Genomic DNA, 288,358 nt, shown 5'->3' with positions numbered 1-288,358 from the left:
GCCAGTTTCCCTGATGCAGCACTTTTTCCTCGGTGCATTATTTCCCCCCCAGGTTTTCAAATTCCCCGTGGACAACAATCAGACAGCAAGCTCCGCACACTTGGCAAGTGTTGAGTTTTAATAAAAAATCATGTTTACTCCTGAGAAGACTTTTTTTCTTGGCCCAGGAACTCTCCGCACAAATGCAGTTTTTACTCAACCCGGGCTCTTCCTTGATTTGTTTTCTTGACTCTGTCCCCACAGTCTTCCTGCTCTCATGAGCCCACAGGCTGCGAGGTGGCTCTGGTGTTGACAGTCCCCTGCCCTGGGGGAGGCTTGTGTTTTCCCCCCCGTCTGGTTCTCAGTCCCAGTGTGTCCACGGTGATTTACAACATTGCGGGTAAATGGGAAAAGAAAGAAGAAGTGACCCCCAGTGCAGGAAGGCTGCCCGGGCTCAGGGAGTGAGGACTCGGAAGTCATGAACAATAGGACAACTGCACTGTGTGTTAGAGTAAATCGCTGTGGGGACAGCAGGCCATCTGGAGAGTCCACGGCCCCCGATTCTGTATGGCGATCACCTTGGCAGGGACCCAGTCCCTGTTGCTAAGATACAAATGCAGGGAAAATCGCAGAGAAGCTGTAGCCCCTGCAACTCAGCCCTTCCCCCATCCAAGTCGAGGCAAGCAGCTAAGCACGCTTTCCCCCTTCGCTCCCTCCCTGTCTCACTTCCCAGCACTGGAGGTGACTGTCAGCGAGGTGGTGGGAAAAGGTGAGGATTACGAGGTGCAGACCTCGGACTGCCTGCCCGTGGGTGAGGATTCAGGAGGTGTAGGGATCATGACGTGGGTGGGAGGCTACGGACGCCACTTCCAGGAAGGCCCATAATCCTGTTGTCTTTATAGTGAGCTCACGTAAGAAATGGAGGACAAACACTTTGGCATGAGAGGCTCTGGCTTAGATGGGTTGGGAGCCCAGGTAGCTTTGGAGTCTGACCCTGGGTCAAATTTCAGTTCTGTTCTCACTGGTCTGTGACCACAGGGACATTTTTTGACCTGAGCCTCGGTTTCCACCTCCACACGAAGGAGACCAGGCCTGCCACGCGGACTTCCTCCAATGACAATGTGGAGGAAGGAAACCATGTGACGGGGCCATCGATGAGCACAGAGACTGGTGCATGCAGCTGCCGCGCATGTGCCACCTGCGACTGCGCTCCTGTGCTCCATTTCAGTGCAGGAGGGTCACCAACTACTCTGTGACGGGAGAGACAGCATCCAAGAGCCCCAGACTCGGCTGAAATGGCTCTATGTCCTTCGACAAATGATCTCTGTAGGCCTCAATGTCCTGTTCTGAAACAGGGTGCTCTGATGCTTACATCACGGGACTGAGGCAAAGGAAAGATGGGGGAGAGCCGTGTGTTTGCCCACATGGTTCCAACACACAGCGAAGGCTTCCTCCAGGTTAGCTCCCAGGGTGCTTCTGTTTTGTTTTGTTTTGTTAGAAAGCGACATCTATTTGTTGTTCCACTTATGAATTCAGTGATAGATTCTTATATGTGCCCTTCCCAGGGATCGAACCCTCAACCGTGACATAGAGGGACAATTCTCTAATCATCTGAGCTGCCCAGTGAGGGCCTCAGAGTGGTTCGTTAATCACCACTATGGAGTCAAAGTCATGAAGCACTCAGCACTCTGTAAAGGTGCGCGTGTGGACGTGAGCACTGATGACCCCGAGCACACAGCGCGCACAGAAGGGACTCTGTTTCCTTGAGTTGGGAGGGTGGGAAACTTCGAGAGAGACCTATAAACTGGCCCTTTCTAAGCCCCCAGTTTTCTTTCTTTCTTTTTAAAGATTTTAAAATTTATTTATCTTTAGAGGGGAAGGGAAAGAGAGAGGGAGAGAAATATCTATGTATGGTTGCCTGTAGTGTGTCCCCTGCTGGGAACTGGCCTGCAACCTAGGCGTGTGCCCTGACTGGGAATCGAACTGTGATCCTTTGGTTCGAAGGCCCATGCTCAATCCACTGAGCTACACCAGCCAGGGCAGCCCCCAGTTTTCAAAGGTCTATTGTATGCCCTGGTTGGCCCTAGAGTCGGGACAGGTACAGAAATCATGGCACAGTTATACATTTGGACCAAATGCGAGAAAGAAGTTTTTAAAATTAAATTTCATTTTTTGAAGGAGGTAATAATACATTCACATCATTCAAAAATCAAAAGGAAAACTGAAGTCCACACAAAAGCCTGCGCACAGATGTGTATAGCAGCTTTATTCATAATTGCCAAAATTCAGAAGCAAGGAAGGCGTCCTTCCGTGGGTGAGTGGACAGACACACTGGTTCACCCAGGCGATGGAATATCGTTCAGCCTGAAAAAAGAAATGAGCTCTCAAGCCATGAAAAGGCATGGAAGAGGTTTAAATGCACATTATTTAGTGAAAGGAGCAAATCCCAAAGGCTGCCTACTGTATGACCCCAATGATACGACATTCTGGGAAAAGTAAACTATGGCAATAATGAAAGGATCGATCCACGATTGCCAGGGACTTAGCGTGGGGAAGGGTAAGTAGGCAGCATGCGGAAAATTTTTAGGGCAGTGAAACTACTCTGTGTGATACTATGGTGGGGGTACCTGTCACGATACATCTGTCTAAACCACCAGGAGCGGACCCTAATGTAAACCACGTGCTCCGGGTGAGTATGAAGTGTCAGCGCAGCTTCATCAGTGGTAGCAATGTGTCTCTCTGGTGGGGGATATGAATGGGGGAGGCCACACATTTGAGGGGCCCCAGTGGGTGTCGGGAAACCTCTATACCATTGATTTTCAACTGGCGTGCCCCAAGAATTTTTAAAACATGCCATATCTGACTATTTGGTCAGGGTCGGTGACCACTTTTCCTTTAGATTGTCCAATAAAAAAAGGACACCAGTCAACACCATAGCCCTGCAGTGTGAATGAATGAAAATTATACCTCTTTTCTTGTCAGAGCAGCAAAAAATGTATTTTTCAGTGTGCCATAGGATTTTACTAAGGAGTTTGTGGGGGCCATGAGATGAAAAGGTGGAAAATTGCTGGTCTATGCCTCCCTCTCAATGTTGCTGTGAACCAAAAACGGTCCCCACAAACAAAGTCTTTTTAAACAAATCAACGGGTTGTGAGAAGGGAAGCCCGGACACATTTGGTCACACCCACTCTTGTCTGTCACTCCTCACCTGCCACTTCCGCACTGCCTTTTACTGTTTTATTGAGAATTATTACTGTTTTCTTCCTGCAAACACAGTCACGTGCAAACACACAGTATTTCCCTCCTTGTTTACACAAAAAGCACCATGCTTTCTATACCATTTTACACATTGGATAGTTTGCTTTTGCTTCTTAAAATATATGCGAGAGAGGTCCCCATGCCGGCACAGGGCCTTGCACCTTGCTAGCCTATACTTAGATCCACCCTTGAATGCACCACAGCTTATTTTTCCTCCACTGATGGACTCCTTAGCGGTTTCCCGTCTTTCATGACTACAACCAATGTTTCCCTAACTAACCTTGAGGTATTCACGGGGGTTTGTACAGGTGTGAGGGTCCGGGGAGGTTATGGACCCAGAAGTGGGAGTGCTGAGTCGTAGGTTGAACAGGCTAGTAGTTTTGATAGATGTTGCCAGATCGCCCTGCACTGTGATCCCGCTATTTTGCACAAGAATGCCATTTGGCTGTGAGTCTCCCACTATTACAGGGCTTTGGACTCTTGCTGGTCTATCAGGTAAGGCATGATATCCGTAGCATGATTTTAATTTCTGTCTCTTTTATGGATGAGGTTGAGCATCTGGTTACTGACATACAGGTCATTTGTATTTCTTTTCCTGGGCATTGTGGGTCATGGTTTTTTTTCCATTTGCCAGTTGAGTGGTTTGTCATCTTCTTGATTTCCAGAAGGTTTTCCATGAAGAAGACTAGCCCTTTCTCATCAGAGCAGGAGGGACAACAGCCTCCCATCACCGAAGGTGTTGGCAGGGATGTGGTTGGACCTGGGGGGTGGGAGGGCAGGTGTAGTTACTAGTGACAACTTCGCTATTACCCTTGGGTCAAAGCTAGCCCAGATCCTCCCTTGCCCTGCCCAGAAGCTTTCCCAGATCTTCCCAGTTGGAATGATCGCTGTCGACTTACTGCCAGGGCGCAGCTCTGTGGGTGTCACAGTCTCCCTTGTGTTGGTGAGCGACCAGAAGGGGTAGGAGAAAGTGCTGGTGGGCGAGCTGGAAGCTATGGACTCTGCATCCCGGGGTGGGGGGAGTGCTGCAGGAGTTTGCCGTGGTGGTGTCCCTTCTCCAGGCTGGGCCTCTGTTAGCACACCTGGACAGTGGAAGAATCAGTCTACACTGCTGTCTGGCAGAATCACCTGGGGAACTTTCCAACATCACTCGTGCCTGGTCCAGACCTCAGATTTGATTGGCTCCAAGGGGTGGCCTGTGTAGATTTTTTTAATCCTCACTCAAGGGCATGTTTTTCATTGCTTTTAGAGAGAGAGGGAGGAAGGGAAAGAGGCAGACATCCACGCAAAAGGAAGCATCACTTGGTTGCTTCCTATGTGCATATATGTTTGATCCCAGACTTGGGATCAAACCCACAACCTAGGTATGTGCACTGACCGGGAATCAGTGCAATGGGACAATGCAATGAAATGGGACGATGCTCCAACCAACTGAGCCACACCGGAAGGGTATGGCCTGTGTATTTTTTTTAAATTTTATTTATTTATCTTTAGAGAGGAAAGGAAGGAGAGAAGGAGAGAAATATCAATGTATGGTTGCTTCTTGTGAGTCCCCTGCAGGGAACTAGCCTGCAACCCAGGCATGTGCCCTGACTGGGAATCGAACCGCAATCGTGTGGTTTGCAGGCCCGCGCTCAATCCACTGAGCTATACCAGCCAGGGCCTGGCCTGTGTATTTTTATGTGTCCCTTGGTTGCGACCAGTTGGTGAAAACGATGGCTGTCAGAACCCAGAAACTCCGTCAGCGTGTTTGGCCCTTCTGGCCCAAACTGTGAACCTGTGAAAGTTTGTCTTTTCCCAAGGGTGAGCACATTCTCATCAACACATAGTAGGCACTCAGGAGACGCTGGTGGAATCCAATAATGAAGCTGTCTTCTTCCTACACCTCTTTTTGTTATTTCTGCTGCTTATGAAAATGCATTGGTGGGAACGAAAAATTGTGTAACCTTTAAACTGTGTAGATTTGATCCATTTATAACACAAAGTTAATCTAGCCCAAGTTAATCACCCCGAAGCCATTTGCCATTTGGAATCTCTCTCCGAAGGGCCGAGAGGTCATGCATTTACAGCATGTGGGCTTTGTGAATAATTGTTCCCTCTTCCACGCTGAGCTTGTGTTTTGTTTTTTTTTAATTCATGATTTTTTTTCCTCCACCTGATTGGAGGCTACTGTTCTAACTTGGGGCATTTTCAGCTATTGCTTTAATAACTCTGGCTTCTTTGACCTTTCATCTCTGCGTTCCTACTCATACACCTTGACATGGTAGAAAAACCCAGAGTATGTGCCCAGCAAATGGCCTCCCGGGGACCTGGCACGTGAGCCCGCTGCCTGCCTTTTCCAGTGCTTTTGTGTTGTGAATGCTCCTGAACAAGCAGCCGGCCGCACTGGTTGCTAGGGAAGCTGTGGGTGCAGAGCAGGGGCCTCAGCCCAAATATGGGTTCATGTCCAGAAGGCTTTCTGCTGTGGATTGGGGCCTATGGCCCTTCAAGCATAATCAGTGCTGTGGCAGTGAATGAATTTGTTTTAGGCTTAATTGGCCTGAGGCTGGTGCGTGGACCCCAGCTTTGTCTCATAATGCCCCATAAAGCACGCACGTGGCATTGCGCTTGGAGAGGGGATGAGCTGAGGCTTGGTGCGCGGCGTTTGCCACGTGAAAGGCATAGACCACCTGCCTACGACCCTCCTCACCTGTGGTTTGCCAGGCCCTGCAGCATGCAGCATACCTGTAATGATGAGAAGCATCTTTCTGTTTAATTCCCAGCTCCAACCAGGAGCTTTGCTATGATGTTGCTCTCTCATAAATCACCCCGGAAAATGAAGCGTGTATACACAAATGTTTCTTCCCCATCAGCCGTTCCTTTACTGCTTTGTAGTAAAAGGAACAACAGTGGTTCCCCTACCCCACTGCCCCATTAGAAGGTGCAGGGGGGCACTGATGGGAAATCAGACGATGGGCCATGGCCCTGGCTCTGCACCAGGGTACTGCATGGCCTTGATGTTGACATTCAATCCCTTCCAGCCTCAGCTTACCCCTGGGGAAATGGGAATAATAGTACCTGCCTTCCTCTCTCTCTGGTAATTATTAAAATTGAGTGAAAGCAATCTCCAAGACCAACATCTTCCAAATGAGTAGTGCTATTAATTTCACTCCTCAAACTGGGTGGGGGTTTTTTCCTCTTTGGATCTTATCTGGTGGATGATTTTTTATCTGCCACAGAAAGCGTCTTCGGAGCTGGTGTCTGTGACAGCCGAAGTGCAGTTCACCTTCGTCATCTGTCACCATTTGTCACGTTTCCTAAAGAAGATCTCTATAGATCATGCACCAATTTGTTGGGGGCAGTTATCCGTCAAGGCAGAACCTGGATTGTTCTTCTTTATACCTGGCAGCTGCCGTCAACACAAAGCTGATGCTTCCCCAAAGGAGTAAGAAATGACAGGAACACCCCCTCTGAGGAGAAGCCACACGCCCTGTGACTCGTGATGTGTGCATTCGGGGAAGAAACTGCACAGAGAGGAGGTGTGTTTGAGATGACCGCCCCAAGCCCCTCACCCTGTTCCATGGACCTTTTGCCTAAGTCTAATACCCAGGATGGAAGGAAAGGTTTCAGGAGACTGGCCTTATTTCCAGGTACCTTCGATGCAGGCATCCCCATTATTATTCTGATCACAGAGTTTATGGAAAGCTCAGGTGAGGCTTTTGTGGCCACTTTGAGGAATTAGACGTCATCTGTGCAGTGACTGGTTGATCGTGTGCTCTGCTTCGAGAGTGCCATGGTGAGTGAGCCAGACAGAGCTTGTCTCAGAGATCTGATGGTCCAGTGGGGGGACAAGATGACAAGTAACAAGCAGTCACTGCATAATGTGACACAGAGACGCAGCATGGGTTTAGGAAGAGACAACCAATCTCGATGTGGAGACTCAGGCTAAGGAAATGGTAATCAGGGCTGGGCAGGAGGGTATGGGGGAGGCTTGGTGGGAGAGGCGGTCCAAGACACAGGGAGAGCAGGTGTGAGCCCTAGAGCGTGGAGGGGAGGCGTGCTGCGTTACCGCGTGCTTCCCAAGTGTGGTCCCGGGGCAGCGCCATGGCATCACCTGGGAGCTCATTAGAAATGCCAATCCCTGGGCCCCACTGCAGGCCTGCGGAATCAGAAGCTGGGGGTGGGGGCAGGGTTCTGTGTTGTAACCAGCACGCAGGTGACCCTGATGCTCATCCCAGTCTGAGAGGCATTGAACTGGGGGAATGGAAAGTACTTACTTAGCCTGTAGCTCAGCCCAGTTGGGCACCTTTCTCTTTAGAAGAGACGTTACTACCACCTTTGCCATTGTGGCAGGGCCTTGCCCACGTGCCCTATACTCCCACAGTACGTCAGGATCCTGCCCTTTCCTGCCAAGGTCGACCACAGTTTTATTCTCCGGTCCCTGAGAGGCCAGTACTCAACCTGTAACCTCCACACTCCTCCTACCCCAGAGAACCACAGAGAAATAGGTTGACAACTACAATCAGATGTCATCACCCCCCTTTCATTCATTGGAAGAAAGAAAAAAACAAAATCATTAAGGATATAAAACACTTCAACGACAATAGAACCCAACTAGTCAACATTATAAAACTGAAAGAATACACAGGTGCGGCCCCTCCTACCTCGCTCGTGACTGCCGTGTACACGTGCCCGTCCCTTTCCTACAAAAGGAAGCCCAGCACAGCATTTTATCGAGGAGCAGGCTGCTCTCTTGTTCGTTCTTTCTGTCTTTCTCTTACACCCGAGAGCCCACCGCAGGCTCTGTGCCTATTTGCAGTAGCTGATGGAGCTCCAGGGGGGCTGTGCGCCTGAGGAGGGGGTAGTGGGGTATCTGGCTCCAAGTTGAGGAGGAAAGAGAGCACCTTGAAAGACAGGCAGGATGAAACGCGTGAGAACTCCCAGACCATGGGGTCCTGTTTGTGATAATATTTCAGGTGCACCTGAGAACCGGAGAGATAGCGAAAGTCAAGAAATGAAAGAAGAGCTTTTCAGAGACAAGGACCAAAGTGTGGAGCTGAGGCAGCACAGGGCAGTTTAGGGAGGGATTCTGTTGCTGTCCCAGGGCTACTGTGGCAAAGTGCCCTGCCAGCCGAGGGCACTAGCCTTGCTGAGCTGGAGGCTGGAAGGGCAAAACCAAGGTAGCAGATGGGCCCCTCTCTGTCGGAGAGCTCTCGGGGAGCGCCCTTCCCGGCCGATTCCAGCTTCTGGTGGCTGCGAGCCAGCCAGGGTGTTCCTTAGCCGGTGGCAGCAGAGTTTCCATTTCTGCCTCCGTCATTAAGTGCCGGCTGTCCCTCCATGGGCGTCTGTCTCCACACAGCCTTCTTGGAAGGGGGCCCACGCTAGTCCAGGATGACCTCATCCTAACAAATTACATCTACAAACTCCCTGTCTCCACATAAGGCCACATTCTGAAGTTCTGGGAAGAAACGCATTTGGAGGGGGACACTAACCCAGCCCAGGCCCTGTAAAGGATACATCAAGAAAATGGGAGTAGAAGCAAGTGATTTAATTTAGTGCTAGATCACGCAGATTTGCAAGCAAAGTTTTAGACTTATCTGAAAGGCAGTGGGTTGCCTTTTTGTGAACAGGGGATGGAGGGAGCAGATCAGTACCTGGAAAAACTTCATGGTATCCGTGTAGCATATCAGTTGAGAGGGAAGAGGTTGCCTGAAATGCCTCCAGTATGGGCTGTTGTAGATCCCCCTTATACGAAAGGTGACCGAGCTCACTGGGAGAGGAGGGAGCATGATAAAACTATGAAGAAGAGCACTGGGTAGATGTAGTAGGGTAAAGGAAAAGAAGAATTTAAGGGGACCTGAGATTTCCGGCCTGGGAAGAAGGAAACCTTTACAGGGGAAAGTACAGAACCTTAAAGAATAGGGATGGCATTAATCAACAGGGAAGAAGCAGCTAGTTGTTCTAGGGGTTGAGGTTGTGTAAAACTGAATCCCACAAGAGTCAGATGGGATAGCCCAATAGAGAAGCTGTTCCAGGAAGGCTAGGGGACGGAGTTTCTCCTGAGCGCCAGCCCCTGGTTCTTCCCGTGGCACCAACGTAGGATTCCTACAAGCAGCTGGAGCTCAGGAGGGGACTGAGACAGAAAACACAGGTCTGGGAGCCTATTCCGCACCAGGGAGGCCTCAGTTCACTGGGATGGGGACCGGGATGCTTCCAGTGAATGGAGAAAGGAGACCGCTTCTTCCTGAGGCTTTCTCTGTCCCTTGGTTTTGTTTGGCTTGGATGGGGCTGCAAACCCCAAAACAAGGGAACTGGACTTGGCCTGGCTGCCTTGAACTAGTCCCCCAGGGCGGGGTAGGGGATGGAATAAATATCCTGAAGGCAATGGCCCACCCAGGGAGTTCTAAGTGCCGGTGGTCTCTGGGTCGCTAAGAGAAGGCACAGACTTTCCCACTTAGATGTAAACAAAACAATTTTCATGCATCCAGTTTAAGGAAGGCTGTCCTAACAGGCAGCAATAGAAGAATCTCAAGAAAAAAAGACTGAACAGAAATCATCAGAGGTAGGAGAGGTGCCCAGGGTGTCAGATATGGGAGGCCCTGAGGAGTTTTAAGGAGGCGAACACTCTCCCCGGATGATTTTGACCTTCATCCAAAAGGTGCTTGGCTTGCGTTGGTCTCCGGGAATGAAGATCCATGTTTGGAAAAGCCCTCTTCTGCTTCCCAGCCTCCACCCCCCACCTGTGCCTCATCTGCTCGTTCATGAACTCCGTGGCCAGGTGGTTCCACTCAGTGTGTTGTCAGGATACCGAGCAGCTGCCACGGGGACCAGGGCCACAGTGTCTGGGCGGCTGATGGCCACGTACGTGCACACTTCCCATCACAGATGTCATCCTTCTGCAGAAAAGGAGAGAGCAGAAACTTCCAACAAAGTATATGGCCAAGGTCGTGTTACTCCCCCACCCACACAACCCCGCCTCCACAGAGCTCAGCAATCAGCCAGTTCACAGGGAGCCCACGTAAGGGAAAATGGCACCTCCTAAAAACCACTGTGGTGCCCACGTTAATTGCTAAAGGGGTCTGTGGTGGGCAGAGGGGCCCCGTCCAGCTTCTCTCAGCCACAGGCACATGCCAAGAAGGCAAGCGCTCCCTGGAGTGGGCATTCGGAGTCAAGTCCTCGGGCTTCAGACGCCTCCTCCTCTTGTTCACTGACCTTGGTGGGCCAGCTGCAGTGCACGGGCTCATTTGTTTGCTCCCCAGCCGCCTTGTTTCAGAAAGTCGAGGGACTTCTCGATGGGAAAATGAACTTTGTGCACGCACTCCTAATAGCTGTGGTGTCTGCTGCCTGCAAGATACACAAACTGCATTGTTGCCAGCTGGGGTTTTCCTCCGATGAGAGAGAGATTGATTGCAGGAGGCGAGCAAAGACTCCCATTCATGCATTTGGGACCGTGCAGTGGTGAAGACAGAGATAAATTAGGAGTGCTTACTCCCGGGGCGCCCGTCTAGGAGAACTCTAACAGCTGGGCTTTAAATGCCGGGACTGCTGTCCTCTGAAGTCCCTTTCTCCACGGCAGGAAGACCTTTCTAAGGAGGGTATGGGGATACAGAACAACAATGTCTGCCGTCTGCATTTCAGTCAATAGTGAAGCACTAGCTCAGGGGTTCAATGAGAAGTTTGACTAACTCTCCCAGGGAAGTCACTTTTAATCAGAGCTCTCGGAGGCCGGCTCATCCGTCAGAGCAACCACTGTTACTGACACACGGCTTTCCCTGCGTTAGGTGGCAAAGTGCAGCCGGGAGAGCCCAATCCCGCTGAGGTCTTTGCAGCCCAGTGAGCTACTTCCAGTGAGTGGGAGCAGGTGATCTTGGAAAGGGGGAAGTGAGGAGGCTAATTCAAACAGCTGCACTGACCCCGTCAAAGGTAGGACATCGGGACAGTGGTGCGGCAGGGCCTTGCCGAGAGAAGTTTCTTCCCGAATGGATTGGGCCCATTGACAAAGTCCTGCCCCTTTGTAAGGCCTGGGATTCTGAAAGTTGCTGGGGATCTGAGGTTCTGTCCTCTCCAACTTCCCCTGCTGCTTCCCCTGGATTTAGGACTTAGGTTTGCTGAGCCACGGGAGCCAAGTTCAGCCCTCTGAGGGCCCTTGGAAAAGCTGAATCTGGGAGGAAGGATCCTCAGAGTAATAGTAGGTGGGGTGAGGGATAGAGTAGGGATGGGTGGGGAGGGGGGGGATGAGTGGGAAAGAGGAACTGGGGACTGGGTTTTAATAGTGTCTCCCCATTAAATCTTAAATTCCGCGTCTGAATTGTCAGTGTTACCCCAGCACTCAGAACACAGACCGGCTCATACCTGTTGTTGCCTGAATGCCCTCGCATCTCTCCTGAAGCTTTTCTGTAGTGTAGTGGTTCTTAAACTTGAGTGCTCATGCATGGGCCTTCCTTCCTGGTAATCTATTGAATTGGAATCCGAGGGTGGGGTTGGGATGGGACTAAAATGTGAACTTGCAGGAGTTCCGCACTCCACCATCTGGTCTGCATTGTTGAGGATCTTAAAAGGGTCTTTGCTTCTGGGATTCAAATGCAGTGAGATACTTGGGGGCCAGGACCTTCACAGTCTTGCAAAACATACCGCCTTGTTCTTGGCTTTGATCTGTCTCATCCATAAGCCAGTGACAGACAGAAGGAAGTGAGGCATTAGGCCGTCTCTGTTTTGGACTATGAATAAGCTCTGGCATATTCTATTTTTGACTGCAAGTACAATGAACCAAAGACAGAGCGTCCTGTTTGAGTGGAAAAGCCTTCCTGGAATGGGAGCCCTTGCATGAAATGCTGACTCTGGGCAGAGCTGCGGTTACACTGGCTGATGGTGACCATTTCTTCCCTTCCCAACACCTGTTCACTGAAGTCACCTGTGGTAGCTTGAAAATTAACCACAGTGGAGTATTTACATCATGGACATCGGCAAGTGCTATAAATCAGGGCTTTTGTACGTTGTTTACCAGAACACCCCTGGTACTAGGCCGGTGAGCCGCATCTGTTCTGAAGGTGCAAAATCTTACTTTTGCTTTCAAGGGACTGTGAGAGAAAGAATGCTCTCAGATCGAGGCTACACTGTTATCACCAGAACCAGATGTGTCCCTACAAGGGTGCCAAGCTGGGAGGGCCAGTGTGACCTTCTGGGAAAATACTGTGGTGATTTGGGGCACCCCTCCCCACAGCTTTCTACCTACAATGGTCCCTTCTTCTGACCCCACCCACACTTCTTGTTCATTGTACTCATCAGCAACCCCAGCCACCTTCTGGACACTCTTGGGCCTATGCTTATGCCTGGCACTGAGGGGCACCCGAAGCTGTTTGAGGCTCTGCCCCTAGAGAAACTAGGGGACGAAGGTGAAGAAAGTGGAGCTAAAACCTGTGAACAAGTTTATGAATAGTGAAGAGTAAAACTGGCAGCAACCGGAAGTTTAGAAATTACTGGGGGCCTCTCACTTAGGTCCTCGCTCCTCTGATCCTGCAGGTGGCTGTGCCTTTGACCTTACGCAGCTGCCACCTCACTGCTTTGGAATGCCTGTCACACATCTCCCTCCTGCTCCCGCCTCTGGGTGCGCCGCCGGACAGGGCTGTAGTCTGCTGTCTGTATAGCCGCACTGTACAGGGCAGTTTCCAGTGGATATGCCTGACAGCCAGCAAGAGATGATGAGTGGAGGGGTGAACAGGTGGGCTTGAACCTGAGAAATGGGCAGGACTCAAGTCAGGAGAAAGCTGGGATTCCAGACAGGAGAGCAGCATAAACAAAGCACCTGAAATAGGCTTACCCAAGGGCCCTGAGAAGTCAGCCCACCTGAAGCTGCTCCTGGGGGAAGCAGAGGGGAGTGAGATTGTTGAGTGCAGGTGACCTCGGGCCTGGCTGAACAGAGGTTTTCTCGTTATGTTCTGCCAGAGAACCCCAGAGCACTAGAGGCATTCCAGGAGCTCTGTAAATAATTTTAATCCAATTTTCCAAATTACACAGTTTAAACAGTAACACAATTACATCGGCACATGCAAATTGGGTTTACACTAAATTTTAACACATTGTCGACCCTCCGGTGGGTTAACTTGTGTGAGCCAATCAATTCTCTGAATAAAACTCTGGCCACAGCCGTTTAATTGAACACTATTCTGGGATTGCAACATGTGCTATTAAGCTGTAAATGGTATCAGTTTTACTGATATGAATCAAGATTTTCTCCATTTTATGCAGCTTTGAATCAAGTACAGAAATAAATTACATGCTGAGGCTCATAGAAGACTGTCGTTTCTTCCATAAACCCAGATTTCAAATTTTTATGCTCATCAAAACCACCTCATTATTCTCATTGACTGACTTCATTGAAGTCACAAATGTCTAATCATCTGGACTTAGGAAATAAATTTATATTAATGTTACACAGTTACCTAAGCAGAAAAGTAGACCCTAACAATTTTGAAATCTTGTTAGGCTAAAGCTAAAAAGCAACCAAGAAAACCCGACCTGCCTTAAACAAAAATTGTCTTGTGAGAAGTGGGAATGGTCAAAACTCTTGAAACTCCTTTAGGGGGGTAACTGGTTTCTTTGTTTTGGGAAAAACACTCAATGGGACATTGAATTATGGAAATGTAAAGACCCTCTCCTGAAAGAGATTTGAGATCTAAACCAGAGCTGTGTGAGCGGGGAAGGGGCCTTCATAGAGCTGTAGGGTCGGAAGCAAAGAGTATGAGCCATGGACTGAATTGTGTCCCTCAGAAAGGATATTAGATTCCTAACCTACAGTAACTCTGACTATGACCTGTTTTGGACATAGGATCTTTACAGGGGCCATCAAGTGGAGATGAGGTCATGAGGCTCAGCCCTAACACAATATGACTAGTGTTCTTTTAAAATTCACTTTATTTTCTTAAGACGATATTATTAGAGAGGGGAAGGAAGAAAAAAGAGGAAGAGATACATCAATGTATGGTTGGCACTTCTGGGGACCTGGCCCTCAACCCATGCCCTGACTGGGAATTGAACACACGGCCCTATGGCTCTCAGTCTGGTACTCAACCCTGCTGGCCACACCAGGCAGGGCTGACCAGTGTCCTTTTAAAAAAGGGAATTATGGACACAGACATACACAAGGAGAATGCCCCGTGAAGACTGTTATGCCACCACAAGCCAAGGAACAGCCAGAAGGTAGAGAGGCCTGGGACAGATCCTTCCCTAGAGCCTTCAGGAAGGGTGTGGCCCTGTGACACAGCAGGGCAGGCTGGACGGCTGCCCCAATGGTCTGAAGGGACAGCTGCTTCCTTGAGCTTCAGGACTGAGAGAAGGCACTTCCGTTGTTGCTTTTGGAGACGTTGGAGGGTGTCATGGCATCTATTCACCTAGCGGCCCCAATAGGAGTTCAGCCTCTACAGCTTAACAGAGCAAGAAGCTGAGACATTGGCACAAGACCACTCGGTGCTTCAGGGCCCATCGTATGTTGGGATCTTGCTTGAAGCTATTTGAAAAAGAATTCTGATATCACAAAGGGTGTGCGTGGCAGACCACAGGGAAATTTGGAGTTCCAGGGTGGCAAAACCAAAGAGGTATTTTAGGCCATCTATTTGTAACGTTATACAATGTCATTGGACAGCTGCAGACCCCCCAGCCGCCCCACCCCCACCCCACACCAGGACATAGGGCGACACTCCAGGCAGCTCAGGTCCCCCAACAGGGGCCAGGGTGGTTACACCGCTAGTCACTCGGGGTCTGCCCTCTCAAAACACAAAATTGCGTGCAGACGTGATTGGACTCCAGGCAGGAAGCTCTCAAGAGCCCAGTTACCATCCGGGGTTCAGCCTGCACCTGTGCTGCTTCCTCAAGGCCACTGCACACCCAGCAGTGAGGTGGTGACTAGACAGGACTTCTGCTCAGGACGAGTCAAGGTTTCCTGTTCAAGCATTTCTCAAGCCGTTGACCTTGGGTGGGGGGGGGGGGCTTACTGCCCTGAGGACCCTGTCCCTGAGGGTCCCTTCCCTTTAACCTTACCTTGAGAGGGACGGGGCGAGGGGAGGACACAGCAGGGCAGGCTGGATGGCTGCCCCAATGGTCCGAAGGGATAGATGCTTCCGATGGCCTTCTGAAGACCCCTTCCCAAGGATCTGGGGTTCGCTTGAGCCTCTGGCGGTGCTTACCTTGACCGGGGGTTGGAGGGCCACCTTTTAACAACCTCTCCTACCCCCCCAAATATGAAGTCACCTGACTCCTTATTGGTGTTGCTGGCTCTCTGATGCTCGGCGGCATCATGGTACCCGTCACATACGTAGTCTGGACATTATAGGAGTCTGACTTCTGATCATTCTTACTGGTTTCAATGAAGCTTATTTTATGTGCAATTCAGCGTAGTTTCATGTTTATACTTTGTAAAGCTTTGCGTGACAATTGACACACCAACATCCTTTGTTAGATCTGACATCCCAAATTGGGTTAAAAAAAAATCTTTCACACATGAATTATTGGCCTTGGACTCTTCAATCCCTTAAACTAGTCCCTTTACCTCACAGCTCTATTTTTCAATCATGAATAGAAATTTCTTTGGGTTAGCTCTTATCAGCTAGTTGAAAGGTACTTGCAAGGAGAGGGATGGTGGGTTTTCCTGGCATGGGTGCATTTTACCCGGTCAGACCTAGCCAGGGGAACAGAGTACATGAGGAGGACCACATAAGTCCTTGATGGCCGACTCGTTGGTGGGCTTTGCTTTGTCTCAGTGCAGCCAGAATCACAAAGAAAAGGAAATCCTCACTTCCCTCACCGTATTTCCCCAAGCAAACTTGTTAATGGCAGCCATGGTGAACTATATTGATGGATGCACTCTCTGTGTCTGGGCTTGTGTTGCCTTGTGTTGTCCTTTAACTCCCAGAGTCTCACAGTCCTGTGTGGGTGACCACTGGGGATTTGACATGTGGTTAGTGTGCACAGAGATGGGCTGTAAGTGTGTAATGCCCCCTGGATTGAAGAGACCGGTGTGATGAAAGTATTATGAAATAGGCAACAATACTAATAATACTTTGTGTTGACTATATGTTAAAAAGCTGTTTTGGATGTATTGGGTTAAACAAAGTATAATTAAAGTTTAGTTCACTTTATTTAAGTCACTAGAACATTTTGCATTATACACGGACACGGCTTGCATTGGTGGTCTTCAGTGTGTTTCTGTTGGTGGCATAGCCACAGAGCAGTGATCACAGGTGCTATTATTCTCATTTTACAGGTGAGGACAGTCGGGCTCGGAGGGGTTAATAAATGACTCTCGCTCACTGGGGTTGAAATTGAAGAAGCTGGGATTTGACCCCAGGTCTATTTGTCTCTCAACACTATACACATAAACATTTTGTCTTATTATCTCCCAAACTTATGACTCACAAGACATTACTTTGATTCCAAATGAGATTGAAGTTCACCCATAGACCAATGGAGGAGATAGTGCTGATGGGTTTTACACACCAGCAGCAGGTTTGATGAAAGTCTCCATGTTCCTTGGACCAGCCTAAGCTGGGAGCCCTTGGTGTTCAAGTTCAATTACTGGGTCTCAGCCTGCACTCTTTGCAGCCTTTCCTTCCTCAGGAAGTTGGTTGGTGTGTTCTACATCTTATTCTAGGAACATGGCAAAAAGTCTTGACTCTACATGACTTTGTTGATTGATGTAGGAGTAAGGGAAAGGAGATTTTGCTCTCAAAAATTCTCAAGGTCAGAACGACAACTGTCTTTGGCAGATAGAACAAACCAGGCCAGGGACGTACTCAGATTCACGAATCCCGTCAGGACCTAGCAACCCTGCCACTCTGATCTATGAGTCTTTAATGAAAGGCAGTCTCTCTCCCTGATGGCTAGAAGGAACAATATTAGACACCTAGGGTTTGGGATCTTCTGGGGAATTAGCAATCTACCCCGAGAGGCCGAGGAAAGAGAGGGGAGAGACAATGGAACTGCCATTTGGAATTCATGAGCAATTTCTAGACGTGTTCTCGAGAACACCTTTATTTCAAGAAAAGGCAAGAACAAAGGCAGCCTTTGAAGACAGAGCTTTTATTGCTTGTCTCAAAAAAAAAAAAAAAACAAACCCAAATGCAGTGGGGCTTTACAAGTGTCACAAAAGAAATTAGACTTCTCTTTCCCACAGGAACAAATGTTTATGACGGTGTCACGTGCTGGGTCTCATGGTAAGAAACATACATAAACAATTTTGCTTTGTTTTCTACCCAGAGCAAAAGTGAGTGAGAACCGTGAGTGTGCGTGCTTGGGGGCTTGGGGCCTGGGGGTGGAAACAGTTTACAGGGGAAGATTAAAAAAAGGTTCCCCCTTTTGTCTAGGTGGCTAAAAATCCAATTAAAATTTCCCTGCCCGTTTGTCAGGCTGCTGAGAAACAGGTTCCATGTCACTGAATGTTGGCTGCTGTCCTTCTCCCAGAAAAACAATGTGAGATTTCTAAACTGGCCCAGTGTTAACCAGGGCCACGGGGGATGGCGCTGTACAGAGCGCCAGGGGCTCTGATCCACTACGTTCATTCATTTATCTTGCTGTTCCCGGACGTGGGTGCTGTCAGCTGCAGAGCTAAATATTGAACCATTCCAAGGTGGTTAACTTCTGCTGGAGCTGAGAAAATAGCTTTCAGAGCCCCTTATCACCAAATCAATCTATCTGGTACACCTCTGGAACTCAAATAATATGCTTCTGAAAATTTTCTTGTGTTTGACGAAGCCCTGAGAAGTTTTATTTTTTTTTCCAATTTAGTTTCATTTGCCACTTTTTTTATTTTTGCAAATTGAGTTGTTATTTCCCTTGTTCATTATTGGAGACTCCTTTGAAGATAAAGTTCATCACAGCCTCATGTGGGTTTTGGGGGGTTTTAAGCCAGTGTCGGCCTGTCCCTGGTTCCCCTCTGGTTCTCTGTGCTAACGGGGACACAGCTAAGCCCAGTGCCCCTGGAGTCTGCCTCCATCCAGAGGGTGCCTCTGATGGTGTCCTGTCACCTGGGCTGTCGGTACCCCTGAGATCCCAGGGAGGGGACTGGGTTGTGGGAACTGAATCAGATCTCCAGACGCCCTCCTGGCACAGACTTGAGTGTAGGGGTCTTGGGAAGATGCCTAAGCCCAAACTGTCCAGTTGAAAAGTAATGTGATCTGTGCATGAAATTATCAGCCTCTAGTAGCTACATCAAAAAAGTAAAAACAAAATAGGTGGAACTATTTCAGTAATATATTGTATAACTCAGTGTATTCAAAGTAGTACTTCTACATGGACTACATACAAATTATTAATAAGAAAATTTGTATTTTTTTAGTACTAAGGCATCTCCGTTCAGCCTAGTCACATTCCAAGCGCTCTATATAGCCACATGTGATTCATGGCTACCACCTTGGGTGACACGGGTCTGAATTAACAGGCTCCACTGTCAGCGTCCACTGGCGCTGATGGGGAATGGCCATGTGATTTAAGGAGGACTGCGTTGAGTCGGCACGGGAAGAAGACAGCGTGCCCCTGTGCTGAATTACTAGGAAGAACTGAATAGAGTGATGGGGGGTGGGGACTGCCTCCCAAACGAGGCAGGGCACAGATGTCATGACATAACCAAGGACAGAGAATCTAGATGCTGCGCTAGAAGCCTCCGCACATCCAGAGGCAGAGAGACTGGGATAGGATGTTCCCCTCCCCTCCTCTCCTCTCCTCTCCCCTCCCCACCCCAATGCCCACTGTCCCAAGTCAAATTCCCAGGGACCCATGGTCAGGGGCAGCCTCTCCATTCAAGGTGATGTGGCCACCTAGCCACTGTGGCAGTGGCATTCAGAGACACTGCCTGCACACAGGGTGGCGCCACAGGCAGGAGATTCCCTATCACCTGGCCTGGCTTTGCCATTTAACAGCTCTGGGCTTTGGGCAGACGGTGTAACCTCTGAGTAGACTTGCCTCATCTGGAAGCTGAGAACGACATTAGCACCTACCTCCTAGGGTGTGGCTGATAGGGCTAAATGGAGCCCTTGGGGCCGGGCCTGGTTCCCCAACAAGTACCTTGTCTGTGTTGTTCAAACCTGTAAAAGGTCAAGGACGTGTTTCTGTTATAGGCATTGTTAGCAGACACAATGTGCGTCTGGTCATGGGTCACAGGTTCTCAAGACCTGAATGACAGAGAGGCCTGTTGCTTCCTGTGTGCCGTCTGTGTGGAACGTCCCACGTGGTACACTGGGCTGAGGCACGGCTTTCTTCCTTTCAGACTCGCACGTGTTGTCCCCATACCACATTTCTGACTATTTCGGTTTCGATCGGGCAGTTTTTGTCACCCAGCCCTCTCTAAAGGTGAAAGCCACACTCGTGGAAATGCATATCCCTTTACTGGAAGGAGAAAGGGGTGTTGGGAATGAACACTCCGGTATCATCGGTGTACGTACGTGTGTGTCTGTTTTGTCACCTGTGCACGTGTATGTGTGTTTCTAAAATGAGCCCACTCTGAGGGGGTCACGAGCATTTCCACAATACCTATGTTGTTCTTCTGTATTTCTTCGGATTAGTTTTGCAGTCACTGTGTGGCCTATCATTGCCTTACGAGCTTGATCTGGCCTTATACCTGCATCTGCAACACACCTGTGCGCAGCCCCTGGGTGCAAGGGCCGCTGGGGCAGGTCTCTTCCTCTGGATGCTCCTAAGTTTGGTCCCAGCACTGGGGCCCAGAATCCATGAGGCAGCCTCAGCAAAGCACCTCATGCCAGAGCCCACATCTCCAGGGTCACAGGCCACCAAGTCCCCGTAATCTTCATGGTTATCATCGCTGCCATTTTTTAAGCTTTTACTATGTGCCGAGCACAGTTACACGCGTTGTCTCTAATCCTCAGAATAGTTGTAGCAGGCAGGACGGTTTTGCCCTTTCCCACGTCTGCCTGCAGGAATGATCCACTGTCCCTCGGTGACACTAGCTGCTAAGCCTTTGAGTTACACTTAATCCCGAGAGAAATAAGCTTTGTTAAGACACAGTTCTGTAGGGGATTGACTGCTTCTATGCTTTTATCTGCTCTGGGCACTATAATTTTGACTGCAAAGCCAGGCAGGGTTTGTCCAGATCAGATACTTATCTGTGATGGCACATCCAAGTGTTCCTTCACTGGGGCACTTCATAAAGTCCGCCAATAAAATATTAAGCCAGTAAGTTGAGAGCAACTGCAACCACAGTGTGGAGGGGAAACTGCGTCTATTTCATCATAATCGACTGAAATATTTACTACAACTGCTATTCCTCACGTTTCTCCTCTTCTTCCTTCTTTCTCTATCGTGTTACTACTATTGTTATTAGTATTCAGTGAGGTTCTGATTAATTTCTAGTTCTTTCTCACTAGAGAATTGGTAAGTCTTTTGAGTTAAAAAACATGGCTAAAAGGAGAAGAGACTTCGCGGTCAAAGCCAACGGAGTTTTTGTGCCTTGTCCACACTCTCAGAGCTCCCTTGTGTCCCCCGCCTTGTCCATGTGTTTTCCTTCCTGGCCCTCAGATCTCCCCGTATCACGATAAGCATCTTTCTCTCAGTCTCTGCTTTCGGACTTGCTCAAGTTCAGGCACATACCAATCACTTCCATTGCACTGGAGACTGTGTTTTCCTCCCAAATACCCCCACCCCAATGCCCCCCCCCCCTGCTTTTCTCATGACCCCAAGCGCAGCTCCGCACTCTCCTGGCTTCAGGCACAGATCTACCTGAGTCCTCTGGGGTGGCGTTTTCCTTTACATACTGCTCAATGCCGTGATTGGGGGGGGGGGGGTGTTGAACAACTTTGGGGACTTAAACGGAAAAGGAAACCTCTCACGGGACCGAAGCAGGAACACCATGTGTGACACTGTTCAACCCTTTTCTCCTAGACATTATAGAAGTTCAGGGGAATCTTCTCCTCCTAAGGTTTCGTGCTCATTCGCACATCCTCGCGGACAGGTTGAGCGGAAGAGTGAGCACGCGGTCCCTCTGCTGCCCTCTGTTCACCCTGCGGCCGTACTGTACCCATACCCTGCTTGTGTCGAAGGCATTAGAAGGGGTGGGGGAACGGAATGGTACAGTGTTTTCCATCCAGAGTTCACAGTCTAGAGTGGGCTCTAGACAAACCCGGAGGACACTGTTTCTTCAAGAACAGAATGGCATTGAGCGCCAGGGCGAGCATTCCAGGTGAGTGTTCTGGGAACCGAGCCGGGGAAGGTACAGCTGAATGGACTATCAGTACAATTCTTAATCGGGGCAAGGATTGCCCTGGGGAGGGATGGGTGGGCTTTGACAGGGGAGAATAGGAAGGGCAATCAGAGGAACAGGATAAGCAGAGAGTGAAAATCTTCAGTGACATAACCTACTCAAAAGGAGATCAGTTTGACTGGAAAAGAGGATTCATGCTGAAGACAAGTAGAAGAAGGAACTGGAACAAAAGGCTAGTGTCCATCAGATTACCTGGGACCGTGCCGTCTACTGTGGGTGGTCAGGAGTCATAGGGGGCTATTTAAAGTTAAGTCGGAATGAATTAAAATTTGGTAAATTAACACTTCGGTTCCTTGGTCGTTCTAGTCACATAGCAAGTGTTCCATGGTCATGCGTCTAGTGGCTACCAGACAGTCAGTCACAGAACATTTCACTGCAGAAAGTTCTAGTGGACAATCCAAGGTTGCAGAATGCCAACCTGAAGAATATGGACTTTTTCATGGAGGCCTTGGGGATCGCTTACATTATTTCAGCAGGTGACATGAGGGTGAAATAGCTTATATTTTTATGAACACACTGAAGATGTTACTTAACTCATTAATTAACGGGGGATCCTATAAACTGTTAACAACCAGTTTTTTAGTTGAAGTGAAATTCACATAGCATAAAATTAACCATTTTTTTTAAAGTAGCTTAATTTTTAGTGGTGGTTGAGAAAAATCAGTCTGAGGGCCGTGTGGAGGACCTTCTGGTGGGACGAGAGACAGACAGGGAGGCCCGTTGGAGGTCCGGGAAGGGACCGGGTCTGAGGGGCTGAGCCACGGGCCAGGTGAGCGGGAGTTGAGAGTGGTGGGTGAGGAAGAGGCAGCAGCATTTGTAGTCAGAGCGGGTCCGGCTTAGGGACTAGATAGAGGCACAAGTGAGAATTAACAATCAAAACCTCTCAGGAAATGGAGAGGTCACTGGCTTGGTGGGGCGGCTATGTTCAGATAAGCACTTCCTCTGAATGGCTGAGAAGCCATCTGGGCACTGGCTTCTATGAAGCGTTGGAGTAGGAGAAGGAGCAACACTCGGGGCCAACATATCCATGACACTGCGCATGGGAAAAGTGTGTGCATGTGTTGGCACCGAGAAGGGAAGGGACGCGGAGACTGAGCATCGAGGGACAGGTGCCGTTTGGGATGTTCTGCAGAAGAAAAAGAGCAGATGGGAGAAGTCGGGGACGGGAAGAGAGCGTGGTTTATTTGGCAAATCTTTAGTGACCACCTGCCGTATACAAAGCAGTATGCTGCTCGTGCTGAGGATACGATGATGACGATGCTCCAAACCCCAGCAACGACCCGGTGAGAGAAGAAGACAGAATTACAGAAACAGGAAAGTGTGGCGTGACCTCATGCTGCTGAGAAGTCAGTGAGGATGAGGGGTCCCGAGTAAAACCTTTGGGTTTGGTCAGAAGGCAGCAGCAGCCGGGAGCTAGGAGAGCAAGAGAGCAGAAGCCAGGTTGCAGAGCACTAAGGGATGATTGGCAGGCGAGAAAGCGGAGACAGCAGCCATCAGCTTGGGAGGCTTTATCAGGAAGAGGAAGAGGAAACCTACCTCTGCCGGAGGCAGCAGAGCTGAGCAGAGGATTTGCAGGACCTGTGCTCTCCATGGGGCAGCCGATGGAAGCTGGGGAAGCTACTCGAGGGCGGAACCACATGTGGGAGTGAAGTTTCTGGGGAGCTGAGAAAGGATGATTTCTAGCGCTCAGGTGTCAATGTTTCTGTTTCAGTGAACTCTTTTTAAATGAAAAGGCTACACCTGCCCATGGCAAACATTCAGGGACTTCTCTCCCTGCCTTCCCAGAAGTAGCTGTCAGTTCCAGTTCCTTCCGTATCCTTCGAGAACTGCTGTGGCCTTACACAACTGCCTGTGTGTCCGGGTGTGTATCATCCCGGCCCTCCTTTCTCATTGATACCATGGAGAGCACAGAGCGTTTTCTTTTTTTAATTTTACGAATAAGGTTTGGAGGTTATCTGTCAGGACACAGAGAGCCATCGGATTACATCTCATGGCTACATTTTCTTAGATGTGCTGTCCCCTTTGTAATAGGGGACACTCACAGCTGCGTAGGTTGTCACTGCTCTTTTGTTATTACACCCAAAACTGTAGGGAACATCTCACACTAATATTTTTCCTTTTTTTATTGTGATAAAATGCATATAAAATCGACCATTTTAACCATGTTAGGTGCACAGTTCAGGAGCATTACGTACATTCACATTAAGAGTACATTGTCCTTTTGGCCACAGGGGCTCATCTCCTGTGGGATGGGGACTAGGTGACAACAGATGCTATGACCCCTCCATCATCTTCTCCAAAAGCAGCCCTATCCTATGACATTAGGGACATTTGGATAGTTGAGCCAGCAAATTAAAAAAAGGAAAGAGGTAAATATAGTCTTCCAGGACTGGCGAGGTCTTAGAAAAAGTCCTTCCCATCCTTTCTGCCAAATTTTAATTCAGGGAAACGTAAAACCTCAATGACAAGCTCAGTACGGTTTTCTGATGCTGTGATCACCGGGAGAGAAGGCCGCGGTGAAAACCACGAAGTACTGTCTTCACAGCACCTCCTCCAGCAGGTGTCTAAGAACTTGGGGCACGCTTGTCAGAGCTGATGTGAACCAGAGGCTTGACGGCTTCCAGCAGTTTTGATACTTTGCTTTCATTTCCTCCTCAGCTGCCCCTGCAGATCCGTGTTTCTGCAGACCCAGATGTTATGATGGTCCCGACCCCACTGCTTTGCTCTCGGGGGTCACCAGAAGTTCAACTGAACTGACTAGAGAATGACCCATTTCCAGGTGTCCGATTCCACAGCAGCCATGCCCACGAAGAGCCGGACTTTTCAAGCCGTGGCTCTCGACTTGCAACTGGAGTCCGTACGCCTACAATGGAAATGCATGTTTATTTTCCATTACAAGGGGTGAAAAAGCTGAGGCTTGCATGCACAGATTTACACACCACCAGGCAAGCCCTTTTCCCTGGAGATTATCTGAGGAATAAATTAGCCTTCTATAAATACATGTGGCAAGCACTCTTGTACCATTCGGAGCCATTGTTATAATTCATCAAAGCAAATATGTAAATGGGATGACTGTCTCAAAGAGAGAAGAATTAGGAAATGAGGATTTACCCACATTCTGGGAAGATCTTTGCCTTCCGTTCAGTACCCTCAGTATTCGGCCCTTTCCCATGTCCTTGGAAAACAGCAGCCCCAAAGCTGGCCACCTCCACTTTCTTTACCTTTTTTCCCTTGAGATACAACACATTGTGTATGATGCCTGATATTCTCTACTAGGTAATGCTTTGGGCTATTTTTTAAACCAAGCACTTTAGCTGATAAGAGTCGTATTTTTCCCATCTGTATTTCCAACCTATTGCCAGAGGTTCTGGGCCATAGATATGTTTTTGAGTAAATAGAATACTAAATCAAGGCAACGGATCATAAGTTTAAGGCAACGAGCCTCTCTCTTCACCATCCAATATAAAAGGTCACCAGACAATAAGAAAGAAAGGGAATAGTAGGAGATAAAAAGTTTTAATAATGCAGTCTCCAGAAAGGCTGGTCAAAGCTTTCCTTCCTCTTTCTGGACCTCAGAAGAAAAGTCCTCATCAGGGCACAGGGCACATGCACCTTCCCATCCCAGAGGGTGCGTGGTTCTGGGGGTCGATCGCAGCAGTCCCTGCTCTGATATGCTGAAAATTCATCAAACTTGTCTCTCCTGCACTTGGGGCTTGAGTCATTGTCCTAAGGAGGCGGGGAGGGAGGTACCCAGCTTATTGGCCTTTTGTATGCTTTTTTTTTTTTTTTTTTTTTAATAGAGGGAGCTATTTAATCTTCTCCAGGAGGCAGGTGAGCCATCAGCTGCAGGAACTTCTAGGTGACATTTTGCGATTGGTGGAGGCAGGGGCTGAACAGGGTGAGAAAAATGTTCACATCTTAGTGGTGGCTTAGGTGGAAGGGCTATAGAAATGAGTTAAGAGTCTACAAAACCTTCTCACCTCCCTTCGGTCCAAACCCTCCCCAAAGCCTTGGGTATGGTGAGCAAGGGCAGCAGAGGGCACCGGGTCAGGGGAGGGGTGGGTGGGAGGACAAAGGTAAGAGCTAGTGGCCGGTACTCTCTGCCTTTCTCTCCTTGGGGCACCATGATTGCTCCCACCTCCCAAGCCTGACATTCTGAACCTGGGCCTTGTTTTCTCAGAAGCTGATAAAGGAGTAGCTGATCTAAAAAATTTCCATAAACTCAGCCCCGGTGCCAAGTGATGTTGATTGTCAATTGCCTCCTGCATCGCAGATGCTGCCGTTAGAAATTTCTGTTGATCAAATAAACAAATCACTTTTCCCTATAACAGTTCTGAGCTCTCCGATGGCTAGATTCCCCCTGTGTACGTGTTCAGTTTTGGAAGCAAAAGGTCTGTAAGGCGGGGCCTTGGGAAGTTAGCTTCTGTCTTGGGTTGAACCAGCATCTGCGATGCTGCTAAGTTTTTTCAAAAATTTCTCCCCTCTTTGACTGCTTCTAAACTTTTTGTGATGTTTAATTTAATATGGCAGGCAAGATTTTGTTCTTCAGTCCAAATTGCAATTTCGCATCCAAACCAATTCTCTTGATGGTTGAATGAGAATTCTTTTGGCAATTTTCTCGATAGTCCGCTTCTGAAGCTCACGTGCTGCCCTGGTTCTTGCTGGGCCAATGAAACAGCTCGCCTGCCCTGAGACTTTGTCCACGGTGAAAAAAGGTGTTTCCCCCCAACCAGTGTGATATAATTTACTAGTCTCCTTCAAGTGCTTGGGTGTAATAACGGATCGTGTTAAAATACTGCAGTCATTTCCCACGAAATGAGTCCATGGGCACTTTAAATCTATACTGGCGTGCGCCCCTAACAGGAGCAAGCACCTGGGGCTACTGAAGCAGCTATGTATGAAGTTTTGAGCTTTTCCTCTGCAAGATTCGGGCTCTGCCTGGCCTCCCATCTCTTGTGGATGTACAATTTGATTGCAAACTTCCATAAACCACCCTTGTTAATGACAGGGAGGCCAAAGCCTCTATAAAAAATGTTAAACCCACATGCTAGATAAGGGTTTAACATTTGGGTTTTTAGCTCTAGCAACCTGTGCAACATATTCCAAAATGGTTGACTATGGAACATAAAATTGTAATTTACGTAGTATGTTACTAATTATTCTTAAGGTTGAAGTGAACACTCTACAGAACGCTACGGATGGGGGGCGGCACTCAGCTCTCTCTAAAGTATGACCCAATTAGCCTTCCTGTTTTGTCTCCCACTGCTTTCCTCTTCGTTGATTAATTTATTCGTTGTGTGCAACCAACATTCACTGAGTGTCTCCTGTAGGCCAGGCACTGTGCCGTGTGCTTAATAAACCTTCCTCCCTTCTCTCTCCCTGAGTCCTGCCATCCTTCAAGGTCAAGGAGCATTTCCATTTCTTCTTCTGATGCTCCTTCTCAGATGCTTGCGGGCTACAGGGAGCTCTCCTGACGGCTCTGCTTTTCCCTCAATAGTTCACTTTGTACTCGCTCTTTCTTGACCCCAAGTCATTCGGCCAGGTTTCCGTATCCTGAGTCACCCACAGGACTGTTACCTCCTGGTAGGCTGGGACCGTTTATCTGGGTTTTTCCCCAGGCCCTACAGCTCAGAATGGCTGCGGAGCGTATGCTCGGGCAAGTGCGCATTAGAACCTTTCTGCCCCACCTCCCTTCACCCAGCATCCTTCCCTGATGTTCCTCCAAGAACACGCCTGCTCAGAAGGTTGGTGCTCAGTGTTTCCACTGCCTGCAGTCCTCTCTGTTACCAGCTTGACTTTCTCCCTTGCTTCCTTCAGGTCTCTGCTCAGTGTCGCCTCCTCAGAGAGGACTTCCCTGGCCACTGTGCATGAAATAACACCACACCCGTCTGCTCCATTCCTCTTTATCACTGAGCACTGAGCACATTATATGCTTATGGGTCTGTTTGTCACTGCTCCCGAGAACATAAACTTGGTTTAACAGAGTTTGCCTCTTTTGTTTAGTGCTATATTTTGGGTGTCCAGAACAGGGCTGGTTTGTGGCAAACTGGAGTTCATGGACGGAAAGCTGTGTTTTTTAAGGCAGCTCTGCTCTTGGTGTGGGTCCTATCTGAAGGACTTGTATATAGTAGGAAAGTGGGCGTTGTCAGCACTGCCTCCAGGGGCCCAGCTTCAGCTGAACTGGAACTAGCCAGGACCTACAGCCTGGGCTCTGGGATCTGGGATCTATTGCCCTGACTGAGCTGCAAGCCTGGTCTGCCTGTGGGTTTCCTTACAAGGTGACTGCTCTCATCCTAAATTTCTTCATCTGCAACATGAGAATCTTTACTGCTATAAAGGAGAAATAAGATAACGCAGCCAAGCTTCCTGCATGGTGCCTGACACACACTGAGTGTTCAGCCAACGCCAGTTTGGCTGAAGTGGGAGGGCAGGCTCTGGGCAGTTCTTGGGAGCCACTAGAAAGTCCGTGTGGACAATGAAATTAATGGGAGCTTTGCTAACCTTCTTAGTCTATACATTTTTGAGGACTGGACGTCAGCGATTGTTACTGCCCTGACCTCCATTCTGGGGTAAAGCTTTCATTGACAGGTCTATAGGGTGTCAGTCAGGTGCCCCAAAAGAAGCATCAGAGCCAGGATCCTGGCTGTGACCTTCACTTAGGGTCATCCTTCTGGTTGTCTCCCCAAACCCAAGTTTCAAGGTGAGGGTGTGGTTCTGGGCTTGTCATTGGTTGGTGCTGGTCTGGCCTAGAGAATGACAGAGAAGGAAGAAAATGGCAGTGAATGCCAATGTCAAGAGCTAGATGAATTTTGGGCTGACTGGTTTTGGGGAGTTCTCTCCTAAGCTGTTTTGACTACATAGACAGTTTAATTTCTTTGTGTGTGTATGTGTGTGCGCATTCCTTTCCTGCCTTTGTTCAAATCAGGGCAACAAGATGAGAGCTTCTAGTGTTTTGCCATAATGGCTTTCTGTCCTGTTCCCCAGGTAAGTGCAAATGTGTTTCCTACAACCTAACTTAACAGGATTTACTACCACCTAAAACACGCACAGGGCCTTTGGTCTAGCCAGCTGCTTCCCCTGCACACATCAGAGACTTGACATTAACCAGCCTCAATGTCAACACAGAGCTAACCCAGAGCCCGCCCACCTGCCCATCTTCCATGGTGGGCGTGTCTCTCCACACAGCATGTATTTTTCTCATTGTCCAAGTTTAACATTTGATTACTTCTCATAACACTAAACGATATTGGAGTTCTTTTTCTATTGCCTATCATGAGGTTGCCTAAAGGTAATTTTCCTTCAGTGGTCCCAAATAGTCTTCAAAGACTAATTTGACCTTGAGAAGAGGAGTCGTTTTCCTAGGCAATTTGACGGTAGATGTGAAAAATCACCTCTGTGCATCTTAACAGGCGCTCTCTTTGGGAAAAGCTAAGAAAAGCTGAGAAATGATGGGTAGCCCCTCTTCAATCATGTTTTCTCAAAAGGCATAGTGCAAATCGTGAAGTGATGAAGCCTTGGGGAGAAGATCAAGTTGGGGAAAAAAGATGGAGGTGTTTCATTTCCCTGATCAGGCTGAGGCATAGTGGTCAGTCTTTCTTATACTACCACCGACGTTAAATTTTTTACCTACCAGAAATTTAAGTCAATGAAAGGAAACAATTACCTATTAATGTCTTAGATGCATCTCACTTTTTATTGATAGCACCTTCACTCTTTCTTGAAAACAACTGATCAGCTAAGGCCAGAGCCTTCAGGAGACGGACTGACAATTGCCTGAAGAAAAAATGCTTTAGCAACCTCCGAGTTCCTGGCTCAGGCTGGCGGGTGTTAGGCCCCACTATGAATGTCCCCATTTCAGAGTACTTACTGATGAGTGAGCTCTGAGCAACAGGAAATTTGAGGCAGTGTAAGATTTGGAACAGTTAAGAGAATAGGCTCTGGACCTGGGTTCGAATCCTGGTTCTTCCATATGCAAGTGGTTCGTTCTGTGTTTCAGTTTTTCCATCTTGGAAATGGGACTAATGGTCCCTCCCCCAGAGCGGTGGAGGCTGGAATCGGGGTCAAGGACGTGGAACACCACCTGCCTCTGTACAGGTCGGATGTTGTCGCTGCTGCTGGTCCCAGTGTTTCTATAACACAGTGAGTGTCTGGATCCGGGAGAGCCAAGTCCTGGACTTGAGAAACTTTTCAGCATAGAATTCAAAGACACACTCACTGTTTTTGCTTCAGCTTTTCCCATTTCTTTGCCAAGGTCGAAGTCTGGATTATAAATTTGAGGACCCCATGTTGACAACCCTGGGAACGCTTACTCATTTTTTTAAGCCTACAAAAGACCGTTGACATATCTGAATTCAATTTTATCTGGGCACATGCCATCAAACCACCCTCCTGTCCTCCCAGCCCTGTGCCCCGTGAAAGGAGTCAGGACTTGTGTCTTGTCTGTCTGGGGGAGACACTTCCAGAAGAGTGCTTCCTAAACCTCAGTTGTTTTCCAGCCCCCCACATGTCTACGGCCATGTGTGAGTGATACGTGAACTATGATATTCTCATTGTTAATTCTTCACATGGACCTAAATATACTGACCTTTATTCCTTTGCCTCATTCTAAGTAATCCTACCTCTGAAATTACATCTGGATGTGCTAATTGTATTTTAATAACACACAAGAAGATAACTCCATAGCAATTAAAATGGAATCTCAGGTCTTGTCCCGGACCTTTGGAACACACAACACCCTTTGCCGGGGACACAGCCCTAAGGTTCTGGTGGCACAGTGAATTTCTAAGGAAGGAATGTTCAATCTGAGGTAGAAGCATGACCGAAGGCCCCTGCAGAACTGTGGCTGGTGCTTTGGATTTTGCTCTTCTGACAGCCCGGAGCCAAGGACGCCGGAAGGATAGACTCGGAGGAGACATTTTCTGTCAGTGACAAGAGAGTGTGTCTCAGACAGCTGTCACTGAACAATTAATCTTCCAAATGAGATCTCAATTACCAAACATGTGTTCCTGTGAGCAGGGCCCTATTCTCATCATCCAGAACTGCCATTAGACACAAATAATATATATTTTCCATTCATAATTATCTCCTCTTAATGCAGTCCTGATGATTATGATGTATGCTGTAACTGTTGACTCCTCGCTGTTGGAATTGTTAACATATTGTGAAAATATGCACAAAATCATTCTTTCCAAGCTGACTTTTGCTGTTAAAATTAGAAAGACCAATATGAGTTTGAACAGCATGAATAGGAAGAGAAGATGATCAATTCTCGTGCTTGGAAATGCAATTGTGTCTCGGCAGCCAAGATTTCTTGCTTTCTCATCTTAGGTCTTTTTGTGCTTATTATAATAAAGACAATAAAGGAAAGTGAAGAGGGTGGAGGCTGAGAGGAAGTAATGGAATATTTTAGTATAAAATGGTTTTGATTTTAATATGCCTTCTATTTGTATTAACAGACTTAGCTATTAGAAATTTGACACAAATCATATGCATTTGGTACATCCAGGGGTTTTAAAGTAAATTTTTGACTCAATAGCTTTTTATTTGCTGCTCATTCAAAAAAGGAGAAAAGTACTGAAACTTAAAAGAAAAATCTAGACAATATGCATATTTTTAAAAAATCTGTTGCTGAAATTAAACACATATCTATTGAACAGACAAGTACCAAACCCATTTGTTCAGAGCTGGAACTTGGCCATGGTGATTCCCAAAAGACAAATGAAGCCTTTGATTTTTAAAAACAATTAGAATTTTTGTTTATACCATTGTAACTGGATGAAAAAAATACTTTCTTGCTCCATTAGGAAAATAACCACCTTCCGTTTTTTTCTTCTATCCTCTTTGAGAATCTCAGTGGTTTCCTGCCCAGGATTGGTTTTCTTTCTGCCTCTGTTCCATGGGCATTTTGTCCCATAAAGCCATTAGGGGAAACGGGTCAGTCATTCCGGGAGCCACAGCTAAGCGTGTTTCTAGCTTTTCATTCAGGAAATGGTCTGTGACCCACAAGTCCACAACTGAGTCCACCCCCCCCCCCGCCACCAACCTCATCACCATGACAACTCATATGTTTTCCATGACCCTAAGCAGGCCTTTCCTTACTAGGGGTGACAATGACGCCATCTCCCCTGCAGGGCCTCTAGCATTTGTAGCACAGTAGCTTACCCTGGGTGTCAAGGGGATCTGACATCTAGGCACCAGCAGCCTGCCTTGGTGAACCCCCAAAACCTGTTTTCAAATGCCGCCCCATTCTTTGTTTTGAATTGTAAGCAGAGATTTGTCACAGATCAGCAGAGTTATCTGTCTGTCCTGCCTCAAAGGGCTGTTTGAAAACTGGAGCATTTGATTCATACTGAGCACTAATGAGAACTGCAGGATTGGAGGAAGGGAGGAAGTTCCCACAAGCACGTAGTATGAAAAGTTAATGTCATTCTGAAGCAGCCCACCCATACAGAATGTGTCTCCTACACTGAGTGAGAGGTCGGGGGTGCACTTCCAATGCAAGTTTCAGCCCTCCATCCAGATCTGCATTCAAACACTGAGATGCTTTTTTAAATGTTTGGTTTCAGTATGAGTATTTTGCAGAGATAACATGAGGTTTTGCTTAACAGCAGGGCTCTCCATTAATATTTATTTTCACAGAGCCTGGGCTCAGAGTCTAGATCTCTGTGGGAAAGGAGCTACCAAACCCTATCTACAGCATTGTCTTTGGACGACATTATAAATTGCACATGAGAAGAGTGTATTACTTAAAATTGCACATAATGTTTTAAGGAAACATACTTTCAAAGTTAAGATAACCTGACTATAAACATTTGTAAAATTTCACATAATGTTGTAAGGAAATATACTTTCTAAGTTAGAATAACCCAGTTAGAAGAAACATCTATTTCTGTGTTTCATCGTCTATCTCCGGAATTTTGGATGTAAGGGAGGTACAGGAATGAAAGTCTGGAAGGTTCTGGAGAGAGCCAGGCCCTGGCCAGGTTCGCTGTGAGGTTGATGGGTAAGCTTTCTCTACTCCGACCCTTCCCTTGGTGGGGGTGTCGATCAGAACTGTGTATCTGGGTTTACTTGATGTCCTGACGGAGCCAGAGGATTGCATGTATTTCAAATAGATAAGCTAGAAGATAGGGTTTTAAATATGCAAAAAGCCAAGCAGGAAGTCCATATGGCATGGAATAAAGGCACACACACTTCTGAAAACTTAAAAGGCTGTCATCTGCTAAGCCTGCCCGTAACAGCCACTCAAAGATAATTGCCACCCATGTGTCCTTGATGAAAAGTACATCATGCTGCCCAGGAAATTGCCTTAAACTGCAACGAGGAAGACTTAGATTAGCTGAAGCAGAACTCCCCCGAGCCCCTTGGGGTTGTTATAAGAGCCAGGGGCTGTGGGTGGACTCTGGGATGGACCCGTTATATCCCCAGACTCCCATCCGTTCTTCTTCTCCTTGGGCCTTGAATGTCTCCCTAAGCCACGGAGTAGGCAGGTTGTTAGTGTCTGCAGCATAACTGGACATGCGGCACATGGATTTTAAAAGGCCGAGCTTATTTTCTCACTTCCCATTTGCGCGACTGTGATGGGTTCCGATGGCATCAACCTACAGAGGGTGGCTGAGACCTGCTCGATGGTACTGGGCACCATTCTGGGTACTGGGTAGCTGCCCTCAACAGTTTATCGTCTGGCCAAGGAGGCAAGCCTTGGGCACACTGCAAACTCACCCCGCAGGCAGAGCTGAGGGAAGTGAGATTGGAGAAAGGGCAGAGGTGGCAGGAGCATCCAGGGAAAGGTTTGACCCACAGAGTGGGACACCTTCACAGACGGGAAGGCAGGAAACTGAGGGAGACTGGGGCAATGATGAATAGCCAGACTTCAATTCAGGAGTTCCCAGTCCAAGCCTGCAGGGGTGGGAGCCAGGGGAGGGAGGGTCAAAGAGGGAAGCAGCCCAGGTAGGATCGCTTACACCCCCAGCATGGTGGGATCTGCAACTGGCACGCAGGCAGGTGCGAGGAGCCGGGATTACCTGGGAAACCAGCCATCTGCATTCCATTTCTAGGTTAAAGCTTTTGATTCTTAAGGGTTTTCTTGAATCTCTTGTAACCGTGCAGGTCAAAAACACCCTGATCACTGATGGATTTGCCATTTCTGTCTACGGTTAATATGCTATTAAACCTATCGTGGAATCTCTTAAACATCTGGATGGACAGACCAAATGCTGGTGATTTTTGCTGATGCCTTGGTGTCCTTGGCTAAGGGGTCACGTCTGGCCCTAGAGCACTTTCATCCTAAGAGCACTGCCATCTGCTCTGGTTGCTCACTGAGGCCCAAGAGGGACAGCTGGGGACAGGAGGGAGTGGCTGGAACCTGGACTGGCATAGAAGGAACCATCCGCCTCTTATGAGTCACACAAGCTCCTGGTGCTGAACGCTTCTTGGTGCCCACCCATGCCTTCTGCGGGGGAGCCAGAGCCAACACAGGGGCTGCCCCTTCCCCGCTGCACTTCCCTTCAGAGCCCCACATGCCCAGGCAGGGGATGCAGATGGAGCCTGGGGGGCCTCCCACCAGCCAGCCCCGGCGCCCTGGGACCCCAGTGCCCCATGTCTCCCCCAGTCTGTGTGCCAGGCCCGGGTACCTTTTGGGCACAGCCCTGGCAAGTGCCCTTGAGCAGCTTAATTTGTACTCCTGCTTCGGAGACCAGAATATTAGGGAGAATTATAAACACTGCTTTCTGCGGATTCTAGGCTATGTTGCCTATTTGGGGTAATAATTCTCATTATGCTTTGTGGTCCTTTTTAATAAAAATGACATTCTCCTTATCTTTAAAGGTTGAAATCTCAGCCTAATGTATGACCCACTATCCTTGGAGAGTTATAAAAATTAGATTATATAACCTCACATTTCCTGCTAATGAACATGGTGAGGCTTTGGCCCAACGAGAGGGAGACAAGAGATGGGGATTTATGCTTTAATAATCCTGCTTAGATTGGTGTGCGTGGCTGCAGGCAGCAGGCCACCGATGGGCACAGCGGGCACTGCAGCTTTCCTGGCCAGCAGGGCAATATTTTTTATGGCAGTAAATCTCTCTGGGGTGAGGGTTCCTTCCACTGTACCAGGGGACAGCTGTGGCTGTGGCTCTGTGTCTGAAATTGCTCTGAAAATAAGACTATTCTCATCGTGTAGAAAAATGCTAGTTGGCACTGCCGTTCCTTGGGTCTCAATGTGTAGATAGATGCTGCCCAGGGCACCCACTGACACCAGGCATGCCACTGGTCACCATTCATGCAATTTCCCCATTTATTCTTAATGAAGTCCCTATGAAATAGGCATTGTCCCTGTCCCCGTTTTACGCTGTGACCTTCCTCAGGGCAGGGACTGTGCCTTCCATATTCCCAGTGCCTTGGGCAGTTCACAGCAGGTGGTCAATGTTGCTGAATAACAAATGGAAACTACAGTGGTTCGTTTTATGAGGCAACTTGGCTAGGTCATGCTGCTCAGATATTTGGTCAAACATTATTCTAAATGTTTTTGCAAAGGTGTTTTTCTCTCTCTTTTTTGGATGAGATTAACACTGATATATCGGTGGACTTTGAGTACGGCAGATTGCCCTTCGTAATGGCGGTCGGCCTCAGCCAATCAATTCGAGACCTTCATAGGGAAAAAAAAATAAGGGAATTCTGCTTGCAAATTGCCTTTGGAATGGATCTGCACCTCTTTCCTGAGCCTCTAGCCTACCCCACGGATGTTGGATTTACCAGGCATCAGCAATCACGTGATCCAGTTCTTTAGAATTAATTTAGATAGATAGCGATATAACCAGCTGTATAGTTATTTCTACATCTATGTCTATAACTCTATCTCTCTAGCTGCATAGCTATCTCTATATTGTTACATGTCTTCTGTTGGTTATATTACTCTGGAGATGGTTAACTAGCACAAGACCCAGTGTATTTTCAGATCTAAACCACATGCGAAATACCTAGGGAGCTTTAAAAAAAAATACTGTTTTCCTGGGCCCCATAACCAGATACTCTGATTTGATAGGTCAGGGTATAGATAGGAAATCAGCATTGTTTAACAGCTCCCCAGGTAGCCATCAGGGAAGTGCGCATCCAAACCACAGTGAGATACTTTCCACCCACCGGGATGGCTCTCACAGGAAAGGCAGGTAATCCTAAGTGTGGTCCAAGACGTGGAGACCCTGGAATCCTCATCCATCACTGCTGGGAATGTAAAACTCAGCAGCCACCTTGGAAACCACCCCTGAGAATTCCCAAAATGTGCACTGCAGACTGACCCTATGACTAAGCAATTCTGCCGCTAGATAGCCACCCAAGAGAAATGAAAATGTCCATCACATAAAAAAAATGTACAGAAGTGTTCACGGCAGCATTGCACACGGTCTCCAAAAAGTAGAAGCAGCACAGTGCCCATCATCCGACAAAAGTGACTTTCCTTTGTTCTTGAAAGACAGTCACTGAGATTCTAGGGCGACAGTAATTCTTCTCTCCGCGCATTGAAGATAGCTGTTCATTGTCTTTTAGTTTCCATTTTTGCTACTGGGAGAAATTAGCTCTCAGGTTTTTTTTTTTGAAGGTGGTCTGTCTCTTTCCTCTGGCTTATCTTTTAAGAAAAAATTTTAAAATCCTCACCCACAGATATGTTTTTATCGATGTGAGAGAGAGAAACATGGATGTGAAAGAAAAACCTTGACCTTTGCCTCCATGCATGCCCCAGCTGGGGAGAGAACCTGCAGCCTAAGTATGTGCCCTGACCAGGGATCAAATCCACAACAGTTCAGTGTAGGGGACGATGCTCCAACCAACTAAGCCAACCCAGCCAGGGCTCTCCAGCTTATTTTATTGCCAAAAAACTTTTTGCATGGGCTGTGGTCTGGATGTTTGCGCTCCCTGCCCCCACTCCAGTTGGCATCTTGAAATCCTAATGTCCAATGTGGTGGTGTTAGGAGGCGGGGCCTTTGGGGAGTGCTTACTTAGATCACAGGGTACTGCCCTCATGAATGGGATTAGTGCCTTGATAACAGACCCCAGAGAGCTTGCTTGCTCCTGCTGTCACGTGAGGACACAACTACAAGTCTGCAGCCCAGAAGAGGACCCTTACCTAACCATGCCGACACCCTGATCTTGTATGTCCACCCTGCAGAGCCACGAGAAATCTGTTTCTACTGCATATAAGCTACTCGGTCTGCGGTATTTTGTTATAGCAGCTCGAACTGACTAAGACAGCATGGATAGTTTCGACAAATACACAATGGTATAATGAACCTCAATATATTTTGTGCTCTGGCTTTTAAAATATTTATGCTTTCTCTTTGGTGTATTAAAATTTCATCTGTGTGTATTTTTTATATATATATAATTTGGGGTGAATTCTTAGGGATTGATTTCTTTTGCTTCTCAAATATTCCTCTTTGCCCCATTTACTCTATACTCTAATTCATGAGCTTCATTTAGACCCAGATCCCTCAGCCTCAGAACTGTTGCCACAACATCGTAAAAATTTTAGCAGCATCCCTGGTGTCTATTTGCTTCATGCCAGGAGTACATACCCCCTCCCTACTTTTTGCCAGTTGTGACAGCCCCCAAATGTGTCCCCTCCACGGCAACATGCCCCTGGTTGAGGACCAGTCTGATTTGGGCATATACTATACCTTTTTATTTCTCTTCCCTGTTTTTGTTAATGTTTAGTTCCAACCCTCTGTTGTTCCTGGATGGTTTGGAGGATTTCTTCACTACTTCTTTTCTTTAGTTTTACCTTCTTGTTCTATTTTTTAAATAGTTGCTTTGTCTCTGCTTGTATTCAAACCGGTCTTTTATTTCTGGGAACATAATCATTTCATTTTTGTCCCCGATAGTTTCAGTATCCAAAGTCATTGTTACTGATTTTGGGTTTTGCCGATTCTTACTCACAGTCCCTCATTTCCTTGTGTACTCCACAAACGCATGGCTCATTGTCTTTGGAACTTCGTATGTGGGAAATTTGTGTCGGTGGGCGGAGGGGGCTTTCTCCAGGGATGATTAAATGGAGCTTCTGTTGGATTCCTGGGATCACTACCAACCTCGAACCACTTAAATTGTTGGTTTGAGAGACTTCAGGCTGTGGATCATAAAAATTCTAGCTGCAAACCTGAGCGTGGGTCAGCTCATGGATATTCATTCTCAGGGCTTCTTCGCCTCTTTCCCTCTGCTCCAATGTTCAAGATGGGTACCCCTTCCCCTGGTCCATGGGTGGTAAGAGGGGTGCAGTTACTCCTAGTTCACTTTTACACCAGAATTTCAGCTCAGGGGATCCTGGTTTTATTAATTAGGGTTTCTCATTCGACTCCCTTCCTCCCAGACGGACCCTGTACCCTGGCACTGTGTGAGGCTGTGAAAATCTAAGCTCAGTATTACTGGCTGGCAAAGGCCCCCAGGGTAAAAGCTGTCAGTTTTCTGCTCACCTCTTGGGTTTGTGCCTTCACTTCATTTTCTGCCTTCGTGCTCCCTATTTTCTTGCTGGTTTGCCAATGCACCTCAGACAGGGTTTACAAGTTGGCCAGCACGTCAAGCTATTTTCAACGGGAAAACTGGTCAAGGCACCTAGTGTGGTGTTCTGCTGGTGGCGGATAGTACGTTGCCCTTTTTTTTCTTTAACTTACAGATCAGTTTGTTTGTGCCACTTAAAACCATACCTGTTTTATCCTCCATACACAGCTGGCTGGACGTCGCTGTCTTACAGGAGTTGCAGATAGATAAATCAGGAACACTATCATATTGCTGTTTTCACAGACGGTTCCTTCCCGTTGACTCTCCGGCTGGGGGCAATTACATGTGTGAACCTACCGCAGTCCTCAGTTACTGAGGCTTGTCCAGGCCGCGCACTGGGATTCCACGGGGCAACTCCCGGTCTCAGCCCAGATGCTCGCCGGGCTGCTCTGTGAAGAGCTTCCAGCCTCAAGGAAATGATTCCCGGCATCTCCATCTTTTTCACTTGCTCCTCAGTGATTCAATGTCACTTTTGAATGAGCTTGCAGGGTACCCACCTTTGATGAAAAGTTGAAAAATACCCCAGGGAAATAGTTTGCTGTTACCAGCTGGGAATGGCCAGTCACCACAGTAATAGTGAAGATAATGACCATGATGACGATGACAGTGGTGAGTCCTCTGTACTGTTCACCATACGCAGGACTAACCTGTACTCACCTGCAGTTACAATGCAGAGGATCTCATGTAACTGATCTCGCAGGCAACTGGCCCTGCGATGTAATTATTGCCAGGGTCAAAGCTGATTAGAGCTGCATAACTAATAAACGAACCTCAGCAGTCCCCCTCATTCACTCCTCTTGGCACTGACTTTGGCAACTGGCTCACGGAGGTGGGACCCTCAGCGCTGCACCCCATGAGTCTTTCAATGGTGTGTTTTCATGGGTGAGGTGGCTGTTTAGTTTTCCTATTGCAAAAAGGTCCTGAGATAAAATTATGACAAGTAAGCTGTATGGTGTGAAACGTTTAGGTACTGGTCCTTCTTTGTCATGGAACATGTTTTGGGGAGTGTTCTGGGAAAATCTTGGCACTGTCTGCAAGCACACCGTTGGTCCTCTCTGTGTGGAGATGCTCACCTCCTTTATGTATTCACCTCCTTGATATCCAACCCACTCATTCTGCTGCCCCAGCAATTTTCAAACTTTTTGTGAAACAATTTCAAACCCCCAAATTTGATAAGCACCTTACAAAACCTTTTTTAGGTCCTGACATACTTGAGTGTAAGTAGTTTGTATGACACGTTATTGCTCCCAGATTTTTAAATGTATTTATATGTACAAACATTTGTCCACATTTCTACAAGACAACCAGCAAAATCAGGAAGTTACCGTGGATATATCACTCCTAGGTGATCCTCAGACTTACGTCAAATTTTGTGAACCATTCCAACAAATGTCTTTTATAGCAAAAAGATCCAGTTCAGGATCATGTGTTGCATTTGCTCTCCTGTCTTTTAGTGCCTTTTCTTCTGACAGTTTCCGAAACTTCTGAGACCATGATACTTTGGAGAATTACTGCTCAGATGTTTTGTAGAACGGGTCTCAAGTTGGTTTTGTCTGACGACTCCTCATGAATGGACTTAAGCCACACGTGTTTGGCAGGGACGTCACAGAAGTGACAGCAAATTCTTCCTATCCTTCCCATCAGGGGGCGCTCAGAGTTGATTCCTCCCATTTCTGATGACCTTGACTTTCACTACTAGATGGAGGAAGTATCTGTCAAGTTACTTCCCTGCCCTTTGTAATGAGTATTTCATAGGGAGTTCCTTTGAGACCATGTGAACACCCTCTTCCTCATCAAACTTTCAATTTATTCATTCAGTTGCATCGTTCGTGGCCCATGGTTTCCTATTTTATTTTCATGTATATATTGTGATATTCAAATGTTTCCAGCTCTGGCCAATGGTTGCCTATTTATTTAATATGTCCCCATCATTCTTTGGGTATTTTCTTACTTTCTGACCAAAGAAGCTATCCCAGGATCATCTCGTCCTGCCTTAGAATTAGCTGTTTCTCCAAGGACCCCTGGTTCCTTCCAGGATAGAATGGTATTTAGAAACCAAGATGTAGCCAGTAAAAGTGTTCACTGCTCTGGAGGTGTTTTTCTGGATCTTCTCACGGACAGAACAAAGGGTTATGGATTTGCACACACACATTTTCATCTACGCTTATTCCAATATCTATATACATAACATTACGAGCTAACACTGAGACTTCTAACTCAGTACCACACGGCTCACTCTAATTTTCTCCCTTTCCTTATTTGTAACAGAAACCATGGAAAACTTGACTCTTATAATCCTTAATACGCCAATTTTTTGACCAGAAACCTGCAGTTACCCAACCTCCTGGCCCTGCTGCCTACCACCCCCGCCTAGCATGGCCTCCCTCCTCATCCCACTCGTGCTTCTGCATCCTTGCTGTGGAGTCCTGCCCTACACAAGTCTCCGGTGGGTGTGGTGGTCCCCCATCCCGATTAGGCTCTGGCCCCCGGTGAGGACTCCCGTCCAGCACAGAAGCCCCCTCGCTCTTCTGGGGCTCGGCCTCCTCCTGCCAGGCTGCTCCCCACCCCCATTTTTCTGCACAGATGCGCCCACCCCCCTCTCCCGAGCCCTCACTCCCCACGCTGGGCCACCGCCACACGTGTAGCCTCCTCATCTTCTCAGGTTCTGACGCCTGCACAGGTAGCCTTTCTTCCCCTTGGGAATCTGCCACCTCCCATCCGCACAAAGCTGCTCCCAGCATGGATGTCCTCTCTAGTCCTGGTGTTCTCTGACCCCTGCCCTTTGCTAGATCACCTTGCTCCCCCATCCCACTGGCGTCATCACCTCCCTTGCTCAGTCCTACCTAGTGTCTTTTGGACTACATTGTTGGGGAAGGAGAAGGACAATTTAAAATTTTTATAGCCACAGATTCCTTTCCGCCAATGAATTTATGCATGGACCATCACGATAATATAAAACATATTCATATGGCATCTTAATATATTTATATAAATATTTCAACATAAGTGTATATTTTATATAGTTAATAAATGAAAACAATTGGATTGTTAAAAAAATTTAAAACCCTTTTTCATTGTGAAATAATTTTAGGTTTGCAGAAGAGTTGCCATGATAATAATATAGGGAGAAGTGTGTCAGCCAATCACTTTAACGCTAACATCTCGTGTTCCCCCAAAGAGGCCGTGGCCCTGGGGGGTGGTGCAGCTTTGCTCGCTGTACGGCCCCATCTGGCCCTTCTAGTGCCCTGGGCTCCAGAGACCTGAAGGCTGTGATCTGCCCCGCATGCGTCCTGGGAGCGCACTAGTCCTCTGCCTGTCTGCCACCATCCCCTGCCCCTTCCTCCAGATGCTGTCTTTTTAAAAAGATTCTACTTATTTATTTAACTTTAGAAAGGAAAGGAAGGAGAGAAGGAGAAAAATATCAATGTATGGTTGCCTCTCGTTTGTCCCTTGCTGGGAACTGGCCTGCAACCCAGGAATGTGCCCTGACTGGGAATTGAACCGCGATCCTTTGGTTGGCAGGCCTGTGCTCAATCCACGGAGCTACACCAGCCAGGGCCAGATGCTGTCTTGGTCAGGACATTAATTTCTGAAAAGGCTGTGCCCTGGGAGTCAGCCCTCTAATGAGCGGGTTAAGAACCAGTGGTCCCTGCAGCCAGACTGCGTTGGGATCCTGGCCCTGCCACTTGCTGACCACAGACGGACATGACCTCTAGAAGCCAGGCTGTAGCATGGGCATGACTATCCCACCCCCAGAGGAAAGGGCTCTGGAAGCACTTAGCAGTGCTTCGTACTTAGTGCATAGTGAGTACTTAACAAAAATTAGCTTTGAACTCTCAGCATTTAAAGGGAAGCCAGAGGCCATCGGAGCACAGTGCATGGGTGGTGAATGCATACGTGCTGGGACCATGCTGTTCTGTGACCTCAGTCAGACACGGGTAAGCCTCACCTCACCATGGCCTCAGCTGGGAATCAGGGAGAGCGTCATCTCAGCTTTTTTTCTTTTTGGAAACCTGTTTCTCCAGAGCTGTTTGCAGATTGCCGTCTAAAAGCCAGATGACACCAGTCTTGCCAGCAATAAGGGAGATGACCCTGTTTGTGAGAAACATAGGCAGCTGCCTTTGCCAACTTAGGTTTCGTTCTCACACTGTTCTTGGCAAACCTGGACAAGGCTTCCCGTCGGCATCTGAGGGGCAGGGACCCTGTATCACAGGGTGGAAGGCCTGAGACTCGCTAGTGAAGAGCTCAACGGGAAATTCTTGGGAGGCTCATGGTGCCGCCTTGACATAGGCAATGGTTAGGGGGAGAGAAAGTTTTTCTAGGCAAGGGATCCAGTGTCACAAGGTATTGGATGGGTCAGAGAAAGCGCCTTGCCCATTTTCTGCCTGATTTTGTATTTCTTCCCAGGCTTCTGATTTCTGGACACTCTTCGTCTATTCTTATGTTTAGACAGCCCATCCCTCCTTGGAGGAGGGGTGACCCCAAGCTGGGGCAAGCTTGGAGAGGTGCCTGGATGGCCCAGCTGGGCTGTAAATTAGCATAACTGACGGGTCCCATCTGTCCTGTTTCCACTGTGTAACTGATGCTGCTCTAGCTTTTGTTGTTAAATTCTTCAGATGGTCCAAGTCTCATCCATGTCATCACGGGTAGGGAGGACTCTCACTTCCCCACATGCTCACCGGAGAGTGAGATGCAATGCATTGGCCGCATCTGTGCCGTGCAGGAAATAAATTGCAATGGCCGTGCTGCAGACTAAAGGAGTTGATACCCACAGCGCTTCGCCCAGGCCTGGCAAAGGCTGGCTGCAGTCGGAGGGAAGCTGACGTACTGATGGTGGGCACTGAGCTCACGGATCCTTTTCTATCGAGAAGGCAGGGCAACATCGGATGCCCCAGGACTGCTACTGGGGTGCTTCCCAGCCTCACTCAGGCACTGGTTGGCTAATGGCCTTGTAGAGGAATCATTGGCCACACGTGATTACAAAATATCTAGTGTCCCACCTCCCCAGTTGTCTCCTGACATCTAGGTGGATTTCCCACCAACACTCGGTGACAGCAGGTTAAACACCCCAGGCCCGACATTCAGTGCAACTTCACCCCACCACCCGCTTCTGCCTGGTCCCTTTCTGGGAAGCATCTCTGACACTGAGAAGCATATCATCATCCTTGGCTTCTTTCCTTGCTTGCCCCAGCCGGGGGTTTTCAAACATTATGTTACACAGCAGCATTCCTCAATAGTTGGTATATAATGAGAATGGGGGGTGTCAAGTGGGGGGCCCACAGCGTGAGGAAAGCTGCCTAACCTCCACTTTGGCCTTCACCTTGGGACTCACCCTGAAGCCTCCTGGGTGCTGGGCAGTAGCATGAGGGCTACTGCCTTAGACAATTGCCTCATAAAGCGCTTGCCTGGATCTGCCCCTAATCCCCGCGGCTTGCCCCTGTCACTGGAGAAATCGTTATTGCCCTCTGGCTGTGTTCTTCGAGTGTCTTAATGTGTTCAGTCACTGCCCACTGCCTGCCTGAGAGAGCCTGCCTCTCAGCTGGGCCTTGCTGGTTGTGTGACCTTGGACAAGCTACTTCATCTCCGTGTCTCAGTTTCCACATTTGTAACATGGGATTGTAGTGAGGTCCAATCTCATTGTGCCTATAAAATATTTAGCTCTGTGCCTGGCATGTTATAAACAAGTATTCAGGAAATTTTAGAGGATGAGCTACTTTTTATTTACATGCACAGCATACCTTATTCAATTTGTAAGCAATCTAGGAAATTTACAGTCCTGTGCTTAATATAGGACCTGACACATAAGTATTGATATGTGCTCAATGTGAATTTTGACTCCTACGTAGCTTTGCAGAATGGCAGCCTAGGGCTTCCAACTCATGTCTCAAAATGTGGGCTGGAGGACCACCTATGTCAGAATAATCCTGAGTGCCTACGGATGCCTAGACCCTACTTCAGACCGATGGAATCGACATTTCTGGAGGCAGAGGCCCAGAATCTGAAACTTAACATAGTACTCCGGGGATTTCTATGTGCCTTGCAGAGAACCCCGAGGGGGTGTGAACTCCCTGCCTTTGGTTCTATCTTCCCGGGTCCTCTCTCAGGGCCGAGAGCCAGTAATTTCTGGTCCCATTCCCACCAATCTATTTGCATCAACATTTAATTGCAAAAGCTTCCTCCTGCCCTCTGCTGACCTCACACAATCAGCCCCAAGCCAGAAACATTGACTTCAGCCCAAAACATTTTGGCCAAGTTATTTGTCCTTCAGCTCCAGTCAAGATGTTCTTTGGTTGGGGGCAGGGGGCGTCGAGTGGGGAGTGGGCATCGAGTCTCTTTGAGAGCTCATGCCCCACCGTTTAACAGTTCAGTAACGACAACAAAAGCTTCATTTTTTATCCATCTGCCTTCATGGGGAAGGCTTATTTTGGTTCCACGGAGGCAACTAATTAATTACTTAATGTTCGTTTGTATTTTTCTCAACATTAGGCCAAATTTACATCGTGGAGCAAGCCATCCATACAGCAAGTGTCATAATTACTGTTTTGCAATTTCACACCAGCAAAAAATTATTGAAACTTCACGACTCATTAATAGTAAGTGATCATAACCACTTAATAGAAAAGGAAACTGTGCTAATGATGGCGGCTTTGATTAACGCGTGTGACCTTAAGTCACGAAGTCAAGGGAAATTAATCCGGCTGAGCGATGAACATAAGGTGTGTTACAGAGCACATCGTTTCCATCATCATAAAAGGCAAACAAACTGGTTTTGAGTTTGACTTGGTTTGAAAGCCTTTTAACTCCTCCCAACACATTAAGGGGACGGGAACGCTAATGAGCTGCTACACAATGACAATCAAGGGACAGGATGTGAGCAGACGCAGAAATGGCTCTTTGAGATTAGTCACGGGAGCAACGTCATCCAAGTGGCCAGGGAAAGGGGCAGACACGTCACCAGGGTAGAAAAGTCCGTCTCGGAAGAACTCAGTGTGTGGTCAGGAGGGCCCTGGCGGTCCTCTGAGGTTCGGGTACATGGGTGGGGCTCCATGAGGCACTGGGACCGAGAAGAACCTTAATTCCATCCCTCAGAACCAGCTGTCCCTGTGGGTGGCACAGACTCGGCTGCATGCGCAGACGTGGGTCTCATGGAGTGGCCTCCCCCGTGTCGGCCAGGCTCTCTCCCGCCCCTCTGAAGTGGGCCTTCCTAGGGGCCTGGGCAGAGGGCCAGAGAGAGGGCACAGACATTTCCCTGAGAACAGAGATGTACCCCTCTGTTTGGCCAGGGCAGTGTCCATCACACGGCCAGCCTCCAGTGAACATGTGAAGAGGGGGAAGAAAGGATCCTGGGAGAAACTCAGTTCATTCATTCTTTCGGAACCAGTGAGCGTGTGCTCACAACCCCCACTGCGTGCTGGCCTGGGCCCCAGCCTCCCTTCCGGTTTGACCGCCAGCTTCATCATCACCATCGTTTACTGTCATCCTCTTTCTGGCAGCAGCCTGATGCCAACACGGGAGCCCCGGAAAGAGGTTCTGTTATTTCCTCCAGTGGACAACTGGGGAAACTGAGGCTCAGAGAGGTCAAGAAACTTCACATCTAGAGTCTACTCCCTTTACCACTTACTGGGGATACAAAAGGACTGTGTCCTCCCTTTGGGGGTCCTCCTCCTTACTGGAAAGAGGCTTGTGCACCTGGAATCAAGTGACAACACAAGATCACACAGAAAACCAGGAGCAAGTGAGTGGGCTCCGAGAACAGCGGGCACCCAAAGGTGGAGAAGCTGTAAACTGGAGTGACTCGGAAGGCTTTCGGGGGGCGGGGGTACCCTGCAGGGTGGGCGAGTGGTGGCAGCAGGTGGACAAGGTTGGTGGACAGATGGATGGCAGTGAGCAGGTCTGCCCACTTGGGTGGGAGGGGAAAGTAGGAAGGATGAGAGGTGTTGTGGAGTCAGGGCCTGGTGACAGCGGCGGTTAGGAGAATCCGCCTGGAGAGGCTGGAGGCTGGGAGGCCCTGGGGGAGGCAGCAGGAGCAGCCCTGAAGGCCGGACCCAAATGAAGGCGGAGTCCTGCTGGCTAATTGGATCCGGGCAGGGAAGGAGAGGAACAAGTCACCGTGAGTGTTGGAGTCTGGGGCTGGTGGCTGGGCGGGGGGAAAAACAAGAGAATTGGGATCTCATTCTCTCCACCCTCCAGAACCTGCTGCTTCCCCTGTGCCCCACCTCTGCAAAGGGGGGCCACTGTTGACCTGAGTGGTTAGGCCTGTCCCCTGCCTCCCCCTCGTCACCTCCAAGCACAAAGGAGTCCATCACTGTCACGGTCACATTTTCCTTGTGTAGCAGCACAAATGCTGCTCCCATCACTGGGCAAGCTCAGTGAGGAGAAAGGCCTGTTCTCTCATCCTCCACTCCATCTCCTGGACCTGGAAGGAGGCTCTAGGCACTGATACATGTTAGGAAGGCCAGAGGGTTGGGGAGGTTGAGAGACAAGGATGTCAGTTGCGGGCAGGCTGGTCTGAGAAAGTGGCTGGTCCTTCCCAGGGAAGCTGGACATGCTGGAGGCCGAGCGAGGGCCCACAGACGGCAGCCCGAGAATCATCTGCTCCAGGCGCAACTGGAGACGGGCATCCAGGGAAGGGACGAGCCCTCCCAGGCAGGGGAGTTGCGTCTAACACACACCAGCAATGACTGCAGTCAGAACTCATTAAAATGTTTCCAGCAAAATCATTGCCTCAAGGATCGTTCTGTTTCACTGTCAGTAAATCCCAAATTAAGAAAGAAAAAAAAACCCGAATGCATACATTGCTTCTACACATTACAAGAGGATTACCAATATAAAACTCCAGGTTTCCTGAAAGATCTAATCCCTCCGTGGCTTTGAAAAGTGACGTGATGCCAGCGCAGGAAGTCTCTTCTCGAGTCAGGCTGCTGCAGGGTAACACTGGGGTAATAAATGCAGACCCTGCAGTCACCCTGCCTGGGTTCAAATCCCAGGGGTCCCCTCTGACCTGTGAGACTTTGCAAGGTTACATAACATGAGTCTATTTCCTCCGCAGCAGAACTGGGAGAGCAGTGCCTGGCTCACTGGGCTGCGGCAAAAATCCAAAGCGATGGTCAGTGTTGCTTGGGAGAGTAAGCACTCAGCGAATGAAGGACCCAGGGGAAACACAGGTTTTCTACTGGCAATGTGAAAAGGCAAGGAGCAAGCAGGGACCAGAATAGAAAGCGACTTAATAGCAGGGAGATGTGGGAACATCTAGAGGTCCCAGATGGTGCCCAAGTGATCTGGGATTTGCTGGGTCTGTGCAAGTTCTGTGGGTGAGGCAAGCTGAAGGCAGAGGCTCCTTGCAGGGCAGGGAAAGGCCGGCTCACCCAGTGCCCAGAGGGGAGCAGTCCGCCAGGGGGCAGCGCTGGCATCCGCCTGGAGGTCCCTGCCCCTCGGTTTCCAACCTGAGGCACCGCAGTGTCCAGGGAGGAAGCCACCCCCACGCGCCTGTGCTGCGTCTGTTTTCCCACCAGGGCTGAGACCTAGGAGCAGGTGAACAGCGTGCGGCAGCATCCCCAGGTGGCCCGGCTCTGCTGCTGGCTATCCCCTGAACTACAGAATGGCTTATTCAAAGAACACTCAATACCCTGGAAAAATTGCCTTGAAAAACCCAGTGGAATAGAAAAACAGAGTCTCTGGATGTACTCTGCAAAAGCTGACAGTCAATTAAAATAGTCTGCAATTCCTGAGTGGGTGGAAGGGTTCCAGAAAAGGAAGACAGGAAGCTGAGGACAAGGTCAGCCATGGGGGAGCTGAGCAAGGGCGGCCAGGCGGCAGCAGCTCCTGTCATGGACCAGAGAAAGGCCCTTCCGTGCCTCTCTTTCCCCATCCGTACAAAGGGGAGGATCCATGACCTTGCCCCCCAGGGGCACGTGCGGGGGTGGGGGGGAGGTGCTCTGCAAACTCTAAAGCACTTCCAAGGTTAAGAGCCATCACCCGAATCTCTGACAGCCTGCAGGGACAGAAACGTTTGGGAACAATGAAAACCAAGGAGCTTGCTTTTCTGTTGTGACATGGTGCCCATGGACGGGTCGGGGACTCACTTCCTGGAAGTGACTGGAAGGGAAGTGGACTCAGAGGAGAAAGCAGCATCGCAGGAAACCCCTTTTCTTCTCAGTGTGGAGAATGTTTTCTGAGGAGCTCTTCCTGGTATTGGAATGAAATCCCTGCAAGCCCAGGAATAAAACTCGCTTTCCACCCCCAACCTTGGACTGCTCGCTTCCAAGGGAGATGCCCCAGTTCTGAGACAAGACGCAGTGAACTCTTTGACAGAGGTCCGTGAGAGGAGGACAGCGGAAGCCCTACGTTGTCTCCCCCCCACCGCCCATTTCAGAAGTGGGACACGTCAAAATTTAGGGCGAGACAGGTACTAGGGACTAAATGAGCTTCCTGAGCCAGCTCCCTTGCCAGGAGTCTGGTCCCTACCCTCCATCACCTCCCCACTGGCCAGAGCTCCTGGTATCCTCTGTCACTGTCATTGAACTAGACAGAAGAGGCCCGGGGAGTGACACCTGCAAGGGATCTGAGGGCGCCTGGGCACCGCTGGAAGTCGGAGCTGGGCCAGGCGCTTCCAAAGCTGGACAATGACAGGTCAGCTAAGTTTTTCTGGACAGTGTGTGGGTAAATTGGATCTTTAAAAACACTTAGGCAGACTTTTGTCACTTGGTGTTAACTGGGCACACTGCAACTGCTTTAATTGGTTTCATGTCTGGAATGAGGGACGGAAATGGAAGTGTGGCTCTCGGGGGACCCGTCCTGGCACTCGGATGGCTTGTCACGTTTCTTTTTAAGTCTGCAGCTCCTCTCAAGGCAAGGGAGGTAATCTAATTATCTTTTGAAGACAAGCGTATGCCGCAGTCTGTTAGCACGGGCTGCTCTCATAGCATGGCCCCAAGTGTGGGTGGAGGGGGATGAAGTTGGGGTGTGGGGGTGTGGGGGGGACCTGTGAGCTTTCCTGCTCAGAAGCCAGGAACTTCCCACCCACAAGACTGGAGGGCAGAGAAGTCTCAATAGGAACTGGCACGGGAAAACTGAATTCGATTCCCATTTTGCCTCCGATGGCTGTGTGACTTTGCACCAGTCATTTGCCCTCTCTGAGCCTCAGTGTCTTCGGTTGCTGATTTAGACGATTTCCATCCTGGAGTTGCTGTGAGGTCTGAATGAGATCGGGGGCTCAGAGCCCACCCGCCTGGTGCTGGGGGCGTGTGGTGAGGCCAATAACCATGGTCATTATTTATCATGGATCCTCTGAGAGTTGCTGCCCATAGGTCAAGGCCAATCCTTGACATTCCTGTTGCTAAAAGAGCTCCCCGTGCGCTGGGTGGGACTTGTGTGTCACTAACCACAGAGTGAGAAATTATTTAGAAACTCTCCAAGGCAACCAGGGTACATGTGCGCCTCTGTAAAGTGCCTCTTCCCTAAATTGCGGCCGTGACTCTCCAAGAGGTGCTGGGGGAGCCGCTCACTTCGTCTCAGGCTCCATGGGGCCTTGTGGTGGGTACAAAGCGAAGCTCCAGCCCGAGGTCTACACATGCAGAGGGAAGCTCGAGCCCACGGAGCGCTCCGGGCCAGGGGAGCCTCTGCCTCTTCCCTCCAAAGAACAGGGGCCAAGCCTGAGCTGGCTTTCAGCAACGGCACAGCTCATCCTTCTTTTACTCTTTATTCTTTGAAAAAAACAATGGGTAAAAAGAATATTATACAGATGTAATGAAAACTGCCCACCTAGGTAATATGCATACATCATCAATTTACCAGTCCATCATCATCTAGCATCTCTCTACTTGTCCACCCATCAGTTCATCAGTGCATCCATCATCCCTCCTATCTACCTACCTATCATCTATCACGTTTCGAGAATCCACGCAACCAGGACCACATACTTCATTGTGCTATCTCTTGTATTTTCACTTACTATAGCATCGACCACTTTGTTTCTGTGAACATACATCTGTTTTAAAAAACAAAAACAAAACAGGAACTTGATATGTCCTTGTCTGGATACACCGTGAGTTCTTCAACCAGTTCACTGCGGATGGCCACCGAGCTCGTTTCAAGTCTGGGCCTATCACAAGGTGTTCTGCAATGGACATGCTTTTGCGTGGATCTGGGCACGCTGTTTAAGAACGCAGGGCAAATCCTTGCAGTGGAGTTGTTGGCACAGAGGGGACGTGGGTTTGAACTGATGATGCATAGTGTCGAACAGTGTTCTAGAAAAGAGATTGTCCCCATTTATATACACACTCAAACTCCTCTCAAGCCAAACACTCACCTCATTGTTTAGACGCCAGTGACTTGCCTCCCGGCCTGCATGGGAGGAACCTGCCTGAGAATAAACCCATCAGGGCAGCTGGCACTGCCTGTTTATGTGACTTTTCTGGATCCTCCTGCTCCTATCTTTCACATCGCTGTTTTCGTTTACGCTTTATTTATATCACCGAACACAAGCGGTCTTGTATCTTGTTTCTGTCACAGTTTTTATTCACTTTCTTGGCATTTCTCTCAGGGTTTTATTAGTCATTTCTTGTTCCAGTTCCCAAAACCTCTATCACCTGGATCCTGGGAATTTGGTGGTAGTCAGAAGGTGATTAGAATACTAAGGGACCTCAGGAGGGAACGCAAGTCCCCAGAGCACTGCCTCCCCCTTTTCTGTTTGGTGACTCAGGGGAGGGTGTTGGTGTCTTGTCCTTTCCCAGAGGCCAGCCATTCTCGGGGAGGTGCCACTCTGGGGTTCATTTCTCTGTGAGCGAACTCGGGGGTCTCTGTTCAGGCTGCCCGGGGATTCGCTATGCCTCTAAAACTGCCGGGCCCTGTTCGAAATGCTCTGGAAAGTTTTTACCTACACTGCGGCGCCTGGAGGAAATCATTCTACACTTGGTCATTTGTAAGCAGGCCCAGGAAGCAAGGGAGGAGGAGAGCCCGGTTGAAGGAGGAATCGCAAAGAACAAAACTGTCCTGCAGGATCTCAAGGGAAACATCGCTTCCGTCCTACAATGAAGGGCAAGGTCTTCTTGACGGCGAGGGGATTTGCGAGGCGCAGACTGAAGCCGACAGCAGCAGCAAAATTCATCACCCTGTTTGTGTTTCCGTGTTTTGCTTTCCAATGTCCTGGGTGGGGAGACCAGGCGCCCGGGATGATGGCGTCTGCAGGGACGTGGGGGAGTCAGGTGTTGAGCTGCCACGGTCAGGACTCGAGTTCTCAGGGACAAAATCCAGCCTCCCGCCAGGTGGAGCGATTCTGCTGTGCCGGGCCTCGAGCTAGGTGTTGTTAGTAAGGGGGGCAGCCCACGTACTAAAGGTGTTTATGAGTTTGTGTAAGTAATTCAATACATATGTGACAGTGGAGAACCTACCAACCCTGTCTTTTCGTTACAAAACTTCACGTCGAAGATATAAAATAAACGGCCCTACACTGGAACCTGGATGCCTTTGGAGCTCAGGTTGTGTGTAACCCAGTGGCTCTCAGCAAGGGCGATTTTGCTGCCTCCCCACTCCCAGGGGGTTGTCCATGTCTTGGGGGCTCGGGGTGCGGGTTGCTTACTGGCATCTAGTAGGTAGAGACCAGGGATGCTGCCGAGTGGCCTGCAGTTCTCAGGAGCAAACGCCCCTCCCACTCTCCCCCCCCCATACTCACCTGCGACAAAGACTTCCAAAAGCATCTGTGTCAGCCACACCCCTCTACGATACAAACCCCAATATCTGGCCACTGGGGCGGGGGTGTCTCTGTGTTCGTAGGTTTTGAGACCATTTCCCAATAAGTTTTGATACCAGAAAAAAGACACCATAAAAATTCCTTTTGCTTTTTTAAAAAAGAAAACATTTATTAGGATATTCCGGGGTCGGGGATGGAGGCTGAAGGGACCACATACATACAATCTGTGGTGCTTGAGCAAAGGCGAACAGAAAATTCAAACATCACAAAACCACTTCCAAAATCCGAGGAGCAAAACTTGTCCTTTTAACACGTGAATGTTCCTCCGTGGGTGTCGGTGATAAAGGACATTGTTAACAGCTGTGCGGGGAAGCCACCTGAGAATGAGCCCAGGAGAGCGCACAGGTTCCTTGAGATGCAGGCTGATGTGGACATCATCTCCTACACGTGGACAGCTCAGGACACACACACACACAGCCTGACATGGGGACCAGGAGGACAGCCGCTCACCTGTATCCACTCTCAACAGGTAGAGGGAAGCCCTCGCTAACCCTCAAGGGGCTGGGTGTCTGAACACCTCTCCCAGGACATGGTCCTAAACCTATCCTCAAACCCAGAATCCTCATTGTATTCTACCTGCATTGTTAACCTGCAGGAAACAGAAAGAACATAAACTGAAACACACCCTCGGGTTAAAAGTAAAAATGCAGTGCCATCCAAAAAGCACAACAAAAACCTCCACGTCCTAAACCTCACAGTTTCTCAGCAGGAGTTGGATTAAACCAGAGAAAATAATTTCAATGTCAAGGGATAATGTGGAGGAGATGAGAAAACTCTTTAAAATGAACCGTGGTGGAAAGTATCTCCTCCCCCTCCCTCAGGGGGACAAAGAGAGAAAAGATAGATAATTAGGAGAACTATAAGGCCCTGGATTTCAAGTTGCTGAAACCGGTTCTTCAACCCTCTGAGGACAGGCAGCTGTTTCTGAATCCGGAAAAGCACACCAGAAACATCTGATCGCTGTAAGAGTACAGCCACGTAAGGCAGGGCAATCTGTGATTTGGTGCTACGGTTTCCATCCTCTTTCCCCCCACATTTTAGCTAAAGTTTAAAAGAAACCCAGATCAGGCACACCTTGCACGTCAAAAGAGAGAATGCTGGATTTTTACCACCTTGCAGCACGTGTGACAAAGGAGCTCCATCCGTGCACCTTAAGTGCAAAGAAGCTCGGAATACCTCCAGCTGTACCTGCAACAGATACCCTGCCTGGCCCCAGTGACAGGGGGCAGAACTTCACGTTTTCCCACACCCAGAGCACCCGTCTATCTGTTGTTCCAACGCTTCATCCTACTTTAGTCTTATGATCTACGCCACACTTGGCAAGCATAGGGGGTCACTGCGTGTTCGAAGTTTTGCTATCCCGAATGAGCACTGCTGTTTGCCTTCATGGCTAAAGCAGTTCTGGTGCCTCCTCATCTGCACCTTGGCTGGTACCTGGTGGCTGTGACAGCTGGCTGTCCCTCGGAAGCTTAGAGCGTGACCCCCCTGCGTTCTCCATGGCAGCCTGGAGGCTGGGCTGAGGATGGGTGTGTCTGCCTTCTCCGTAAGAGTGGAGCTGGGGGCTGGTGTTGTAATGATAGGAACCCAGATGTACTGGGACTTACTTCTCAGAGTCTGGGTCTGAAAACACAGCTTTGTGGACTATTTATAGAGAAAAGTTAGATTTTCCAAAGCATACCAAAGTGAAAGAATACGCTAATCTAGAAGAGATGGGTGTTTCTCTAAGGTGCCGTCAGAGGTCCCCAAATTCCCAAGTGACTCTTGGGGGACCTTCAGCTCCAAATCATGGCTCGCCCGACTAGAACAGATGTTCAAAAATGCACTGGATTGGTGGGCACCTGTGTTTGCTTCTCAGATTCCACCCCAGGGTTGGTTTGGGACTCGTGGAGTGGTCCATTCTGCCAGCATCCTGAACTTGAGGCAAATTAAACTATCAGCAGACTCACCGGCTAACTTCCCATGAAATGCATTCTCCCCATTTTGGGTCCTACCCTTTCTGGGACTGGCTGGTCATGCTCAGCTTCTCCTGGGGACAAATGCTAGTTCTCCCTCTCTCTGCAGGAGATACAGTGGGTAGATGTAAAGTTGCTTTGAATCTAATGCTTTCTTTCTTTAACTTGTCCTCCCAGAGCACCTTCAATAGCCTAAGGAGGACCCTTTGGTGTCGCTGTATAACAGCTTGGTGCCATAAGACGCTGAAAATGGACCAGTTCTTGCTATTGCCTTACAGAATCCAGTCCTTCAATGTCCCCAAGTTCCTCATTCACTGAGGGGTGAGTGCCTACTACGGGCCATCCAGCATAAGCAATACATTTACGCTGGATCCTAAGAAAAGCATTTCCTAATTATTGTAGGAAAACGCTTTCCTTCTGCTAGGGAGGGCTGGGTGAGTGGGGAGAGATGTTTAAGTGAAGGAAGGGGATGATGGTCTCGGACCAGTCTCTTGGCACTTCCCACAAAACTAAAAAGGGGGACTGGTAAGAAAGCCCAGCCTGGGACGAAGAGAAGAAAATCAGAGAAAACCTTTGATTGATGCTGCTGCTGGGCTTGGCAGCTGCCCCGCAGCAAAAATAAACTCCCCATGGCAGTGGGACAAGATGCTGATGTTGGCACCTGCCAGAGGCAGACAGCCGAAGTCGCAGCTGCGCCGGTCAAATGAGCCCGGAGACTTAGGGGGCTGAGACCTCATGGGCTGTGAGCAGGAGGAGGCGCTCCAGGGTGGGGTATTTGGGCCTTCTCCACCCGTGCGGGCTGGGCCTCGGAACAATCAGAAGTGCAGGTGGCCTGTCCGCTGATCAACCCGCGCTGCCCCCAGGAGGGAAGAGGAGCTCATCAGAGAGCACAGGCAGCAAAGGGGCGCCTGGGGAGGATGTAGCAGGCGAGACTAAGCTAAGGGCAGGGAGCTCAGGGGAGGGTGGAACGGATGAACTTCCCACTCGGGGACGAGCCTCATCTTCAGATCTCCTGGCTCTTGAGAAATTCGTCTCCAGCTTCAAAAAGCCCAGGGTGACATGTAAAAAAGGCATCCGACGGAACAAGTATCAATTTGGGTAGGACTAAATTTGGAGTGATTAGGATAAAGAATCGATGGGAAGGGACTCTGTTAAATACTTAGGCAATAAGTAACAATATGGGGGTAGGGGGTGGGGCTTCAATAACCGATATGAAATCAGCCAATACCTTAAGACAAATACCCCTGGGAAATGAAATGTCCCCCTAAAATACACCTCAGGTCGCAGGCAGTGGTGAAACCCACAGATTTAAGGCCTCTGCAGTGAGGATGTGTTTCAGAGGTGTGGTCGCCGTGAAGAATTCTAGACAGCAGACTCGAAACAAATGGCCACTTGAGAACAAAAGCTGTGTCACACTCACACAGTGTCAGATCTATCCATGAGATGCCGGTCTTAGGAAGGACAAGAATTTAGCTTCTTAGGGCAGCCCACCAAATTCCCAGCTGTTTTACTCTTTTGGAACTTCTAAACAAAACTTATTTTCCCTGTCATCCAGATGTCAGCTCTGGCTTGCTTCCCACAGACGCACGGCTGTCCAACCCAGGGGACTTTGGCTCTTTTGTTAGGACGAGGTTTCTGTTCGGACCGGCAAGGGACATCCGCAGGCTGCGTGATCCGTTCACCCAGGCCAGGCGCCGGCCTCTCTCTATACCTTGATTTGCCTTCTCTCTCCGAACTCCCCGAGGTCAGTGCAGACTGGCCCTTCTGCTGTGCCCGTGCCCGGGACATTCATAATTTACTTGCGTCTGTTGCCATTGCTTCTGGTCTTGCTTGAAAAGATGGGTCTCCCATGGTCTCACTTGCCTTGCCAAAGAGCAGCGGCCACAGAGAGGCCCAGGGGTCTGAACTCAGGAGATCGAGAATGGCGTCAAAGGAGAATCAGCGAATGCGAATCACTCAAACGGGTCTTTTCTAGCCCAGAGTTTATTGACTCAAATAAGTCGTACACGTCTGCCTACATGAGTGAAAACATATTTTTGAAAAGAGAGCTCCTCCGAGACCGCTCTTTCACAGATAATGACAACAGAAATACATTTACGCTGGATCCTAAGAAAAGCGTTTCCTAATTATTGTACCTCCCACTGCTTTTATATCTCGGTTCCCAAGCACGTCCCACTGTCTTTGAAATGCTCTGCTCCCCCCTCGCCTAGTTCGGCAGATGGGGTGTGAGGGAGTGTCCGACTTAGCGGGTAAAGAGGCGGGTGGGATGCAGCTGGGGCGGACCCGTTGTCAGGGCGAGGGCAGGACAAGAATGGTCTGAACACAGAGCAAACCAAAGGCCACCGCCGCCCTGGACGAGCCCTGACCCGTGTTTGGTCAACTCCAAACACACGGCTTCTAAGACATTTTTTGACTACGGGATGAACCATTCTCTAAAAATTTCATTTTAATGGAAACCACACAACTATCACACGTTGGGTACAATTTGCTCTACTTGATGGAAAATAACCTGTGTAATTCTCAACCTACATGTTTTCTACGGGAGGCTTGAGAAATTCAGACGTGGAAAAATAACGATTCAGGTGGCGTTCTGAATTCCCTCTCTTTATTGTGCCCTTCTTCCTTCGTGTGCTCTATTAAAAAGATACACAAACACAGATTGGCCCAAGATATTCAACGTCAAAGTGGAATGAATGTGCTTCTAATCGGTTTGGCAAATTTGCCTTTTCTTTTTCCTTGAAATAAGACGGGCATGGCCAGACTTGATCCGGGAGTCATGGTCTACATGAATAGAAATCACTGTTTTTGTTTTGTCAAGGTCAACTACCATGAGATGCTTCCTGCATGAGGCCGGAGCCTCAGCAGACAGCCCTTGTATTGGGTGGTTCCCTGGATGCAGGGACTGAAAGACGAGAGGTAGTGAGTAATTTTTGCTTTTCGCACAGCAAAAGAAAGTTGGACAGGGAAAAGATTTAAGTCACTTGCCTTTTCCAATCCTGGGGCAAATGATGGCATTTCGGGGCCACCGAGTTACACCGAGATCACCCTGAGTGGCAGACACACTTGCTTGGCGTGATTTGGTAAGGACTGCTCTAATGTGTTGCCACTGAACATCTTTCCCCCGCCCCGGGTTATTTAATCAGCAGTTTATTTTCAAATTGAGGATTTGGTAACTCTAATATGCTCCTATCGTTGAAGAAAAATGAGATCTTTGTTGGTGATAGATGAGGCTTTTCAGAATGCGATTTATGTGATGTACATTCATGACTTCCTCACTGAAGGACACCCTTGTTAGCGCTGATAAGTCCCGTTTCCTCTTGGTCATCTGAAGCTAATTAGAGCTGGGTGTTTACTGCAGAAGTAATCAATAGCTTTCCACAGTAGATCACATAGAATCAGACCCATAGGCAATTAGTCCAGTGTAGATACACAGGGATATCTTAATTACAGCAAAATATGTCTTGTAAGAGAGACACTGTCAGAGGTGACTGGAATTTCAAATATTTCAACACATTTCCTGGGTTCATTCAAAGTAAGTCTGTAGGAAACCTTTCCCTAATCACATCTGTTTGATGCATTTTCCTTGAGAACATTTTGAAAGTGAAAAACGTTGGCCCTTGGTATTATCCATTTATGTTTATTATCATTTGGATATAAATGCACTTCAAACACCAATCAAGCTAAAAGACTATGCCTTCATCTTGGATTTAATCAATTTTCCATGCCAGTAATTTGATCAATTCTTACAAGGCAAACATCAGTGGGCAAAGGGGATCAGTGTGATATGGGCACCATGGCTTCCCCCTCCAGCCCCTCTGCTGATGTGACAAGAAAGGCAACTCTCCCCAGCGTTCCGTGAAGGTGGAATCTCCGCTCCTCTATTTGGTTTATGGAGAAACATGGCTACCGGCACCAAGATCGTTGCAGGTTCCGAATCTCTTCATTTCCATCAGACTTCTGAAGCGCACGCTAGGCTCTACTTAGGGAAGAGAACAATGAGTGATACGCAGTGCATAAGCCAGATGCTGTATATTCCTCATCCTGTTCTGTTCCAGGTACCTGTGCCAACCAGCTCATCTCGGCAGACTGAGCATTGACCTCCATCCACGTATCTTTCTTTTTCGCATAGTCAGCCGTGGTCTGCCATGGCGGGTGCAGAACAAGATGCAAGCCAACTCCAGATGACCTCCAGACCAGACTGCGCTCAACAGCAGCCAAGCCATCACAGTTGGGAGTAGAGACGACCCTTAGGAGGAGAACTCTGTACCCTGGCATGGACCTGCTTTAGAAAGGAGGGCAGCACGTCCCCATCCCCTGTCCCAATCAAAGCTGCCTTTGTCAGGCAAGGTGAAAACCAAGCTACTGGATTGCGTATGGCCAAGGTACCACTAGACATCGCAGAACATTTACGAGTGCCCTCCAGTTTCTTCACAGGTAGGCACGCTTGCAATCCAAGAAATGCTGAAAGACAGCACTAGGCTGCTCTGTCTCCCCCCCTGCCTGCCCACAATACCATGGCACAGTGCTTTCTGCTCAAGCACAAGGCTCCTTAGAGTCTTCTTATGAAGGGCTGTAGTCAGGAAGTTAGTATCGGAGCTAACGCCACTTAGGAGAGGAAAACAAGCTCCGTGTATTTTGTATTAAACCATCAGTAAAAAAATGGAGACAATATCATTACCTTCAAAATATAGAAAGCCAATAGATGAAATCATTTAGTAGTAAATTCTTTTTCTACATAGAACCTCATACGTGTAAAGAGTATTATTAGAGCAACGACACTTCAGCTGTATTTGACTCCGTTAGTTTAAGGGCTTCTCGTTGGGATAAGGCTCAGGAGAGTGTTGCTCAACAACCGAAGCTCTGGAGTTCCACTCCCACGCTCACTCTCTGTTTTTACTAGAAGGCAGACACTACAGTCGGATGTGACAGGTGCTTTTTGTTCGGTAGGACAGGAAAGTGCAGAACTGTTTACAGAACAGAAACCGCGCGGAAAAGGCTTGTACACACAGAAAGGTGAACGTCGGTACAAGCTTGTTTGCACAAAGTCTGCCCGGATTCTCTTGATGAGAACCTTTGATTTGCAATCAAAGCGCTTGTTAGGCTGCAGTTATGTCATCGGAAATCAAAGCCAGCATGAAATATGGAAGATTCTTGGGCAATACTAACTCTTTTGCTAGTAAAGGCTAGAGTTAAATTGTTCACATCATCACCATCATCACCAAACACATGGCCCCAGCTTTACAGCCAAATTAACACACTGTCCCTTTACAATACAACATACCCCAATGCCTTGTGCGTTTGGAATGGAGCACTGCATTGGGTTTCCCATAGAAGCCCTAAGGATCACAAGAAGCTTTCTTTAAAAAAAAAAAAAAGGAAAAAAAGTTTCAGCCGGGTGAAACTGTTGGAGCAATGTCTCAACTGAGCGCCTAAAACTGGAATTTCAGATATACAGGAGGGCAGGAAACAGATAACTTGGTTTTTGTCTTTTTACACGTCCATACTGTTTTTGAAACGCAGCTACAATGTTTCCGCCAAAGACAAAGATAAGAGGGTGGGCAGGGCAGTTACCACCAGCAGCAGCCGTGGGGTCAGACCACAGCTTGGAGGAGCGGCCATTGATTTTGTGGTTATGTGGCTGGAGGCACCAGCGAGCCCATCCTTTTCATAATCGCGCTGCAAGAAAGAACGTTTTCATTATCATCCACCGCATGTATCCATTCGATCACAGTCTATTTTAACCACACGTCTTTCTCTCTCCCACCCCCACCCCTAACGAGTTCAATCACTCACCAAAGCGGACCCAGGATTTTACCAATTCACTGACTGCAGTTTGATGGGAAGCATCATGAATCTGGGTGAGAACCAGATACTTTTGATAGACTGCCTGCTCAACATCTATTTTCTCGCTCCCCTTTCAGATTTTAACAATTAGGGGGGGGGAAATGTGCACCACCATTCCCCGCTCCACTCCCCAGATGCCTGAGTAGCTCTGCAATGTATCCTTCTGGGCACCACTGACCAAGGAGGAGCGCTGGAGGCCACTCCCATCAAGGAAGCAGGACAGGAAGAGGCACCTAAGAAGACCTGCCCAGGCCAGGACTAGGCCAGGTGGAGAGAGATCCCCAGTCACATCGGAGACCAGAAGAGCAGGCAGTGATGGGCCTTCCCTCCACTGGCCATCCAACTCTAGAGTTTACAGATGCAGGAGCCTGCCCTGCTCGTCAGTTCCCTCACCAAACCAGAATCCAGGCTGCCAGACTCCCGGCCAGCACGGCTGTCCTTCCCTAGGATGTGTTCCTCCGGCCCCACTCCAGCCCATGATGCTGCATCTCGCCACAGTGACCAGTGACCGTGAGAGGACCATCCATCTCCTCACCTGTAAACTGGGGCCAGGCACGTGGCCTGCCCCAGGTATCTCCGGGTTGTTATGGCAATGAGAAAAAGTGTAGATAGAGGAAACCCGGTAAATAGAGTAGTTTTCTGTCCCGATGACATTATGTGACCACGGCACTGGGACAAGGGTGTCCATGCTGGGTCTACCTCTGGGACGAGAAGCCCAGGCCCCACACTTAGTTTTAACTTCATGCCCTGGGATCCGAGGACTGCGCCTTGCCCTATGGCCAGGGGAACACGGAGGGGGCCTTCCATTGTTTCCGGACCTGAAACCTTGTTTGAGCCTTTGACGCCACACCCTGCCCCAGGGGCCCTAGGACTGTATCCCTAGAAATGCAGGGAGACCCCGAAAGAAACATAACTCACGTCAGAGAGACAGAGGCGTGTACTGCCCGACACGTTGGATTTCAGCTTCTGTGCCTGCAGAGGGACAAACACACACGCATGTACAAAATGACTCCTATGTAATATGAACGAGGAATTACGACCCATTAACCGACTGTCTTGGCCAGTGCCATTAATAGAAATACGTGAGCCCTGCATGTAATTTTCAATTGTCTAGTCGCCACATAATTAAATAGGTAACAAGTGAAGTTAAGTTTAATAATGTATTTTATTTAATCCAATTATTTGCCATCTCAGCATGTAATTGATATAAATATTATTAAGATACTTTGCATCCTTTTTTTTTTCCCATTCCGAGTCTTCAGACTATGACACAGCACATCTCAATTTGGACCTGCCCCACTGTGAAGGTTCAATAGTTCCCTGCGGCCAGCAGACGCAGCACGGGGCGAGGGCGTTAAAGACAGTTTTGGAGTCACTCATATTTTGAACTCATTTGTGGTTTTGAATATTCATTTTGGGGGAGGAGCCTTCAAGGTAAAAATGCCGCGATAAAAATCCCCACTCATTAGTAATATAGAGAGAGGTGTTCCCGAGGCTTGTTTCTTTGTTCACTTCCTCATCCGTTGCTCCCGTCAGCACTAACCAAGCTATTTCCCAATGTTGGGCATCTGGTGAGGTGACCAAAAGGACTCAGTCCCTGGGCTCACGGGGTTGCCCCCTAGAAAGTAAACCACTCACTGCTGGGGAGCTAGGACACAGGACAGGGACTCTGTCAGATGGGTCCCCTTGAAGAATCGAGGAATCGGGCATGGCCAACCCCCAATCCAGCATTCTTAAATCTCAGCTGCTGCGAGGGAGCCGCGCTGTGAGAGCTTTCAGTTCCTTGCAACTGGAACAGGTCTCCCCTGGGCTTGTACCTGAGAACCGAGTCGCGGGCAAGTTTTCATTGCTCAGACAAGTGCCATGAAAACTGCTGACCCGAGACAACCCTCTCATTTTGTAAAGGTAAATGATTCGGGTGCAGAGAAGTTAAGTGACTTCTCCAAGGTCACAGAGCAATTTACTGGTGAGTCGGCAAACAGACCAGGTGTCTAACACTCTGGAAGGAAAAGGGGTTCTGTCCTGCATTACAGACTTTCTCAAAGGGCATCCTGGCATGTTTGACCCTTCATGCTCTACCTGCCCTCAAATCCACACAACCCCTCCCAGGACCTCTCCCCACTCAAATAGGAGCCCAATGGCACCGAAAGTCAAAAAGTTCATTTGCCCACAGGATGACCTTGGTTAAACATCACGCCAGAATCGAGGGGTATCCGGGCAGGCAGCTCCACGTGAAAGGCACTGGGAGGCCGCCTGTTGCAGGAAGACTTTGCAACTCATTGAAGACATGCTAGCTGAAATGACAGCATCTTCGCCCGAGGAGTAATTTATAGGCCATAATGCTGCTTGGGAGGCATCATAATCTTTATGTATATTTGCATATATGCCAGCTGTGAATATGAAATAGAAACCTTTAAACAGGCATCAGGAGTAAGACACTGTGGAGCATCCACAGGCTGTTCAAAGGTCATGAAATGTTATGTATAAGAAGATCAGAGGAGAAATTGGAAGAGGAATTGAACCTTATTCCAAAGCCTACTTTTAATCTATATTAACAGCAAATCTGGTCCATTGCACCGTCACCTGCAGAGAAGAATGTATAGCACGTCACGTTTTCTGTTTAAGAAATAAATTGGAATTGTGTCCAGACACCAACATGCCCCTGAAAACGTCACATTCTGCCTTTTCTAGGCCATAATCTACAAAAGACATAAACGTCTGCTGAGGGCTTTTGCATAACTAAGAACTTTACTAGAGTGTGCAGAGGAGGCAGCCGGACTTCTAGTCTGAGACGCATTATAACCTCAAGCTGTTTCTGGACTTGTGCTCACAGCTAAACTGCCCACAGTGACCTCCAAGGGTTCCAAGGGCTGGGTGGCCTCCTTCCAACTGGCGCTCATTCTGCAGAATGAGCATGAGCACCCAATGTTGTCCTCATTTCACACACAACCTGAGACACTCACTAGCTATCTGTGTCTGCAGTCACTTCAGCACCCACTGAGGTACTGGTAGAATGCTCACCGTCATTAAGTGTTTGTAAGGGGCTTCCACCAATACACTAGGGAAGTCTCCTGTCTTCATAGATTTTCTTAAGTGGTTTATGCACAGGTACATTTCTGGTCCTCATTAGTCACTGAGTGTTCAACGATGTACAGGATGAAAGGCATACAGCCAGGCAGACATGCCCAGGTCTAACTTCCCAGGCTCTGGCCCCCCATGTGGGGTGGCTGGGATAATGGACCAGTCACAGGGGAAGATGCATTCAGACCAGCTCCAAGTCTCTAAAGTCTTCCCCCAAAGTGGGCATCCTGTTGGCCTCTATGGAAAGGAAATCGTCATCTTCTGGCTTTGTCTCCCTGTAACCCGGCTGGTTTCACTGTATCTGGGAGCAGCAACCCCAAGCTCATCTTGCCTTAAGGATCATTCAGACTGACATAATTGGATAACATGCTGAAAAGAAGTAGTAATGTACAGGCCCCTACTCTGAGAGAATTCCTTCTCTCCTGTGAAGCACCTTCCAACCCATGGAAGCAATTAGCATCTGGAGACTTAGTGGACCCCACACACGGCCTTTAAGTACTCTGCTTATACAGTAGATTCACACAGCTTCCCACTGCAGACCCGAGCAGAGTGGCCCGAGGCTTCCACCTGCACCCGGCAGGGACCTCAGGAAGTTCTGTTGAGTCTGGTCTGCATAGACTGAATGCCACCAACGCCAGGCAGAGTGACAGGCTAGATGTCCAGGGCCCGTCAGGATGCATAAGCTGTGGGTGGAGGGGCACAGCCTGGGACTTTGGCCGGTGCATATCAGCTGGTTGCACTTGACCATCAGTCCTGTGTGCAGTCTGAACCCCACCAGGGACCCCTGAGGTCAGACATCTACCTGTGCCCCTCCAGAGCCCACCTAAGAAAATCTGGCTTTTAAAGCCCATTTTAGAAACCTGAGCAACCTGTCACTTCCCCATTTTAAAGGCTTTTATCCCAAGCATTTCTGAAAACAGCATCAAGCTATCACCATCTGCTAGTCAAGTGTGATAACGCTGACATAAATTACAGGGCGCCCCCCACTCTCCACTCCTGCAAAGAGTATCTACATGCTTTAAATGCTGTCCCTGTTGATGAAAACTGGGAAGATCCCCAGAAAGTTAAAAAAAAAAAGTATCAGACCTTGTAAGAGAGAAAGTGAGTTAGAAACAGGAAGAACACCTTTTATCACCAGGGTCTGGACAGGTAAAACCAAAAGTGTAACAGTGGAAGTGTTGGCAGAGTGTTCAAGGTCATGTCTGCAACCTGGCAGCTCTGCTCATTAATGGGATGCACAGGACACCAGCCTGACCTACCCAGACGTGAAACCTCCCAGTACGTGGCTTTAAAATATGAGGTCTCTTAAAAAAGGAGAAAGGGAGAAAGAAGGGAAGAGAGCAGATTCATTTTTCTAAAAGTCAATTTGGACCATTGTTACAGCCTGTTGAAAAATGAATTATTTAATCTCTTTTAGGAAAGAGTGTTTCCCAACAGCTAATTCACAGCTATACGGTTTCAGAGATTAAGATGCTTGACTCGGAGCTGGGAGTGGCAGGGAGACACCACCCCCCAAAACACAGAACCACAAAGTTTGCATCCTGAAAATAGATGAAAAGGACACGACAGAAACCCACCCCCAAACCAGTCGCCTTGCTGTCCTTCTGGAAACCCAGAGAACTTGTTCTTCAGGCCCTTCCATAAGCCTGTCCAGCAGTGTTATAAAACTGTCACTGGCAGTAATCCGCAAGTCCAGGCACGTCACATAATAGAATTGCCATGGCACGGTAATTGCAGGGCCAGACCTCACCAGTTCCTGGCACTAGAGGGTTAATAAATGCATTAGATGCTGTTAACCTCTGTTACCTGGAGTCAGACTGCCGCCTCTCCTGCTTTTTACCTCTGTGATTAGCACTTGGAAAGCCTGCCCTGGTGCCGATGGCTTTCCTGTACAGAATGCACAGAAACACACATAACTTACAGCTCCCAGTCGGGTCTGCTCATCAGCCACTGCACATGCACACACCAGTTCGGCCCACAGTAGGCTCTCCGCAGCCTCGGGGGGGCGGCGGTCAGGCTTTGGAGCAGCACGCCTGCTCTGTTTGTGGAATTAGCGACTTAAAAGTGCACCCACTCAGAACCTGGTGTTTGCGGCCTCAGAACTCCATTTCTGTCGAGAAGCCAGTGTTTAATCTCAGGGTTTTAGGCAGCTGTCAGCCAGCAGGGTACGGAACATTTCTCTACTCTCCTTTATGTATAAGAAAAGCCAGTTTCTGCTCGGCCTCCAGAAAATTAAACCAAAGGAAGCTGCCCAATCCAATAGCAGCAGACTGTCCAGGCTGCAGCCAAATGGTCATAATTAATGATGCTTCTGGTTCTTTTCTCCCTTGCTTTACTGATTAGAGAGATTTGCTATATTAGGAACCTGTTTGCCTAATGACAGAATACAAGCAATAAACAGAGAAATACACAGACTGTAAAATGCAATCAACTTTGCTCTCCAGCACTAAGTACCTAGCTGCATCTATCACACTTGTCAATAGTAGTTTATTAGCATATGAGTCTCTTCTGCAGCATAAATTGGACCTTTGCTGGGGAAAATCGTTGCATGAATTCTTCCCGAAATAGTCCAGAACTCGCAGCCATTTCACAATTTAAATCTACACACCTTCCATTTTCTTGTTAAGACACAGGAAAAAGGATGTGCCCTTAATTCAGAAGGATAACTGAGCAGACTAACCTTCTTTAGAGTCTCCATTTTCCAACTGCATTGTAATAAAACCGACTAGCCTGGTTACGCATTATATACCTGATGTGCAGGTACGTACACCTGATTTTATGGGTAGTACTTGCTATGTAACAGTTGTATTGTGCATTTGATATGTATTTGCCTGATAATTTTTGCACAACAACAAAAGAAAGGAGAAGCTGCCTGCTGCTGCCTCCAAGCTAAGTAATGGCGGACTACGCAGTGCTCTGTAGTCTTACAGTCTCTTAGCTTTTTGGATTTTGCCTGTTGGATTTGGGAGAGTCAGGGGAGCTTTTAACTGCTGGTCTGGTCACACACAGTTGGCCAGTCTTTCTGAAATCCCTTCCCCTGTCCATTTGGAAACTCACCTTCCTAGTGATTTGCTTTTCCTACAAACTTGGTAATGACCACTCACAACCACCGGTCTGAAAAATGCGCAGTGAAGTCAGCTACGTAAAACAAGTGGACACACGTAAGTAAGGCCTGCTCTGAGCCCCTGGGCTTGGGGTTTTGTCTCTCAGAGCCTCTGCTCAGCAGGGGAGGGGTCTATTTTTTTCACGCTGACTTACGCCAGCCCCATGGACCCTAGCACAGGTCCGGAAGGCCTGAGAGGCTATGAGGAGGACACGGGTGGGAAGGGACCAGTGTCCTTCTGAGAAGGGCACGGCAATGATCCTTGGGCAGCTTCTCTACCCTGTCTCTTCTAGCCACTCCCTCCAAGACACTGTGTCTACATATAGGCTGAACCTCAGCCAAAAGGCTTTCATTACATTAAGCTCTAAGAAGGCCTTATAAAGACATTTCACTCAGCAGAGGTTTAGGAAGCCCACAGGGTGCCAAGATTTGTTAGTCTGGCAGGCTCTGGGCAGGTTGGACCTGGTCAGAAGAAGCGGGCGAGGAAAGGTCTGGAGGCTTGAAGTGGAGCTTCCTTATCAGGAAAAAGCACCGGCGCAGATCCCGGCTGAGCTGCCAGACGGAGTGGGGGAGGGTGGGGTGGGGGAGGAGGATGTGGTCCTGAAGGCGAAGTGTATTCATTTTCTGGAATCTGGAAGTTCTTGGGTGCCTGGCACCTGTGGGAGGTTCCAAGTTTAACTGTTCAATTTGGGTTGAGCCTAGAGTAGAAACCCCCCAATCCAAGAGGTTTGGGGACTGGACCCATAGGGCATCAGGTAACTGAGAAATTAGGTTAAAGGGCAAAATCATTACATCACATAGAAATTATACATTTGTATCAAACTTTCAACAATGTCACAGCTTCTTTTTTTTTTAAATTGTGGTAAGAACATTTAACATGTGTACTACCCTCTTACATTTTTAAGTGGACGATACAGTATTGTTTCTGTAGGCACAAGGTTATATAGCAGATCTCTAGAACTGATTTATCTTGCATTACTCAAACTGTGTATGTGTGAAGAACAATTCCTTTCCCTCATCCCTCTGCCCCTACCAACCAACATTCTTTTCTTTGCTTCCATGAGTTTAACTATTTCAGGCCCATCATCTATAACCGGAAGCGTGAGTTACTTGTCATTCTGTGATTGGCTTTTTTCACTTAACACGATGTCCTTCAGTTTCCTTCACATTGTTAATTACATATTGCTGAATTTCTTTCTTTTGGAAGGCTAAATAATATTTGCTTGTACGTATAGTATTACACATTTTAATTTAAAATTTAAACGTCTTTGATTTACTGATTTTTGGATACAAGAGCAAGGCTACCCTCTTAAAGTTTCTTAAAGAAAGGGTCTGCTGAGTAGAGGTCCCGGGCATTAGCTACATCTGTCATTCACGGTCTATAATGTCCCGTCTTAGTTTCTTTGAATCAGCAGTGACATGTGTTTGGTACCTGCAGAAGACTCTCGGTGCAGATTCTTTCTACATCTGTGTAATTTCTCAGTCTTCACAGTTGTCTTGCGCCCCTAATCCAGAGGCTTTCTCTGTCTCTCTCTTTTTTGAGGAACTAGCCTTTTCCCAGGCATTCGACTTACTTTTCATTGAAACAACTGTTTCCTTTTGCGCTGTCATGTCAGCCATTCAAGTAATGTTCAATTCAGCAACGTGAGCAGAATCCAGAGTAGATGGCACAAAAACATTTGAGAACAAATAAACGTACCTGGCTCTTCAAAGCCCGCCTCCCAACCAGACAGGGCGAGGGGCAGAGGTGGGCAGAGGTGGGCAGAGGGGAGGGGCCAGCCACTGGGCGCATTCAGCCTGCCCTGGGCATTTCATGTTTACAGGGGAATGAAGAGGGCGCCTGGTTAGGATACTCTGGGCACAGGTCTTTTAAAATCCAAGTTGCTGTGGATGACCTCTGAGCCCCTGTGTGGTCCCCGAGCTGGTCATTCTTGGGTTCAGAGAGGGGTGGGGAAAAGGCTCAAGCTGTTTTGGCTTGTGAACATATTAAATCAACTGGCTCATGATCTTGTGTGTTTCCTCAGATTGACAAATGAATGCAGTGAAAGAGATACAGCCCTGTGAGATAGATCAACAGTCCTGCATTAGCTAAGCAGCCCCTCGGGCTTGCCTGTCAGTCTCTGGCACACCATAAAAGGATGCTGCAGCCCCACACTTGTAATTTAACGCTAATGGCAGGATGGCGAGTAGCGTTGTGTGCAGACCCTGTCTACAGCAGGGAGCTTAACATGCAGCGGAGCTGGCCTTTCTTCTTTCCATAACTTCACAGGATCATCTTACATCTATTTTGTATTTCTCCAAGTTGGAGCAAACTCGTCTTGCCAGTGACATCAGAGGACTGTGTGTTTTCGGTTCATGGTTAACTTGCAATCAGTAAAATATTCAGCCAAGAAGCAATTATGAGATGTATTTTAGAAAAGTATGCCTAATTAACAACGCAATTATGCCAAACAATGTGTGAAAGACGTTTTGGTGTGGGCTGGGGGGAGTGTTTTGTACAGCAGACATGCAGTCGTAACGGTATAAAAGCAATGAGGGACAGCCCTGAAACAAAACATTTGTTTCCCAAAACATGCAAGTCGGAAATGCAAATGTGCAAGAGCAACAGAAAAGATTCATTGTGGTCCCTGAGGAGAAGTGCATGAGGCCCATCTCCTCCGACACGCATCCTCATCACCATCAGATAATATTTATTAAGCCTCTATTCTCCTGCACATTTCTGTGCAGCTGAGTGCAGCCCCATAATGGCTCTGTGACTTATGGCCGTAACTTGGGTTCGAGAGAAAACGCCGCAGTCTGGACAAATAATAGGCCCTGGGCTTTTTGTCAGCTCTGGTTCCCGAGATGGAGCACTGTTGGTGCCGTGGAAAACCAGGTGACAGCGAAAAACGGAAAAACCTTTAAAAATGTGCTTTCAGTAAACAGAGAAAAATATTCTAGAAAATAGAGGAAAACCCAGTAGGCCAATAGGGACGGTGACTGTGACAATTGCTGTTAATAATAGCCTCCACAGACAGGGCTCCCGGGGACTGAAAGCACATTCCGAAGGGAGCACTCTCCTTTCGTACAGACCGGGGGGCTCCGGACTACGGCTGGGACTTGCCCAGGCTTCTGCAGCTTAGAGTGACTCAAGCCCTTCCACCCCAAGCCCCACACATATGTTGACTCCGGGTGAGACAGGGCCCACTTATCTCCCACCATCTTTAGATCAACCCCGTGGAAGTAGTTCTCATTATCCTAGTGACCACTGGGGGTAGGGGCTTCCAAGGGGGCAGTAACAAGCTCCAGGTCCCACAGCCAGCTCGAACAGAGGCGGCTCGGGCAGCCTAGACTCAGCCAAGGGGCTGTCAAGGGGTACATGGTGCTCGGGGGCCTCCCAAGCCTCACCCCAGAAACCAGAGAAACTTGTACAAATGTGACTTCTGCCAGAAGTCAGAGGTCAAGCCGATCCTGGCGGGTTTTATTCCCAGGGAGCCCAGAGGCGAACACCTCTCATGTCACACCTGAGGGGGACTGCTGCCGAGGGGCAGCAGGAGACAGCCACTCGTGAGAAACCTCCCTCAATGCACCCTCCTGCCCCTCATCCCAAGCTTCCTCTCCAGACAGCCTCAGCCAGGCCGTGGCTCCTCTTGTGCCTCCGATAGAGGAGGGGAGGGAAGCCCTTCCCTGGACCTCACCCCTCAGAGAACCAGCGCCGTTTTCCCTCCATCGTGAACTCCATGGCTCAAGCACATGCAGAGCCAATTATTCAGGGAGACACGGTTGGTTAGAAGTCCTGAGGATAAGAGGTCAGTGGGGGATACAAGAAATTGGATTTATTTATGGTACGTGACCTAAGTGTGCTCAGAGGTATTCTCGTAGGTTACCCAGAACAAGAGAGCATATTTATAGCGAAGATGGTACAGACGTCTTATTCCTTTTTATTAAGCATGTTTATTATCCACAAATTGGGTTAAGCAATTGTCTAACTGCTGAATCACTGTCCCTCGGATGGGCCGGCACTACTGCCCGGTGGACCACAGGTACAGGTGGCCTGATGGCCCTTCCCACAATGCAGAGAGGGGGCCTACTCATTCCCTCCCCAGCCTTACATTGTTATTCTTGTATTTTCCGAAAAGCAGTTTTAAAAAAAGAGGTTTAGGAAGAGACATCACGCATGGATGGTCGTAAAAAATTAGTTCAACCCCAGGCCCACTCCTGCATGGTACACACCCTAAGGATGTTCAAGTTCATCTCCCAGGTGAATTTTGGGCTCATGCTCATCCATGTCCCCTTAGCACAGGTTTCCTCAGTCTCATGACAAGCACGGACCACGCAGGATGCTGAAAAAATAATAATAAAATAACGACTGTGCTGGAGGCTCTGTTACTCTGCCGAAGAATTTTAATTTGTTTAATTATCACACCCTCCTCGGTGGGAGTGCTCATTACTCCCATATTACCGATGAAGAACCCAAGATTAAGGAGATGAAACTACTCGCCAGTGCAGCCCACAGGAAGGTTTATTGTAGCCAAAAGCCTGATCCTTCGGTATTTCCTACTCGTAAGCTCAACAGCTTCTTTCTCTCGGTGGGACGGCGTGGGGCGCAGCAAGCTTTGAGAGCTCAGCGGGCCAGGCTGTTGGCCCAGCATCTGCACAGCCCCCTGCCACGCCTCAGCCTGGTCCCCGCTCTGGTTAGATTATCTCCCAGTGAGCTTGGTTTGGGAGTAAAGCAAATGAGAGTGTTGTCCCCACTTCCCACAGGAATCACCAGATGCTACCTCTCGCTCTGTTATGACGTAAGGGTTGTCCTGAGCTGGGTGGGGCCAATAACAGGTGGGCACCACAGCCGAAACCTGGCGTAAATGCCTGACGCTGCCTGGCTAGAATGGGTTCCGGCTGCGACATCATTACTGAGATGCCCTAATACCCTCGGGACAGACAGCCTTAGGTTGTCAACCAACACCAAATTTCACCTAGAAATTCTCTGGAGCTGACAAAGAAGGGTGAGGCGGCTAGAGAACTGAGTGGGAGACCGAGGAAAGGGGAGCCCTATCATTTCAGGATGATGCCAGAGAGGGGTGCTAGCCGCTGTGGGGGACCTCTGCCTGTCTTCCTTAGCAGGTGGGTAGCTCACAGGCAGCTTCCCCGCCATTCACATACCGGGTACCACTGCATACAGGGGAGAGCGGAAGCAGCCCAGCCACCTGGGACTTCCCTGATGCGTTGCCATTTCTATGTAACAAAGCTGGGCCCAAGCTGGGCCGCCCCAGAATCGCACTGTGCCTGAAGGTCCCGGGGCCGTATTCTCAGGCTGTGCCCTGTGTGCTCCACTGTAACCAGTCTTCGTACCTGCTCCAGGTTTCCTCTGTTACAGCCTTCTCTTGTCTGACAACCTACCCCCTGGAAAATCCCAGAAACATAATAACATGAGCTACAATTCCAATGACAACACGAGACAGTCCCTTCTTCCTGATGCCCTATGCTAATCCTTCTGTTACTCCTGGTGCTAGTATGCAATTACGTTAGAATCTGGGGCTCTGTTTTGCCACTCACTTCCCAGTGTGGTGAACTATGGGTTATCTGGAAGCATTTATAAGACTTTCTTAGAGTCAGGGGCTGGGGCTGACACAGAAGGACCTTGCCAAGAGAGAGCCAGTGTCTGCCCCGTTCCTGCCAGGGCTTCACTGGCCTCCCTGGTATTTGCCGTGTGCCTGGCGCATAGGCTTATTCTAGCAATAGAGTTTAGGGATAGAAGAGAACAAAAGGAGAGAGAGTTTGTAACTCAGAGGCACTGCACTCGGGGTGCTTAATTGGGCAGGCTTTGTGGCTAAGAAAAATAGGGGTCCCGCTCTGCTTTTGCTGAAAAGGTAGCATCTGGGTTCATCAAAGGTGTGCGCTGGATTTTGATAAAGGCTATTTTTCTAAGTCATTAAATTGGTTTTTAGGAACTTCACTCTTCTTCATTTGAACAATTATTAAACTATAAAATAGAACGGCGCAATTGCTAAAACTGTAATCTGAAATTTTACAGCCAGCCATAAAATGCTATATTATTCAACTATACTAAAGAGGCTCAAGCCCATTACAACTTTATAAATGAATTATAAAACCCTTTAGTGCTGATAAAATAATCATCTTAAATGACTATTGTGTATTCTAACAATATGTTGAACTGAAGTTTGCTACAATCCAAATGTGCCAATCACGGAGAAATCGTTACTTGGATTAAGTTTGCAGAAGCCCGAAGTCTGACAGCATCTGCTTCAGCAAGGCACTGGATGTTTGCGTGCTGGGTGGGAGGGCTCCACCCCCTGGCCCAGGCAGGTGCCCTTCCCCACGGCCCATCCACCACAGGATTAGCCAAGAGTTTCTCTTGTGGGATTCAAAGGCTATGCAAATGACCCTGCGCAGGAAGGACCCTGTGGATTTGGAAAGGCTGGCTGTGCTCACAGCCTTTCCCCCTTCACACTGTCCCATAAGTGAGATTCTGAAACTGACAAATGTTCAGTTACTGAGTAACCCGCCTCTTGGTTACGGGCTGAATTATGTCCCTCCCAAACTCATTAAGTTGAAGCCCTAACCCTCAGCACTTCAGAACGTGACTCTCTTTAAAGACCTTATTTATTTATTTCTAGAGAGAGGGGAAGGGAGGGAGGGAGGGAGAGGGGGAGAGAAACATCCGTGTGTGGTTGCCTCTCATGTGCCCCCTTGGGGGTCTGGCCTGCAACCCAGACTTGGGATGGAACTGGCAATCCCTGGGTGCATAAGCCGGCACTCAATCCACTGAGCCACACGGGCCAGGGCTGGAAGCGACATCTTTGAAGAGGTAGTTAAGTTAAAAGGAGGCCATTCAGATGGGCCTTAATCAAGTCAGACTGGTGTCCTCATAAGCAGGGGCAATGAAGACACACAGAGAGCTCACACACAGAGCAACGGCCACGTGAGGCCACAGAGGGGGGGCAGCCATGTGCACAGCAAGGAGAGCGGCCTCAGGAGAGACCAACCCTGTCAACACCTTGATTTCGGACTTCAGTCTCCAGGAAGGTGAGAAAGGAACTTCCGTTGGTTAAGCCACCCAGTCCGCCCCACTCTGTGTGGGCAACCCTAGCAAACGCATACAATGCATGACAACACACTCCGTGATATGCATACCTACCAGGAAGCCTGGCCCTTCAGATAAAATTCCTATTTTTTTGTACAGGTTATACTCCACATGCTTCCGTTTCCAACAGGGTTTGAATAAAAATTGAAAATGCATTTCGGCATGCTGGATTGCATGGCGGCCTTAACGGAGTCATACTCAATTTGGAGCAGCCTTAACAGAGTAATGCTCAATTCTGAGCTCTGAACTCAAGCACTCTCCTGGATGAAGGGCTTTGAAAACGCTCTATAAGCAGTTATTTCAAAAAGTGTTTTTACAACAGCCTCTTTCCTCCCAGGGCGAACGTGGGTGGATTCTGGGATGCAGCTCCCCTCTGAGCTCATCGCTGGCACCTGCAGCCTGGAAGATTAAGTCCCAGGAGGCCACTGGCAACCTTTCCACGCCGGGAGCCGGGAGGAGCTGGGCCCATCACACAGGGCCCTGAGGCTGCTTGGCAGCTGGGTCCAAAGCTCTGCCGTGAAGCTTCCAGAGCAGCCTGGGGGTGGGGGGTGGGGGTAGGGGAGTGGGGAGTGGGGGTAGGAGGGTGCCCCATGGCTTAGCACTTCTTCTAAGGGAAGATACCCACCCTGGCCCCACAGCTCATTTCTCCCAGAGTGGGGCAATCAACTCACTCTGAGCAGGAGACCATTATGCAAAGGAAAGGCTAGGTGTAGCCAATATTTGGATTGTTTTTCTTAATGAGGCCACAACGATAGATGCTAGAAAACACTCTGTAATATGCAGAAATGATGGAAACCTCACAAAGACCATAAGCCAAACAGCACAAGTACCATGTGGCACCAAGACCATTTTCTTAAACAAAAGGCTCAGGATGTAGCATCTGTGTTGCCACCTTTAGATTCAGAGCATGTGCCAAGGGCTCAGTGTTGATGTATCTGGCTCTGGCCTTGGGATCCCAGCCAATCCCTACACCTCCTGAAATGCCCTCCACAATGTCTATACGTGAGAAACTCCACTGTGGTTTGGTACAAACACTTCCATCCACTCTGGTCATTTGGCAAAGTCTCCAGTGAAATGTCACCTGCAGGGTACTCGCCCAGGGTGCTAGATGGATAAAACATAACTCAAGAGGGTGACAGCATGAGGCCCTGAGGACCGTGGACTCCAGCAGGCTTCTGGAGGATGAGAACACGGTCCAGAGCCTCAGTCCCCCACATCGGTGATACTACCCGAGGGTCCCTCTCTGAGGGGAATGTTGTCCTGGGAAAATGAATGTGTGGCCCCAAATGGGCACCGCGTGGTGACCATAGCCCCCGATCAGGGTCCCGGCCTGCACTAAAGGTTGGATCCGGTGCACCGGCCCGCTCCTACAAGCCCCGTGCTCCTCACCACGTAAAGGGGACAAATCCTGACAAGACTCTCCGATGCCTCTACTTCCTCTGTTAGTAGAAAGGAAAAGGGGTCTTTTAGGTCAACCCCACTCATTTCCTGGGTGCTGGTCCTCAACCAGCTGTGAAGCTGCCACCCAGGGGACATTTGGCCGGGTCCCAGGACACTTTTTGCTGCCACCCCTGGGGAAAGGTGCCACAGGCAACCAGACAGTAGAGGCCAAGGGTGCTGCTGGACACACCGCTGCCTCACAACAGCCAGTTACAACAGCGAGTTACCCCGAGTGTCTGCAGGGCCACGGTGGAACAAGCCGATGTGGAGAACTGTGCAAGCCGTAACCAACAGGCCCCTGAGCAACCCTTGGTGAAGTCTCCAAGGTCGGCATGGAAGTTTGCCGCCCACAGCAAAGAATGCCCAGGTAGGAGTGATTTCCTATGGAGAATCACCTAACCCCAAACTACATTTCCAAACCACCACTCTGGACCCACCCAGGTGGCTCAGTTAGTCAGAGCGTCACCATGTTCAACCAAAGGCCGAGGGGTTCGATGCCCGGTCAGGGCTCCTACGGGAGGCAGCAGATCGATGTTTCTCTCTCTCCCCTCACCTCTCTCTTAAATCGATAAAAATATATCCCCCCGGGGAAATTTAAAATAAAACAAAACCATCACCTTGACAAGGCCTTGTCCCTTCTTCTCATCCACAACAAGTTTACTCTACAGGGGCAAAGCCCCACTGGCTACCAAGTCTAGAAATGCCACTGAAAAACAGGCCCCCCAAAGCAGTCCGTTACTCAGTCTGGCCCTTCGGAGCATTTCTCTGTTACTGGAAGTGGGACCAAAGGGGGCCAGGGACATCCAAGTGGAGAAAGGCCCATGAACATACAAAGAGTAAAGTCCGTCATAGTGGTACTGTCTCTGAGCATACTGTACACACAGGGTCACGCTTCATCCTCTAACCCCAGGACGCTCTGGCACTGCCATCCCCGCTTCACGGATGAGGAAACTAAGGCAGAGAGAATAAGTGAGTCACCCAAGAGTTCATGGCCAGGAAGCGGTGAAGTGAGGTGAACACACTCAAAATTTCAACTCCAGCTTCCTTACGAGGAGTTTCACAGTTGGTCCCTAGAAATAAAATTAGAACTTAACTAGCTTTGGTTCCTGGCTCCTGGGAGATAACCTCCAAACCCTGGGAAGTTCTTGGGTAACTAGAGTGTCTTTGTTACTCAGAAGCCCTTTGGAGATTACCTGAATGTAGTGAGGTGACTCGGGACGAGGGCTGTCTCTAGAAAGACCAACCATGGCTCAAGGGGTTGGGGCCAGAGCCACATGAAGTCAGCCCAATGACCCTGACCTCCAGGGAGCAAAGAGAGGGGTAGAAGGTTGCATTCCAGTCTCAACAGGCCAGTCAATCATGCTTTTAAATGAAACTTCAATTAAAACTCTGGTCACCAATGCTCACTTAACACTTCTTGGTTGATAACACTTGGCTGTGCTAGGGTGGGGGGCAGGCGGTGATCCATATTCCACAGGGAATTCCACAGAAGAGGGTGCAGAGCTCACCTCTGGAGACCCTCTCAGAGTTCAGCCTCAATCTCTCTCCATTTGGTTAGTCCTGACCTATATCCTGTACAGTAAAAATATAATTATAACGCCTTCCTGAGGTCTGAGTTATTGAACCTGGGGTGGTGTGGGAACCCCTGAATGTGTAGCTGCTTAGTCAGAGTGCAGGGAGGCCTGAGGACTCCTAAAACGTGGTTTGTGTCTGAAGCAAGAGCAGCCCTGCTGGGGACCGTGTCCTGGACCCGCAGGCTCTGTGTGAACTCCAGGGCCTGGCGTTGGAATTGAGTTGTACTCAGGACACCAGTTGGTGTCAGGACAGGCGTCACGACAGGCGTCACTGCCTTCCTTTATGCTCATTTATGAACCAGTCTGGGCTTCCATCTGCCAGCTGTTCCACGAGATTGTGGGGACTGATTTAATCTGTATTGAATGAATAATGTTATCCAGAAACAAAAAGGTAAAGTGCTCTGATTCAGGTAATACAGTGTAGACATTTAAAATGCATGGAGAGGAAGAGGCTGCTTTTCCAGTTCTCCTGTCCTGGTCACGCCCCTCTGAGTCTCAGGTCTATTGTCCAAAACGATGGGAACAGCAATAGTACTGACCTCACAAGGCTACAGCCAGCATTAAATCTGTGTGAATACATATATATGTATACAATGCATATATAACACATGACAGCTATGTAGAATATAATGCATGTACAATGTACATACACACACATTTATAACATGCTTAGGTCAGTACTCAACTCGTGGGAATTGCTTTGTATGATGTGCGTGTGCTTTATTAATACCAGACCGTAAAAAAAAGAGGGGATGCAGGTTCTTCAAGTAAATAGTTCTGGGACCTGTCCTGTGATTAGATGGTTCATAACATTTCCCGCAGTGGGGTCTGTGGACCACTGGTGTATATGACATCATTTAGGTGGCATACGGACATTTTTATTGTTTTGAATAGAACATTTATGGAGAGAGCTAGCGCACTGCCTCACACGTGCCTCACACGTGCTACTGACACTTGTAACTGAATTTGAGAACAGACATTAAGCGCATGACAGTGCTGGTGGAATGCAGATGTGGCAAGAGTGCAAAACCTGGGTCTTAGACATTATCATTCTCAACATCGTCGTGTCTGCAACTAAGAGTGGTTTCTGTTGACAATTGTGCCACCTCTTCCCGATGTCAGCACTGATTAGAGAGACACGGCAACAGCCCCTGGCAGACAGTTCTCGTTCTCACTGTACCCAGGCTGGACCCGGATCTGACTACCGTCACTGCTCCAAGTGACAACTCCAAGCAGATGGTCAGGATGTAGCTCCCAGGAGACTCTTTCTGGGCACAGAGTGATGGACTTGGGGGCAGTTCTAACCCTGCACACCTGGCCTTTTGTTTATTGTCTTTTGGTTTCTCTTTCTTCTTAGCCTGGTGTCCAGAGACCATCCCACCCTGTTCCCTCCTCCTTCCTCGGTCTACAGCGACCACATCTTAGGACCAGCAGGATATCACTTGGTTCAAATGCTTCTTACAAATTAAGGACAGGGAGCTCCTTAGGCAAAACCCTAAGGAGCCCCATCTCTTTTCCCTCTGTAGCCCCCAGCCCCTGGGAACGGCCGTTCGTTTGTAGCCCCAGTGTCCAGAGTTAAAGATGTAACTAACGCATCTCTTCAACCTCCACGGGAGTGGCGGCCACTTATCCAGTGCAGTGGGTTGGCCAGTCCTCCTGGGCCCTTTGCACGCAGGCACTAATGCTTTTATCCTCGCAACAAACCGAAGAGGTGGGTTCCACAGCAGACAGCCAGAGAGGGTAAGAAACCTGCCCCAGGTCACACAGCAACAGGAAGTGAGCTGGGATTTGCACTCAAGTTCAACTAATTCCCAAGTTCATGTTCTTCCCCTCCAAGCAATTCCTAAGCTATCAATCACAGGCGACAAAGAAAGCTCTAAGGAGGTGCCCACAGGGTAGGTCTGCCTGCCGGCAGGTGTGGCATGAGTGCACAGGGTGAGCAGCCCCATGCCCGGGGCCTGGGTTGGAAATAAGCACTTTCCCCTCCCCTTCCAGCTTCCTGCTCACCCGCAAGTCACCCTGTGCAAAACCAGCACCCCAGCCCGGCTAGCAGGCACCAGCTCTCCAGTGGAAGATTAACGGGACACCACAGCACCCTACTGCTCTGCTAGCATAAATTGCAAGAAAAACATTTAGAATATTGATTAAGTGCTTCGTGCTAGAAGATTTAAATTTACCTCCTGTATTTCCAGGATTAGCTGACATAATGGGGTCAGTCCACTGGCACAAATGATTTACAGAACACCCATTGGCAACTTTCCTTTTAAAACTCAACACTTACAATTTTCACCTGGTCACAGCCAGGGGCATGCTGGGTACTGAGGAGGTTTGGACAGTTGCCCTCCTGCCACACCCAGACTTGTGGGCTTTGGCCCTGAGAAGACGTCAGAAATCATTTCCGGTCTGGTCTGGCCCTGTCCCACACACATGGGCTTTTTCAGGTCCCCTGAGACACTGCAGGGGCCGGGGGGTGGGGGGGGGGAGGGTACTGTTCTTCCAGGGTGCAAAGTCTTATTTCAGCTAGAGATTATTTTCAATATTCCAATGTGGCATTCCAATATTCGATATTCAAATTCAATACTCAAATACTCTACAGAGAGGTTATGAGCAGGCGTCAAAGACGGGCACATCCCGCCTGCCCTTCCCACACCCCCTACCAATGTGTAAACGACGTACCGCAGCCTGCTAGCAGCCAGCTCATTTCTATAAGCTCCGAACTGTGCTCTGAGAAGGGGAGGGACTAGCCTGAGGCTTTCCTGGGGGATTGGGGAGGTGTAGATGTAACTGAAATTCTGTGGGTATTGTAGGTTGTCCTCTGCTGTATGATGTCCACCCCCATGGCCTATGACTGCCCCAGGTCAAACAGCAACAGGAAGTGAGGACCCATCAATGTCCCAGCTGTGGGACCCCCAACCACCAAATAGATGATGCAATCATGGAGCAGAGAAGGGGACAGCTGGCCTCTGGGTTGCAGATTTTAGCAGTCAGCATTCTTGTAGCATTCTTCCAATGATATCTGGACCCTGCTCACAGCTTTTATGAAAGCTGCCTTGTAAGTTCCATTTGGATGCGGGTGGTGGGGGCCCCTGAACTTGAGATCTACAACTGTTGGCCCACCATGCCTCGCCCACAGATACCTTTGATTTGGCTCCCCCGAAACAAGCAAAGAGAAAAATAAAACAACCAACTTTGAATATGGCCTCCCCCGTTCACCAGAGCTCCCACACACGGCCCATAACTACCCTAAATCCATCCCACGGCCTTGGCTCTGTGTGTGGGTCCCTTCACTTTCTCCTTTCAACTACCCATCATACCTCTTTCGAGGAAAAGCACAGAGGCAGTTAAACTTCCCAGGGGCCTCTGCCTTAGTCCCACACCTCTATTTTTCAGTCTCTATAACCCCCTCTGACCCCGGAAATCAGGGGCCCACCAATGCCACTTGGAGAGGCGGCCACCAGAGAGAAGTGGGGGACGGTGATGCCAAATAGAGATTTTGCCAATACTTACAACCTTCCAAAGATATGTACTTTAAATAAATGACCAGTACAACCTGTTTGCTTTATGTATCCTGAGCTTTTTCCAGTTACCAGACCAGTCAAGTGCCCAGAAGATGAAATAATTGATAGACTTTTTAGTATTTCTTTGTTTCTCCTGTGACCGCTATTGACCGACTCAAAGGGACGCGCCAACAACAGCACTGTCTGTGTCACGCTTGTTGCTAACTCGACCGCCAGTTAATCCCGACGCGGGAACTTGGCGGATTACCCAAAACCTGGTATGTTAGTACCTCAGGGGCCCAGCACTTGGACATTTCCATGACATTTTATACTAATCAATCAACTTTCCTTTTTCAAAGCCGAACCTTTCGCAGAAACTACAGATGAGTCTTGCGTGCACCCCACCCGAGGCCCTCACTTCTTCAAACAGAACCGTGTTTGCTTTGTTGATAATTACACTTTGAAGCTGACTTTTGAAAATGTTTATTCTTATTTCTTCCCTTCCAAGGGGGAAATCTAGCTCAAATGTTAAGACAGAAACTCAAGTCCCCAAGAGTGTTCTCGTATTATTGTATATTTTAAAATATTACAAGAAGGTGTTTCTCGAGGGAAGTGAACTTTATAGCTGCCAAAGACACTTGACTTTCTCCAAATCTGTTACCAATGGGTCCCAAGCTGGCTTAAGCTGGTTCTATTCTGAGTAATGACACACGTGACCCGGACAAATGGTATTCTGAGGTATTTCTAGGATGCACCGGCAAATGGTGATTTATCTGGAGACAGCCAGGCAGGCAAAGGAAGGACAGATGGGGAGAATGAGTCTCCTGGGGGCCCTGGGCCACGGCAAGCATCCTGGCATAGTGCCCAGGACCACATTCTCAGGGGCTGAGGCCCGCCTCTCACCACTTGCTCCTCCCCGGCTGATGCTCTGGCCTCGGGCGATTCTTTCCGCCATTCTCCATCTAAGTCATCCTCCAGGGATCACCAGGCTTCCCCTGGTGAGGAGGAGCTTCCTCAGGAAGCTGTCCTGGCCAACTTTCAGTCCTTCCCCGGTACCCTGTCTCCTAGAACAACGGCAGGGAGCAATCCCACCCAAATAGGGGCTTTGCGTTGTCCTGTCACTCACGTGGCCGTTTTCAGGAAGAACCGGGCAGCCACTTCCTCATCTTTTCTTTCCCCCTGCAGTTTTATTGAGTTATAACTGACCAAAAAATGTATATATGTAAGGCAAACAATGAGATGCTTCGATATACACAAATACATTGTGAAAGGTTTACCACAATGAAGCTAATTAACACAAAGTTTCTGTTGGAGGGGGATGTGAGAATACATGCGATCTACTGTCTCAGCACATTCTACATACACAATACTTAGTGTACACCCTGCTGTGAATTAGATCCCCAGGCCTTACCCTGCATAACTGGAACTTTGCACCCTTTAAAGCCCAACACCTTCCATTCCCCACCCCCCGCCACCTTTAACCACCATTCTACCCTCTGGATGAACCTTCGTAGGTTCCAGGTGGACCCGGAGGACACTGTGCTGAGTGAAATAAGCCAGACACAGAGAGACAAACGCTGCATCACCTCCTTTTCTATTTTTTACTTCCTTCTCTCTGTTCACTCCTAATTCAGAGAAAGAGCTCAGGTTGTCCAAGGTCATGGAATAAGGCAAAAGTCTGTCATGGTGAAGCAAGGCAAATGTACCCTGGCTTTGGAGCCAGAAACCTCAGCCCTGCCTGGGAACTGCTGCGCAAGCTCAGTTAAGTCACCAGCCTTTCCCTGCCTCCGTTGCCTCGTCTGTAAAAGGGAAGGGTGTCAATCGCACCTGACTCATGGGCTGCTGTAAGAAGTAAAGGGCATGAAGCAGTTGAGATGTTTTAAAAAAATGAAATGCCTTATCCACCTGTTGGTACTAACTCAAGACGATTTCCCTAGCATAATACCTACCTCCCCACGCAAGGCACAACACCACTATCTGCTTACTGATGGGGAATCTGGCATCACTCGTGATATTTGGGGAGCACCATCCTGGAGTCTTCATTCTGCCCCAAGCACTGAGGCATGACCTTGTTTGAACCCTCCCAACTCTAGCAGCCAGGTCATCCTCTGGTCTCACAGCAGAGGGTGCTGAGGCTTGGGGAGGCCCTGATGCCCCCGAGGACAAGAGCCTGGGTCTGAACACTGGCTTAGCTGCCAAGCCCCTGCCTTGCCCCTGCCTCCTGTGTGCAATATGCAGGAGTTAGCTTAGGGGGAAGGGGAAGGTTTTGAGGACCCTGAAGGACTCCAGGGCAAAGGAAATGCTGTCAAGCTGCAAGAGATGTGGACTCTGTGTGTGTGTCACTGGGGAGACAGGTGTGGCTGTCACCTCACTGCTCGGGAGTTCCATGCTTCCTTTTCCCCTCTGCCGAGAATGCGAATGGCAGCCCTGACATCAACACCACGCCCTCATTTCACTTCACCCCTTGACTGATAAGGCCCAGGTCCCATCACTAACACAGGAGAAGCAAAGGCTCTGTTTCTTGGGAATAGAGTGAATGTGTCCTCTGATGTTGCCAGGGCAACCCTGCAGCAGACCGAGTCCTCCAGGCAGGGAGGGGTGACTGGGCAGATCTGTGTTGGAGGCAAAATGCTGTGTGGCCAAGCCATGCACAGTGCCATGGGAAGCAGAAGTCAGGCACTGGGGTGGGAGGTGTAGAGGGGAAAGAACCCCTCCGAATGGCTGACAGGCCCCTCTCCTACTCCCAGGGGAAACTCCAATTCCATGGTTTTCCAATAGTGATGGTTCTTCTGTGACGGCATCTATCAGCTTAGCCTGACCTTCCAAGCATGTGGACGAGCTCCGTCTTGCCTACTAGCTGAAGTATACCGAGGACAGAATTTTTATCGAATGTCCACTGTCACAAAGGCCCGAAAACACAGAAAGAGCTTAATACACAGGCTGAATGCTGCCTCTGTAGCCACACTCTGCGCATGGAGACCCGCACGGAGGAGACCCTGGTTTGGCTGCAGGAGGGTGCACCTCTCCTGCCGCTCAGGAGCACCTCTGGCCCACTGTTAGCACCTTATGATAGCAGCATCCTATCCCCCACCTGCCCACTGTCTTTGCTGATGCTAGGATCTGAGTGGACCCAACAAGTACACAAGGCGAAGCTTGGAGGAAGCAGGATGCTGAGCACAGGCCAGAGCTGAAGAAGAGACTCGGCCTCTGAAAAGCTGTGTCTGGTTCTTGACCCACTTTCAACTGGCTGGGGAACTTAGTGCAGGTAAGTCACTTCCCCACCTTGAACCTCAGGCTCCTGCTGCAGGATGCCATAGTGCACGCCCCTCCCTTCCCCCATACTGCCCACTTTCCCCCCAGTCTGGTGTTTTCTTGCACAATTCCTTGGAGATGGATGTGCTCAAGAAATGCTTGAGAAGTAGGAAGGACATGTGGCTGACCTGAGGCTGTGGGGCTGAGGGTCTGTATCGGGTGTGGAGACCCAGGAGGGCAGACAACACAGACCAAAGCCCAGATAAGGAGCACGGAGGGTATCCAAGAAGAAGAGGAGGGAATGCAGGAGTGAGAAGACACCAAGCACATCAGAAGTGAAAACACCGCCCCAACTCACTCTAGAAAGGGAGCAAAGTGCGTATGGGGCAAGGCGGCAATTGGCAAAAGAAGGCTGTGGGGAGCATTCTGGTGGGACTGATCCTTAGCAGGGGTCAGAGGAGGGAGGGGACGATGTATTTCAGTGACAAGTGTGACGGCACACTTGGTCAATGTCCCCTCCCACACCATGGTAGGAGGCAGAGGTCAACATGTCGTCACCACTACCCCCCAGGACAGGGAGAGCCAGAAAAGAACGCGAGGCTCCTGGGGACAGTGCTGGTTCTGTGACTCGCCAGTTCTGCAGGCTTGATCGTGTTACCTCACTGAGCACCCTGAGTCCTCAAATGAAAAACCAGGGCTGATGGAACTGTCATAAGAGCATCCCTCCCACAGGCACCAGGAGGGTCGTGTTCAAAGAGGTCAAGTGTGTGAAAATACTGGTGAACATGTAAGTATGCAATGTCTTGCCAAACAACTGAATACTCATTAGTACAGAAAAATCCACTGAAAGGCAGAATAAACACCCTACTTTGAGGAAAGTCAAGAAACCCACTGTGAGTGAGGGGTGTCCTGTCCCTGGAGATCTTGGTTGACTCCAAGGAAGTCTCCGGGCCACACACCCTGGACTGTGTGCACACGCGGGGTTCACAGGCAGCTCCTCAGAGCTCCTCTCATTGCAGAAGAGACTCATCTTTTGCTTCCTGAATGACAAACCCCTACGGGACTCCAGGTTTGAGCTAAGGCTTCACTAGTAACACTGCCTCTGGCTTACCCAGTGGTACAGTTACATCATTCTGTTTCAGAGGCAGTGATGGGGACAAAACCAAAAGCTCTTTCTTTTCAAGATGCTGCTGTGTTGTAGAGAACATGGAATAAGTATAATACATTTAAAAGCGAGCCAATCTACTTTGATGACCCTACAGATAAAATCCGTAAAGATCTATGTGCCCAGACACCTACCCCCTTATTGCAGGTGAAGATACCAGGGGTAGAAAGACTATGAGAGAGCCTTCACCAAAGCCATACTCCTAATAAATGGCCATTAGTACCAAAGTCCATCTTCCTCTCCACTCTATATCACCTCCCAGTCTCCATTCATCGTAGTTAAAAATGTACCTTTAAGATTCAAACCTGGGCATCATTCACCAACTATCTCTAAAACAAATGGGCCTATGTCCCGCTAAAGTGAGCTCAGACAGGGAGTTTGGCCTCACTCTTACCTGTAAATTTGCACAAGGTGGCAAAACGTGAGTGGGGATTTCATTCTCGGATCCTGCTGGCCCCAGGGGCTGGTTCTTGACCCGGACGGCCGTGGTGGCGGCGGCAGTGGTGGTCTGAACTGGAAGGGCTGGCTGCCACACAGTGCCATCGGAACCATTGCCAAAGGCTTGAATTGCATTTTCTGCAGTAAAACAGGAGGAAATCCAATTTCAAAGTCAAGCAGCAAATGTGCCAGACAAGCTACATGAAGCCAGAGAGGCGCACTGGAAACTCTGAATACAGCGCTGGACTTTTCTGACCGAAACCCATCCAACTGTTTGCCCTACATGTGGGGAGAGTCAGTCATGGGGTCAGACGTTCAAAAATCAATTCATTCATTAAACACTGAGCCGGACACTTGGATGCTCCAGCTGCCACCCGCATTTACTGGGTTCCTCTTTACGAGCCAGGTCCTTGCCTTGGAATCCTCGTCGGCTGAGCCCTTTGAAACCCAGCCTTGAACTTGTTATTTAGGGGCACAACCTCGGCACCATCTCCCAAGAAAACCTTCATGCTCTGTGAAAATTCTATACTAAAAACAAACTCATTAGTGCTTTAAAAAAAGCATACCACCCCTAATTATGAGACCAGTGTCACTCAGTGGCATTCACATTAATCTGTCAGGGAGTAAAATCAAACAGCAAAAACTGTGACTCGGTAGCACAGAACACCAACGCTGAGGCGGGCACTGCTCAGAGAACAACCGCAACCGATTTCCTTAAAGGAAGGATCCGCCCAGAACCTCAGCAATAGCCTACTGAAAATTTAAGTAAGATTATTTTTTCCCCTCTCTGCTACCAGTCTTCTAAACAAAATCTGCATAATTAGGTAGAAACAGCCCTGCTTATATGAAAAGTTTAAAATGTAAAATTTTGAAAGCTTATTACAAGTTCATGGGATTAGATTGTTTGTACAGCAAGAGTCAATCGGTTGTGTCGCTCCCCTCCCCCAAATGCATAAAAAACAGTTTAATCAGGTCTTCGGGGATTTGGCCTGGATTTAGGAATTTCTTTATTTCATATTCATTGTATAAGAAATCAAATACCTCCAGTTGGGACCTGAATGTGCAAATTGTTAATACGTGACTCTTAGCTGGCATTTCTCGATACACAAGACAGAATAATTTAAGCCTAATGTTCCTCTTAGAAATGACATTTTCTTCTAAAATTGTAATCCTTTAAGTTCAGAAACTTGGGACCTTGTTTTCTAACAACTTCACATGTTGAAGGCTATAAGAAATAGCTTTGAATGAACACACCTGCTCTCTATGGGTTTAGCCACATTTCATGACCCAGCGAGTGGGTGAGGCAGAGAAAGGTCGCTGGGGGGGCTGGTTGAGTGATCCGGAGCAATGACAACAAAAGAACTGCACAATTATTTTTTTTCTTCTTAAGACATAAGGATTCAAGAGACCCTCTGGCATTCATTGAAGCTACTTGTGTTTTTCAGTGCGCTTGCGCTGGCACGTGGGGTGGGGTGGGGGTTGTTCTCGTGCTCATTCATGCATTCAAATGTCAGCGGAACATCTCCTGCGTGCCAGGCACCACTCTCAGTGGGGATGCAGCGATGAACACTGTGAACCCTGAAACATGGAAGGCCCTGCCCTTGTGGAGGAAATAAGTAAGACCTATAATACACTAGGCCGGGAGAAATGCTTGGAGAAAGTGGAAGCAGGTGGAGGAGCACAGGCAGCCCCGGGTGGGAACAGGGAGCCACAGTCTCGATGGCGTGGTCTGGGGAAGGGACGGTGGTATCCAAGGAAAGGTACCGTGAATGACCATAATAGTCACCTCCACCTTCAGCTCTTTCTTCTCTGTCCCTGGCATGTGTCCTGCGCTTCGGTGTAAAAATCACAGTCCCCCCACCCCGCAGTAACTGTACGTAAACAATAGGGTGGGGAGCTTTTCTTGATAGGGGAGTCTGGGGGAAGGGCTGATTCATTGGAAGAGAGCAGAGCTGGGTTATTGCATTTGGGTTGGAATGTACAGATTCCAGCCCCTTCTATTCCAGGGCCTTTGCCGGAGACTGAATCCACAGCACTGTGCCTTTGGTATGCTGTGCCCCTTCTGAGGGTCACAAAGTACAAATGGAGTGCCTGTAAAAAATCCTGGCTGGCTTTTGTCCTTGTTGAAGACCAAATGCATTTATTTTTTATTGAAAAGTCATTAGCAATTAGATACCAGACTATTCTCCCTTTCACCAAAATGTCATTAAGCAGGGACAACTTTAGATTCTCTGAGAGAGCGCTTTTTCAGCCAGCACGAATGTCTTTTCTCACGCTGACCTCTATTGTCATTATCTTCACGAAATCTTATATTCTGCCAGGGGAACATGCAGCATGCGGTAAAGAGGATAACTAGTATATATATACTTCTTTAAAAAAAAAAGTCAAGACCGAACAAGAGGCCCATAGTGTGCCCAATGTCTTGGCAAATGATGCCATACTTGAGACTAGTTTTGTGGCTTGGAATTTCGTTTAAGCGTCCCAATGCTTGTTTTCGTTTTAACGAGTTGGTTACAGCCACTTGACTCCGGAACCTCTAGCGAGCAAGTCATTTAGATTTGTCTTCTCAACAAAGGACACCGTGGGGACGGGTTTTAGAAAAGCAACAGGGAGCAGCTTTTCCGGTGTGCACCTGGCTAGGGGTCAGGGAGCCATGCAGCCCTGCAGAAATCAGCGCCCCCATACAGCAGCAGCGGGTGGACAAAGCCCCACGGAAGGATGGGCACTCTGAGGGGGGCTGACCCTGGTTCCTAGGAACTTGGTCCGCACCTGCCACTGGGAGGTCGTACCTGGGCCCTGCTGTTCAGGTATACGTTCTGGTCCAATGGGCCCTGCGCAGCAGGCATGACAAAAAGCCCTCAGGAGACAGGCGGCTGCATAAGGAACTCTGACTTTGGATCCTGTCTCTGGCATGGATGGTCTGTGTGAAGATCAGCCATTTACTCAATGAGGAAATGGAGGTAATAATACTGCCCTCTCCTCGGATCCTTACGCACAGTACAGCAAGTGAGCCATGTATACACCAGACTCTCTGTGAGTGAACCGAAAGCACCCCGGACATTCATAGTGAATGTCCTGGAGGCTGCCACAAAATGTGAGTGAGGTGCTGACTCGTCACCTGGAGCACGCGTACCTCTGTGGACCGAAGGGAGACCTGGCATAGTGCTTCTGAAGTTCATCTGAAGAACGCTGCTCACACCTGCCCGTGTTCTCTCCACAGCTCCCCTGGTGGCAAGCGTGTTCCCCACTCCCCCAAAACGGCACCGCAATAATACCCGGGACTATTTCCAAGCCGGAGCTGCCTCCGCCCACAGGGCTCCTCTTCGCCTCCGGAGATAACCACCCACCCGGAGAGGGTCCGGGCTGCACAGCTCGCTCCTCCCACTCCAGAACGGTTGCTTCTCCTCTGAGCCAACCTGGAACATCGCAGGGGCTATTGATGTTAACTTCTAATTTTTCTCGGGGAGCCCTTAGGGGCCTACCCCCACCTAATTTGTCAGAGCATCTCACGTTGTATATTGCACTCAGATTTATAAAAAAAAAGTTGGAACAGACTTGGCGCTGGTTGCCAAGATCAAAATTTGATCTGTGGGTAGAAGTGTTCCTTCCCAGGAAACAGACCCTCGGGTTATTGGAATCTCTTGCTCGATTGAGCTTTTGGAGTCTCATCCTGGGCAGCACCCCACTGACCACTTGCAGCATCCCCCAAGGCTTTGCCCAGGGACGCCCGAAGGAGCTGGATGAACCAGGAATGGGAGAGAGAGAGGAGAGAGGGAGAAGGCAGACTCCAGAAAGAACGCACACAAGGGACTCGGGAGCAGGGCTTGGGCTCCTAGAGAAAAATGCGTTCGTTTCCTGTTTTTTAAAAAACTTACTGAGACACGTATTGTCCTTGAAGAAGTTCAGGAACCTGGCACACTCCTCCAGGTCGTTCCCACTGTTGCTGCAGTCACACCAGGGGGCCACGCTGAGGCTGCTGGAGTCTACATAGTTGGGGGTCATGACGGTGCCTAGAAGAGGAAAGACAAGGTGTTCGGTTCTGGTGCGATGATACGGATTCCGCAGCCTGAAGAGAAACAAATGTCCCTCTGATGGCGGACGCACCGTGGATAATCACTGGCACTGTGTTTGCTGAGTGGGAAATTATGTTAAGCAGTGCATTTTCTTGGCCATTTATCTTGAGCACATAAAGTAATTTACACATTTACTTAAAAAATTAGAACAGAACTCCTTGAGCTGCACTCAGGGTGTTTTTTTTCCCCCTTGCACAAATGGTATGCGTGTCATGGAGTAGGAGAGAATTAACTCTGAATGCATGAGTTGCCAAATCCCTTGCATTTTCATGAAAATGTCATTAATCTTCATAAATAGATAGAACTGGTTTTACATATCTTAAAAATCCTTTTAGGACTTGGAATCAACTTCCCTCAGAAGCAAATGGCTTCTTCAGAGCGACAGGGAAGCTTCAAAGCTCTCCTTACGTGTTACCCCACACCCTGAACGTATATAATGAGGCCTCTGCTCACCAGACACCAACTGATTTAAATCAAGTCTTCTAAGTGGTGAAGGGATTGGAAGCAAACAGGGGAAATTCTCTAAGCCGATGGCTCCTAGAGCATTGTCTCAATAGTCCTCAAAAGTCCTCAGAAATACTGGGTGGTCTCCCTTGCCTACATCTCCCCTTGTTTGTGGTCTTTCTGATGAGTTCTGTGTTGGCACAAATAAACGATGCATTTATACTTAATACAACCCAAACGTCTTCCCCTGGGTGGCTCACACCAGGCAATGCCTATTCATGCCAAGAAGCCTTCTGTGTTTATATATTTTATGGAAGGAAGAAGTAATAAGTGGTCAGTGATCCACAGGATACATGCGATTCACAAACAGAAAACAGTTTCTTTGTAACCTCTTCTGGGCCAAGGGCACATCTTTGCTTTACATTCCATGCTGACTTGAACTCAATTATATGCCATCGTACCTTGAGATAAGAACTTGAACCCATAACAGGGAGGGAGCTCCTAACTTTGGGTCGGAAAGGAAATGAGCAAAGAGGTTAAAACGTACCCACTAAGCATGCCCGGCACCGTAGTGGATCCCTGACATATGGAAGAAGCAGGAGCAAGCTTTGTCCCTAGAACCCAATGACTAGTGTAGAAGGGGAGATCCGGACCCAACAGGGAAATGCGTATTGTTCTGCAGAATGCATTGCCTTGACCACTCATTCCCTTCAATGCTGAGAATTTCATCACCCTCAGGCACGTGACTGTTTCTCCTGGCTGCTTAGGGTGACTTGTTGAGCACGTCTGTCACCCTAAGGGATAGGGAGGGATAGGGCCTAAGGTGTTAATAGCAATACATCGGGGAGTGGGCTTGCAGATCCTTAATATTGTTTTCTTTGGGCTTCTCTTTCTCTCTCTCTCTTTTTCTTTTTAATGGTTTACAATGAGCATGCCTTAATTATTTCTGTTATTTCTTAAACCTGTAATTCCATAGTTGATAAGTAATCTGTCCTGGGGATTAATTTAAGAAATGGAAAGAGCAAATGGCAATTTGGAATACTGACTTAAGGAAGATACACTCATTGGACATATCCATAAAAATATTCAACAACAGCCTGGACCTGTGTGGCTCAGGTGATTGGGTATCATCCTGCAAACTGCAAGGTCACCACTTTGATTCCCGGTCAGGCTATGTGCCTGGGTTGCGGGCCGGTCCCCAGTTGGGGTGCATGTGAGAAGCAACCAATCAGTGGTTCTCTCCCTCTCTTTCTCCTTCCCTTCCCCTTTCTCTAAAAATGAAGAAATAAAATCTTAAAAAGAAAATGGTCAGCAACTGGTGGAAGGTATCATCCATCAGGGCACAGGTATCCTTTCAAAAAAAAGGGGGACAAATATGCAGACACCTGTCACATCCCTGCTTGAAGGACCACTGTGGATTTTCCTGTGGCTCTTGCGGAAGACACTCCAGTGACAAAGAATTCAGTTGGTGCTGTCACTTTGGGGAGGGAGCTCTTCCGGCCTGGAGATTTGTGTGGTCCCGGCAGGAACACTCACCCTGGCCGAGCCATCGTGCTCTGACCTGCTCGACTCCCCTCACCTCTCCACGGCCTACACGATGCGGTCATTCTCAGGTGTCATCTGTGACTTTGGAGCCCTGTCACCGAGGCTTCTGTAGTCCCTGGAACCTGGAGCACCTGCCTGTCCTCCTGCCTGACACGCTTACCCGCGGGCACTGATTTGCCTCGTTTCTGGCTCTCTCCCAACTCACTGGGACCTTGTTGAATTGTCCTGTCCCCCTGAATGCCGAGAACCTGGTTCTTCTAACACCTCAGGTCTTGAGAGAAAGAAAAGTACTGTGTCTGTTATGCCTGAACACCCAGGGAAAAGAAATATGTCCGCTACATCACCCCCTGCACACCAGGAGCTGAGTTACCAAGAACATTAACAGTGAGAAAGATCCCAGTAGTTAGGGGTTTCCTTTCCAAAGGGTCCTTTCTGGGAAACAGCCTTTTCGATTTCCCCAAAGTGAATGACTTCCAGGTTTCCTTTCTCCAAAGTTCCCTGATTTGGTTAACTTAGTTTGACTGGCTTTCCTCTTCTCTAACCAGGCTTTTTCTCTACTTTGGTTTCATGTGGTCAGTTCTGCAACTGAGAAACTTCATAGGTCTTCACACTGCTGTCTTTCTGCTCCTTAATAACCCCTGCTTCCTGCCTTTGCCTTTGTGTGTGTCCATGGGCCTCGTTTTTGCTTTTTTTTTTTTTGCATGCAAGTCCTAGAAGCCTAACATCTAAACCCCAGAGGGTGACTGGGAGACTGTTCCTTTCTCGGGTAGTGGCTGGCTACAAAGGCCACAAGCATTTGTAAACCAGACAATTCTGCTGTCCTGCTTCTCCCCAATCTTACCAATAAGGCCTGAGTAGGCAAGGAGGCAGTCCGCGTAGTTTTCCTTCAGACAGCTGCTAACAGCCCTGGACTCTGGCTGGCAGTTGGTAAAAAAATCAGCAAGGCGAGATCTGTAATAGGAAGAAAGGAGGGAGGGCGCTTTAAAATCTCCCGAGCCTCTAGGCAGACACAACGGTTCCTTATTCCTTGGCTGCTATGCCTTCTTCCATCCCCCCAAATATAGAAAACGTGACGCCTTAAAATGTTAGCATCTTGTCTCACACGGCCCCCTCCCCCATGCCCGCCAACCGTTCCCTCCCTCCCCCAGCCCTCGCCCACCTGTGCGTCTGCTCATTTGCAGAGAAGTCTTCGGGGCCTACAACTGGAGAAATCTAGATGCTTTGAAGTTTCCATCCAATATTTATTTCTGACTCGACTTATTTGCATCTTTAGGAAATAGGCTTCTCTACACACTCAATGGAGAGCCACACTGGGAACATATTTACCTTATACAGAAACACGTTCCTGGCATCAAAATAAGCTCCTGCCGCCCATCTGCTCCCGTAATTCCTACTGGCTTTAAAACTACATGTATCTGTCTTGCAAGTCATCTCTCATCCACCAGCCCGGGGGTCAGTGATCATTCCAGCCAAGTGACAATGGGGAGGAGCTTGCCTTTCTGGAACTGAAGGGAAGGGCAAGAGGGAGCAGGGATGTTCCCTTTGTCCACAGCGTCACTGTCTCTGATGGGGTGGGGTGGGCCTGCGGTTGGAGGTGGTGCCAGGAAGGTCCCCTGATCAAAATGCAGCCTCTGTCTGCAGTCTGGGGACGCCCCGGGGGCCAGCACAGTCCGCCCAGCAGCCCTGGGTGCTGGTGAAGGTGCAGAGACCCGGCAGTGGCCAGGGGCCTCAGGCACTCCGGTCTGGGGAGGAGGGGGCCTCTGGGTGACCAGCTGGCTGCTTTTCAATCTGAAGAGGATATTGTTGGAGAAACCCTGACTGGGAGCCGGGCCCCTCTGAGGTCATCGCGGCAGACAACAGCTCCGTTTCTGTGTGAAGAACACAATGGATTGCCAGAGAATTTCAATTCTCCGGCAATTACGGCAGACAATGAGCAGTTGTCTCAGCTTTCTTCTCGTTTGCTCCTCCATGTTGGCAGCCAAGAAACCCAGCGCTATTTGTATTTCTTTCCATCCAAGAAACTGTATTGACTTAGCATGTTTTATGCGCTCCACAAGCAGACAGAGCAAGGTGGTACGTGTGATGATCACAAAGGCTTGTAAAAGGCTCGCAGGAAGCACAGCTGGGGCCCTTCATCACACCTTTAAGTAGCAGGGGAGTCAAAGGTCTGATGAAACCCTCCAAGTTCACAGCCCACCACAAAGGCTGCCCCGAGTTTGTGTGAGATCCGTCTCTCCTTGAACCCGTGTGAGCAAGCTGCGTCTGAGCCACCCTCTCTGTGCCCATCCGTGCACGCTGCATGTCGTGTGCCTGGCTCCCTCCCTGCGGATCCCTAGGACAGGTGCCGGAGCTTGGCTTTCTTTTCTTTGCACAGCACCTGACACTCCTTAGACAGGCCCTGTATATGGCTTCCCAGACAGGGCCATGTGCTGAAGCTAAGTGACTGGCAAAACCCTCCGTTTCAGACTTGGGCACGCCCATCTGTGTGTGCCTGGGTCTCTCCCACAGTCTGAGCCTCACTGGTGTTTTCCGACTCTAACTGAACACACCGAAGCACATAACACCTGGCCATTTTCTCTAGCCCGGCAGAAAGATTTATTTTTCAGAGGAAATCCCTAAAGGAGGAGGCTCAGGCTTGCTCCGCTGGCTCCAACGGCATCCAGCTCAGAATGAGTGTTAATTTCAGAAGGACTTTCCTGGGCGTGAAAGGTAATGATCCAGCAGCACTGGGCTTCTAACTTTGCAAAAGCCCCACCACGGCTCAGGCATCTCGGGCTCCATCTCTGCGCACAACCTGATCCGCTCCCTGACGCGGCAGCCCTGTGCTCCCGGGCCCGAAAGAAAGGTCGCTCTGTCTACCTGTCTCCCATTTCTCTCTTGTCTCCCCATTGTGGTCCCTCGAGTAGACTATTAACTGAACAGCTCTGTGATGTGGATTACTGTCTCTCAGTACAAGGCTACTGCCACCAGACTCATTTTGCTTAACAACCTCAGAATTGACTCACATTTGGACTCTGGAATGAAAGGCTAATTGAGTCAGTCTGCTGCAGAGAGCATAACCCTGATGGAGAGGATGAAACTATACAGACTGCTCCGGGCAGCACGATGGGCAGGCTGGTGTTTGAGAGAAGACATCAGCCCGGATCCTGGCCCGAAAACCAACACAGCCAGAGGAGGGAATGAGAGCCTCTGAATGATCGCGAGAACGTGCAGCTTTGCTAAAACACGACCATCGCCACGGTACCTTCACACGGACCCCGCTCACCATGGTATTTCTATCTGGAGACAGGGTGGTCACATTATAGGATCACATTTTACAGAGAGAAAAACGTGAAGCAAGAACAAGTTTACACGGTGGGGGGATGGAACAGGCTCATTACTGGCTGGCTGGTAAATTTTCAGGAATTGTGGGAGTTGGTTAACACCACCGTGGTATAGCTTGTGCGGTGTCGGTGGGAGTGTTTACGCCATGGTAATCAGCAAACACTACAAATCAGGGCTTTATGTTGTTCTTGGAGAACAGTTTTTAAATATTGGCCAGCACAACCCTGTTTAAGAACTAGTATTGCCCTGGCTGGTGTAGCTCAGTGGATTGAGCGTGGGCCTGCAAACCACTAGATCACGGTTCAATTCCCAGTCAGGGCACATGCCTGGGTTGCAGGTCAGTTCCCAGCAGGGGGCACACGAGCGGCAACCATACATTGATGTTTCCTTCTCTCCTTCCTTTCCTCTCTAAAGATAAATAAAATATATTTTAAAAAAACTAGTATGATATGGTCGATCCCACTGATGATGCATATGTCATGGCCTGGAGTCAGTTCCAGCCTTTCTGGGGAGATGGTCCTCTCCCATCCCCAGTCGCCACTGGCCGAAATGAAACAGTGTAGCACCAATTAAATTCCGGTCTTCAGTACCTGCCAAAGAAAGGAAACAGGCCTCCCCGAGGGATTCTTACTTCCCAACATCTTCTCTTACCAGCACAGTCCTCTTAAATCTCTTAAAGCAATGTGTGCAATGGTTACAGGTATTGACAAAGCAGCTAAATTCGCGTCCGTTCCATTGACTGAATGATGGATCAAGTGCTTGCGATCTACTGATGAAGAAATTCCCTCTCCCTGAACTCAAATAACTCACAGTCTAGCAGCTGAGAGAAACGGCTAGAAAGACTGTAATAATACAGTGGCCAGTTCCTGATAAAAAGCTCATAAAGGCAGCTAAGAAAAACAGCTAATCTAAATGAAGTATTTGGTATATGCTAAGTATGTCTTTACACACTTAATATTTTTTTTCCCCTGACAAGTTTAACAAGGTAGGGACTATTTACTCTCCTAATTTTATGGATACGAAAACCACAGCCTGGCCAGTTGAGACCAGAGCGAAACAGTGAGTTGTAGAAGTAGGATTTAAAACCACACATTGTGATCCTCACAACTTAAGCTTTTAACATCACACAGCTGCAGGAGCTGGTTTCGGCGAGGCACTGGGACTGAGACTTGGAGGGTGTGCAGGACCTATCAGGTAAAGGTGGAGGCAGGTATGCCAGGCAGCAGGAACAGGCATATGATTGAGCAACTACACTCGTAATAATCCCAGGGTAACCGTAATGTGGCATTCGTATGTGTCGGGCACTGACCTCAGTGCTTGACCTGTATTTACATATTTAGTTTTCATAGCACTCTTAGTAGGTGATACCATGAGCCTCATTTTACAGACAAGGAAACTGAGGCAAAGAGAGGCTACGGACCGCCTTCCCGGTGGCAGGAGAGCTGCTGGGTCGAGCTGGGATGTGACCACATTCACTCTGACTCTGGAGATCATTCTCAACCACCACACTTAACACAGGCATCATCCAGAAAACCGTCAGTCACTCGCTGGGGACAGCAGGGCCATGGGATGCAAATGCTGACTGAGGGGAGATGGCGTGGGCAAGACCGCAGAGAGCCTTGAATGATCAACCTAAGAGGTTGGATTTTACTCTAGAAGCAATGGGGACCACTGAAGGATTTTATGCAGAGAAGTGACATGATTGGATTTGCTTATCGAGAAGACTCTTGGGTCTTTGCGTTGTTCAGCAGAGATTTGCTTTATACGTACTTTGTGCCCTCACTGTTCTAGCAGTGATGGGAAGAGCAGAAAGATGGTCAAAGATGGGAAAAATGGTAACACAGGAGACAGCAGGCCAGCAGTGAACCAGAGAGAATAACGGAGGGCCGGAAGGGGAAAAAGAAAGGGTGCACTGAGCGGTGGGCATCGCTCAAACAGAAGTCAAGACTGCAGACGCAAGGAGGCAGAATCAGGGCGTGGACAACTGGGCAGACAGTGGTGACAGGTCTGTGAGGAAGGCAGTGAGGTGGGGTGGAACCGAGCTAAGTTCACAGCACTGTAAGAGCCCAGTGTCCAATGGTTCTTAGACCCCAGCGCTGCCTCTGTCCAATCGCACAGCCTGAGCGCCTGCTCTCCCCCTCCCCAGGACAACCCCCTGCACACGTCCCTGCCCGCCCTGGGTTAGGCACCACGCCGCAACCTGTCTGAACGGCTTCTCCACCTGGGCTGCAGTGATCCGAACAAGAAAGCTCGCACATCCAGTGTGGGATTAGCAAAGAAAAGTCACAATTGGGTCTCTTCTGGAGACGTGAAATCTCCATGACAACAGAGCAATGAACATGATTGTTCTTCTCTGAGAAAATGAAAATGAAATGAATAGGCACTAATGGAAAAACCTATCTCCCTCCGAAAGAGAAAATGTCCCACCCTTAACGGGGAGCAAAATGCCGGCGAATGCCAAGTTGCCCTTAGGAGATCCACTGAAGAGAAAACAGTGGTTTGTGCAGAAACTATCATATCAAAGGAAGCATGTTGCTAACTGGAAATAGAAAAATGATTGCAATGATAAAATCCAGAAGTGTCTTTTCAAACAGCAGATGGTCTTTTGACAGTGGGGTGAACATCATTCACCTACTTTTTTCTTAACACTTTTAGGAAAATTGTGTTATGTTGAACAGGTCAAAACTCGCACCATAAATGCCCACTTCGACTCATCCTGGATTCTCCCAACCCATTAAATGTCTTTCCAGGACAAACCCTGTTCTTGGACATGAGCCGTGTGGTTGGTGGACCGGAGCCCTGGATACGCCTTGTGAAATCTTGGATGAGGTCCGGGCTCCGACACTAATTAACCAGAGTTCCTAAGTATGTTGCTTAATTTTTTAAGCCCTTGGTTCTCCCTCCCACTTCAGAAATGCGGTCTATGGGACACTCGAAGCTACTTAGGAATAAAACCCCCACTTGTTCTCAAAGCATTATCATTTCTCTCACCCACAGCTGCATTCTGCCATGACACACAACTATAGAGTCAAGGCATTTGGTTTCCTTTCATTAGAGGAACCAAGATTTTTTCCAGAAGATGCACTCATCTCACCTACAAGGTCAGAGACAAAGAGGTTAAGGTCCTGCCCGGAGTCACACCCACACAGAGGCTGGTGGCATGTGGCCCTCACTACAAGGGCCACTGCCGACTCCCCACACCACAGCCCTGGGAGGGCAAAGTGCGGAAGGTGCCGGACTTCAAGTTTCCTGGGATTTTACTTAAATCATCAAATATATCATTGCCCTCCCCCTGCCGCTATTTGGCCAGATGGTCCTTCAGCGCCTCCTTCCTTGTGTTCCACGGTGCAGCCTCCGCCCACGCTTTGAATGCCACGCAGGAGCACAGGGGGTGCCGACCTCGACCTAAGAGGGCGGTGAGTCCATCGATGACCTGGGCTTGCTAAGGGCCTTCAGGACCCCACCACTGCCCACACAGGACGTCAAGACCTGACTACCCCGCAGAAACCCAGATCCTGGGACAGGGCCCCTTCATTAATCTGCTTGTGTAAGAAATCACTAGCGTTGTTCACTGAACCCAACGTGAGCAAGAGGGCATCAGAGCCCTGGTTTCCAAGTCAGGCCATTTAGTGTCTGAAAGCTTTCTCAGTGGGTCGGGTGGAGGGGGCAGCACTGGACAGGACTAAGAGTGACGTGGGGCCTGTGTCGCACGCCAGCCCCACCTCTTAAGCTCTTCACCTCAGGGAGTTATTTCATTTCTCCGACTCTCAGTTTCTTCACCTGGAAAATGGGGTCAATGCCCCCTACAGTCACTTCAAATGGCTGCTGTGAAGCCAAACTGACAGTTACATAAAGTGCCTTACCCAGACCCGAGAATACACACGGCCCAATGAACTCCAACTTCCCATTCCTTCAATGTTCTCTCCCCCATCCCTGGTCTCTTCTAATGTTAAGCCCTTGTAACAGAAACACACACTAAACACAGAGAAACATACATCTTGTCTGTCTCTGCTGACTCTTCTCTTACATACTCCAGACAGGCTACATCTGTGTGAGGCTGACGTCAGCAACTTTGACCACAATGAATTTGAGGAGTCCCAAGCCAGGGGCCTGTGATGTGACTTAAAACATCTCAGTCCAATGAGCTCATAAAATAAAAGCATTTTAAGAAAAGCTGTTTTTTTTTCCCTCAGGGACTTGGGGCAGAGGGGGAATGCATATGTTTAAAATGACTAAATATCAGTAAATTGGTTAATGCCGCTAATCTTTTATGCGGCATAAAAATAATTTGAAAAACACGCCACTGATATTAGGCCCGGGACGACAAAGCAAGAGCCCAGTCATGGTGGTTTTGCCACAGTGACACAAAGCAGACTTTTCTCTTTCTGTTTTTAGTAAATTGCCTTAGCCTTTCTTCCCAGGCAGCCCACGAGAGAGCACATCTGGAAGGCGTCCTCCGGCAAATCAGAGCCAACATCAAACACACTTTGCAGGGGGCAGTTTCCAGCCTTGCCGTTCCCCACTTCGGGCCGCACACGCTGGCTCCTCGGAGTAAAGGCCCTTCTGAAAGCCCAGGTCCTCCTCTGTCTGAGAGCCCGCATGCCTCTCTGGATCAAAGGCCCTGAGGCGGGTTCACACACGCCAGGCACAGATGCCCAAAGCTCCATAAGCCCCTTGCCATGGATTCCACTCCCGGTGGGGTGGTTGAAGCCTCGACCAATGAACGTGCTCCTCAGGGACTCAGCCAGACCACAGCTCTGTGCTGTTGGGATAGAGCACTTTGAGGTCGGAGGGGCCTTCGAGACCTGTTTCCTGGGACAAGGAAGGGCTCTGTGGCCAAGCAGAGATCAGCGCCTATTCTCCCAAATCCCGGCTCAGCTTTATTTTGATGCTCAAGAGGTCACGGCCCATTTAGCAAAACCCCGCACCCCACTTGCCCTGAGGAGCCCCGATCGTGGTTGCTGGTCTGGGTCCCTGTCAGCTCCTGGGTCACTGGAGGCTGTGGCCATGCCCTCTGAGCGGAACCCACAGAGGGCTGTGAGAAAGCATCACCCACAGAGGAGACAGTGCAGAGGACAGGGTAGAGCCGGGCATGATTTTCATCCTCGCATCCCGCTTGGGGTCTCTCCGGGCTGGGGGCTCAGTGCTGGCAGGATGCAGGGCAGGCGGACGGCCTTCCCCAGCCTTTCTGACCACATCGAACTGCAGCAGCCCCCCTGGGGGAAGTCTGCGGTGGCATCAGATCAATCTCGGCACCCCTCATGAAGCCACCTCGCCCAGAAACACTGACAGCCACCCGTCAACATCTGCAGAGAGGCTGACGGGGCTTGACAGCTGATCTCTACGTGGCACATTTGAAACGCACGTCATAGCGGTTGGCAAGGGAATCCATTCCAACCTAGAACAGGGTCTCGGCAGCCTCTGCTCAGATGCCCCAGAGCTGCCCTTCGGCCAGGACCCCCTCCACGCCCCCTCGACCAATTTTTTCCAATGCTGTCCCAGTTAAGCAGACTGGAAGTCCTAATTGAAGCACCAAACCTTGCAAACCACCCTACGCGGCACTGCCAAGTCAATCAAGTTGTTTTGTACTATCCATGCTCCGACATGCCCATTCGTGTAGAAAACCGAGCCTTGGCAGGACTTGTTTTTATGGAATGGAGGGAGAAAAGACATTGGAGGTTTTCTGGATGCTGAGATTATCCAATAGCTTTCTGATGGGATAACGGCAGATGACAAATACGCTCTAACCCTCGAGAGTAAATCTTATCCAATAAGTCTTTTCTATTTCTCCAGGGAAACTTGGGAAATCAGCTGTGCGACTGTGCTGCAGGGAGAAATAGAAATCTAGATGTTCAACCAATCTTTCACCAGCAGACACGGAGTTTAAATCTGTAGACCAACATGCTGTGGATTGATTTCATACAGAATTCTGCAGGCACCTCCGCCTGCAGGGGTGAATTTCAGAAGCTCCCTCCCATTCATCCTGGAGCCTAAGAAGCTCAAGTCACCTGCTCAGGAGCCCTGGGCTGCAAAGGTCACCCACCATGGCTCTATTTAATTATTTATGCCCTCTCTGGCTTCAGAAAGAATTTTGAGATGCATTCTGATGTAGCTTTAATGCAACAGAATAAATGTAAAAAATCAGTGAGGAAATTGATGGCCACGGGAAGATACAATAGAGATGGTAAACAGCTGGTACAAAATGGGCATAAATGGGCTAAATGAAAGCTATGTACTTGATATGGTTCTGTGTGTTCTAGCAAGATCCGGGAAGAGGGGAGAAATGACTAGTTCCACAATTCATGATATGCCAATATTAAAATTAAGATAGACCCTCAGAAGCAACACTAAGATGCTCAGAAAACATTTTCAAGTGCCATTATTCTATCTACTACAGGACGTCTCCACTCTAATCCCTGGAACCTAGGAAATATTTCAAGACAAAAGCTTTTGCAGATTTGATTAAGGTCGTGGACCCTGAGGTGGGGAGTTTATCCTGGGTTCTCCAGGTAATCGCAAGGGTCCTTGAAAGTAGAAGAGGGGGGGTGATGAGGAAGTCAGAGTGACGGCATGTAAGAAAGGCTAGATTGGCTGATTTTTAAAAACTCCTCACCAAGAACATGTTTAATGATTTTAGAGAAAGACGAAGTGGGGCGTGGAGAAAGAGAGAGAAAACACTGATTGGTTGCCTCCAAAATGGGCCCCAACTAGGGATGGAACCCACAGCCTTTTGGTGCTTGGAACAATGCTCCAACCAACTGAGCCCACCCGGCCAGGGCCGGGCCTCTGCTGACTTTGAAGATGGAGGGAGAGACCATGACCCAAGAAATGAGGAGGGGAGGGAAAGCAAGAAGATGGATTTATTTTACCCCTAAATTCCTCTGGAAGGAATTTAGCCCTGTGGACCCCTTGATTTCGGCCCAGTGAGATCTGTGTAGGTCTTCTGACCTTCAGAACTGGGAGAAAAATAAATCCATATTGTTTAAAGCCAACACGCTTGTGCTGATTCATTAAATCAGCAACAAGGGACTTCATCACTCCTAAAAAGCAGTCTACAAGTAGAGGTTCTTAATATAAAATTTGAAGATGGGCCAGGGTTTAAACTTTAATTCAACTACCAGGACATTTTAGACAAGGACCTTAACTTGCCTGAAATGTAATTTACTCCAGTGGGATGTCAATAAGGCCTTCAAAACAGCCCTGGGGGATTAGGTGTGGCCAGCACCTAGCACCTGATTACGACTGTTCCAGAGCCCTACATGAGGGTAAGACTCGTCATTGCTGGTGGCTTCTTCTCTGCTCTGGACCAGCCTAGGAGGTCAGCCCGCCCCGGCCTTGAGACCTCCACGAAGTCCTAGGGTAAAGATGTTCACATTGGTGTTTCCCTTAGCATTCACCTGCTAATCACGTGGCGTGTGAGGGCCTGTGTATGCTCAATAAACTCATGATTACCGTCAGGCTCCTTCATACCAGGATGAGAAGGAGAGATTTCTCCTGTGAGCTCTCCACACCTTCCAGCAGAGGAACGTGTTTTATGGGCCAGTGGATCACACCCACGGAAGCAGGCTGAGGCAATGGGACAGGTCACTCACTACCTGTGGTCCCCACTCAATGCCCTCTGCTGGCCCGGCTAGCATCGGGCCTGTGTAAACTGACGGAGGTGCCATCTGCACCCTAATAAGGAAGCATTTGCATCGTGATGGTCATGGACAGAGAAAATAAAGTCTAATTATTTTAGGGAAACGCAGGCAAATTCTAGAAATTATCCCCAGTGCTGCTGGGCCAACTTCAGTCAAATTTCGCTTCTTGGGGGTTCCAGAAGGTGAAAAATGACAATCAAATTACAATCACACAGACTCTCCTGACTTTAATCATTTCAAAACCTCCTCCCCTTGTCCCCGCCTGCACAGGACAAGCATTAAATGTCTCTGAGGTGCCTGTGCCCCAAGCCGCAAACTAATCAGAACGCTAATTTACCTTTCAAGTATGAAAGGAGCCACGCTTCCGTGGGTCCCGGGAGGACGTGGGAAAAGACAAAGGCGAATGGGTGTCTGAATGGCCAACGACCCATGCTTGCACAAACAGACTTTAAGCAGAAACATATGAAAATAATATCCCCTATTAATCTTTCATAGGGTCACAGGTGGCCTAGGGGGGATTATGCTCACTGGTAAATACACACGAGGTCACTTTCCTACCAGGCAAGTTGTTTTAAGGTCCGCAGGGACTCTCAGTTCAGCAAACAGCTCGTCCCTAATGCCCGGCTTCTTTGTGGTCCATTCTCACGTCTAACATTCTCTTGGCAACAGTACCCCTCAGCTCCTGCCCAGCTTTTCTACATGTCGTCCTAAAGCTCTTTGCTACTGAAAACCCCCCACAAAACTACAGGCCCCCCTTTTTTCTCCAGGGCAATGGAATGGATTTACATGGTCCACATAACCCATTTTAATAATAAACTGTCCCCTCAACCACTCCACCCAAACAAACGAACTTACGGTGTGTTTATTTTATCAGAACATCACATCAGTTTATTTCAGATGTTACGGCAATGATAAAATCAACAAGTTTAATTCTTTCGTCAAATAAATCTTTTTAAAGATTTTATTCATTTATTTTTAGACAGAGGGGAAGGAAGGGAGATAGAGAGGAAGAGAAGCATCAATGTGTGGTTGCCTCTCATGTGCTCCCCATTGGGGGGCCTGGCCCACAACGCAGGCATGTGCCCCAACTGGGAATCAAACCAGCGACCCTTTAGTTCACAGGCAGGCACTCAATCCACTGACCCGCACCAGCCAGGGCAACAAGTTTAATTCTTAACTGAAGGAGGGAAACTAAGCCATTTAAGTATTTTTAAGATTACTTTCTCTAAAAAACTGAGGGAGCTTTTCTCTCCCACCCCATGTCCCATGGTTTCCCAACAGTCTGTCTTTAGGAGACTTTGACCTGACAAGGAAACTGCTTTGGGGATATTTCATAACTTCCTTCCCCAAATAAAAACTGATCTGAACAAATCACATATCGCATAGGTTTCTTTGCACATTATTTTGACCCATTCCCAGTGACCTCAAGGGTCTGCTCTGAGCCCTCCCACCAACGCTGCTCCCCCGGCTCTGAGCCCCAAGGTGGGCACCGTTTCAGCTTCCTGCCCACCCTCCCCATCATTTTCTATGTCACATCTTCACTTTGTGCACAGTCTTGCTTCGTCACAGGAAGGCAGCACTCAGGATTACACCCGGCACAGAGATGTTCAGGAGGTATTTGCTGAAGGGGTGAATGAAGGAATCTGAGTGTGCTACGCCACGGCTCCAAGCGCCTACAGATCCATACTCATCACACATGTCCTGGTTCAGCCCAGACGAGGAGAAACAGCAGCCACCGCATCTAACTGTTCCAGACACTGTCCCAACAACGACTACATGTGCCTCGAGCCAGTGCCTTGCCCTGTGCTTCACGGGCCAGTGTCATTTCACACCCAATCACCTGACCGGCCAGTTTAGCCTTTTTTTCACAGCGGAGGCCTACACGGGTCCAAAGAAGTCAACACTGAGCCGAAGTCATAGAGCTGGTGAGTCAGAGCTGGGTTCAAAAAGCAGATTCTGAAGCTCGCCCTTACCACCAAGAGCGCCTCAAGGAGGATTAGTTCTGGGACTTTTGCTGCCACTTTGACATGAATCATGTGCTTGAGAAGCCAAAATCGATGTAAGCAGATACAGGTGACCCTGAATAGGCCCAACAAAGTGTGATGACAGAATGACTGGGCACTTCTGTTTGCTCAACTGTGCTTGAAAAATAAAAAAAAATATATGTGTGGGTACCCTGGCCACAATCGGGCTGCCTCAGCTGTGTCCCCTCCTAAGTCTCAATGCTGCCCTGCAGGGCCCATTTAGCTGCCACCCCCTCTTATCCCCAGCTTTGCACATCCCTTTGAGAGCAGGATGACACCTGTCAGCCTAGGTCCCCTGGTTGACATTCCCTAAGACAGTGAAGTCTCTAAGTTCAGGCCCGAGACCAGCATCATCACCATCACTGGTGACCATATGGAATGCGAACTAATCAAGCCCCATCTCGACCTCGTGAATCAGAAACTGATGCTCTCGAGCAATGGCACCAGGGAGAAGTCCCTGACCCCGCCCCTCCTCCCCGTGCATGTACATCTGCTGACGACACACTCGTCTCTGGCCTGCTGGACCCTGCAAAACACCTGGCGTTCTCACCTGCTGAACCAGTGAACGAATTCACCACCAGCCAGGGCGCAAAGCAAAAAGCCGACTTCCTAAACCATAAACCTCATTTGCAGCTTAAAACATTTCCACCCAAATTTCTGAACCTACCATGTGGAAGAAGTGGTAGGTTCTATTTGCTTTTGTCTATTTTGACAGAAAAGTATTCTGGCAGGACAGCAGCAGGGTCCTCTGCTGGAGTGAACATTTTTGGGGAGATGACCTTTGCTCTCCCCAGACCCCCATCCAAACAAGTTCAAAGCTGTTAGATGGAGCCAGACAACTCACCAACAGGAATTCCAACTCTGGGTGCTCACAGGAACCTTGAACTTGCAGCTTTCTGGCATTTCTGACTCTAAGGGTTATTCCTGGCCCAATGTCATTATAATCCTTTAGCTCTTCCCGTGGCAAATGGTCATGAAGCAGGAAGAGCAGAGAGGGGCTGGCCGTACCTGAGATGGCTCAGGTACATCAAGATCCGCCACCTGGTCCCGCATCCCAAGGAGCAGAGACTTACCACCTGTGACACTCTCCCCAAGGCCCTACCTAAGGGAAAAGCACCAGAGTCTTCCTGGACACAAAGGGTGTTTACACATCAGCCCAGAGTTCTGCCTGACTAAGCCAAATCTCATGCTAAAATCCTCTGCCGTGTCAAAGAACATAAGGAAGGGCTGTCTATCCGGAAGGTGTCACTCAGAGCCGAGAACCAAGCTGGGCCAGGGACACCGGCAGCCACGCATCCACACACTGACAGGTGGTGGGAAGCTCAGCAGTTCTGGAGTTCCCGGCACCCACTTCCACCGGGAAGGGCTCCAGCATCGAGCTCCCACGGCATCCCACAGCCTTGCTACCCTGACCTGAGGGAACCGGATGGGGTGGGCACAGGCAGCCACACCCCCCCAGACTCCATCTAGTTCAAGGAATATTGGTGCACACGCATGTTTTCTAGCCCAAGATTATTCCAGTCCTTTGAGTGCAGCCATTCTCAAAGTGAGGTCCCGGCACCCTGGCGATCTCCAAGAGCCTCGGAGGGTCCATGAGGTCAACACTAACTCCCTCCTCCCTAACCATGCTGAGTCCTCATTGGCCTTTCTCACTTTCAATCTCTCAAGAGAGTACCTCCAGTGGCCGTATGACACGAAATACTGCCACACACTGAGCACCGAAGCAGATATAAGAAGCCAGGTGTCTTCTGGGCGGACACTAGATTGTGAAAGTATAAAACAGTGCCAACATTTCCCCCATATTTTTGTTTTGGAAAATATAGTGGTTTTTAATGAGAATAGATTCTGTTATTGATAGTAACATGTAGTGGGCTTCTGGCATTATTTTAAAATACAGTAATAAATATGTATCATAAACATCTCTTCAGTTTTGATTCCCACATGGTAAGTACTGATGGATTTTTCCCATGGATAAATAAAGCCCTTTGGGGGACCATCAGTTATTTTAAAGAGTGGAAAGGAGCCCTGATAACAAAAAAAAAATGTGAAAACGACTGTTTTAACACAAAGTGAAATATATTTGGTGAGGGGCACTTAATTCCTATCTTGACAAGGTTCAAAGGTCTCTTATTTAAATTTTTTGTTTTAAAAGGAATAGTTACAGAGAACAGAGTGCCAGCCACCAGAGGAGAGGGTATTAAGGGCTGGGTGAAAAAGGTGAAGGATGAGGAAGTACCTACCGACTGTGAGTTTCAAAACAGTCACGGGCCGTGAAGTACATATAAGGAATACAGTCAATAATATTGGAAAACCTGTATGGGGCCAGGTGGGTGCTGGGGATAGCAAGAGAAACACTTTATAAAGTATATGATTCTCTAATCACTATGCTGTCCTCCTGAAACTAATATAAAATAATATTGAATATAAATCATACTTGAAAAAAATTTGACAGCCAATTCAAAAACAATAAAATGAATAGATAAACATGAAAATAAAGCCACCTCCCATATGCAATCCCACGACCCGGAGTGTCTGGAAAACCGAGTGGGTGCTCAGCAAGATCCGTACACTTTGCCCCGGAAGCAGATGGCCCAGTGGATGGACCCCAGGCCCTGCACCTGACGGGCCCCCTGAGTTTTCGTGCCAGAGGCAGCACAGGGGCACCTACAGACGCTGCTGAAGACCGCACCTCGTCGTCATCAGTGAAACAGGGAGGGTGGTGGCAGCCCCCGCGGCCAGGGTTGCTGTGAAGGGCTCAGCACCGTGCGTGGTACACAGTAAGTGTCTAATAAATGCCGCTCTCCCCGTTTTCCTCCTCACCACCATCACTGTCACCCACTCGTTCCTGCTATGATGGCCCTGGCTCTGTAGACTCGGGGCTCCCGAGCCGCTCCCATACAACGGGCCACTCTGCCCCCAGGTTGTAGCTCACTTCCCAATAGTGCGATTGGACGATTCACACACAGGCCGACCCAGACAAGAGGAAGGGGCCGATTCAGGCACTGAGTCAGTGACTGCCCTTTGCTGGGCAGCCCCAGTCACTGACTGACTCAGACACACGAGCACCTCCAAGTGCCCTTTATTCACAGTCACCCTGGGCCACGGACACAGCATGGGCGGCCGGTGGCCCCCACTGCCTATTCAGTTTACACAATGGTGAATCTAGGACTCCGGGCCCAACGGTCTCGTGGCCAGCTCCACTCATGACTGCCTGTGTGTATCTTTCTGCATCAGCAATCGCCCGTCCTGGCCAGGAATGTTCTTGAGATGATGACACACACTCCAAACACCTCTGGATTTGTCAGCCCCCGCCTCCACCCCTCAGTTTGCCCTAACGGAACAAAACTCAAATGATGCTGATGTGGAAAGCTTAGCAACACGGCCTCACAGCGCGGGCTGACATTTCCACACGCTGCCGAAAGCTGTGGGTGCGTACAAGTGTGAAGCAGGAAGATCCTGCCCCTTCCACCCACGAGTCCTACAGTGAAGGGCACTTTCTGCAACTGCGGGGAAATGTTACATATGGCATCTTACACTTTCTTTGTCCTCTATGAGAAAAAATGTGGAAAGAGTGAGGGAGAAAGGGGGATGGACTGAATGTTTTGTGCGTTGGGGGGCAGGCACGGCGCCGATGCCTATACACAAGGACCTTATTTACTCCTCTGAGCTGCCCTGGGAAGGTGGAGTCGTTACCTCCATTTCTAGCTGTGAAGCTGAGGCCTCGAGCCGCCCGTGTCCTACAGCTGGCCGAAGCAGGATGCGGCCCAGGTCCGCCTCACTCATGAACACCCTGACAGTGACTGGGGAGGGGAAAAAAAATCCCAACTCCTGCCGGGGGTGCCATTTTTTTACACGGGTGATTCTTTTAAACTCTTGTTTTTCTTGGAGGCCACATTTTCTGCATAATTGATTGCTTTTGAAAATTACAGAGCAATTTCCCATTCACTGAGTTGGAAATGCCCACAGAAATGGAAATGCCAATGTGACTGCAGGATAGCTAACTTGGGGTAATGCCTGGGTGGGGGGTCTGGGGTCCGCATGGGTAGAACAGAAGTCCCACAATGCCTTGGCTGTGAGACCTAGGCATTGATTATCCACAACACCGCCCAGCAACTGGGGCGGGGCGATTTTCCCACACAACAATGAGCTGATTCTGGGTCACACGCTGTGGGTGCTGGCCAGCATGGGATGCCCTTGAACTCCACAGGCTGTTGTCTGGATAAGGAGAAGCAGCCTCTTGGGGATACTGAGGTCTCCCTTTTCCCCATACTTACAACCCACTCCTCTTTTCATGGATAAAACACATTTGAGCTGTATGAAATGGAGGCATCCCCCTTCCCTTGGAATTTAAAAAAAAAGAGAGAAATCATAAAATCTATGTTTAGGTCTGGGCTTGAAGGCAAAGCTAGTCTTCCCTGCCTGTGAACTTCATGGGTCCAAATATGGGAAATGGCTGCTGAGCAGAGCAGAAGGGTTTCCCCTTGAAGAGCAACAAGCCACATGGAGCAACGGTGGGGGGAGGGGGGTGGTATCACTCAGGGTCTCACTCAGCTGCCTGCAGTTTCACACAAGGTGGTCTGAGTCTATGGCCCCAGAGAGCCCCTGTAAGCCCCCACCCGCCCCCACGCTGGTGCTTCTGGCACAGTTCCAGGTCTCTCCCACTGTACCTCTTCCCAGCCCTGCACTCGAGACTCACCCCATAAAGTAGAGGCTTTCCTGTGATTAATAAACTGACCACGCAGCGCAAGGAGAAGGTAGAGAGGCAAACACCTGCATGACCCCAATTTGGTGACATAACCATGGATTATTCAGAGCTGGTTGTCACTCAGCAACAGCAAAGGATTCATCTCCCGTGCGACACACAGCCAGGTCCTTGGTATCTGTCCCCTTGGGGAGGCTGAGCGCCAAGGACTCCAATCTTTAATCACAGTTCGGCAGGAAGCTGAGGGCCCAACTCCGTGGAGTCCTACCAGGTAACGGGGGCTCCTGGGAAGCAGGCAGGTGACTTACACATCTATGACCCTCGAGATCAAGCAGACTGTACTCCACAAATGGGACTGAGTTCATAATAATAATTGACAAAAAACAACGGTGTGGTCCGGGAAGATTTTTTTTCCTCTTTGTAGAAACAGCTCTTGCTATCATGAAGCCATCACTGAGAAACCACTCGATAATAAGCAATGAGTGCTCCAAAGGAAATTAGATAAAGTAAGAACTTAATGAGCAGGTATTACCTGAATAGTTTTTCCTTTTAAATGGTGCTAAGAGGCTGATGGACATTATGTCCTGACGCTCGTGAAAACTGTCTTACAGCTGATGTGTTTTAGCTACTGAGCCATCAAGAGCGTCTGGATTCCCAGGCTGGCCGGGATCGTCAGTCTGCCTGTCTGCAACTAAAAGCAAGAAGCCGGAGCCGTGTCAGAACATTGTATTCTTGTCACAAAAGACGATCATTTGGAAATAGTAACAGAAACCAGGTTTCAGAGTTAGCAAGGCCAGGTTGACTCCCAAATCCTCCACGTGGGAGCTGGGCACCGCTGGGCTTGTCACTCCAATGGCCAGCCCCGTGCAGGGCAGCTGGGCTGATTAAAGATGACATTCGTGAGCCGCGTGGCCCAGTGCTGCTCACTTGCAAATCCCTGCACAGGGGCTGTTGTTTTACCTCCCACGTGTCCCTCCAACCCACAGTCCCAGGCTTCTGTCCTGTGACTGCCACAGTCGCTCTCTCCCATGTCGCTCATCCTTTTAGTCTCGCTCAACTTCTCCAGGAAGCCTTGTTGACAAGCCAGGCTGCACTGGTTATTCTCCCGAAACACTGTGTATCTTCCTGACCACCGACTGTCACTTATAACATCACAACTGTTTGTGTGCCTGCCTTCCTCTTGTCACTGTAGGTGAGAAGCTGGGTCTTTATTCCTGGAGTAATAGCTGCAGACCAGTTGATGGATGTATTGACGAGTGGGTGGATGGATGGATGGGTGATGAATGGATAGATAGATGAATGAAAAGCTAGACAGAGGCATGTAGAGATGGATGGATGGACGGATGAATGGATCGGTGATGAATGGTGAGATGAATGGAGGGAAGGAGGGAGGGATGGGTGGGTGAATGAATGGATAGATTTTCCATGTACTAGCTCTAGTGTCCCTCAGAGTTCTCCTCTGCCTGCCCTGTGAGTGACTGACAATGATTCCGCCACCTTTAATCCTAAGATTCTGCCCCCTGTTTGCGTTGTTGAGGTTTCTGCTTGGTCCTCCACCTCTCCAACTTCCTACCTCTCTAAGGACTCTTCAGACACTTTCACCATAAACCTGGTGTCCCCAAAGATTCAGTCGTTGGCTTATCTCTCTTCTCACTCAATCTCCCTGGGGAATAAATTCTAACATACATCTTCAACAACTTCTGCGTTGATGATTCTAAAATCTACTCCTATATCCACACATCTACTCCTATATGCCCTTCTCTGATCCATTCATGTTTTAATTGTATTCATTTATTTATTCATTCAGCAAATATTTAGTAAGTAAAGAATATTGTCCGAGCATAATTTTAGGCAGTTGGGACATATCACAGATAGAGAACCTGGACTGGAAACTATAGCACAAGGAAGAAAAGAAATGAACAATAATCAAAACGAGTAAGTAAATTATAGTGTGTTCACAGGTGATTTAAATGCTTTGGAAAAACCTGAGAGCTGGACAGGTACACTAGGAGTGGACAGGGTTTGCAGCACTAAATAAGGCAACCAGCGTGAGCCTCAGCAGGAGAACATTTAAGGAGACTCAGGGGTGAGGACATTTGCCTGAGAGCATCTGGGGAAATCGTGGTCCTGGCACAGAGGACAGGCAGGGCAAAGACTAGAGGCACTGGGAGAACCAGTAAAGGGATCCGTGTGGCAGAAGCAGAGGGAGCAGAGGCAGAATGGCTGGGAAGAGGCCAGACAGGTAAGGGCAGGAGGCAGCTCATCTCGGGCTCTGGGGCCATTGGAAGGACTGCACCTTCATCTCCTCCTGCTTGGCTGTCTGAGCCTTCCCTCTCCATGTGGACATCCTTATGCGCTGAGCACCCAGCCTTGTGTTTCTGCACCCAGTACTCCTTCCTGGCCTTCGGTAGCAGACTGCTGACACTGGCTTCCACTGGGCCATGTTATACTTTGCCTTTGGCCTCAGGGGCTGGTCCAGGGATGGGTATATGATCCAAGCAAGGCTGATCCAAGTTCATAACTGGGGTTTTTCTAGATTTCAGTGGGGGGAGTCTCTGTCTCTCACAAATCGGGAGGTGATAGGACATGTACATGGAGCCGCTGGTGGCAGGACTCCCCAAGAAATAGTACCAGAGAAGGAAGCAGACAAGCCGAGGGGAGCAGAGAGGCAAGAGTGTAGCTACAGTGCACTGAGCCCTCCGTCCCGGCTGCGTCTAACTACCCTCCCGCCCCAGTCTCCTGAGTTAACACCATCCTTCCCTCTAGCTCTAGCGAGCTTAAGGGAGGGTTCTATCATGGATCAAGAGTCCTAAGGAACACATCCTTTGAACTGAGCACGGCCAAAACAATTCACAATCTTCTTTACCTGACTCCAGTGCAAGAGACGGGTCTGTCCCTCTTTCCTGTCCCTCATGATGGCTCCTAACACTATCAGCTGCCTTCTAGGCTGCAGAGCCCCACCTTATCCTCTGCCTACGTTCAACAAACCATCAAGTCCTTCCCTCCAAGGTGCTCTCAGGCTTCCGGACTTTCACCCTGTCCTCCTGGTCACCTCTCATCTAGTCCAGCACAAGAGTGTGGCCTCCTGGCCTCACCCCACTCCACTGGCGGCCCTCCGAGGCCCATCAGGTCTCTCTTCCCTTACAGAGCTTTGATGGATGAAATCTGACACTTCTAACACTGGAGGACCCTCGCCTCTTGCCTTCGTATCACATGAGTTTTTCTCCCTCTGACTCCAAGGCAGTCCCTGAGCTCCCACGTCCTCCCCCCATCACTGATGCCCCCAAACTGAGCACCTTCCCCCTACTTGGCTTTCCCAGATTCTCTCTCACCGAGGCTGGATCTGCACGTCTGTCTCCTGAGACTCTCCACTATGGCACTTCCTCCCCCAAGGAAACATGGGACACTCTGGGCTTCCTGGGTGGACTCGAACCGTTCCCACTCTATCCACGTTCACGCTGAAAGACGGCAGCCGAGTTCTGGTGCCACGACTCCATCTGTTCACGTGGCTCTAATAACCTGCACAGTGCTCCAACGTAAAGAAGAGGAGTCACTCCTTCTGCCTCGGGGCCAAGCCTGGCAAAAGTGACTTTGGCCAGCTGTCTCATCTCCACCCCAGAGACCTAGAAGAGCCAATGAGAAGAAGCAGGCTCCTCCTCCTGTCGCTGAGGTCAGGCAAAAAGAATAGGCAGCAGAGGGCAGAGGTCATCCTTGCTCTTCTCTGGGGACCTCAGTCGGCCCCTTGCACACACACAGGAGCCCCGGCAGGAGCTCCGAAGGCCTCCCACACAAAGGCCCGGGGGCAGGTGGCTCACACAGGTGGAATGTATTAGAAAACGAGCCATTTGGCACTCTGAACACATTTTGCTAAAGATACTCATGTAATCATTTGAAATGAAAATTGCTCAAATGAACTGGAAAATGTTTTACTTGTATTTTCTCATATTCCCGAAACTTTCTTTCCATGGTTCAAAAGCTTGCATTGTCTAATTGCTGATTTCCATTTGTGAATGAATCAGTGTAAAACAAAATTAAGTGCCAAATTAATCTACCCATCTAGTTTTAGGCATTAATTATCCTCTGAGACACTCTCCTGCGCACGTTGCTTGTCAAGACAAGCCTAAATACAGTGACGTAGAATCCGGTTTTCAGCCTAGGAATTGAGCCAAGCAGTGGAAGGAGGGTGACCTTGATCTCTAAGGCCCACAGTTTACTGAGCGAAGGGGGTGTGATCCCAGACAAATAAAACACATCCCTCACCTTTTAAAGCTGCCCTAACTCAGTCAGACCAGTAGGTGACTGGAGCCGAAATGTGCCACATGGTTTTCTGTCATTTCCCCAACTGTCCCGGTTAACAAATTAACCACAACACATTTTCTCAGAGTGTAAAAGGTCAGCCTCAGCGTGGAGAACATGGTGCTGGCCAGGGCAGCATCCTGGAAATGACACACGCTGTTCTTTGAGAGCTATACAAGGGATACTTCTTTGGTTGTGAGAAAAAGCAAAAACAAACAAACAGAAACCAAAAACATGTCCAGAATATAATTATAGGGCCCTCAGTCCCTGGGGTAGAGCCACATACTTGGTGATCTGACCAAAGCCACCACTCCTGGGAACTGTGGGTGCACAGAGGCTGGGCACCTGAAAGACAGTCTCCAGAAGGACCAGGAAAGCCTTGGGGACCGAGGGCACACAGGCCCTGATCCCTTCCCTCTTGAGGTCCAGCATCATCAGAATCTTTCCAGAAGAAATGAGATATCCTTGGCCAAGTAGTGTTGTAGCCTTCAAAACAAGGGAGGAAATCTTACCGTGTGCAAAGACATGGATGAACTGAACCCTTTATGCTAAGTGAAATAAGCCCGTTACAGAGGACAGATACTGCATGATTCTACTTGTATGGGGTATCTAAAATGGTCAAATTCATGGCAGTAAAAGCAGAATTGTGGGTGCCAGAGGCTGAGGGGAGGGGAAAGCAGAGAGTTGCTGGTCAATAGGTATAGTTTCAGCCATTAAAGTTCTAGGGATCTGCTGTTCAACACGGTACTGTAGTGTGCACTTAAAAATCTGCCAAGAGGGTAGATCTCCTGTTAAGTGAAGGCAGGCAGGCAGGCAGGAAGATGCAATTCCACCTGGAGGCACTGCCAGGAAAGGCAGAATCCATGGTACAATGTGTCTGAGGTGGAGGGCTGTTTCTGGCTGGCACCCGCCCCCAGGGCAAAACCTCCTGTTTTGGGAACTGGTGGCTAGAACTGAGTATGGACCGAGAGCTGTTTGTTACGCTGTGGCCCGAGGATGCAGCGCCTCTGCTGCAAATGCAGAATGGCCAAGAAGGGCCCTGCCGGGGAACCCCCAAGCATCCTCCAGGCCGCTCCCAACAGCAACATGGTGTGGCAGCACCCAGCGCCCAGGCAGGTAGGCTGGTCAGCAGCCTCGGACTCCCTCTGTGCTTGGCACTGGCAGCGCCACTGATGGGTCTGGGACTATAATAACCCTGAAGTTCTTAGGAGAAAACAGGAAGGGCTGTGCTCAAGAAGATGCCAGACACCTTGCTAATAAAAAAAAATAGCTGAGGCGTCTTGGTGATTCATTAGAAAAATAAAAGAGATATGAACATATTTGCTGCACCCAGAGGCAATGCTCCAGTGCTGAGCTTATTTTGGGTATCAGAGTTTGGGGAGAAAGAAGTAAGGCACACGTGTAAATTATGGATATGTAACAACATGTATCAGAAATAAAGGTTTATGCTTCCTTTATGGCCAAACCCAGTCCTGACATCTTTGAGGTGCTGAGAACGCAAGGAAACTGGCAAGGGAGACACTGTGCTCCCGGGGAAGAATGGGAGGCTTTTCCATCTCATCACACCCTTCTAAATAACACCTCTGCCTGTGCTTTTCTCCAGACAAGCTGCAAGGCCCAAACTGGCAGGAGCTCGCCTCTCCCCAGCCACCCCAAGAGGAAAGGAACCTGTCAGCTTCGCTAAAAGGGAGCGGAAGAAAGAAAAACAAAGTCAAGCGGGAAAGCTCCAGAGTCACATCTCTGTTTGAAGGCAGCAGGCAGGAGAGGGAGAGGTTCCACCCGCACAGAGGCACCCTCCCGGCCCCGGGGGGAGCAAGCCTGCGTGCGGAGAGTGGGCAAACCCCGAGAGGGGAAGTTTTAATGGGCTGGAGCGGCTCTTTGAGAGTCGCGGATGTGGAGATGGAAATGGAGCATTTGAAAGTGGGAGCTTTCGAAGAACAGCGTTCTTAGGAAGCGATTTTCCCTATCTAGCCCTCTCTTCTCAGCTTTGGGTATATTCAAATGAGGCCTGCCCTGGCTGGTGTGGCTCAGCGGATTGAACACAGGCCTGTGAAGCAAGGGGTCGCCGGTTCGATTCCCAGTCAGGGGACATGCCTGGGTTGCAAGCCAGGTCCTCATTACGGGACACACGAGAGGCAACACATTGATGTTTCTCTCCCACTCTTTCTCCTTCCCTTCCCCTCTCTCTAAAAATAAATAAATAAAATATTAGTAAAACAAATGAGGCCTGAAGTCATCCCATCAGCTACACCCCCCCCCCCCCGCCCCACCCTACATCTGAGGCAGGATCTGAGCACCCGGAAGGTGGAGCCCCACAGAAGCCCCAGTCCAGCTAGCAGCGGTTGCTGTGCTGGGTCCCAGCAAGGGCCTCACGGAGATGGCTTGAGGGGGGATGGAGTAAAAGGCATAAAATTAAAAACAAGACGAATGAAATCCGATCAAAGAAAACACCGCTAGACTACCTAGCAGCTTAAATTACATTGACCACAGCTGACAGGTACGGGGTAATCATGAGTAATAAGTCCAGACTCTGGAAAGAAATTATGGGCTAAATAATGACAGGTAACACCAGGGGAAGTCACTGACTCACGTTCCCAGGGATGACTCAGGATAGGGTATAAAACCCATCAATCACATGGAGACAAATTTCGCTCAGTAGGGTCCCTAGGAAGTCTAGGATCTGGATTCCCAAACAGCGCCCAAGTTCCACCTGGAGCCAGAAAGGAGGCAGCAGCATAAAGATGACCTCCAGCTGACCTTCCGGTCCAGCTGGTCTTCACCCTCACCTGTGTGTGGCAGCCTCTGTCACTTCCTGGCCTGGGCACAACCAGGCATCGTCAGTTATTAGGCAAGGGCCCTTGCTTCTGTTTCAGCTGAAGCCACACTATGCTACCGAGGCTGTCTCAACGCAAATGGTTCCTGGAACCTCACTACCAGTCCAGTCTGAGCCCCCAAACAGTGCTCAAATCATCCTGTTACCCACAGGTTCCTCCTGTCACCTCCCCAGAGCACCCCCAAGTTCCCAAACTCCCTGCTATTTCTTACAGCGGCTTAGCAGGAAAGCAACCTGAGTCGACTCCTTCAAAGGATTCTCTCTTTGGAAGAGCAGGCCAGGTATTTCAGTCCGGGTAGGAGGAGTCAGGGACCTCCTCCCAACCTCTCATGCAAGATGACTCACAAGAGAAGAGAAGCCTCCATCCTCATGCCCACCCCCACCTTCCAGCCATCACCCAGTGGGCGAAAGGCTCACCCACTGCTCCCTGGACCGCTGCTCCCTGGCTTGGACCTGTCCGTGAACGGGGTAACATTGCAGCAGAGACAGCGAGGAGGTACAGTCTGGCTTCAAGACAAGGAAGACCCTGGGAACCCAGTCCTAACTGCTAGAGGAGGGAGTCTTCTGTTCAAAGACCGAAGGGGCCCAGAACTTGGGTTTCAGACCCACAGGTCTCCAGAACAGGGGGTCCGCAGAATCTCCACTCTCCAACATCCTACCTCCTGAGCAAAGCTCCCGCACATTCTCCCCCATGTCCTGCACCCCGTACCTCCGTCTCCTGCAGGGGGTTCCGGGACTTCTTGGCTGAGTGGCTTGCCCAGGTCAGAGCTGTCGAGGGCTCTGCCTCTTCCTCAGGACCCTTCTAGCAGAGACATCCCCAATAGGAGGCTGCAGCTAAGAGGGTCTCAATGGGTCAGGGGTGTGGGAGTGAGGAAGACGGCCTGACGCCTCCCAAGACCCACTCGGTCACCTGAGCTCTTCCTCATAGGGCGGGTCACCTTAGAAGTGAAGTGGAGGAACATTACTCTTAGAAAGACTTCAGCAGGAAAGGGTTCTACTTTCATTTTTCTTCGGATGCTCTTAGAGCTAGCTTAAAGAAAGTCTACCAAAATAAAGCTTAAATTGACCAGAAACTCAGCTCACCAGCATCTTCAAAATATCAGACTATTTTTCCTGCTTTCAGAAATGGGGCATCTATTTAAAAAAAAAAAAAAAACCACGCAACACACCCTCCTCTACTTGTCCACTGCGAGTATTTACTGGTGCATGGGATTTTGTCAGAGATGGCCTCTGAAGGCTCCTGGCTCTACCCTGGGGACAAAGTACAGGTGTTGCCAATGCGATGCCTCCCTATGAACCTCCAGCCTTGGCATCTGGGGCACCAGCGTCACCTGAGGCCACAGAGACTCCGTCTCTGCTTCTCAAAATCTACTTGCTTCAATCAGCAATTGAAGTCAGTCCTCAACCCTGAAAGGACACGCACCAAATTGTTGACTGTGACAGTTGGGGGTGGGGCGCTGCATGAAGGGGGAGCTTCTTCCCTCCACCTAATTCCATACTGCTTTAGAGAGAGAGAAGAGTGAATGGGGGTGGGGAATGCATTCACGGACTCTTTCAAACATTAAAATAAGTGGCCCCAAAGCAAAGGAAGCAACTGTTTTCAACATCAGGGCCCAGGCTTAGCAGGGTGCCTCATGGAGGCTGGACCTGGAAGCTTAGCCGAGTGGTAAGGTGGTCACTCCTCCGACCACACTGAAGAATCAGTGGCCCAGAACAAACCCAGGGATCCTGGAAGTTCTCTTCAGGGCTGGGACACAGCCCAATCCTTCTGTCTGGTCTCCTCCAGTGTTCTGACCTTGATGGCCAGCATCCTCAATATCTCCAGCCTACCCCTCCCTGACTTAACCCCTCATGCTTTCCGGAGGCATCTCGGGGCATGTGAAGTGCAGATGTGTCTTTGAGCTCACTTGGCCTCAGGTGCCTCTGCCTGCTTACCAAGCGCAGAGGTATTTAGCTCACTCCAGCATCTCTCAAAGCTTGCCCCGGTTAAAGATGGGAACCTTCCCCAGCACAAGAACCTACCCAGCTTTTGAAGAACCGTGTGTCCGATGCGGAGGCCAGTTTCTGGCCAATCCCTCCCAATGCCTGTCCTGCCCTCTCGCACCTCCCTCCGTAAATACAAGATGGGAACTTGGCCACAGAAGCAGCCCCGGAGGTTCTCCCTGCTTCTTCCCTAATCACCCAGCCGCAGGCACTCACCTGCAGATGTAGTTTGTCTTGCAGGAGTCCTGCAAATTCAAGCAGTTGGGCTTCTCCCTCTCCTCGTAGGAGCACACGGGCACGATGGTCTGCCGCCTCCGCTCAGTGCAGGCGACGTCTCGGCAGGAGCAGAAGAGCATCCCATAGCTGTGCTTGGCCGGAACCTTGTCGAAGAACTGCCTCAGGGCCTTGTGGCACTTGCGCCGGTTGCAGACTTCATTAGACACGCTGGTGGTGCATGGGGTGATGTAGGCAGACCTGTACTTCTTGCAGGTGTCGTCGAGGTTGCAGGCCTTGGCAGCGTCCAGGCAGTTGTTGCCTTTGGGAACATGCTCCACTGCAAAAGGACAGAAAGGCGGAGGTGACCACCACGCTGGGCACCCTGGGCTGCACTTGCAGACTCCTGTGTTTGGATGGAGACCTTGCGTTTACCTGGCAGTGCTGGGAGCTCTGATCAACACGGAGTTGTTGTTTTTTTTTAAGCTAATAACTTAATGAGTTCAAGACAAGGAGGAAATATTGAATGCGAACGCTAGGAGCCCATGGCAGAACACAAACTCCTAGCACTCTCTTAGATGTATAATTAGGAGTATTGAGAGAGGCCCAAGGAGCTCAAGCACCTGCCCAACTACGTATAAACAAAGCAACAGGAGGAGAAGTTTCCAACTCCTGGTTGGTAAACTGAAATGAGGATAAAAGAAAAAGCAACAAATTATATACTTGTTCATTATACACTATATAAATCGATATGCTGAATGTAAGTATAATTGCCATGCAATCCTCCAGGAATATAATTATGTAATAAATGCATATAGTATATGCTAATTACTATATGATTACACAGTAATTGCATGGTTATTGGAGCCCAGAAGACAAAATCTTATGCCAGGCTCTCTGAACAGGAAGAAGCAACTGCGGCGAAGCTGTATTTAAGCTGTAGCTCACAGGCCATTGGAAGAAAACCAGAACAAGTTACCTAAAAATTTACAAATTTCAATTACCACGGAAGTTACCATCTATAAAATACGGAATCCATAAGTATTGAGGGTGCAGATTTAAAAAACTTGGCTAGTATTTTGGGTAGAATTTCAATGGGCTTACAAACCACAGGCCTTTGGAATCTCACAAATCCCATTCCACTGCCCCAACCGGTGCGGCTCAGCTGGTTGGGCGTCATCCACAAAGTGAGAGATCTTGGGTTTGATTCCCGGTCAGAGCACATGACTAGGATGTGGGTTTGGTCCCTAATCAGGGCATGTATGATCCCCAGCCCAGGCGCATAGGAGAAGTAACTGATCGATGTTTCTCTCTCCCACCGATGTGTATCCCGTTCATCAATATCTCTCCCCCTGTCTGTCTCCTTCCTCTCCCCTCTCTCTAAAATAAATAAATAAATGTTTTTTAAAAAAGGAAAAACATATGCTGCCTTCTGCCCAAGCCCTCTGCTATCAGAGACACAAGGGGTGTCCACTGGTGGCCTGCAGAGAGAGCCTAGTGGCAGCAGGGCCCACAGGGATGGCTGGGTGGGCTGGCAGGGCCAGGCCCCATGGGTAAAGTTAAAAGAGAAGTAGACAAGAGAAAATCATCTCAGTCACCATGATACAGGTGTTTCCACAGAGAGAGGAAGTGGTGGACAAACCTCCAGAGCCAAATTATAAGGTGGTCCACGGAAAACAGGTAGTAAGTTATACTAGCGACCCTCTGGAAGCAGCAGGGGGGCAGCAAACACCAGACAATTGTGGAATGTGGCCCCCAGCAAGTTCCTGCTCAGACCCCAGCCCTTGCTTGGATTCTGGAACCATCTTTCATTCTCTCTATGATCCCAGTCAATGCAGACCATGAAGGTAATTGGCAATAGAGGAGAAAGAGTCCAGGTGGGTTGGATGGGACTAAGACAAGGCACGGTATTCAGTGTATGTCTGAAGGGCACGTGGAATATTATGCAGCCTTAAAAAAGAAGGAAATCCAGCCCTGGCTGGTACAGCTCAGTGTATTGAGCGCAGGCCTGCGAACCAGAGGATCGCAGTATGATCCCCAGTCAGGGCACATGCCTGGGCTGCAGGCCAGTTCCCAGCAGAGGACCCACGAGAGGCAACCATACATTGATATTCTCTCCCTCTCTCCTTCCCTTCCCCTTTAAAAATAAATAAATAAAATCTTTAAAAAATAAAGAAGGAAATGCTCCCACATGTGACAATATAGATGAACCTTGAGGCCTTTATGCTAAGTGACATAGGCCCATCACAGAAGGACAAACACAGTATGATCCCACTTATATGAGGCATCTAAAACATTTAATGCAGGGAACAGAAAGGTAGTTGTCAGGGGCTGGGTGGGGCAAGGGGGAAATGGGGAGTTATTCTTCAGGGGTATGAAGTCTCAGTCAGGCAGGACAAGTGTGTATATAGAGACCCGCTGTACAACATCGCGCCGATACTCAACAACACTCCATTGTCCACTTAAAAATCTGCGAACAGGGTAAATCCCATGTTACACACTCTTACCATAATGAAAGGAATTTTAAAGTAAGTGAGTCAGTAAAGAACACACGCAGCCAAGTCCCACATTTCTCTCCCTGTTGTACAGACAGTGTGCCTTGCTTTAAGAAAACCCAAGCCACGAAAGGCTGAGAACAAAATTACACCCTGGCACCACAAGCAGTATTTTACTCTGCTCCAGGTTCGTGTTTCCGCCTGTGACATCTGAATCCAACCAATTAATGTGGAAGGCAATAATAAACAGGACGCTCAGCCCTTTGGAGGGGAGCAGCTTGCGAAGCCAGCAGCTGCGCCCCCATCCCTGCGCCTTCACGAGCACATCCGGTGCGTGTTCTCCCTCACGACCTGCCCAGTCCGGCTCCTGTTTTCAGACTCAGGCTCCTTAGGGCTCAAGGAGGGAAATACTCACCATGTACCCTGACAAGACCACCCAGCCCTCCAAGGCCTTGGTGACGCTTCTAGCCTTTTCTTCTTTGGAGACTTCTAATGTTGTTCTACTGGGCCCACGGGCAACAGAGATTTATATTCTTGTAAGTCTACGGTTTGCTTGGAGATTTCTAAATTATGCTTTTTTGATGATAATCTGAAATAAATTAATATGACCAATCTCCAAATCACCTAGATTTGGCCTATAAGGCTGGATATGGGTACACCATTTGCTGCGTGCCTTAATGCTTATATTGGTATTAAATGATACTCTATAATGTCTGGCTAAGAAGAAAAGAAGAGAGGCATAGAAGTAGAATTAATACTGAAATGATGCAGCCAGTGATACACAAACAAACAATGGTTTGTGTAAATTCAAAGGGAGCCAAGTGGCAGAAGAATTGCCACTGCTGGCGCCCAGTGAGATAGACTTGCCAAACCCCAAAGAACCCTGGCTGAGACAGGGCGCTGCCTTCTGAGCTTAAGCACCAAGTTCGATTCAGCAGAACAATATCACCCCTTATATTAAACCAATGCAATTAACTTGCATTTCACGATTTTCAAACTTCTGTTCACACTTAATTTGTGTGCCTTGCTTTTACAGTTGTATAAGAGCAAAGAATAAGAACATTTTTAAGTGTATCAGTTTCAAATAAAATTGTAAAACAAATAATAACAGTCAACAAGGCCAGAAAGTTCAATTTTTTCTGAATGTAGTCCACATGATACTCAAGTCTGAAAAAATTGGCCTGAAAGAAATACGTTCCTTATAAAGGTCTTGACAATGGTTTTTTGGATTTGATGCAAGCAATGGAATAACAAATAAGTGAGCAGGACGACATCAAACTAAAAAAGCTTCCGCGTAACCAAGGAAACCATCACAAAATGAAAAGGCAGCTGATGGGATAGGAGAAAATATTTGCAGATTATGTATCCCACATGTGGTTAATACCTAAAATATAAAAAGAGTTCATGTAACTCAATAGCATAAAAACAAATAACCCCATTAAAATGGGCAAAGGATTTGAATAAACACTTTTCTAAAGAAGATATTCGAATAGCCAATAGGTACACGAAAAGAGGTTCAACATCACTAATCGTTAGGGAAATATAAATCAAGACCACGATGAGATACCACCTCACACCTGTAAAGATGGCTACTATTAATAGATCAACAAACAGTGAGCATTGTTGAGGATGTGGAGAAAAGGGAACCCTTGTGCACGGTTTGTGTAATTGCAAATTGGTGCAGCCACTGTGGAAAACAGTATGGAGGCTCCTCAAAAATTAAAAATAGAACTACCTTATGACTTAGCAATTCCACTCTGGGTATTAATCTGAAGAAAATGAAAACACCAACTCAAAAAGATCTATGCATCCCCTGTGTTCACTGGGTGTTACTTACAATGGCCAAGATAATGGAAACACCCAGGGGTCTGTCAACAAATGAATGAATAAAGAAGATGAAAATATGTATGCACAATGGACTATTACTTAGCCACAAAAAGAACATCCTGCCATTTGCAACAACATGGATGGACCTCAAGAGCATTATGTTAAGTGAAATAAATTAAAAAAGACAAATACTATATGATTTCATTTATATGCAGAATCTAAAACAATAACTAAAAAAAGTAAAACTCAAACAATCATATTTGTGGCCAACAGAGGCTGGAGAAGGGGGTGGGGGAATTGGATAAAGGTGGTCAAAAGATACAAATTTCTAGTTATAAGGTAAATAAATCATGGGAATGGAATCTACAATATGATGACTATAGTTAACACTTTTCTATGGTACATTTAAAAGTTGTTAAGACAGTAAATCCTAATAGTTATCCTCACAAGGAAAAAAACTTCTTCTCCCCCTCCTCTTTTATTCCTCTGAGGTGACAGATGTTAACCAAACTTATAATCATTTCACAATATACTTAAGACAACTCATTATGCTGCACACCTAAAACTTATGCAGTGCGATATGTCAATTATATCTCAATAAAACTGAAATTGGCTTGGTGCATACTTGCTGTTACAATAACATGAACTTCCTTTATGCAGCTGTTAAAACTACAAAAACTACTAATTAATTATGTTCTTACGGTATCAAGAAAGAAAAGCAACATTTCAAAGGAAATAGCTTTGTACAAAGTGGGACTAGGATGAAGCATTTTGTGTCCAATCCAGTTGCTCAAAGTTTGCCCCCTCTAGCAATGGATGTGACTCAGCCTCACTTTCAGCTGCTACCTGACACGGCCACAGCACCATCTGCTTCCTGGTACTTCAAAGCCTGTGACACAGTCCAGCATGCACAACGGGGCACATTCAGAGAGGCAAAAATCCTGGTTTGCAGCTCACAGGTCGGCGTGGGACTTTCTTTATGCTTTTGCTCCTCATTCACAAAAAACATTCTCAGGACCCTTTCCAACTTAATATGTGAGACCAGTATCACCTACCATAGCAGAACCTGACAAATACAAAAGAAAAAAATTACAGACTCATATTCCTTATGAATAGAGATTCAAAAAACTTTATTACATAGTATTTACAAATATGTTAAAAGGATAATACATCACGATCAACTAAGGTTTATCCCAGAATGCAAGGTTGGTTTAATAGTTAAAAGTCAACTGACTTCATATTAACAGACAGAAAGAAAACCATATGATTACTATATAATAAGCAAAAAAAAAGGTCATTCAACAAGTCTCCATTCTCATTCCATAATAAAAATGCTGAGCAAACTTAGAGTAGAACAGAACCTTCTCAATCTGATGAAGGTTATTTATGAAAAACCTACATCTAATGTGACATTTAACACTGAATTATTGACTGTATCCCCCTTAAAATCAGGACAAAGGAAAGATGCCCTTTCTTAACACTTACAGTCATCGCACTGGGGGTCCTAGCCCTTGCAGTAAAGTCATGGAAAGAAGTAAAAGGTATGGAGATTGGAAGGGAAGACATCTCTATTTGCAGATGACCTGAACAATTCTAAAGACTATGCAAAACAACTACTAGAACAAATAAGTGAATTACTCAAATCAAAGGATACAAAGTTAACATATAAAAATCAACTGTAATTTTGTATGCTATCTACAGAAATACTAGGAAAAAATTAAAAATGAAATCCCATTTGCAATAGCACTGAAAATCAACCAAAAAAAGGCACTTGGGAATGCTTTTAACTAAAGACATGTAAGACCCCTCTACACTGAAAAGTAGCATACATTGCTGAGAAAATTAGAGCTAATAAATGGAAATTATTGCCGTGTTTATAGATCAGAGGACTCATTGTTGTTAAGATGTCCAATATTCCCCAATCCTAATACGCTTTGAAATTAGAAAGCAGATTCTAAAACCTGCAGAACTGCAAAGGACATAATATAGCCAAAGCACGCTGTAAAAGAACAACAAAGCTGAAGGCCTTCACACTGCCTTGAAGATCTACCATAAAGCTCCAGGAATCAAACAGGTGTGGCATGGCGGAGGCCCAGACTGATGCAACAGTGGAACCACACACAGAGCTCAGGTAAATGTACCCACATCCCTTCCATCACTTGAGTTCTGCAAAGTCACAAAGGAAATCCAGCGCAGAAAGGAAGTCTTACCTACAAATGGTACCAGAAAGACTGAAAATCAGTGTCAAATAAAAATCCCCAACCTCCACTTCACACCACACATAAAAATTAACACAAGATGGACCACAGATGAACTTAAAGGTTAGAATCATAAAGTTTTTAGAAGAAAACATAATCTTAGAAGCAGACAAACAAAAACTCCCTCTCCCAGAGGACCACAGGAAGGAGCAAACTTTAAAGAAAAAAAAAGTGGTATGTTGTGTTTTATCTAATTGAAAACTTCTGCTCACCAAAAGACAGAAAAGAACTTAGGAAAATAAACAGACCAATCACAGACCAGGAGAAAATATTCACAAAGCATATATCTGACAAAGGACTTGTATCTAAACTACACTAGGAATGCCTAAAACTCAGTAGTAAAAAAAGAAAACAGCTGACCAGTTGAAAAATGGGTTAAATATTTGAACAAACACTTCATAGAAGAAGACACAGGGATGGCCAACAAGCACGTGCAAAGTGTTCAGCGTCATTAGTACCAGGAAAATGCACATGAACACCACAACGAGCTACACCATACACTCACCAAGTGGCTAAAATAAGTGTGGCAACCGAACGTTGTCAAGAATGTGGGTCTCCCAGAATCGCACAGTGTTGATAGGAGTGAAAAATGGTCCAATCACTGTGGGAAAGTGGTGGGTGGCTTTTTCTTATAAAACTAAACCTATGCCTACCCTTGACCCAGCACTTCCTCTTGTAGGTATTTAATCAGGGGAAAGGGGAACACAGGGCCACAGAAAGCCTCGTACAAGAATATCCTAACACTATATTGATAATAAGGCAAAACTGAAAACAGCTCACGTATTCACCAATAGGAAAATGGCTACGTACACTGTGGTTTATTGGCACAATGAAATACCACCCAGAAACAAAAACAGATTCCCCCACTGGTATACATAATAACGTGGATGAATCTCAAACACACTATGCTGAGGGGGAAAAAAAGCTTGCACAAAACACCTTACACTGTAAGATTCTATATGCGTGATGTTCTAGAATAAGCAAAACTAAGTTATTAAGAAAAATCAGAAGAATGGTTGGTTGGAAGGGACAGAGGTGGGAATTGGCTGGGAACAGGCAGGAGGGGACTTTCTAGGGTGATGACAATGTTCTCTATCTTGATGGAAAGTTTGGGTCAAAACTCAGAATATACACCTGAGGTTGGTACATACAGAATTTTGCCTCAACAGAAAAAAACCTAAATAATGAAAACTGGTTGATGATGTGTATGTGGAAGCATTCGGGGGAAGTAGATTGATATCAGCATTTTTAAGAACTTAATGGACTGACAGATGGACATAAGGATGGATGGATGGACACTTACAAAGCAATCACTTCCCAATTTAGTGGTAGAATCCAGGCAATGGGCTGGTTGTTAATTTTTCCCCCCACTTTTCTGTGTGTTTGAAATGTTCAAATAAAATACTGGAAAAAAAAGAGAGATTCATGTCTATTGTATCCTTTTTTAAGAGTTACACACACACAGAATGTGGCAAACAACTCAGCCTCCACCCCCCTCCATCCCCCTTGTTAATCTCCTCACAGATCGCCTGCCAGCCTCTCAGGTAACGCCACGTTTCCGGCTGCAGTGAGTTCAGAATAAACATTCCTGAGGTCACAGGACGTAGAAATACGAGTTCTCACTCGGTAAGAAGATCGATCCCTATGTCTATTAAAATAGCCCCCCGCCCCCAGTATCCCCATCATGACTTGAGGGCAGAGGGCGGCATGAGCAGAATGATTCAAGAGAAGCCGCTGAGTCACACCAATGCCCCGACAGCTTACTCAGGGCCCAGAGGGGCAGGCGCATCCCTGTGTTTTACCGTCCGGGCACAAGTGCCTTGTCGCCTGCGTGGGAAGCCTTCTGAACAGCTTTGCCATAACTCTGAGTGCCATCCTCTCCACGGCTCATTTTAGAGCTTGGCATTAAAATGTCACTTTCCCCCCTCCCCTCCACCTCTAATCTCTCCCTCCATCTGCTGTTATTCATTCTTTAACTCAGTAGAATGTCTGGGATGCTGTCTGAATGGGAAGTACTCTCAGAATGGAGGCTGTTTACTAGAAATCCCTTTTTCTTGGGTGTGGGTCGTGCTGGCTAATGAGCTCTTCTCAGCGTCAGCCCGGCACTGTGTTAAGGAGAAGCTTTGCCATGTTCAAGTTAGACATAACCACGTCACTGTTTTGCAGGTTTCATATTTTCTCTATCATCATTCTCAGCCTCCCTGGCTGTAATCACGTCTGATGTGACTGGTTTCCTGTTTTCCTGGGCATGGCATGTAAAACCTTCATAGCGACCGGATGGCCAGCCCCGAGACTGTGGAATAAAGACAGGCAGGAGCTGGTGAAGAAGCAAAGCAACAGGAGTGGAGGGATTAAGTGTGGTCTACTCACCTGAGTGTCTTCGTCCAAGTCAGCTTTCCCTCGCTTGGCCTCAGTTGCCCCATTTGTGGGCTGATATATCTAAGGTCCCCTTAAGTGTCAGGATTTCTTTGATTTGAAGGGTGTAATATAAATCTTTTCTGATTATAGCATCAAGTATTTAGGATAAACCTTTTCCCAGAGAAGGTGAAGTTAAAGGAGTTCATCATCACCAAGCCCTTATTATATGAAATGTGAAAGAAACTTATCTAAGAAAAAGACGAAGATCAAAAATGTGAACAGCAAAATGACAACAAAATCACAATATCAACAACTGCGCCCTGGCTGGTGTAGCTCAGTGGATTGAGTGCGGGCCTGTGAACCACACGATCACGGTTCGATTCCCAGTCAGGGCACATGCCTGGGTTGCAGGCCAATTCCCAGAGGGGACTCATGAGAGGCAACCATACATTGATATCTCTCTCCCTCTCTCCTTCCCTTCCCCTCTAAAGATAAATAAAATAAAAAAACTGAACCTGAAAAAAACAAAACAAAAATGAACTAAGCAAACAAGCAGAACAGGAACAGAATCATAGAAATGGAGATCACATGGAAGGTTATCAGTAGGGGAGTGGGAGGGGGAGAGAAGGGGAAAAGATACAGAGAGTAAGTAGCATAGATGGTAGGTAGAAAACAGGCAGGGGGAGGGCAAGAACAGTGTAGGAAATGTAGAAGCCAAAGAACTTACATGTACAACTCATGAACATGAACTAAAGCGGGGAATGCAGGTGAGAAGGGGCACGCAGAGCAGAGGGGAATAAGGGAGGGGGGATGGGACAACTGTAATAGCATAATCAATCAGACGTATTTCTTAAAAACTTGATGATCGGCCCTGGCTGGTGTAGCTCAGTGGATTGAGTGCGGGCCTGTGAACCAGACAATCACGGTTCGATTCCCAGTCAGGGCACATGCCTGGGTTGCAGGCCAGTTCCTGGCAGGGGCCAGTTCCCAGCAGGGGATGCACAAGAAGCAACCACACATTGATGTTTCTCTTCCTCTCTCCTTCCCTTCCCCTCTAAAGATAAATGAATAAAATATATAAAAAAAAACCCTTGATGATCAGGGACAGAGTGTAGAACCCCAGCAGCGGGCGGCAGGCGCTAGCCTCTCAGCTGTTTGCTGCTCCAAAGAAGGCATGGACCAATGGTTTTAACCTACAGGCAGAGCGAGTGGAAAAGGTCCAGCGAAGGGAGACATGGAGGTGTCAGGATGAATTATGCACCGGCAGACGCTTTCGCATTCTAAATTCCTCTGGAGCGAGGGACTGCCTTTATCCCAAGTACAATCCTCACACTGTCCCAAATCAAAGAGGCTACCACTGTGTCCAGCAGCCTCTCATTATTTACACTTAGAAAATGCCAGTGTTATTGGCAATCGCTGGGGCCAGCTAGCCAGTCCAAATGATGCAGAATGAAACACAGATGCAAGCAACTAGAAATCCATTTCTATAGATTATGAGGGGAAATCCAATGGCATATATATATTAAAATCGGCACCGTCTGCCCGAAGCAGAAAGTCCACAAGACAGAGTGAGAGGACGCTGTTTACAAATACTTGCCAATTTCCGGGTTATCCGCCTGCCTTTCTCCTTTCGGGGGCAGAACTGAATTCACAACTGGTTTCCTCTTCCTTTCCGACTTGATTAATTACCATGTTAACACAACTACTGTTCTTCTTCTAATAGGCTCCCTCTAACATGTTATCCCAGCAAATAAAAAAATGGGCGACAAGCTCCAGGATCCTCAGAGAGGGCAGAGCATGCTTTTCTGGAAGCTCACGTTTGCAGCCTGGTCTTTGGATAGCCACGTGGGTCAGATGGCAAATCTGATCATGCAGGTTTCGACCCTTGTAATCAATCCTTCAAGAGTTTGGCCTTTTCCAGCTGGGACGCTAAAAACTCCACTTAAAACGCACATGTTGGCTCTTGGGAGTGCATTTTGTCATTCACACACCGTTTCAAACGTATTCTATTACCGGGTGATGAATTTCCTCCTGGCCCTATTTTTCCATACCTTACATGACTACGCCAAGCCTCAAGTCGTCCTCGAGTTTTCTGGGACTCACAGTGACTGAATCTGAATACTTGCAAATTTGCAAATAATTCTTCTGTCTGGTGAAGACAGTGCCCAATGTGAATGAAGCGTGAGCCACGGGCCCACCCCATGCTCCCTCACCCCAAGCTCTCGCCCATTAGTGCCTCCTGTTCCAAAATGCACACACCTCGGCCCACCACACCATCCGCGCCTTACCAAATAAGATGCCGCCCATAAGTGGTGTGCAAGTCACATGCTTGCTGCTGCAAAGTGATTAATAGGGCTGTCTCAGCAAATGGGATCATTACATTTTTAATTAACCTTTCCAACCTCCTCCACCTTTGCTTTTTGTTATACATTGGCTCTCTGAAGTTTTCTCCCTGTTGACGTCCAACTCAGTTCAACTGGGTTTACAACAAAAGCATGAAAAAATGATGGCAAGTGATGTGGGAGTCGGGGCAAAGGTGAGACGCCTGGTGAGCTGCGGCGCCTCATTGTACGTAGGCTATGGGGACAGGCGCTCAGAACTCAGTGGCTGGGTTCCCACCTAATTTTTGTTTTGGCAGCTTAGCGTTATTTAATGGCTTTGGCTACCAGGAAACTGGCTTTTAAAAATCTCTTGCAAGCTAATTATAATTACCGTGTATAAATCATACAATGATCAATTATAAAAATCTCGGGTTCATAAATATTTAACCTAGCATTTAAATCCACACTGCGGGAGTGCCTGAAATTTCGGAGCCCTTCTCTTTGCAAACCACCGCTTTATTACAGTTCCAACACCAATTACTGAAAACCGAACCAAATCTGCCTTGCAGCACACTCGGGCACCTATCTGAGCATAATGCCTTTCCCTGTATCAGGATGGCATGATTCAGTTCTTTCTAAAATATGCATGCGTCTCATTAAAAAGGTATTTTGCAAAATCTTCTATCGCCATCTTTTAATTCCTCAAGTATGAAGAGGCATAATTATGATATTAGGCATAACAACACTCATTAAAATATATTTTTATCTAATATAAAGTTGATTCAGAGATAATTGAGGTCAGATTTGTTTGGAAAATGTATTGTGATATGTGCAAATGCAGATGCGAAGAGGAAATGATCTTTTATGGGGACTCGGGCAAAACAGCTAAATATTTTTCAGCAAAATCATACAGCTATAATTGGATTTCAATTTAGTAATAGTCGGCCTAAGACAGGCCATTTTTAATAATCTAATTATGTCCAGGGCCTACGCCACAAGTCAAGGACTGCTTCAGAACTATTAATTGCACTCAATCCCGTTGCACCTTCAACCATGAAATTTGCTATTACATGTAGGGCTGGCTCTCAGTTATGAGTATTTTTCCCCAATCTCAGATAATCTTTATAACATCCACAAATGCCTACGTCTTTAATGGCCCCAAAGTGAAATCTTCTAATGACTTTCTCTGGACTAGAACACTTGATCCCAGCAGCTCGGAGCTGTGGACCTCGTAAGCACGGAAGTCGGCATGAGCGCTCCAAGCATCTTCGCCATTCTGATGAGGACAAAGAAAGAACATCCCTTGCTTTTGTCTGATTTTCGTTAATTAAAGGTACCTAATTGCTCACATCTCATTAGCAGTAAAATGAACGAGTACTTCAACGACAGGAAGAGATCTGCGTGATAATGTAAACTTAATTTGCTTTATGGGGGTGCGCCCGGGAGCTCCACAAATATCCGGCGTGTGCAAGCTGCACTGATAGTTAGCCATTTCAGCAGGAAAGGGCTAAACACGTCTTCAAAACCGGTGCCTCCGCTCCCCAGAGAAAAGGACCCATGTGGGCCAATCAAGCAAGGCAGCTCCCCCTCACCAGTCCCCAACACATCGCCACGGAGAGGGCTGAGTGGGGTAAGTGACAGGGAAACATAAAGTTTTTTTCTTTTTAAGTGCCAGAAACTTTATCCTAGCATACACAAATTTAGAAATTTCTGAGCATGGGCCATGCAAAGTAATTGCTCTGGCAAGCTGGACAGTGAACCCAAGGAGGCTGCCAACACTCCGGACATTTCATAACACTCTTCCCTCTCAGAGCCTGAGGAGTGTTCTTTGGACTACTGTGAGCAACAGACAATCTGTGCTTTGGGTGGGGATGGATTTGAAAAGCCAAATGTCATTTCTCACTCAATGTGGTCATAAAATAGGTGCTGATTCGGGCAATGCTTAGGGATAGTAAATAAGTGAAGAATATCTGTAGACTGTTTTTTCCTATGTGTGACCTAAAATGACCAGGAAAGTGGCTTTTCTAAAGCGGCCAGTGATAGCAATGGGAGGAGTGTTTTGGTTCTCAAGGTGACGATAATGGAGGACATCATTCATTTGGGTGTATGTGTTCTTGGGAGGGTCCTTATCCACTGTGACCGCGTCCATCTGCTGTGCTATCCCAACGAGCTAGAGCAACAGGTGCCACCAGAAGGCAGGCGAGAGAGGCCCGAACGTCACTTTTACTACACGATCTACAAAAAACCCTGCCCTGCCCTCTGATACACATAGACCGAAGAAGAAGCGGACATTCCAAAGCCAAAGAATCCACTGAAACAATGAAAAAAAGGAAGAGGCTGAAGGTCCTGTTAAGCATCCTGGATGGTGCTGAGATGATCATGAATCATTGATGATCTTAGCGGTTGTCAGGGCCCCCTCCCAGTGTGGGATTTTCAGCAAAGATAAGCTAAATATCAGGTCTTTATTTTTAGTTAAAGAGCATACAATTCCACGCCTTTCTTCCCACGAGCCCATTTACATACCTGCTGCGCTACCTATTTGCCTTCACCTGCTTCCCAATTAATACCCCATTAAGCTGCTCCACCTGCAGTGGCTTTTACCTTCCCGGCAGCCCTGTAACCATCACTCACCTGCTGCAGCTCAACTGTTTCTTTGGGGAAGATAAACAGAAGCTGCATGAATAGTAACGGCAGGACTTTGCGTTGGCTGCGGAGCGTGAGTTGGAAAGCTAGCAGGCAGAAGCCCAGGCCAGTTTCAGAGAGAGAAAACCACTAGCTGGGCGGACTGTCTGGAGTTCAGTGTGGCCACATTCCAGAAGGTTATGTGGGGGCGGGGGGGAAATGACCATTTTAATTAGTCAGGTTTTGTGAATTCCAGAATACACACACACATGTACACATTTTCATGGCCTTTTGCTTTCATGTCAAGTTGGGTGAATATTTTGTGTGACTGAGGGTTCTTAGGGGATCTTTTTAATGAAGATTAGCATTTATTTCTCTTTTATGCAAACAGGTTGTATGTGTTTGGAAAGTTGATTTTTTCGAGCAGGGACCAAACACTGGGAAACCAGAAGTTCTTGGAGATCAAAAGAAAACACAAACACTTACAGATTTGGGGGTTCCGCCCCACCCTTTGAGAACATGGATTCTTAGAAATCTCCCAAGGGCTTCTGATGATCAGACTTGGAATTTGCTGATCAGGAAATTAAACCTTTCCTTTTTACACACACCCATTTACTTTCCAAGGAAATCCCAGCTTTCCGGCTGGTTCTGGTGACATTTTCAGGAATGGCACCCCTAAGAGGTGCCTTCTGCTGGAGAGCTCATTGTGGTGCCATTCCAGAAAGTTCTTGATGACGAGAGGGCTTCCTTTGCCTATGTTCAGAAAAGGCAGTGTCACTTCAGAATTAAGCCTAGACTAGACTTAGCAGGTGGCCCCAGAACAAACACTTTCAAGGTGGACTAACCCAAAGTCCCTCCACCGATGCCCCACAGCCCCCACGCACTGCAGAGGCTGCGAAAGACGCAGACAGCAGACTGGGCGTGTGTGTGCCCATCCGCATGCCTCGGTGAGCCTCCGTGTTTTACTTTAATGGTGCGTTGGCAAGTTTTCCTGCTCATTTCATGTCTAGCTGTAAATTGGTTCCAAATGCATTCACACGTTTACCCTTCTGAGCCTCAGTATAACTACTGTTAGATCCCCATTTGAAGGACTATACCAGCTAGCTCAAGGATTAAGTTTAAACCCTGGAGTTTTTACATTAAATTCCTTAGTCAAGACCTCCACTGGTGTGTCTGCAACTTAATCTGTGGCTCTGTCCCCCAGGGGAACCGCGGAGTAAATACAGCCACATCTACACGGTGCTCTGTGGGCACCGAGCCGCCTCTCCCAGGGAGGTGTCCTCCCACCTGGCCCTGGTCCATGGGGATGCTTCGAATCCAGCGAGGCGGGCTGAGGCAGGTGGGGAACCCGGCATGCTCAGGCTTCTTGGAAGACGTTGTCTTTCCTTCGTTGCTCATACAAACAGCCATCTACGGAGCTGTCACATCCCTGATACACACATTATGTCCCTGATGTACATGTAGTTGAAGAACCCTGGGCTAAATGAGCTTCTGCAGCCTGGTATTCCTACCTAGCTATTTGCTTAGCAAAAGAAAAAAATGCATACCAGGAAAAATGCATGTGCTCTACTCCAAAACTCTTCTCAGTTTCAGAGTGTGCCTTTTCTGATGGAGACCTGAACTTGCACACTAACTAGTTACTGAAAGAAATGGCCACTTGAACAGCTGCATTTAGTCCTGGGTGAGTCTGAAGCTAGACGTAAATCTTGGGGTCAAGATGATCCCATCAACTTTACGCCTGGAGAGATCAGAGCGACATTCAGCACAAGTACTGGGGTACATGCAAGCTGCTAATTACTGCTGCTCTCAGCAACCCTGGACGTGCCAGAGGCACAATGTCACTCTCTCGATAAGGCATTCCAGGACAACAGAAGGGAGGAAGCCTGGCCTCAGAAGAGCCAGCCACGCTGCCTCTCTGTGGGGATGTAACGAAGGGATGAGAAGCAACGATGAGTTTCTGTCCTACAGGAGGTCAGCCTGGGTCCCCAAACAACCCCGCACTAATGTCCGGGGCTCTGTTCTGCAGCAAGTCCTGCAGAAAAACCACGGGAAGAACCACACACAGTCAGACCTTAGGTCTCTGTGATTTAGCCTTCTTACCATGAATTGTCAAACACAGGTCTTAGCCTTGGACCCTTTGGCCTGAAAAAGTGAATAATGAACAGCTCCTGAGAATTTCCTCGATGTGCCTGGAGTTGCCTCCAATTTCAGGGAAAGACCGAACAGTCTTCTCACGGTGCCATTCGCTAATGAACTGACCCACGGTGGAAAGGGTGGTTGAACTATGGATCCTCAGGAGGAGATGAAGGTGGAAGTGGGGGCTGGTGTAACTCAGTAAGGAAGCATGCATCCCCGGGACCCAGAAGCTCTCGGGCTGGGGGGTGGGGGTGGAAACAAACAAACCCTAAAGACAAAATGGAAGGCCAGTGGGCCATCTGGGTGGGGGAACAAGGCTTCCTCAGTTTCTAGTTTACTTATTGTGCGAGACAGATGATCTTCAGGGCTAGATGCAAGAGCTATTCTTTATAACAGAAAGGAGATCTGACTCCCCAGAGTTTTCCACAAGCCCTTCCAGAAGTTCCCCTGAAAAGCTCTGTTCGACAGCGCCAGTGGGGCCCTATTTAGTGAGGTTGGGGGGTTGTAGTGGTTTATGCAGCTCAGAGATTTGGCTTAGGAATACGTTCGTAAAAAAAACACACAGAAATTAAATAGAGCTTTAAGAAGATAGAGCAAAAGCATACTGACAGAGTACTAGATTTCTGGAAATCTATGTCCTGAAATCGAGAATTCATTGCTCGTATGGTGCCTGCATGTTAGAGAAGAGAAAAAGAAGCAACTGTCTGAATCTGTTTTCTGACACCAATAAGAGATCTTCCTTGCGTGGGGAAGATTTTTTAAATCACCAGTCGTACCTCAGGAGCACTTCTGCATGTGAGAGAATAGACAGGAAATTATACATGCAAAATTATGAATGCCACACTCTCAATCATCTGCTAAAACCGAACACCACAGAGAAGGGAAAAGTATCCACGGGAGATGAGTGTGTCAGTAAATACATAAAGTACAGAAGTCCCACACAGTTGACATTCGAAGAACAAAGCTATCCATCAATGTCCTAGCACAGATCGATCAAACAGAATGCTGCTGCTAAAAACCTAATAGTATGATGGTAATAATGTAGCCATAAAACCTCTGGTCTATAATTGACTGCTTCCAGTTGAAGCTAACATGTCTAAAATGGTGACTAATGTTCACCTAAAAATTTCACTTGCACCAAATGACAATCCGTTACACCTGACAGTGGTCTCAGTGGATGGCTTGTGTTGGATAACAGCCCCGGGACAGATGCCAAGAGGGGTGGGGAGTATAACCCCAAACAAGCAATGCAGATCTGCCATGCTTAAATGCAGATTTCAAGTATGTTTCCTCTTGGCCTTTAGAGGTGAGGAGGCTGCCATTTTCTGACAAAGTAATTAGACATGAAGCGACCAGTACCATCATTGCAAGTTCTTCAGAGCACCCAGGTCTTAGTTGTTTTGTTTAGTGAGCCTATTACTATCAATCACATCCCCAGACCATAAGAGTCTATGTTCTGTCTCTCATCTTATAATAAGCAACCAGATGGAGAGAACCCAAGAGCAGGAGGCTGTGGTGCGGGACAGCATTCACATGTCCTGGCCATGTCCTCTCTTTTTTTAAGCTCCTGTGAGTTCTGGGTGCCAGTGTGGTGAATGCTTTGGTTAAGTGGGTCTTCTTGGAAGAGAGAGGTGACTAGGCTGTTAGCAGTGAGAAACCAACTTTGAAAGGGAAGCTTATTGCTAGAAGACTACACAAAAGATTACTTACCTCTTAGTGCAAATTCAGAGCCCTCCAAGTAGGACAAATGGCTGCTGAAGGGGCAGGGACCATGCAGTGTGGAGATTACTAATGCCACAATGACATGGTCAAGTTCAACAATGCCAGCCACACAGCAAGACCAAGAAAAGGCTGTATGATATACGTCTCAGTGCTCGGCTTTGTATTTAAGTCATAACTGAAAGAAGACCCAGTCCCCTGGATTTTCATTCATCTCCCACTGAGGCTTCACCTGTGCTACCCGGAAGCCGCTACCGCTTTGCTAAAGCTTAATTTCCGAAGATGAGAATCCCTCCCTTCCCCACACCACGCACACAGTGGAGACGCCCTCTGCATCTTTCGGCTCATGGCTCTGAGCAAAAAATCTTTATATGTTGGATTCAAGAAAATAAAGTCATCCCCAGGTTTCCTTACGGCAAAAATCTCCAAGACCTCGCCTGTACCCAGATGAATTTGCAAGTTCCTGCTTTCCAGTTAGCCAAGAACTGTTACCAAAAGCAGAAATGTTTATCTACACTGTAACTAGAAAGTCTAATTAATATGTCTGGTGTCTTCTAATGGACTTTGAGTATAAGTCAGATTGCTTGGTGCCCTTTGATATATACTTAAAGGTAATTGGGCAGTCTTTCTGATGTATTTTTAAAGAGCAAACTATTGATTAATAATGTTTCAGTATTAATATAACCACTTTGTGTAGATCAAGAAACATCAATAGCAGAAAACCCATATTTATCTGCAAATTAACAACTCTATATAGATCTGTTACTTTAAGCTAAATGGAGTGCGTCTCCCCATTCCATTCCAGCAGGGGCTGGACTCCTCGTAATAAAGATGAAAGCTGGAGTTGGTCTGATTTTTCCACCGTGTGAAATGAACGCTTTCCCCACACCATGCCCTGGTGCAGCCGAGCAAAAATGGCCGTAAAGCACAACTCTGCTCCCCTCTCTGACAGGCCGATATATATATTTTTTTAAATATATTTTATTGATTATACCATTACACTTGTTCTATTTCTCCCTTCATTCTCCTCCACCCTGCACACCCCCTCCCCCACCATTCCCCCCTTTAGTTTATGACCACGTGTCTCAAGTTCATTAGATTCTATATTTCCCCTACTATTCTTGCCCTCCCCCCTGTCTATTTTCTACCTACCCTCTATGCTACTTTCTGTACCTTCTCCCCCCTTCTCCTCCTCCCACTCCCCTGTTGCTCACCCTCCAGGTCATCTTCATTTCTATGGTTCTGCTCCTGATCTAGCTGTCCTCTTAGTTTGCTTTTGCTTTAGGTGTGGTTGTTGATAACTGTGAGTTTGTTGTCCTTTCACTGTTCATATTTTTTATCTTCTTTTTCTTAGATAAGTCCCTTTAACATTTCATATAATAAGGGCTTGGTGATGATGAACTCCTTGAATTTGATCTTATCTGAGAAGCACTTTATCTGCCCTTCCATTCTAAATGAAAACTTTGCTGGATAAAGCAATCTTGGCTGTAGGTCTTTGGATTTCATGACTTGGAATACTTCTTTCCAGCCCCTTCTTGCCTGTAAGGTCTCTTTTGAGAAATCCGCTGACAGTCTGATGGGAACTCCTTTGTAGGTAACTGTACCCTTATGTCTTGCTGCTTCTAGGATTCTCTCCTTCATTTTAATCTTGGGCAATGTAATGATGATGTGCCTTGGTGTGTTCCTTCTTGGGTCCAACTTCTTTGGGACTCTCTGAGCTTCCTGGATTTCCTGGAAGTCTATTTCTTTTGCCAGACTGGAGAAGTTCTCCTTTATTATTTGTTCAAATATGTTTTCCACTTGTGGCTGTTTCTTTTCCCCTTCTGGTACCCCTATAATTCGGATGTTGGAACATTTAAAGGTGTCCTGGAGGTTCCTAATCCTCTTCTCATTTTTTTTGAATTCTTGTTTCTTTATTCTTTTCTGGTTGGATGTTTCGTTCTTCCTTCTGGTCCACTCCACTGATTTGAGTCCCAGTTTCCTTTCCATCACTATTGGTTTCCTGTGTCTTTCCCTTCATTTCAATTAGTTTAGCCTTCATATGTTCCTGTAATTTGTGACTATAATCAACCAGTTCTGTGAGCATCCTGATCACCAGTGTTTTGAACTGTGCATCTGAGAGGTTCGCTATTTCTGGGTCGCTTAGAGTTACTGGCTGTGGGGCTTTGAGTTCTTCTTGAGCCATAATGTTTTGGTCTGTATGTGCCTGTTACGTATGAGGGGCAGGGCCCTAGGTGTTCACCAGGGCGGGGCAACTCAGTCACTGGGTTGTGACGCTGTATGTGGGGGCGGGGTCAAAGGAAATCAATGGCAGTCCTGTCTGCCTCCTCCTGCAGCCTGCGCCTGCTCGGTCAGTCTCACTGCTCACACCTCTGCTGGTTTACCTGCACGCGAATGTGTGACCGCGCTCAGCCTTCCCCACACCCTCACTGGGTCCTCGATGCTACCCCTGCTGCCTGTGCCATCTGGGTCACCTGGATCTCCTGGGTCGGGGGATCCTTCCTGCCTGACCCTGCTCTGCTGCTGGCTCCGCCCCTCTTACCGGTCCCGGTTGAACGGTTCGCTGTTGTCGGACTTCCGTATAGTTCAATTTTCTGTTCTTTGGCTGCGTCTTTGTTTACTAAACCTTGGTTGTATTCAAACTTGGTTGTGGGAGAAGGCACAGTGTTTCCACCTACGCCTCCATCTTGGCGGAAGTCCAATATTCTTAATACCTTACTTGATGAAAACATTTTATACTTTGGGAGCTTTAATTGCCGCCACCACCAAGCAGAATGAAATAAAAAATGATCGTACCATTCAGGATGGAGGTGGGGATGGTCCCGGCTTTATCACTGCCTAAAACACTTGTGTAGTTCATATACTTTGAGGATCCATTCATTCAAATCGATTCCTACAAAGAGGAAAGGCTGGCGCATCATGAAGACTTGGAATGAACCAGTTCCGGAGGCTGGGTTTTAGGAACCTGGGCAAGGCGCATCTCAAACAAATGGGAACTGTTGGTTCTTTTTTTTTTTTTTTTTAAATACCTAGAAGGCCTTGTGATTCTACTGAAGAGGTTGGTTTGAGCAGCACCCTTTGGTTGTCTCGAGCGTGGCAGTTGGGGCCCGCTAACCTCCAGGCAGGCGGTGTAAACAGTGGCATGAATGGCCGAGACAACCTACAAATAGCAGCGATGGCAGTTTCCATGCTGGGACCATGCACCAAATTTCCACAAGGGTCACTTTGCTCTGAGCTGATGACAAAATATCCAGACATAGCAAATGCTACCTGAATGTTATTTAGATTTATGGAGGGAGAAAAAGATAGCAGCTGGCAGGGCTCCTTGCCCTAGTTTAATTCTCTCCCTCTCTCTCCTCTACAATGAACGTGGCCGATTTAAACTGTAAGTCTCCAACAAGCTGGAAAAGCCACAGATGGAAATTAACATGCAGAGAACTGAGGAGTATGCACAGGGAGGTCACACGGTAAGTGTTCGGTGCCCTCAGAAGAAGAATGGGATATGAGCATCCGGGATCCTGATTCTGAGCCAATGTTCTCTCTACTCCAGTGGGTGTTGACCTACAAGTTTGCCTGGTGGCTCTGCTGCAGGAAGTGTGCTGGCCTGAATGTCATTGCTCTGTTTGGTAGAACATCTGAATAGAGGCTCTGAATGACGACACTTCATTAAACCAGTGACTCTTACATTGTTCTGAACAAGAACCTCCTGGAAAGCTGGGATCCCATCCCCACAGAATCTACTCAGTGGGTCTGGAGTGGTACCCAGGAATCTGCATTTCAACACACTTCCCTGGGTCCTGCTACACCACATTTTGAGAACTACTTCACTGCTGAAAGAAAACGGCTTTCAGATAGTAAGTCTATTAATGAGATTGCTTTTCGAATCCAAAGAATCCAAAGAGTCAGATATGCCAACAATAATTTAAACTATAACAAGTATTCTTTAATAATTATATCACATGACTCATTCATTCATTTGCTCATTCATTCATTCAGAGTGTTGATGCTAACATTTACAGTGTTTACTATCAGGCTAAGCCATATAAATTCTGCCCCTATTATTCAAAGACCAATCTACCCACTCATATTCAATTCAAGGTACTGAACATTAACCAACGAACAGCATGGTATAAATGTGCCGGATACCTGTGAGGAGGACAAGATAATGTCAGCGAAGCAAAAAATAACCCCTTCTTGTTAAAAACTCAAGGAGCAAATATACTCAAAGAGGAACCTAATGCTAGATATATACGGGACTTGGCAGAAACTCTCAGCTGGCAAAGGATAAACCACTTCAAAACAGTCCTATGACAACTGGGTATTTCCTTGGAAAAAGATAACATTATAGGTTTGAAGCATCCACACACAAAACTAATTCCTCAGTGAATGAAAGAATGAAATGTGGAAAAGAAAACTTGAAAACTTTTAGAAAACAACATGGCAGATTATCTTTATGACTTCGAGATAGGGAAGAAATATTTAAAGACGATGCGCATACCCCAAACTATAAAGGAAAATTAATACATTGGCTGCATTACAACTGTAAACAGTACCACAAAAAAGATTAGAACAGCTCTGGCTGGTGTAGCTCAGTGGATTGAGCACGGGCCTGTGAAGCAAAGGGTTGCCGGTTCGGTTCCCAGTCAGGGCGCATGCCTGGGTTGCAGGCCAGGTCCCTGCAGGGGAAGCATGAGAAGCAACCACACATTGATATTTCTCTCCCACTCTTTCTCCTTCCCTTCCCCTCTCTTTAAAAATGAATACATAAATTTTTAAAAAAGATTAGAACAGCAATGTACAAAGGTGAGCCACAGGCTAAGAAAAGATACTTAAACTCACAAAATGACAAAAGAATGACACCCAGAATCATACGGAACTCCCATGAATCAATACGAAAGAGAAAAAATGATGAGGTGATCAATAAAAAGACTACCAAGGGTAAAAACATGATGATAAAATTATGAGGATGGAAAAGAATAGAATTTTAAGTTCAAAGGGCAAAAGGAGTGATACAAGCTTTCTGACTATTGAGGAAAATCTTAGTAGTATATTATTTAAATGGACACTAGTGAAAGTGAAATCATTATACTATTTTTATTTCACTAAATTCTTTGAAAAGAGTGATATTTTATCTTGAAATACATTAAAAATCATGCAAAATAAATTCTTTCCAACTGCATAAACTTATGCTGAAATATTTTAGCTGCCAATTAGAATATGTATGAGAAATTACATAGTTTTCCAAAATTCTTTTGGAGACTATATGAGCAAAAAAGTTTGAAGACCACAGCTACAGAGGACCTCTCATACATATGAGTAACTATGAGATTTCACTGTCCCTTGTTTACTTCCAATTAATAATTATTATAGCCCAAGTGCCCATTGGCAGAAGACAGGACAAATTTATCATGGTATAGTCACGCTGTGAAAAATGACAAATGGCAGTGAAAAATGAATAAACAACAGGAATATGTGTCAAGATGGGTAAATTTTAAAGCAATGTTTGAAAATAAGGCAGGCTGTCAAAGTATATGTACTGATTAACATTTTGATAAAGAATAAAAACCTAGAATCCAGGTGCTTGTGTTTCTATCGTTGGTATACATACAACAGAAACAGTATGAACACCAAACCAAAAGGGAGACAGAACCCAGTATCTAAGGGGACCCCAGGTTTTGTAGGGCCACCGTATACATAATCAAGGGCGCTTTCTTTAAAACATGAACAGAGTTTTGCACAGAAAAATATGATGTGTTATCACTGCATATGACACATTATCAAGCATATTCTTGACAGGAGATGACTTCCAATTTGAGTAAGTGTTGATCTGAGTAGACACATTTGCTTGTAACTTGATATGCTTAATGATTTGACATGTTTTCCCATAACCTAGTTCCTGGCTCTATACCTTTCCTACTTTGTTTCTCCTCTACTACCCACAAACGTCAGGTGTGGGCACCACTGGACACATGCACATTGCTGCTCTATGACCTCTGGTCCAACATGTCAGCTTCGTGACATGTTGCTGGTGAGTGGGAACAGTGGGCGGTGGGCGTGTTCCTGGAAGCCACACCACTTTCTTCCACTGGGACATCTAGCAACGACTTAACCATACATGGAAATGACTGGGACCCACATAAATGTATCCCACTAAACCCAAACTAAATGCACCCCTGATGTCAACTTTCCCTTAGCCAGATGCTCAGTTATCTGAGAACTACCAGATCCTGCTGGACTGAAAAAATAGAGTGGAAAGAGACAGTAATCTTTGCCAACTGCAGCTAAAGTCTTGTCTTCCACAAATTCTACAAATTTTTACAAAAGCATATAATCATGTAAACTCATTGCCAGAGCCTCTCCTAGGGCTTGAGGAAGGAAGGCACCAGCATCTTAAGTTTCATCAGCTTCCCAGTAAAGCCACCCCTGGGGACCTGGGGATGATGGAGGAAGGGATCTGTAATGATTTATTTATGTGGATTTGTATGTGTGAGAGAGAGAAAGACAGAGATCTCAGCTGCAAATATGGCAATAGGTTAGGGTTTGATAAGGGTACTTGATAAGGGCATTTCTGTTTACATTTGTTTGTCATGTTCCACTAGAAGATAGAGACAGAAACAGAGAAAATGCTGAGTGCGCTTGCATCCTGAAATCTCCCTGCAAACAACCAGTGGTGAATCGGTGGGCGTGGGGAGGCAGCCTGATAGATCTTGTGACAGCTGTCAGTCACCAAGGGTCAAGCTCTGCGCTCTGCTGGTTGGAGCTAGTGGTTGTTAATACGCCCTCAAATTAAAAAGCGCACGTGTGACATCCTTTTTCCACAAGAGACCAGCTTATGCCCCCACTCCCGACTCCGCACAGAAAGGGCTACCTGCTTTATCAAGACAAAAGAAAACGCTAGCGCCAAGCGTGACTCTTGTCACCACATGTCACTTCGCATCTGCTGGCACATGTCAAAGAATGACACAAAAAGCTGCCACCTGCCACCCTCTCACACAGCACATCAAACTTCTTTTTGTAAAACACTTCAACAGCAACCAAGAGAAAATTCCCTTCAGGAGCCACAGGGCCTCCTGCGGACGGGAGCGAAGAGAAATCTCATTTCCTGGAACCGGAGACAACGGAGGAGGAGGAAGCAACTCTGCGAAAGGTCTCAGGTTAAAAATAGGCCCTTGCCGCTTCCCACCTGCGAGCGTTCCTCCCCCAGATATCCGTTTCCAGGGGACCACGGTGGAGGTGTCAAAAAGCCACATGGAGCCTTTTCTAGAATATGAGTTGTAACAATTTCTGCCTCAAATGGCGATTATTATAGGATGTGATGGCTAGGCTATTTTCCACTGTGCTTTTATCAAGAATGAGAACAAAGAAAATTATTTGGTGGTGGTAGGTACAAAGGTGGAGGATGTTTTGCCAAGTTTGCCTTTTGTCCTCTGGCTTACCCTTGGAACATTTTAAAATAATTACCAAGAACGACAAAACTTTAGGGCCATATGGGACCTCAGAGATAATCCAGTCCAATATTCTAATAACAGTCAAGAACCATATGATTTCACTCACATTCAATACATGGGCTACAAAGCTGAAAGCTGTGAATCAATAAACAAGGCAAATAAACAAACAAAACCCCACAGACACAACAATATGGTGGTTACCAGAAGGAAAGAGCTGCAGGGAGGTAGAAAAGGGTGAAGGGAGTCATATACATAGTGATGGAAGGAGACTTGACCTTGGGTGGTGAACATACAACGTAATATACAGATGGTGTATTACGGAAGTGTACACTTACAACTTATGCAACTTCGTTGCATCCCAGTGAATTAAGGGGAATCTAATGAACAAATGTCATCCCAGTGCACCAATGTCATCCCAGTGAATTAAGGGGAATCTAATGAACAAAATAGAACCCCGGGCACGGAAACATGGAACAGACTGACAGTGACCAGAGGGGAGGTGGGAGGGGGACAAGGGTGGAAAGAAGGGGAAGGACTAGACAAAGAACACACAGGAATGACCCACAGACATGGACAACAGTGTGGGAATTGACTGTGGGGGTGAAGGTTGAGATGGGAAGAGGAGGACAAAGGAGGAAAAAATTGGGACAACTGTAATGGAATAATGATAAAAATTATAAAAATACTTACATCACAGCCTTCCCGCCCCCAGTGAAGTAACAAAGGTGGTGGAAGGAACCACTTGCCGGAAGCCACACAGCTACAAGGACTCAAGTCTTCCCACAGCAGAGCCTGCAATCACGTGACTCCGGGCATGTTACTAACCTCTATTCCCTCTCCCTTCATCTGGCAAATGGGGTCTGGCAGCAGCAACACGGACCTCCCGAGCTGTGGTGAGGATGCAATGAGACCACAGGTGCCTCGCACACAGCACGTGCTACCTTGTGGGCTGTTTTTGTTCTGTCATTGACCAGCTCACGTACTTCTTCCACGTTGCCATGGTTCGACCACAAAGGCCTGTTCCAGAAAGAGCTTGACCGGGGCAGCACTCACAGACAGATGAATACATAGAAAATGATCGTTTCCACATGAAGACTTTTGTAACATAACTGACTTTGATCCGAAAGAAAACAAAATCATTAAACACAAGGGTGCAGCTTTTCCCGGGACATGGAGAAGAGAGAGGACGGATGAGAATGAAGGGTTGAGATCCTCACGAAAGACTTTTGAGGGTCCCTAAACAGTGAATGGGGTCACTTTTTAACTTGATTCAAATTAAATCCCCAATGTACTATTTTTGTAAAGGAAGGAAACTGTTCTAATAATGAGAGTACCCCGGGTCTAAGGAGTGTTACACACGCCCAGACAAGGAACTGGATGGACACGGCCACCACGCAAGTGCCCCACAAGCCTAGGGGATTACCAGCGAGTCCTATGATCAGTAAGGTAGCTCCAACATTATGTACCACTTTAAAATATGCTTCCAGGATGTTCCTGTAAGAAAGAGCCAATGTCGCGTTGGAGGAGTTACAGGAAATTAATCAGGACCCTGACATGCTTGAGAATACTTGGCATTGACAGTGAAGCTATCGACACTCGCGATCTCCTTGAATTCCAAGAAAGCAAGAAATAGCAGCACAATAAAAAAAAAATCTTTCATAACAGATGATTAGAAAATATAGCCCGCAGAAAATCGGGCTCTCGTTGCACTTTGCACATTAAAAATCCAAATATGTTCAAGAACCTGGGATTTTTAACCCCCCACAGCTTTAGCACAAAGAATCACATTAATAAGACACAATTTAGATTTGCATTTTTTAATAAGCTTGGGATCAAAGGGAATGCATAGCTGAAGGGGCAGTAAGCTGTGAGCCTGCAAACTGCTCACAACACACTGGAGGAAGAAAATGTGCGGCCCGCCCACCCCCCCACCCCCCACCACCAGCAGGACGACACCTGGAATTTCAGAAGTTGAAAATAGATTCTTTCTGGGGTACATCTTGACTGCTTAACGATGCCCAAGCATGTCAAATCGGTCACCTGCCAATCAGTAATGGACTTGGTTCATCCTAACCTTCTGGCACCTTAACTGGGGACATCGATGGAAGAGCTGACTTGGGACTTTTTCTCTTATACATATTCCTTATTATGTAAAGACAAGAATCAAATTCCTTAATTCCTTGGGTTGGGAAGGCTCTGAGTGTGGTTTACTATTTATCAAACCATTCTTCATTATCGTGAAAAACAAAATCACTCCCATTTTCAGCTTGAAATCAGAGTACCAGAGGCTAAGAGTCTCACACAGGTCTTAGGACATGTGTCCCAAGGACTCCAAGAATGACTTCCCCGGAGACAGTGTAGATGTAGCCTTCTAACAGTGACATTAGTTAATGTTTCCGCGGGCTCACTGTGTGTCCAACACGGTACCAACCAAGAACTCCACATGCATGATTTCACTCTGTCCTCCCCATTTTAAAGGCGAGGAAAGGCTAAGTGGTGGGGCTGAGATTTGAACTTGGGCAGATGCCGAGCCCCTGGGTCAGCGCCATTCCTGAAGGCCTATTAGTCTTCCTCTCTGACCCACTAGCTTCCCCAACCCCAGCCCACCACATCCCAAGCCAGCCCTGTGAACAGGTTTCCTCTAACCTCCTTGGCTGTTGTACTGCTTGTCATTAAAGAAAAACCCTAGTCCCGCTGCATTTCCTTCAGGAAGTTCCCCAGACCAGGGCTGGCCAGCCTTTCCTGCTTGATGTGTGATGTCCTAGGCAGGAGACATGGAAACGTCTCTGAGGGGTCCCACAGTGGGCACTGAATTGGGTGTGTACACAGTCCACATCTCCCTAGGAATGCTTTTCACACTCACAGAGCAACCCCCAACAGTCCCCCACCCCAGCCACATATGACTGAACCAGAGGTCACCGCCTGGGTCAGTCCAATCCGCTGTCTGCTTACACTGAGACTGGGTATCAAGCCAAGGCCCCTTGTAAGCCTCACAAGTGCTTTCTGGTCCTAGGTTTCCATAAGACATACCTGGGTTCTTATTCCCCAAGCAAGGGACCACAGATTAGGAAATACCCCAAAGGGGAGCTTTGGTAGTTTGTGTTACCGAACTGATGACATGAGGAAGCCTTCCCTGGGCAGGAGGGCTAGGAACACCCACCCCTGCTACAAGGCCAGAGCAATGCGTCTTCTCTTAGGTGGGAGGTAGCCGAGCTGATGATCGTTAATATAGGAGTGGAGCAGTGACTTGTCACGGGATAAATCGATTCAAGGAGACAGGGGAATAGAAACAATGAATCTGCTAGGGAGGTAAGCGGCTGCCAGCAAGATGGGAGGAAGAGGGCCCATCTGAAATTTGTGACTGGCCTTGAAGGAGGTGACGGTAGGAGGCAGGACGATAAACACATGACGAAGGCCTGGCAGACGGGTGGTCTTAGAAGACAGGGTGGGGAGCGGCTGATAACAAACAGTCGTTCGTTCATTCATTCAATCGGTTGTTGAGCATCTCATGTGTCTCAGAAGTGAACCACAGCATAGAACCGGAGAAGAAAAAGGCAAAGAAACAATGGCATTTCTTACAAGAGCAGTCAACTCTACCATCCAATTTTAGGACGTGAAGTCAGGGAAGCGCTTTCCCATAAGGCGAGGGCTGAGCCAAGCCGAGGGGCAGGGAGACACTGGGAGATCTGAGACTCAAGGAGGAGACGGTGTGTCTAAGTGCAGCGTGGGAAGAGGGGGTGGTAGGATGAGGTCAGAAAAGCTGGCAAGAGTCAGGCACTCAGCTTCACAGGCGCAGGAAGAAGTTGGGATACTGCTCTACGTGCAAAGGGAAGTCACGGAGGGGTTCCGAGCAGGAAAGGGACAGGATCCAATTCCCGTCTGCTGGGTGGAGAATGCGTGACCACGGAGATGTCAGGTGGGCCAGAGAGGAAGTGGCAGCGCCGATGAGGAGGCCACTGCGATAATTCAGTACCCCACGCTGTGCGATCACCCACCATCTTTATAACCACCATTTAAAATGCTCACCATTTTGAAAGCATCTCTAGCAGCACGTTCACCCACTCAGCATTAGTCACGTACATACCCGGGCAGGGTCTTTTATGTATTTACGTATTTTGGTGAAGTTTCGGAATCACACATATTGCCTACCATGACCGTCGGACCATTGCCTGTGGACTTGTTAACATAGCGTAGAATTATTTTTATATCTGCCACATTAGATTCACTAAGCTGATGACACTCTGTTATTCGGCAAGTAATTACTGTTTGTTAGGGAGGGATTAGAAGACAAGTTTTTTTATTGAACACTGAACTGCTTGTCAACAGTGGACCGAGTACTTACAAACCTGGTCTCATTTAATGGTCAGCACAGTTGATCAACCAACCATCCACCCACCCAACAAATAAATACTGAGTGACCCCCTTTATTGCCCCAGTTTTACAGATCAAGATACAGTCTCGGGATGGTTAAGTGATTTGTCTGACACTACAAAGCCAGCTCTCTGGAGAGGCCCTGAGCGGGGGGAGCAGGGTTAGGTATTAGACACAAAGGTTTTCCGAAGGTGCAGGCACAGGGTAAGCAAGGGGAGCGACAAACAAAGGATGGGGCCCTTCCCAGGGCCCCCGGAGCATGTCGCCATGCCCCCTCCCTTCACCCATCTTTCTGGAATTCCTAGAGCAGGAACAGGTTTGTAGAGATAAGGACTAGGGCACTTGTGAGAAGTCCGCAATCCCCCGTGGCAAGGACGTGGTCAAGGTCAGGCCCTGGGCAGAGTGACAAGGCATTGTCAAATGCATCCCACCCCAACGATGCTGGTGATCCTGTCGTGTTGGGTGTTACCTGCTGCTTTGGGAATTAAACTCCCTCGCCTTAGGACATCACTTTGGATAGCTCTCCATTTATTTGAGAGCTCTTTAAAAAGTAGTGACTCTGCAAACTATGAAAGTTAATAATAAACCTTCTAGGAAAGAGGAAGATATATCAGTGACCTGGGATAAGCACAGCTTTCTCAAAACACGAAGGTCCCTCACCATGATGAAGACTGACAAGCTGAAAAGCATTAAATAAACAAAATTCAGTTAATCAAATGATACCCTTTAAAAAAGTGAAAGACAAGCTAGAGTGTGAGAAGAGATATTGGCAACACATTTATCTCACAAAAGATTTTTATCCGGATTTGATAAGCCCTCCTCCAATTGCAAAAGAGAGACAACCTAGCTCCGTTGTAAAGTAGAAATATTGGGCTTCTCAGAATTCCTGTGGCAAAGAACTTGATGTCCTTCAATCCTCCCAACAAGCCTACGAGGTGCGTATTATTGTTCTCACGTTAAAAACGCAGAGTTGGACTTAAAGCAGGTTAATAAAAAAGCCGCCTGGGTCTGCTGGTAGCGGGCAGAGCAAATGGATGTAAATTTGGGTTCCTGGGCTCCCATGCCCTTTGAAGACTCGGCACTGCTATCCCCAACATGGTGACACACAGTCCATCTAAATCGTCCGCCCTCTGAAGAGGCAAGCAGCAGAGGCCACCTGTCACCTGCCTGTCACACACAGGATGCTAATGGGCAGCCCCAAGATGAAAGTGCTTCGCTGCAGTTCACCGGCAAAGGTCTAGCGGGAGCAATGGCCTTTCTTCCATCGCCCAGCAATTGGTAAAACATTAATGAACTAAGAACGATAGAAGACATTTTCATATTCCCCCCAAAATCTGCTGATTTGCTGAGCGACTTTGACCCCGCAAGCACAAGCAGGCTCAGGGATACGCGGTTAAGGAAGGCACAGCCCCGAAAGCAAAGTGCTGAGGAAAGTGCAGGAAAGCACATTCACTCCTCCAGCCCCTCATGAAAAATTGAAGGTTAGGCTGTCAGGGTATAGAGAGCCCTGCTGCTGAGCCGCCCGATCGTCACGCTGGGTGCACGCCAGCACGAGAGGCAGCCCCAGAGCCACAGAGGCTTATGGACTTGGGGAAAAAATAGATGGTGGTAAAGACCAACCCTGGTTTATGAATCTGGCCAGGGGGAAGGGGACGAGCCCTCGGATGGAACAGGTTCTCTGGCACACCCACGGAAAGAAAATGCCAGAAAACAGAGAAGGCCTGCGTGGCCCAGGTGAGGCAGTTTCACCTGAGGGAGGTTCCAAATGAGTGTTTTTGTTCACAAATGGGTCCCCTCAGGCTTGGCAAGAAGCCATGCAGGCCTCGTGTCCAATCCAGCGAGACAAAGCGTGCCGCTCAAAACAGGGAACGCAGCCAGACTTTCTGAACTGCCCCGGTGCAGGGTTCTCAATGGCAGACTGGCGAGGACAGCAGAAGACTCTCCCTTCTAATGAGAATAATCTATCACCACTGCATCAATTTGATTAATGTAATGGGACCAGTTCAGAGGGAGGAAATTACAGGTCATTAGGAGTAATCTCAAATTAAGTTATGGGTTCAAATGATCTTCTTCAGTGTTCTGAAGAATTTCCCCAGAATTTTATTTTGGCATGTTTTATTCACAGGACAAATAATATTTACATGATTTTAAAAACCTCTCTGTGCAAAGAACTGTGCGGGGGCCTGAATACTGGAATCCAACTAAACACGCTTCAAAATCTAATCTTGCCCCCACCCCCACATCTCCCACGCAGTGTTTTGGGTTCAAATGTGTGTTCCCTCCCTACCTATTCCTTATTTATCTTCCTCGGTGACAAAACCAACACCTCAACTCCAGGTTGTTTTCAAACGGTTTGATTCCAATTAAACGGCTGAGAACTACAATAAGAACAAAACTATAAATCATGTTAACCATCTGTGTTTGGCAGATAAAGACGGCAAATGGAAAGGTTAAGTTGACACTCTGCATTTAATCTGCGCTATTGTAGAAGGAAAACCCAATTAGAGATGATATTTCATTGCAGGCTCTACGCCGTTTCCCTTTTGTTCTTTAATTCGAGTGGTAGCATTGTGTTACCAACGGGAGAGAGGGGGTTCACGGTCTCCTCCTCCAACGTGTTGCATGGGCGCCCTCGTTTAAAAGTATCATGGCCAGTGCCAGCTAATTATAACCAGCTAGTCCCAACTTTGCAGGTTTAGCGGCAGAACCGTGTTCAACAGCACCCTGCACTGCTCCTTCCAAGTAGAACGAACAAGGGATGGGGGAACCCAGAGAGAAGGTGCTTTCAAACTTTAAGAAATCGAAGGAAAGGTGAATCCAAACATCTCCTCGGGCGTCAGCTCTCTGGGCGCCACTTGCGTGTGGACAGAGAAATCTAGGGGTAGAACGATCAGAAGCAGCGTTTTGAAGAAATGTCGTTGGCTGACCTGGACACAAATTGCTCTCCATGTGGGTTCCAAAGTGGGGTTTTAGTGACTTTCTGAGGGTCCAACACTCAACAGCTGCTAGACCTGGGCATCGCATGGCCAGAAGGGGCAGACATGCTGTTTCTTATACTTTCCGGAACAGGCCACCCGGGGGTACCCAGCACACCAGCCCTATGGTGACTATTGGCAATGCGGGGGTGGGGGGTACCATTCTACCTGTCCCCCTCCCCAGAATCTATAGTCCTGCTTCCCCCAGCCTTTGTTCTTCTGAATATGCTGTTCCTGTGCCTTGAGCACCTCCATACCCTCCTGGTGATGTCCTACTTGACCTTGAAGAAAAAGCCTCCCTTGCCTTCTGCTCCAGTGAGGCTCTTCCTCTTCCCTGCCATGCCCTCATCATGCCAATGACACTTGTCACAGTATCTGTTCCTGTGCCTGTCTTTCCTGCCAAGCTGGGAGTTCCCTACTGCAGAACCACCCTAGTAAGCTCTACACTCCCAGCACCGTGCACAACAGATGACGATGTGAAGAAAAGATGAACGAGTGAACAGACCGCCACAGGCCAGTTTCCGGTCCTGAACCTCAGGGGTGGTGACAAGGGCCATCTCCGATCTACTCTGATGCTCCCTGGCTTTGCACAAACACGGTCCTCTGAACAGACCGCAGCCTTCCATTTCTTGCTCAGTGAATGTGGCGAGTCTGAAAACTCCTCTCATAGGAAAGTCTCTGATCTCTAGGTTACTCCCACTAACTAGTCCTGGTGGCATGACTTGTCGTTGCCACTTCATCAGGGATGGTCTCTGAGTCACACCGATGCAGAACTCCCATACGATCCCCCCACCCCCCAAGGGAGACTGTACGATGAACTCAGCAGAGTAAGCAGCCCCGGGGCTGGAAGGGGGTATTATTCCTGATCAGCATGCGCCCCAGAAAGCAAGGTAGTGAGAGTTACCCCACGAGTGGAGATTTTTCCCCCGTGACTGTAGTCACCGAGTGCATTTGGAAATGGCATGCCCAGCTAGGTAGACTGTAAGCTCCATGAGGTCTAAGACCAAGGATGGGCAGAGTACCAGACTGAGAAGATATCTGTCAAATAAATGAAGGATTCAGGCAAAAACTGTGGGAGCTGTGCCAAAAGGTACTTTTCTCTCCATTTTATTCACGAGAAAGCTGTGCAAACCCAAACAGGTTGCTCTGTCCAAGTGGGAACTGAGTTTCTGGCCTCCAAGCGGGAAGGGGGCCTAGGGCCCTGGAGCGCGGCCAGTGCCCCAGAAGGGGGGCCACTATTCCAGCCAGCAGTGCGGGAGGACAGTGTCAGTGCAAGGAGAGTGGTGTCCAGACGACACTCAGCAGGATGTGGAGGGCCACCAACAGCAAGGTAGGGGAGAGGGATCTGTCCCCCGGCCCCCAAGGGGCACTAAGAGAGAATAAAACAATGAGGACTTTTGCAGAAAGCTGGAGCCCAGGGTCTACCCTTGGTGCAAAGGCAGTGGGTGCCCAGGGACAAGCTCACAGGGTCACGGAGAGCTGCAGTGCCAAAGGCCCCACGCTGACTCAGTCTTGGCCCTGTGAGCACTGCATGTGGTCCTTTACACCAGCGGTCCTCAACATTTTGGGCATCAGGGTCTGTTTTTGTGGAAGATAATTTTTCCATGGATCAGGGCTGGGGAGATAGTTTCAGAAAGATTCAAGCGCACGCAGTACACTCAACTGAACCTTCTGCTGTGTAGCCCGGTCCCTAACAGGCCTGGACTAGTAGTGGTCCACAGCCCGGAGACTGGGGACCCCTGCTTCAAACTGCACACACACGCACTGGACCCCTGGGTGCCAGCAAACACTGGGGCTGCCCATCCTCCACAGCAGAACCTTGTGTTTGGAGGGAACAGTGCATCGTGGTACCTGAGATTCGAAAGTGTGATGCAGTGACATTTTTTAAAAATGCCAATACATATCCTGACTGTATTTAACTGTGCGCAATGCATTGTGGGCCAAAATCAGTAGGTATAGGCCAAAGCAGAGGAGGAAAGCCAAACAACCTCTATCACGACTGAAGTCCCAGTCCCAGGCTTCTTTGTGCCCCTGCCACTGCTCTGAGGGCAGAGTAACTTCTGGCCCAGCTCCCCCTGGCCCCCTGGATCTTCTAGCCCAGCACTTTGAGAGTGTGCACCTCAGAACTGGATGAAGGGCTTGCAGGCAAAAGCCACCCCAGTCAAATAAACGGGAAGCTGAGCACGTCTCTCCCTTTTTTCTTTCCTCCTCTGAGCCGCGCCTCCCTTGCCAGCCTTTCTCCTGAGCACATTTCCTCACTGCAGAACTTGTCTGAGCCTTTTACACAGTGTTGTGTGGCAGACCCCAAGGTGACGCTGTGTCCTATGCAGTGTTTCCCGCCTCACTTCACGGAATGGTAACGGAACAATGGAAGTGCAGGGCTTTGTGTCATGGGAACCTTCCCCACAGGAAGGTACTTCGTTCGGGGTATGAAGCGCCATGTGCCCCAGGCCTGGGCCCTGGGTCTGGAGGTGCGTGTCGAGGGTCGACCAGAAGCATGCACTCTGAACTTGCACTACACACAACCCGATGCACTGCTTTTGCCTGGTTCACACCCTCCCTGGGCAACTGAAGTGAGAAACTGTAGCTTCCGGGCAGCCTGGGACAGGCCTGCTCTGCTGACCCCCAGGTGACCCTGAGACAGGCAGGACACAGGTGGCCACACACAGAGGGCCAAGCAATGGCACATCTTCCCCTCCTCCCATCCACCCCAGCTGCCTGTAGATCAATCCAGGAAACAAAAAGTGAAGGTTACCTGTAATTCCACAACTTACAATCACACGCTAGAAATGAATCCCACCTCCCGTCACAGAATGAACCACAAAAAAATTCAAAATACAGAATTTTTTCTGTATAAAAACTGAATCATGTGAAATTTATCTTATTCCACTAACCAGTTTATCAGGAACACGAGAAATGCTCTCATCCATGCGGTCAACTGCATTCTACTGCCTTATAAGAACTGTCGTTTATTCTCTGGTCCCCTTTCACTGGACATAAAAGCCCTTTGGTTTTTATATTTCGGTTTTTATTGTTCGTTGTTCCAAATAACATTGCCGTAAGCATTCTGGAGTTTATGACTTTGCATACCACATCTTTGCACACTAAGTTCTTAGAAAGAAGATTGCAGAGTCGAAGGGAAGAATATTTTTTAATTTCAGAAGATATTGTCAAATTACTCTCCCAAACTGTTGTAACCATCTTACATTCCTGCCAACGCTAGAGAAGAAGGGTGCTTAGCACTTTTCCCTAATACTTATTTGGGTGTATGTCTTATTTCCCAACCAGTCACAAAATGCCTACAAGGCAGCAAACATCACTTATCCATCTCTGTGTATCACGTGCTTGGCATTTCATCTCACTCAGTAGATGCTCCAGGAATATTTGCTGGATGAATGTCAGTAAGAAATCATTAGGCATCATTCAAGTGCCTGGGATGAAACCATAATCCACAAGCAATAAACTAAGATCCATGTTATACAACATGACAAAGGCATACAATTATCTGTAAGAATAACTGTCCTAAATGGGCTTGAGATCAATGACCAATTAATGGGCAATATAAGTTTCACCAAAAAAAAATGTATTGCCTTTAACAAATCACGCATTTAGATAACCCCCAAGAGGCGGGGACCACCAGGCACACAGCCATTAATGGATCCAAACATCCACTCACAGGCTGAATTCGACTCGACGTAAGCCAGGACTGGTCTCTGAACTATGTGGAAAGGAAGACACCTGTCAATAACAACGATGAATTATTAACTCTTTGGTTATAGGATCTTAATTTACTGCTCACCCCCTCATAGGAAATCCATGCACGTGAAGAAACCTGGAGGAGTACTCTCCCTGGAGAGTCCTGGAGACACCCAGGACTGTTGTCTCCTTCTCTGGAGACGTCTGGGCAAGATGAGGCCAGTAGCCAGAGTCACTGGACCGTCTGCAGGCTGTAGGATGGGCCTGGGAGGCATTGCTCAGGCAGCAGAGCTGTGGGGCCAACTTGGAGAGGAGAGGCGAGCCCTGCTGGCCGGTGCTTCACCAGTGGAACTAACCAGGTGGAGAGAAAGGTGGGATCTGCATCTTTACACAGTCTTAGGAAGTTTCAACTAGGAAACACACTTTCCACGACCTTCTGACACTCGAGGTTTTCTTTCATTCCATCCCTGGGAAGCTCAGTTCTCCTACCCGGTGCTCCCACCCTGACGCGTGGCCTTTGAAGTGCTGCTTCTCAATCCTGCTGCTTCTCAATCCAAGACCCTCCCTCACCTTCAGCTGCCAAACATGCAGATTCTTACTGGTATGAATCCCACCATGTTCTAGCAGAATGAATTTGGGAAGAGTGGCATTTCTGTAATAAACCCCAGAAGAAAACCGACTACGACTGTGCCCTGAAAATGGACATCCTATGTACAATTTTACTACTATTGCGCAAAACAGATATAGGCCAATCTGCAAGTGGCTCACTTGACTCACAAATTGGTTCTATTTAGGGCCATTTAAAAAATTTAGAATTACTCCCCTGGCTGGTGTAGCTCAGTGAATTGAGCGCGGGCCTGGGAACCACACGATCGCGGTTCTATTCCCAGTCAGGGCACATGCTTGGGTCGCAGGCCAGTTCCCAGCAGGGGACTCACGAGAGGCAACCATACATTGATATTTCTCTCCTCCTCTCCTTCCCTTCCCCTCTAAAGATAAATAAATAAAATCTTTAAAAAAATAGAATTACTGTTGGCCACAACTCAGAAAATAAGCCCCGGATGAGGCGGGGCTGGTTTGTCATGTTGTCTCCTGCTTGCTGGTTCCTTGTCACGCTCCGGATTTCTGAGCAGCATGATCTTGACAACTTTGTTTTCTGAGATTATTTCATGAGTTGACCACATCATGTGTTATCAGCTCACCCAGAATATAAAGGGTACTCAGGCTGGGTGGGACAACCCTCAGTAGTTGGACCTGGCATCTCTGCAGGCAGCCTGGCCTGACCCATATGGTGAGCAGGAGGAGGTCAAGCCAAAGACCAGGAACTGAGGTCTATGTGGAGAGAGGCTGGGGATCAGAGGTCCTGTGAGAGCAGCATTAACTCTAGTCTCAGAGCTTAGGGCATGGATTTCTCCGCCTGCCAAGCTCTGCATTAATCACAGTCAGGAGGTGGTTGGAGCGCTGGAGGCCTCCTAGGTGGGCCTTCCCAAGCTTGACTGGCTCTGGGCCCCCTTCTTGCCAAATTCATGTGGTCAGGCCTCACAGTCCCCACCAAAGAAGTTCATCTGCTGAGGTGCTGGAAAATGCACACACACACACACACACATACACACGGGCATTTCACTCCATGGAAAAAGCCCACAGGAAGGCTAATATGCCACGTTGAAAACTTTCGATCATCACAATAGATTTCTACTGGAATAAAAAGACAGTCATTCTATTGTTCCAAGGTCTCTGTGTTGTGATGGTTGTACAACCTTGTGAATATACTAAAAAGCACTTTAAAGTGTGAAGTCCATGGTATGTGAATTACATGTCAGCTGTTTAAAGAAAGACTTTGACTTAGATTTCTTTGCAGCGGCTGTGCGTGCCATTGGTGCATGGACAGTGTGACCCGGTTCACAAAGACAGACTGCAGATCTGGAGCTCCTGTCCTAGAAAAGGCAACTAACTATACCTGCGTGTGGAACAGGGTGGGGAGATAGTCAGCTCCCCGCTGTAATGGGCACAAGGCTGCTGACCATTCCAATGTCACCTGCTGCTGGCAGCCAGCCCCCTGGTCCACAGTGTGGGAAAGGCCAAGTGCCCAACTCTTAATCTCCCCGGGTGGGCCTGGATGAGGAAAATCAATGTAATGACCCATAAGAGGAATGCACTCATAAAGAAGGTCACTAAACACCCCTAGTTATTTGCTGGCTCTTTAGGAAAGAAAATACCATAAAATTCTATGAGGAGGGCATAACCCCGTGTTCCATTAACACATGTGATCTGGGGAGGAAAAACACTCCTGGGCACTCACGCTAACATTTTCTTCCTCGTTTCTGTCATACAGCTGCCCTTGCTTGGATCCAGTGTTCCCTGAGCGCCCATAGGCCAGGCACTTGCTTGAGAAACATCAAACGCCAAAGTACAACTGACACCAAGACAAGCCCATTTGTTCTCAACACATTGAAGACATTGTCAGTAAACAATTTATCCACAGACCCAGATTTCCAATGCACACCCGGGTTTCCAATGTCACTGTGGTGCCTTACGGGGCTGTTTCATCGTGGGTTGTCAGTTGCTAAGTGCAAACTACAAGCCACATCTTGAAATTCATGAGAATTCATGAATAAATGCAATTTGTTCCTTGGAAACACGCCTTTGCCTTTCCCGGGAGGGCTCCTTCCCTGGGCTGTGCTGTCCTGCTGCGGTCCCCTCGCATCAGATGGCCTGAGGCAGGTCTACAGAACCCAAAGCACATGGCCCCCACCTGGGTTCTCCTACGTTCCCTTTTCAGATAGGAACGCACCTGGGGAATGTGTGAGCCATGGAGGGAGGGGCATCTAGGTGAATCAGAACCTCACACTCTGCTCCAACCATGACCACAGATCTTCTCCACCGGCCCTACCCACCCGGGGAGTCTAACTCAAGTGAATCCTCAAGGGTCTATATCCTCATGTTGAATTTGGCTCTCCAGCACCAGGGAGGTGTCAGACAATGAATGCCACCAGACCTTGTGCAATGTCAACATTGTCCTTGCTGCAGACGCTCCATGAACGTGCCCACCAAACCCCTGGCCCTTCTCTTCGGAGACACCAATCCTACTCCTGAAGAGGTGTGCCACCGCCTGAGGTCAGGAGAACCTGGCCACTCCCTCCCCTGAGGAGACCAACACGGGACAGGTGCACTTCTCAGCCCTCCCCTTGTCACACCACAGACAGGACACTGGCTAACTCAGGCCAACAAGCCCAGAGAGCAGACTCCTGGACCGCCTGTCAGGCCCCAGCTCCCCATCACCGGATATCCGACTGCTCCGTATTAGTTAAAAGCAAGACACAACCGGGGCTTCGCACCATTCACCGGGCTTAAAAATGAGCAGTGCCTGACAAATTCTGCATTTCCCTTTCAATAAAAATCTAACATTGACCCCCTCCCCCACAAAAAAAAATCTCAGAATGTTTTGTTTTTTAGTTTTCTTCTGTGTGTGTAACCAATTAGTCTCTTTTGTGCTTGTGGTCCTGCCTTGCTTTGGGTAGGAGTGAACAGCATTTCAAATGAAGGCATTGTTTATTCACAAATCAAATAAGCTCCCGACAGCTGCCCCAGTGGCTTCCTCATTCAGTTAAATTAATGCCCAAGGCCTCAGGGTGAATGGTCTTCTGGGGAGAATGTGGGCATTTATTTTCAGATTCCCGTTCAGTGTTGGGTCTTTTAATGCCAAATCCTATTTAATGTACTCGTGTTATGTTAAACTGTGTGCAAATTTATTCTAGAGACTACTTGACAGAATTCATACTATTAAAGTCAAACACGATTTGCACTTGAAAAATAAGATCTTTACTTCACTTTCAAACAGCAGCAAGCCGGTGGTCGCCTTTAGCAGAGTTTAAGGTCGACCAGAACCCGCATCCATCTACACACCCAGCACTCACTTTCCTCTTCCCTTCCCAGAGACCACTGTTGGACAAGATCACTGAAAAGGAGCACAGACATTGTGTTCCTAACTCACGAAACCATTTAAGTGAAATTTCTATAAATTCCTTTGTTGTTCTTTTAAGTACATAACCAGCACTATTTTCCAATATTGCATTTTCTCCCTCCACCTTGCACAGGACTGATGGTTCTTAATAATGTGTTACTGAATTTATAACTGTCCTAATAATGTGTTACTGGATTTATAACTGTCCTTCGGACGTGGCATTCGCTGGAAACACTGAGTTCTAAGAGCTTCTGATCATGAAATCTCTGGTTTTTAGGTGAGGTTTGAATAAAGCAGGATCTTAGTTTCTTCAGTGGTTCTATCTTAATATCTTGGCCAGTCCTCAAAACACCCTAGTCCTCAAAAATGCTCTCAGGAATGCTCAAAGGGAAGGCATGTGGAGACACTGTGTTGCAATATTTTGTTCTTATCATTCAACAATCATTCTCCTGTCGTGGATAATAAGAAATTACTTTCAATTTCCCTGATCTGTTTGGAACATTTTTCTACTTAGAACACTGAGGATGTCCCCAAGAGAGAAAGTCTTGCTCAACAGCATTGTCAGGCTGCCGCTCTCCCGAAATTGTACTTCCTGCTCTCTCAACTGGTAATTCGGATCTGCGATCCCACCGTGGCCATTAACAGCATGTCCCTTGGTCTCTGAAATCACATCCAATCAGGATAAGTCTGGTGGATTATTGTTACTTTCCCAGGTCGCAAACCGTTCTAGAACTTACTGTGCATGTGTGAGGTTTCCAATTACTGGCTTGGTCTTGGTTTCCTGCTTGCTCTGTCACTCTCTCTCTCCCTCCCTTACACACACACACACACAGGGAGGGAGAGAGAGAGGACTGCATGACTGTTTAAACTCACACAGGAATGCTCCCAGATCTACTCCGCTCCGTGGGACCGCTTCACTGCTCTCGCATCTTTAATAAACCTCTCTTTCCCTTCGCCAAGCCCTCATCTGGGCACAAACACATTCAGGTCTCCTTCACCTACACGCACCTCCCTTGAGCTCCTCAAATTGCCGCCTAACCCCGACTATCCCTCCCACACAGTAGGTCAAGGAGAGAGGCACTTCCGCTTCAGTGTCCTTTCTGTACTCAACGTTCCCTCCCGTGCCTTAAACTCTGAGTTCAGCCCAAACCTGCCTATGACCTTCCTTTCTTGAAGGATCCCAGTAATCTGCTTAAACTCAATCCCAACCATGTCTTCTCAGATGTGTTTTCTTTAACCATTACATAGCAGAAGACTGTCGACTGTCCATTTTCTCATCGGCTTTCCCATCCTAACATCAGACTCTTGAGGTTTTCCTGATTGGCCAACTGCTCTTCAAGCCTTCCCCACATCAATGCTTTGGCTAAGAAATCCCTTGGACGTGAACTTGTCCTACCAACTGTTTGACTCCTATCCAACATCACAGGACCAGCAAGTTGAGGTCTTCCCTCTGGCCTCGTGTGTCCTTCTCTCCCTGAACAACTGGAACTCTGCCTGACAACACCCACTTACTTTCTTCTTCATGGTTATCCCTTTTCCCATTGTTTCTCCCTGTACTTATTGTGGGTGGAGACTGTCTCAATTCCCCTAAAATCCCTGTGCATTTGGCCCAGTGCCTGGTATGTAATGCCTGCTGAATGCCGAATGAGTTCATTTTCAAAATTAGTTATAACCAAAGTCATATATTTCCTTCCCATTTTCTTTGTTAGACTCTCATTTGGCACCTGTAAGACGAAGCTCTCCATCTTTACTCTGCAGACTATCCAGAGACCCTGAGGCTCCACTCGCAGAGAATCTGAAGCAGTGGGTCCAGGGTGGATCCCAAGAATCTGATGCTTTCCTCAAGCATCAGACCCATGATTCCAACATAAGCATCGCTACAAATTACCTACGAGAGTTAACCTTAGGGTCAGGTTCACAATTCAGTCCTGAATGGAGTCCTGAAATTCTTCATCTTTTTTCGGTGAAACAGGCACATGCGATTGTCAATCCATGATTATTTATTGAGGGTGGACACTTGGAATATGGCGTGAGTTAAAGTGAAAATTCCTGTGGCCTTCTGGCAGAGCCTGGGTGTCAGGGTCTCCTCTGTCACGTTACCACTTACATCAGTCTCACAACAGAACAGAGAACAAGGCGGGAAAGCCAACAACACAACAGCAACAACTGGCCCCTGAAGTTTTCAATAGGGTGAAGAAAAGACAAATGCTTGTGACCACTAGCAGATGTAACCACTGTCCACGTGGGGCAGCCCTGGCCCAAGTCCTTCTGGGACAGCATCCTTCCTTCCTCAAATGTCTACCTGTCCTCGAGTCCTCAGAGCTTGGTCCTGGCCTCGCGCTGCCTGTTCCCCAGGCCTCTGAAGGAAGGACGTGGGTGCCGGCCTATGGAGGTACATGTTCAAGGCCCTATGGGGCCACTATGCAGAAGGCGGGGGCAGGGAAAGTCTGCTGGGGCTGGGGAGGAAGTCTCTAAAGATTCCAGAGGGCCTCCCCTCTGCTACCCACCAGGTAGGCTGGGGCTGCGCTGAATCTGCCTGGTGTATTGGCTGCCACTTGCATTGTGTTATTCCTCATCACTTTTATCTGATCCAACTGTTTCTTGAAGCCATCCTCACCCAGCATGCAGATTATATGCATACCAGATTTTCTCTCAAAAATAAAACCCACAATGACTCTGCTATGTAAACAATCTCAGTACTTGAGAGCGTTTCAATAGCTTCCCTTTGAAAACAAAACGCTCAGTGGCATGTGGATGGGGGTTCCAGATGGGGCACTTCAGTGAACTCGCCCCTGGGAACTGAGAGGCAGCTCCACAGCTGGAGGCCCCCACTCCCTGGCCCCGCTTCCTTCCCTTGATCACCCTGCATCCTGCTCCCTGCAGGACGGTTGACCTCCCCACCCTGAAATCCTGCCTCCAACTTCAGGGCACAGGACTACCTCCAGGGGTACTGGTGAACTCACCCCGTGCCCCTGAGATCATCAAGGTTCTCCTTGACTTAACCAACTGAGTTCACTCTGCCTTCCAAAGCCTCTCCAGGCTCCTAAGCTTTGAAAATTAAATAAAAAATTCCTTCTCATAAAGCTGGTCCTAATCTCCCAGTCATCAGGGGTCCCAAATGAGCAGGAGAAAGTTGCCAGGGTTATCCACAGTGTGACCCTGAACCATCTTGATAAAAATCCCACCCACAAAGAGGAAAAATGGAGGACCCTTAACTCCTTTTCAGCATCTTTAGGTCCGCGCCATTGAAGAGGAAAGGTCAACCTCACCTCCTCTTGGGTGACACTGCTCCTGACTGTCTCACTCTTTACTTTCAAGTTTTCTATTGAGATAATTCCCATAAAATGCCTGGAATGTAATGACCTGGATACACACTTTTTTGCCCACAAATTTTTTAAAGATTTTATGAATTTATTTTTAGAGAGAGGGGAAGCAAGGGAGAAAGAGATGGCGAGAAACATCAATGTGTGGTTGCCTCTTGTGCGCCCCCAATTGGGGATCTGACCCACAACCCAGGCAAGTGCCCAGACTGGGAATCAAACCAGTGACCCTTTGGTTTGCACCCAGGCCAGCAGCGCTCAATTCACTGAGCTGCACCAGCTATGACTTTGCCCAAATTACTCAGGGAGAATGCGCATTATACATGGGTATAATGATTACATGCCAAGGATATAATAATGGGTATGATAATCCCACGTATAATGCACACAAAAACTTGGGTGTACATTATACATGGCAAAATACGGTGCTTAACAGAGGGCAGCTCCACTTACCTCTCTAAACTCCTTTTAGACCACATCAAAGGGACGTTGTATCCTATTTGGGGATTCACTGCAGTGGCAGAAGCCTTTCGCCCTCTCTCCCGATTACCCCTGTCCTTGAATATTTAAAGCGCAGGTTCCATATCTCACGACTTCTGGGTGCTCAATAAACAGTGGATGGCAACTCATTCACATTCATCGAGGCCTTGGGAATATTGAGTTAAGGACTCAAGGAGACTCAGAAGTGTATTCTCCAAACAATCCCAGCCTTTCTAACCTGATCTTAATAAATCCAATGAAGCAAACAATACTGTTTATGTAAATTGAAACCTATCAGTTGATAAAACAGAGCTCAGATAAGCACGAACTCTCCCCAGAGTGTAGAGGAGAGGGCACCAGACAAAGAGCTCCTCCTGAAAGCTTATCTGTCCTCCGGGGACCCTGATTTGAGCGGCTGCGGTAGTAACCTGATGTCTGGAAGTCCTGGAAGAATTCATTTTAAATTTTAAATATCCACAGGACATCGCCTTTTGTTCACACGCCCTGGCCAGGGTTCCAAAGTCATCCCCACAAACATTTCCAGGCCAATCCTTCTCTGGTTCGTTGTAAAAGCTATCAATTAGGAAAACCTCTCTCTGATGATCAGAAACTGCATCCTATTTTCCTATGCACAGACGCACAATGAATCACAGGCTTCGCTAATCCTTTCAGAGTGTTAGGGTCCCATGGGACTGTTCCAATGAAGGCAAACCCTGCCCTGTATTATGCTATTTCCTACTAATCCTAGGAAAATGAATGTTAATTTATCATGAAAAAGGGTTAATTATGCATTTATTTCCGGCGTAGGTACATGAGAGGAGGCTCAGAAATAATACTGAGTATAATTCTCTTTTAAATGAGGATTCCATTTTAAGCATGTTATCAAGCAGACGCTCAACTCGGGGCCACTGCGCTGAAGCAAAAGAGTGACTGGGTAATGACAAGACCCAACTATAATTTTAATTAACCTTCTGATCCTGCTTAAATATATTTTGCCTTGTAAAAATCTGTAATAACATCTATCTCAGTCTCCTCCGCTATTAGTTATTAAATTGAAAATGGAGGCCTAGACTGATTTGGCAAAGAGATTCAAAAAACTTTTCTTTTTCTCTCTGGTTTATTAAAGTAATAATTTGTAGCCTAAAAAGCTCTCTGATTAAGTAATTTCGTGTAATTAAATCACCAGATTTATTAGGCCTCTCGCACAGCTGGGACGATGGTGGCTGTGGGCAGATGCTGGGACACGTGCATGCTTTGACGGTGGCTTTCCTTGAACTTCCCTGCTGCTGGGACGAAGGTGCCATCTGTGTCCCAGGCCCTCTCAGGGTTTCTGAGCACCTGAAGGCCTCTGCCAGTGACTGTCTCCTGCTCTCAGGGAAAGCGGAGTCCTCAGAAGGCTCACTCTGCAGATGTCAGTGTGGCGAAGAAACAATCCCAAGATGAGCCCTCGGGCAATGGTCTCGGGGCCCTGGTTGGCTGGTTCTCCTCTTCCCTTCTCCTGCCTCCACTCGAACCCCTGACAGCTCCATTCTGAATACCTTCCTCCTTCTGAGGACACATTTCAAGACTTCTTAGCCTGGCCCACCCTCAGCCCTGAGGATCCCTTGGAAGATGGCACCAGGTGGAATGTCCTTGAGCCAGGTTCTGTCACCTTTACAAAGCCTTGCTGGAGGAAGAATAGAGAGAAATTGAGATGACTCACAAATCTGAGTGGAATGTTCAGACCAGCACCTCTCTGCACTGCTGCTCTCTCCTGCCCCTGGCACGCACAAGGTTAAAGGTAAGCATTCACTGGGAGCCTCTAATGTGTTTCCTGCTGAGGTGTGGGGGGAGGAGGGAGACATGAAGGCCCTGTCAGCCTACTCTCCATAGGTCCAGAGTCCTAAGGAAGGTAGACAAGAGAGCAGAAATCACAGTACAACAGAGTAAGGGCATCGGTGGCCAACAGGAGGAAGCCCGACTGAGCTGGAAGCAGGGAGGCGAAGGTTTGCAAAAGGGAACGGCACTCGAGTCCCCTCTGACAGCACACCAGACAGAAAGAACAGGGGTGGAAGCAAGAGGGTACCGAGGGCCTGGAACTTTGGGGAATGTTCTAGTCATTCCCACTGGCCTGGAGGGAAGAGTGTGTCTCGGGAGAGGCCGGAGAGTTGGTAACAATCAGAAAGTATAGCGCCCTGCGTCCCAGACCTCCCAGGCGGAGGAATGGGGGACCTTATTCCGACAGGGCCAGGCAGTCCCTGCCTGAGGGATTCAACACCACAGCCCCTTGCTGCCCGGAGCAGACCCTGGGGCTCAGATGTGCACTTGAACAAGGTCTCCCTGCCCACTACAGAGCAGGCAGGTTTAAGAAAGCCAAGAGCCCCTTGGTTAGCTGTTGCAGACACCCAGAGGTGGAGGACAAAATATTGATATGAAAACATCTTTCGTGGGCTGTGAGGAGCACCCTTCCGGGGTCCACTTTTAAGGAGACAACGTTAACTTCAACACCTCAGTTCATTTATTCGCTCACACACCAAGCATTTGTGGAATATATTCTATGTGCCTGGTAGTGAATGCAAACATGTATTTTCAAAATTGGAAATTGTTACATGCTCAGTTTCTTACATCCACAGACTTGTAGAAGCACTTCCATGTGGGTGTTTTTTCACCTACAGGTGATTCAACCTCGGCCACACTCGCACACCTCGGTACTAAGCACTCCTCTGTCCCCAGGGCCGGCGCTGTGAGGCCGCTGCTTTTCTTGGCTGCTAAGCTGATGCTGCCTTCAGTCCCTGCGTAGGAGGCTGGACCGCAGCTCTGAGGCTGTGTCTGATGGTGGGGTTTACGGCTCCTGTTTTACTGATGAAGAAGCTGAGGGTCAGAGTGTCCAGTACCACATTAGCTCAGAGATGGAGCTGGGGCAAAATGTCCCTCTGTAATCTACCTGGTGCTACACTGTCTCCAGCATAAGATGCATTTTCTATTTTAACCCACACACAGATATAAAGAATATACTTACTGCTTTCACGGAACTGCCTCTCCAATAACCACACATTCCCTCTCAAGGGCGCGAGATACACTGAACCCCCCAAGGGGTCCAAAAAGCCTCCCCTATTCTAAACTGAGGTATAAAATCTGATTTAAAAAAAGACAAACAAAAAATGCAATGCATTAAACACCAACCTGAACTAGAGAAAACTTTCTGTAATATGACTGTTTGGTTTGGGCCGAACAGGGTTTTTTCTTCCAGGTGAAAAAAGTCAGCCAGTGGCCAGATCTGCCAACGCCGATCTTTTCGATGAATTAAGCTTCTCAGAAAAATGGCTTTTCTTTTTTTCTTTGCAAACGTACAGAAAGTGAACGTGTCCTTGTGGGCTAAAATATGATTCCAGTGTATTTCTGATCTATATAAATTTACCATGGAATGGAGAGCTTTTTCAGACTCAGGTACATCTATATCTCGGGGAAGAGTGCTAAGTGAATTCTAACGAACGAAATGAGCTAATTTTGTGAATCTTCCAACCAGTCTCTTCCCTGAATTCTTCTCCTTAATAACCTATAAATTTTAGTCATGAGAATCATCCCTCAGTGTCTGGGGCAGTAAAACTCTTGCTAAAAATCAATAGTCTGCCTACTTTTAAGGCTTTGACGTGTTGTTAAGCAGCAACGGCCTTTCTTTATAAAATTCCATAATGACCAGAAGCAGATTTGGTTCCAGAAATCAGAATTCTCACACTAACAGGCTTGCATTTAAGAAGCCTCCCTTAACTGGGGACAGACCAGCAAATGGGTTAGTTTTTTTCCAATTTTATACCTTAGTCCGTAAGTGCTAATTTCTCAGTGGAACAGCCAGATAACATACTACCAGAGATGACTGAAGCCTCTAGTCCCAGTTCTGAATTATTAATTTAAAAGGTGACGCACCAGTGCTAATATAAACTATCTTTTAAGACTATCTGGGCAGCATTTTAATAAGCTTTAAAATATCGTTTTTCCCTCTTGATGTTGAAAGCAAAATATGATATATAAATGGCTCTGAGAGAGCTATGGATTTATTGTATTTTTTTTTTCTCCAAAAGGTTTGCCTGACCATTTCCCATAGCTGATGAGAAAGCCCCAACTGTGGGTCCTACCTACAAATGCACTGTCCTAATCAATTTAGGGTGGCAGGTGTTCCTTGCTCCCAGTAGCCTGGGACTCTAAATGAAATCTCTGTCTCCTCCAACCTGTTAGAAAACCTGTACGCGGCATTCAAGCTTCACCTGAGCACATCGCAAGGAAGAGCCAGGATACGGTCAGGCCCCAAGGGAGGCAAGTGAAATACCAACGCTGCGGCAGCCTGCAGAAATGTCAGCTTCCCTCCAGGTTAATAGCATTCATTCTGTGCCTGGTGCAGAAAGTACACCAAGCTTTCTCCTCAACATGGAGCAATATCCTTGAGAAAGAGGATGACTTGGAGGAAACGTGTGACTTCTTAGCTGTCTAACTATGCGCCAGCTCCAAATGATGGCTTGACATTTATCAAGAAGCCCGAGCAAGTGGGAGCCCAGCAGGCTGCCTTCCGCCAAGGACAAAAGAAGAATTAAAATAAAATGCAATGTTAGAATACCATGCATAGATCATTAACGGGCGAAATTAATGCTGGTTGATTTTACATTCATTGCGATCCTTGCCTGGGAACCTCACCCAGGATTTCCTTGCTAGCTTTGCTTGGGGAGCTTATTTAGCAACTTGGGGACACGGAGTAAAGGTAAGCGGGCCCAGACCTCTGCCACCATCGTGTTCCCTTTGGTTTGCTGTGGAGCCACCACGGGGGGAAAAGCTTACCCCCACCCCCCGCCCCGACAGTGGGAGGGCTCCATCACACTGTTGCAAAATGTACACAGCGGTATGCTACTTAAAGGAAGCAAAGAATTCCGTTGCACAGCTTTTCCAACTCAGGAGGAAATGGAAATCTTGATTCTTCTCTCGTTCTGTTCATTGTCTTGGTTTCCAAAGGGACCTACCTGCCCATGTTGACTTTGGAGGGATTGAACATTAAGTCAAAAAGCTCAAAAAGCAGGCCCACGTGCGAGGCAGAGTTCCCAGCTGGTTACCAAATAGCTTTTTTTGGTAAAGCCTTGAGCTTTTTCCTCACTACACGTTTTTGTTGTTGCAGTTGTTTTAAACTAGGGGCTACTCGTGTCTGAGGCTGGCAGACTGTTCCCACCACAAATAACCCAGCCAAAGCACTCTTTTTTAAAAATGATGACAAACAAATCTTTAATTTATAAGCACAGAGAATATCAACCAGTTGCCTGTTTTTCTACAGCTCCAGAATTTTCAAAGCACATTTTCCACAAACGTGTGTCAGTTTGCAAATATTTACCAAGAGCCAGTTTGTTACATGCCAGTGCTCCTGGTGGGATGTGGGCAGGCGACGGAAAGTACGTGGCATCGCCGGGCATCGGGAAGATGGGGCAGGGGTGTCTATGTGGAGCTTGCTTTCGGATTCTAAGTGGAATTCATGCATTCCTTTCTTCCATCTTCCCCCTCTCTTCCCTTCCTTCCTTCCTTCCTTCTGTCTGCTCAGCCAGCTCTCCTTCCATCCTTCCAACCACCCCCACACCAATAACATCAGGCCCGCCATGGGCCAGGCACTGCAGGGGAGAGATCAGACCCAGTGTCAGCCCTTAGGAAGGCAACCTCTAACAGGCCAATAGACAAGGAGGAGTGGCAGGTGCGCCGTGCGGCAGGTGCGCCGTGGAGATGTGATCCACCTGCACAGCCTCACGGAGAAGGGCCTCTGAGCTGGGTCTGGAAAGCGAACCTGCCTTTCACTAGGCAAACGAGGTAGACAGAGACCAATGGGTAGCATGAACAGAAGCACAGAGACTGTAACATACCTTGTCTAAGGAAAGGCAAGGGAAAAAAAAACTCAGTGTCTACAACATAGACGATGCTAGAAAAGATGAGGTCGGAAAGAAAGGTGGAGGCCTAACTATGAAGACTATCAACTGCTCTCATGAAGGAATGTAGATTTCCTCCCTTACAATGAGGGGTCAGCCAGGGTTCTCAAACTAGACCATATAGATCCATGTGTTAGGATGGTGACCCTAATGACAGTGTCAAGGACAGAAAGAGTTGGCCCATCAGTGGGCTTCTATAATGGTCCAGACAAAATAATGAGGGCCCAGGCTAAGAGAGAAGACAGAGGAATGGAAATGAGGGGAAGGAGTTGAGAGACGCAGGAGGTGGAATTCCAGGGCCTGCTGAATGTCCACATGCTGAGTGAGGGAGGGGAGGAGCAGCGGGAAAATAGACCAAGTGCAGGCTCAGGGCCAAGGTGGTAGTGCTGTCTGCAACAGGAAACATGGGAAGAGGGCAGTCCTGGGCTTAGGTCAGCGAGGAGTCTGCAGAGGCTGAGGGACAAGCGCCAGAAATACGGAAGTGGAGCTTGGGAGGAAGGTCTGGAGCCGAGCTGGTGGTTGTCCGAATACAGGTGGGTAACTGAAGCCACAGGAGCAGAAGAGAGCGGGCAAAAGGAAGAACGGAGGCATCAAGCACCCACACCCATTCTCCATGCTCCAGAGGAACCTGAGACGCCACCGAGAAGATGCTAATGCAGCAGGGAAGATGAATCACATGAACACGAGACAGTACAAGGGCTTCCTATCTGAGTGGTAGCTCTACAAACGAAACACCTCCACCCATCCCCTGCTATCTCTTCTTACTACAAGCAAGTGCACATGTCTACGCATCCGGGTGCACTAAGGACAATGCCAAATGTTCCAAGTCCTGAGCTGGAGAGGGGACATGCCCTGACACTGTGTCTACCAAAGAGCCCAGGCTCATGACAACCAGAGGCACAAGGCCCTAGAGACCCAGTCCCGAGTCCGTTCTACCATCTGCACCAACAGCTACTGCCACACTCCCATTTTCAAACTCTGCACTTCCGTACCTCCTTATAAGCATGCACATTACATTGGTAAAATGCACACTTTTAAAAGCCAGGGCAGTCCTGCCTGCAGCTTACCTAGGTGGAGCTGCATACAGATTTCATTTGAGCTTGGCGTCCTCCCAACTGGTAAACTGTAATGTTTTCAGTCACATTATACACACAGGGCTCTCCCCTGTGCTAGAGCCCTGCCCTGAAGGACTCCAGCCCAAAAGGGGCTGCTGGGGGAGGGCTTCCTCTCCCCCTAAACGTAGACAGCATGTATTGTCTCTACTGTCTTGTATGTCAATTAACTGCTTCTTGATGTATTATTCTTTCTTTGTCATTTAGCCAAATGTCAGGCTGCTTGAGAATAGCCTTAGTTACACTGGCCTGTGTGCCACAAGGCAGGTACTCAGAGACTGCGCCGCTTCAAGAATCTAAATCAGCAGCTTTGGGAAGCAATCCAAGGTTTCAAAACTGGGAGCAGGAGACAGATTCATGTCTGATGAATAACTGCATAAGAGTTTAAAAGAGGTAAAAACTGTGTGCAGTGGATGCTCAGAAGATGGCAGATTAATTCCACCCCCTCTGATCTGACCTGATCGGGGTCCACCGTGGTGTGTGTCTTTGCTACTATCAGTAAATATACCCAAGCCTGGGGAGCCCTGAGTGGGACCAAAGAATACTGTTCCAAAGGCAGGAGACGTGTGCAAACAGAAAACGATCATCCCGTGTCTACCGCACAGGGCTTTCTCTCTCGTCCTCCTGCAGGGCTCCTCCCCCATGGGTCACTGAGAGAATCTTGGTGGTCCTTTGAGGCCCCTATGTGTCTAGAGCGCCCTGCATGTAGGTGGAGCATGCCTCTCTGCAGGGGCCAGAGCTCTCCCCAGCCAGGGCCGCTTCCCCTCTGCTCCCCACTGAACAAAGGCTGGTGTGCACAGTCTGGTATTTGATGCAGAGGGAGCTACACAGAAGCCAGAGGCTGGAAGGCCACCACGCAGCCTGCAGTTCAGATGAGAAGACCAAATACGACTTCCAGCTAGCCTCCCAGACCCTTAGCACCAGACAGCTCTATTCTCAGGATTTTATTTAACATACTGCATATGTCCAGCACTGATCTAAGAACTTTACAAATAGCAACCAATTACCTGCTCATAAAAGCCCCATGAAGAAACTATTTTCATCACCTCCTTACCAACGAGGAAACTGAGGTGACTAATTAGTGGTCACGTGGCCGGTAAGTAGTAGAGCCAGGATTTGAACCTATGCTCTTCACCACGAAAGTACATTTCCTTTCACACTCATACCAACAGCAGAGCCAGACACCGGAGACAAAACGTATGGCCAGCCCTTTGAGTCGAGTGGTCAGTCGACAATGGTCAGAGACAAAGAAGGGCGCCTTGGGCCTGGAACAATGAATGGATGCAGACAGGCACGAAAGGCCAGGAACAGGCCACTCCACGCAGAAGAGATGTCAGAAAGAGAGCTAGGAAACTGAGCAGAGGGGATGACGAGCGAGCTGGCTTGGCGGGGGCGTTGGGAGCAGGGCAGCGGGAGATGGCTTGTCCCACTCCTGAAGGCTCTAAAGAGCCACCGGGCTTGGCAGACACTGAATACAGATAAAGGCACATGTTTTCTGCCTCCGGGAAGGCAGGGTGCAGATTCTCAAGTTCCAGGGGCCGTCAGCCCAGAGAGACTGCTCCTGTGTACGGTCCCCTAGAGAGGAAACGCAAATTCTAGGCGTCACCCACCGAGCTGACCGGGCAGAGGAGACTTTTTGCTTTCTGCACCATGAATCTTGTGACTCTGGCAATCTGCAGTTTGTCAAATGAATTAGATTCCTTAATAATCATTATTCCAATGCATGCCAGTCAGCAAATATTTCTTTTTGAACAAAGACATAATTAATTCAGACACCACCTTTTTGACTCAAAGGTTTTAAAGTGCCTGGCTGAGGTGAACATTCAGGAAAAATAATGGTATTTCCAAAGGAAAATTCATACGTAGTTCAATTTACAATATTGTAATAAGACTCTGCAGCATAAATCCTAGTACACTGGACAGAAAAGCTATTTGTGTAGCGTGTGAGAACATAAATAAAAGCCAAATACTTACACTGTCCTCACAAATATGAAATTTTCTTTTGTGAATCTATATTCCCTGACACATATTCCAAGAAAGTTGGATCCCATGATAAATATTTTGACTCGAAGGTCTTCATCAATATCAACTCTCTCTCATTTTTTGGTTACTAAATAAAAAGGATGGTAATAATAGAGTAACAAATAACAGAATAGTGTAATTAAAGTTATGTATCAACTTTCATTCAATACTCATGGCAAATTTTGTCAACAACTCCTTCACTTTTTCTCCCAACAAAATGAATTTTTCTCATCCTTACTTTTTAGCTTCTACACCTCACAACGGCCGATCATTGGCCTCCTGTTTTTCAGCCCCTTCTATCCTCTTTTATCTAAGGTGTCTTTCTAAGAGATCTATTTCGGCTTTGAATTCTGGGATCGGAGCATCTTTTTGTTAAGATTTTATTTATTTATTTATTTATTTAGAGAGAAGGGAAGGGAGGGAGAAAAACATTGATGTGAGAGAAACATCAATCAGTCGAATGTGGTACACGCCCCAGTTGGGGACCAAACCTGCAACCCAGACATATGCCCCGACTGGGAGTCGAACCAGTGACCTTTCACTTTGTAGGATGGCCCCAAATCCACTGAACCGCATGCGTCAGGACTGGAGCTTCTTTGTATGTTCCAACAGGAAGCACCATCCCTTCTGTGCTTCCACAACCCCACCATCACTCCCTCCAAATAAAGTACTTTCTAGAGCCTTCTGCGAGTCACACCTGCAGTCTCTTTTGAGAAAGCAACCCTTTTCTGGGATCTCTGTTCCATTTCTGAGTAGTGTTCATAAGCCTTTTATGGGCCCACTGCCTTAGCAAGGAAGAGCCTTGGGTTCAGAAACCCAAACTTTGCCCTCCCTCTAAACCACCACGTGCACCCCCGCCACCCATAAGTAAAGTTTCCTGGCAGAGAGCCGATTCTGATGAAGCTCCTGAGCTGGATGATAATAATAAACTGAAAAAAAGCCTATTGGACTCCATTTGTGAGAACCTGGGAACAAAGACACTATTATTCTCATGCCTCTAAGAGTAATAATGGATTATCGCCTTTGCAATAGCACGTGGGAGGCACTGCTATCTCTCATTGAGTAGCAAAGAACAAGAGACCCAAGTAGAAATGGTTGGTGAGAACAGTCCTCTGTGCAGAATAAGAGAATGGGGTGAGGACAGGCCAAAGGCGCCGGAGGCCAGCTGCGGCCTGAGGACTTGAGGACTCCATAAGATAGTCAAGGCCAGACCCTTCTATAGGCTCCAGTCGCCGAGGGAGTTGGAAAGAAGAAAAAGAAACCTGAGGTCACTGGGCTAGAAGTGGAGAGGGTACTGGCCCACGAGTCAAGAGTGAGGCCTAGCTCTGCCGTGCACCGTGAACTATGTGCCCACGTGGAAGCCTCACTTTCTTCATCTGTAAAATGGCCACAGTGAGGCTTTACTGAGCTGTTAGGTCCCTTTTTTTCTTTTTTCAGGAATTTATTAAAAAGCTTCTGCAGCAGAAGATATAAACTAGCTATAGGTACAAAAACGTGGGTTGATCTTTAAACATTTTCAGTACAGGCCCTGGCCAGGTAGCTCAGTTAGTGAGAGCATCATCCCAATAGGCCACAGTTGTGGGTTTGATCCTCGTTTAGGGCACATATAAAAATCAACCGATACATGCACAAATAAGTGGAACAACAGAAAATGTTTCTGTCTGTCTATCTGTCTCTCTCCAAGAGTCAATAAATAAAATCTTAAAAAGATGTTTGTAGAAATAGTAAGAAATCGAACAAGCATTGTAGTACCATGTATCTGTGTTTTAAAAAACTGATGTGCACACAGAAGAATATGTTGTTCAAGGATCTACACATTTGCAAGAACACACAGAGCACCGATTACACACATGAATTGGGGGAGAGGATGAGGTGGGCAGCAGACACTGGGAGTGGAGTGGAGTTGACTTAGGTAAACCAAAGACAAGAGCTGTCCCTTGGACAAGGCAATGATAATAGCATTCAGTCAAGGAGGATACTCATCTGACTATCTGATGACCAAATGATATTAATAATAATAATGAATAATAACGGAACGATAACTTTCTTGCTAGCTCTGTGTTTTTAGGAACTGTGAAAAGAAAGCGTATTTTAAATGCTTCATTAAAGAGCAAACCTGCTGTAAGCCACAGAGGTTGGACTGAACATCACTCTGTCCGCAACTGCTCTCCACTACCCCCCAGACTCAAAAGCCTAACTAAACCCTCCAGCAAGTCGCTGAGGGAGCGGATCTGAAGGGCCCTCGCTTCAGCGGTCAGTAGCATCCACTGAACTACATTCAGGAAATCCCCTAGGGCCTAACGCTGGCTCCAAATCAGAGCAAGCTGGCCCCCATCTTCACAGCTGGAGATGACCCAGGCACAGCTCGGTGACTCAGGAGCCAACAAAGCACCATTTGCTTCACGTCTAACTCCTGGGAGCACCAGAAACCCCACTCATCCAGTGCCCAGTACACAAAGGGGAGAAATTCAAAGGGCCTCTCACTGTTACTTTGCCAGTTCTGAGAGGTGCCCAGGCCCAGGCCTGGAGGGGCAGCAGGCAGCCAGCAACCCCTGGGTCTGGAGGTTGTAGCCACTGAGATAAAAGATAATGACATCCACCTGCAAGTCTCACCGAGTGCTGAGCACTCCAGGAAGACGTTTCACAAGGACCTCAAGATCCTGTTCTCCCTGTGCTTCCGGCCAAAAGGAGTTTGTGATGGCCCAACACCGTGCAATTTATCTTTTGGAATCAAGGTCACCCAAGGCCCTTCCCAAATGTCTGGCTGAACTCATTTTTCCCTCTTCATTTTTCTTACCTTCCTGACTTTCCCAAGTCTTGAGTATTGGAGGGGAAAGGCACTCTTTCTCTGAGAGAACGAGCACGGCATTTGTTGACTGATTTCCTTTGAGGAAGGTAGCTTTGATCACTGGGCCCGGGGTTCAGGGCTGATCCCCTCAAGTCAGGTAACACCTGGTGGGCAAGGATAGCACCTCACACTGGGAGCACCCAATGGGTCCACCCCAGTTACCTGCTACTCACAGAATGCAATGAACACCATGCGCCCATGTCTCTTAGGAGGTTAAAGGTAGTGTCATATAATTGTCTCAACAGCCCATGAGCTGCCCTTTATTATACCCATTCAATGGGGGAGCTCAGGTTCAGGGACATTGACTGGCTCCAGATCAAGAAGGTATACATGAACGCTGGTTGGTCAAAAATCATGCTCTTTCACCCAATTTCAGCACTGAGTGGGCAGAACCCAATAGATGGAGACCAAGGTGCTTACACGCCATCAATTGATAGGGGCATGAGGGGCAGGTAGAGAATACCACCACCAGGCTCCCCCTTCTCCCAGCCCCCTCCTCTGCAGGAAATGCCCAGAACTCTTGCAGGCGTGGAGCAGACATCCAGCCTTGGGTTCTCTCTAGCCTTTCAACTTCTCCCCCACTCCTTTTCTTCTCACTGATCTATTCTTTCTCTAAGTGCACTGGGTCTGTTACTCAGAGAGGGCAACAGAAGTTGATGCTGCATGACCCAGCATTTTGGAGCCCGGCTCTCCCGAGTTTGGTAGCACACCAGGGCCACTGATCTGAGGGTCACCACCCACCTATCAGTCTAGTTTTTTATCAAGCTCCCCAAAGGCTGGGAGAGTGTTTGCTCCATCTGGCAACCCTAGCGGAAGGCTCCAATTTCACTATCAGGACCTGGGACAGAGCCCCAGATCACCAGGTGAATGTTCTTGGCATCGCCCCACTGCTTCCCCTGGGAAATTTTCCAGGTGACGGTCACGGTCTTACTCAGTTCTTGAGAACATTCCAGGGTGAAAGCCCTTCGGAGATTGCATGGGGCATTTTTTCACAATATGTGGTGCCAACCCCACCTGGGAGCCTAAGAAAGTCCCTTGCTTTTGCATAAGTCTAATCTCGTACACAAAGTGCACACTGTGAACAGACCCTTTGCTTCTCCCGATGCTGTAAAAATAGACCAGGAACGGCGGCTTTCCTGAGCCTCTGGTAACTAGTTTACACACTCTCTGGGCATGCAGAGGAACTGTCAGCCAAAGCCCCCAGATGGCTTGGGGGAGCTCCTGAAAATCATGGGCTGCCAGGACCAGTTACCTCCTGGCTGGCTGTTAATGGAGAGGCCCACTTAGCTTGGAGGAGGATGGATGGCAGACTTTTCTCCAGGCCCACATGCCAGCATCCATCAGCTTCCCAGTTCTCAGAAATCGCCCTCACTCACCAAGCTGACAATGAATTACAGCATTTCTCCAAAAGAGCAATGTGTCTTTACTGGGCCTGCCAGGGGCCTGCCAGGGGCCTGCAGCTCCCGGGTGCAGCTACACACCAACCCCCCCCACCCCGCAACAGGCTGGGGGTGGCTTCTGGACACCAGGGAAGGCCAGCACGCTCTCTTTCTCTTGCCAGCCTCTGATCTCCAAGAGGAGGTGGCACCTGCAGCTGGGCTCCCTGGCTGGCTGTTCAGCTCTAATCAAAATGTCTCCTCAGAGGTCACAGAGGAGACCAGAGGACCCCTCAGTGCATCTTCCCTGCTACGACATGAGGCTGGATTGAGTTTGCAAAGCAGGAAGCTCAGGGGAAACCGGCCACCTCAGGCACCCCGACTCCTGGATCTGTAAGCAGGGCTCTGGGCACTGGGAGCTGGGGTCAATGCAGACAGCCCCTCTGGTGGGACACCACTTCCGCCAGGTGCCCACATGCCCCCAAGAGACCTTCGCCTGAATCTGCATCACTTCCCTCCACTTCTCTGTCCTGCCTTCCCCGCTCCCTTGCTAGTTTCTACAGCGAGCGATTCCTTGAGAACTCGTTGGCACACACATTCCCATCTTACAGTCTGCAGCTCACTAGATGGACAACGAGGCTAGGCACACTGTTATCATCACTCATTTAACTATTACTGTGCCCTTCACGACGTCTCCTAGGACTGAATTCCTGAGCTGATATCTAGGCATGGTCTTTGTGTATCTCTGGGTAAGCTGCAGCTTTAACCCTTTTTCTTTTATCTTACCGTCTTCTTTGGGGGAGAGAAAGGTGCATTGTGGGAGGAAGTACCAAGGAAAATTTCTTCCCAGAGCCTCTTCAGAACGCAAGGTTGGCCAGTAGCAGCTATTCTGGGGCTCTACCCTGGCCCAGCACAGGACCACAGGGCCAGAAATGGCACCGCAGGAAAAGAAAGCCACCTGCCTGAACTGGAGGGGGCAGCAAGCATTACCATCTCAGAGACAGTCCCTGGGACAGGGAGAGACTTCTGAGGGTTCAAATGCAGTTAAAATAGATCTGGACTACCTTGCCACTTTCTGGGTAAGTTTATAATTTACCCATGATGAAATGTGACTCTCCCACAGCCCCTGGAGGAAGAAAGTGACACACACAAAAAGCCACAGTGCTTACGCAGAGGTGGTGGCAGTTCCTAATTACTGATGTACCACTCAGCAAGGTCTTGCTAACAGCCAAATGAGCGGGCACACTTATAAAATGAGGGCACACGGCACAACTGATTGGTTTACACATACATCAGTGACATAACACAATTCTGAAAGGCCAATCTTTCTTTATCTGTGTAAGTCAAAGGGGAGAGTCCCTTTTTAAAAATCCACATTTAAATGCCATATTGTTTTGCATCCAATTATCTCTGTACTCTGTATACAGATGAGGAAAAATGCTGAATGTTCATTTTAAGTTCCATCTATCATCTGCTTAATTAATTGCAGGCCAACTCCTATTTTCATTCCAGGTGAAGAGAACATAAAAGAAACGCGATATTTTTTCTTGCAAATGAACATACTGTTTCCATAAGGAATATGACTGCCCTTACCGAAAAATAAATTTTTTACTGAAATTTGTGCTTCAAGTTCCTGTGACCTCTAAGCAAACTTGGAATGCTTCTTCCCCTCACTGTTCTCAAGTTAATAATGTCCCTTCAAGCTGTTACCCCCGACAGCTGGAAGATGACCTGTTCATATCTTGGTCCTTCTCTCAAGTACCAGTGAGGTTCCTGGGAACTCTACTGCTAGAACTCAATGAGAAAGTAACTTGAGGTTTCTCATAGGTGTGTTCAGATAACTGCTATTTTAATGATCAAAGCATCGTATTTGGATGGAAGACAGGGCTTTAGAGTCAACGAGGTATAAAAATGATGACTGCAACACCTGCACTAGTTAATAAAGGCACCAAGTGTTCTAGAAAGACTTGACTCTTCCTGAATGCAAATGATCTGTAAATATTTAATGTCTGCACTTTTTATTGAAAAGTCTGGGGTCAGGTGGCCAGAGCCTTGGGTTCCAGTGCCTGCCTGGCCAGCATCTCTGGACAACTGTGACCCCACCCCCGATGAGACCTGCCTGTAAGTTTCTTCTTCATACGATGAGTAGTTGGACTAGGTGTTCAGGGAGACCCCTCTTAGTCTTCAGACTTATTCAAAGAGTTGTTTGAATTCTCCAGGCCTGAAAACTGCTATATTACTTTTAACATTAATGAAGTCTAATTAACATAATAGTCTAGGAGCTAGTGGCTTGGATAATCCAATAAAGAAGCTCACCCATGAGGCATTTTTTCTGGTACAAGAACACAAGGATTGGCTTTTCTATAGCAGGTTTTAGCTTCTAATGGTGTTCTATTTAGATTGGCAATAAATTTGTTTACTTTCTCTGAGCACGCATCCACACAAGGACTAGAAGAAAGTGCTCCGGAACCTGACCAGGCTACGGATGGGGACAGCTGGAAATCCAAATGCTTGTCATGGAGAATCTACATGAAGGCAGCGCAGGCGCTGGTCAGAATGGCAGCATTCAGTTAGCATCCACCTCTGAGACACTCAAAACACAGCCACGTGTGTGATTTCATGACAGTTCTTGGCCAAAGATACAGAAAGGTATTCCTCTACCCCTCTCTCCACCCTGTAAGAGTTTACTGAGCATTGACTATATGATAAGCACTGGGTTACACTTCAGACACAAATCTAGACAGTAGATGTCCAGTCCTCTCAGATCTTAAAATTTGGTAGACCAGTTGCCAATGAGGAGAAAACCATACACATATATATATAAGATGGAAGAAATAGGATACAGGATACAGGCACCGAGAAGAAGGGGAAAGGGGACCTCTTAAGTTAGAACAGTCGGGGGTGGAGACCTCTTTAAGGCAACACCACTAAAGGTGAGACCTGCAGGGTCAGGGGTGCCCACAGGTGCTGAGTTTCAGAAGAACTCATACCGGTGCCCCAGCTGCATAGGCTCCAGGCGACAGTCAACCAGACTCCAAAGAGGCAGGCAAGAATGAAAGACGCCGGACGCAGAAGAACAAATATTACATGATCCCACTTCTATGAGCTACCTAGGCCCGTCAAACTCAGGGAGAGAGAAAGTGGAATGCTGGTCACCAGGGGCTGGGGGAGGGGGAATGAGAGGTTAGTGTTTAATGGAGACAGAGCTTCACTTTGAGAGGATGAAAAAGTTCTGGAGATGCATAGTGGTGATGGTTATGCAATACTGTAATATATACCTAATACCACTGGACTGTACACTAAAAATTATGAAAATGGTAAATTTTGTTGTGTATAGATATATTTTTCCACATTTCTTTAAAGGTGGCAAGCAACCTGGGCATAACTAATGCACCTAACCAGTCTCCTTTGGCCAGTGAGTGAGTCCGCCTACAGAGACTTGGTTCTGCCTCTTTGCTAATTACACGTCTCTTCCCAAATTACACGTCTCTTCCCAACAGGGGTAACTATTTGGAGAGGCGGTTGTCAACCAGGAGGCACTTGGCACGGGTTGCTTCTCTTCCTCCAAACTGTAGCTCAAGAAACACTTCCTCCGAGGGGTTTCCTTGATCAACTTTTTGCTTCCCTATCAGAGGAGTAACAGTCCTGAGCCCCAGCATGTTCCTTCCTTCATCTGGATGCTTGCCTTCCTATGGGACTCAGCCAGCATCACCCCTCTGTCCTTCTTCCCCTCCGCCCCCATCCCATCCAGCCACATTCCGAGTATGGTTCAGCCTCTGCAGCAACACTTACATTTTCAGCTACATAAATGAACCACCTTGAAAGTTCAATTCTCTCTAAGGGTCAATCATAGCAGCATTATTACTTTAGGTGGGTTCTCAAATTCATTCATTTGCTCATTCATTCATTCCTTGATACTTAAAGAATAAACACCTCCTAAGCAACAGAAAAAGGAAAGTGGGTTGAAAACCACTGGCATCCACAATTTTATTCTGTGCTTTGAGTTCGATTTTCTACTGCAGTTTACATGTACAGTTTTATCCAGTACAGTGCTTCCTCCCAAGCCAAAGACAGAATTTTCCATGAACCATGGCTATGTAATAGTTATCTCTTTCTCCATTTATAGCACTCATCATTTTAGAAGGTCAAGGCAAATGCATTAGGCCAGAGGTTTTTTTAAGGTCTCTTTTCCTGATGAACGTAAAGACAGGCATAGTTCTCTATGAGAAGACAAATGCTCCCCAGGGAGGCATTTCAAGCCTGATGAGAGCCCCAGGAGAGGCAGACAGGGGACCAGAGCTGGGAAGGACACCACAGTGTAGCCACTGCAATGCAGCTGGGGGAGGCGCTGGCAAGTCAGGCCCAGCGGCCACACAGGCCTGTGCGTGAACACAACAGCATATTCCCTCTGAATGGGAGAAGAATCATTCATTCCACACGTGGACTGAACTTCATGTCTCCGAAGGGATCAGCACTCCTCATTACACCGAGCAGGATCAGCACCCACCAAAACTGGATGGACGTTTAAGCCCAAAATTCTAGAACTAAGTTGTCACCAGTCTGCTCCTCTCTCCACCTAGGCAGAGAAACGAGCACTGCACCCCTCTCATTGGGGTTCAAGACCAGTGGGCTCCCAGGAACTCAGGTCCACCCCAAGCCAGTCTCTCCAGGCAGCAGATGGGAGGAAGCTGGATTCACACCGTTCTCTAGCACTCCCATAAACATGCAGCCCGGGGAGCTACCGTCCCGGCAGGGACCCAAAGAAAGCTGTGGGGCTCCAACTCCTGTGTGAGGACGCTCCAGGTAGGACAGGTGTTTCATTCCAGTCCTTCCCAAGAAATCTCAACAAAGCCTTCCCCGAAACACAGAATCGTGATCTTACCAATTCCCCAAAACCATTTACAAGAGGTTCTGAGAGTAACCGTAAGCACGGGAGGGGAGAGAAGAAGGAAAGAAGAAAGGAAGCTGACTCTGACTTTGCCTAAGGAAAAAAAAAACCCACAGAGCCTTTCCTTTTCTTCCCCTTTGTGCCACCAACGTGGGTCATTTATTTGGTGACAAAGCTCTGAATGTTAATTGAATGCCTTAAAGGCATAATAACACAATCCAGACAATTGTTCTGCTGTGTGTTTAAACGTCCGGAGTGCCTGGCTACCTACAGCTGAACAAGAACAGGTAAAAGATCTTCCTGAAATGAAAACAGGGGAGTTCAGGGGGGAGCAGGTGCCTACTTGAGAGTTCACCAGGTTCCCTGGGAGAGAAGGACAACTGCCTGGCACAATGCAGTTTGGTATCAATGCAATAATTTCTGGATAGCCGCCAGTGCTAAGGTTAAAAAGCAATATTACAAGGCTTCTATGATGACAGCCTACTGGGAGACATTTGTTGAAAATTGCTTTGCCTATCATTTAGTCAGCAGAAAAAAAAAACCCACAGTACTAGTTATGCTCGAACTCTGTTGAGTGTGCATCTATAAATGATTCAAATTGTAAGCACATAAAGCCCCCATACAGGTAGCTGTAATCACGGTAAAAGCCGGGAGCCTCGGCTCTGTTCTTTTACATTGATAGGCCGTATAAATTTTCACCATATGTTGCCAAATAAGAGGCATAATTATCAGGGAAGTCAATTCTCTGAGTTTCAAATTCAACTTTCAAAAATGAAATCAGAAGGGCTTTTTTTTCTGGCACAAGGCAATAAACTTTTCAGAAGCTGCATCATACAAAACACTGACATCCTAAACCACACAGTATCCTACAACCTGACTTCCTTTAACTATACCTTTTCGCCCTGCAAGAAGGGGTAACTTGCACATTGACAGGGGAAAATTACAAGGTTTTACTAGACTGTCTCCTCAAGTCTCCAAGTAGCTGAAAGCATTTTAAAGGGAGCTAAAGCGTTTAAAAGGAAAATGAAGGACTGTCCTTCAGCGATCAGGGCGGTGTGAACAAATCTGAGAGAGTGTGCAGTTAACAGGGCTTAGGCGTTGCCTGGATCACAGTGCAGAGTCCAAAGGAATTCTTGTTTTGCTGTTGTGGTTGTTCCTCACCATGATTTAAGGACTAATTTCATGTCTTAGTTATTTGGGGCTTTTCACTTGAACTGATATAAAATCCCTTGCTTTGACCAGACACCTCCATTCTTCACCCCTAGGAATACCTATCTTAAGGCAAACAAATAAATCTTCACTCCGTATCGGAGACTGGGAGTCTGGGTTTCCAGGTGGGGTGTCTTAAGGCCCCTGGGCTGTGTCAGGAGCTGGGGAAGGCCTCTGCTTACACGTCTGCCCTGGGCCTCCAGATGTTAGGGGCCTGTTCTCAGCAACATCTTGGAAATAGCCTTGGAAAGTTCATCTGAGGTGACTCTCCCCCCGAGAGCCACACTCCCAGCATCATCTCAAATGAGGTGGACACCGTGGTCTAGGGAGGGTGAGCAGGTCATCCAAGGCATGCACGACGCTGGCTGTGTTTGGAGACTGAATCCACAGAGTCAAACTCTGAGTACCACCCGAGACTCGGAAGAAGCTGCCTGTGCACCTTCACCCTAGAGGCAACCTCCCCAGCAAAGTGGACAAGCTCTTGTCCATCCCACCTCAGCGCGAGCACACCCTCATAGAAACATAGAAGCATAGAAGCATTCTAGCTCAGAAACACACAGAAGACTCCACATGAGTGTGGCTGGGTCCCTCATGGGCTGAAGATCCAAACTGGCCAGCCCAGCCAGCACTAAGTACAGATAGACCAGGAATTAGCGATGCTTTCCCCTCATTCTCAACCAAGCCTGTGGATACAAAGGCAGACCCAGGGGAGGGCTGGAAAGCGTGTTTCTCTCTCTCTGTGCTTCCTTTTAAGCGGTCAAGTGAAGGCAGAAACAGCTGTCAACTAGGAATCCAATCTCTGTCCCCTTTTCAAAGCTCCACCCTCTCATTTCTCCTCCACTTGCCTATACACACACACACACACATACACACACACACACACACACAGGCACACGGCCAACCCCCATGACAAAGAGCTGTTCTTTGATCGAGCTGGGAAATGATATTCGGCAGGCCAAGTTTCAGAAGTTACCAAAGTAACCTGGAAAAAGAGAAGCAAAGGAGTCTCGAGATTATGAAATAAAAAGAGGTATTTTTTTAATCGGGGCATTTTCAGGGCAATTATGTTGCTGCAGTCATAACAGCCGCCTGTGCAAACAGCAGGTTTGGGAGGTACAAAAGACTCCCGCCACCTCCACACCCCCTCCAGGGGATGTTCAAGAAAGGATGTTTAAGATTTGGGGGGTTTTCAAGTTGCTTCTTAAACATCTATTAACATATTCTTTACCATTGAAAGGAAAATAAAACCGAGCACACTTTGGGAAGACGAAGTGAATACATGACACATTGGAGAGGAAAGGCAAAGGGGCTTCTTCAAGTCCCAAGTCCACGGACACATGACCAATTCCTCGCCATCAACCACGTCTGTTTTGCATTTTCTGATGTAGCCAGCACAGAAGAAGGACTGGTCTCCTAAGAGACAAAAAGCCTGCTTTTGCTGGGAAAACTCTGGGATGTGCTACCTGAGAAGATGGTCAGAAGGGTGCAAAGAGTCCCTCAGCCAACCCCATGGGGACTGTCAGCCCTTGGACTTGCTTCCCACTAGCCACTCCCATCCCCCCACTCCATGTACCTCGGTTAACAATCTAAAGAAACGAAGCTCATCATGAAACCTTAAATGAGGAGCGTTAGGATGACCAGCAAGTCTCTAATAATGTGCTGTTTCTGGACCTGCTGTCTATGCAGAAAGTCGTTTCTAAATATTCCCATGCATTTGTTTTACTCTTTACAAATTGGGTCCATTGGGTACATCGATGTTGCCAAAGTTGACTGATAAGAATAGAATACCTAAAAATAACCACATGAATTCTTTCCCATCAGAAAATCAAAACAACAAAGCCATTTCCAGTGAGTCATTCTGGACTCTGCTCACCTTTCTGGGTCACCTTTCACCCACCCCTCTCTGCAGATGAACCCTGTGGATACTCTGGGTGCTCTCATTTATCCTGAAGGAATCGAAAGGGAGTTTGGAAGGTTAATTAAAATATCTGCCATAGCTTTTGTCGATATCTAACTGAGTATACAATATTTAGCTGGATCAAGGGCTAGGCTTCTGAATAATTAAGTATTCTGCTTGATAGAGAATTACCCTACATCCATAGATGCTCAATGATTAGAATAAAAACAAAACCACTGAGAAAGGGTTTTTGTTTTTTTTTTGATGATTTAACTATTAGCCTCTTGATTCACACATAGCAGGACATCAATAATTATTTGCTACAGGACTAAATTAAGAAGATACTTCGGTATTTAGGAGCACCAGTAAGCTCATTTCATCACTCTATCAATATCTCCATCTTAATTCCCTCAACAGATAAAGAGCCATTTCTGGAACTTATAATTCATTATGGTTTCTCACCACTACCTGCTATGGAGACACCGGAAAGCAGGGGTCAGCAAACTCATCCTATAATGAGCCAGATAATAAATGCTTTCCGTTTGTAGACCATACAGTCTTCGTAGAAACCATTCAACTCCGCCACCGTGGTGCAAAAGGAGCCATAAACTATTTAACTGAATGGCTGTGGCTCTGTTCCAAAATAACTTCATGCACAAAAATAGGCAGGCCACAGCTTGTCAACCCTTGCACTAAAATAATAGTTTCTTCTCCGTCACGGTCAAGTTTAGAAAACACCTCCCCCACTGAGCCTTCTTTAGTGCCTTCCGAAAGCACTCTCTCTGTACTTTAAGTTGCCCTATTGATTTGGTTCTGTCTTTTTTGTAGTACTTTCACCGTCAGACTGAGACATGGGGCGTGCCAGGCAGACTGCGAATTCTGTGCCTTTCAAACTAATAGCCTGTGAACAGCTACCTGGCGTTCCCGAACCGGGCAGAGAGAGGGCTACGTCAGGGAAGGGCTAGAAGGCCCACCAGTGGGGCACTCAGATCCCCGCCTACTTCCCAACCATTCAACTCAGACCCACACTTGCAAACCTATTTCCTGAAACCTAAGCCGCACTGAGGAACAGAGTTCCTTGGGGTTCTGCTTCTTAATCCAAGTTCCTTACCAGTTTTTTTGCGTATACACCCCATACTCTTTTCAAGAAGCCTGTTCAGTCTTTTCTAAGCCCTGTTTGATGTTGTTTTAGCCCCTCTCATTGATGGACGCCTGAGCAGCTGCTTGGCTGGCCTGCCCTCTCTTGTAGACAGACCATTTTCAGCCTTGTGGTATTAGTCTTATACTAGCCCTACCTTCCTTATAGAACTGTACACTCCTTGAAGGCCAGAGCTATGTCCAAGTTCATTTAATCCAGCATGCCGACTTGGTTCTTCACATAGCGTCTGACACACAGTAGATGTTCCATCAGTGTTAACTGGATGAAAAAACACAAAATCCTCTTGCCCAAGTAACCCTCTTTCCTTCAGGATTTTAATCGAATAGTAGAGCCCTCCCTAACTATATTAGATTATTATTGCTACTGTAACCAATTACCATAAACTCAGTCATTTGAAACAACACAAATTTATTTTCTTACAGTGTTAGAGCTCAGAAGCCCTAACATCAATGTGTCGGCAGGGCTGTGCTCCTCCCAGACTTTCTGGGAGAGAACCACTTGCCTTTCCAGCCTGTAGAACCACCTAAGCTCCCTGGTTTGGGATTTGCCCCGTTCTTCAAGGCCAAGGGCATAGCATCTTCAAATCCCTACCCCCTCTCTCTTTCTCCCATCATCCCATTGTTATATTTCCTTCTCTGACTCGGATCTTTCTGCCTCTCCTTGATAAGGACCTTTGTGATTACACTGTGGGCCCAGATAATTCAGGAGAATCTTCCCATATCAAGATGACTCTCACCTGCAAAGGCCTTGTCTCCTTGTAACATAACATATTTGCAAGTGTCAGGGTTTAGGATGCAAACACATCTTTACTGGGCCATTATTCTGTCAACCACACTACCTTTTGAGTTTAAGGCAATAGGGGGACTGAAGACAAAGAGACAGGCAGGAAAGTTTTTGAAAGAGAAGCGAGCTGCCAGCCAAGCCTCTACCCACTGGAAATCCCCATCAGACACTCACAAACACGGTGATATGGAGTGGCACATGTGGCTTAGAAACCCTTCAAAAGTGAGCCTTCGAAAATTCCCCCAAATTCTGACTTTTCAGAAACCCAGGTATCACTCTTTCAATCAAGAAGCAAGGTCACAGAAACTATACAGTCCTCAACTGTCCTCAAAATCATGGCTCAGGGTGACTAAAATCCACCCAGAAGGAGGTTCAATACACATACTGTCCTCAGCTAACCATAGGCCACCAGGGATGTAGTAGTCGAGGTGAGGCTTAAAACCTGGTTTTAAGATGAAGAGAAAGGCAGGTTTTAAGTATGAAAGCAAAACTGGTTGGAAGCCATCGTTTGCTAGAATAATAGACCATTCAGGCTGTCTTCGAGATGATGACAAATCCCTTCATTTTACCAATGAGAAAGTTCAAGCATCAAAGCTGATCTGTCTGATGTCATGCCATAGTTAGGTATGATGTCCCCCAAAAGTCCCCAGGCCTTCTAAATGCTTGTCTGCTAAGAAATGAATTTCCTACTTTGTAGTTATACTTCTAGATTTTAGAACAACCACCCTTCAGTGGACATGGGAAACATAAGAAAAGACAAAGATTTGGTCTATTGATGATCAACTCAAACACATAAGCCATCACTACACACAGCCAGCGGCCTCCTGTACAGAACAGAACCTGATATGTGCCTTCGAGCGGTAATTTTTCTAAATTCTATAGCAGGTTCTTTTTCAGAATCGCCTTCATGAATAAGGAGTAAGGCTCCTTATTCAACCAACTATCCATCTCTCCACTCATTCAAATATCCATCAAATACCTATTGTGCACCAGGCCCTGGAATGAACAAGATGACTAAGATGGGTACTTCCCACAAGAAGCTTGTGGTATAGTGGGGAGAACACAGGGAAACTGTTCTGCTAACCCCAACCTTCACTCCAACCCTAACCCTAATGCCACATCCTGCCTCTGACCCAGATTAGCAGCACCATGCCTGATGACTTGTCAAATGAACTTCGAATAAACTTTAGCTTCTTTCCAAAAGCCAGATTCAGATTCACCCTCATGTAACCAAGACATGCACTAGGAGAGAACATTAGAAAACCTCTACTACATACTATTGTTTCCCCATAAGAACAAAACAAGCTTTATTTATTTACACGCACAAAAAAGTTAGGGGCTAGGGAGAAGACAGGTTTTCTACATCAGTACTTAAAAGGTGACTAACTCCCTTTGGTAAAAGCTGTAACAAATCTGTTTGTGGGTACCGGATCTGGATCCACACAGTGCTGGGGTGCACAGAGGCTCAGGCAGTCGGGCTAGCACATCAAAACATGCTTCTTTAATAAACAATTGACGATATGTACATTACTTATCAAAAAACTTAAAATTGGGTGTAAGAGAGAGAGAGAGAGAAAGAGAGGGGTTGGTGAATGGCACTTGGGTAGACTAGTAAAAAAACAGGTAGGAAACAGTTCCAGGGGAGCCAAAGGGATGAGGGATTTGACCTCATTTAGGCTGAGAGCCGGAGGAGAGAGTAAAAGACAACAAGGATTCATCAGGAATCCAATCCGCAAGATGATCAATCCCAAAGCCAAACTGCAGGTCCCAGATAAAATCAAATGAATGCTCCAGATGCGCTCCAGTAGCCAGGGAGAAAAATCAAATTCCGTTCTTGTTCCCTTTGTGGGGAGAAGAGCAGAGCAGTGACCCTCAGAGTTGCAATCCAGCTGAGTGGGAAGTGCTCCTGCACCCACAAATATGTGGGTGCACACCCGTCCTGTTGAGGTGCGCCTGGTTCCCTCCTCCAGGGCCAGGTCGCCAGAGCTTTTGGTCTTAGCTGGGTTGCTGTGCCCGCAAGCTGCCCGCTCTGTGCCTGTGTGGACTTCCTCCCCCCAGGGCAGGCTACTAACCAAAACCCCTTGGGAAAGGTTCGAGTTCCCATTTGTAAGAGATAATGACTATCCTTGGGTTTTTGAGGGGGGGATGGGAGGGTGCATTTCAAAATAAATTGTCATGATACTAAAAATAACTTTTTCGAAATAACAGCAAAGCTGCTGTGACATGCTAGAATAAACTTGAACTTGAGGACCAGAAAGCCTGAATTTGAATCCCAACTCTTCCAAACATGTGACTTTGGGCAAGTTAAGAAACCTCTCTGTGTGTCAGAGATCAAGACCACAATTCTAATGATACAGGGTATTATTAACTTGACAAGTATTTATCGAGCGCTTAACACTGTGCCTGGTGCTGTTCTAGACACCGGATGTAGGGAAGAGAACCACGGCAAGGCCCTTGCACTCAAGTGCTTTATATCTGGCTGGAGAGACAAGCCAGGAACAAGTAAGCAAAAAAATGAACAAAGTAATTTCAGACTGTAATGGGTCCTGTATTCGTTTCTTGGGGCTGGGGCAACCAATTGTCACAAATTTAGTGCATTAAAATTTTTCAAATGTATTTCTCACAGTTCTGAAAGCCAGAAGAAGGTTATAACTGAGGTGTTGGTAGGGTTGTATTCCTTCTCAAGCTTCCAGAAAAGAATCTTCCCTTGCCTCCTCCAGGTTCCGGTGGCTTCAGGAATTCCTCGGCTTGTGGCAACATCACAGTCTCGGCCTCCATGTCCACGTGGTCTCCTTTCTCTGTCTCTCTGGGTCCTCTCCTCTTCTTACAAGGACAACTAGTCATTGAATTCACGGCCACCCTAAATCTAGGATGAGTTCATCTCAAGACCGTTATTTAACTAACTCCATTTCCAAATGAGGTCACATTCTGAGGTTCCAGGTGGACAAGGATTCAACCCATTACCTATTTTGTATGAATGCTGTGAAGAATGAGGACATGGAGGGCAGTGTCTGGGGCGTGAAACTTCAGCAGGAATGACCAGGGAAGGCAGCTCTGAGGAGGTGAGTGCCTAACAAAGAGTAGCCTCTTACGGGAGGAATGTTCCAGGGCCCTGAGGAAGCTCAGATGACTTGGATGATGAGTAAACTCAGGTGACAGGCCCAAACGTCCAAATGAAAGCCCAAGGAGGTAACCGAGGGAGGTGAGTGGACACGGGAGAGGGAGGCAAGAGCGGGGCCTGCCTGGGCGGGACCACCGGTGCTGATATGAGAACGGAATGTGGTAAAGGATCGCAGGAACTAGCACGCATGACCTCCTTCTCTAGGGCTCAGAGCGCTGAACTTGTAATCCACCCACCAAAGAGAGTGGGTGGTCCCAGCCCAGGAAGCCCCAAACCGCAGCAGGCCTCTCTGTTCAGAGCACATTAATTTAGAGGCCTCTCTCCCCACCTCCCCCTCCAGATGCAGGTGGTTTCCTGATGCAGGATATTAACTTTCAGCAGCTGGAGGTCCCTAACCTCCACACAAGCCTAAAAGGTTTCTTTGGGTTCGGATAAGCCTCAGATAAGGAGCTGAACTTTTGTGGGCTTATGAGAACTGCAACCGCCAATCCTTCAGAGATTCGCTCATCACGAAACTTAATCCATCTCAAATAAAACCTGTTTTCCCACCATGGCTGTTTAACAGGGAAAAAGAACAGCTTTGTCTGCTCTGCAAAAGCCTCATCTGTGCACTTGGCTCATGGATTTAATTTCCGAGATTTACATTTTAATTCCTTAATGTATGCAGGAGATAAATGGGCCTATGGTTGTGGCGCACAGCCCTTTCCTGGAAAACCTACTTGACTTGTTTGCTTCTCTCCCAAGGCTTTGTTTTCTTCCTCTTTACCACATTTAAACTGATTTCCTTCTCCACTCCCCACAAGACTCCCCCCTTTCTATCAGTCCCTTACTCCCTCTTCTGCCCCCCGTCCTCCCATAATGCCCACTCCTCATCTGGGGACACTCGGATTGGTTGGTCACCTGCCATGGTTGAAGAGTGCCCCTCCCCCCCAAGTTCATGTCCACCTTGAACCTCAGCAGGTGACCTTATCCACCCCTCTGTCCAGGTGTCAACCTGTTCTTGTTGTTTGGCTGGGTTTCAAAATAAATTACAGACATTGGCGCACTTGCCGCTAGATACTTCAGTGAGCACATCATTAACCACAGTTGAGTATTTGTTTATAGATTTCTCTTCTCTTACAGTAAAATTTACATTAGTGAAATGCATGACTCTTTTTTTTAAAGATTTAATTTATTTATCTTTAGAGGGGAAGGGAAGTTGAGAGAGAGAGAAATATCAATGTATGGTTGCCTCTCGTGGGCCCCCTGCTGGGAACCGGCCCGCAACCCAGGCATGTGCCCTGACTGGGAATCGAACCGCGATCCTCTGGTTCGCAGGCCCGCGCTCAATCCTCTGAGCTACACCAGCCAGGGCTGAAATGCATGACTCTTAAGTGCATATTCTCTGAATGTTAACAAATGCAGACACTCGTATAGGCCACACCCCTGGCAAGACAGAACATTACCATCAGCCAGAAAGTCCTCTCTTGCCTCTTCTAAGTCAGTCTTCACTCCCATTCCCCCAGAGGCAACCAACACTCTGAGCTCTGTCCATCACAGATTAGTTTTAAGAATTGTAAGCAAATGAAATCACACAGAGTGGCCTCAACAGCCTCAGGTTTCTGAGGTCACCCATGTCATTGTGTGTGTGCCCACCCTTTGCTCCTTGTTATTTCTGAGTGGCACTCCATTCCACGTGAATACAGTGGTTCCTCCTACAGACAGGCAGCTGAGCTACTCCCAGTGTCAGGCTATTATGAATAAAGCGGCTGCGACAACTTGCACACGAGTTTTCTGGTTGAACACCTGCTTCCCCTGCTCCGGGTTTGGCTGGGACCTCGTGCCTGATTGCTGCACTGTCTGCCCTACCCACTGGCAAGCCCACCTTGGGGTCCTGGTCTTTCCAAGACGACTTGTGTGATGTGGTCATGAAGAAAATTCAGACTAAGTCTCACTGCCTGGGTGTGAACTCAGACTCAGTCTTTCATTAGCTGAGAGTCTGTCTGCAAAATAAAACCTAAGCTTTCCTGGTCTATTTCACCATCTGAAAAATGGGGATGAACAGGGAGAAAAATGAGTATATGGGCCTCGCAGGATTATTCTGGGGAACGAGTGGGTCCACGCATGCACCTGGCACGTGCTGAGTAAGGAGAGGCCCTCCTTGCCCTCTGCCACGCAATACACAGCAGTTTCGCTGTGTGCATTATTCTTGCTCTTTCTCTGCCCAAAAAAACTATAATGGCTCTCTGGACCTTCCTAGACCAAGTTGAAACTTTGCTGCCTACACTATAAAAAAAACCAAGGCTGCCATTCTCAAGCTGTCTAAAATATCAAGCTAGTTTTTTTCTTTATGGACTTAAATCTCATCAACTCAGAGGCATAACATCCACTGTGCTGATCAGGAATGCTGATTGGCTGACTGGTCACCCTTGAGTAGCAAAAGGAGTAATAAAATGAGTAATAAAAAATTACTGGGAAAACTCAATAACCAACACTATTCATTTGATAGATAAAATCTTTTCAATCATACTAGGAGTGTTGGGGGTCACGAGGAAGCAGAGGTTGTTGACGATCAGCAGATGTGAAGGCGCCGTAACTGGCCCCATCTGATCCCAACACCGAGCTTGTGAAGTTCACGGCCTCTCGGTACCCCATAAACATGGTGCGATGTATTTGTCTCCACCTCCATTCAGACTGTCCTTCCCCATTGTACCCACCCACGGGCCTGCCTTTGTCCTTCCCATTCAGACCCCCTGCTTCCTTCAAAACCACCCCAAGCAGCACTCTCTCAGCAGCACAGCCCCTTCCCCAGGCACCCCTATCCTCTGTGACTTCCCCCAGCCTTGGGACAGGACGACACCCACTGACCCACAGACTGACTGGCCTTAGGTGTCCTGTGACATCATCAGCTCTTGAAAGGTAAACCCAGTGTCTGCTAACTCTTTCCTGCTCCTGATCATGCCTTGCAAGAACCTGAGTAGCCAAATATTTGCTGACTCATTCTAGGTTCAAATACTGTCCCTTCAGGAAAAAAAAAATGATAGTGAAGGCAGAAAATGGAAAAAGATTTTAGGACTCAACAATAAAAAATGATCTGGCTTAGTTCTCAACACAACTCTGTGTGACTTGCCCATCTGTGATGCTACCAGCATTCTGTCCCATTCTGTCCCTAACTTCTGTCACGGAAGTTAGACTGTCAAACATAAAAAAAGCACGTGCATGTCCTCACACATGTGTGCGTGCGAGCATCCACATGCAGCACCCATGCACAAAATGTTCATTCCTCTGAGCCTTATTTCATCTCCACTTTTAGTCATTGAACTTCTAGTGAGCACCTCCTATGTACTAAGCGCTGTATTTGGTGCTAAACATCCCAAATAAAAGGCCAGATTCTCTCTCTCTCTAGGACTCAGGGTGGTGTGGTCAGACAGATGATGAAACAGAGCATTACAACAATGTGAGAGAAGTCCTGGCAGAGGTGTGAGAAGCTGATGGGCACCTCCGGAGTGGAGGACAGGATCCCCGCTGCCTGGGTGGGAGGGAGTCGGGATGGCCTAGCTGAGAGGACTTAGGCTGAGTTTGGAGACTAAGCAGGAGCAGAGACATATCAATGAGGGGGACTGGGTAGCATTGTCTCAACTACTTCTAGGTTGTCCCAATGGTTGTGAATATTGTAATAAGACATCAGAGGACCATGTGAAGATCAGAGTCTGCCTCTCACAGTACCCACCCCTGGGCCAGCCACCATGTTGGCGGGACCCGGGTACATTTCTGATGGCGGGGTAGAGAACAGGACAAGGGTGGCTGTAAGGAGGAGAAAATACTGCAAACAGAGCAACCACCAGATCCAAAGGCACAGAGGTGTGGCTAAGTATCTGGAAGAATAGAAATCAATCAGGTAGGGCTTTATGGGGATGAACAGGATGAGATGGGAGAGGGGTGCAAAAAATAATGGGTGGGCATGGCTTGAGGAGGTCTGGCCTAGTGTTCCCTAGAAGAAACTGCTCGTGGACGAGTGCCCACCTCCAGCCATTAGCCTGGGAATACGCCATCAAACCAACTGGCAAGGCTAAAGAACAAATTTCTATCAGCTCGCAAATGCTTCCCAAGACACTGCTTCATCTAAGAACAAAAATCTGAATGAATCAACTGCAAGTGTTTGTAAGGTTCTGTGGCTTCCAGCAAGCCAGGCTCTGAAAAAAACCAGCAGTGGAGCTTCCTGGCATCATGGGGTCCAGGAGCCCCCACACCCTGACTACTGGCCTGGAGGGAGCCAGGTGCACCAGAGGTACCAGAGGGCATCGGCAGATGGGCACTGGCTGTCTCCATAGGCATCCCCGTTGGCCAGCTGATGAATGCAGCTATCACAGGTGGGCCCCCCAATAAGAGCATCCTCTCTGCCTGGAGCGGACAATGCACCAGCCCAGGCATCTGGGAAGGGCTGTCAGAGAGAGGAAGTAGGGGCATGGGTAGGGAATTGGCTGGTGGTGCCAACCCAGATAGATAAACATGCTCAACCAACCACATAGCCTCCTGCCCAAGCAGGAAACCACAGCCTCATAATCTGTCCCCAGGACAAACTCAGCGACTTACAGCATGGATCTGTCTTGGACCCCAGTGAGCGGCAATCCATTAAGGAAGGTGCAGGGGGCTTTAAGCACTCAACAGCAGGGATATTATAAACAGATCCGTTGTTATATCCCTGGCCTGCCCGGGCTATGGGAGAAAGAGCAAACGTCTCAGCTCACAAACTAGGCACTATGCAATCAGCTTCTGCTCTAGATAAAGCAAACTCACTCAGAAGCTTTCGGAGCTAGAACTGGCGGAGAAGTGACAAGAGCAAGCTTGAGTCCAGTGTGCAAGAAGCGGGGGAGGGCACTGTGACAGACGAATGTTTATGTCCCCTCAAGTTCATACGTTGAAATCCTAACTACCAAGGTGATGACATTAGGAGGTGGGATGTCTGGGGATGGTCAGGTCGAGAGGGTAGAGCCCTCATGGGAAGGATCAGTGCCCTTATCCTTATGAATGGGACCCCAGAGAGCTCCGTGCCTCCTTCGACCTCGTGAGGACACAGCAAGAAGACAGCCAGCCATGAACCAGGAAGCAGGCTCTTGGCCAACACCATCTGGATCTAAGACTTCCAGCCTCTAGAACCAGGAGAAATAAATGCTTGTCATTTGAGCTTAATGGTTTATGTATTTTGTTAGAGCAGACTGAACTGACTAACACAAGTACCCAATAAACCCACTTTCCTGCACCTGGGCAGTCACTTTGGGACTTGTTAGGAAGTGTCAAGGATCTGTGACCATGTGATACCAGGGGTGGATGAAAGCCCTTCTTTAGGAGTTGGGTGAGCATATAGCAGTACCTGAAGTCTCACTACCTACATTCAAAATCAAGGCTCAGGCATCTCACTCTGGGAAGATAAGCAAGGGGAGGAGCTAGAATGATCCATGTGGTAATGGATCCAAGTTAAAGACATCAGTAAGAACTCACACTTAATTCAACATAGATACACCTGATTACATGTAGAAATAGTTATGAGCATGCATATATATGTACAGGTTAGTGTATACATGTATATTTCTTTGCTCTGACATCTGAGAGAGCTTGAAAGAAGTGACACTCCAGTAGCAACAACCACACCTACCACCTAGATCTTGGTTTCTAATATCATTCTCCAATCTAAGTAGCCAAGACTCCTGGAGAAATGCATGAATCTAGGACAGAGGTGGGTAATATACAGGATGACCCTGGAGCATCTTGTAGGAGCAGTAAGTACTGCAGAAGTGCTTAAAACAAGAAGCGATGGAGCTTAAGGAACCAACAGAAAGGGCTCCTGATGGCCAAAGCTGGAAAAAACTCCTAGTAGCCAAAGCAAGAAAATAAGTAGAACTGTATTGCATTATAACCCAATGTATACAATAAATATCCACAAGTCCATACTGATCTAAATAAATGATACATGAGGAATAAGAGCCAAATCTCCCACACAGAAGACTCATCGATGTACATACCATTCCCTCAATGGGCTGAACCATAACTCCCCCCTCCTTCAGTGTGGGCTTTGCATAGATTTCCTTTAAAGATTGCAAGAGGATAAGGAACTTGACCATGGAAAGACGTGACAAACACTACTTCAGCCAAGTAGTGAAGATCAACATTAATCACCATAGGTCACGTTTATAGAAGGGGCATTTGACATGATATGATGCAAGGGGCCCTTCAGCTCCATGATCTTCCCCAAAACCCATAACCTCAGTCTAATCAAGAGAAAAATATCAGACAAACTCCACGAGAGGGGCCTCCTACAATATGGTCCCCCAAATATCTGTACTCCTCAAAACTGCCAAGATCATCAAAGATAAGGGACATCTTAGAATCTGTCACGGCCAAGAGGAGCCCAAGGGGATGTGCCAAGTCAATGCAACTCAATGCAATGTGGTGTCCTGGATGGGATCTCAGAACAGAAAAGGGGCATTAGGTGAAAACTAAAGGAATGTGAATGCGCTATGGACTTCAGTTAATAACAATGGATCAATGTCAGGTCATTGATTGTAACAAGGGTGCCACACTAATGTAAGAACAATAATGGAGGAAACGGGATGTGGGGTGTACTGACATTCTCTGTACTGTCTGCACAGTTCTCTTCTGACTCTAACACTGTTCTATAGGATAAAGTCCCTCAATTAAAAAAACATCCTGGCTCTACCATTCCCGAGCTATATAACCGTCACTTTGTTGAGTCCACGCTATGCCTCAGTTTTCTCCTCTGTAGTGTGGGGTTACTGATTATAAAACCTATTAAAGTGTGCGGGCAGATTCAGTGAGAAAATGCATGTAAAATGCCTGTTCCAACGCCTCGACTAGGCGATCTCGCGCCATCACCATCCTCATCAATATCATCACCCTGATAAACTAAAATTTTAAAAAGACACACTGGTCTTCTTATTAGCAACTATCTCAGCAAAGGAATGTCAACGGTTCCCACTTCATTGATCTTGCAATTTTGAAACTCCAGCTACTGGAAGGGAAGGCTCTGAAACTTCACTCCAAATTCACATCCAGGGACTGGAGTGGGCACACAGCAAATGTGCCACAATGGGAAACCCACCCCCTGGGGCACCTGGGACGGAACAGGTGGCCCCGCACAGCCCACAGGGAAGGTGATAAAGCATTGCAGAAAACCTGATTATTTAAATGTGGTTATCGTCTTCCTCATACATCACACACGCGCACCAAGTGAATCTGTGGGAAATTAAATGGTAATGTTGTTCAGTTTGTGCTCCAAAGATGGATGCATTTCCTACATGACTCAGAATATTCTACTGATTCTGGACCAAAAGGAGGACGTTACTAAGTATTAGCATGCGGGAAATGTGGCCAGGGAGCCAACCACTTGCCACCATGAAAATGTGAACCCATTTTTCTCATTTGCCGGTTAATGTCATACGACAACTTGGATGCGGGGTGTTTTTTTTTTTAACCTGGCAATGGTAACAATAGATTTAATTTATTCCCATAAATCCCATCCTCATGAAGAAAACGATATTTCATAACATGTAACATTACCAGAGGGACCATAATTCATGGCCAAAGGGTCAGAGCTTCATAATAGATGGGTTTTCAGAAGTGGTGGCAGAAACCTAAGATCCAGCCCCAGCAGCTCAACTGACACGTTTGAAACACACATAAGAGCTCAAGCACCTTACGAATGGCCTGGTCCCTGTCACCACAAGCCCACCCCAGCAATTAACAGGCTTGGCTGGGCTGCTGGAAACCAGACTGTGATTGATTTTTCTGTTCAAGTGCGTAACAGCAGTGCCCTCCACTGTGAATGCCGTATTAACCCGGGGGGTGGGGGGAAGCGCTGGCGCTTCAAAAGGGCTGTGTGCAGAAGTGACACTTCTGAAATCGCAATGCTTGGAACCTGAATTCTCAGCCACTGGGGAAGCCTCTCTTACACCCAAGTTCTCCAGACAACAATCAAAACCTGTAGCATGGGCTATTTCTGTGCACTATTCGGGCACATCCGTACCACAGAGCCTGAGCAGGAAGCCAAGGTGGGCAGGGGATGGCCCCAGCTGGCTCATACAGATGAGAAAACTCAGGCCCTGGGGCCAATCTCCTGGTCCAAGTTCCCCACAGAGGGAGCAACCCTGTCGGGAGCCTAGCTGAGGTTTCCTGAGCATATAAACATGTATCTATATTTATACGTCATACATGTGATACACCTGTGTGCATACACTGGAGAAAAGTGGCTTTTTTAAATCTAAAGATGCCCTGGCTGGTGTAGCTCAGTGGACTGAGCACAGGCCTGTGAACCAAAGGGTGGCAGGTTCAATTCCCAGTCAGGGCACATGCCTGGGTTACAGGCCAGGTCTCCAGTAGGAGACACATGAGAGGCAACCACACACTGATGTTTCTCTCCCACTCTTTCTCCTTCCCTTTCCCTCTCTCTAAAAATAAATAAATAAAATATTTTTAAAAAATCTAAAGACACTCAGAGGAATATTTGAACAAGGCCCTCGATGAGCTTTATTTGCCACTGCCTTAAGGAGAGGGGGTGTGAATCATGGGCACAGGACTCCCCATAGGCAGAGTGGGCAGAAAGTGTGGCACCCAGCAGAAGCGAGCTGCTGGGAACGGGCCACCCAGGGATCCCACATCCAAGGATGGCAGAGACATAAGGGAAGCAATTAGGACCGTGGGGAGAGCCCCATCTCGGCCAACCAGAGCTCGCTCAGCACTCCGCCCCGGTCCTGCTTTAAATCCTCACACACTGTTCTAGTGCTTTTCCATAGCGGCCAGCTTGGCGCTTTTTAGCGTACATAAAACCAGGCCACTCCTCTGCTTAACGCCCACCACAAGCTTCCTTCCTCCGACCCCCACGCGGCCATTCTCTCTCTCCTCTGCTTGTTCCTTTCACACTACTCTCTCCTTCGCTCACAAGCCCCAACAACACCAACTTCCTTCAGCTCCTAGAACAATGGGTGTTTCTGCCTAACGGGCTTCTCCCTTGCAAGTTCCCCTGCAGGTTCTCCACGTCCTCCCCTAGCTGACCCTTCTTGTCATTCCCTGACCACCCCATCTAAAGTGGCCTTCCCAGCCACCAGCATGCTACTCTGTGATATTTTCTTCATGGCAGGTATCCCTCTAGAATTTATTGATTTGCACACTTGGCACTGATGTCCCCAAGCCAGACTGAGTTCCATGAGAAGGGGGCCCTTGCTGTCTTGTCCACTCCCTTATCCTCAAGGCCCAGAAGGTATGTGGCACAGCTACCGGTTGCAAAATTCACTACACTCCAGAGGTATCAAAAGTTACTTGAGCTGGAAGAAAAAACCCTCCAGTAGCAAGATGCCAGCTCTAGGGCAGGGTGGGGGGGCGGAGGAGGAGGAAAGGCTATGCCTCTTGGGGCTCGGAGTCTGGAACGGACTTGGGAGCACAGCACAGAGCAGAGAATGAACTCAGCAGTGAAATCTTTATACTGTGCCCACTTACGCTTTCAAACACCCTGCTGAGTGGTATCGCTTGACTTCCAGGCCACTTGCTCGGTTTCTGTTCGATTTCAGAATCAAGGTTGAGCCCATGGAAGAGCATTTAAAAGGTGCTCCAGTAACTTCAAATGAGGCGTGCGTGTGGTTCTGACTTCATCACTAAAGGGCTGGCTTAAGTGCTCTGACCCTCGAGATGCTAGGCATGCGTGCACACAGAACATTTTCAACTGCATCTGACATCGTGAAGAGCGCATCTGTGGCACTTTGGGGTTTCTGAGAGCCGTCTCCCAGCTCTGAGCTCTGTGGACAATAGAGAATCTAGGTCAGGGAAGGCCCTTTGGAAACACGGCCCCGTGGCCCCAGAACTTACACATATGGAGGGCCCAGCTGTGGGCCCGCTGTCCTTGACAGTCCTCACGGCCTGGGTCTAACTGGCACAGCAAGTGGCATTTACAGATGAAAGAACCAAAAACACTATGAAGGCCCAGGAGCAGAGGAGGAACACGCTCCCACACGCACACAGCACAGATGCGGCAGAGAGAGGCCCAGCGGTAGCTGCCGCACTGTCACCGGCTGTAACAAGATTGATCTGCAAGGAAGTAAAAGGTAATGTAATCCAGAGGAAATAACTGCAGCTCCCTCCGAGGACGTCTGATGTTGTCAACTTGCAAGCCTGCGTCCCTCTTCTTTTGCCACAGTGACAGCAGCCCAGACACGCAGCCTCCTCTGGGCAGAGGGCACCCCCACGCTCACTGCCAGACCCACACACTTGCAAAGCAGCACCACCCCCCCGCCCCCGACTGCCCCAAAGCAAGCAGGGCCTGGATGCCCCGACATGGCAGGAGCCAGAGCCACTCGGAGTCGCCCTGCGTGAATGGGCTTCGGAGATGAGCCCGTGACGCCCATCCATCTGAAGCCACCTAGTTTTCTGATTATCCCTAGCACAATTCCCAGCCTCCAGGTTTCAAGCGAATAGCACCATTCTGCAACAGAGCTGCAACCACAGAAGATGCCGCGGAGTCACCCTTTAGGTTCTGTCTGTAAGACACAGAACCTGTTGTCTTGGTCCAATGCAACTGTCACTGGTCCGTGTTTCCTGTCACATTTTACTGAGCATTCGCTTCACAGGAAGAATGGCCAGAAGCAAAGGTAAGGAGGAGGTACCAGCTGGCAAGTTCTGTGCCATGGTTTCAGGAATCTTTCTGCATACAAAATGGTCTCCTAAGGCCGGTGCCATGTAAATAATTCACAAAAGCCGGCTCAGTTCTCTCCGTTTGAAATCCTAGTAATATCTTACAAGGGAACTGCCACCCACCCGTGTGCAGGACAGCGGGTAGCGAGCAGCTTCCATCTCTGGAAGATGCTATTACGTCTAGATAGCCCGTGATTTGCAGATGATTATAACTTTTGCTCTACATATCACTGTTGCTGACAGGCAAACGCCATCCATCAAATGGCATGACTGATTCAAAAAGGAGGCAAACTTGACACAGGCCGTCTGATGGGCCATTTCTTTATGCTGATGACAACACCCAGGAACGCTCATGTGTTCCAGAAAGCCCTTCCAAACTCAAACATTCTGTGCCTCGCAAGGAGAAACACCATTCAGCAGTGGGTTGTACTTGCACTCTTAGCTCACGGAAGAAAAAACCCCATTCCCTTCCCAGGGCATCCCACTGAAACGCCAAGTTCTCAAGGAAGAAAAGAGGCTATAGCCAGGGGCTCCGATGGCAGCCCTTTCCTTCCACGTGCAGGCGCGGCTCCTTCTCAGTTTTGCTCGTCTCTTGGTCTCCAACCAAACGGAACTTATTCCTTGTAGCGTGTTGGGATCTATGAATTATTTATAAAAGTAGGTCTATGACTCCAGACTCTTAAAAGACAATGCAACAGTCCCCTCACTCTTAACATCCACAACTGCGCTTTTATGAGGGAGAGTAGGCAGACATTCTCCACAACACAGGCTGCCTGTTGGGGGCAAAATAATAGTTGTGAAAATAGCAAGCCTTTAAGATTATTTGGAAGCTATTTATGGAATGCCTGGTTGTATTTTTAAACCAGTCTCTCATTCTGAGCCAGACTTGGATTCAAGAAAGACATAGCAGACTGTGCTACAAACATGTTTCCCAGCTTGAATACAAACAGTTATTCCTCGCCGCTTTGCCCACTAGCTTCAGACTGTGATGAAAAAATAAAAAAGGGCAAGACGCTGTTCCCCTTTCACATATGTCTAGCAGGTTCCACAAGGCCATGGCCATGAGCACGGTGGCTGTGCATCCTAAGTGGGGACTAAGACACGCACCGGAAGACGCAGTTGGGGTTAAGCTTTCAGCCTCCAGCTCCCCAGAACCTGTGACCTGGGCAGGCAAAACACATAAAACATTGCTTGCCCCAGCCTGGCCCTGTTTCTGTTACAGGCCCAGTTGGAGGGGTCGTGGGAGACACCTGGGTTGAAGGGCACAAAGCGACCAGCTAGCTATGGCTCTGCCCACAGCTCCAGGACAGCGGCCCGTTTGTTTGGTGAAGAAACGCCCATGTGAAGCCGGCATGTGGAGCTCTGGCCAAGCTTCCGCTGCCCAAACTTCCGCTGCCCTGATGATGCAGGAGCCCTGAGGACTGGGGTTCCACCTGAACCCCTCCAGAGACACCTGCTCTTCCCCATCTCACACATCCTATAGCACCCCTGCCCCCTGACAGGGGCTCAGCCATGAACCCCTTCCCCATGTCCCTGCTCCAGTTGTCCACGTCCCATCCTACCCACAAACATGATCACAAGGAAGCAACCAGAAGCTGGATGGTGCACATCAGGTCATCTCGAGCCATTGTCCTCATGATGCCTCCTAAAGCCCCCGTGACATATCAGAGAGACTGCGAGGCCCCATGACCTTCTGCACCCAGACGGTCCCCTTGTTCCCAAAAGAGCACAGCCAGTGGGAAAGCAGGCAGAAGGCAGTGAACTTACCTTGCTGGAAAACATCTGCCAGGAGGGAGGAAAAACAGCGGAGGAGGGCAGGGGGAGAGAGAGGAGAAAAACAAATTAATAATAACGTCGAACATGACAATGATGATAATCACAGCGAACACACGCTAACTGCTAGGTTCTCTCCATGCAACGGTTCCTTTAACTCGGAGGCAGTGGGTTGGAGCGTGGGCTCTGGAATGAAACCGCCTGGGCTGAAATCCTGGCTCGACACTTACCAACACTATAGCTGACATTCTCCAAACCACAAACGGATCAGAGTACTGGGAAGATTAAACAAACTACGGCCTATGTTTTAAGGGCTGAGAACACTGCCCAAGACAGTAAACACACAAAGTTTGGTCATTAATATTATTAATACTCTTATGTTCACAACCACTCTATAAAGTAGGTTGTATAATCACTCTCATTCTACAAATGGCTCTGGGATTTGAAGAACTCATCCCAAACCACAGATGAGTAAGTAACGGGCTCAGGAGTGAACCCAAGTCTATCGGATTCCAAAAACTGCCATCTTCTTACCCACTACTGAGCAGCCTGACTAGTTTGTAAGTAACCATGAAAGCAACAAGGACACACAGGAAGATAAACAGAGGAAGGGCCTTTGACCTCACTAAAGTTCCATATTTATGTCATGTGAACAAAACATCAGTGTCTATTCTCCACATTGTAACTCACAACTAGTTAACACCATGTCTTCACATTAAATCCTTGGTCAAAGGCTGTTAAAAGGTGAAAACAATATACTTGTTTCAACAAATATCTGTGAGGCTACTATGTGCTAAGCACAATGACCGGCACTGGGGACCACGCATCTAGCGAAAAGCATAACTGAAATAACACCCCCGTCCAAGGGGAACCACTTGTCGGACGTTTATCCCCTACATTGGTTTTGACTACTTTGGAACATTGTATGAATGGACTGATACAGTGTGAACATTTCCGGAGCCTGGGCCTTCTTTGCTCTGCAGCGACGGTGGGTCCCACACACGTCAGTAGCTATTAGACCATTCACACTCGCTGCTGGATGGCATTCCACTGCGTGAGTATAGCATCATTTTTAATTTTATGTAAGCATTTCTGTGTTATTCTAACTTTTGACAATGAACATGTCTTATATTTCTTGAACCTTAAAACAAGTTATTTTCCATTCAAAAACAAGTAAGAACTATACCATCAACACCAAATTTGCTGTCAGTCATCAGCTAAAACATCAGCTCCTACGAGGTCGCAAAGAGCCAAGGGCCCGTGAATGGTGCAAATGAAACACGTACCTGGTGTGCTAAGCAGACTGCAAGGACAGAGTACCTGTGGGAGCAGGTGTCAGTTCAGTGAGGCACATGTGACCCCTCTGAAGAATGTCATTCATATTCAGTACACATGTTCCCAAGGGTATACCCAGGCCAGGATACACTTCAGACTGACACTTCCCAACTCCAGGGAGCTGGCTAACACACCGCCCTTTCTCCCGCACTCCCGAAAGCCAACTGGGATATAAATGGCCCATCTGGTACCCGTACAGAACAACTTCAACTCTGCTCTAATTCACATGTCTTCTCCATCCTTCGGTAACCTCAGTAATTCATCATCAGCATTGTGTGCAATGCCACTCACTTCCCAGACTCTGACACTGTCCAGAGATGGAGAAGGACCATGTGAGCTCCCCAAGCATACACCAGGTTGCATGCATCTGCTGCCTCCAACAGAGTCTGAACCACCCACTCGGACCAGCCTGCACACCTGGCGCATCCTTCCTCCCCAGCCTGCAAATGTCACAGCCACTGTGAAGTTTCTCAGAGCCTGTCCCCACAGAGGGGGGCATCACTGTTTCTGCCTCTCTGCTCCTTGAGTAATTTGTACACTTTGCAATTATAGCTCCTATTATAATTAGTTCTTTATGTAGACCCTGAGCTCCGGAGGATAAGAGGTAGGTGTCTTAATCACTTTTTGCGGGTCCTCACTGTCTGGCATGGTGTGCTCCCCCAGGAGGGAAGGGAAGAGGGTTGGTCTGTATCAACATCCACCTGGTCCGACCCCCTCATTTTACAGATAAGGAAGCTGAGTCTACAGGTATAAGAGATTCTTCCCAAGGTCCCACATGGCGTGACAAGCTGAGCCAGGGTGACATGAGATCCATTTAACCTCAATGAAGCACAAAAGCTCATCCCTATTATTAGCAAAGTACAAATTAGAGCATTATCATTTTCCTCTAATGAATATAGACAAAAATTTCCAACCTTGAAAACATCAGTGAAATAAGATTAAGTCTTTCAAATACAGATCCAGTCTCAACATCCATCCAGAATCCTCAACCTCCTCTCCACGGCCTTGGAAAGGGAGCACATCCTTCGGAATTCAGTGCAGAAATGAATCTCTGGAAAGCATGGGCAGGCAGGGAGGCAGGGAATTCGGGCCTGGATTTACTGCAGTGGCCTTCCTCCTTCCAAACCTGGGGTGCCTTCCAGGTGTTAGCAGACAAATCTGCACAAACCGTCTCTTCTCGTCCCCCAAACTCTCTTGATTTTCATATAAGCTATTTTAGATTTTTACAAGAACCCCTTTTTAGCTGCATTTACCCTTGCACCCTTTTATTCAAATGAAATTTTGAATAAACACTAGTATTAATATTGCAACAATTTTGCCCAGGAGTTATCTTGTAATTTACACTCTCCGTTCGTGTCTGTTGTCGTCTGTGGCATAAATCATTTGGTTCTTAGCCACATTTAGCTCTTTGCTCTGTACAATAATGGCTTGAGTGCCTTCTTTAAAATTGTACTGTGCCTAGCTGAACCTGCCATCCAGGCTCAGGCTCAAGTGATGCGAGGACAGAACAGAAAATAACTGAGAAGATGGTAAATTCTGTGCTGTTTGGCTACATTTTACCTCCCTCTCCCAACTGTAGGCCTCATAGGATAGCAGCCACAAAAATACTCTTACCGTCTCCCAGGCTGGTGTGCATGGCCAACACCCCCATCTTCCCACCCACAGGGATTGGTCTCCATACAACCACACTGCCACACATTTGAGTGTGATTTTCCCCTTTTAGCCTAACCAACCTCTATGAATTATTTGGGAGTCAATTACACTCTGTGAACTTGAGTCTCCTCATTGGTGACCTGGGTATATTTTAACATCCACAATACTGGTGTCGGGGAAAGTTAAGTTGGATGATTTACGCACGCCTTTCCCACCAGTGGAGAATGTCTGAGAAGAAGACCCAGTGTCCTCTTTTTTGTTTCCCCTGAAAATGGAAGTCACACAGCTCAGAGCCAGGAGCTCCCAGTGCCCACCCTGGCCACAAGGCGGGCTGAGCCCAGAGGACTGCAGGGACACTTGTGCAGAGGAAATGAACTCCTTCAGACAAAGCTCTGCTCTTACTCACGTCTCCAGGGAGAAAACCTCAAACCCCAGTCCTTCCCCGGAACAAAGAAAGCCTGTTCCCCAGCCCCACCCCCACCCCCTGGAGCAATTCTGGTCCTATAGATAGATGAAAGGCCAAGTATAAGTTGGTGACTCAGACGTGGGAAGAAGAAAACACGACAAAAGGAACTTACTTAGATAAGCCTCAATGTCCAGTTTCTTCGGTGAGGAAAGAACAGCAAGGACACTTTCCCTCCTCCCCCCACAGCTACTGAGAGATTCACACACCAGAGATCTGTAATGCACGGAGTCCTCTGGGGACGGGGGCTGTGAAAAGACTAGATTATTTATTAGTATTAATAAGTTATGGCAATTAGGCTGGATGATTCCTTAACGTGGCTGATTAAAAACTTTCTTGAGTGTTACTCATCCACATGGCCAGTGTTTACCTCTATTAAAAATGATTTAACCGCACTCTGGGTGAAAGCCTCTCTTACGCCCAGGGTTAATAATTAGCAGTGCACAGAGCTACACGGGTTAAGTGAGTTGGCTCTCCTTCATTTATCTGTTGCCTTCTTTTATGGGCAGAACTGGATGGCAGTCTTATTGCCCGTTCAGTCCGCTAAGAACAACTTACTATTTCAATCCACAATCCACAACAACAGTTAGCGAAGCTCACTATTATTACGGTATCACACTTGGCCCACACCGCACAGCATTAAAGATATGCCAAACAGTGGAAGTGTGCGTGGCTTCCACAAGACCAGGGCAAGTAAAGCTACTGATTCTCAAACAATGTCATCACACTGCTCTCTCAATTGTACTTTCTTTTCTAGGTTAAATTATATATGAGGGGAGTTTAGTTTCTTGAAAATGCATGCACTTAACTCCCATTTAAGAACTCTCACCTGGGGAGACAGCTATCTTATGGGTCCTCCTGTGGTTTGAGCTACGGAGGGAAAATTCTCTTTCAAGTACAAGAGCTTTTACGGTAAAGCACTGTACATTTTACTGGGCCCCAACCAACCAGGGGCAAAGGAAGGGAGGTCGGGAGGAGCTGGAGTAAATGCTGATTCCTAGAGAGGGTCGGGTTCACCAACAGCCAGAGTAAATTGCAGTATGGGCTCGGCGGCCCCCTTGCCAAATTTCAAAAACCAGCAGGCTCTCTACCCAGATACGAAGAGTACCAGACTTCAGTCTGTGGTTTTGGTGCTCTGCCGATCTCTGTGAATCGAGTGAATTTCCTATGTTGCAAAGTGGGTCCTTCCAATGCCTCCCTCTTGTTGAATGCCCGCACTCCAGAGGAGATCTGCTTCGTACTGACCAAGTCTAAGTCCGAAAGCCTAGGGCTCTCCGAGGAGGGCAGGGTTATCTCCTCTCCCAAATCCAACCCAGTGCCATGTCTCAATGTGATTGTGGCCACTGGATCCCATAACCTGAGTGCCAACTCCTCAGAAGGTGGAAACCTGGGGCAGTGAAGCCTCTGGCAGTCTGCGTTCTCATCAATAAAATGGGGACAATAGAGACAAGCTTTGTCCCACCACGGTGATATCATGAGGATCAATGAAGATAATTAATCAGCACAGAGCCCATGGACTCAGAAGTCCAATGCTAGGTTCTGGTCCCTGCTGGTCCACCAGCTAAGCCACCCTGGACTAGCTATTTAACCCGCCTGGGTCTCCGTTTCTTCATTTATAAAATGGGGATAATAAAACGTACCTTTCCAAATTCATGAGAACCACCATGATCATATATGCAAGGCTCTTATTTAGCACATGCCAGCTGGTTTACAGTATGCTCTCAATAAGTGAAAATTACCATCATTATAATGAGAAGCAATAAAACAGGGAAGCAAAGAGCTCAGGTCCTGAAGTCAGAGCTGGGCCCTTGTCTCTGGTTGTGTGACCTCAGGCAAGTGACAGAGCAACCCTAAGCCTAGCTTTTCTCATCAGCAACATGAAGACAATAGCAGTAGCTAACTTTGTGGTAGCTTATAAATCACTATGGAGATGAAATGAGGTAATACGGATGGAGTATACAGTAACTAGTACTCAGAAAGACTTCTATGAATTGTAGTGTGATTAGTCAACATTGACTGATTGCCTACTATTTGAAAAACCTTTGCAACTTTCTGTAGGGTTATAAAGGTTACCGTAAGAGAGAATCCACAAAATAAATGGATCGTTTTAATTTCATCTTATCATCGTGTCGCTATATGCCATTAAGAAACGTGAAAGCAATCCTCAAATATGACCTTACGAATGAATTATTTTTAATCTTTGAGATCAGAGGTCCAAAGACATCTTATCTTCAATTAATGATCTAAGGGACTGTGAGTAGAAGATCCAGAAACCCAGGGCCCAGCCTCTACCTTTGGCACCACTCGCCCCTCTGACACTGCCTGTCTCCTCTGGACCTGTCATTATTTCTCCAGCTCACCATGTAAGGGGCTCACTCAGCCCTGCCCCAGGCTCTGACCAGGGTTTCCAGCCATGCTCCTTGTAAACATAGGTTCAAAGGAGGTAGGAGCCGCATCAGGGCAGCGGAACTGAAAACCTCTACTTGGTACAGCCAGGATCCGTGAGGAATTTGTATGAGAAAAGGGTTCTGCTGCTTTATGAAATAACTCGGTTAAAGTTTGAACACAACACACCACTCAACGGAGCCCCTTCCTGTCTGGGTGCAGGTCTGTGCAGCCAAAGTCAAGGGCTCCTCCAGTGTCCCTGTGTGGCCTCAATGGCACCACACAGGGGCTGTGATTAGCTTCCTGTGTCTCCAAAGCCAGACAGTTTGGGCAGCCGTGTGGCCACACAGCCAACGCCCATGCCCCTCCCGCTTCCCACAGGCACACTCAGGCTGCTCCGACTGAACAGAAGCTGGTGAGCCTTGGTTAGGGCTCCAGTCTCCAGCCTCGGTGCCCAAAACAAACCCATTTTTTATAGTTAGTTTTAGAGAGAAGGGAAAAGAGGAAGAAAGAGAAGGAGAGAAACATGATGTGCACGAGAAACAGCAATTGGTTGCCTCTCTCACACCCTTAGCTGGGGACCTGACCTGCAACCCAGGCATGTGCCCTGACTGGGATTCGAACCAGTGACCTTTCAGTCCACAGGCCATTGCTCAATCCATTGAGCCACACCAGCCAGGGCACAAACCCATTCTTTAACGTGGACACACCTTGCATCTCTGTCCTTTTTCTTCTCCGTGTCATTTTCAATGCAGGCCCAAAAAAGTTCCATCGTTTTCCTTACTTTTCTGGTCTCCCCTCACCTTTTATCTTGTTAGAAATGAAGATCATGACTTTGCCTGTCATGGTCATACCCCTGAAGGCACACAGCATCCAGTAAATGTCTTTTATTTGTGAGCAAGAGAAACAAAATGGAAAGCCCTGAAGTTATCTTCCTGCCACATTTTCTAGGGAATGTGCTACCAGCATCAATCATAGGCCATGTGCTTATAACCCATCAGCCTACCCTGATGTGGGAGGGCAGTGCAAGGGACAAGGGACACGAGCTAGTAAGTCCCTAACATTTTTATGACATTCCATCCCTAGTATTTCTCATTCATCCCACAAAAGAATAAAGCTCTTAACTACTGAAAGCACACACAAAAAAGATTTAGGAATAATACTTTTTATGATTGCATTCTGTATACTGGGAAAGTTATGTTCAAATCTACTAGTACTGTATGTAGCTGATAAAGTAGAACAGGATGGCTTCCCAGCTAACAGTGTATTTTATAGCCATTTAAAATGTTTTCTCTCAATTGAATTACTTTTTGAGGAATTATAATAAGACTAATCTGAGCTTAATGAATTCATGTACAAATACCTCAGATTGCATTATTAAGACCTCTCCGATACAAAACTGCATTAAACTCAATCCCTTTAGCAACCAGTGTTTTTCTTTGCGAAGGACAGCATACGTGACTTTATCTGAATTCTTTTAGATCAGGTGACTAAGAAGTCACAAGGAGCCACATTAATAGCTCAAACAAAAGAAGAGATTGACAAATAATTTTGTTCTAATGTCCCTAAACTCACACAATTGAGTGTTCATTGGGAGTCACAGGAAGTCTTTTTTACGAAGCACCCACACGTGCAAAGGGTCGGTCCATCTTCCGGAAGAAATCAGTTACAGCCCCGATGAACAATAACATAAAACCACCAACGGTAAAACACTAAAAGTAAGTCTGTAAACGTCCATCAAGCCTTATTTTCTACAAAGTCTCCAAACCCCACAGTCTCCATAGCTAGCTTCTAGTCGGCGTTAAAGACGAAGCGACTCGTCTTCTCGGGGATTCAGTTTCTCCATCTGCAAGCTGATTTGTGCCCGATGATCTCTAAGGTCCCTTCCGGTTCTAAAACACGATGGTTTCAAGTGTAAAATTACACACATTACATCAAATGGGCTGTGTCGCACGGAGCTTATTTGTCATCTCGTCCACACTAAATTACATTCGCAGGAAAAACATTTCATCTCCTGCCATTCACATACATCCACAAACACGTTCATACTATGACTGGTGATTTCAGATTTATCCCAAGATATTATCGTGGTGGTAAGGTATTTTTTCTCATTACAGATACATTATAAACCAGATGAAACCTTTAAGGTTATAGGACCTTCTTGAATCCATTTCTATTTGTACCACCACCACCACCCACCCAACACACACTGCCTGGAGGATGCTCTGTTATCTCCATTTCCACGTCAACTGATTCCTTTCACCACGTATATATTCCGCTGGCAGGTCTGTGAAATCCAGGCTTTCACAGGACTAGCTACCCAGTCTCCTAAATTCAAACTAGGTATTCACAAATGTCCAGCAGAATAAACCTATTTCTTTGCCAGGTGATCATTACCAGGATGGACAACTGTAATGCAAACATAAGACAATGGTCATCATCATTATTTTGATGGCTTGGCACAAATTACTATCAGGAGAGCTTCCAGGAGCCAGAGACAATTAAAGTCTGAGTTCAGAGAAGCTGCCCCCAACATCAAGCATTGCTGATTAGAATGATTTGGAAGTAAATATGTTTCAGCAAATTGGCCTAAGTCTTCAAGGAGGAAGTTTGGCCACGTGATCTGTTCTGACCCAACCTGTTTGGGAGGTGCAGGCTCTGGCCAGGCCCTGCATCAATCCACTGAATAAACGAGGAAAAATCATTTAAGCATTCGGGAAGGTTTGCGTGGGAAGTCTCTGCAGCACCCCTCCTCCAGTTCTCAAGTTCCACAGTGAATCTTTCACTAGGACCCTCTGCTATATGCTCCTAAGTTATCTGCACCTCTTCTCAGTGCACTAATATCCTCTTAACAATTTTCTCTCTCTCACTTTCTCTCCAGCTAAGTTGAAAGTGCCACGTGACAGGGATGTTTTGTCCCTTTTAGCCCCCAAACCCAGGGTAGAATATTACAACACAGGGGCACATTTAATGTTAACCATAACTAATGTGTTTTCAGAGCTTTCCACTATATGGGGCACATTTTCAGTTCTGTGGGCAGATATCCTGAATCTCCCCAATTACCCGAAGAGGCAGCTGTCATCATCACCCTCGTTTTAGAGATAAAGAAACAGAAGCCCACAAAGGGTAACCGGAGCTGCCAAAGGTCAAGGAGCAGGTGATCTGGGATTCAACGCAGAGCCCACACTCTTACCCACTGCCCACACCGTCCCCCATGAACACCCAGCTACTGGATGTGCAGAAGGATGAACAAGCAAATTCATTCCTTCAAAAACACCCCAAAGGGCTTGCTTGAGCCACAGCTATGACATTTCAATGCTGTGACCACATTCCCAGGCCTCTGACCACACCTTTTCTGTACCTTTATTATCTACACATCTCAATCCCATTGCAGAAACCACCTGAATGTGTCTTTACCTTTTAAACACTTTACACATTTTCTGTAAAAAAAGTAATGTAACTATTTCGGTAGGTTTATGGCAAACGCTAAGGTAAGGACACGTGGAAAGGATGTTGGGCTGGATGAAAAGATCAGAATTCCCAGAAAAGGGTAAGGAAAGGGAGAACAGTGTACAAGGGCTGAGCCACAAGGACTGGGCCGCTGTGTCTGACCCAGCTGCCATCCCACTAGGATTCACGGAAAAGAGGGTGTGAGAGGTGGGGAAGAACCAAGGTAAGAGGGTAGGCAGTGCCCGGGGACCCACATGCAGGCTCTGGAGTCAGCACGTTTCAGTTCTCAACCTGACTCTGCTCCTGGGGAAGTCAGATGCCTTCTCTACGACTCAGCACCGCCATCGACACCCTGGGAGTTACAGGGGCCATAGTGGGGATGAAAGGAGATCAAGATCAAGAGACTCAATGTAGCAGCTGACACGTAGAAGGCACATTACGGGAGCAGGTAATTTGGAGAGTTGTGAGAAATTAAGTTTCAGGACATCATTAAGATCAACAAAATTCTTTGGCACCCTGGCAACTACGCTTGTTGTGATGAGTAAAATGCACTTGCATCGAACCTAAAACCAAAAAATTGGATGAGCCCAGGGAAATATGCCAGAATCTACATCGGATGTCCTCCAGCCCCCCACATGGAATGATGCAGTGAGGGAGGACAGGGGAGAAAACATCTCCGGCAATGGAGCATCCATCCTCTCCTCGTCAAATCTGCTCCTTTGGAAGCAGGACAACGTTTATCACATGAACAGACATTAAGCCCTACAAGTGTTACCCCACACTGTGTATCACATAAATGCTTATATTTTTCATCAGAGGTAGCTGGGAGCAAGAAATTAAGTGAGAACTGTCAGCTCTTTCATGAATGTTTCAGTGCACAGGTCTTTCTTGCGGAAGGCACTTACTCCTACGCTCAGCAGTTAAATATGGCTCCTCTCTCTCCATCTCGTCCTATGTGCTCAACAGGAGCACACACTGGGCTGGGCTCTCCGACAAGGAAGCCAGGCATCTCCGAGGAGCGGAGCAGCAAGGGAGCCGAGGACATCTTCCAAACGACCTCTGCAGCTGTACATTTTCATCCTCATGAAGAAGAGTCAGCAAAAGCAGCAAGTCTGGTTGCCACAGGTCACACACACCCTACTGAGCATGCTTTCAAAAAAAAAGGAGTTCCTTCCGTAGTTGAAGATTCTTTTAAACCTGTACAATACTATTCAGTGGCTTAGCACAGTCATGACATATAAATGTCACTTTCACGAAGGATTTGTGCAGCTGGCTTGCCCTGAAAAAGAAAGGGGGATTCTAGCTATTGTTCTTCAAGTCCACAGAGCTGGGTTCTAGGTCCACCTCTGCCCTAACTGGCTATTGCTGGTGGCTCAGTCTCTCTCGGGGTGCCTTGGTTGCACTCAAAACCTGCTTTAACTAATTCTTCAAGGAAAAAGTGAGACAGTGGATGTACTCACACTCTGAAAACATAGACTGGAATTCCTGATGCTTTGTTAGCATCCACTGGAGCTTATAACAAACAGGGGAATCCGACACACTCAGGGCAAAAGTGCTCAATTCTCCATGGAAATGAAAACAGTACAATGAGGGAGAGAGAAATCTGGGGGATGGGGCTCTGAGAGGTCTTTATGGACCAGGTACAATATGAGCTGGTTCATGAAGGGCAGTCCTAGACAAAGCTAACAGTTATTAAGCCCTCATTTTTTTAGGGCTTTACTTAACTGTTTCACATGCTCCCCCAAACTTTATGAAGGACATATAATTCTCATCTTCATTTTACCAATAAGTTAATTTGCCAAAGATCCCACAGGTAACCCAACCAACTGTAGGGCACCCCCCGCCCCATCACCACTGCACTGTGGGCCTCAATGGCGGAAATGAGAGACAATGGAACAACAGGGCAAGTGAGTCAGAACAAATCACATGGGCTCATGGGAAATTGAAGAAAACCTAAATAGAGAGAGATACACACCATTCATAGACAGAAGAATACCAAATTAACCTATATACTCAATTTAATCTTAATAGTAATTCCACCAGATTTTTTGTAGGAAATGGCAAGCTAATTCTAAAATTTGTAAGAATGTAGAACAGCCAAGCTATCTTGATAAAGAAGAGCAAAGTCAGACATTGACAAGACCTCAAGACATATAATAAAGCTACAGCAATTAAGGCAGTGTCACTGACGGACAAGTAGATCAAAGGAGCAGAATAAAGGGCCCAGAAACAGACCTATGATTTTATAATCATTTGATGTTTGCTGAAGGAACCAATGCAACCCCAAGGCAGAAAAGGCAGTCTCTTCAACAAACGGTCCTAGAGCACCCATACGGGGGAAAAGCAAACTTAGACCCCTACCTCACACCATACACAAAAATTAACTCATGATCAGTCACGGGCCTAGAAACAAATGCCTCAACTATACCATTTCTAGAAACTAAGAAGATACCCTCGTTAGTTAGGAGTAGCTGGAAGTTTCTAAAACAGTAAACGGAAAGCAATAGCAATAGAAAAAACATTAAAATTCATCAACATTAAAATTTTCTGCTCACTAAATAATACCATTAAGTAAATGAATCAATAATTTATTTGGGAGAGCAAATATTCACAAAACCTATATCCAAACATGTAAAAAATTAAAGAAACTCCTTTAAGTCACTAACAGAAAGATTTTTAAAAAACCAACTTTGGAAATGAGCAAAATATTTGTACAGACACTTCACAAAGGAAGTATACAAATAACCAATAAGCATATTAGCTAGTTAGAAAATGGGCAAAGAATCTGAATGAACATTTCTCAAAAGAAGATATACAAATGGCCAATAACTACTTGAAAAAATGCTCAACGTCACTGGGGACCAGGGAAATGCAAGTCAAAACCACAATGAGATGCCACGTCACCCTCACTAGGATGGCTACAATCAGAAAGACAGATAAATGACAAGTGTTGGCAGAGATCTGGAGAAATTGGAGCCTTCAGACACTGCTGGTTGGAAGGTAAAATGGTTGTAGCCACTTTGGAAAACAGTCCGGCAGGTCCTCAAAGAGTTAAATACAGTTAATCATATGATCCAGCAATTTCACTCCTAGGCATACGCCCCAAAGACGGGAAAACATATATCCACACAAACACTTGCCCACAAATGTCCACCGCACATTACTCATAATAGTCAAAAAGTGAAAACAATTCAAATGTCCATCAACCAGTTAATGTGTGAATAATATGCGGTCTCTCCATACAATGGGATCTTCTTTGGCAATGAAAAGAAATGAAGTACGAATAGAAGCTACAATAGGGATGAACCTTCCACACATTGTATCAAGTGAAAGAAGCTAGTCACAGGGGCCGCATATTGCATGGCTCCATTTATATGAAATGTCCAGAACAGACAAATATAGGAAAGGAAAATACATTCATCATTGACCAGGGCTGGAAGGGAGAAGAGGATGGGAGGGGATGACAATGTCCTAAAATTGATTGCCTGGTGGGTGCACAACTCTCTGAATACACCACAACCATGGAATTGTTTTTTCAATCCTCACCCAAGGACGTATTTCTTTCATTGCTTTTTTAAAAAAAGAGAGAGGAAGGGAGAGAGAAACATCTATGAGAGAGAGAAGCATCAGTCAGTTGCCTCTCATGCCCGGACTGGGGATCAAACCTGCAATCCAGGTGTGTGCCCTTATCAGAAGTCAAACCCACAACCTTTCAGTGACAGGCTGAAACTGTACATTTTAAATGGATGAGTTGAATGGTATGTGAATTATGTATCTCAATAAAGCTGTTTGGAGGAAAAAAAAAAACGCCCTGCCTCTCTGGGCCACAGCGCTGGGCAGGCCAATCTCTCATAATCGCACACAGCTCTTCACGAGTGAACACGCCTAAAGACCCACGCACTTGAGCCCTTGAACATGGCGAGTCTGAATTATGTATAAAATAGACACCGGATTTCAAAGACCTGGTTAGTGAGAAAAGTAGAATATCTCACTAATAACCATTCATATGGGGTTACATGCTGAAACAATATGAAAAAAGTAAGTAAAATTAAATGTTATTAAATTCAACTTCACCAGAGCATTGTCATTTTTTGAATATGGTACTAGAAAGTTTAAATTAAACATGGAGCGCCTATTTTATTTCTATTGTGTAGTACTGGTTTAGATTTTTAAATATAAATGAACCATCAACACTTTCCCTACCCCCAGTGTTTTGGGAGAATTATTTTATGCAGACTTCTAAATAGTAATTAACTTTGAAGCCCACTCAGCAGTTATGAAATGCCTGCTGCTTGCCAATTACGAAGGCACAAAAGGTTCCTTGTTCGCTGCCCTCTGCCAGTTGGTCCCTCGGACTAGAGTGGAAGATGCTCAGTGTGGCCCGTTAAACACTGGCGTGACCAAGTCTTCACAACGCACAGATGTTTCCCAAATCGGGCAGGCCCCAAAAACTTCCTCAATGCTCTCTAAGAACCACGATCAAAAGGGCTGCCTTTTGAAAATGATTAAAGATGAGGCTGAGATGACAGATCCCAGTTCACAGAATGAAAATGTCTTCTCTAAGGAGGTTTATCTAGAAGGCGCTTTGCATGGCATCGGTGAGAGATTCCCCCTTCACCCCTCACTCGTGAACCCTGAATTGTTTAGGGAGCTTCTTGCTTCTGCCCTGCGTTCCTCTTTGACCCAGGCCTGTGAGGCAGAGACAAGCTCTAAACTTTGTCTCTGCTGAAACTCCATAAAAATAGCCAGAGGTGTACCTATTCCCCAACAGGGGAAATGGAGATGGACCTCAGATGTGGCAAAATCTGGAGACAATAAAGATATTAATATCACAGGGTGGCAGAGCTGAGACCCCTACCAGCCTGTCTGGTTGCTCCTTTGCCCAGACAATGCCCAAAGAACAGGCAACTGAGCCTCTAGCTCAGCTCTCTAGGGTAAAGAAAGCAGGTGCGGTGGCAAAGTAATGTGGCCAGCGCTCCGGACAGGGCAGTCCCGGCACACGGCGCAGCCATAGTGGGCCCACAGTGGGCCAGCCTCACCCCCCCGCTAACACCCTTCATGAACAGTGAGCGTTGCTGTCACCCCTGTAGTGTCCCCCACACTCCTCCGGGCTGCATGTTGTGGGATCAGAAGGCTAGGGTGTTTTTTATTTAAAAAAAAAAAAAGGATTGCCCTGGCTGGGTGGTTCAGCTGGTTAGAGCATAACCCCGTACCAGGGTGTCAAACTCATTTCCACCGGGGCCACATCAGCCTCTTGGTTGCATTCAAAGGGCCAAATGTAATTTCAACTTCTTAACAGTTAAGGAGTAGTTACACTTATATAGTCCTAAAATTATTTCAGCCCTTTGAAGGCAACCACGAGGCTGGTGTGGCCCCTGGTGAAAATGAGTTTGACACCCGTGATATACACCAACAGGCCACGAGTTCAATGCCCAGTCAGGGCATATACCTAGGTAGCAGGTTCAATCCCCAAGCCCAGGTGTGTGTGGGTAAGGAAGGCAACTGATGGATGTTTCTTCTTCACATCTCTCTCTCTCTCTTCCCCCTCCTCTCTCTCTAAAATCAGTAAATATATCCTCAAATGAAGATTAAAAAAATAAAAAAGATGTATGTACTAGAATCTTACCTCCTCAACTGAGATACTCCTAAATTCCTACACCTACTTTTGTTCCAAATCTCCCGTAATAGAAGACAGTTTCATTGGCTTAATTGCTTCCGTTTTGTCCGTGATGGAAGCAGAGATGAAATACCTCTGGATCCTTCATCTCTCCCAGGCCTACACTGGGCAGAAATGGGCAGGCAACATGGTGCTTCGTTCCATGTCCTGTCGCATCCAAGCTGTCTCTTCTCCACGCTCAGAAATGGGACAGCCTGGCATGTACTGGCTCGTTCAGCACCTGGGCCGGGCCACGCATCGTGCTCAGGGCTGGGCAGTGACAAAGGCGAACACACCACCATCTCTGCTTCTAGGATGTTCCTCAGCCGGCGCCTAACTTTAAATGGCCTGTGTTTGGGGCAAAGTGTGCTGTAAAGAACAAAGCTCATTTCTGGAGCTGGCTTGTGGCTTGAGATATCTTCAAATTACAGCAGATGTTACAAAATGTACCTGACTTAGAGTTTCAAAAGAACGGTCTGTAACACGGCTACTTCCAGGCGGACTGTTTTGGGGCCGAGGTAATCAGAGCCGTCCTTTTCCATCCTCCTCCCACAATCCCATTAGCTGCCAGGCCCGGTAATCAGTCAGCGTTTGGCTGCCTTAGAAAGTCCTGGGGGGAGGGGGTGTGATTTGGAAAGTTAAGAGAATTATGATGAAAATGCCACCAAAATGTCTGGAGGCCTCGGAGGAAGAGATTTAAGGGTGCCTCCAATCATCTCCTGGCCAGAGACTCCTAAGGAAGTCAGAATGGCTACAAAGGAGAACCAAGGCCACCACGCTTCTCTGTCTCTGGCTGTGGCAGGCACAACAATGTCCCTCCCCCAAAAGATCGAATTCCTGGGACCTGCAAAAGAGACTTTGCCAATGTAGTTAAATTAAGTCTTGAGATGGGGAGATTTTCCTGCATTTTCTGGGCAAGGCGATTCTAATCACATGAACCCTTAAAAGCAGAGAACCTTTCTCTAGAAAGAAGTTTGAATATAAAAAAGGTCGAAGTGATGCTCTTTTAATGACTTCAAAGATGGAGGAAGGGAGCCAGGAGCCAAAAAAGGCAGTGGCCTCTAGAAATTGGAAAAGGCAAGGAAATATTTTCTCCCGTAGAGTCCACAGAATGTCCACATTGCCGCTGGCCCCTGATTTTAGCTGAGAAAGACCCACACTGGACCTTCGACCCATACACCAGTAAGGTAAGAAATTTGTGTTGGTTAAGCCACTAAGTCTGGGGTAACTTGTGACAGCAGCAATAGGGAACAAATACACTGGTTTTACGCAGCCGAACAGTGGGACGGTCAAGCAATGGGGCCAAGTAGTAACCAGGGCAGTGACTGCACAGTCAGAACACACAGCTGAGCCAACAAGGCAGTTCTGTCCAACAGAGAGCTCAAGTCTGTGGAAGGAGCCATTCATTCTAAGACAAGACTACAGGCGCAAAGACACCCAAGCACGGAGCCCACTGAGTTGATTCTGGGTGCTCTTGCTGGCCCTACAGAACCCTCCCTCACTCCCCCATCACCTGCGGTCTGCTCAGCACCAACAGGAGTATCAGACGACCTGTTATCATGTGGAAAGAGATTAGGGAAACAAAAAGAAGTGTCCCCAGAGTCTTGCCCCTAAGACTTTAACCCTTCCCAGCCCTGCTGAACTGCGGCATGCCACGTTCAATGCAGAACAATACTTGGAGTGGCTCATGACAGTGAGGAGGTGGCTCCTCTCCCAGCTCAAGGCACCTATGGTGCTTCTCTGCAGTCAGTCAGCTGCAGGACTGTCTTCCCCTAACACACGCACGTGTTTAGCAAACATGTCAGTGCCTGGACACCATGGAGGCTCAGGTCTCGACAAAGGGCTGGGTGGTTACAGGGACTGGTAGGTATCTTCCTTCTTCTCCTTTCTTTAAAAAAAAAAACTCACACATGGGATATGTTTTTTTATTTCAGAGAGAGAGAGAGGAACATTGATCAGTTGCCTCCCATACGTGCCCTTACCGGGGATCAAACCCACAACCTAGGTATATGACATGACCAGGCATCAAACCCATGACCTTTTGGTACATGGGATGATGTTCCAACCGGCTTAACCACTGGACCAGGGCCTCCCTCTTCTTTCTTCCTTAAGGATGAGGGGGTAGCTCATCTCAACCAGCTGTCACTGATACACTTATGTGTGTGGACAGAAGGCTGTTCCACAGTCTCATGTATGCCCACCTGGCACACATTGGGGTTTTTCCTGAAAATCTAGGAGCACATCCCTAGCTGTGTCTTTGGCTCAGAATTCCCGAAGAGCTTCTTTTGGCTGTTTTGTACACTGACAACCATCCATCCAAGGCACAGGTGGCAAACACAAGGCCCATTGGCTGAATCCAGCTATCTACCTTGTTTTATCCAGCCCAGCATCTTGTTTCTACCCAGCGGCAGTGCCAAGCTCTCGCTTAACTGTTAAGAAGTAGTTACATTTATATAGTCCTAAAATTACATTTGGCCCTTTGAAGGCAACTGCAAGGTTGATGTGGCCCCCAATGAAAATTACTTTGACACCCCTGCTTTAAGAGAGTAGTCACCCCTCCTATTTGTGAACTTCCTTGAAGTCTCAGTGTTTAATCTTATCAACACAAAGGGCACCATCAAATAGTGAACAGGGTCATTAAGAACTTGAAAACTATCGAAATATGGTTCCTGACCAAAGGGATTCCCGATTCATCACGATGATTCTTACCACTATTTCCTGACTGCCCACTCTATTCCAAATACTCCCTGTGTATTTTCCTATTCAGTCCTTACAGCATCCCTGAGAGATGCGTATTATCCCATTCTAGAGATGAGGAAACTGAGACTGATAACATCCTCAAGATCACAACGATAGTAAATGAAGGAGCTGAGTTCAAAGGCAACATGAATTCTTCTCACTCTGCTGCAAGGTCTCCCAGGAATGAAACTATCTTCTCCCCACAAATTTCTGGGAAAATGGGGCAAAGGATATACACACCTACACAAAGACTTTTCTATGTCAATTCTCACTCGAAATCTACCTTCCCTAGCTAGTTAAGGGAAGAATTCTTGATGACATATCTAAGACTGGTTTCAACTCTAGAAATACTAGTTCAGCGATTACTATACAGAGCCCATGCACATAAAAAGAGAACCCCTAACCTTTGCTAAAAAGACTAGCCACGCATGCACTCACACACACAATTAGAGTGTAGTGCGGAAACTGAGTACCCTGTCAAAGCTATCGGCAAGAAAAGTGTTTCAAAAATAAGCAGCAGCCACGGCAATGAATTCAGTGAGCTTCAGAGAGGAGGGACACTCAGGGAAGACACAGAAGAAAAACACGGGGGACACATAGCCCATCTCCATCTGAGTAGAGCACCTTAGCGTTCTTAGAGGAAGCGGGAGGTGCGCCGGGCTAGATTGGGAAAGGCTGTGAAGACAATGGCAAGGGAAATTTGGGTTTTCTTTTCTATTTTTTAAAGTATTCTTTTTATATACTTAAATGCATTCCATGGGAGAGTCGTGAAGACTTCTGAGCATGGAAGTAAAATGTTTACAGTTACGCTTTGAGGGGATTGGGACTGGCCAATGGGTCCCTAAGAAGGCGACTTGCCAGGCAGAAAACCCGTCCTCCTGACAGGTCTGAGGGTCAGTGAAGTGTGATGACAGAAAGCCTAGACCTCCAGCCCCAGGTCTCTCACCAGCTGGCTCTGTGACATGGGCCAAATTGTTGAAACTTCCTGAACCCTAGTCCCCTCATCTCTTAAATGATGAGGTTAAAGTAAACGATGACTAAAGCTACATCCACCCCTAAAATGTTATGATACCAAACTTTTGCACACCACCAGAAAAGTGCCTTTGTACCATACGAAGCATGGAAATAATTAGTCGTATCACTTAGATCTCCTTATGGATTCAAATGATATAGTTTGTATAGAGTATTTTTTTTCAATGCATATATGGTAGGTACATGCAAGTACAAGCTTCTTGTTGTGAATGTTTCCTTGGTGAAATAATGTGTTCCTTTCCCTGTCTTAAATAGTATTCCCCATTTCCCTTTTCAAATTCCAGAACTTTGTCTTGACTACTGGGTTGGCCAAAAAGTCCGTCTAGTATTTTCCATTAATGAAAAGACACGTTTTTCATTTTCACCAATAACTTTATTGACTTGGCTATTTTGAGTATGTCAGCTATCTCCCACATGGTATAATGTTGATTGTTCTCAATTAATGTCTTGATTTGATCATTATCGACTTCAACTGGTCTACCCGACCGTGCAGCATTGTCCAGTGAGAAATCTCCAGCACAAAACTTCACAAATCACTTTTGACATGTTCGATTAGTCATGCACCTTCTCCACACACTGCACAAATCATTTTTTTAAATTTCCATTGCATTTTTACCTTTCTGGACATAATAAAACATAATATGCCAAAAATGTTGCACATTTTCTTCCATTTCCATATTAAAATGGCTACACAAAAATTCACAAATTCTGATAATTTTTTAAATGCACACTGATATGACAGCTGTCACAGTAAAATCTAACAAAATTGTTTCAAATGACGTTAAAGACAACTAAGCACTATTAAGCCATCTTACAGGGGAAAAAAAACCTTTTTGGCCAACCCCATAAAACAGCTGCCAAACTCTTCCCAACTCACCTGCTCAGCAAAGAAAAATAATCTGTTGGAATATACCCACAAATTTAAATGCTAACTACAATATAAAAGCTAATGCTCTGTGACAGGCATTATTCCACATTTCCGCAACACCTAAATCAAGACCTGGGCCTGCAAGCTTATTTAAAATGAATCCAACCACGCTGTGAATCAACTGTATTTCCTTCTGCAAACCAGACTGTACAGAAGGATTCCCTTAACATGCAGCTGTGCCTACAGGGGATGAGTAGATGTTATTTGGGGGATCATATCGGGATCCCCGCATGGAGAGAATAGCCAAGGAGGAGAGAGGAGAAGGCAGACCTCTCTCTTCCTTCCCTAATGGCTCACTTTGTCTTCACGCCAACAACTATCTGACCATACAAACCAGTGGGAGGCTCAGGTAAGAGTGATGCTCTTTTATGTCAAACTATCTGAACCCGCTGTTGGACTCTGGGAACTTTAATAAACAGGTTAAAAACGAAACCGATTCCATACCACTCCAACAAAAGCACCAGGCACTCCATCCCCCTGGGGAATGTACATTATACAGACTCTAATTTGGCAGCCCTCCAGGATCTTGTCTTAAAGAGCTGTCGGGTGATTTAAAGAGATGAGTATTTCAGTGCCTTGACTTCTCTTTAAATATACACCATCTGAATGGATCCATTGGTTGTAAATATCAAGGCATTGTATTTAACATTTCATATCTCCAAAAAATGTTCTCTGCCGTTTTTCTTCAAACCTTTCAAGATACTTAAATGAGTCCTAATTTTTGTAAAAAATATTAATCCTGGTGTTTAATGATGATAAAGGACTTGTCTATTTTTGTAACAAATCATCAGAACAAAAAGCTATTATGGAGTAATTAAACACCACATTCCGCATAGATACGGAGAAAGGAAGAATCACAAACTGCTTTTTACAGCATGTTCTGAAGTTTTCTAAGGTGCAACACATTTAATCAGTAGAGCCCTCAAAGGTGTTAAAAAATAATCAGCAACATTATGGGACAATCTTGAATTCCGGAGCCCCGGAGCCTCAGGAATTCCCAGGACCTCCAACTGAGGGCTGTCACCAGGCTGAGACCCCCATCCTCGATCAGCCCATTCAGGGCTAATTGATAGAAAGCCCACTTTTCATGTTCATTGGGGGCCACAGAGATCTCTAGCCTTTAATTAAATACAGTTTGCTAGTTTGGGCCAAAGAACAAGTTGCTGTGAGTTCAGGCTGAAACCAGGGTCCTAAGAAGCCATCTTTAGTTCTTTCTTACTATTATATAAAAGTTACACTTATTTTTAATTTACTTAGCTTTCTGAGTATACCTGGCCATGCGTAAGCAGATTAAAATATAAAGATTCCCCGCCTTAGGGAGTTCCCAGGATTCATTCCCCTCATCTTGGAGCAACCCAGCTCATGATCCCCCAGACAAATAAGAAGGCAGAGCAGCCTGGCCTGGCCCACCCCAGGTTCCAGTGCCCACGGCTCACCGGTCTCCCTGGTGGTACCCTCTCTGCTCTGCCTTGTTCGCCCAGAAGCTCCCTGGAGGCACGGCCTGTTCCCCTTGGGCACGGGGCCCCTCTCACCACCTTACCCAGGGCCGCGCCCCATCAGGTACTCCCAATCCATCAGCATCTTCCTCCTTCAAAGGCATCTGTCCTGCCCAACTAGCTTCCTCTTTGAAAACCGAGGATCTAAGTACAGTGTCTGGTTTCTTATAACAAACATACTTGATTTGTCACTTTTGCCCCAGCACAAGTTCTATATAAAGGCCCATCTTACATAAAAAGGAAAGAAAAGAATTATTTTCCTTAGACCCTTCTAACACGGCTTTGGGAAAGAGCCTGTCATTTACTATCATCAATGTTCCTGGCCATGGATGACGGAAGCGGGCAGCTGCAGATGGATTCATTTTTGGATATGGCTTCCTTCGTCTCTTTCCTCAGTTCCTGGGCTGAATGAGTGTTTTAAATCTCCCTGCTCTTTGGGAGAAGGTACAACTCTACTTATATTTACAACCCTGACAAATGCAGGCTTTCTGTGCTAAATCAGAACAAAGCCGATTATCCAGTCTTTTTTTTTTTTTTTTTGGCAGGATTTGGGGGGCCTACCTTTCAAGGAAAATGCCTACAGCCGAGATTGCCTTTGTTACCCCCTCTGGTGAAACTGTTAAAGGCCAGCAAAAACTTCTAGCTGTGGGAACCCATTTCATTCTCCTCTGGCCAGGGTAGGACCTGCTCTTCACTGAACATCATCTTGGGACCCAGTGACATGGAGAGATGAGCATAAAGGGGAAGCCAGCTCCAGCCGAGGTGGGGACACAGGGGCCAAAATCCTAAAACTGAGCCAGCCCCTTCACTCAGGGGGGTGGTTTCTGAACCCTGCCGTTGCCAGAATTGGGAACAATGTCCCTTCAGCAGAGAGAGGGGGCCCGAGGTGGAAAATTTTCCCTCCAATCCCCCAAAGAAGGCTGCCAGCACCTTCTCAGACAGCAAAGGAGAAGAGTGTCCACTGTTTCCCATCTGTGAAATGACCATGTAAGGACAAATCGCTAGGAAGAAAACCAGTGAAATGAATGTGGTTCCAGCCTTCCAGGAGGCAGGTGGTCTGAGAAAAAACAGGCCCAGAGGAAAAAAATGATTAAAAGCAGGCAACTGATGAGAACCACTAAATAAGTCCCCACTCTATACCCAGATTAAACGCACACTATGTGCATCCCCCGTATGAGGGAAGGGGCAGCTGCTGGAATTCAGTAACATTTATTTAATCAAGAAAGGAGTTGAAGGGAGGAAATGAAGGTGCCGTCTGGCCACCACCTCCGTGAGGCTCCCTCTCTTCCAAGAAATGAAGGGGCAATTTCATCTGCACTTCCAGAACAATTTATACCTGCCCCCACCACCATCACACGGACTACAATCATCTGTGATTATCTGTCTTCTCCACGAAACAGGGAAAGTTTACTTCTAAGCAACTCTCTTTCACCCCCAAACATAATGTTAGTAAACACATAACTTCAGTGCTTATCTTCAGCCAGGCACTGGGATAAGAACTTGACCTGCATTATCTCATTTAATCATCATCAACTTAAAAGCTAAACTCTTATTATCTTGTAAGACATAATTTACTTATATGGTTCAAAAACATTCAAACACAAACAACATCAGTGAAGTGCCCCCCCACTCTGTCCAAATTCCCACCCCTTCACATGTAACTACTTTTATTAGCGTCATATATATCTATCCAAAGTTTTTGTAGATATAAGATTTATGTTTTGTATAAAAGGTCGTGTATCATACAAGTTGCTCTGTCCTTTGAAATCTTTACTTATCTTGGAGAGCTATACTTTTCATCGCCATATAATATTCCACTCTGGTTGTACCATAAAATACTTAGCCACACTTCCACTGATGGACATTTCCATTATTGTATTTTACAGGTGAGAAAACTGAGGCTCAGAGAGATTAAGTGACTTGTCCAAAGTCACACAGGCAGAGGAAAGATTCAAGCCTAAGCTCTTCCACAGTTTCCTGTATTTACTGCCTGGCACAACACCCGATATGTAGCAGATACTCAATAAGTACTTGTTGAATAGTGTAATGAACCAATAACCAATGGTAAAAAGAAGAGGAAGAAGAAGATAAAGCAGCAGCAGCAGCAGCAGCAAGGGGAGCGATGCTGCTCTCTTGCCTCCATCCTTCCCTGTTCCCCTGTTCTTCTTTCTTTCTTCACAGACGTCTGCATCCACGTGCACCCAACTCCTGGATGATCACAGTAGTAAAACAGAGAGGTCTCCAGCCATTCTTGGGTCCTGCCTGGTCCCCACCCATTATTTAGTCCTACATAAGCCCTGGGTAAAGGACATCTTGGAATGGATCCAAGCGTCACCTCTGTCTAGCCCAGAGCCCCAAAGATCTGCTCAACAAAGTCACAAGGGAGGAAGGAAAGAGAGTCCCTGGGGGGGCAAATAATGTCTGTGCAGAGGTCCCTAGGTGTCACATGGACACACCTGAGTGTCACTGTTAAGATTAGCCTGCCAATTTCCACGCTTTTCTCCAGGGATCACGGCTAGTTTTCCTCTACACCACAGACATCCTAGAAACATTCACCTCCTTCTAAACGCACTTGAAAGCTGACACATGTAGCCTTGTTTTTATACTGTTGTACACACGGCTCAGCTGTCCAATAAACTTAACACCGGAATTATATACAACATTAAGTGCGTTCAGACACAGCTGACGTCTTCACGGGCTCTTCTGTGAACAGCTGCTGGGAAGGTGCCGCATCTGGGCAGCAGGAAAGCTGTGTCTTTCAATGTCACGGGCCCTGGGGAACGCTGGGCTGGAAGGTAACCTCCCTGCGACCTCACGGGGTCCGGGAACGGTTTACTTCTCCTGACACGCGAGTGCTAGCAGAACACCACAAACTCTGTCTGTCATCTGCGTTCAGCCTTCTAATCAAAAGTTCCAGACTTACATTTACTCTGAACGTGACACACACCATCCCTGTCCACGTTCTCGGTGTATGCCCTGCATATGTGTGCAATTTCTGGGAAGTGGGCAACTGCATGGGAAACGCACACCTGTCTTGCCGCTGACACTTTGCTGTTGTGTTTGATAACAGGAGCTATTTATTTAACAAGAGCTCGGAATTACAACTTAATTGTTTGTAATCTGCTCAACGGAAGAATAATGTCCTCTACAATTATTCTAACCTAATCTATTTAACCTAAAATCTATGGGACATTACAGATTTTTCTGAGATGGAATATTTAACATCTTTCTCCACATTTAATTTAAATTATTGACATGCAAAAGAAATGGCCACTACTTTTAAAGGCTGCAATACACACACACACACAAAAAGTCTATCATTCTAGCCCATGCTTTTGCTTGCTAGCTGTAGGATTAGCATTTGCAATTCCCCTAATATGAGAAACTTTTAAAGCTTATGTAATTTCCCTTTTTCCTCAAAGGGGCTCACACTGAATGAAATATGTGGAACAGAAATCTCAAAGCAGGAATATCACGAGCCATGTCCAGCTGTATTCAAAGCAAATAGAAAAATATATTCCACTAAGATGCAGAGAGAGAGAGATCAGCTAACCAATCACTCAACAAACAAGTTCATCTTCATTCATGGGTTTCCATTATAAATGTTTATATTTATGATTCTTCCTAACACAGCATGTTAATAAATTTTGTTCAAACAAAGCCTGTGTCTAAACGCTGTTGTGCTTTGCATGCCTTGTGTTTCTCGGGTTTCAAGTAATAGTCAACATGCAGATCACGATGGAACAATTTCTCGACACTTTTGTTTTATAATTATTATTATCACAGTGCAATTCTAGTGGGGCTTTGCCGGATATATAGCAGAGGTGAAAATCTTTTTAAAGTAAATCATTATGAAATCCTTTTCCTTTATACCATGCTGGAAATGCAGTGTCTAAAGGTCTTTCGGGAAAATAAATAATGGAAATTGCGTTATTGATCTCACGCAGAGGCAGTGAATCTAATGAGCTATTGTTATTTTACCCACAGCAAATATTATGAGGTCCAAAATAATAACATTCAATTAAAGAAAGAAAGCCAGATAGGATGCGAGATAAAAACATGATTTAACAATGAGTCCCTTTCCGTACTTCCTAAATACTAATTTAGTCTGTCAAACATTTAGAATGTAATTCTTTTTTAAAAGTCCTTTCCCATGCCACAGCAATTATTTATCTTGAGATAGACAAGTATCAGCTCCAACAAAAGGTTGTTGGTCCTCATTAAAAGATTAAGTTCTACTTGGAGATTTTTAAAAATCTAATAACGATAACAAAACCTTAAGCTAACAGTCAAGTCTCCTAGGATTTATCAAAATTTTTGAAGAGTTAAACTTGAGCAAAACTGTAGAAGCGACTTTGAAAGTGTGCCCAGTGGAGCTTTGATAGCCTGGCTCCTCATCACATGAGCCGGGGTCAGGAGACTGAAAAGGTCACCGTGTGTCCCTCATAGCTTTGCTAGAGCCAGGAAACCAGACTCCTTTGTAGAAAGACAAAGGGCATCTATGGCAGGTGTTCGTCTGATTTCTCCATGTTGTATTATAAAAAATAGGACGCCACTGTATTTTTCATTTTATTTTAATTGTTGTTCAGGTACAGTTTTCTGCCTTTTACTCCCATCCCAGCCTACTCCCCCACCAACTCTCCCCACCTCCCTCCTATTTCCATCCCCCCCCGCCCGCCTTGTTTTTGTCCATGTGTCCTTTATACCTATTCCTGCAAACCCTTTCCCTTTTTCCCTGAAATTCTCTCCCTTCTCCCCTCTGGTCCCTGTCAGCCTGTTTTCTGTTTCAGTGTCTTTGGTTACATTTTGCCTGCTTGTTTGTTTTGTTGTTTAGGTTCCTGTTAAAGGTGAGATCATATGGTATTTGTCTTTCACTGCCTGGCTTATTTCGCTTAGCATAATGCTTTCCAGTTCCATCCATGCTGTCACAAAGGGTAGGAATGCCTTCTTTCTCTCTGCTGCATAGAATTCCATTGTGTAAATGTGCCATAGTTTTTTGACCCATTCATTTACTGATGGGCACCTAGGTTGCTTCCAGCACTTGGCTATTGTAAATTGTGCTGCTATGAACACTGGGGTACATAAGTTCTTTTGGATTGGTGTTTTGGGGTTCTTAGGATATAATCCTAGCAGTGGAATGGCTAGGTCAAAAGGCAGATCCATTTTTTAGTTTTCTGAGAAAATTCCATACTGTTTTCCATAGTGGTTGTACCAGTCTGCAATCCCACCAACAGTGCACTAGGCTCCCCTTTTCTCCGCAACCTCTCCAACATTTGTTGTTTGTTGCTTTGTTTATGCTGGCCATTCTGACCCATGTGAGAATGGTATCTGAGGTGGTATCTTGCTGTGGTTTTAATTTGCATCTCTCTGATGGCTAGCAATACTGAGCTTCTTTTCAGGTGTCTCTGGATCTTCTGCCATTATATTTTTAAGTGATATATCTGGTGTATGAAATCATCAAGAAACCCCAAGTGACTTGGAAGTTTTAGGGAGCAGATGCCATAGTCCTGAGTTTTCAGGACAAAGCTCTCACTGCTCTGTCCAGGCTGACCTAACACACCCACTGTTTACTCCCGTTGTTGGCCCCTGTCTGGCAGCTCTGTTCTCACTGGCTAGATGGTGAGACCTCTCATCACCGGGCTCACTTACCCCCCTTCACCCTTGCATCACCCTTCCTAAGTCCAGATAATGCCCCAGCCATCTCCCCAGGCAGCGCAAAGTAGGACTGAGACCTTGACCCCCAACAGCTATTTTCATCCTCAAAAGCAGGAACAGAGCCACATTTGCCAGGAGGCATTTGCATGCAGATGGATCTCCTGTCAAGGGGATGCATCTTACCACCTCTCAAAAACCAAAGCAGCTACAGAATGAATGACTCACCTTGAACTTTGCCCTTCATGGCCACCGAACACATTTGGGTGGGGTGAAAAACAGGGCCCTCAAAATAGGAGGGAAACGCCTAGAAAGGGAATGTCTTTCTACCCTCCACTCACCTCACAGTATCACAATAACTTTCACCTGCTCTTCTAACCCATCGGCTCCCAAGCTGCTTGCTAAAGGAGAAACTAAATATTAATTTTTGCAACCTGGCATCCTATGCCAATACCTGCAGACCAAATAAATGAATAAGGAATAAATGAATGAATACCAGCCAACAGACACAGTTCTCCCCCTAGGTCAGAGATGAACTAAACTTTGAATCTTCAAGACAATCCCATAGGTAGGTATAATTGAGATCATCCCATTTTACAGATGATGCAATTGAGGCTTAAAGAGGTTAGGATTATCCAGCTGAAATTTACAGAGTTGGGATCTGACACCCAACCCTTTCTTCCAGACCTTATGCTGATCTCAGTCATTCTGCTAAAGTACTTAATAGTGAATAGACTGATAAAATGACTCAATCTTCAAAAGCAAGTCCCTACTTACATACACCTATTTTCAAAACATGGGTAAACCCACCTTCACATCATGGATAATTATGGTTTCATAATACATTGGATTTCTAAGACATGTATGTTTTCGCAAAACAACCCCCTTAGATATTCAAGCCACACAGTGTCTTTTACCAGAAGAACTGAAAGAACTTTCAAAACCAGCAATGGGAGGATAAAGCCAATTCACACATATCCAAGAACCTGTCCCCAAGAGTTCACAGTCCCCATGCTTTCGTCCAGCTATCCTATGAGCATTTCAAATTGCCTGGAAGAGACTGAGAAAACAGGCCTTGGAGAAGCAAATCTGTCAGAACAAATCTCAATGCGGCAATTTCTCAGTTCTCACAGCACCTTCATGCGGATGCCGAAATGCAGGGTCTCGGGGGCCCCCCAGCTGAGTGTCTGGACCATTTCCCTTCTGCACATTCGTGCCCTCAGCTGATCCAACCAGCAGCTCAATGGGCATCAATGCCTTCTGCCACATGGTACAGATGACTTTGGGAATGGAATTAAAATGCGTTGGCTGAGGTTCCACTTTGGCAGCCAACGGAGGTTCATCAGAAGCAGGTACCATCTGGAATTGCTAAGATGGTCAAATTGGATATTTTTCTAAACACAGGAGGATTTGCCACATTTTTTGTGTGATTGTTTAATACAGGTGAGGGCTGAAGGCTTTTTATGTGCGGGATTTGATAGCGCTGGCTAGATCACTGTTTTTTTCTCAAGAGGCTGGGTAGAAAAATCCCTAGATTCAGAAAGAAGTTTCTTCAGCACCAGGTTTAAGAAAAGCAACTTGCTACCCAGCCACCTTCCCCGAAAGATATCAGGGATCTGAAAAGCAGACACAATCCCTGAGCTCAAGTTTTGATCTTAAAAAATGTTGATTTCCCAAGTGGAAATTTTTAAAAAACCAACAAGCCGTCAATCACACAACAGCTGTGTTTACACATACAAAGTGAAGTGGAAAACTGGGCAATTACCCAGCTGACTTCCATCAAAACACCCCCTCAACTGAAATATCCAGAAAACTAAAAGTATGATAAGGGGGATTCTTGTTTTTTGGCTTGGATTATCCAGATAATGGCTTCATCGCTCAACTTTTCTTATTTAGACACAGTCCAACACCCATCCTGTGCATTGACAGTTGAAAGTACATCCGAGGTCTGTCCGGAAAAAGACCAGCCATTGTTAATACAAAGAGGGCAGTTTGCTCGACATCGGTGTAACCTGACAGCCAAGGAGAGTGAACTGGAATGCGCATGTGTGAACAATGAGGCACTCACTGTACTACTCCATGTGGACAATAGACACTGGTAAATGAGCATGTGTACTGTGTGGCCGTCACACTGAAAATGACTGAGCAAGTAGAGCGATGAATCGGCATCAAATTTTGTGTTAAGCTTGAACATTCCTCCGTAGATACTATTCGGGTGATTCAGAAGGCCGCAGCTATGGGCAACTGGTGATTGGCCGCTTCATTACAACAACACACCAACTCACGCATCACATCTCATGCAGAGTTTTTTGGTGAAACATCAAATCACCCAGGTGACTCAGCCACCGTACAGCCTATATTTGGTGCCCTGTGACTTCTGGCCTTCCCCCAAACTAAAATCACCTTTGAAAGGGAAGAGATTTCAGACCATCCATGCGATTCAGTAAAATACAGCAGGGCAGCTGACAGCAATTATGAGAACTGTGAGAGGTCCCAAGGTGCCTGCTTTAAATGGAACTGAGACATCATTGTCCCGTGTACAATATTTCTTGCATCTTGTATCTTCTTGGATAAATGTCTCTATTTTTCATATGACGTGGCTGGATACCTTCTGGACAGAACTTGTACTTAGGAACACAAGCGTCTGTGGTGACAATTACGTGCAGATGTAGCTGTCACCACAGGCTAAAATCAAGTCTGAAGTGTTGTAATCCTGTTTTGACGATTTGAGATCTAATGTAAACATAGATCATTCCTTTTAAACTCCATCCCCTATAAATACATCACTTAAGAAGATAATGATAATTCCCCCCCCCGAAAACAAATCCATATACAACACAACATACCCTTAAAACTGCCCTATTTCGATCCTTTCATTATTTGAAGAGAGAAGGCATCCATGAAAACAGAGTTTTTCAAAAAAAGAACCCTTTCAAAAATCACTCCCTTTTAGCTTCAGAAATCACAGGAAAAAAATTACCTCCCTTCTAAACATTCTCACCCTGATGTCTGAACAACCTATTTTATCCGTGGCCTCAAAAAACAATTTCCATCATTTCTTATGTGACACTTAAAACCTTCCTACATTTACGCTTCCCCAGATTTCACGTATCTTGAAGTGCATTATCCACCTGCAGCATATAGTCAAATATTTGTATCACAAAGGGGGAGCAGAGAACATCACTAACTCAAACCCAGCCCCAAACTATAAATTCACTTTAATTACATGATAAGCATACCTGCTGACAGAAATGAATGGGGGAGGGGCAGCATAAAAATGACCTTTTGCAGAAAAATTAAAAAGTGCAGAAAGAATTCAAGAAGCCAGGGAGGTTTCATGAAACCTTCTGCTTGAATCCTTTTATCAAAGCACCCTGGTTAAAATTTGGTGCTTCTCATTTCTGGTCAGTACCATCACCTAAACTAACCTGGGTATACAAGTACGTTCCTACCAAAGAAGAAAAATACAGAGAAAACACTAAATGCAATGTGATTTTAAAAAGTGAGAGCAAGATAAAAATGGTCACATACCAGTAAGGTAATAATTTTCAACTTGGGCCACATCTATAGAATCACTTGGGAGCTTTAAAAATGCCTCTGGGCATGGGGCCCTCGCATCAGGACCCAGAGTCACCAGGGGATTCCATTGAGCTGTGACAGGCACACGAAAGACCAGCCACTGTGGTCAGACCCTTGTCCAGGAAACTCTGAAAATCTCACTGCATGAAAACCAGCAGCCAAGAAGGTCCAGATCTCAAAACAGGCCCAGAGCACCTTTGCTCACTGGTCTAAGGACAAGGCACAGAAAGAGGCTAGAATCTTGGATGAGTGTGGCGGCGTCGTAAGGACTTCTCAATTCTTCACACACTGTGCGAATTCCTAGACAAGGAACCTGGCCCGGAGAAGGCACTCCGAAAACACTGGTAGAATTACTCAGTGATGCTTTAAGGAGACTTCAACTTTATTGATAATAGTTCCTTTTACAAAACATAGAGGAGACAAACTGGGGAGCCAATTGTGTGTTCTTAGGGCTGAATCAGACCAATCCGCAGTCTTGAACTTTTTCCTTCCAAAATGTGGGCCAGGTCGGGTGAAGGGGAACAGGGGATCACAGCTGGAGGCCAGGAGGGCCTCAGGCTTTGCTGTCTCTCGCTGCAAAGTTGGGGGCAAGTCATGCACAGTCTCTAGACCTGAGCTCCACCTAAACATGGCAGGCTTGCTCCCACCAGGTGGGAAGAGGAGCCGTTCCTTTTCCTAGAGGCTGAGGGGCAGGGAGGAGGCACACTGCACACAGGAGAGGAGAGATGAGTGACCCTGAGCTGACCTCAAATCCCCAACTGGTACATAGCCTCAACAATTCACATCTCACCTTCCACACTTTAACCAAAAGGTCTCGCTGGCTCCTTCTGATCCTGAAATTCTAGGGCTGACTGTTTCAGGCTGCCTCGAATCCACAGCTCTTCCTACAGTCGAGGAAAATCAAAACCACCAAAAGCAACTTGAACTGCCAAGTTCAGAAAGCAGTTTGCCACGGGTCGTTTCATGCAAGCTTGCCAACAAATCTACAAAGTACCCAGGGCAGTTATGAACACAACCCCAGTCCACAGTGGAGGAAACTGAGGCCAAAAGGGTTAAGGGGCAGGCCAAAAAGAATGGGGCTGTCACTGAAAAGCAAGCGAGTTCGATCCTTAGTCGGCCAGCACTTGTGATCCAGTGGCCTCTTTTCCCAGATGAATGCAGTTGGTCCTTCTCAAATGCGACAATGACGACAATGGGCTGAGAAAAGCACGCAGGCATCACAGTTCCCACCATGGTGCATTCTGATGCGGAGGCGCACAGCCGAGTGCCGGCCTGCACCTCCGGGCTGAGGCCTAAGCAGCCCAAGATGCCTCTCCAGTCTCATCCTCACACGGACCCCCTTCACCGCCTACTCCCTCACACCACCAGCCACACTCTTCCCACCCGGACCAAGTCTCCCCGTCACAGGATCTCTTACGGCACCATCTGCCACTCCTACAGAGCACTTTTTACACTTGAACTTTTCCATATATTTGGGTCTCTGTTCCCTGCAAGACTACAGCTATGAAAACAGGGCCAATCTGACTTTATTCGCTGCTTTATCCCCAAATACCTAGCCAGGGAAGGCGCAGGCAAGGCTGTGAGGTCTGCAGATGTGAAGGCCTTTTTGTGACCATGAGGGAGGAGGGTGGAGCTGCTGGAAGAGGTCCTTCCGTGGGCCCTGGAGGGGACGCCTCAACGCACAGGGCGGGCCGCAGAGCTGGAAGTTAAGAAGTCATGTTCTGGGTCACCGTGCTAGAAACGCGCTCTAGCTCTGGAGAGTGTACAAATCCCAAGAACTAACAAGTCTCTCTCTCATCGGAGCCTGTCAAGAGGTAAATTTTCTGTCATTTGCAAAACAAAAAGTCCGAATGACACCTCTCTTACCAAGACTGGAAGCTCCCATCAGCATGGTCTTGCATGCTCCTGTCCTATCTCACCTAAATGCTGGGCACCAAGTAAGTACTTAACAATCTGTGTTCGTCTACCTGGCTCACTGCATACTCACTTATTCATTTATGCATTTGACAAATATTTGCTAAGTGTCTACTGTATGGCTTTCTAGGACTGGGGACAGAGAAGTGAGCAAGCCAGGTGAGGTCCTTTTTTTATGCAACTTCATATAGTAGTAAGAGAAATGAGGAAACAAGTAAATCAACAACTTATTCTGGATAGTGTTAAGTCCTACGCAGATAATGAAACAGTGAGATGTAATAAAGATTGAGGGAGGAGAAGGAAACATTTAGGTGGGTGGTTATGGAGAACCTCTGGGCTGAAAATGACAAGGAGGGGTCAGCCAAGTGAAGATGACAGAAAAGAACATGCCAGAGAATGGAGAGAGCAAGAGCAAAGGCTCTGAGACAGAACAAGCTGATGCGTTTGAGGGGCAGAATAAAGGCAGCGTGACTTCAGAATCTGTGACCCTTCCGAGGTAAGAACGGGACAAGATGAGGTCAGAGAAGTGTGCAGGGAGCAGATTATTTAATTCTTCTTCTTCTGAGGGCAGTTCGGATGCCTGTGGGAACAGAGGCTTTATGCTTTTGAATCTCCTGTGGTTCGGGCCTCCCCACGTGGGCACACTGCGCATGTTCATGGAGGAGAGAAGAGAGTGTGGGACTAACTCCAGAAGCAGTGTGTCTCCTCGCAAGTCCCTTAACCAGTCCAGTCTTTATTTCTGTCATCTATCCATCAACCCAGGGCCTGGCCTTGGAGGTCCCAAAAGACCGTTTCTCCAGCGTTCTATAGTTACTTTCCTTGTTGTTGTTTCCTTTCTTTTTGTTTAAAGGAGACAAATCAATAGAAAATATAAACCCGGCCCTAGAAGAGAACTACCATTTAAGAATTACCTTTTCAAAGCATGCATTGGAAGGGCAAGAGGACAAAGTGTGTCACTTTGGCCACACTCAAACACAAAGTCTGGTTTAGAGACAGCTCCTCTGCTGGCCTTTTCAGAATTCTAGAGCCATGACACGCAACCATGGCTGCTTTCTGTGTAAGGGGCATGAGCCCCCAGAGCAGGGGCCATGGCCCTGCAGCCTCGTAGTAGCCCCACAACCCCCAGCCACAGCTCCATCCTGACCCCTGTGATGGCCTTGCCCTCATCGCTGACCCGCTGCCCAGGGCAGCAGAAAGAGATCATCGCTGATAAAAAAAAAAGTATAGGCTCCAGCCAACTGGCCACCCTGTCATGGAGCCCGAACCAGGCTTCTGCCCACCCAGGGGCCTTTGCGATCCACTAACAATGCACTTGCGGGCACACGGTCAAACGTATTGTCTCACCGGTTGGGTCCAACCCTCACAACGACCATATAGAGGATTTGTGCCCACAGTTGGCAAATCAGGAAACGGGGGCTCCAAGCAGTTAACTAAGTTGCCTACATTATACAGCAATGAAGTCAGGCTACAAACCCAGGTCTGACTCCACGTTCTTTCCACCACAGCACTCCCCCTAACCGCCCACCCAAAGAGAGATGAAAATACCTCCACAGTGCCAGGAAGCAGAGTTGGTTGGAACATTGTCCCAATAGACCAGGGGTTGTGGGTTCGATCCCCAGTCAGTGCACATACAAGACTGACCAATGAATGACATGGATGGGTAGAAAAGCAGATCTCTCTCTCTCTCTCTCTCTCTCTCAAATCAATCAATAAAGAAATTTAAATGCCTCCCCAAGATTCTAACACTCCTGCGTCCTCAGGTTTACGAGAGAAGGTGAATTCAACATGGAGCATGACTGAAATACAGCCAAGATACCCAATGGCACTGTCCAGCAGGCAGCTGGGGGGACAGATCTAAAAAGGGGCGCCTCAGGTTGAGACCCCAGAGACCGAACCCCACACAGGAAATGCTGGTCAGAGCAAGGGGCTCACAGAAACTCCGGAGGTGTGGGTGGGCACACAGGTGAAAGCAGAGACCACAAGACGGCCCATGTCCTCGGAGGGCTACTACCATCACCCAGCCAGGCAGGGCAGGCCTGCAGCCAATGAAACCAGGGTCAAGGGCAGGGAAGCACACGGGGGAACGACTGGCCAGGTCCTTGGCCTTCTTCCTAAGCTTCCCAAATATTAGAAAGATGCCACTGTTTCTTGTTAAAATTCAAAATAGTGCTTAGACCAGAGAGGGTAGAGAAACAAAAGCATTTGGTTGCTTTTGTTCTTGACCTAACAATCAAAAAAAGCAACGAGCAGAAGAGCATGCAAGAAACTAGGTCACTGGAGTCAGACCAACTTGGCTGAAATTCAGAATCTTCCAGAGACGAGCTGTGCGGCCTTAGGCTAATCACTGGATTTCTCTGAGCTCTGGTGCCCTTTTATGCCAAATGTGAATAATTCCCACCCCTACCCACCCAACTCTGGGCAAACACTCAGGGGCTTTTGTGACAATTACGTGAAATAACCAACGAAGGCGTCTCCTATCTACTGCTAGGCAGCCCACAGGCATGCCACAATTAATGTTTTCACAATTGTCCTCTGGCTTCAACACGAACCCTGGGACTGGGACTTGAGCTCCTGGGGACCATCCCAGCTAAACCTCCAAGCCCGAAGAGGCTTCCTATGGAAATCTTGAGCCTCGCTGGTTACGCCTATTTTCCTGAGGAATCTCGACCCAAAAGGGGCATTTCCAAGAGCCAGATCTTCGGTAAAGGTGCATATGAACCAACCAGCCAGCATTCAGGAAGCAGCTGCCCCAAAACCCAAAAGGAACTCATATCCACACCCAGCCCTGCTAAGAGAAGATTCTATAGGAATCCCAAACCCAGACAAAGGGGACCGGGATGAATGAGTAATGCTCAAGAATTCTGACCCTCACCTGACCCTACGCACAACATAGTAGCAGTCGGTTCACTTTCTCTGCAGTGACAGAACCACCAACAGCTGAGGAATCTCAAAAACAAGGCTGCTCGGGTCTCAAGTTACCCCTCCTTCACCACCAGGGGAGAGGAAACATACTGCAGTCTCTCTGCCTCTGTGTGCTTTGCTTATGAGGAACAAATGTCGACAAGATATAGGACGCGGTGCTCTGTTTGCCATCAAAATGCACAGAACATAATTTTATATGAAGCTACGCCCGCTTAATTGTGATGCATTAAGTATTATGTTCATTGTTTCTGAAACTGGGTAGAAATGAATAATTTATTTCAGACAAAGGAAACTCCTGAATATGAAATGCCTCCTCTTTTAAAATTACAATTTGGAAGACAAGAATGAGAAAATACTCCTCCTCAGTGAACCTTACACTGCTAATAGAAAACAATGCTTCTACTGTTTCTACTTTGTTTGCAAAGTAGTAATTGCAAATTACTCTTTGAGGGGGGGCGATAAACAAAATCCAATACAACATTCTTGAGGATGAATAATCAGCAACCCAAAACACTGCGTTTTCCCCATACTCACAGCTTCTCAGCACAGGGCCAGCACATCCAATACTCATTTTCTGTGCTGGGTGAATACCCTTTCCTGTCCCACCAAGGTTCCGGGGCTCACCTGGAGCCCACTCCCTGTACCCCTGCACCCCACTCTCTGCCACCTCCCTCCAGAGCTTGCTTCCGGGCACCCAAGTCCCCTGGGTCTCTCCCCCTGCCCCCTCCCTCCCTGGCTTTCACTGTTTCTTCCTGGTTCTCCAGCATCCCACCATCTCTCTTTCTCTCTGCCTTCTCTCTCAGCAGAAGAGACCTACCTCCACCTAGATAATCTCTTCCTATTTCATGCTGGTAAATTGGGAGAGAAGGAAGAAGGAAGTTTGGGCATTTATAAAAGGAGGAGGCTGGCCGTCAGCTACCATTTGCTGTGTGTTTTTTAAGTGCTCCTTCTAAGTGTTACCACCATGAACTTGTGAACTGGACAGTAGTGTTACCCCCACTTACAGACAGAGGACCTAGAACAGGGGAACTATTTGCTGCGGTTATACAGCTGGTGAGTGCAGGAATGTGGAATTCAACTCTGGGTGTGTTTAACGCCCAAGATTTGCTCTCTACCACGATTTCCTCAGGCCCCACGCCTTGCCCCTCCCCGGTCCCACCCCAGTCTTCGGAATGAACTCACGTGGTCTGCCAGGTGGTTCTTGCTGAAGGAGAGCGCTGCCTGGCTCTGGGTGTGTTCCTACCCAAATTCAGCTGCACACAGAAAGGGCAGCCCCTCCCACGCCCACCCCCACCACGTCATTAACACACTGTCATAAACACACCCTGGACTCAAGAAAGGGCACAAAGAGAAGGTTCAGTGACTCCTTAGAAGCAGCTCTGTGACTTGTGGTAATTACTGTCCCACAGCCGCCCTCCTCGTCCTTCCCTCCCTGGCGTGCCCTGGGGTCAGCGGGCATCTCTTTCAATTACAGCAACTGCCTGCATTTAGAATCTTGCAGTTTTTATTCAGACGCTCTCTTGCAAAATGTTCTGAAGCCAGTTGAAAATTTGGCAGACAAAACCGCCAGGAGAGACATAGGACTGGGGAGATAGAAGAATTAAAGGGGATGCAGAAAATAAATGAAGCAACGAGCCCATCCTTTAAATCAGGTGGACCCGCCAGACCCACAGAGAGGTTGGCCAGGGCCGTCCCTCCCAGCCAGGAGGAAGCACTGACCTGGGGAACCACTCACACTCGCGTGAGCCACTGTCCCCAGGGTCAAAAAGCAAAAGGCCATCCTGAGTCTAGGACGGAGGGCAGCGCTGGGGCTGGGGGAGGGACAGTGCAGGAGGGCAGGTGAGGAGCCAAGGTTGCCCACCAGGGGCAGCCTCTTCACCCGGCGGGTCACTCAATGTCTAAAGGGCCCCAAGAGCAATTTTCCACGACACCCTTTCTCCTAACCGCACACCAAAATGCCTTCCTCCTACCACTAGCCTTAAGACCCTTCATGGCTTGGTTCTAGATCACCCTGCTTCCTGCCCTCGTTAATGCTGGCACCTGCTTTCCATGTGCCCACCCACCTGCCCAGGCCTCCTCAATGACTCCTGGCACCTAAATGGGGGGCTTTGGACATCCGGTCTTTGCATCTTGAATCCTGGCCCAGTTCCCGCCCCAGAAGAAGGTAACTCGGGAAGAGAGTTACTTGAACTTAACCCACACTTGCTCTAAGTCCACCAGGAGCAGAGTCAAATAGCCTCGCTTTTATTTCCCCAGAATGTACCTTCTGTGTTGAGAAGTTACTCATCCACAGCAGGCCATCTCTGGTCTAGAAGCTTCCAGGGGAGCTGCATACGCATTTATGACATAGGTTCCGCTAGGCGACCCTACTGACCTTCCAAAATGTCAATTTCATATGAGTCACCCGAAAAAATTCCAGCAATGCGGAGGTAAATTAACCAGCATCCTTCCCTGGTTCTGCTGAGACCCAGGCTGTGCCCTGCAGTGGGAAAACCTGCCTCTGCCCAGCTCTTCTCCCGCCACGGCTCGCACCTAGTGCAGCAGCCACAGCGAGGGCTCACTCTGCAGCCTCTGCCTGCCCCAAACGCCCTCCCTTCATCTCTGCGTACCGAACTCCTATCCATCTCCCAAAGCCCAGCTCCAAGTCACCTTCAGCAAGCCTTCTCTGACCCACAACTCCATGTAGTTGGTTATTCCCTCCTCGGGGCTGCATCTGAGCCTGTGGGAGTTCTGCTCGCTCACCTCCCACTTTGCATTGTAATTTGCTTTGTTTATGCCTATCCCTAACCCAAAAAGAGAGCTCTGAGAAAGCAATGGTAAGGTCCTATCGACCCGAGTCGCCTAGGTCTCGCACTGACCTCATAGCTCTCAACAAGTATCTGATGGGTGAATCTGGCAGAAAAGTTATTCCATCACACTGAATGCTGAAAACTGATAGAGATCAGAGAAACTGACTGGTTCTCCATTCTGAACTAAATACATATATATTACATGTAATTTATGATATCCAAGTGTATATCATACACATGCATACACACATACATATATAAATATATATCACTCAGTAAATGCTCAATAGTCCTTCCCACACTTTGAGCACTTCACTTTCATGAGTTCTCTCCTGTGACACCCACGTAAACACCACGAGCTCCGGAGCCAGACTTCCCACATGAGAATGCGTTCCTCCAACTCCTACGAGCAGGTTCTTAGTTGAACCTTAGTTTCCTTATCCATCAAGTGGGGCTAGGAGTAACCACTACTCACAAGAACAGCTCAAGTCATTGCCTACGAAACACCTAGGTGGTCGTTGCTTCCCACAGCTGTTTAGTTATTGCTTTATTTCTCTTGTGGTCACACAGAGAGTGTAGTCCTCGCCAACTGGGAATACGTCAAGGTCCAGCCTGCTCGCTCCTTCTTCCATTCAAATGCCACTTGCTATTTCTCATACATGAAATAATAGGGTTTTATTGGGGGCTCTCCAGGATTCACTGATCTCCTGGTATCTCCTTCAAGAGTTTATTTGAAACTCAGAGAACAGAGATCAATGGAACATTTCATAAACATGGGCTTTAAGAAAGCTGCCGGCCAGTTCCTACAAAGAATGTAATCAATACTTATTTTCATGCATTATTAACTGTACACCAAACGGTAACGTGCAAAGGGCAACAGAACTATTGGTCAGCGTGGCACTTCTCAGACCTTCCAGAGGGGCCGCAAACGGAAGTGGGAGCAGCGTGGCGGGAGACAAATGAATAGCGGGTTAGGCCACCTTAAAGTGGACCTAAACTATGTACTCCTTTCTTTACCACTGTGTAATGCTATTTATACAACAACAGGACCAAAAAAAAAAAAACGGCCTTGGGCACTTTGCTCTACTTTAGAAGCCTGCCACCTCACAAGGAAATGAAAAAAAAGATACAACCCAGAAATTGCTTCCTTGGTTAGTATTTCTGCAGCTCCACAGGCATGGTCTTCATAACACGCACGCTCTGGATTTCAGCTGTCAATAAGGAAGGCATCAAAATGCAGGGGTAAATATTAAAATAGTAGATACTGGCATATTTCAACTTCAAAGGCCCTTTGTCAAACAGTGATTCAGGTGGCACAGAAGGAGGAAGAAATGGGAATTCAGGAGGGAGAGAAGGGACTCATATCTCCTCCTGAATAAAAGAGCCAGGTCTGTGCTTAAAAGTTCATCACGCAACAGCAGAAAGAGTACAGGCTTTGGAGACGCAGGAAGGAGTTGCGAATCCAAAGTCTTCCACTTACCAGCTGTGTGGCCCAGAAAAAGTTACTCAACCTCTCTGAGCTCGGGTTTCCTCCTCAGAAATTAGAGAGAATTCCTAGCTTTCAGCGGTGGCTGGAGACCAAAAAAAGGAAATAATGAACTGGCTGCCCAGGGCAGGGCGTGCAGCCGAGGCTCCCTGAGGTCTTCCTCTCCCTGCACTTACCCCCTCCCCTTCCCGCCTTTAAAGAGAATGCAGGTTTGGAGACTGCAGAGCTCAGGGACTGAGAGGCAAGGAGAGGGAACTGCGGTTTTCACCAAAAATAGGCCATTTGACCAAATGATTAAAAGTCCGTCCTATGCTAATGCTTGGACAGGGTGGACCTTGGGCCAATTTGGTAGGAGTAAATTGCAATTGATTTTCCAAGAAATTGCTTGTTCTCTTGCCTTTCCTCAGCTGTGTCACACTCTCTCACACACAGCTGCCTTTGTGACAGTCAGAACCAACTGAAACACGGGACAAGGGAGATCTTTTTGAGGCCAAACGTTGACTAACATAGACATCCACACACACACTCTAAAACACACACACGTGAGCAGGCAGCTACACAAACACATCTCTATCTCCGTGTGTATACATGTGTGTCTAGATGTTCAGAGGGCTCAGGGAGTGATTCTGCACCACAGTTGTATCCTTCTGTTGGTTTTTTCAAATCCCCCTGTGGCTGGAGAGGCATCCTGAGTCATTTTTATTTTTGAATAAAGATCATACAACAGTGTACCCCTAAAATCCCTCCGTGCACAACCCCAGCCTTATCTGTACGAGTCTCTGGAAATGAAAACGGTTAAAAGATCACAGGAGATAAAAAGTCATCAGAATAAAGGTTAACAATGGCTGCTTTCACCCCTAATTTCTGATATGGTGATAAGCCGTCTTACAACATTAATTAGAAAGGAAAGGGAGATGAAAGAAATGCCCGGGGGACATAATAAATTAGCCCCTTATGCAAATCACCCATTCGTTTTCATCACTGACCCAGCTAGTTGAGTCTCTAAATTACAGGAAGTGGTTAGCTTCTTGAACAAAATTTCCAGATAAAGGATGAATTTTTTTTTTAAGCTAAGGGCTGGGGGCAGGGGCTTAAAGCAACAAATAATTTCTCAGTGTCTCTTGCAGGCAACTCTGAAGGGGGCTAAAAGATATGAAAATTAGCATGCCAGCCACCAGTTTCTGTTGCCAAACAAAAGAGATTTATTAATTAAACCTTAGGAACAATTCCAGAACAATGGACAAAGACCCCTGTGACTGAAGTACATGGCTATGGGTCTCACCCTGTATAAAAATAATGTGTAGCATTCTAAAGGGGGCACAGACCTGAGCAGGTAAAGGACAATTTAAAAGAGGTAGAGAAATGCCAGGATGTGGAGAGTTTTAAATATCAATTTAAAAACAAACAGCCCTGGCTGGTGTGGCTCAGTGGATTGAGCGTGAGCTGCAAACCAAAGGGTCGCTAGTTCGATTCCCAGTCAAGGCACATGCCTGGGTTGTAGGCCAGGTCCCCAGTGGGGGCCACGTGAGAGGCAACCACACATTGATGTTTTTCTCCCTCTCTTTCTCCCTCCCTTCCCCTCTTTCTAAAAATAAATAAAATCAATTAAAAAAACCCACACACCTGATTTTACTTATCATCACTGTCCTAGACAATTTATGTTCCACTGTCTTAGAAATTTATGGGACTCTGTTTTCTTACCAGTAAAGTCAGGAGATTGGCCTTGAACGACCTCTGAAAGTCCTACTGCATCTAGGATCTCGTGATTTTATTTGTCCCTTTGTAAAACAAACACCGCACTTCCACACATTTAATTTGTTTAAATAAAATCTCATGACATGAGTTTCATCTACTGAACTCACTCCCTGGCTTCGTTTTTCTCTTTCTTCCTCTCATTTTCCTTGTCCCCATGTTCTCCACTTCCTTACTTCTTATTTTGTTTTATCTTCTTCCATGTATTCAAATGAGATGCTATAAATAAATTCTGGTTCAAAGTAAGGTATGTGTTTAATAAATCATCCTTTATGAATGTTATTAATATGAAAACTATATGTGCCAAAATCACACACTTCTTTGGAATGAAGAAAATGCTACAGGAAAAACAGTGAGCCCCAGAATAATACAAGATTCAACAACCAGGCCCTTCGAGAAGGAAGGAAAATGTGTTAAAGATGATTCTTGTCCATTGTCCCATTTGTATAAAAGGATGCCTTTCAGGAAGAGTGGACATTTGTCCAAGGTCATCCGGCTAGTTAGGGGAAAGCTGAAAGTCTGACTCCCGGACCAGGGCTCTTTGGACCAAACAATCCTGATGTGATACCTTCTCTTGAGAATTCAGTACTGGATCCCAGGGCGAGGGGCAGGGGGAAGAAGGACAACCTTTAGAAAGAATAAGCTTCAACAACAGAAAATTAACAGATGTCAGAAAGAACTACTTGAGAGGACTCAGAGCACTAAACGAGGACAGACATGTTGGCTATAAATAACAACCCACCTTACAACAACCTTTAGTTCGTACAATTCCTTATCACTCATTCATGATTTATCTCCCTTCATCTGGCAACAAGACCCACGGTCATGTGCAAACTATTTGACTGTTTCCACCTTCACAGACTTAACTAGGAATCCAGATACTAGGACGACCTACTGCTTTTTATTCAGGAAACTTCTCGAAGTTGGCAGTTAATCACAATGATAAAAGTTGCTTTTAGGAAGTGGTCAGTGTCACAGGAAGACTCAGATTCCTTAGGTCATCAGGTAGGTAATAAGAAAGTGTATATAGACCATGAATCCATTTTTGTTTAAAAAAGAAAGAGAAAGGCAAACATATTTGTGTACATTTACACATGCACATTCACATTCATATATTGATATGTAGGAAAAGATGTGAAAGGCTCATATCAACACGTTTCTAGTGATTGCCTTTGGGAGCTGACACTGTGGAGGATTTAAATTCATTCTCCTTTTTCACCTGTTTGTAGTAGCTTATTGTTCTACAGTAAATACGACTGCTGATGGGCCGGAGACAGAACGAAAACCCAAAGTGGCGACCTGCAAAAGTGGGATGTAGGGGTACTCAGCACAGCCTGCGGAGACGGAGGCATCTCCCCGCCGTTTCTCAGGGAGCAGTAATTCTTCCTGCTATGAGGGGTGTTGGAAAGAAGATTTACGGGGAGAGGTTAGAAGAATGGACATCAGTCAAGCTGAGAGCGGAAGGCTGATCACAAGAACCCGGAAGCACAGGAAGCGCTCCCACCTCGCTGATCACCAGCTGCAGCCAACTCACCTTCCACCAAAGAGCCCAAGGAGAGGCCCCAGAGGCGCAGGGGAACTCACGGCAGCAATAAAGAAGACTTTCCCCAAAGGAGAGTTAAGACCCAAACTGGGTTATGAAGAGACAGAACTTCCCTCCAGGGCCCGTTAGAGAAAGGATAGATTTTTCATTTCTCGTCCCAGGAAGTTTATGAACAGCCTTCCTGCGGGGTTGGCACTGCCCTCTGTTTTCGGGCATAGAGTCACTGTTTCGAGATTGGGGCACATGGTTTGCTAAAGAGAGTCCCAAGTCTTGGAGCCGGGAGCACACATCAACAGCTGACATGGCCTGGGCACAGCATTAAAGATGACGGAGATTTGTCAGGATCAAATATGCTTCAGGCATTATGCTAGGCATGTACATAATGCACCTTTAATTCACAGGAACCTACAAGGTAGGCATGACCAACATCACATTTGACAGCCAAGGACCCTGAGACACAGTGAGTGCAAAGACCTGCCCAAGACAAACTAAGGGGCAGGGCTCGGGGGCAGCCAGGCCGGTGGAACTCCAGAGTCTGTGTTCCTCCTCCAGCGCCAGTGTGTCCAAAGGCGTGTGCACGAAGCTGCTAGAGCCCTGTTGGGACAACCCAGTTGTCTGCATACAGGGTGGCTGTATGCAGAAGGTCAATTAATAGAGGAGTCTAGGGAGGAAGACTGAAGACTAGTCACCAAAGTGCCAAGGTAAGACCTGGCAATGAAGAGGCCAGGTGGGACTGGGAGAGACTGGACACAGGGAGGCCAAGTGCAAAGCCAGTGCAAAGTTCAAGTGAAAGAGAAGAAGGGGATGGAGAGAGGACAGCAATTAAAGACAGCAAATAAGGTCAGCAGGACTTGATGATGGGTCTGGCTGAAGGCATGACAAAGGCAGAGGGGGTGACGATAACCCCACAGCTTACACCTTAGGTAGATAGTGCTATCATGTAAGACTGGAGACTGGGGAAGAAAAGGTGTAAGGAGAAACGCTCTTATAAGGCATAAAGATGACACCCGCTGTTGACATACTGAGTTTGGAGTAGCTGAGATGCACATTCCGACGGAGACACCCAGGGCTCAGATGGGAATACTGGTTTAGAGCTCGGAAGAGGTAGGAATAGAGGGAAGGACTCCAAGTTGTGGGTAAGTGGTAGCCAAGGTCCCAGGAATGGATAAGGTTGTCTGGAGAGTACACAGAACAGAAAGACGCCAACACTGGCTTCCTCTAAGCCAGCGGCATGTTCTGGCGGAAGTCTTGGAGGCTGCCCTCAAGCAGTGTGGCCCTGGCCAAATTGCCTCTCTTCTCTAAGCTTCAGTTCTGTAAAAGCAAAGGGTCACACTAGAGCCTTTTAAAGGCCCTTCTTCTCTGATGTTCGACCACCCATGGTCAATGGGACACCTGCTCAGGGCCAGCTAGAATGCTCCACACTGAGAAGACACCCAGCCTAATACTATGTGAGTCCTGGGCCTCCTCGGTGGGTAGACAGATGCATAAATAAGTCCTCTCGAGATGCTGTGATTAACAGCTGTCATAAAGGTAAAGCAAAATGCAGCATGAAAGGGTCCCGGGTGCAAGTGCCCGTCAGGGAGAATCACAGCTTGGCCCTCGGAGATGGAATTTGATCTTGGTCTTGAAGAAATAATAGAGACTTCCCAAAGAGAGGCAAAGCCATGTGCAAAGGTACAAGACAGCCAATGCACACTAAGTATTTGGGGAATGGATTGCCCAGTGAGCCTGAGTAGAGAGGAGGTGGAGGGGCCAAGCTGGACTGCTAAAGAGTTGACCATATGCCAGAATAGATAACAAGAAACGAACTGGAGTTCTCCAATAATGGGGCCACACAGTTAGCTGTTTTAGAGAGGTGAGTGGAAAGGAAAGGACCTCTATACACCCCCAGCTTCTGACATTTTACAAACCCTTCCCTCTCACCATGATTTGACAAGAAATCAGAGGACTTTATAAGGCTCTTCTTCAACAGGTGAAAGTTTTAAGAAAAACTGTGTCAATAGTGACATAAAATGATGGTACATTGTAACAGAAATACTAAGCATGCTAATTATTCAGAGCATCATTCAGAAAAAAAAAATAGGAACCTGACTCAGAAGAGAGTTCAGAAGCATCTCATGCTGAGCAAACCATTACTCAGGAACCAATCTCAAGATTGGTCTCCAATCTTCCTGGGAGGGTCTAAGCCACTGCTAGGACTTGGAAGGAAAAAACGGTACAGGCGGAGGGCTGGAACATGTCTTTTACCAAATCAGACTTAGGTTGTTCAAATCCTAACATCACTCTGTCCCCATGATCCATCCACTTGAGTCTTGTTCTCAAGTCCAACGACTTCAATTATATTCTAAGAAGGTCAGGCATCTCTAGACTCTCCTCTACCAAACCCAACCTCCTGATCAATACTTTTAAACCATGGAACCCTCCTTTTCTCTGGCTGCCAACAAGGTCCTCATATCATCCACGCAAGCCTCCCTCCCAGGTTTTCCTTGGCTCCCTACCCTGCTTTCAAAATCCCTCTCTGCTTTGTTCTCCCTGCTCCAGACAATCCAACAACATTGCCAAGTTCATCTTCCTTTCAAATCACTATTTACTTCTTGCTGCTTCTTGAACTTCTGTGAAGGAGGAAATACAGGCAGAATGGAGATTCCAGAGCTGAGAGCCTTGGTTGCCAGAAACTCAGGTGTGAAACCCCACATGGTGGCTCTGTCCTCTGGGCCTCCGAGCGCCCCCTCCGGGTCCCCAAGGCACTCTTCTGTGTTCCCTCCTCCAATATCCTCTTGCTTGCGCCGTCGCAGGTTTTCCTTTGGGCACTCCCACGCACGGCCTGATTCTTCACGTCCAAGACGCTTGAAAACCACACTGGCATCAACCCACAGTAAGGGTACTTGCTGGAGCCCTTAAAAGTACCCGAGAGGCCGAACGCTCCGCTCGTACGTTTCCACCACAGTGGTCCCCCCACCCCACCTCCCACCGCACTTCTTGCTTGGCTGGACGGCTGCCTTTCATTCCCCGTCTGCAACCCCGGCTCCAGAACAGGTGACAGTTTTTACATCCAACCAGTGTTCCTGCCAGGCCACCGGCGATCCCTCCATATGGGCTTTCAACTGGTGATCCAGTCAACAGCGGCAAAGGCGCCAGCAGGTTTTGAGGAGCCCCAAGAAAACGGCAACTCAAGAATGTCAAACATGTCATGTCCTGGGAGAGGATTCAGCTCACACTTAATGTACGTGAATAAACGTTCTCCTCGCATTGGGCAGAAAAAACCAAATATGGACACTGATTGCTACTGTATCTGCGCAAGGCAGAGGCACTGTTGTCCTGGTTTGCTCAGAGAGATTTTTCAGGACAGAAGACATGTTCTAGAAACTCAGATTGGGACCACGCAAAGCAACACTTATCATCCGTCTCCTCTGCCCTCCTCCACCCTCCAGTCGCCAAACTGGATCATATGCATTATTCAATGACTTAAAACCTCTCAGGGCTCCATTTGGCTTTCCTATACCCACTTAAGGCACAGAGTCACTGTCAGAAGTCAAAGCTCATTAGCGCTGGAACCTAAACCCCATGCCCTTGAGACGTAAAATGCAGCTCTAGATAAGGCCTTCTTGGCTCTGATTAACTCATCATGACTTCTGGGTTCTCACAGGACAGGTCTCACAAACTCAGTGTCACAACAACTATGAAAAGACACCTGGCTGACGGAGGGATCCCCAAACCGAATGGGTGCAACTTGGTCCATGCAGAAGAATTTCTAGGACTCATCAAAGACGTTCGGACAAATCGGTGGTATCTGAGAATGACCCAGCACGTGGCGTGCGGTGTGAAGGCGAGGACCAAAAAGACAAATTCGAGGGCAGAGTGGAGGCATTCCGCAGGCCACGCTGGTCTTCCCTCCACATCACGGCCTGTTGGGGCTAGAGATGACTCACTCCCATGGCCTCATTATACCAAGAGAAGAGAGATCCAGAGAGGGAAGATGAGCCTGTTAGAGTCCCATAACAGTTCTGAAAATAAAACCCAATGGGCCTTCCTCCTTGCCCACTTCTTCCCTCTCATGGTCCGAGGGAGGTCCACAGCCTCCCGGGCAGCAGTACAAAGACTGCGGAGTAACACATCCACGGGGCAGGCAGCGGGCAAAGGCAGTGCCCTTCAACAGCACTAGGAAAGCCAAGTCCACTCTGGCGCCCCATCTGCCACACACCACCCTAGCTCCTACAGACCTGCTTCCGTGAGAGCCCGATGGTCTCGTGCCCTTGTCCTGGCTGGGCTAAGGGGACAGAGAGCATTAGCAGGGGTTTGGAGTGGAAATTGTGGGTATTCTTCAGGATAATACATGAATGTCTGATACTAAACTTGTACCCTTGTATCTTAACCCAAAACACATATGCATGCATGCACACACACACACACAGTCTCTTTCCCTCAGGACCAAAAGAAAGACAGAAAAATGTAAAGGAGTATTTCTCAAGCTTTGTGAGCATGGAAAGCCGAGAGATCTCAAGATGTGAACTCTGACTCACTAGGTCTGGGACACAGCCTGAGGTTCCCATCCCACTAACCACCGCCCAGGGACTCCACGCCGCTGTTCTGAGGCCCACACACAGAGTAGCCAGGGGCAGACATTACATAAGATGTGTGATCTTGGAACGGAGCACATCTGGGTTTCAATTCTGGTTTCACCATTGAGGAGCTTTGATTCTTGGACTGGCTTCCTACCTTCATGCTGCCTCAACCGCCTCACCCCTCAAATGGAAACAAGAATAGCTAAGAAGCGCTTGATGGCGACTGCATAAGTTAATGGTGTGAAGGTTTTAGCACAGTGCCTGGTATAGTATAATAAGAGCTTGATAAATGTCGGTTGCTGGCTGCCTCGAAGATCCATGAGGGCGGGGGCAGCATCTGTCTGGCTCACTGCCAAAATCTCATTGGCTGGGACGTAATAGGTGCTCCATGGATGTTGACAAATGAATAAATGCATCTGTAACACACCCACACATCAGCTCAGTATTTACACACTCCCTTGGTTCTGTGGCTCTCTTCAGGAAAACGTGTAACACTTAGAACACCAGCACACGCTCACCAGTGAAGAACTAGCATCTCATACAGTCAAATTCGACTTTAACCACCACGTGTAACTACCGCGGAGACACATATCATTTGTGACGGCCGTATATACTTGAGAAAATATCTTCACTGTAAACAAATAAAGACAACATCAGTCAGGAATCTCAAGATCACCAAGAGAGATTGCTGCCTTGCTCATTATTTATGTGGCTGTCTGAATGCCGATGTTATGACAAACTTAATTCGAAAACTAAGCTCACCTCCCAACCAAAGGTAGACTGGCAAGGAGAGACAAAACAAACCGTGGGAAAGCAAGCCTACTTTTTAAATGGCCACCAGGGCAGTAATGCATTGTCTTACATATGCACACACTGGCCCAGGAAAAATTGGAAACAAAAGAACTGCTATCAAATGGTGGAGCTTAATCTTTTAAGTCAAAGGCAGACAAATGAGTAAAGGGAAAATTGTTCAACGACCTCAGATCATCTTCAGGCATCTCGTAAAGTAAGTGGCATCACTCAAACAGATGCCGTTTCAGGGAGGCGCAGTGCACAGCGTGTAGCAAGAAGGGAATGCGATTGCCACCTACAGACAGAACTGGCACTCCCATTGCAAGAGCTGGCCAATCGCATTTTAAGGTGGAAAAAAAAATTCAACCAAGTCACCTCCCTCCAACCTCTTCCAAACCGCCACGCCACATTACTTCATTTAGAATTACTTTCAAGTCATACAATCATCTCTAGGCATTCTGCCTCTTCATTATCATCATCCTACTTCTAATTTCCCAGAAACTCTGTGCCATTCAGCGTCTCATACACTATTTGAGAGCCAAAGAGAATGCAAGCCAAGGCATTTCAAGCAGGCAAAAGCCCCAGCGTGGAAGGACGAATCTGCTTACCTGGTATGAAGGGGACCACGCGGAATATATCAGACAGTCTGCTGTTCACTGGTTCATATGGGGAATCTTCAAGCAGATCATTTCCTGAGAACAGAATAAAGACGGGGCTCAGAGAGGGAACACACACATATTTCAAGCAGTTTTTGTTACCAAAAGTGAATTCTGATTATGTTGCCATTGGGGAGCAAAAAGATGCTGAAACTTTCAAAGATTTCAAACGCCTCTCTTTGGCTGTGGTTGTTTTCTTTCCCTCTGCCTTGGTTGCCCTGGCTGTCCCCAGAGAACCATGGAAACAATGCAGAACAACCCAGCCTGATCTTGCCAGCAAACTCTCCTACTTTTGCAAAGGAATGAAATCAGCGAGAAAGAAACTAGGATATCCCATGCCTAGCTTGCCTCCAGGAGCCAATGGGAGCAAGGTGATTCACATGAAGCCCTCATCCATTTATCCCCGAATGTGGCATGTGGTCAGAGAGCAGGTACCCTGTCTGTTAAACAGTCAGTCTCTGAAACAGGTTTTGGTGGAAGTGGCAGCTGATGAGCCAATTCTGTTTATTACAAATTTGGGGGTGTGAGTCTTGGTGGGGGATGAATGCATTGGGTGTTTATTTGTGTTAGATTTACAAGCAAGACCTACATCTGACACCCAAGGACCAAAATACTGCCATTGGAGTGGATGGTTGGGACAAGTGGACCTTTCCCTCTCGGAACCACTTCTGTGTTAACCAAGGCTGAACCGCACCAGCTGGTCCGAGACTCAGCTAATCTAAGATGACAAATGGTTTTTCCCACAGCAGCCTTTGATCAGGCTGGGGGTGGGGGCAACGATAGAATAGATTCTACTGGACTTTTAGTGCTTAATTCTTTACCTTATGTCAGACTAGATAGGACAGAATAAAGGGGGACACTCCAGACCAGAGGCAGTGGGAGTCTTAGTATTAATCTGTGAAGCCCACCCTCCTTACAGAGAAGCTGAGGTTCCTTGGGTGGCCTTTAATGGCTTCCTTCTTCCTGCTCTGACGAGGTTTCAAAAAGATCTGCAGGGTCTCGGGGTGTCTCCCTTACTCCCTTATGGGCTCTCCAACAGCCAGGCCCAACAACGCAGCTGGGGAGGCAGCAAACACCAGCTGCTGCTGCCCCTGGGGGCCAATGAAAGGTCCTCATTCTGCAGCTGGGGAGACTGGAGTAGAGGATGAGGTCAGCCAGCCCGGGGGTGAGGGGCCCCGCCTGCCTGGGGGCTGGAGGGGGAGCGAGGACCGTGGGCGCGTACCCTGCAGGCTCTGGTACATGCTCCAGTAGATGCGAAGGCAGTTCTTCTCCTTCTTCATACCCCGTTTGCAGCGGCAGTTGTAGAGCGACTTCTGTTTGAGGGCCTCCATGGCGCTGCGGCACTCGTCCTTGGCCTCCAGGCCGGACGTCAGGCTGAAGTTGGTTTCCTTGCCTGCCACGCACTGCCTCAGCGTGCGGTACTTGGTGCTGCAGCTCTGCTCCTTCAGGCACTGGTCGCTGGCTTTCACACAGTCCAGGCGGTCCCCGCCACTCACCTCCGCCGACAGGAGCACGTCTGCGGGTGGAGGGGAGGGAGCGTGAGTGCGGCTGGGCAGGGGCCAGCTGCTCCTGCCCCCGGGAAGGGCGCGTGCTTGTCTAGGCTCCAGGGGCGACCTAAGCGCGGAGCGCCCCCCGCATACACACACACACATTACACCCGCGAATCCATTTTCCCGCCCCGGGACCTCCTGCCCCTTGGTTTCCCCTCACCCCACCCTCCCCAACCCCTGCGGTTTACGGGCTTTTCGCGGTTTCCCCGAGAGCTAGCGCTGTCCACCGTGCGCGCTAACCCCACAGCTCCAGAGCAGACCTACTCGAACCCCAGGCTCCAGCATCTTGCTCGGCCAGGTCCGCCTGAAGCCGGTAGGCTTCCAGAAGAAGAGAGCGGCGACGGGCTGGGCTCTGGGCACACGGTGGGCGAGCCCTAGTCCGCGGCCCGCCCGGTGGGGAGCACGGGGGTTGCTACTGGGGAAAAAGTTTTCCCTTCCAAGTTTGTCTTCTGGCCCAATGCTCGCCCACACCCCTCCTGCCCGCCGCACCTCCGCGGGTTCCCTGGGACTCGCACGGGGGTCTGCTCCGCAGGATGGAGGATTCGCACCCCATTATTTCCACCAGGCTTGGTCATTAAAAACCACAGAAAATAAAAACTAAGCAGGTAAGCTGCGGGCAAGTGTGCGTCGACACGGCCTCTCCAAACTGAGGTGGTTAGGATTTGTGATCCCTTTCCCCCAAATAAAACTTCACCTTCCCACACCCACCGCACCGTGCGCCGAGAGGACTCCGCGAAACGACTCAGCAGGTAAGAAATCTAGCGGCAGCCTCGACTTACCCAAAAGCGGCAGCACGAAGTACAGAGTCGCCAGGAACATGGTGCCGAGCGCGCAGTTGGTCCCCACCCCCCCCAAAAAAATCCTGAGCTGCTGCTGGTTCTCGCCAAGGGAACTCAACATGCAGCGATCCCTGGACGGCCGTGCTGCTCTGGCCGCCCAAAGTTCAGCTCCATCCAGTACGAGAAGAAACTCCTGTGTTCGTCTGCAGCCACGGCCGCGGGCGACTCAGCTCCAGGCGGGCGGCTGGCGGGAGAGCGGCAGGCGGTTCCGCTTCTAGGGGTTCAGGTCCGACCCAACCTGGAAGGAAGAGCGCGCTCTGAAATGAGAGCCCAGAGGGCTGGAGCCGCCCCTGCCCCTCTGCCCTCTTCTGCCCCCGCCTTGGAGTACTTTCCAGAGCCCGAGTGAAGGCCCACCCCTACCCGTGTCTGGGCGCGGGGCGGGGGCACTGGGAGCGCGTGTGCCTCTACTCCGCGGAGCCGCCTGCACCCACAGAGGGGGGCTGGAGAGGTCGGACGCAGGTTCGCAAAGTCCAAGGGGCTGTCTATCTGGTCCAACCCAAAAGGCTGAACGCAAGCAAATAAATAAATAACGTTACTTTCCGAGCTCTGAGAACGGAGCCGGCTGCTGCCTGGAGTGGAAGCACTCGGCGGTGGTGACGGCTCTCTCGGCAGCCCTGGCGCGGAAAGAGCCCCTTCTCCCGGGAAGTTCGCCGCCCCCTCTTTGCGCCAGCTCGCTGGCTCCGCGGCCAGTCCTCCCCACCCAAACCACCAATCGCTGCCCCCCATCGCCGTATCCCCTCCTCCCGGGCTCGCTTTCTTTCAGAGGCTGCCGGGCGAAGGGAAACAGACGTCCCAGCTCGAGCTGAAACCCGGACGATGCTCCCCTACCCTCCGCGCGTCCTCAGCTCCCTCCCCAACGTCCATCCGCTAACCCACAAGCCCAGCGCCCGGGATTCCGGCGCATCAGCGCCACCAGCCTCGGCAAAGCGCACCGGCCTGCAGCCCCCGAGCGCCAGGGCAGGTGCAGCCTCGCTCGAGTCCCCGGTCCCCAAAGTTAAAGGGCGCCTGCAAGAGGGGAAGAGGTGTGTGGGAGAGCGACGATAGGTTCCCAAATCCACGGGATGAGAAAACTCTCTCCAAATGCCACGAACCTGTACTCAACCGACCGTGTCCAGCTGCAGCGAGGAACCAGATTGTTTATTTATTTATTTTAGGGGGTGTCCCCGCCCCCTCCTTCCCTTTCCGGGCTCATTTGTCTGCGCTAGGAAGAAAGATGCGGTAATCTTTGAGAGCTCGGAGGATCTAGTTGGGCCAGGACGGTTTCCGAGCAGAGCCCCCTAGGGCTCAGATGCGGGTTAGGGATGTTAGTGGTTACTGGGAGCTGCGCGGAAGATAGCGGGTTCGGAGACCAGCAGACCCTGGGCCTTCTCCTGCTCGCTCCGGACCGCAGCACACTGCCAGACCCCTGGGATGCTCGCCCCTCAGGAACGCCGCTGAGGAAGACACTTGCCTGCGGTGGGGCGGACCGTGGGACTGACCGGGGACAGACCCAGCAGGCGCTCACAGGGCACGCAGACCTATACAGCCGGCCGCGAGCACGCGTTCTCTCTCTCTCCCCCCGCCCCAAAGGGCACCATCACGAGGACTCTTAATCCCTACCGCAATCAAACCAGACCCTTCTCCTGGGCACAAAGTTTTTCCCCACGTCACTCACGGCTGTGACTCAAGACTTGGCGCGTTAAAGACGCACTCAGTCCCAGACCCTCCGAGCTGACATTGCCGGTTGCGGCCACCCACTCATCCTCGGCAACGCGCACACACACTCACTCACGCACACAGTCTCTACCTCTGTCCTCCAGCTTGAAGGAGGAGACAAAAGCGGAACCCAGTGCATTTAAACCGCGCCAGATCTGGCTCCGGGTATCATATATAAGCGGACTTCCATTTTGGCTGTTTCAAGAGTAAATTTTAAAATAATAAATGTAAAAGCCCAATATATACATAATCCTTCACCCCAATCCCGACGAACACTCTTTCTCGGCAGAGCTGCTGCCCGCTTCCCGAGCCCGCCCTGAACAGTCGCGCCTCTCCGGGCACGCCCATGGGCGCCAGGGCCTCGGAGTCCGCACTGGGTCTACACACGAGTCTGGAGAACAGTCTGCAGTGGCGGACGGCGGTCATGCCATTCAAGGCTTGTATTTGGGATCCTTGCTGATGTCCAAGTTCATGTCTCTGGGAAACCGAGTTTGAATCAAGTCTGGGTGAGCACAGCTGTCAAGTCTGCAAACCCATCACACCAGACAATGGGCCGCAGAGGAGAGGGGGGAGAAAGAACCACTCATTTTGATCGAGGGGGGTTAATTGACAAGGGCATGGGCTTTAGCCGAAGTTCGAGGCCTGGGGTTTGAGGGCGGGGACAAGAGGAGGAGGGAAGAGGAGGGTCCGTAGCTTTCCATTCAATGAAGTATCAGGCAGGCGCGCCCCGCAGCTGCAGCGGTGGCTCCAGCGCGTGCAGTGCGTTGTGTGGAGGGCGTCTGCATCTTGGTGCGCGCCCCAGACCCCGGGGATATCCCGGGGATCTGTGCTCTTGTGCACGTGTTCCTCAGGGGCAATCGATTCCCTCATCAGGCAACCCCCTCAACACACACACACACACACACACACACACAGCGACACCATACGTGGATTTTCCTTTCAGTGTATCAGTTTACACTTGGTTGTTGAGTAAACAAAGCAAACATATGCCACATTTTCTCGACAGATGGTTCAAACCGAGGGCTACTTAAGTTCTCTTTCTCTAGCAGTGCTAACAGTCTAAATTACAGGGTGGACTAGGGAGAAGTGTAATTACATCTTCCAATCAGTTTCTTCACCTTAAATAAGTGTATCTCCAAATTTTCACATAGAAACCAGAGAAATCTTAGGGAGGTGATTTTAGAGAAAGGAGTGCCAAATTAAGAGTTTATCTGAAAACTGCGTGTCGTCATGGACACCCAAAACGTAAAACTCTCTTTCATCATTCTATTTCAGGAGTGAAGGTGAATGTCTCTCTTCAGAAAATGAGTACCTGGAGTCCTAGGTGTTAGTGGGTAGACCAGTGCCTGTCCTTGCTGAACATGTGATTTAATGAAATAAGATTTCATTAAATCTTATTTAAGGGAATCATTGACATCTTTTGTAAGTCTCCTTCTTTTGGAGATGACTCTATGTTGCCATAACATTCCACAGGCGTCTTTTACATCAAAATTGAACAGGGTGGGGGGCAGGGTGTAACCAAAGTTCTCCAAATGTGGGAAGTCCCCATATGGGACTTCTTTTCAGATATTTATGGCTCCGAGGATATGTCAGAACCGTTCCCACAAACTAGTTCTCATTAACTTCTTCCTGATGATGAAAACAGAGCTTTATTGTTTCTGAAAATTTTTAAAATAAACCACCAGCTACTCTAAGGGTGTTGTCCAATACAATAGTCACCAGCCGCGTGGCCATGTCAATGAAAATTAGTTCAAATTAAAAAAAGGAAAATGCAGCCCCTCAGTAGCAGTTGCTACGTTTCAAGTGCTCAACAGCCACATGCAGCTTGTGGCTACCGTGTTGCACAGAACAGTTATAGGCCATTTCCACCGCTAGAGGAGGTTTCTGTCTCCTGGGGAGAGCTGTGCACGAAAAAAAATTGGCCCATACTCCACCCTAAAACTCCTCCTAGTCGGAACTAATTTAAAAAAATCACTGCTTTACAATTATATCCACTATCTCTTACAGCTGGAAGAAACATACCGCTGAAAGGCTTTGGGACATGGCAGATAAAAATGCAGTGCGACTTACTGTATTCATACGATCTGTTTCCTCGGAGTTTCTCTGTTCCCGTGTGCACGGGGTTGATCTCGGGATAAAAGGTGACTCTGAGATATCAAATATTATTAATAATTACAAAAATGCATGCCATCTTCTGTGACATGTTTCCTCAGCAGAAAATTGGTTTTAATGCTACCAAATTAGGCTCAACCCATCCGTAAGCATGTGGAGGGAGCAATTTTCTTGCACTTCTTGATGTCAGTGTATTTTTATTAGTTAACAGATGAGTCCCGGTGAGAAAGACAGTTTTACGCTGTGCAATATGTTGTCTCCTACTCTCATTGCCTTGGCCCTATAGCCGAGAATGTAAAATACATTCATTTTGAAAAATTGTACCGCTCAAAAATCACTCAAGTTTCTATAACTCAGACGAGTTCATCAAAGTATTTGACATTACACAGTGTGACAAGCTTACCTCGGTACCTGTACAAAACCCCCCACCATCACCTAACAGCGCCCCACTTTTTTCCCCTGCTTCTATTCTACTTTTTGCTCATGCCGTTCCATCTGCCTGGTATGCGCTTCATCCTGATATTTGAAGTTCCGGCTGAGCTTTAACGAGCCACTAAGGATAGCAAAGATTCCTTCCTTTGGGAAGAATAGCTCTCTCTGCATTGGACTCTCGTGGCCCCACTAGATTCTTCATTACAGCTCTTGTCATACTGCATTGCAGCTAGTTGCTGTATTGGTCTCTTCAACTGGAATGTGAGTTCCTTGAAGGCAGGAAATGTTCTGGGCTTTTTTTTTTTTTTGCAGCCCTAGCATTTAGGCTGATGACTGATGTAACTAACACTCACCCCGATGAATGTATATTGATCGCCTGAATAATGAGCAACGATGGTTCTCACTTTCCTCTGACACCATCATTCTCCTGGAAGTTTTACATAAAATCTCTTTGCTATATGAACAATACAAAATATAAGTACCTCACGCAATTACTGGTATTGCTTTTCCAACGGTACTATCAAATATGTATTATTCCTTTGGGGGTTTGACATGGGCTTTTTTTAAACAAACCCATTATTGTAATAGAATGCTCTTTTTCTGGTTCACTTTAATAGTAACACATGACATATTTCATTTCTGGGAAATGATAGCTTGTGTTAGGTCATATTTTAAGGCACAAAGCCAGAGACAGAGTAACATTCCCACCTAAGGTTCGCTCGTCATCTAGAAATGTGCCTCTCACTGGGAGAAAATGGTCGAGAAGGGCCAGGTCACAAATACCCTGGAGGCTTTGTCCTCAAAGGCAAATTTTCAAAAGCCCAATTTGACCCAAGAGTGTTAAGAATTCTTTTAGGAACACACAAGGCTTGGTGCGGTCTTTTAGGAAAATGAGACAACGGTGACCCGTGCAGACCAGGAACACTCCGGTGAGGATCTGAGTGCTCACGCAGACCCAGTGCTGCACTAGAAACGTCTGCCCTTTGGCGATGCAGGAAGAGCCCGCTGCTCTCAGATTTCAGAATCCCTGTCCAAGGCGACTATATTAAGATGTGTCCTTTGAACATTATTTGCAACGGGAGCTTCTTATTGGCTGTCCAGGTGCCTGACCCTGAGGAACCTGGCTTAGGAAACCTCTCTTCCTCCCTAGTTTTCAAGTAATTCTCTTTTCTCAGTACGCAGAAGCCAGTGCAAGGATTTTAATGCGTTTGCGAAAGACGACTGCATTTCGCGAGCGTTCAAGTCATTGGTACTTTGGCCTTATGCCACAAAATGCATTCAAGGTGTGCAGGCCTGATGAAATAAAGTGCCTGTCACGTCTTATTGCTTGGATATATAGCAAGAGACACCCCATCTTCAGGGGACTTCCAAGGCTTTCGTGGTGATTGCCAGAGGAGCTGGATTAAAAGCCCTGTACATTTCAGTCCTCTTTATCCAGAAAGGATGGGGGATGGCTGCACGAAGGGAACAACCTTTTCTCTCCATCACTCTCCTAATAAGCCCTAAACCCTGTTCCAGAGAGACTGTTTCTTCATAAGGGCAAGAGGGAAGCTTAATCCCCAGCTTTGTCCAGTAATTAGCCTCTCTCTCTGCAGGCAGCAAACACAGATGCCAGTCCGGATGAGCTTGGGGACGCGGAAGGAAAACACAACCGAAAACACTGACTCATTTCTTCAGAAGCCTCTTAGCAGCCTTTAAGACGGTAAAATCTTCTGACTCCCAGAGATGCTCATTAGGCCTGAAGTGGTGGGATGGAGCTTCTCCCCACAGTGACCAAGCAGGGAAGCAGCAACCAGACACATGGGAGCAAGCAGCTCGGAGGCCCCGTGGGCAACGAGGCCTGGCTCTGCAATGCAGCATGTCCTTGTCGGGCTACCTACCTTGGTGTCTTTCCGTCAATGCCATGGAAATGCGCTCTGTACCTAAACCCAAACCTCTGGAAGTGCCATGGTATGAGCCCACCAACACAGTTAGCTCGTGGTGCATGACGATGTCCCCACCAGAACGAGTAGAGCCAGCCGGTGCTTGTGGCACAAAAGAGCTGGGGCGTGTTTTAAAGCATGTATGGTGACATCATTTAAAAGTCATTTCAAACTTATCCAAGACGGTTGCTCTGAAAACAAACGCAGTGTAATGTTCATAGAGCTGTTGGGTTTATTTTCCCCTGTCAAAAACCTGGCAAGAGTCGGTAGAAACTGTCAAGGAAAAAAACACCACACCATATGAGGTTTTCCTCAAATTTAAAGTATAGACCCGAATGACAAATCTCGTCCACAGATTACTCTAGCACAAAGGTGAATTACAATAGCCTAGGAGATACACTATTATTATAAATCTATGACGTTGTCCTTGACACAGTTCATACATTCGAGGCCATGACAAAAGATTTAAAATGAGATCAATTTGGCTTAGATCTGAATTATCTGTTAAGCTTAAAATACCGGAGGATCAATAGCGTGCATATTTGTGTGAGTGTTTCATCTACACGCAGTCATATTAAGAAGCAAAGAAGAATTTTGCCTTTTCCCATTGCTGGAGTTTCTCTTGGTGAAAAGTCCTTCTAGCCTAGGATATTTTGTCTCCAGTGTCAGTGGAGATTTGGGTATATCCTCTCAGTTTTCATTCACTGCTTGGTTTATTCATGAACAGGTTGCTTTGGTTGATTTATTTATCTTTCTGCACCTATCCAGTCTCTGGGACTGTGCTGTGGAGCACAAAGAACGCAGGTCCGTGATCTTGCCCAAGGTCAGCTCGCACGCTCCCAGCCCAATGCTGGAAGCTTCCGCTCACCCCCCGGACCCCTCTCTCCTGTTTCTGTAGCGGGGCCTTTAAAACTGCAGACCATGTTCCCATCGTTAGTTACAAATAATACTCATCCCATAAAATCTAGAAGTATGAACATTCAGGACACCAAGTAGTATTTTTTAAAAAGGAATTCATTTCTGTATATGTATAGAGACTCTATTGGATTGTCATACAAAATGTATGTCCTTCTTAAATAGGAGGAAAATGGGGACAACTGTAATTGAACAGCAATAAAAACATTTTTAATAAAATAAAAAATTAAAGTCAACCCAGTCCCGAAATGAATACATACATACATGAATTTGTACATAAAAATAAAATGTCTTTCCTATTGTGAGTCATGGTTAAAGCCTTCGAAACCACTGCTTTATAATAATAATACTTTGATTTTTACTTAGACATCTGGCCACCCAGAGTAAAGACCAAGTGTCCCAGCTTCCACTGAAGCCAGCTGGGGTCATGGGGCCAGGACCTGATGAATAAGATGTCACAGAAGTGACAGAAGGACCTCTCACGGGACCCCTTAGTACTTTCCCTGTGTGTCCCATCCTGCTGCATGGTGTGGCGCCCCCAACCAGGCAGGTGAGAATAATTACTAAAGATGGCAGAGTGACAGGACAGAAGGAACCTGAGTCCCAAGAGCACTTCCTGGAGCCAAGCTGCCTGCCCACCTTGGACCTTCTGCCTCTCACACACTATCATGAGAGAGACAAACAAACTTGTGTCATGGAAGCCGCTCTTGCAGTGGGTCTCCAACACATGCAGCTGGTCTTCTGGAACCAGTATCCCCAGTTTCTGGTGACACACAAAAAAGCAAGGAAAATAAATTCAATGTAACAACTATTTGCTGAGACTCTATGTTGGACCAGCCCTTCTGCTAGGTCACTGTGGGGAATGTTGGCTCTGAAGGACAGTGTAGTCTCAGTGATGAGTGGTATATCCGATACAATCAAATAACATCGTACGGAAGTGTAAGATCACTTGTCGCGTGAAGAGAAATAAAAACACTCTAAAGAATCAGAAGAGATAGGTAGAAAGGAAGAAAATGAATGGATCCATGGACTTGAGAGAAAGGGGAAAGAAAAAGTAATAGAGTAGCAGGAATGTTCCTGAAATACTTGCAACTACTCTGAAGATCTGGAATGAAATTAAAGACACTCAGAATGGAAATGGTATGCCTCTTCATCCCAGGCCTCCCGGTTCCAGCTCTGCATAACATTCAGTCAAGGCCATGGGCAGGAGTCCTGCTATGGCCAAGTGCCCCATCTGCAGGCTTGCTCCTCTCCTGACACAAGCTCATGCTCCTTTATTAAAAACGCTTATTTTATTACCGCCATGGTCAACCAGAGGCTGGAGGCTCCTTGGTTAGAATGTCCTGTTGAACAGAATGCTGTCCTTGTGGGAAGCCACTCTGGATTTGGTGAGAACGGCCTCCTCACGGGGTGACAGCCTTCTCACACAAGCGCAGCCCCACTGTAGGATGCATTGGTCCCCGCCCTGTTCTACAAGATGGTGATGAAGCTTCTAACGTTACTCTAGGTGATTTGCCCTGCTAATGATGTGGATATTCTGGAATTCTGTTTCCTGCACACCAGCCCAAGGCCATTCAACACTCTGGCTTCCCTACTTGGAAGATGCACGGCTTGGGGATGCCTTGCTGGCAAGGCAGGGGCACGAGAAGAGGAAAAGTGTTATTTCAGCAGACTTGCCACAGAGGTATGTGTTAATTAAGTTAATTGTGCCATCAGTGATGCCGACAATGACAGTAACTGCTCCCCATAATGGGGCTGGGTTATTGCCATCATTTATTTAACATGCTGGTTTTCTTAAATGCAATCACTTTCCCTTGTTTTTTACGTGAGCATGCGTGCGCACACGCACACACGCATTCAATTTATAGCTTACAACCTCCTCCATATGAATTCCATTGCATGATTTGATCTTTATACTTACTCTGTGATGAAGGACAGAAGTTATTTTCTCCATCGAGCAAATGCGGCAACTGAAGCTCAGAGCTGTCCAGTGACTTGCCGAGGCCACCCAAGTTCTTATTTCAGGAGCCAAGCTCTCGGTCTAGTGTCTCTTCCCATGTGCCACTCTGTCTATTCAAGGTTCCTGGTCTTCAGAAAGGCAAAAGTAAAACTGTTATATTTTACATCCCCTAGCACATGGGCCTAACAAGTTGTAAGTACTAATTTATCTTTGAAAATGATTGGTGAACTTTCTAATTGCTCCATTTATGAGGGTAGGAGCTCACACAGATTGATCAAAACCAAACACAGTCTGGATAAGTAAAAATTTGGATAATTTGGAGAGTCACCCCGGAACCCCCTCCCCTACATGTCTCTCCCAAATACTAGGGGGCCGTTGGCTTAACCTGAGTTATTCTCACTATAATTAATATGAAAATTAAGAATTGTTTAAGAGGCCCTGGCTGGTGTAGCTCAGTGGTTGAGCACAGGCCTGCGAACCACACGATCGAGGTTCGATTCCCAGTCAGGGCACATGCCTGGGTTGCAGGCCAGTTCCCGGTTCCTGGCAGGGGACGCACGAGAGGCAACCATACATTGATATTTCTCTCCCTCTCTCCTTCCCTTCCCCTCTAAGATAAATAAAATAAAATCTAAAAAAAAAATTAAAAAAAAAAAGAATTGTTTAAGAATGTTAAGTCAACTCAACCTTTCGATGAACAAACTGAGACTTGTTAAATGCCACCCGATTCTACAGTGACTGGGATGCCCATTCAGGGGCCGCAGGACAGTTGCCTGTCCTAGCAAAATGATTTCCTACTTTGCTGACTGCTGACTGGGGCCCACCTTTAAAGTGTTGACATAATTAGTGGCCCTTGTCAAAACATCGACACCCTTGGGAGAGTTAACTCAGAAGGGGTTTTTCGATTTCACCTTAGCATGATGGAGTTTGTGTCCCTTGGTTGGAAAAACATAGAGCTTCTTGAACCCCTGATAGGGTGTCCTAGAGTAGATGAGCGTCATTGTCCCCCAAAGAGTCTCACTTCTGGGAACTGGTCAGACTCGGGGTCGGTGTGCCGGGGAGTACCGCAGCCCGTCTAACAGTACCCACACCCTTGAACGTAAAGCTGCTAAGGAAAAAAAGATACGATAAACTCTCCCTTTCAACTCATGCCCAAGCAAGTTGTAAAAACAGAGCTAGAAGGTGTCTTCGCTAGATGGCTAAGACTGTGTGCCATCTTGAGAAGGTTTCTTAGTGGAGGCCTGAGACAGTTGGACAGAAGAAATCTGAATTCATTGAAAAGTGAGTCCACTCAGCATGAGACGTAGAGAATGTTCAGAGAAGCCAATTTGCACTTAAATTCACTATTCCCTGTTAGTGTAAACACGTATCAGCAAAATCTAATGCGTTTTGGAAAACACACCTTTGAAACGGTGCAGAAATGAGTTCACACAGCAGGCCGGAAACTGTTAGCCCTGGAAAGGTCTGCTCACAAGGTCGGCCCTGGCCGGAGTCTGGGAACTCAGATTTCAGGAGGTTCCCATCACTTCCTAATAGGAATGGCTCACTGCACCTAAACGATTTGCAAGAGCAATATGGTTTATGTCAAACGCTTTCCTTCTGGGAACCTAGAATTTTGGTTCATGCTAGGAAGGCGGTGACTCTATGTGCAGGCCCCAATAGAGAGTTCCCTAGTAGACAACATATCACAAGTTGTCACAGCTCCTTTGCTGGGGAAATTAAGCAGGTCCTGGGTCACTTCTCTGGGAGGGGACCCTTGGAAGCTCACACCCTTCGGACCTCGTCCCATGTGCCTTTGCCCTTTCTGACCTTCCTTTGTCTCCTTTCACTGTCGTGAATCATGACTATGAATGCAACGAGATGCTGAGCTCCCTGTTGAATGTGGGCGTGGTCTCAGGGACCTCCAACGCAGAAATATTCATCGTGACTCATGAGATGAACAGACAGCAGTGTGGTGTTGTGAAGTGTTGTGTTTGACTGGTCAAGGCAGGAGGGGCTTCCCGAACAGGAGACTTGTTGCAGTCACAGAGCGCACCCGGCTTACAAGGGCCCTGGGCATGGTGCACTGCTGTCACTGGTTTGAAATTCTGAATAATTTATGAAAAAAGGATCTTGAATTTTCATTTCGCATGGGCCCTGCAAATAACAAAAATGGTCCTGTGTCAAGGTGACCCTCAGAGACTAAAGAACGGACCAACCTGTCACCCCAAAGGCTTCCCCTCTCACCACTGGCAGTTTTTCAGTCGGTTTTCCACAGGGCCTAAAACTCTACCAATTATAGATTCCATTTCTGGAGGAGAATGTCCCAGGAATGTTAAGTGGTTGTCAGTTACCACTTCCTGTGGACTTGTTTACTCATTCGCTCACTGCAGAGCCTCCTTCTGAACCCTTAGCTGAGTTCCAAGTATGTGGTTGGCCTTCCCCAAAACGCAGAATACTGATCCCCAGGGCATGCACTGGGTGAAAAAGTTTTGTTGTTAAGTGTTTGAGATACTCTACCCCTTCTTGGAGATTTCCGGTGTGCATTAGCATATTAAAACCTCTGAAAGTCTTGCACTGAAATAAGTGCTCTGTTTATAATAATTCCCCAGGGCTCCCATAACACAGTGCCACAAACTGGATGAGTTTAACAACAGAATTTATTGTTTCATGCTTCTGGAGCCTAAACGTCCAATATTCAGTTTTTTGCAGGATTGGCTCCTTCTGAGACCGTGAGGGAGAAGGTGGTCCATGCCTCTTTCCTTCTTCTAATGGCTTGCTGGCCATCTTTGGCATTCCTGGGCTGGTAGAGACAGCACTCAATTTCTGCCTTCATGTTTGCTTGGCCTTTGGTGTGTGCGTGCGTGTGTCCAAATGTCCCCTTTCTATAAGGACTAATCATATCAGATTAGGACCCTTCCCACTGACCTCATTTTAACCCGATTACCTCATAAAGACCTTATTTTCAAATGCAAGCATATTTGAGGCACTGGGGATTAGGACTTCAATGTATGAGTTCGGGGGGAGATGATTCATTTTTTCCCAACTTATTTAACCATCTCAAAACCTAAATCCCTTTAACAGCCCGTGGAACCAGAGTTTCATGGCAGAGATTGAGCGGCGCTCTATTTCATAAAGACAGGCAAGGCTGTGTGGCTGGAAGACTACAGTGTGGGGTGCTGGGGGCGGGGCAGGGGGAGGGTTGGGTGAGGGAGGATTCACCCTGCAGCTCTTTGGAGGTGGAAAAAGGAGAGGCTGGAGGCAGGGAGACCGGGGAGGCTATTTCAAAGTCTAGGGGAAGGATGGGAAGGAAGCCTAAACCCAGGTGGCAGCTGTGGGAGGGAGAAGAGAGCCACTCAAAGGTAATAAAAAATAAAAGAGGTACACATTCATCTTCATATTCATATATGAAGATGAATATATATATATATCTTCATATATATTCACATGTATGTGTATAAGCAAATACATATTCATGCATACATACATATGCATAAACAAATGTGCATTCATGTATGTGTACATATGCATATATAAATATGTATTCCCATATACACATATATATTAATTTCTATCTCTATGATGGATTTCACGGGAGGTTCCCTCGCCCTTTGGGGGACCTTTGAGCCTTCTCTCGCTCCACCTGGCTGGTGCCAATCAGGTGGAAAGCTCACAGAGAGCTGGTCTGGGAGATGTCTCAGGCTGGGAGGATCACCTGTTGTCCTTATTAGTGGCCTTGATTGTGCCATTAATTCTAAGGGACAGATGGGGAAACAGGGTCCCGTGTGATCTGCCCCGGCCTTATCCTGCATCCCCCGCCCCTGCTTTCCTGAGCACTAGACATAGGAACCTTCTTGCCTTTCTACCTCAGAGCATTGCCTTTGCTGATCCCTCAGCCTGGCTGTTGACTTCATCCCTGTTTTATTTGGTTGAAGGCCTTGGCTTCTAGGACACTCCTGGGAAGTCTTCTCCGCCACCCCTGGCATCCTTTCATCCGATTCATAATGCCTCATTTAATGTCTCTCCTTTCCTCTAGACTCTAAGCTCCGTGAAGGCAGGGCGCTTGTCTGCTGTGTTCTCCTGGACCCCAGGGCCTAGCGTGGGGCGGGGCACTTTAAATATAAGTTGGGTGAGTGAATGATGTACAGTATTAAAAAGGATCTGAATCAATGGAATAGGGGGGTGATAAAAATGGATGAAGGACTAGATGATTTGATAGTTTAGAGGTCAGCACGGAACCCTCCCCTACGAAAATGACTTTTACATATGAGGCCAATGCCAAACCCTAGTTTATATTACTTTAATCTTAACCAAAGAAACTTCCTGTTTTTTAGAAAAAAGAGGGTTGCCAAGATTTATTTTAAAAACTTCATAGACATCAAATCACTTTTATAAAGAAAGGGAAAAAAACCCTTTAAACGAGTGCACTTGAGTAAAATGGCCAGAAACATGTGGATTGCATTTCCCTTAAACTCTCTTGGGTTTGCAAATTGGAAAGAAGGATCTGGAATAAAACGCATTTTTTTTAATTTTCTGAAGTCATGTATTTGGGAACAGCAATGTTTGCGATATTCGGGGAACTGGAATTCCTGCGGGTGCCTGTTTAAGCGCTGTTCTTCCCAGTCTACAATGGAGTGGCTGATAAGAAAGAGGAAGTGGTCATTTAGCATCTGAAAAGAACCAATTCAAAAAAATTTTTTTTCCTGTACAGCTTTCACTGGAGAGAACACTCCCTCTGCCTCACCCCCACCCCCACCACAATCAATATTTTTTAGGGGATGAAGGCAGGAGGAGGAAAGAGTTTCTTCAGGCTTTTGTATGCGGCTGAGCCATAGAGGCAGGATGAAGATTTTGCTAAATCGGTCCATTAAGTGCCTCTAAGTGCTTTTAAAACATGACCTAGAGCAGAATGGAGGCCACAAGAAAGAGAAACTGGAAATTAAGGCTAAATTATTACATTTAAGTGTCCTGATAGTGGAAATGTCAGAAAAAAACCCCAGCAGGAATGATGAGCAGATGAAACTCTGATGCCCCACTTAAATCTACCGTTGAGCTTCCCTAAAAGCTGGAAAGTTGTCTTGATTCTAAAGTGGTCAAATTATATAATTTCTGTGGATTGAGCCTTCATTTCTCTTGCCTATCAGGATCAATATATAGTTCTTTTCCAAACGTGCTAGGTAAGAATTGAGTTAAAATATAACAGCCTAAATGCTTAAGATGATTACCAGGCATTTCAACAATTTACCCGTCAGTAGAAATTTACTTTCAAATTTAGATAACGTGAAGAACACTCTCAACGTAAGCTCAACAGGCTTCATGACACATAGAAAGAAAATTAACAAAAGAAAAAATAAGTGAAAGAAAGGAAGTTTTTGACAGAGAATATTAATAATTTTGCACATGGAGTAAATAATGTGGAGATGACTTTAATATATTGGTATTTAGAGATGACAGTGAAGAATCATCCATTTTTAAATTTCGAACGGTTACAGCAAGTCCATTTGTGTCTGAAAGGTGGACTGCTAGAGCCCTCTAGCTGCTGGAAATGATTCTGTTCTCCTTAACCTAACTGCACGGGCAGTAAGTAGCTTACCAAGAAACCTACCGGAAAACCATTAGATAAAAATGTACAACATGATCTCCCACTATCGTCTTACCGTTTGGGTTGGCAGTAATATAAGCACGATTGTGCATCCATGGACACCTATCCTGGCCCTCCACACCCCTGACCTCGACAGGTCAATTATAAGGACAACGCCACCACCCTTTCCCCAGGCGTTTTGATTGGTTTGAACTAGATGGTCTCCCAAATTCAGAAATAAAGCTCACCAGCTCCCTTTGCTGTAGAAAGAAGGTCTATCCTTGGGGTCTGGGTTACCCTAGGCCCTGGCATGAATCAGGGATACATACGCACCCCCCACGAACAAATGTGTTGTGTTGGCTTTGTACGGAGCTTTAAAAACCTTTAAATAATGAGGTGACTTTTAAAAATTGGGAAAAGTAGATGAAAATTTGTATGTTCTTCTTCTTCTGAAAAAATCAAAAGATCTGGTAGCTCTAGGCTTGGGCACCCACCCATCTGTTACGACCAGGCAAGAGCTAGATTGTGGGAACCTGCTTTACGTGGAATATACAAGTTCAGTTCACCGAAGTCCCCACCACTTCCTACTGGGTCGTATAAAACCAGCATGCTGAATGCAATTATTGCGCCTGCTTAGAACCCGTAGGCATCTGAGCCTGTAACTCCTGGCCCAAACCCTGAATAACTACCTTCTCCCTCCTCTTCCTAAAAACAATAGCAATAACAGTAACGCAGCTTTTGGTGACTGAATACTTAGTGCGAATCAGACATGGCCAGAGGCCCTTTATGTGTATTATCCCGAACCTTCATGTCGACCTCTCAAGATGATGATCGTATTTATTTTATAAACCAAAAATTTGAGACTCACATTCAAATAAAGTAGCTCATTCAACACACAGTGAGTGCCACTCCGAGCCGGGTGCTGCGCCAAGTGCTGGGCATTCGGCCCGGAACGAGACAGCATAGTCACTGCCCTCAGGAAGCTTATGTCAGACCATAGGCGTGCGCACAAAGGGACAGTGTAGGTCACTACGGAGTGACCAAGCAAGGGGAATTTAATGTTGTCTGCATCAGAATTCTCAGTTTTTTATGTATCAGAGTCACCTGGAGAGCTTGCAGGTTCTGACTGTATCCCTGCCTCTTCCTCTCAATTTTCTGATTTAAGAGGCCAGCATGGAAGCCAGGAATCTGCACCCCCCCCCAACTTTTTTTGTTTTGTTCCAGTATCTTTTTGGTAAAGTATAGATAACAAAATATTTACTATTTTAATATTCAGTGTACAGTCAAGTGGCATTAATGCCTTCACATGGTGGTGCAATGGCCAGGGCCCTCTGTCTCCAGAACTTTCTCATCTTCCCAATCTGAAGTGCCATCTAGTCATTTCCCATCTCCCCCCCTTCAGAAGCACATGTCTTTAATGTCCATCCATGTTGTAGCGTATACCGTAGCTTCCTTCCTCTTTGGGGTGAATAGTATTCTATTGCATGCACAGAATGTGTTTTGCCGATCCAGTCACTTGTTGATGGACACCGGAGTTGCTTCCACCATTTGCCTATTGCGACTGATGCTGCTGTGAACACAGGTGCACGAGGGTGAGTCTGAGTAGGAATCTGTCTTTGATCAATAAACTAGGTCAACCTGATACAAGTGGGTCATGAGCCAGACTTTGAACTAGGCTGATCTAGGAGGCAGGGAAAACCTCTCTGAGACATTGACTTTCAGACTGAGTCTCCAAGTGTGAATAAGAGTTGGTCAAATAAAGAGGAGGTAAAAGCAATGACCCTGTTAACCTGTAGGTGTGAGCTCCCGTCTTTACCTGAAATACTGAGATGCTGCAGTTGTCACAAGAACATTCATCAGCACCAAGGACTGTAACTGGGTGTCCTAACTGGGTTGAGTACCTCAAACAAGAGTTATTAATCAATCATTCCTGACTTCCGGCCAAGATGGAGGCGTCGGTGGAAACACTGTGCAAGTGTTCCTCCCACAACCAAGTTTAAAGACAACAAAGATTTAGTAACAAAAACACAACCAAAACAGACAGAAAATTGAACTGTATGGAAGTCCAACAACAACGAACCATTCAGCCAGACCAGTAAGAGGGGTGAATTCAGCGGCTGGCGGAGCGGGGTCTCACAGGAAAAATCGGCCAGACAGACCCAGGTGTGCAGGTGGCGGCTGGCAGATCCCAGGTGTGGGGTGGCAACGGGTGGACCCAGTGAGGGCGCAAGGCAGCTGACTGACCACAGTCACACATTTACACTCAGATAAACCAGGCAAAGGAGCAAGCAGTGAGACAGACTGCACAAACCAGGGCCCCAGCAACGGGAATTAAAGCCTAAAAGCACCAATTGGAAAAACTTTGGGGGGTTGAGGTGCCATGAGAAGCTCCCAGGCTCACAGAGAGTTCATTGGAGAGACCCACAGGGTCCTGGAGGGTGCACCAGCCCACACACCTGGGAACCAGCACCAGAAGGGCCCCATTTGATTGTGGGAAGCAGCAGAGAAGACTGAAATCCCAGAGAGAGCAGAAAAAACGCCAGTGCCCCTCTCTGACCCCACCCCCACATACAGTGTCACAACCCAGTGACCTGGGTTGCCCTGCCCTGGTGAACACCTAAGGCTCCACACTTTACATGTAACAAGCATAAATAGACCAAAGCATTATGGCTCAAGAAGAAGGACAGCTCAAAGCCCCAGAGCCAATACTTCTAAGCAACCAAGAGATAGCCAGCCTATCTCTTGATGCACAGTTCAAAACACTGGTGATCAGGATGCTCACAGAACTGGTTGATTTTAGTCACAAAGTAGAGAAACAAATGAAGGCTAAACTAAGTGAAATGAAGAGAAATGTACAGGGAACCAATAGTGATGGAAAGGAAACTGGGACTCAAATCAAGGGAGTGGACCAGAAGGAAGAAAGAAATGACCAAACAAAAGAATGAAGAAATAAGAATTCACAAAAATGAGGAGAGGCTTAGGAACCTCCAGGACATCTTTAAACATTCCAACATCCGAATTATAGTGGTACCAGAAGGGGAAGAGGAACAGCAACAAGTGGAAAACTTATTTGAACAAATAATAAAGGAGAACTTCCCCAATCTGACAAAGGCAATAGACTTCCAGGAAATCCAGGAAACTCAGAGATTCCCAAAGAAGTTGGACCCAAGAAGGAACACACCAAGGCACATCATAATTACATTAGCCAAGATGAAAATGAAGGAGAGAATCCTAGAAGCATCAAGACATAAGGGGACAATCACTTATAAAGGAGTTCCCATCAGACTGTCAGCGGATTTCTCAAAAGAGACCTTCCAGGCAAGAAGGGGCTGGAAAGAAGTATTCCAAGTCATGAAATCCAAAGACCTACATCCAAGATTGCTCTATCCAGCAAAGCTTTCATTTAGAATGGAAGGGCAGACAAAGTACTTCTTAGATAAGGTCAAGTTCAAGGAGTTCATCATCACCAAGCCCTTATCATATGAAATGCTAAAGGGACTTATCTAAGAAAAAGAAGATAAAAATTTGAACAGTGAAAGGACAGCAAACTCACAGTTATCAACAACCACACCTAAAACAAAAGCAAACCTAGAGGACAGCTAGATCAGGAGCAGAACCATAGAAATGGAGATCACATGGAGGATTAGCAACAGGGGAGAGGGAGGAGGAGAAGAGGGGAAGGTAGACAGAATAAGTAGCATAGACGGTAGGTAGGAAATAGATAGGGGCAGGGCAAGAATAGTAGGGGAAATACAGAATCTAAAGAACTTGTGACACATGGACATAAACTGAAGAGGGGAATGGGGGAGGGGGTGTTCAGGGTGGAGGGGAATGAAGGGGGGAAATGGGACAACTGTAATGGCATAATCAATAAACTATATTAAAAAATCAATCATTCCTTTAACAAATATTTATGAAATGCCAGGCACCTTGCTAGCTGTAAGAAATATCATGCAGTCTTTCATCTGTTCACTTAAATGAGCCAGGCACTGTGGTAGGTACTGAAAAATTACAGGACATTGTTGTTGTATAGGATTTTGTTAATAGTTTTACAAAATCCATGCATACTACTTATTGGTAAGTTCCCTCCACACTGATCCCAGAGAATGTCAAAGAGTTATTTAATACTTAAATATCTACCTGTAGGCACCTGAGCTGATGGCATTATTTATTTTTTACTTAGCTATAAAGGACTTATCACAGAGAATGATTTATGAGTTTTTGAGACATTACTTATTTCAATAATTCATCCATCCTTTTGACATTGACAAAATATGAGCATTGATTTCTCAGTTCCCACCTTTCAGAATGGTCACATTGACCAGAGTTGACCAACGCTACATCTTAACACATTAATTAGGAAGCTGTGGTTCTTTGAAAGGAAAAATAGAAAATATCTCTCATGCTAAATTACTTTTCAAAAATCTGGTATCATAAAAAGTGCCTGGTGGGACGTAATTATTTTACACTTGAGTCCGAGATAAAAAATTTTATGTTGTAGGAGTCTCAAAGAAATTCAGGAGAATGCTCAACTGAACACTTAAATCACTTAATGTGGATGACATTTATTATAATCTACATTGAATATTTATGATTTTTTTCTTACCAGGTTGCAAGTTTCTTGAAGGTAGGAACTATTTCTTAATCACCTTCGAACAGCTCTCAGCTACAGTACTGATAACTCACAGCACCGAAAAACTCACAATAGATTATGTGTTGAATACTTCCCTAATAAAATAGAGGTCCATCAGAAATCCAGTGGATGAACAAATAAATGAGCATGGCTCACAGAAGAGCAAGGGGAAAGAAGCGTAAGTGGGTTACAGTTTGCATAAAAGTAACACATTTGTGTGTTACAGAAGATAGACAGCAAAGCAATTATGAAATAAAACGTTGCAAATAAAAGCTTTCCTTTAAAAATAAAAAAGAGTGATACCTCAAGAAGCTTGTGGCTTATTCTTCGGAAAAGTACCCTTCTCAGAAATGGGACTATGTCTGAAAGGACAGACCAGAGAGAAGCTGAAGATTTCCCCCGGCCTGGAATAAAGGGACTGTCAAACGAGTTACAGAAGGTGAGAGAGCCATAGACACATTTTTGTTTCTGCAGGTAAGAATCCAGGTGGTCCGGCTGACACGTGATCAGTGCTCCTGCCAGCAGCAGGGTCAGGGGAGAGAGGCAGTCGAGGAGAAGGGGCACAGAGGGAAAGGCAAGGGAGAAAGTTGTAACAAAGTTTGAAAGACTCTTTCCCCTCTATTCCAGAGAGACAAATAGAATGAAACAAAACAGTCATACATGATGAACTATTACTCGGCCTTTAAAAAGGAGGAAATCCTGTAATTTACAACAGAATGGCTGGATCTGGAAGACACGATGCTAAGTGATGTAAGCCAGGGGCAGGAAGACCAAGCTGCGTGATGTCACTTACACGTGGAATCTTAAAAATTGAGGTTTGTGAAGCAAAGGGTAGAACGGTAGGCAGGGGCTGGAGGGTGAGGAAAGGGGAGATGCTGGCCAGAAGGTACAAAGTTTCAGTGATGCAGATGAGTACATTCTGGAGATCTAATAAATGAGATGGTGACTGCAGTTATTAACGCTGAAATTTGCTAAGAAAGTAGATCTTAAATGTGCTGGTCCCAAAAGAGGGAAAATTATAGCTAATAAATGAAGTAGTCAGCAAAACAAAGAATGAGTCTCCAAGTATTATTTTAAGTGATCCCAAAACATCTGCTTCTGAAGCAATCTTTTATAAAAAGTATTTTCATATTTGTCCATTTTCAGGGGGAAATTTTCTTGCAGTCCAAGTTGTTTATGTTGACGCTCACATATCCCTGCTTATCTCCCATCTGCTATTTCTAAGAGTTATTCAGGGTCCAGTTATTGCTTCACTGGTTTTAATGGGAGTTCAAGAAAAAACTCGAATCTGTTTATTTTACAGATTCTTGGCAACTGGTTTTCCTGCATTTCACTCTATTGCCTGATGATTCTCAGTTTTCTGGCCCATATTTAACCAGAACACTTCCTTTTAGGTAAACTTTAGTTGAGATCCCCATTTTTTTGTAAAGGAAGGGAGGCTGAATTAGGAAAATGGGGGGAGAATCTAAGAAGTCAGTATTGGGATCTAAGAGAGGATTTGGGAAAAACAGAGGAGAAGAGTTTGCGAATTCCTCCGGTTCTTTCCAAATGCACAGATGAAAAGGTCAAGTTGCCTGACAAACCGTCACTTAACCCGCACTGTTTCCTCAGAGTATAATGCGTGTACATTTTCAAATCCTGTCTTCTCCTGGAGATGCTAGGAAGCCTGAGCAGAAGGGGTCACGGTGTACGTCAGCAAATCAAAATCAAGTGTGTGAGCGCAATTGCTCCCAGCTTGTTCTGGGCCGTATCTTCTGGAACTGGGAATAAAGCAGGAACTGCGACAACTTCCTGCACCATCTGACCCCAACTCCTACATCACTCCTGAAACCTTCACTGGCTCTGTGAAAAAAAATGAATGGTTTTTTTAAATCTGGGAATTAACAACAGGAAAATGACTGTGTGCAGCAATGACAGTAGTTTTAGCTTCCAAATGGACACAATCTGGAGAAAACCTACAGCAGGCAGACACCTTGTCCTTTCAGCCACCTCTCAGCACCTGACGTGCTGGGGAGCCTCCATCAATGTTTGTGGAATGCAGAGTGTAATGATGCTATGCAGATCATTGTGAAGCATATAATTAGGAAGAGCTTTCTAATCATAAAGCAAGCCATTGTCCATGTGAAGTCGTTACCCAATATAACAATTGTTAATTACTCAGTGCTTCGGATTAATTCAATGTTGCCAACAATACACAGTTTCTATGAGTGTGAATCAGATGCAATTGCAGACACTTGACCATTTTTGATCTCCCGAGTGCTCGCTGAATGTGGTTCAATCAAATATTCTAATTCCCGTACTAATAGTGGTAGTAGGTTGACCCATAGGAGACGGCTACTTTTCTGGTCAAACACTGTTGCTTACCAACAGTCTCATAGTTTTATAGCAATAATGTGTGCCTACTTAGGTATTATATAATTATGTGTCATTAAAGACCAGTACCAGCTATCGCCACCTATTGACTATCTACCGTGTCACATACTTTGCTATGTAGTTTATATACATTAATTTCATTTAATCTCATGCAGTAGGTTCTAACATTATCCCTCAAATACTCCGGGAAGGAGTAAGGCATTAAGCTGTTAGTCAGTTCTGCCTCATGAGATCTGTTTAGTCATTGGGCCTCATGGCAGGTTTTGGGGGCGGTGGTGCGATAGGACTCAAGGTTGAGGCCCAAGCCTTACGGGGTAACAACTTCAGTGAGGCAGCGGTGTGGGGCTCAGGTCCAACTCCAAGGGAGCTTTCATGGAGCCCACCTGAATTTCCTACTTGGTTTCCAACTGGTCCTGAGGTCACAGCAGTGGGAAAGCTAGTGTGTACCCTGGTAGGAGATAAGACACACACGGATGTACCCACGTGCACACATGTATGCACAAACACTAACAGACACAAAGTGGTTCTACAGGTGCGCCACCGACAGTGGGGGGGCCCTGTGTCCCACTGGCCCAGGACAGTGCTGTCCCAATATAGTTACTGAAAGTCCTCCACATCAGCCTCCAAAGCAAAGCCAGAACTAGGGGACTGAGGCAGGTGAGGTATTTGCCTAGGGTGCAAAATTGAAAGAGTGCCGGAAAACTCAGTCATCAAGGTGTCACATTTTACGGCAATATATTGAAAGATCTAAATGAATACAAATTTTTGAAATAAAAGAGGCATCAGTATTAGTGATTTTTCCTTTCACTTCAGGCTGTCCCTCTCAGTTCAAACAATAAGTTATACGGTGACTCTAATTTAGAGTACTTCAGAAAATAATGGCTAGTGTTTACTTAGCGATTCCTAGATGCCAGGTACTATTCCAAATGTTCTACCCACGTGAACTATGAGACACATATTGTTATCACCTCATGTACAACCGAGGACACTGAGGCTTGGGGAGTTTTACTTGTTTATTTCAAGTCACACAACTAGCAAATGGAGAGGACAAGTTTAGAACCCAGGCAGTCTGGCTCCAAAGTCCCTAACCACATGAAAGATGCCACATCTCCAAGAAAGATCTTCACAAATGTCACTGCTGTGCATGTTATCATAAATAATAAAGAAAGAGAGGACCGTCTGGGAAGGGAGGTGGGGGGACAGGGAGGCAGGCTTTACCTGCTCTTCAATTTGAACGAAGGACAGCCCAGAATACAACTGTTCACCGGCTGCAATTCAACCTTCTTGGGCCTCTGCTTCCTATCAAATGAAAGGATTGGCCCAACTGATTTCTGAGGTCTCTTTCAGTTCCAAATGTTGGCCTCTTCTTCTGTGAATCCTCATTACTATATAGCGTTTCTCTGGCACTTGCCAGTCTTCCAAAGCACGTTACCCTTGCCTTTTGCAGTTTCCGGTGCTCATCCTTGGCCCTCCTCACATATGGTCTCTCCTTGGTGATCTCATCCGTCCGCTTCACCCCTCACCTGTCTGTGGCTGACTCCCAAGTTTTCAATGAGCCTCTCTCCTGGAGCACTCCCAGCTGTCTGCTGGGCTCTTCTCCTAAATCTCACTGGAAACTCGAAGTCAGTGCGTCTGGAATGGAAGTCAGCCCCACCTATCACCCTGCCCTCCCCAGGCTTAATTCCCCCACCTTCATCTCTCGCACCCCGCACCAGGCAGGTGCTGAGACCTGACAGGCTTCTGCTTGTCTCCATTCTTACCCCCTTCTTTCCATTCCAACTGCCCTCACCCCCGTGGGGCCCTCACCGGCTTCCTCCTGGATGCCATCCTCCCATCTGCCCCACCCTCATTTGCAAGGGGAATGGTGCTGGGATGGGGTCCCTAGACCCTAACCAGGGTCCTGGCTCTCCCACTCCCCCGAACAGTCAGTGGCCTCCCAGGGTCTGCCGAGGAAAATCCAAATTCTGCCCTGCCAGAGCCTGGCTCCAGTCTACTTTTCCAGTCTTCTCCTCTGCTTCTCTGCTCTATTTCATATGCTACCTGTGCTGGACAGTGTTTCCTGAACGCATATGTATGTTCCTGCCTTTTGCGTGTGTGATTCCCTTTACTTTATGTTCTTCCCTCCCTCTCTCTCTACCCACCCTGCAAGATTCAAGTCAATGCCCCCTCCACCATAGAGTCTTCTCAAGTTCCCCAGGGCAGAGAGAACCTTTCCCTCTTGTAAATATTTATAGCATTTATCTATACATCTCTGCCAGCGCTTATCTCCTTCTCCAGTGTCTTACGGCTCCTACCTTGGCTTTTTGATCCCACCTTACTAGAGGCCTCTTAGCTGCAATGGTCACGTGTTTCTGCTCTCCCACCCCCAGCCCTTCCATAGCGCCTAGCACGTCACGCCAGCGGGAGAGGCCTGATCAGAATGCAAGTTAAATCGCTTGATGTAATTTTTATTAAATGATCCTGTTCGCAAGACACAGCAACTGACCTAAATTTGAGTGAATGAAAGGACAGAATCCAGTTTCGCTGTCTCTCCAGGAAGGTAATTGTCCTCCGTGAGGGGTGTGCCTCTCCTTCCGACAGCAGTCCTTCGGGGACAGGCCGCCCTGCCCAGCCTAAATTCCGAATCCCTTTCATCAGCCTGAGAGCATCTCACCCCTCCTGGGGAGTCTGAAGTCTTCCTTCTTCCTCCCGGAGATGCTCCTCCCAGGATTTTGGGGCGTTGACTCATTGAATTCCCTTCTTGCCAGATGTGCTGACCTCCGGCGTTCCTCGGAAGGGCCTATTACTCAGCTGGCCCCACCCCCAAACCTCTCCCTGTGTGTTGTATGTGCGGTGGCATGTTCCGGGAGTGCAGAGAATGGTTTTGAGATAGGCTGCTCTTATCACTAACTGACAACATTGGTGACACGTCGAAAGGGCGAGAGATAACTTTCTACACTACACTTATATTTGGGTTACAGTCAAACACAAGAAGCAAGTTACAAAGATGAGGAAAAACTCCTCGCCAAAGGTCATTTGTTCCTAACCTAACAGCTAAGAGACAACATTTTTTTAAAAACTGCATTTTAGGCTCGAGTTTGTTCTTGCACTAACATCTGATGATAGGATTTTAATTTAATATGACAACATAGGTTGCCTTTCTGAATTTAAAAATCCATGACTTGATTCCAAAATGTTTTCAAGTTCTGCAGAAGAACGGTCTCACCCAAACAAGGTCATCAGTGGCAGGCAGTATTTATAATAAATTCACAATTTCGGAAAAACTGGGATCAATATGTACAATTAATATTGCAAATAAATGTCAAAATGACATACTTCCCGCTGTATAAATGAACCCTGTTTCACACATAAATGTGCTCTGTGGCAAGGGTTCAAAATCCTTTTTCTTCAACAGTAAGCAGATTGAATGAAATAAAAAACGATGTGCCAGGATTTAAAGGTACAAATGGTACAAATTTCAAATTATTGATTGCTGACTGTGCTTACAGACATCAAACAATACTTTTTCAGGCAGCTCTAATAGTCCCCTTCAATAGAGGCATGATCTATCACAGGAAAATTGAAAATGTGAGAACTATTTGACTGGTCAATGGTCATTTTAAATTATTAAGGTTGGGGGTTTTGTTTGGTTTTTAGGTTATAGAAAAAAAACAATGCAAACTAAGAGGCATCTCATTAATGTCAAACCTTTCATACCAGACACCTTTATTATAGTTTGAAAAGCACTGTAATGTCCAGTTAGAACACAACTCTCTCTCCGTGTTAGAAGGAGTGCACATTTGGGCAGACTCCATACTCAGTGACAGCCCTTAATGGAAGCTCTAGCAGGCAAAGCAATCACTCTTGCAGGGCCCAATGTATTTCTGTGGGCAAGAAATATTATCAGGAACTAACTTTTAAAAAAGACTTTATTTATTTATTTCGGACGAGGGAAAGGGAGGGAGAAAGAGAAGGAGAGAAATATCCGTGTGTGGTTGCCTGTTGTGTGCTCCCCCCTGGGGACGTGACCTGGACCACACCCCAGGCATGTGCCCCAATGAGGAATCGAACTGGCGACCCTTTGATTTGAAGGCTCAATCCACTAAACCACACCAGCCAGGTCGGGAACTAACTTTTGCTGTATAGGTAAGTTGTGTTCTCATAGGGTCTGAATGGGAACTCACTCGACTTGCTCACTTCTTTAAAGTCAGTGTGAGGCAACATCTTCCCCAAAGTAGCTAAGAAATCAAGTCAGTGGCCCCACGTAATTGCTCGTGAAACGCTCTTTCCATAACCTGGAAGTAGGAAGCAGATTCCGGTATTAGAAAAGTCAATCTCAGTTGCGAGTGACACAAACCAAACTCCAGCTGGCTTAGGCCAAAAAGAAAATCTGTTGTTCCGTGTCGTTAGAGAATTTAAATAAGGCTGGACCGGGGGGGGGGGGGGGGGCTCAGGTGATGTCATCAGACGATGTCTGTTTCTCTCCGTCTTTCAGCCCTGCTTCCTCTGTGATGGATTCCTCCCCAAACTGACTGTAACCACGTGGAGGGCCCACGGTCAAGGCTGCTGAGAGCTGGTGCAGCCTGGAGGACAGTTTGTCTCAGGTGCTCCAGGGTGATGTGGTTAAAAATCTCTACGCTGGTTTTTTATCCATCGGTACGCTGAGGCCCAAAGCACTCTTCTGGATCTCTGACTGTCAGCGCCACGCCCCTCAGCACACAGACATTCCCAACTCTGGCCCCTCTCATTGGTCCAGCTCGTGGGCTTCCACGATTATTGCACAAGACAAGCCTCTCTCTCCGTCCCTGTCCTGCTCTATCTCCATTTCTCATTCTCTCTTCCTTTGCTCCCCGCCCCTGGACCCCTCCCAATCCATATCAAACTTAGAAACAAAACACCAAAGCTGGTCCTGCTAAGGTACAACCCCCCCCCCAACCCTGGCCAATCACTGTGCCCAGTGGTATGAGTGCTCTGATGGACCTAGGGCACGCCCAGCCTATGGGAGCCAGAGCATACCTTGATGGACAGCCCTCCCACCCCACAATGACATGTGCAACTGGAGTGAAGGAAGCAGTCCTCCAAAGGAAGTGTGCTACCCAGTGCAAATAAGAAACAGATTCCACCTCAACTTCTGAACTCACTGTGAAGAAACAGGATTGGTTGTTTTATGTGACTTTCCTTCATCTCAGTTCTCTCATTCAGTGGAAATCCATAAAGCAAGTTGACATAGCACCAGGATGGAAACTGTCACTGGTAGCTGAATGGGGCAAGGCAGGCTTATTTTCCCCTGATGCTGTGGCACTGGACATGCCCTCATTGAAAATGTATCACTTAAAACTTCTACGCATGTGCCTAGGCTTCAGAACGTGGGCATGGAGACAGGTCATGGGGTAGTGAAGCTGGTATTTACTGCAGGGAATGAGGGGAGGCGTTGGTGGGCTTGGGAAAAAGTCTCTTCCTTTGGACTCTGGCTAAGGGGGTGAATATTTATTTCTGGTGCAAACTTAGTCAAATAAAGATGTACTGCCTGCCTCTTACATACCGGGAACTAAAGAGGCATTAAAAACAAATCCCTAACTTCAGAAAATGCACACGTTTTAGGAGAAAAGCAAAGCAAATAGTAACGAACTGAACATGATTGATGTCAGAAAATGGTGTGACAACGTGCAACAGGTGATTCATTTTGCTGGGAGTGGAGGGGGTGAGCAGTAATTGGGGAAGTGGAGGGAGAGGGATGTCAATAGAGGCTTCCTGGGGGAGGTGACATCTGACCTGAAGAATGAGGGGGAGTGTGGCAACTTGGAAGGAGGAGACAGCATTTTGGGCAGAGGAAACAGCACCAGGGAGGGCGAAATCAATCTGACATCTCTTCAACAGTCGCCGGCCGAGCGTCTACCGCCAGCACCCGGGGGGAGATTGAAGCAATTATTGAGAAAACTGTCTCAGTCCTGCCTCTTCTCCAAGCTGTGGAAATCTGGCCGCTGAAGCACTTTTATAAGAGAAAGACCTGATTCCAGAGACCACACAGTGTTAAGTGAAGGCAAAATCACTTTTTAGACAGAATAGAGAAAAACCAGAGCCCAGAGCACCCAAATTCAACTGGGGAAAACTAGACTTTTGAAGAAAGGAAGACGAAAGCCTTTCTTCCCTGTCTCTCTCTCCACCCTTCCCTCTTCCTTTTTTTTTTTATTTTGAGGGGCATGGGAGGTGGGGAGAGGTCCACTTCAGAGAGCAAATCCACTGAGCAAAAACCATGTGTCTACATGCAATCGACGCCTTGTGCGAACTGAATAAATGGTAATCGTCAGATGGTGATAATTATTCAAATATGTTTTCAAGAATTTACTAACATCAAAATCAAAATAAAGTGCAGTCCGAGAAGTGAGTCCCATGCCCTCTCTTCTGTTATCCCATCTCCCCAAACGCCTAGTAGCTTATTAGCACGCAGCACATCTTTGGAAGATTAAATAGCATTAAATTTTTACCTTGCGAGGAAAGAGATTACAGATTTATGTGAAAACAAGTCTTTGGTAGAGATGTTTGCAGAAATCTGAAGAGGGGAGAGAGTCTCACTTACAGTCCACGCAATGCACCACAAACGAACAGAAGCGGAGTGGGCCTCCGTGTACGTTTCAGCACCACTGTTTACTGTGTGGCTTCAGACAAGTTTCTAAACCTCTCCAGACTCAGTTTTAAAATGGGAATAATGGTAATACCTACACTGTAGAGGTAGTTGGGACATTAAAAGGGATAATCCATGGGAACAATGTTTTACTTAGTACAAGATACACAATATTGTCTTGAAATCAACATAGCAGTGGAATTATATAAAATTGCTCTAGAAGTGGTAGAAACAACAGAAGCAAACATTATATCATGATTCTAATCTTGCCCAGGCTGGGTGGCTCAGTTGATTGGATTGTCATCATGTACACCAAAAGGTTGTGGGTTCAATTCCCAGTCAGGGCACATACCTAAGTCGCAGGTTCAATCCCCAATTGGGCGCATACAGGAGGCCACCTACGATGTTTCTCCCTCTGTTCCTCTCTCAAATCAATAAACATATCCTCTGGTGAGAATTTTTTCAAAAGATTTTAATCTGGTACTATCTATGTCATCTGTTTGTCTTTTCATCAAGGCGTTATGGTAACAAGATTTGGGAACCATGATTAAGATGTCGATCCACACTGGATATCCCCAGAGGACCAAGGGATGACCTTCAGTGCTTTCTACCCTCCTCCTATTTGCAAAGAGGAAAGATAAGGGCCTGGGACTCCTTTCGCTGAAAACCTCCGAGGTCTGGCACCACCTGAGTCCAGTTTTGGAGAGAGGAGGAGGTGCAAATGCGACATTAGCGCTGGGCCCGAAGGCCCTGAAACAAAGTCTCTCCCCTCCTTCACAGCAGAATGTGCTCTTGTCTGAATTTATTCTTCAAAACGATGTGTCGCTTTCTGGGCATTAAGTCTAAGGACTGACTAGTGCATCACCTTTGACTTGAGTTGCATATTCTCTTTACAAGACAAGAGGCCTGAGCTGCTAACTGAAGTGCAGTGTGGGTAACAGTAGAATTGTCTGTGGTTCAAAAACGAGGATGAATGTTCCCTTTATGGTACACATAAGAAGTAAGTACATAATTCAGTGCCGCATAGCTTTCTATTTCCCTACTGGAGTCTTCACCCGGAATTTCATTTCTCACAAAGGAGCTCAAATATAAATTTGTGTGGAAACAGAAGTCAGGGCAAAATTTTCAGTTGGCTATATTTAAATAGATATTTTTTGTGTCTTACTCTTATGGTTAACTGCTTTGAAATGTTGTAATTCATCTCACTTAAAATATAAGGAAGAAAGTATGACGGATTGCAGACAGATGATTGAAAATAAATAAGTGGAAGAGAGTGCTTAAGGCTATACACTCTGTGGGCAGATTTTTTTCATGACTTCATTCACATACCTGCTATTCAAATTCACTTTTAGCTGGATATGTACACCAAAGGGATGTGTCGCCTGTGGTGATTTACTGAGATAGCCCAAGAGCTGCAGGATATGGTTCCTGGTGGTCATCTATCATTCTGAACAATAATTAAGAATGAAGGGAGTTGCAATTTAGAAAAAGAGCAACATGAATTTGGGATAACAGGAATGGGCCACACTATGGTTTGCATTCACAATGAAATTCAAGAAACAAAAATAATAACAAAAAATCATCATAATAGATATGCTAGATTTTGCAAAAATGAAATAAATGTGACTTTGCAGAATGTGTAAAAACCATGATTCCGAGTCATTATTAAATGCTGCTATCTTACGTCCATTTTCCAAGTGACATTGTATGATCTTCGGCTATGTCCACTATGACTTCCCACCTCCCTTAGAAAAAGTGTGAAGTTGGAGAGAGTTTTTTGTAATTGAACAAAGAAGCTCTACATTTCAAGGCTTCCTAGCTCAAAAAAATGTCAATCAAAAGTGGGGCCTTTGAGCTAGAACCAGATCTCTCACCTGCACATTTGAGCAAATCAGATGCTTGATCTATAAAGATCAGAGAAAATGATTATGATTGTTCTGCTTCCCCACAGAATTGCCGTGAGGATCAAATGCGATAACAGAGCCCTGGCTGGTGTAGCTCGGTGGATTGAGCGCGGGCCTGCGAACCACATGATCGCGGTTCGATTCCCAGTCAGGGCACATGCCCGGGTTGCAGGCCAGTTTCCAGCAGGGGACTCACGAGAGGAACCATACATTGATATTTCTCTCCTTTTCTCCTTCCCTTCCCCTCTAAAGATAAATAAATAAAATATTTTTAAAAATGCGATAACAGGTGTAAGATGCCTTTATTAGTGTCTGAAAATCAATTAATTTAAAGAGAATTACTTCTATCAGTTCTTCTTCAAGAGCTTAGGCATAGTCTCGTGTGGAAGCACCATGACATGATCTATGATTTCCGAAGGTAGCTCTTGCCTGGAAAGTGAGATTTCGTTGTGCTATTCGTTTTATAATCTGAGTTTTATGCCCAGGCTGAGGAGACATAAGGAAATATTGGTCATACGTAGGTATTTAGGAAAACTGCATCGATGGGCCGAGCCATGCATTGTAAATACCAGGGTGTGTGTTTGCGAGCACACGGATTAAGAATAGGGGTTCTGGGATCAGGCGGCTTACGTTTGAATCCTATTTACAAGTCATTTAATCTCAGTCTTGCTGTGCCTCAGTTTCCTTATCTGGAAGAGAAAAAAATATATAGTTATGTCCACGTGGACTTAAGTGCTAAGAATGATGTCTCTACATGTTGTGAGTGCCTAGTAAGTGTTCATCGTCAAGAGCGCCTATAGTTCAGCAGCAAAGTAACCAGAGGAGATTTACTCTGTTCAAAGTGCACACTCGTGTCCTGTCCCCCTGGTGAATGACAGTTACCAAAATGCTAGCCCAGGATCACAACTTTCAGAACTCCTGGCCAGAGGGAAGCTGAGTGGCCTGTAACAGAAATCCATACCAGGCTTCGAACCAGAAATTGTACATTGCAGAACACCGTTGACCTCAACCTGGTTAGGTACACCTCAGGAAAAAGGGTCATGGCCAAATACATTGGGGGACATTTGTTAATCTGCAGGGTTTCTTTATTGCAGGATATCTCAGAACTTTTAATCAACTCATGTGCATTGTGAGTCTCCCGGGAAGCCGTGGAATGCAGTTTCCCGAATTATTTTCATAGAGAATCATTGTTTTTGTTTTTTAAAGAAAGCTAGTGCATTTTAAATACCAGAATGGCAAACAACAAAAAGTACTTAACAAAATGCTCTTTGGCAGGGGCTAAGGATCTTACGGAATCCTCCATTGAAAGCTTGGTGTTGTCTTTGTGAGTAATAAGTTAATGATGGTCTGTCAGTGATTTCAAAGAGAAGCACCCTCACACCCTGGAGGTTGCTGTGGACCATAGAACAGGGTACGCCATGAACACTGGACTTCAGCGTGATCTTTTGGGAACCCATTTGCACCATTTACAGATGATGAAAATTTCTTTTTTATGGATTAAAACAAAATTGTTCACTGCAGAGCAGAGACACACACTGCTCCAGAGAACAAGCCACTGGTGATTTGTGTTTCATGGCAGCTGAGGAGTTTCCGCTGCTCGTTAATGAGATCAAGCACCATTTCATATATTACTGGCATCCTCAGTAGCTGCGGATCTGTCTTGAAATACCTTGATGCTACATTTGTTCAAAGAATTGTCTTTCTGTTACAAGAATTCACCTGTACATTAAATTTTCTCCAGACTGTACTACTGATCATTTAAAGAAACATGTCTGAATTTGGAAGCTATGTATTTTCTTTGAGTTCCGTGTCTTCTGAAATCTGGCTGTTGACAAGTATAGCTGTCACTGAGATTGTAGGACTGAGTCACACCGTTGATTTCCTAATCCGTTGCCTGAATGATAATGACTCGAAATCAGAGCAGCCTCTCTAGAATATTTTGTCATCTTATACCGTTCGAAAGGTAAGTGATCTTAAACAGAATTGCTGGGATTCTTTGCTGGAACTGAAGTGTTAACATCAAGGCCTATATCTGATAGAATGGAAGTGGCAGGAATTTCTCTTTGGGGGGTAGGTTTTTCTAATCCAAGCAGATGCATTCCATGGGATCAAGTCCAAAGTGCAGGAGAGTCGATAAAGGAAATGGATTTCCAAGTCAAACAGACAAATACAGTATGATATCACCTATAAGAGAAACCTATTGAACAAAACAAATGAGCAAAATAGAACCAGAGGCAGGGAAACAAGGAACAGACTGACTGACAAAAGGGGGGAGGGGGATAAGAGGGGAGAGAAGGGGAAGGGTCTAGTCAATGACCAGGTATAAACGACCCATGGACTTGGACAGCAGGGTGGGGAGGACTGTGGGATTGGTGGTGGGTGGGGCAGGGGAGAGCAACAGGGGGAAATTGGAACAACTGCAATAGAACAATTTTTTTCAAAAACTTTTAAAATCAGGGAAAAGAGAGAGAGAGTAGTACATGCAGGTCTAAATCTTCACAACGTCTTGGGTATGTCAGACCACGGTCTGGGTGTCAATTTCCGTATTTATGAAATGAAAGGAATAGACATCAGTGATCTGTAAGGTGCCACATTTTCCCCTAAAACATTGGTATGGACAGAGAGAATAAAAAGAAAAATATGGGGCCTAGCAACTAACTATAGAATTTTCCCCATACACTGTGTGGGGAAAAGTCATACTATTAAGGACTCATGATTCTGCGTTCTTTGGTTACTATTTCGCATGTAGATTAGCATGGCCGTTGCTTTGGGAGAGACAGCATTTCCAAACTGGACTCAGTTTCCTGCCTGGAATTGTATGTTGTTTTATGCCTAGAGTTTTTTTTTCTCTTCTCCCACTTCTTCTTTGAAAGGTGTTCACTTACTATGCCTATAAGCTATGATACTGAAGCTCACTGCCAGTAAAATTTCACAGAAAAGAGTGAGAAATTCATTTAAAGGGACCACTTTTGATAATGGCACTGTTTTGGCAGTTTTTGACAGGCAATTTAAAGTAATGCAACCTCCTGGATCTCTGCCAACCTCTGAAACGGCTGTAATTTAGAATGATGGCAGCTCCTGTGACCTCTGTATTGGAGAGTCACCGGAATTAAAAAAAAAAATTCTCCCAACAGTTTAGCTTTATATCAAAAATCTGGCTTAAATGTTCTGACATGGGACCATTTTATTTAATGAAAGAACTTTCTTGTCCTAAATACAGCTCCATATACTTATTCTAAAGCTGGGGCAGATTTCCTGCCTTTTCATATGGGGTAAGATTCTTCTGCTCAGGTTCCACTCCCAACCAGATTGTAAACATTCTAATGAGCTGGTTGTGAGCATGTCTGCCTTTCTGTCCACTGGGTGAAATAAGACCCCTTTGGCCCTGGTAACTCTGCACACTGTCGGTGTGCAGTACAGGGAAGTCCTGGGCCGTTACAGCTCCCAACTTCCTCCGTTCGCACGAATGTGCTGTCTCGGGTTCAGAATTTGGTCCCCAAGGCCCCTGTGAAAAACAGATTCCATTACTCCCTTAATTCTGAGAGTTAAATGCTTTTTGAAAGAGTTGTGTAAGCTGAAGATGAGCTGGGTGGGCCATACAGGATTTTTAACTGAATTGCAATTCTCCAGACGTACCGATATATTCCAAAATTGCCAGTTGCAGGTCATAAAATATTTACATTCCAGACTAAATAATGTATGTTTAGTAAGGAACAATGAAATATTTACAGTTTTTCTAAAGATACTATATATATTTTTTTCTCTACCACAGGCATTTTCTTGAAGCAGGCAAACTAGTGACTTGGAGGGCTCTGAGAAAAACCCGGGAGCCTCTGGGAGGGAAGAGGATGCTCTGAGGCCGTAAGTGGGAAAGTCCCCATAAGGAAAGGAAACGACAGCTGATCTACGATATCAAGATACATATTTCATACAACTAAGGTCTAGAGAGGCCTTAGCAGACACTTGGTATTTTTACCATTAAATTGAAGAGTTGCCAGGCCCACGTCACATGACACAATTGTTTGCCGAAGCCGTGCAGCGGGAGTGTTGTGAGCCTCAGAGGGTGGTATGACTTTCCGAGCTTCCAAACAAGGGCATTTTTCAAACCTGTCCCACGCGCTCATTGACCCTGAAGAATTCAGTCACAGTGTTACTAAGTCCCCAGGGGCCTGTGTCTGAGAAAGAGCCTGCAAAAGCTCTTAACAAACATGTTGAACAGAATCACCTGAAGAGTCGCACAGAGAGATCTTCAGGCCCCAGCCCCACAGGAAATTCTGACAGTGTCACTGTAGTGCGGGGCCTGGGGAATCTTTATTTCGCCTTCCCAGGTGATTCTGATGCTCGTCCAGGTTTGGGAATTGTGGGAGACTGCATCCTGGACCCCAGTGAGATCTAGGTCCTAATCCCTGGAACCTGTGAAGGTTACCTGATACGGCCAAAGGGAGGTTACAGACGTAATTAAATTAACACTTTCGAGATGGGGAGACTAGCCTGGATTATCTGTGTGTAGCTTCCACCGTCCTCCTGCCGTGCAAATGTGTTGTCTCAGGGTGGGAATGTGGTCTTCAAGGCCCCTTTGAAAAATGTAATCACTAGTATCCTTAGGAAAGGGAGACAGAGGGAGGCTTGATTACAGAAGAAGAGGGCAAAATGGAGATCGAAGCAAGAGGCTAAACTTCGGACTTTGAAGGTGGAGGGAGGGACCGAGAGTCACTGAATGCAGGCGGGCACTAGACAGGGGGGAAAGACTAGGAAGGAGATGCTCTCCTGGGACCTTCAGAAGGACCCGGCCCTGCGGACCTCTTGACATTAGCCCGGTGAGATGGATTTTGGACTTTTAACCTTTAAAACTGTGAAAAGATCATTTTTGGTGTTTTATAAGACACTCTTTGTGGCCATTCGTGACAGTGGTAATAGAAGCAAATACACAAACCATGGCTCTAAACCATCTCTGTTTTAATTATCCTTTGTTGCTAAACATTATGTTTCAAGCCAGAGCTTTAAGGTCCCAGGATTAAATCAGGGGTGTCAAACTCATTGTCACTGGGGGCCACATCAGCCTCGTGGTTGCTTTCAAAGGTCTGAATGTAGAGCTCCGTGCCCCCAGTTAAGGAGAAGTTACATTTATACAGTCCTAAAAGTACATTTGGCCCTTTAAAGGTAACTGCAAGGCTGATGTGGCCCCAGTGAAAATGAGTTTGACACCTCTGATTTAATCCACTCCCCACGTATGGAGGGACGCAACAGCAGCCTTCCGTCTAGAAATTACTCTTGCCCACCCCCTTCCCTGCTTTGTGGAGCACCTTCCTCATAGTCACATTCCCTCGAAGATGCCATCGATGCCCCAAACAGAAAAGGCAGCAGAGCAGGACTGTGGCCAATAACTGCATCCCTCAAGCTTGGACATCAAGCAGCAAGAATTCATCATACCCTGCCTGTGTGCTCAGCATTCTGCTTGCCACTGTGGGGAATTCAGGGAGTCAGAAGAGGCCACTCTCCACGCTCCTGCAGAAACTGCAGAGCGATGACAAACTCAAGTTGCATTTTCCAGGATTGTCAAAGCTGAGCCTTCCCCCAGGTACAGAGGATATTGTTTCATTTGAGGAAGAGGACAAATGTGTCATTGCCATTTAGAGGAAAGAAGAGGATGTCAGAACATGGGCTTCCCAGTTCTCCTCTGATTAGAAGACCTGGAAATCAAATCATTTCCATAGTTGTAGGCTCCTGGGAAGCTGAGGGACATATTACTGAATTATCTGTGCAACAGCTGAAGTGTGTTTTACAAGGTGAGTGAGCGTGTGTGGAGGGGGAGGGCATTAAGAATATAACCTCTTCGCAAGATACAGTATTATCAGTATTTGTTCCTATCAGAACTCCTCACAGTGAAAGAGGAAATAAGATGGCAGCTGCACTGAGCTGGGATAGCATCTTGTTTCTATGACAACAGTGTCTGCTCTGCTCCCAGGCTCCATCTGGTATTTTCAGGCCTAACAGCCAGGTAGCATCTAAATGCTTAGTGGGGGGAAAAAGGCATTGATGGAGGTTCTTCAGCTCCAACACAAATGAACACAGCACCCGCTGCCCTTTCTAAGAAAAACAGTGAGCTACTTCCCCAGCAATAGTGCTATGAAGATAGACTATGTAGTGCAAAGAACACGCTCACCTCTATTTTATGGGCTAAAGCAGCACAACGTGCACAGAAATAAAAAGAGCTGTTGGGGCTGATGGGGGCCTTCTCCCACAGGCAATCTAAGGAGTCTTCCTCCCGTGGGGCGATCCTCCTCTTCTTTGCTGTTCTCCTTCCCTGTCCTGCTTTGCGGGGTTGTGTGCGTTTTAGGAAATATGGCTGAAGTAGCTCCTACTCGACCTTCCCTCCAGATTTTATCCCTGCTGTGTACTGGTAGCTCTGCAGAATTTACGGCAAGCTGAAGTTCGGTCCTCCTCCATGGACCCTTGCTCACAGAAAAGTGTGCTTCTAAAACAGCACAATACGACACCACCGGTTTTCCCCTTCCCCCACCCGCTCTTGGAACACAATGTAGGGAAAACCCTTCCTCTTTCTTCCTGGATAACACGGGCGTTAAGAATATAACCTCTTCGCAAAGATACGATTCATCTAAAATAGGATGCAGTGTGATTTTACAGCCAGGCTGTCTGTCATACAATATTTGGGACACACGTGTATGAAACAGTTATTCATTGTGTATCTGACATTCAGATTTAACTGGGCACCCTGTATTTTTGTTTGCTAAGTCTGGCAACCCTATTTATAGACAGAAATACAGGCCTTCTCAATGCAGTCCGTCACTTAGACTTCGATACAGTATATCGAAAGGTCAGCACTTGGAATTGAGTACCGATTTCCAGCATTTTCCGGTTATTAAAAGGAACATTTAAATGTTTATTGTTTACACCGGAAATGGCTGTTTACATCAAACCTTTGCCTACATTCATCTTTCCCTTCAGGCACCACAGAGTCCTGAGGCACCTGCGCTGTGCCTGACACTGTCCCAGGACCTGGGAATTGGGGG

General features: G+C 47.3%; 1 protein-coding gene across 2 annotated transcripts; it reads right to left on the bottom strand.

The window, feature by feature from the left end:
- Nucleotides 1-51,884: 51,884 nt before the first annotated feature.
- GFRA1 (GDNF family receptor alpha 1) lies at nt 51,885-251,864 on the bottom strand. 2 transcript variants are annotated; one of them, XM_037063822.1, is made up of 11 exons: nt 251,757-251,864; nt 251,161-251,458; nt 250,054-250,347; nt 248,784-248,867; nt 200,042-200,056; nt 117,275-117,611; nt 91,098-91,207; nt 88,070-88,204; nt 84,151-84,332; nt 60,479-60,532; nt 51,885-59,392 (listed from the first exon to the last, which is right to left on the bottom strand). In XM_037063822.1, the coding sequence occupies exons 2-11, from the start codon at nt 251,279-251,281 to the stop codon at nt 59,237-59,239; spliced, it is 1,488 nt and encodes a 495-aa protein (XP_036919717.1). In that variant the 5' UTR covers nt 251,282-251,458; nt 251,757-251,864; the 3' UTR covers nt 51,885-59,236. The 2 variants fall into 2 exon arrangements, with proteins under 2 accessions (XP_036919717.1, XP_036919718.1); XM_037063823.1 differs by lacking the exons at nt 200,042-200,056; nt 251,757-251,864 and having other exon boundaries at nt 251,161-251,738.
- Between the last annotated feature and the right edge of the window lie 36,494 nt (nt 251,865-288,358).

The sequence above is a fragment of the Sturnira hondurensis genome, unplaced genomic scaffold (assembly GCF_014824575.4).
Source record: "Sturnira hondurensis isolate 20B ecotype Veracruz unplaced genomic scaffold, ASM1482457v3 Scaffold0014854, whole genome shotgun sequence".
In the NCBI taxonomy this organism is placed as follows: domain Eukaryota; kingdom Metazoa; phylum Chordata; class Mammalia; order Chiroptera; family Phyllostomidae; genus Sturnira; species Sturnira hondurensis.
This window is presented reverse-complemented; position numbering and strand designations above follow the sequence as displayed.

Excerpts from the sequence above, each read along its gene's own strand:
- GFRA1 (XM_037063822.1), bottom strand. The coding sequence starts at position 251,281 with ATGTTGAGTTCCCTTGGCGAGAACCAGCAGCAGCTCAGGATTTTTTTG. Across the intron at positions 88,205-91,097 it reads TGCCTACTCAGGCCTTATTG|GCACCGTCATGACCCCCAAC; the intron begins GTAAGATTGGGG and ends TTCCTCTTCTAG. Across the intron at positions 59,393-60,478 it reads CACGCCTCTGTCTCTCTGAC|CGCGATTATGAAAAGGATGG; the intron begins GTGAGTTATGTT and ends TCTTTCTTGCAG.